General features: G+C 39.0%; 5 protein-coding genes and 1 non-coding gene across 20 annotated transcripts; 3 read left to right on the top strand and 3 right to left on the bottom strand.

The window, feature by feature from the left end:
- The first annotated feature begins 52,628 nt into the window (after positions 1 to 52,628).
- Positions 52,629 to 75,608, top strand: RPF1 (ribosome production factor 1 homolog). The gene is made up of 9 exons (XM_046019942.1): positions 52,629 to 52,872; positions 54,296 to 54,352; positions 56,010 to 56,090; positions 65,961 to 66,056; positions 66,601 to 66,754; positions 73,744 to 73,826; positions 74,253 to 74,434; positions 74,630 to 74,756; positions 75,387 to 75,608. The coding sequence occupies exons 1-9, from the start codon at positions 52,645 to 52,647 to the stop codon at positions 75,426 to 75,428; spliced, it is 1,050 nt and encodes a 349-aa protein (XP_045875898.1). The 5' UTR covers positions 52,629 to 52,644; the 3' UTR covers positions 75,429 to 75,608.
- An 802-nt stretch (positions 75,609 to 76,410) lies between these two features.
- On the bottom strand, positions 76,411 to 83,761 carry GNG5 (G protein subunit gamma 5). The gene is made up of 3 exons (XM_046019943.1): positions 83,566 to 83,761; positions 79,819 to 79,963; positions 76,411 to 76,630 (listed from the first exon to the last, which is right to left on the bottom strand). The coding sequence occupies exons 1-2, from the start codon at positions 83,644 to 83,646 to the stop codon at positions 79,838 to 79,840; spliced, it is 207 nt and encodes a 68-aa protein (XP_045875899.1). The 5' UTR covers positions 83,647 to 83,761; the 3' UTR covers positions 76,411 to 76,630; positions 79,819 to 79,837.
- A 127-nt stretch (positions 83,762 to 83,888) lies between these two features.
- SPATA1 (spermatogenesis associated 1) lies at positions 83,889 to 137,209 on the top strand. The gene is made up of 15 exons (XM_046019947.1): positions 83,889 to 83,984; positions 86,777 to 86,821; positions 92,552 to 92,722; positions 103,387 to 103,493; positions 105,342 to 105,459; positions 108,737 to 108,790; positions 108,885 to 109,113; positions 117,961 to 118,081; positions 118,825 to 118,885; positions 124,015 to 124,126; positions 124,982 to 125,107; positions 127,864 to 128,042; positions 130,089 to 130,187; positions 130,959 to 131,046; positions 137,117 to 137,209. The coding sequence occupies exons 3-15, from the start codon at positions 92,687 to 92,689 to the stop codon at positions 137,143 to 137,145; spliced, it is 1,359 nt and encodes a 452-aa protein (XP_045875903.1). The 5' UTR covers positions 83,889 to 83,984; positions 86,777 to 86,821; positions 92,552 to 92,686; the 3' UTR covers positions 137,146 to 137,209.
- CTBS (chitobiase) lies at positions 131,068 to 201,301 on the bottom strand. 6 transcript variants are annotated; one of them, XM_046019882.1, is made up of 12 exons: positions 201,019 to 201,300; positions 200,163 to 200,566; positions 178,138 to 178,294; positions 169,726 to 169,890; positions 169,430 to 169,529; positions 165,855 to 166,007; positions 151,891 to 152,029; positions 151,218 to 151,426; positions 137,097 to 137,265; positions 135,207 to 135,304; positions 134,777 to 134,938; positions 131,068 to 132,479 (listed from the first exon to the last, which is right to left on the bottom strand). In XM_046019882.1, the coding sequence occupies exons 2-12, from the start codon at positions 200,494 to 200,496 to the stop codon at positions 132,288 to 132,290; spliced, it is 1,878 nt and encodes a 625-aa protein (XP_045875838.1). In that variant the 5' UTR covers positions 200,497 to 200,566; positions 201,019 to 201,300; the 3' UTR covers positions 131,068 to 132,287. The 6 variants fall into 6 exon arrangements, with proteins under 6 accessions (XP_045875838.1, XP_045875873.1, XP_045875847.1 ...); XM_046019917.1 differs by lacking the exon at positions 201,019 to 201,300 and adding an exon at positions 186,524 to 186,851 and having other exon boundaries at positions 200,163 to 200,287; XM_046019891.1 differs by having other exon boundaries at positions 169,726 to 169,827; positions 200,163 to 201,301.
- An 8,815-nt stretch (positions 201,302 to 210,116) lies between these two features.
- Positions 210,117 to 257,298, bottom strand: LOC123951185 (SSX family member 2 interacting protein). Of its 10 annotated transcripts, none has more exons than XM_046019934.1 (14): positions 256,937 to 257,298; positions 237,596 to 237,727; positions 236,503 to 236,672; positions 235,780 to 235,992; positions 233,282 to 233,392; positions 231,475 to 231,610; positions 229,447 to 229,522; positions 229,187 to 229,376; positions 225,260 to 225,410; positions 223,177 to 223,313; positions 222,673 to 222,843; positions 215,364 to 215,478; positions 214,903 to 215,068; positions 210,117 to 210,975 (listed from the first exon to the last, which is right to left on the bottom strand). In XM_046019934.1, exons 2-14 carry the CDS (start codon positions 237,636 to 237,638, stop codon positions 210,795 to 210,797), a joined length of 1,860 nt encoding a protein of 619 aa, XP_045875890.1. In that variant the 5' UTR covers positions 237,639 to 237,727; positions 256,937 to 257,298; the 3' UTR covers positions 210,117 to 210,794. The 10 variants fall into 10 exon arrangements, with proteins under 10 accessions (XP_045875890.1, XP_045875887.1, XP_045875889.1 ...); XM_046019931.1 differs by having other exon boundaries at positions 222,673 to 222,846; positions 256,937 to 257,297; XM_046019933.1 differs by having other exon boundaries at positions 210,117 to 210,972; positions 222,673 to 222,846; positions 256,937 to 257,297.
- Positions 238,335 to 238,443, top strand: LOC123928400. Its single transcript, XR_006815689.1, has one exon. It is a non-coding gene; the product is annotated as a U6 spliceosomal RNA (small nuclear RNA).
- Positions 257,299 to 265,355: the final 8,057 nt, after the last annotated feature.

Below are 265,355 nucleotides of genomic sequence, written 5' to 3'. Positions count from 1 at the left end.
AAAAAATTTCTCTGTGTATCTCATACTATTTAGTCACATTCTTCTTAAAGTTCTTTTCACTGGTTTATGGTTAAGTCTTATTTGTTGTTCTTGCTGCTGCTCCCTACTAATCTTATGATCTTAGGCCATTTACTTGAACTCTCTGAGCTTTGCTTTTCTCATCTGTGACATGCAAATAATCAACATTTTCAAAAAAAATGTTTTTAAGTCAGATTAGGAGGAAGAAGTAAAACAACCTACCAACTTGGGAGAAAATAAAGAAGAGTAACATAAATAAATCATAATCAAATCTAACAGTCTTCATTCCAGTGTGCTCATTTTGGGAGTTCTGATCACTAAATACAACTATGCTATAAATAAACAGTAATAAATTTGCATTAAGAACTTGTTGCTTAATAAAATTTAAAATACGGTTCCCACAGGTGGTGGGTAATGGAGAGGGCACGTTTTGCATGGAGCACTGGGTGTTGTGCAAAAAGAATGAATACTGTTACGCTGAAAAAATAAATAAAATGAGAAAAAAAAAAAAAAAAAAAAAAAAATACGGTTCCCAATTTCAAGAAAATTATAATCTAACAAGAGTAATCATAACAGTAACTAAGGCCAGCATTTATTGAGCATTTACTATGTAGTGAACAGTCAACCCATATTTTCTTACTTGATCTTCATAATGATGCTATGCAATAGAAATTATTATATCTCCATTTTACTGACAAGGAAACCGAAGCCTACAAAGCTTCAGTAACTTGTCCAATATTATAGAGGTCTATCTGCTCTCTAAGGCTATGCTCTTTATTTCTATTCCAAGACACAATAAAATAAAATGATGTAAAATAGGATAATATATATATGATGTCTTTTTTTTAAGATTTTATTTGCTTGACAGAAAGACAAAGAGATCACAAGTAGGCAGAGAGCAGGCAGAAGCAGGCCTCCTGCCGAGCAGAGAGCCCAATGCAGGGTTCTTTTTTTTTTTTTTTAAGATTATTTATTTATTTGACAGGGAGAGAGATCACAAGTAGGCAGAGAGGCAGGCAGAGAGAGAGGAGGAAGCAGGTTCCCCGCGGAGCAGAGAGCCCAATGCGGGGCTCAATCCCAGGACCCTGAGATCATGACCTGAGCCGAAGGCAGCGGCTTAATCCACTGAGCCACCCAGGCGCCCCCCAACGCAGGGTTCAATCCCAGGGCCCTGGGATCATGACCTGAGCCTAAGGTAGAGGTTTAACCTACTGAGCCACCCAGGTGCTCCAATATATGATGTCTTAGCACCAACCAAAACTCATGGAACATAATGACACCTGTCCAATGAAAAGCAGAGAAAAAATTGAGTTTATCTTCCTGTCAGAAGCAAATATAGGCTAAGGGGATGTTGAATATTAGTTAGTTAGCTTATATGTTTGAATGTACGAGGTTTGAAAAATATGTTTTATCCTCACAGAAAGCATCTGACCATAAATAATTTCAATAAAATAGGATTAACAGAAAAACTAAAAAGTACAAGATCCTGACTTTAAAGGTGAAGAGGGTCAGAACTTGATCCAATAACATAGATAGGAATAAATGAAAAGGAAAACAAGAAAGCAAAGGTGAGTTGAAGAAGAAATTTTATTGGACTAAAAAAATACACACAATAGGTATGAGCTTCCCCAAAGGTAAATCCAGACGTTCTAGAAAACTGGTTTTATCTCAAGCACCACAGAAGAATCTGAGAGTAGAATCAAAACCAGAATCCATAGAATAAGAGGATAAGAATGTGACAGAGAGAAGAAAAAGACGATGCTGGCCTACTGGCAACGCACATTAAGGATGTGCTTCCCAGTGAAGGGAGGAAGAGCAGTGCCTAGACCCTCCTTGAGGAAGGAAAAAATGCTGGAAAGGAACTGAACAGCCCCAGTAGTTCAAGGATGTCAAATACTGACCTTGGGAGGAAGGAATATACCTTGGTGTTGTAGTTCCCCGTGATGGACCTTAGTTAGGAGTAGCCACAGCAGAACAAAGAAACTAGTATTGCTATCTTCCTCAAGCATATGCCCAAGCCCATTACCCAATCATGGTGAATCCTATAGGGACACTGGGGAGTATCTTTAAGATAATAACATCACTGGAAGGAAACTGAAACTTTTGAGATTATAGGGGATGTTTTCATTGATGCCCTTTGGGAGGAAGAGAAGAATATGGGAGATATCAATGAACAAAATTTAAGTTCTAAACCGTGGTTTGAAATACTGGAATTAAAGACTCATGTCTAGATGGAAGTATACTTTGGAAAGAAGTATTAAGATTGTATTTAGCTGCAAAGTAGTGTAATTGCAGAAGAAATTAAAAACAGAAATAAACCTATGACAATAATCAGGGTTGAAGATGGCTATTCTAACATGGCAATTCCAAATCATTTCTACTGTGCCCTCACACCCTTCTTAGATGTGAGTTTCTTAGAAAAGCTATTTTCCCCAGTCTCTATCATGTGACCATTTCCTCTCCAGCTCCAAATGCTTGTGACACAAAAGAAAATAAGCCATATGGCATCGAAGGCAATACAATTCAGAAAAGAGCTTAAGGTAGGGGTATTACAATGGAGTCTTGGTGCTTGAGCACCAAGGGAGGTGGGATCTGGAGGGTTATGTCCCCTGGAGATAAGATGACCATAGACGGCCTTATGCTTGCTGAAGCAGAGAACGGTGGGCTGCAAAAGCTAGAGGATGGTGCAAAAGCACCCCGAGTTCAAAGGAGAACAGAGAAATATCAATTCCAAATGTCCAGCTGTCAGATGAGTTCCCTGTGGAGCCCAGCCGTTCTCCCTAGTCACATATCCTATGACCTCCCACTATATCTTTCCTTAAGTACCCAGTTTTAGTTTCAGTTGGTTTGAGTAGTTACCTATTTCTTAGGCAAACAATTCTCATTTGAGTTATATAGAAATGAGAATGGCAGTGCAAGGGCAGTGCCAAATCATTTCAATTAAATTAATAACGAGGGGGAGCCTGGCTGGCTCAGTCGGTCAATAAACAACTCTTGATCTCAGAGTTGTAAGTTTGAGCCCCACATGGAGTGTAGAGATTACTTACCCAAAAAAATCTTAAAAAAAAAAAACAATAAGGGGTACCTGGGTGCCTCTGTGGGTTAAAGCCTCTGCCTTCGGCTCAGGTCATGATCCCAGCATCCTGGGATCGAGCCCCGCATCAGGCTCTCTGCTCCACAGGGAGCCTGCTTCCTCCTCTTTCTCTGTCTGCCTCTCTGCCTACTTGTGATCTCTGTCTGTCAAATAAATAAATAAAATCTTAAAATAAATAAATTAATTAAATTAAATTAAAAAATAATAACTGAGAGATGGGTCATGCACAATTCTCACAGTCCCACAATCTCAGATGTTTTACATATTAACACAGAATATGGGGTTATAAAGGAAGTATGCTAGAGATTGTAGCGTGGCATGGTTAATGTATTCCTAAGGGAAGGATTTGGTGGGAAAGAATAAGAAAAAGTAATGAGATAGCTTCAAATATTTGGACATTTCCTAAGTGTCTCATTTAGCTAAAAAATTTTTTTATTAATTTGTGGCTAAATACATTATTTCATTTCCCAAAGAGTTGAAATGACCAGAAATATTTCAACTCTGAACCTGAGGCTTGCAAGCAAGGACATGGTACCCCAGGAGAAAAGTGTTCCTGGATGGTCATCAGAAAAAGAAAAGTTGAGCGCAGTTCAAGTTTAGAAAGGCTGAGATTGAAGTGCAGGAAAAATACGATTCCATGGCAGAAAATTCTTTTTTTTTTTAAGATTTTATTTATTTATTTGACAGAGATCACAAGTAGGCAGAGAGGCAGGCAGAGGGAGAGGAAGGGAAGCAGGCTCCCCGCTGAGCAGACAGCCCGATGCGGGGCTTGATTCCAGAACCCTGAGATCATGACCTGAGCTGAAGGCAGAGGCTTTAACCCACTGAGCCACCCAGGTGTCCCCATGGCAGGAAATTCTTAAAGGGAAGGCAGCTCAGGAGTTTAAGACCAGAAAGAAATTCTGACTCTGTGATTTCTTCATGAGGAAGAAAGGGAGAAAGCAATGTAAATACACAGCCTGCTCTCTCACAGACTCTTCTATAAATTCAGTGCATACAAAGCATGGGAGTAAAAGCCCATCGAACAAAGAATAGAAGAATGGCACCAACCTGTGTACAGAATTATGTGAAACTGTAATATGAAACTTGTTGCAAAAAATGCTAAGGTTGGGGCACCTGGGTGGCTCAGTGGGTTAAGCCTCTGCCTTAGGCTCAGGTCATGGTCTCAGGGTTCTGGGATCGAGCCCCGCATCCGGCTCTCTGCTCTGCGGGGAGTATGTTTCCCCCTCTCTCTCTGCCTGCCTCTCTGCCTACTTGTGATCTCTCTGTCAAATAAATAAATAAAATCTTAAAAAAAAATGCTAAGGTTAATAAAAAATATTTTATATTTACATTCAATCAAGATTACATTGGAATTAATAGGAGCTGGTGTGTGTCAAAAAAATACGAAAAACAAAGCAACTTTTGTCTCTTTTACTTTCATCTTTTCAGTAAAGATGAATGTTATTTAAAGTATAAAGGTAGGAATAAAATTGGTCAAAGAGAACTAAATCAAGCCCTCTCAAAGCAATCTTCAAAGAACACTCTGCTCCCCACCGTGAATTCATGTTTCCAGGCTCAATAAATGACAGTGAAAACTACTGAAAGACCAGAGATCACTAAGTAAACACAGAGGACAGGCAAATGTCACTTTCATTTACAAAATCGAATGGTAGGTGTGTTCTTAAATGTAGTCCCTAGGGCGATTCTGCCTGGATCTTAAAAGGGCCAGATTTTTAAGCACTTAACCAAGCAATCAATGAGATGATCTGCAGGTCTGAGCATGAGCTAGGTTCTCTGCCAGTCAGGCATCTTTGACTACCTCATTTCCCTTTTTGACAAGAGTTATACGACCAGTGGATCATGAGGTTGTAAGAGGTAATGGTATCCTTGGGCAGCAACAAACAAATGTTGCTCTTGATATCCTTATGGTCACGACAGTAACACTGGGTGATGTGAGTACAGTCCAGTGAACTTATGCATTAGTCAAAGAGTGGATTTGTGTCAGTTTGAAAGGAGGCTCTTGGGGTCACACCCAAGCACTCTTTCCAATTTAATCCATCAAACATACTCTGTACTGGATTCTATAATGAGCAAAAGGAACAACAATGAACAAAACAGGCAGTCTCTGCCCTTATAAATCTTATACTTAAGTCTGGCCTTAGCCCTGTTCCGTAAACATTTTAGATGACTTCAGTGAATATGCAGAAAACACCTTTATCAAATTGGTATATGACAAGCAGTTAAGAGAAGAGCAGATCCAGCAGACGGTGAAATTGCATGGCAAGGGAACTTGAAAAGCTCGTGTAATGGATTAAATCAAGTGATACTAAATATATTAATTATAAATGTAAGACTCTGCCCTTGAATAAAAAAAAAGAACCTTCACAATGGCCATCACAGAAGTGTAGGTTGAGGAGAAGTACAGTTTAGCAGCAAATGATACAGAAAATGACCCAGCGGTTTAGGCAAAAAGTCAACATGACTAGACAGTGCAAATGGCTGAAAAAAGGAAAAGAAAAAGCGAATACAATCTCAAGATGTATGAATAACACATATTAGAAAGACTAAGGAAATAAACATACTCTATAATGTGTTGGTGACCTAGATAGATAATCACTGTTATGAGGAATACAAATTGGAGGACGAGTAAAAGAAATTGGCCAGAATAGTATCGCTGCTGAGACAGTGGAGGGAACCATGGAAAGAAATGCAAATGTCTATCCCTAAAAGGGCTCACTGGGCACAGGATAGATATTTTCAAATATATAAAAGATTATTCTGTGGAGATGGATCTACATTTGTTCTACATAACATCTAGAGGCAAAGCCAGAATAAAGGAATAGAATAGAGTGAGCTACATTCAGCTCAATTTAAATACAAGCTGTGTTGTCCAAACCTCTTGCTATCACCTAGAAGCTCTACAGGCTCCTCCGGGCTCACTCTCTGGCCACTCTCCAACCTTTCTCCCAACCACTCACTACACTCCACCGACTGCCCTTCTTCCCACTCCTCAAACTCTTCAAACTCACCTCCACTTCCCAAGGCATGCACTTGATGTTCCTGCTGTCTGAAAACCTTTTCTTACAGTTGTACACATGGCTAACCTATTTTCATCAGTAAGACTATTGGCATTAAAGTAATTTCTTCTAAAAGGTTTCTTCTGGTCACCCTAAGTTAGCATCTTCAGGCATTCTCTAATGCCATACCCTTTGATTTATTTTATTTTAGTATTTCTCACTGTAGGACATTATCTTCATGATAGAAAGTAGATTTTTGTATCCTGTTCACTGTCAGATTCCCAGTACCTTGTGCCCTGCCTGGAAAACTGGGTGTTCAGGACCTATGAGTTGAATGAATGAATGAATGTATAGATGGCAAGATTTGCCAGATATGTGTTTGAATGAAGGCCAAAAGCTTGTTGGGAAGGCTGTGATAGAGGGGAGCCACACATAGTTGGGAGGTAGAACTGGATGATCTTAAAGTCCTCTTCAATCCTGAAATTCTATAATTAAGCACTAAATTGTGGGATGCATGAAAATTTCACTATTGGCTCAGAGAGGGGTAACTAATGAAAACTGTATCAGTCAAGAAGATTTCATTGAAGAAGTAGACATCAAGGGATCCTCAAGCACAGGTGAAATTTAGACAGTCGGAATGGAAAGAAAGATATTCTAGGAGAAAGGAATAGCATGAGCAAAGTCTTAGAGGCAGACCTGAGGAGAGAACCAGAAGGAGTTAGGCTTACCTAAAGGAGAGTATGTACTTTAGGAACTTGAGGAAAAATGAGACTGGACACACACAGGAGGGCCACAATGCAAGCTGGGAACTTACAGCCAAGCTATGAGTTGAACTCAGGGACAAAACTTGGGAATTTTGGGGAAGATGGATACACATCATGATAAAGGCAATGATTTAAGGGGAGTTAGGTTCTGGTAAGGTCTGATCCTTGAAACTGATTTAGACTAAATGATGTCCCTTCCATCGCAAAACAATTTTTTTCTATTCTATTCCATTTTAGGGGGCTCTGACAATAATCCTGATGGGAGATAAGAGGTCCTGACCTAAGACAGTAACAAATAAAACCAGGAAAAGATGAATGTGAGGGGTACTTCAAAAAGAAAAAAAAAGCTGCCAGAATTTCACTTCTAAATTAATAATAACTATAGTTATTTCCATAATGGGAACCCAACATATACTAGGTACTCAATAAATATTTGCTTACATACCATAAAAGATCCCATCTTTGAACACTGGCAAGATAAATATAAGCCTTTGTGTAAGGATGGTCATGGATTTGCACACACTCTCTTGCTCAATTCCTTTGTCACCAGTATCCTGCAGGTGGCTGGCTGATCCCGGCCAAGTAGAAAAGATGTCCCCTATCCCAAACAGGCAGCCTCTATGACTATATGGCTATGACCTTATTAGAATCATACTGCTTCCAGACCAGCTATAACCTTATGTGACCAGACCTATATGAGACAGCACCACAAAGGGATTAAAATGATTTCTTCTCCATCTTGCCAGCACTTAGACATCCAAACGAATGTATTTCTTTCCAATTAATCACTTTAAAAGCCCATCCCTTCGTTTCATTCTTCCCACCCTGTGTGACACTTCTCTTTACAAAAGACTTTCAGAAGCCACACACCAGCCATAGCACAGTGTAACAGCTCTGAAATCACACAGCCTGGGTTTGCAAACTGGCTGGGCCGATATTGAGCAATTACCAGCAGTGTGACCTTGAAAAAATTATTTAACCTCTCCAAGCCACTTTCTAAACTGAAGAACAAGAACGTTAATAAGAGGACTAAGAAAATCTATGTAAAACACTTAATACCCAGCACATGCAGAATTTCCCTGTTTTCCACTTTAAACTGTCAGAACAACAAATACTCTCTATATTAATTAATCGTATTAATTGGGAGGTTGAGGGAAAAGCAAAGGCTCCATCTGTAGTACATTCTACCGACTACTCGATTCCATGAAGAAATCAGTCTCACTCGTTAGCATAAATAGAATAAAGGATCACAGAATGCCCTTTATTTGAATTGTTCCCTTTTTCCATGGTGATAGTGTTCTCTTAATAATAAACAGACAAACAAATAAAAGCCAGTATTTTTTTTCTTTTTTTTCTTTTTTACTTTGTCTCACGCTTGAGGAATGGGGAGGAAATGAATGCAAGAAAGAAATGCTCTCAGAGAAGAGGAAGTACAGCCATCAACCTTCCCAACATCCAGGAAAATTCTTTGCAAATGTTTTTAGTGCAATATTAACAGGATGACTACAGGGTGCTGTGGTCATTATTTGCAGAGCAAACAGGTAGGAGGCCCTTCAGGAGAGAGGGCTTTGGAGATTTAAATTCCAGTTCTGCCACTTTCCATGCAGCCTCAGGTGACTTACTTAAACCCTCCAAGCCTCAATTTCCCTCATCTGTGAGCTGGAGGAAATTAGAAAAGTAAACTCTGTGACATTCTTAGGCAAGGGAAGCAGGCGATGTATATTGCATCCCTACTCCCTTAGGGCCATGTTAGCTAAATAAAACTGTGTGTTCTCATCAGGGTTTCTGGGCTACATCATCTGAAGGTACGTGGTACTTTGGTACAAAGGAAGACTTTGTATCTGGATATTTGGCAGGCAGGTGTTCATTCAATATTTGATATTTGTTTTGGCTTTCATGGAAGCACTCTGTGTACCTGATAACTAGTCTTGGATCTCCTTCATCACATTTGTAGGCAGGGAAGCCACCGGCTTCCTCAGTCTGTACCATATACTCACCTAATCCCAAGATCCTGTCTAGTTCAATTCACCACTGTTTTTCTTCATTTCCAGTAGCCTCAGAATGTTTCCTGCGGTTTAGCAGTAGAAACATCCAAGGAAGGCAATCTTTTTTTTTGGATGTTTGGGCTGTGTGAAGCTTCCACTATGTTTAATTATCACTCTACGACTGGGAGGTATTTAAAGAGAATTGAAGGAAAAGGAGTAATTTAAATGATGGATAAATGATAAATTGCTCTGAATGTCATATAGGTAAAAACCTTCTGGAAAAAAAGGGGCTGTCTCATTGTTTTCCATTTTGAGTGAGAAGATTATTATAACCCCTAAAGGATATGGATTCATGAGGGCGTGGTGAGCTGCTGATTGGGGGAGTGTTGATAGGTGGGTGGATGGGGGAGGTCCCTTAGAGTCAAGGAGCAAAGGAGGAAATGGAAATTCAGTCAGGGAGAAATACATCAATTAATTTTTAAATGATTTCACCTTATAGATATATTTTTCGTTGCTTTTCTATTTTTTATCATAGTTTTCAATTGTTTTAGGTTTTTTAAAAAGATTTTATTTATTTATGTATTTGTCAGAGAGAGAGAGAGTACAAGCAGGCAGAGTGGCAGGCAGAGGCAGAGAGAGAAGCGGTCTCCCTGCTGAGCAAGGACCCAATGTGGGACTCAATCCCAGGATGCTGGGATCATGACCTGAGCCAAAGGCAGTGGCTTAACCAACTGAGCCACCCAGGCATCCCTCAACTGTTTTAGTTTTAAAATAATTTTTTTTCTTGTTAAAAAAATACACATGTTTATTGAAGAATATTACGATACACAGATAAACAAAAGGAAGAAAGTACAAAGTACTGCAAAAGAGCAGATCAGAGATTGCCTGGGTCTGGAGGTTGGGGGAGGTGGAATTGATTAGAAAGGGCATGAAGAATCTTCCAGAGGGAGACGCACATGTTTGTCTTGATTGTGATGGTGATTACAAATGTGTATACATTGTCAAAATTCAAGCTGTATGCTTAAAATAAGTGTATTTTGAATGTATCGTGTATGCGTATATGTAAATTATACCTTATAGAGCCAGTGAATATTTTTCAAAGTACTTCTGTCATCATCCACACAAAACTACTGCTAATACTCTCAAGTACATTTTTTCAAATGATTTGCTATGTATCTATATATACTCATATTTTTTTGTTTACATGAAAAAATGGTATCCCTTTTTTTTTTTATCAAGTGTAACAGGTTCTTACTGATTTTAATTTTTTACTCTCTTACTTGGAAGTAGGTTTTACCACCATAATCAACTGCTCCCACAGAGCTTATTACATAACACCCAAGGGAAAAAATTGCTTTGGTGAGAGAGAAACAGAAAACTATTTTCACCTATACAGCCCCTAGGAACTCCTTACTGGAGACTCAATGATCATTGCACACTTAATAGGCAGGGTCTCACCATATAAATGTTGGATGGTGACATTCGCCATTGATAATTTAATGGCAACCAACTGCTGAGAAGCCTGCTAGCGGCTGATGCCAATGGCCTTGACTATATCACATGAGCCTCTGAAAATGTGATCCTACCTGTATGTGTATGCCTGATGGACAACTATACAAGCCTCTGCATCTAGAGTTTTCCTAGACTTTTTAAAGGAGAGGACAATAGAAAAATTTTACCCCTTCCTCCAGAGGCAAAGCTATCATTTTCTCAAGGTAACTGGAAGACAGGGAAAACTCTGCCACTTCCCTCCTCGAGTCTCCAGCTGGGTCCAAGAATTAAACTGACATAAAACTAATAAACGGGAGAAAATCATACAGATTTTATTGAACATAAGTTTTACGCAACATAGAGGCCTTTGTAAGGAAATGAAGACCCAAAAAAGTGGCAAAACCTAAATGCTTTTATACTAGGTTAGTCATTAGAGACAACTGTGGAAAAGGTACTACAAATATGGGGAAGCTAAAGGAAGAAAAGAGTCATTTTAACAAGGTCTTGTTTGTACAGAATTCTCTCAACTGCAATTACCCAATTCTGGTGACAAGAATGTTTCTTTCCTGCAGGTACAGAGAAGACATCTTTCACATGGGAGTTTCATCTCCTGCTCTTAGGAAGAATAGGGAAGGCAGAGCCCCCTTCGTGAGGTGGCTGTTTTTCAAGTGCCCTTAGCTCTAAATAATCCTCTCGCCAAAATGGCATATTTTGGAGTGACATTTGTGGTTTCCTTCATAATTCTGAACCAACCCCTCAGTGCCGGGTCCTTCTTGTCCGTGGGAGACCTCCGGAATGAGGTAGGAGCCAGAGAAAGTAGAGTGAAACCATTAACCACAGTTAATATGGACATCAACGTACAGACCCAGTTATCACCTGACGCTGCCTCTGTGTGCTCATGTGTGCAGGAATGCCAAAGAAAGAGGTATACCTCCCACAGGGGATGTTAGACAAAGCTTCTACCTGTGGGGTAATCCATCTGGGGTTAACCATTTCCTAGGGAGTGGGAAAGGAAGCTGTAAAACTCTAGCCACTTTTACCATGGACAAAATAATTTGACTTTATTGACAAGAAAACAAGAACAGAAATAAGACACTAGTCAAGTTTCACGACTCATGTACAGCAGTACCCAGTAGCTCAGGACCCTATGCAGATGAGGATTTGATGAGAGCCCCTGATGACTCAAGTCTATACATCTCCAGGAGAAAAAACAGTGTCTGGCGACCAACGGGAGGCTCAACCAAGCTGTAGGGCTTGCTGGTTGTGTCTCTCTATCCAAGAAGTCAGACTGGCAGCTTCCTCAGCTCCCACCTGAAGAACGGGCAGGGACCCCAAGGCAGGAAGCCCAGCTCCTTCAGGCCAGGGCTCTGCGTGAAGGAACCTGAGAGGCTGGACAAGTTGTCCAGCAGTTTGGGGCTGGCCAGAGCTGCTCTCGGGCCCCCACTCAGCACGTGGCTACAAAGCGAAGGCAACACACGAAAAGCAGGGAGTTAGGACACACCGACAACGGCAGAGGAGTGACAAATGACAGGGTGGGAAGACAGAACCACTGTAAACTCACAGCTTTCTGGAGCCATTTAGTATTGGGCTAACAGCCCCGAGGACCTCAAACGTTCCTGAGGGCATGACAGTATTTTAGCATTGGACAATGACTAATGCTCAAAGTGAATCATCAAGCAAAGGCCAAATTATGTTCAGAACATTTGCTTTTAAGAAAGCGAAGTAAAGCATTTTGGAAAAAATCACTTTTCAAAATAAAATGTTAAAGTCTCCATTTAAGTCTGGGTTACACTATGTGACTATTAATAGTATCTCCACTTAAAATATTAGGTATATTCTGTGTTATTATATTAAATAAATCCTATCCAGAGAGAACCGATCTTTCTCTTACATGGTCCTACTGATATATAAATATATGTATACTTACATACCTATTTTTAAATCAAATTGTATATATTCCTTCCTTTTCCAGGACCTAATGCCATTATTTATCTACCCCCACGTTTTCAGCCATATGCTCTCTACTACGTCTTTCTCTTCAGCATACAAGCATGTTCAAGTTCTCCTGCCTTGAAAACAAAACAAACAAAAGAACCTGCCTACAGCCCCTACAACTACAGCACCACACTCCCTCCCAGAATTGACCCATGCCTTTCCTTTCTTTTATAATCAAACTTTTTAAAATGGTCTGAATCTCATGGTCGCTTGTCCAAGGAATCTTCTCTTGCTAATGTCCAGTGCTCTCTATTTAGAGTTTTAATCTTGGGGCACGTGGCTGGCTCAGTCGGTTAAGCATCTGCCTTCAGCTCAGGTCATGATCCAGGGTGGGAACAAGTCCCGCATCGGGCTCCCTGCTTCCTCAGTGAGGAATCTGCTTCTTCCTCTCCCTCTGACCCTCCTCCCCATTTGTGCTTGCTCTCTCTCTCTCTCTCTCTCTCTCACTCTGTCTCATATAAATAAAATAAGATAAAATAAAAATAAAGTTTTAATCTTATCTTTTATGTCTTTTCATTTGTACATTTCACTGTGCCCCCTTCTTAAGTCATGCTTTCCTCCAGGTCCCTGTGATACGGCTCTGCTTTATTTTCTTCCTACCTCTGTCCAGACAGGGTCTCCTTTCAAGTTTCCTTTTCCCCTCAATGTCCATATTTCTCAGCGTCCTATCTCTGGATCTCTTTTCACTTGAAACATTCTCCCTGGGCAGTCTTATCCACTATTGCATTGACGACACCCACATCTATGTTTTTGACAAAGTTCTCCTGTATGTGTGTGTTTACATGCGTCTGTGTGTGTAAAATAGTGCAATAAACATCTCTATTGGAATGGCATTTAAAATGTCCCATATTCAAGACTCCCTTCTGCTCATCAGAACTGCTCCTCCTCCATTTTTCCCTGTTTGGGAACCACTCATCCAGTCACCCAACTTTGGAGACATCATAGATTTTTCCATTTCCTTCCTCCATTGACCCAAATAATCATCACTTCCTCTTGATTCTGCTTCCTCAATAGCTCTCCTATCGATCCCCTCCAGTCTGCCTCCTGTGTGCTCTTTTACTTACACATTGGGTCAGGACAGGGCCTCAGACCTCATCTTCACACTTCAGGTCTTGATTCCTGAACTTCTGTGTTGTCGTGCTTGGCTTCTCTTTGGAATTTTGCATTTGGTAATCTGGATTTATTCTCACTCACTGTCCAGGACATGAGGTCCTGGTTCTGTTGTGTAAGCCAAAGACAATTCTCCTACTCTTACCACGACCTTCCATAAGGATGAGAGAGAAACAGGATAATTTCTCTTGACTGAGGACACTCCTTCACCAATCATAGCCCAATCATAAGTAATTTATTATTCTATACTGGAATGGTTGGTTCCTTCGTTGTCTTCCACTTTATGCTCTGAATTATTTTACTGTTCTTTTAACATTTAGGTCATCAGTGGGCCTAATTCTATTATCTGCCTTGATCCTTGCTTATTAGCCATGTTTCATTGGCTCATCATATGTCTATTAATTTTATATCATATGCCAAACAGACATAAAAATATCACAGGGAGTCTGAATGTTACCCTCTACCAGGGAAGGTTCCGCCTTTTTCTTTTTTAGAGAGAGTAAGGGCTTTGTTCCTTCCATTGCATGAGAAACTGGGATGTGCTGGGCCTGAACTACAATTTACCTGAGACTTGCTCTCCCTCTGACCTGCCCCTTGTTCCTAGGGCATGGCTCTCTTGGGCTTGAATTTCTGAGCCTGAGGGTCTTTAGCTTCTTGGCCCTGACAGGTTGCAGGAGATCCAGCCCTGCCCTTCAGAAGTTCCAGCCCACCTCTTCAGCCTACCTACCTGCCACAACTTCAATATCTGGTAAATGTCTTAAGGAGAGATGAAAAGCGTTTTGAAACAAGGTTGTCTCCAGAGTGTCTTTATTTCCTAAGCATTGTGAGCAAAGTCTGCCTTTTAGAAGTTGCATACTAGGTCTGTAGCCTCCAGTGTAGTACCGAAATTCAGCAAATATGTTAGGGGTGGAATCAGTCATGCATTTGAGTCTCCTTCTTCTTATTTGTCACATATCCCTATTTGTCACATCATCCTTTTATAGCTGCTAAAAACGTGACTGGTTTTTCTTTGCCCCTGTAGAGGTTTTCTGCGTAAGCAGGCCCCTCACCCAATACGCTACACAGCAAATGCCTTTGGGAAAAAAATACCAGGTAGTGTCATCTCACTACAGAAAGGATTCTTACTCTCTCTGGAATTTTAGTGTATGTACTCTTCAGTGATTCCATAGCAACCTGTTGCCTTTAAAGTATAATTTTTGTCATTTATAACAGGTTATCCTGATTATTGTACAAGGGGGAGTGTTGGTGGGCCGTGGTCTACTACATCTGACCCTGAAGATAAAGTCCCATATAAGACTTTTTGATGCCTATCTCAATATTTTGTGCATAATATACAATAACATGCCAAAGCAAATTTTAAATTAATGAAAAAAGAAATCATTTAACTTTTCTTAGCATCACTTCCTCCCAGTAAGATAGTAGTATCTTCCATTAATGTAATGTTTAATGCTATACAAAATATATTCCATATATATTTTATTCCACATTCCATATTCATTTAATTCTTACAACACCTCTTCAGTAGGATTCATAATAATGACAAAAAAGGATAAAGGTAGCTGCTAGCTACTGAGTACTAATTTGGGCCAAGCCTTATGCTAAGTAGTCTACATATATTATCTTATTTAATCCCTATAATAAACTGTGAAATAGGTATTTCTCTCCCCAGTTCCATAAAGAAATGGAGGCTGGAAAATGTGAAGTGACATGTCTAAGTGCTGAAAGGTGATAAATGGAAAGAATTGAATTCAAAAACTGAACTGAATATTGAGTTCCCCTCCCTGGGTATTTTTCACTGCACTTCAGCTTTCTGTTTGGTATGATATCAGATTTCCTACAGGGCTCAACAAAATACCTTAAATTCTTCAACTTACCATCTTTCCTAAGTACTACATAAATAAAAAATATAACTATGAATGAGCAGTCCCACGATGATACTGAAAACACTTAGAGGTAGGGTAAGGAATGTGAGTTGATTTCCTCTTATTGATGCAGATGGTTTTGCCTTCCTCAGATGACATTTCATTGGTCTCAGATCTGACAGTGATAATACTTGGTAGGATGAATGAATACTTAGTACTAGAGATGGGTCTGTGGCCACAGTAGTTGAAGTAAACCTAAACCTCACAGGTTAGGTTAACCTCTGAGTTAACCAGCCATAGATCAAAGAGATAAAATTGCATTCTGTGGTGGAAAACTATATTGGTAAAAATGAAAACTATCATAATGATGTACTATATGTTGACTAATTGAACTTTAAAAAAAAGTGAAAGCTATCCCATTTATTTCTTTAAAATTCAGTACTTAAAAAAGTAACAGTCTTGGGGCACCTGGGTGGCTCAGTGGGTTAAAGCCTCTGCCTTCGGCTCAGGTCACGATCTCATGATCCTGGGATCAAGCCCAGCGGCATCGGGTCTCTGCTTAGCAGGGAGCCTGCTTCCCTTCCTCTCTCTCTCTGCCTGCCTCTCTGCCTACTTGTGATCTATCTCTCTCTGTCAAATAAATAAAAATAAAGTCTTTTAAAAAAATAACAGTCTTAATGTCATATGTTAAATTATTTGTTGTCATTTGGAAAAAGAAAAATTTACTGCGAAATAAACCCAGCCATTTTTGAAGCTAAGTGAGTAAAATGCAAACTTTTTATCATAATTAACTAGATTTCTCCTTATTCAGCATCATGTATATTTTTGTCATCTAGTTCTCTCAAAATGTTTACCAAAAACTTTGATGCCATGCTTCTATTCAGGGTACAGATAAGATGAAGGAAAAGAGAATTGGCAATGTGTTTAATCAGGTATATTATTAGATAAGAAGGGGTATATATTACAAGCTTTAGTTAAAGCATCATCTCTAATTCTTTCCTTATAAAATGCACATGGGAAATAGGAGATATAAACTTTTCCTCACCAGATAAGAATTTTAAGATGTAACTGATTATCAGGAGTCCTGCATTCTTTATTATTTCTGCCTGTAAGCTATTATTATTCTCAGTGGGTGGGTGGAGTAATTATTATAAAGAGCGGAATACTTTCAGAAAGAATTGTCCTTACCTGTTTACCTCCTCTGTATAGATTGCATATGTATAAAGAGATATATATAGATTTTATATACATCTCACAGAGATATAACAAGATCTATTTAGCTATACATATACATATATATACACACACATGTATACATACATGCGTATGTACTTACACACACGGGGTACACAGACACTATATATGCATTTAAGCCTGTATACATACAGACGTGTCAAACTAGATCTTCTGTGTAAATTATTATATAGCTATTTCCTGATCTTTCGAGGTGTTTTCAAATCTTTTATAACATTCCCTCATCACAAAAGTGTGTGATGTTATTAAAAGCAGAAATCACGGTACAAAGAGTTAGGTGAACTATTTTCTCCGTGGTCACGAGCAGAATCCAGATGAGAGCTTGGTCTCCTGACTCTTCCTTCTCATGGTTCTGCCACACTGGCTTGATAGGCTTCCCTCCAGCCGAGTGTGGGAAGGACACCATGTCCTCACTGCCATCTCCTTGAATCAATTCACTCAAACAAAAGGTCGTTTTAAACAGAAACCCAGTTTGACTGATTTCTTTCACTGCATTGACCAGTTTAAATAAAATGAGCAAATCAGTGTCTTTGTTTCTGTGTCACATAGACACTGCCTAAATACTGACCAGGTGCTGTGCTACTAGCCTCTGTGACCCATTTGAAACCCTGGCTCCTGGATTAAACAAACCCCTCTCTCTCTAATTGGAATGTGACCAAAAGGCAAGACAGAGAGGATGAAAAGACAGCAGATGACATTTCCTTAAGCAAATACTATTGAATTACAAAGGTGGGGGGGAGCGCTATTTTTAACAATTGCAACCAGGAGGGAGCAAATGTATTGATCGTATCTTTTTTTTTTTTTTTTCCCTCCTTGTTGCTAGGATGTGGTCTATATTAAAGATAGCTGTTGCCTTGGTGAAAATCTTCCCAGAGCAAAGTAGTAGTGCTCCCCCTGCTGGCCGAGAAGCCAGGTTGTTTGGGGGGGGGTGTTTTGTTTTGTTTTTTTATTTTGTGGTGGTTGTTTTCAATTTAAAACAAAACCACAAAAGCAGAACAAACAAAGGCGAGTAGACATCTTTAGTAAATAGCTTAGGACTTTACCTGCAAAATTGTTATTTTAAGAATATTAGAAACTTGCTGGAACAACACTGGATAGTTTCTTTCCTGCTATATCCCAGGACAAGAAAGGCAAATTCTGACCAGGTGTCAGGTTTCTCTCTGCTAGGGGCTATTTCTTTGTTTTATCTCTTTAATTCAGGGTGAGCCTGGGAAGTAATACTTTTCTCACCTTGATAATTTAAGCAGTTTGGGGGCCATCTGAATTTCTGAAAAGGTCCGGGACAAGAAATTGCTTATGATAGTAACTAGTGATTTTTGCTTGTCACTATTTACTTGTAATAGAGGAGAGGGAGAAAGAAAGTGAAATCCACAAAGCTTTAGTTTCTTTCACCATGGAAATTACTGAAAGCTCCGACACTGAAGCTGAAAAGTGGCAGGGATAGGGTGGGCAGATTATGGAGAGGAGGGTGCACCCTGTTGAATTTGAAGGACCTGCAGCCTATCCAGTCAGCTATGACCACTCCAGAGAGGAATTGGGAAATGAAGTTATAGACTTAAAAATCATCAGCCTATACGTCGGAGTTGAAGTCATGGATGTGGGTGAGGTCATCCGAAGAGAAAAATATAGAGAATGAAGAGAAGAAGATTGAGCGTGGAAACTTGGGGAACATCACCAATCGTTAGAGAATGGACAGAAGGGGAAGCATTAGTGGAAACAGAGACAAAATCCTCAAAGTTGTGGGAGGGAAACTAAGAGAAATTATTATCAGATTGACCTAAAGGAGCAGAAAATGTCAAGAAGGGAGAAGTTAACAGTGTCCAAAGCCAAAGGGAAACCACCAAGTCTAAGAACTTAAAGAAACCACTGGCTTTGTTATTTAGCAGATCCCTGGTGACCCCCAATGAGTAGTTGATAGGGAAGTAGAAGAGAGAAAGGGTGGTTCCCCCAGAAGAGAGTGGGGCAGGAGAAACTTCCCTAAGACCAGCTGACTTGAATACATTTGGAGGATAATGAGGAAGAGCCTGCGAAGAGGGAAAGACAAAAGAATGAGTGGTTCAGACAGATTCAAGAGAAGTTGGGAAGGGAACGGATCAAGAGCACAGGCTGAGTCTTCTTTTTTTTTAATGTATTTTTTAAAAGATTATATTTATTGGTTTGTCAGAGAGAGAGCACAAGTAGGGGGAGAGGCAGAGGGAGAAGCAGGCTCCCCCCCTGAGCAAGGAACCTGAAGCAGGACTCGATCCCAAAACCCTGGGATCATGACCTGAGCCAAAGGCAGACACTTAACCAACTGAGCCACCCAGGTGTCCCACAGGCTGGGTCTTAACAGAGTAGAACACATCTACTTCTGGGACAGCCGGACAGCGGGAGAGGATATGCAAATGACTTGTGAATGGTGGTAGGGGTGGTGATTTCTGGAGGACCACGTTGAGATGAGGGTTTAAGGAGACAGGTAAAGGTTTTTACTTCTAGAACAGTTGCTTTAAGAGAAAGGGAAAATCAAACCTGCTTAATCTTCTACTAAAGATTTGTAGAAGATTCCCTGGGCAATACTGAGGGGACAGACAGTGAGGCTGCAAATATAAACTGAAGGAGATGAGCATCAACATGTGTTGTTAAGAAAAGAAGGAGAAAAGGCAGGAAGAGAGAACATATATTAATGACAAAAAAGCAATGAATAAAGGACTTGAAAGCTCATGTGTTTCTCTCTACCCTCTAGCCTCCCCAGAAAGGTGTGGTCTAACAGGACGGCAAAATCTAATTACCAGCAAGGAAAAAAAAGAAGCCTTCATTGCTCTCTTCCTCTTCCCTCACCGTTAAACATTGGATTTTATTTTAAAATCAGAACCTAGGGGCGCCTGGGTGGCTCAGTCGTTAAGCACCTGCCTTTGGCTCAAGTCATGATTCTGGGGTCCTGGGATTGAGCCTCACATTGGTCTCCCTGATGTCGGGGAGCCTGCTTCTCCCTCTCCCTCTCCCACTCCCACTCCCCCTGCTTATTATGTTCCCTCTCTCACTGTCTCTCTGCCAAATAATAAATACAAATCTTGAAAAAAAAAATAAAATAAAATCAGAACCTAAACTAAATGAAGTTGCCAACATCAAGCCTTCCTGATTATCTTCTATCTCCTAAATTGTCATGTGGGCCACATAATTAAAACAATTTGTTCTTCTCCAACGCAGACCTCTCTAAACACGGTCACCGCTGTAGCTTCGTGCCAATCCTCCCTCCACTTCCATTAAAGTGACGAAAATGAGCTCAGATTCCTCTGAGGACAGAGATAATTAATACGAAAGGAAATGCAGCTGGATTTTGCTGGTCTGAAGCTGAAGTGAGAATGAGAAAGGTTTTGTGTCTTTGTAAACTCACAGGGAAGTGCTTCCCCACCAAAGTCACTGGAAAGGAGGACATTTTCACAAGTTTCTATTTTTTGCTAAATATTTTTAAGAGTGTGATGTAGTAATGGGTGAAAACTTAGCACTTGAGTGCAGGCTCTTAGAATAGTTTCAAGGACCCTTATCCGTCAAACTTAGCCTCATGACACTCTGGTGAAGGGTTGTTAAGCCTCTGGCTATCAGGGGGCTGGTGTCTTGCCCTCCAGGTAAGTTGGGGGCAGGTAGGCAACAGCCTCAATTTCATCAGGACACAGATCAGACCTCCAAAGGCAGGAAGAAGTACAAAATGAAGCTCTTGGACAAGTCGCTCGTAGCAAATTGGGCCGTCTTCAGAGGTCTTTGTGGGAGTGTTTGTGTGGTGTCTCTGGGCGGCTCTGGGCGTGTACAGGAGGGTGAGAAGGAGAAGTTGGAGGAGGCTGGGGACCCATTGCCCTTCTGTCTAGCACAGCTCTACTTTTACTTGATTCATATGCTAGATTTCTAAATGAGATTTCTTTTAAGCAAAGATCATGCTAATTAAAAAAAAAGCAAACAAAAATAGAAAAGCTGTAAGGTTCTTTGTAGTTTTAAAAATACGCTATGATTATAAATCTATTGAGTGGCCATCCCCCAAAGCGGAATGCTGTTATTTTGCTGTGGTTTAAGGAGATCCACAAGGCTTGGTTTGTTCAAAAATCTCTCCTGCAAGATTCTAGATGGAGGATTGAAGGGGGAAGGGCAGCTAGGAGAGGTTTCGATTGCTCTAGGGAGGAAGGGGACCTCTCAAGTGATCCTGAGGGAGAACATAAACTGCCTAGGGACATCACAGGGGCTCAGAGAGCCTGCAGAGAAGGGCCTTGAACAAGACTATGAGCATCTGGGAAAATTCCATGCTTTAGCTAAGACTGGCCATAAACACAGTTTAGGCAAAAAGCTTGAATTTTTTTCTGGTATCCAAGGAAACATAATTAAAGGGACACAGGTACTAATCTCCTCTTAGAATTGACAAAAATTACTCAAAGCTTTGAATACTAGGTTTGTGTCAAACAAACAGGCTTGGCTAATCAGAGGAAATCAGCAACTCCAATTAGATAAGATGAGATAAATGTTCAAGAACTTTGATCATGGATGGGAAGGGGAAGGAAAAGGAGCATTATTTGATCCTTGTCTATTCTAAGCCTGAGGAAGGGAGAAGACCGTGATTCTCAAATCGATGGTCAATATAGAGAAGGGAACATTCTATCTTTGTAATATTTTATGTGACCAGGATTCATTTTCTGCTTGTGAATAATAAGGCCTCAGGACAGAGGTAAAGTTATTATTAGTAGAAAAGTATAGCTTGAAGATAATTCTCACATTTATTAGGCTATATATATTTTTTGGTTCTTGAACATCTGTATTCTCTCAACAGCCGCTTGCCCTTAATAGGTTTTGAATAAATAGGTGTTGAATGAGCAAATAATGAAAAATATTTTTTAAAGATTTTATTTATTTGACAGAGAGAGAGAGAGAGAAAGAGAGAGAGAGATCACAAGCAGGGGGATTGGGAGAGGGAGTTGCAGTCTCCCCGAGGAGCAGGGAGCCCTATGAGGAGGGCTCACGTGGGACTCGATCCCAGGAGCCTGGGATCATGACCTGAGCCGAAGGCAGATGCTTAACTGATGAAGCCACCCAGGTGGCCCAATAGTGAAAAGTTCTTATGGGTAATAAGCCATGGGATCATTAAATGCTTTCCTTACCTGAGACCACCAATAAAGTTTTCTAGGGGGCTGGAGGTGAATCTTTGAGCATTCTCATGTTGGTGTTAGCTGAACCTCGTCACTATTATCGTGTGCTTTAATATCCAGAATCAAGGATTCCTGTGTGGAAGGGTTGTGTAGGGATCTCTGTAAATCTAAAAACATGCTAAGCTCCTTGCTAGCAGTGCATATAGAAACCACAGTTTGCTTCCAGGGACAGACTTATGGGGTAGCAATGTTAAAGCTTTCCAATAATTAATTACAAAAACAAACTGAATTTAGCGGCAATACAGTGCATTAAAATAACGAATTGAATAAATAATAAATAATAAACTGAACTTAGTACAGTGGCAATGCAGTGCCTTTAGAGTAATTTTAGGAAAACATAAACAATTGCAATGTAAATAAAGACTTTTCTGCAAAGGAGAACTGGTGTGAAGGCTGAGTTTCTATACATAAAAGAAAGGAATGAAAGTTTTTAGTTCCATTTCTTGTCAAAAGTTCATCCTGGTTGGGATTTTGGGGCTACATTAACACAGTCAAGAAGGGCCTGCTCCTTCAGAGGATGAACTACTCCTAAATATTCTACATTTCTTTCTGCGTAAGTCACAATTCTGTGAAACGGGATACGTTTCTACAAATACAGAATGTTAATTAGAATCATATTTACATGTCTATTCCCAAATCTCATCATTCATTTGTATAAATAACAATCTCCTTGATGATTACTGCTGAACCAACTGTTGAATATTTTGAAAGATTATTCCCTGCTTCACGTTCAACTTTTTTATTATGTAGAAACCTGTTCTTAATGACAAGCCTGGATCACGAGAGGCACCCTGTACATTACTAACAAATTCTTGCTTCCTGAGGGGGTGCATATTTCAGAGAAGATGGCTGATTATAAACCCCCAAACCCAGCCTTCTAGCCACCCTTTCTATTTTTACCTTTATCTGCTTTTATTCTATTCTGTTTTAAAAGGTGTCAGCATATCTCACTCCTCTGCTCAAAACCCTACAGCAGCCTAAACCCCAGATCCTTACATAGCCTGTAAGATCCTGCCTGGCTTTATCTTCTATGACCCCGCACCTTGTTCACTCTGCTCCAGCCACACTGCTCTTAAATAAGCCAGAACACGCGCGCGCGCACACACACACACACACACACACCCTCCTCAGGACATTTTCACTTGCTGTTACCTGTGCATGGAACATTCTTATCCCAAATATCCTTGTGGTTCACTCTGCTTTTCCACAATTTCTCTCAAATGTCACCTGCTCAGTATCTACCATCTCCCCTATTTAACACCATAATATTATTCTCACTCCGGAATTCTAGGTCCCTTTCCTCTGTTTTATTTTTTTGTCCTTAGCACTAATCACCATCTAAAATAATATATATTTTACCTTAGTATCTTTCTTCTCTGTCCCCTCACTAGAGGATAATCTCTATGAGAGGAAAGATAGTCCTCTGTTTTGTTCTCTGCAGTATTCCCAGCATCTAAAACAATGCCTCGTATCTAACAAATACACATAGATATTTGTTGAATGACGTGCATGAAGTCAAATAGTACCAATCTCCTGAACCAAGAATAAATAGAAAAAAAGTGAGAAAATATGTAAGTAGGCTTTACTATTTTGGATCGACTGCTTTTTTTTTTTTTCCATTTTATTTAAGATCGACTGCTTTTAATACAGTTAGAACACCTGAATCATTTGAAGCTTCTGATTAGCAAATATTTTTCATTTACCCAGAGGTTTCGTTTTTTTTTTTTTAATTAACATATAGTGTATTATTTGTTTCGGGGGTACAGGTCTGTGAATCATCAGTCTTACATAATTCACAGCACTCACCATAGCACATACCCTTCCCAGCGTCCATTAACACAGTCATCCCATCCCTCCCAACCCCAAGGTTTCTATTTTCCCACAAAAACTTCCCAAGATGATGTAATGAGCAGAAAAACATTGCTTTGTATTTCATCCACTTTCTCCGTTCCTTTCTATCACTTTAAAGGCATAATGAGAGAGAGTAAAAGTAAAAGCAAAAATATATAGATTTTTTGGGGGGGGCAAACAGTCAAATTAGGCAAACAGTCCCTGAAAAAAAAAAAAGAAGAAGAAGAAGAAGACAGTTGCTCTTATCAATGGAAATTATCAAGCATGGCCACAAAGAAGTTTTCTTCAATGAGGCACCCTACCTGGTTTGAGTTGTTTAAGCCACTTAATTCAAATGAAAATATTTCCCCCCCAAATTTTATTGACTAATTGGGCTGAAAGGTAATTCTCTTACACAAGGAGGCAGTGTTGCTCAGGGGAAAAAAAAAAAAAAAAAACAACTAAAGTTTCTACTTCTTTAGCTAAGTCATGGTTATGAATCATCATCATACACCCAACATCACTACAGAAAGAACCAGCATAATTTCCGTATGACTGTTTTTTCAACTTCTCCAAAACTCCTTACCTTCTGCACGAAAGTTGTTGCAAGAAACCCAACACAAACGTCTTCATAAAACCCCACTGGAAGGTGCTCCGTTTCAGTGTTCACTCAATACAACCTTATTTCAGATCCAGGTTTTGCCTTCCACAGGATCTCCAATAAGATTTTCTTTCAAGAATGCTTTTAAGGGGCGCCTGGGTGGCTCAGTGGGTTAAAGCCTCTGCCTTCGGCTCAGGTCATGATCCCAGGCTCCTGGGATGGAGCCCCACATCGGGCTCTCTGCTCAGCAGGGAGCCTGCTTTCTCCTCTCTCTCTGCCTGCCTCTCTGCCTGCTTGTGATCTCTGTCTGTCAAATGAATAAATAAAATATTTTTTAAAAAAAGAATGCTTTTAAAATGTTACTTTAAATGGAAAAAGAAAAAGCAGGCCTTTATAGTGTACACACTTTCAAGTGTTAAACTTGTTTCTGCAGGAAGTCGTCTTCCTTCATTTAAGTTAAGTCCACAGCTCTCCGGGGTTTCGTTGGCAGAGCTAGTGTGGGCACTGAGGATTTCCTTTCTCGTGCTTTATCAGTCCCTTATTAACTCACCTTAGAGATAAAGATATTGACAAGGCATGCCATGGAGATTAGAGTTACAGCTGAACAAAGTCACAGATCAACCAGCGAAGCGGGTTTTGCTTGTGAAATCAACACTCAATTATTCCCTATGTGGATTACTATTTTGTACGTTTTCTAAGTGGAATATTAATACCAGCCTGGCTTTCTGCTGCTATCAGGAATCTCCCAAACCCACTCCGGCTGCTCCCAGCTGATGGGTCCTTCTCAAACTGAAGTCATTATAAATATCACCTGTGTAAAGCCAATCATAATCAGGAAGGAAAATCGACTACAGGGTAATAATGCAACACATTCCAAGACCAAACAAACTACAAAGTTTTAAATAATTAGCACCACAATGGCTCCTGTTTCCTATGATACTGTTTGCTAATAGCATTGTACCCTTTTTGGAGGATACAATCTTTTTTAGGCCTTCTCCTTTTATTTTTTGTAGTTTCATGCTTTTGTTTCATTATTTTATTTTATTTTAATTCCAGTTAGTTAACATAGAGTGTAATATTAGTTTTAGGAATAGAATTCAGTGATTCATCATTTACATATAATACTTGACACTCATCACAACAAGTGCCCTCCTTTATCCCCATCACCCATTTAGACCATTTACCCCCCCATTTAGCCCAACATTCCATTTGTTCTCTATAGCCAAGAGTCTGTTTTACAGTTTGACTCTTTTTTTCCTTGCTTTTCTGTTTTGTTTCATAAAATCCACATATGAGTGAAATCATACAGTATTTGTTTTTCTTTGACTGACTTATTTCACCGAGCTTAATACACTCTAGCTCCACCCACGTCATTGCAAATGGCAAGATTTCATTCTTTTTGATGACTAAGTAATATTTCATCATGTGGGGTGTGTGTGTGTGTGTGTGTGTGTTTGTGTGTGTGTTCACACTGTCTTTATCCATTTATCAGTCGATGGACATTTGGTCTCTTTCCATAGTCTATTGTTGATAGTGTTACTATAAACATCTGGGTGTGTGCATCCCTTTGAATTAGTATTTTTGTATCCTTTAGGTAAATCCCTGGTGGTATGATTGCTGGATCATAGGGTAGCTCTATTTTTAACTTTCTGAGGAACCTCTATACTGTTTTCCAGAGTGGCTGCACCAGTTTGCATTTCCACCAACAATGTAAGACTTCCCCTTTCTCTGCATCCTGGCCAATATCTGTTGTTTCTTGTATTGTTAATTTTAGCCATTCTGACAAGTGTGAGGGGATATCACATTGTAGTTTTGATTTGGATTTCCCTGATGATCGGTGATGTGAGCATATTTTTGTGTCTTAGCTATCTGGATGTCTTCTTTAGAAAAAATATTCTTGTCTTCTGCCCATTTTTTAACTGAATTATTTGTTTTTCAGGTGTTGAGTTTTTTAAGTTCTTCAGAGATTTTGGATGCTAACCATTTATCAGATCGGTCATTTACAAATATCTTCTCCCATTTTGAAGGTTGCCTTTTAGTTTTGTTGGTTATTTCCTTTGGTGAGCAGAAGCTTTTTGTTTTGATGTAGCCCCGAGAGTTCATGTTTGCTTTTGTTTCCCTTGTTAAGCATACACTTAAAAGTTTAATTCAAGACCATGGGTGACCTAACGACTTGCATTTTGACAAGTTGGTCTGGAGAAGAACAGCTGTGTTTAGAGCTCTCCCTGGATCCTTCGGAGTAAATCCAAGGAGCACTCTTCCAGTCCTTGCTTATTTCCTCTTCAGTTCTCTCCTCTATTCCAAATCAAGTTGACATGTTTTAATTTGATAAAAAGCTAATGACAGGGGTCCGTATACACTATGGAGTATTATGCCTCCATCAGAAAGGATGAATACCCAACTTTTGTAGCAACATGGACGGGACTGGAAGAGATTATGCTGAGTGAAATAAGTCAAGCAGAGGAGAGTCAGTTATATGGTTTCATTTAGTTGTGGAGCATAACAAATAACATGGAGGACATGGGGAGATGGAGAGGAGAAGGGAGTTGAGGGAAATTGGAAGGGGAGGTGAACCATGAGAGACTATGGACTCTGAAAAACAACCTGAGGGTTTTGAAGGGGCTGGGGGTGGGAGGTTGGGGGAGCCAGGTGGTGGGTATTAAGGAGGGCATGTATTGCATGGAGCACTGGGTGTGGTGCAAAAACAATGAATACTGTTACACTGAAAAGAACTAAAAAAAAATAAATAAAAATTTAATTCCTTAAAAAAAAAAAAAAAGCTAATGACAGGAAACTTTCCCATCTCAGGATAATCTGGGTATGCCTTAGTATTAAAAAGCAGGACTTTTCAAAAAAATTGAAGCAGTCAAGATAGTTCAAAATCCATTGGGGCCAGATATAATATTTTTTTCTATTATACATGAATAAGAGAGCTTAAATATGTGCTCCTGAGTAACAATAAAGACAAGGAAACAGGGTGTTTACTAGGAGACCCAGTACTTAGTTTCACCATATAGGTCACTAGAACTTAAGGAATGAGCCAATGAGTACAAGAACATCTTAGCGACTATTCTGTGAGTCCCAAGTTCGGTACTTGAGGTTTTGTTAGAGAATATTATCATTGTCCCATGTGCCACAGACCATCAATAAATGCATATCTGGAAAAAATGTGTTGGGGCGCCTGGGTGGCTCAATGGGTTAATGCCTCCGCCTTCGGCTCAGGTCATGATCTCAGGGTCCTGGGATCAAGCCCTGCTTCGGGCTCTCTGCTCAACAGGGAGCCTGCTTTCCCCTCTCTCTCTCTGCCTGCCTCTCTGCCTACTTGTGATCTCTGTCTGTCAAATAAATAAATAAAATCTTTTTTTAAAAAATGTGTTGCTGACCATAACTGCAATGTTACTTGCACTCCAGTTTCTTTCTAAAGATATAATTTTACACATGCTACTGACAAACTCACATTGGCAGTTCACTGACCGGAAATATTTGTTTGTTTGTTTGTTTGTTTGTTTTTAAAATTTTTTTTTTACATTTTAATTAATTTTTTTTTCAGCAAAACAGTATTCATTGTTTTTGCACAACACCCAGTGCTCCATGCAATACCTGCCCTCCCTACTACCCACCACCTGGTTCCCCCAACCTCCCACCCCCGCCCCTTCAAAACCCTCAGGTTGTTTTTCAGAGTCCATTGTCTCTTATGGTTCACTGACCGGAAATATTTAATAAGAGCTGCCTCCCAAATATGTTATACATTTATTTCTCTAGATCAGTGATTTTTCACTTCTTAAAGGCAAAGATTGCTTTCTTCAAAATAAACCATATTTAGAACCCCAATTTTTAAATGAATAAAGTAAGGCTACCCTGTTGAAATGAGGGTGGAGGCTCAGAGCCCCTTTAACACCACTGACAGACCCCCAGTAACACCTCTGTGCCACCCTAAAGCTCTGAGTAGTTTGACTCCATCGCTCAAGACAGTCTCAATCTTCTTGTTGTATCAAACCAAACCATCAGAGAGATATACATCTGAACAATGATTTGGGTCTTTATAGAATTAATTCTCCAAAACTGCATGAAATTAACTCAATACACTGAGTTATCTTATTTTTAAATTAATTTGGATATACTTGAATAGTAAGCCCTAAAACAAGAGTAGTGTTTAGTATAATGGTCAAGGGTGTAGATATCAGAGCTAGACTGTCCAGGTTTCAAATCACAGACCCACCATTTATGAACTACATGCTCTCATGCAAATTACTTGACCTCCTTGTGCCCTTGCTTCCTCATCTGTGAAGAAGAGTTGAGGACAATAATAGTGCCTACCTCAGAGAACGCTGTGAGGACTACATAAAACAATTAGAAAAACACGATTTATGAAGTGTCATGGAGAATTCTTTTCTTTAGCCATCAACATTAAGAAAGTATATCTTCCACGCTAGGCTGTGTGTTTTTTTATGAAAGCATTGTGATTCTTATCAATGACTATGAATTCTTTGTTGTGGCCAAGTATAAGGATGTGTCTCCATTTGTCCCTTCAGGACTCATGGGAGGCACAACTAGCCATTCTCACACTGAAATCATACAAAGCCTCGAAATATTTTGTGATAATCCAGTAACTACTCCTACTCCTACTCCTACTGCTGCTACTACTAACTCAAAGCTGGCATGTAAGTGAAACGTGCTACTCTCCCCACGTTGCAAGCACTCTTTCCATTAAACCACTTTCCATTCCAGGTCGAAGAAAGAGCAACACCAGAGAAATAAATACGGAACATGCTTCTGAAATAAATACAATAAATAAAAGAAGCCAGCCTAAGTTTTTATTTATCAAAAATTAATATTAGCATATTATATACCAGATACTTTGAAATATGAACTGTTAATACTAAATAATATAAACCTCATGATAGCCCTTTTGAGGTAAATACCATTATCTCTATTATATATACAAGAGAAGGGAGGGGCTCCTGGGTGGCTCAGTGGGTTAAAGCCTCTGCCTTCGGCTCAGGTCATGATTTCAGGGTTCTGGGATCGAGCCCCACATCGGGCTGTCTGCTCAGCGGGGAGCCTGCTTCCTCCTCTCTCTCTGCCTGCCTCTCTGCTCACTTGTGATCTCTGTCTGTCAAATAGATAAATAAAATCTAAAAAAAAAAAAAAAGAGAGAGAGAAGGGAGGCGGGGGGGGGGGGAAGTTGAGAGACTTCCCACGATCACACAGCTTGTAAATGATAATGTAGGCAGTCCGACTGCAAAGGACAGCATTTAATCACCTTGTGATGAGGGCTCTCTTTGGAGTAAGGAAGAGAGAATGTCAGAGCTGGACTTTAAGAGGACTCACCGGAGGGCAGAAAGTAGAATGAATTTGGAGAGCCGAGCAGTGACGTTTATTATTATGTGCTGTACACTGATCATGTGCCCGGCATTCGACTGAGTACTTTACATACATCCTGTCAGCTAATTCTCACAACAAGCCTTTGAGACCAATACAGTTTTGTTCCCCATTTTACAGAGAAGTTAACTCAGGGTCAGGGAGGTTCAGGAATGTCACAGAATGACACATAGGCAGAAAGTAGCAGGGCTAAGACTCAAATCCAGTTCTGCTTGACTCTAAACTTATGTTCTTAACTGCTCACAATATATGACTTCATGGGGCACCTGGGTGGTGCAGTCAGTTGAGCATCCAACTCTGGGTTTCGGCTCAGGTCATGATCTTGGGGTAGTAAGATGGAACCCCGCGTCAGGCTCCACTATCTCTTTCCCTCTGCCCCTCCTCCTCCTACGCACTCTCTAAAGCAAATAAATAAATCGTTTTTAAAAATATATATATGACTTTAGGGGCATCTGGGTGGCTCAGTTGGATAAATGGCTGCCTTCTGCTTGGGTCATGATCCCAGGGTCCTGGGATCGAGCCCCGCATTGGGCTCCCTGTTCAGTGGAGAACCTGCTTCTCCCTCTCCCTCTGCCTGCTGCTCTGCCTACTTGTGCTCTCTTTCTCTATCTCTCTGTCAAATAAATAAATAGATAAATAAATCTTTATAAAAAATATGACTTCATCTGACATATGTGAAAAATAATAGGAACAAAGAAGGAAAACTGGTGTAAGACATACTGCAAAGAAGAAATCCATAGAGTTTAGACTGTTGTAATATTATCAAAGAAAGAGGAAGGGTTAGAAATGACTAAAGTTTGACATGTAAGTAACTTGGTGAAGAGTGACACTGAACAAAGAAATAGAGAAGTCAGGAAGAGCCAGCCTCTGAGAGCTGGGTGAGTTCTTACTCAGACAACACTCATTCCAGAGCAGGAAAACCATGTGTGGGACAGAGTTGTCATTTTCACACCAGCTCACGCTACTCATCCATCAGATTTTCTAAAACCCATGCATTGACCGGAACTCCTGGTTTTTGCTTTTCCAATAGATTTTTCTTATCTCTTTTACCATGTGAACAATGAACATGATTTTAAAAGTCAAGTAATAAGGGAAAAAATGTTAAGATGTCGGTTTCTTAAAGAGCAGGGTGGTCTATTTCTTCAGGAGTTACTGGTCTGCGTTTAACTTTTAAGCAACCAACAAAACCTCTGCACAACAGTCACCACTATGTTTTTTTAAGATTTATTTATTTATTTGAGAGAGAGAGAGAGGGTGAGCATGCACATGAACAGGGGGAGGGACTGAGGAAAAGGGAGAGAGAATCCCAAATAGACTCCATGCTGAATGTGGAGCCTGACACCGGGCTGGATCTCAGGACCCTGAGATCATGACCTAAGCTGACATAAGAGTTGGATCCTTAAGCAACTAAGATACCCAGGCAAGGCAATGCCATCTTAGCCAAAATAGGAGTTCCACCTTTTTGTGAAAAATTCTGTTTCTTCTACACACGTTATTACCATCACCACCACAAAAAGATAAGAATTTTTCTGAGAAAAAAATTCTTGGTTGATAAAAATGTCAGGCTTCGGCTATTGGTTAGTTGTGTGACTTAGACAAGCAACATGACTTCTCTGTTTTCACCTCCTTCCTCTATAAACTAGGGAGGTTGTTTAGATTCAGTGTAGCTCAGACTGTACTAACATTAAGGGAACCGATGGTAGGATTCTTTCCCATGCGCTATGTTCCATTATTCAAGAATGTAGAAAGGACGGACTAAAGGTCTGGAGCCTAAACAGAACATTAGAGCTGAATGTGCTGCTACAGCCCATTTCATGCACTTCCCTTAGTTTATAAGCCAAGGCAATGAGGCACAGAATCTGGATCCAGCTGGGGAGTGATAAAGTCCAATCCAGAACCAAGATTCTGATTCCTAGTCTTAGGCTTTTCCCACTACACCGCTGTGTCTCTTCTAACCAACTGGCTGATTTAGAAATATTTGCCTTGGATGAACTCTGATGAGTTGAAAAAGAAAAAAAAAAAGCCAAAATACAAAGCCTTCCTGACCAGAGAGAGATTTATGTGTTGGATTTAAGATTCTTATAAAATGAAATCCCGTAACACTTCATCTGCAACATAAAAGTATTAGACTGTGTTGTGTGCTTTTTATGGAGCAGTATAATGGCTCAAGCCTCAGACAGAATTTCTGGTCTTCCCACTGCAAACACAGTGTAACCTGGAAAAGTCACTCTGAAGTCTCGACTCCTGAGACCACAAAACGGAGATGATAGTACCCTCCTACATAGGGAATGCCCTTGGCCAAGTGTGCAATTGCTCCCCGCATTGACTCTGCTGCTGGAGGAGCAAAGAGAAAAAAGATGTCCTGAATAAGGCAGACAGGAAAGAAAGTGGGTGACAGAGAGAGTGCCAGCCAAGTCCTCCACCCACATCCCAGATCCCCATCTTCAATTCCTCCTTTCTTTACCACTGGCCCTAAAAGGATACAGAAAGAGAGGAACAGCAAATACAAAATCCAAACACAGAAACTGAAGTGAAAGTCAGCTTGTCCCTGTCTGAGGACCTATAGGCAGATGTACACTGTCCACCCCAGGGCTGCCTTGGCGCACACTTCTGTGCTGAGTTGCCGGGCATAATACAACCATCCGGGAATTATCTTGGAATTCCTTAGCGATAAGCACTCAATGAACACAGGGGGAAAAAAAACCAACAAATAAATCAAGTTCATTGTTTTTATAGATCAGAGGCTTTGTATCTTCCAAACAAGAGTGAAAATGAAAAGATGAAATTCACCACATGCCTCCTTTGAGGCAAAACCAATCTGGAACACACAATAGCTACCCCATCTGGGCATAAAGGAGCATACCTCCTCTGACACTTGGATGCCTTAAGCTTTCTTTGGGTTCCTTTTCTGGAAGATGGGCCTTCCATTATTCACTATTCTGGGCTAAGTATACTTAGGACAACTCTTACTACAAAATGAATCTTTCTTTCTTTTTTTTTTTTTAATAGCACACTGATATTCGTTCAACAAGAAGTATTTATGAAATGCCTCTTATGTGCCAGGCACTGTTCTGAGTGCTAAGGAGCTCAGTGAAGGAAGGAGACAAAATCCTGTGCTCCTGGAGCTTACATCCTCGTTGAAGTCTCTCCCTCTTTGTTTGCAAAGGGCCTACTTTCATAGATGTTTGTTGAATAAATAAGTGATAAAGAATATTTGGGGTAACCTGTGAGAGTCAAATGGACTATAGTATAAAGATGAGCAGTTAGCCACATAAAACCTAAAATGTATAGTTTTTTAAAATCAATCCTTAAATTTCATCTCCATTCCCCTTCAACTCTCTTTTTTCTTACTGGCTGGGCTGTAACAAAATAAATGGAGGTAATTCCTAGGAAGGACCAATTTTTTACTTGAAGAATAGTTGACATACCATATTATATTAATTTCAGGTGTACAATGTACAACATAGTGATCTGATACTCACATGCATTATGAAATCACCACCATAACAAGTATAGTTACCATCTGTCCCAAACAAAGCTGTTGCCTATTAGTGACTTTATTCTCTGCTGTACATGAAATTTTCATATCTGATTTATCTTTTACTAGAACACTGTACCGTTTAATCCCCCTCACCTATTTATCTATCTCTCTATCCCCAAGCATCAAATTTTTAGAAATTCAATGAAGCAGCATCTCAAAACCAACACTGAAATAAGTAATAATCTGGCTGAAAACTTACTGCGAGGAGGTTCAGAGATGACCCTCTACAGGTTGGCCTTTGGGGTTCCATGTTGGTGTAGGCTCACCTGAACCCAGAAGACTACTACTGACCTCCAGTTAGTGGCAGCTTCATTTTCATAGTGCCCTGGGTGGTGCAGCCTATGGAGGGATGGGTCAGACAAACCCTGGTATTTCATAATATAGGCAGGCACAAAGCGTGTCTTTTGCCTCTGGGGAGTAAAGTTATGAGGATAAAGGTTATGAGGGAAATCACCTCCAGCATCAAGGAATGGCAACGAATATGGAAACATAGACATCAAAGCTGAGGTGATTATTAAAACGAATCTCCAAAGAAAGAAATGCCATCATTGGATGAAACTGCCTCTCACCCTCCCCTTCTAAGGTGACTAGATGAAAGAAGAAAGATATTTATTTTTCTATCAGAAAGTTCAAAAATAACGAAATACCAGAACACCACAATCACATAACATTTGGTAGCATAAACAATGCTACCTTCATCTCAGTGTAGCTTCTCCTTAGAAGGAAAGCCTATAATAAAAGGAACGAACTAGGCTTTCTTTGCCATCCCTCTTGACCAAAATGCCATTTATAATACTATCAGTTACATCCATATCCAAAGAAAACAACAGAAATCAAATAAAAATTTTCAAATAATTCTAAGGTCATAAAGGTTCAAAGAAATCGTAAATATGTATATTTACCTATATATGATATATAATTCCCATACATGTGATATATAATCATATATATAATATATCATATATATCAACATGAACAAGAATAGAAAATGACATTACAAAGTCAAGAGTACAAGCTAGCTCCATCTGATGATGGTAGCAAGAGGTGGATTCAAATCTTGATTCCCCTCCTTGGGTCATCCTTTAAGAAAGGTAACTTTACTACCGGTAATGAGAAAGTGGTCAGAAGTAGTTCTCTGTTTAGAAGAACCTAAGTAATGATGAGCAATAGCTCTATTATGTATATTGAAAGAACATATTAGAAACCACTGGACTTTTATCAACAGATGAGTGGATAAAGAAGATATGGTGTGTGTGTGTGTGTATATATATATACACACACACACACACACACACACATACACACATACATACACAATGGAATACTATGCAGCCACCAAAAACCCAAAATCTTGCCATTTGCAATGACATGGATGGAACTAGCAGGTATTATGGCAAATGCACCCAAATGTTTATAGCAACAATGTCCACAATAGCCAAACTATGGAAAGAACCTAAATGTCCATCAACAGATGAATGGATAATGAAGATGTGGTACACACACACACACACACACACACATACACACACACACAATGGAATAATATGCAGCCCTCAAAAGAAATGAAATCCTGCCATTTGCAGCGATGTGAATGGAACTAGAGGGTATTATGCTAATCAAATAAGTCAATCAGAGAAAGACAATTATCATATGATCTTGCTGATATGAGGAATTTGAGAGGCAGGACAGGGGGTCGTGGCGGAAGGGAGGGGAAAAGTGAAACAAGAAGGGACCAGGGAGGGAGACAAACCATAAGAGACTCTTAATCTCAGGAAACAAACTAAGGGTTGCTGAAGGGTAGGGGCGGGGAGGGATAGGGTTTCCGGGTGATGGACATTGAGGAGAGTATGTGCTATGGTGAGAAAAACAAAACAAAGCATTGCGACTTTTGTGAAATGTCTCTCATCAGCTAAAACGTCCTGTGTAAGAAAGGCGTGGGCAGGAGAAGGATGATGGTGGAGATGCAGATGTAAAAGGAGGAAAGAAGGCATAAATGATACTTTATGTGTTTTTGTTAACTCCTCCTCTTCACCTCCATCCTCTGTGTATGGCAAGGCTCCAAATTTCTGTGTCAGAGAAAGGAACAACATTAATTATCTCTAAATGAGAGTATGATCAGGATTAGAGAAAGAACTGTTTTCTCCCTTGAGGACTGGGTCTATGAAAAGATCTGTATAAGCTGATGAGAAACATTGCAGGATGTGGCAGAGATGGATCCTTAGGAAAGGAAATCCACCATTCTAAATTCCAGTCCTGACACATGATCAAATACAGTTATTTATTGCACCTCCATACATTTCCCCATCCGGATTTTATTTACATAAATGCATACAGGAAGCTTGGAATGGCAGACATAAGGTGTTCATGAAAAAGATGACTAAGACAACACCTTGCCAGTGACTCAAAAGCCAAATTTAAGATGGACAGGCTGTGCCCCAAACACTCCGACAGGAAGGAAGAGTGGCTTCCAAGAGCTCTTTCAGATGATTTGGAAAACACATAAATATTGTTCATTTTTGGACACAGGCATAATCATTGCTGGCATTATACTGACAAAAAAGAGCCACTATAGACCCAAGAAAACAATCTAATACATCTAATAATAAATGTACACTCATGAGTAAAATATTAAATAAAACAAAATACAGCAAAAAATACAACAAAGTGATAACAAAGATGTCTTGAAAAGTACCACTATTTTTATTATTAAACCACTGAGGTGTTTGGAAGTGTGAACTTCTTTTCTTTTCTTCTTTTGTGTCTTTTCATTTTTCTTCTACGTCCAACCTTTTCCCAGTTCAAGGATATAGAAAATGATGTGCTTATTGACTCTGAGTAGCTTTGGGGCAAAGTGGAAAGTAGAAGAGGCCTACAAATCTCTCACTACTCTTCCAGGACCTTGGGAGAACGTAGTAGTTTTATGAAGGAGATGAAAGTCTCTATGCTAAACGTTGAAAAAGTGTCTTGGCCAGAAATAAAAAGGGAAGGGGGTTTTCACAAGCAGAGATCCCCCTTGTTCTACACTGGTGGTTGAGGGGAGAAGAGAAGGTGAATGGAGAAGGTCTACAGGTTCTGAGAGCAAAGCAAACCTAATCCTACTTCTTGCGAGCATCCTAGGCCAGCAGCAAGACCCACAGAGGAAAGGGCTACCTGCTGTGTCTAAGCTTGTGGGAATAAAGCCACCTTAGTACAAAGTTTCAAGCTATTTTCAGTAGGTAAAGTTGAGCAGAGTTTCACCACTGGGGAGGTATTAAATCAAGGTTCTTGGCTTAGAAGCCAACTACACCTGGTTTGAGCAAAAAAGAATGTATTACCATCAAGCAAAAATGGAATTTACTGGAAGGTTATGGGGATGTTCAAAGAATCAAAGGCAATCTGGGAGCACCTAGTTTCAGGAGGGGAAACTAAGGTAAATTTGGAGGCCAGGACAACAGGAAGTATGGGCTTCCTCCAGAGTGCTGACATCAAGTGAATCAGCTATAGTCTTTTTTCTCATCCTTGAGTCACTCCTCACAAAACTGATGCTCCTGGAGAAAAAGGAAGGAGGCTTGCTCAGAGCCTTTGTTCAGCTTTCAGCTAAGGATGGTCTGATAGCTTGTTTGATCATTGTAGGAGATTGTAGGCATCGGGGAAGAGTTAATGTCTCAAAGAAAAGATGAGGTATAATTACAAAAAGTGAAAGCATGGAGGCTAGGCAGACATAAGCAGAATATGCCCACTACAGACGGCCACTTAGGATACCCAAAAATCTCATTGTTTGATTACTGCTTAAAACATTATTCACGTGTGATAATCAACTGGAAGAAGTTGGAGCTCAATTTAACTGAGCATTCAATACATGCTGTCACTTCCCTGCTTACAACCATTTATTGACTCTTTGTTCTTTCCTATAAAATTCCAAATTCCTTCCTGTTCTTCTAGTCCTTCCCACTTCCAGTTTCATCTTTAATTCCCTTCCTTCCCTGAACCTTATGCCCCCATAATACAATGGGAGTTACAGTTCCTTGAACACATCATCCTATTTCATATCTATGAGTCTTTACATGTGCCACACCCTCTGCTCAGAATGGCTTTCCCTCTTCCTGGTCTGCCTGGAGAGCTCCCCCACCCTATTCAAACACTTCCATTTTAGGGATGCCTCTCCGATGTCTTCTTATTCCTATCATCCTTTCTTCCCACTCCTTCTCTTCTTCATTTTGGTACTCCTACTATACATCTTCCATATGCCTCTATTTTTAAATTTATTCTCCTGGGTTGTAGTTATTTGTGTATGTGTTTATCTCTCCTACAGATCCATGAGCTTTTTGGGGAGTAGGTTCTGAGTGGATGGTTGTTGAATGAACTAACGTACTTTCCAATCAGACACCAGTATTCACCAAGGGCCCACTCTGCCACAGAAGGCGTTAGTATGAGAGTCATGCAGCATTATCAGCTAAAGAAGTAAGTCTCTACTAAGGATATGCAGACCATCGGTAGGGAGAGAAAAGTGGTCTAGGTGGGATGAAAGGTTTTCTTTAGAATCTCCAAGTATTCATTTTTCCTTAATCCCCATGTCCACTTGCAAGCATAGTGCACCACTTAAACTGCCTACTTTATTTGCCTTATTTACTTTTGCAAATTTTTATTTATCTTCATTTCAGGTATGTAGTAGTAAAATGTATACTCCAAAATATTATCATCTTTTTAATTATTAGTGAAACACTTAGTTTCATATAGTGGATCATTTTATACTGTAACCCCTAAGAATATGCAGGAGCCAGGTTGCCTGTGTGTGGATCTGGTCCAGATTGGGTTCCAATGACTCTGGGCAAAATATTTAATTTAATTTAATTTCTCTGTGATTCAAATACATAATCTATAAAAATGAGACTCACCGTAGTACCCAACACATGGAACTGTTGAGAGAATTAAATGAGTCAGATGTAAAGCACTCAGAACATTGCTTGGCATGTGAACAGTGATAAATAAATGTTAGCTGCCATTATTCTTGCAATAAAATGTACTTCCTACCATATTATCACAATTTTTTGGTCAGTAAAATAACATAGTAAATGAGAAATATAATAACAATGCACGTAACCATGAGTTTGTTTTCATCATAGTAGGATTCAGGTTCTTGGTGAAGTAATTATCAGGACATAAGAAACAATTCAAGGGACACCTGGGTGGCTCAGTCGGTTGAGCCACTGCCTTCTGCCCAGGTCATGATCCCAGGGTCCTGGGATCGAGTCCCATATCGGGCTCTTAGCTCAACAGGGAGCCTGCTTCTCTCTCTGCCTCTTCCTGCCACTCTGAGTCCTTGTGCTCTCTCTCTCTCTCTCTCTCTGACAAATAAATAAATAAAATATTTTTTTAAAAAAAGAAATAATTCAAAACCACTGTAATTGAGAATGACCCTGAGGAACTGATAAATAAGTGGGGACAAAGAGAATAAACACAAATCCAAATCCACTCAGGGATAGTTGAATATGCTTTCTTGCATAAGAGTTTAGTAACTGGAAAAGAATCAAATATGAGTCCAAAGGGGTTACTTAATTTGAGTGGCCCCCCAAAAGGCTCCCTTTTAGTTTGGAAGGAAGGCAGGAAAAAAATCTCAACCTTTCTGAAAAACAATTTTTTGCCCCACTTAACATGGGGAACTAAAACTAATTAATGAATCCAGTTGGTTCATGAGTCAGTATTTACATTTTTAGTCAGTCTCTTTTCCTAGGATCAGAGCTGCAGGGTTTACTAATCAGTCATGTATCAGAAAGTCTCTACTCATTTACTCCAAAACTGACTTTCATTAAAGGGAATTTAAGTAACTTGCCTCTCACCTAAGTCTGTAAGTCCAGCTGAAGCTAGTGCTAGATAAAACTGGTTTTCCTGGTTTTTTAAGCATGCTGGTCATTCAGTAAAAATGATATAATGAGATATGTTATAAGTTTCTTTAGAAGTTTCCAAATGGCCACTTTGTTTATATGGGAAAATGCTTGAAAATCCAAACTTAAAACACATCCATGTAAAATTACACCAATACTTTCTCACTTTCCTTTTTCCTATCTAAGGTTGGTCCCCTTCCTGTGCTCTGGATCTCACCCCAAGTGCCTTCTCTATGTGTTTAATTCCTAATGTCTTCTGTACTGGATCCTTTGCATCAGCTTTCAAACATATTCCGTCTCTTCACCTCTGAAACATTCTCCTTCAACCCTCCCCCTACTACCACTCTGTCACTGTCCTCCCCTCCACAAACAAACTGAGAAAGGATTTGTCTACTCTGTCTTCCTTTTCTCACTAGACACTGCTTTTTAGACCCACTTCAACCTAACTTCCATTTCCACTCCCTTGAAATGACTGTCTCTAGGTTGAACCAATGGTCTCTGGGTTGTTAAATCCAATGGATGTTTTAGTCCTCACCTTACTTCATCTCTCAGAAGCATTCAACATGTTGATGATTATTCTCATCTCGTGCATTCTATTCTGTCACACCCTCCTTGTTTATCTTCTACTAGTGTCTTTCTCAATCTCTTTTATCAAGTTATGCTCCTCATTTCAACAGAATAACTGTTGGAGTTCTTCAAAGAGCAGTCCTAGATCTACAATTCTTCCCATGCTATATCCACTATAGTTGGTTACATGCATGTTGATAGCTTCAATTATTATGTATATATCAATGACTCCTAAATTTCTACTTCTTACTCAGACTTCTTGGAGCACCAGGCCATTTGATAACAGTTGATAACTCCAGCTAGATGTTTAAGAAGTACCTCATATTTAAAATATGCAAAATCAAAGTCAGGGCCTCTCCTCTACCCTGACTACCTGGTCCTTTCTTGACTTTTCCCTGTCTCACCATCCCTTCATTTTCAGAATGAAGGAAAGAAATGGGAAATCACCATTGACTTTCTTCTCCCTCATCTTCCACAGTCAGTGTTTCAGGATGGTAAACCGTTCTCTCTCTGTGTTCTCAGAATTGCTACCAAAGCTCCAAAGCTGAAGACAAGAGGCATCAACAAACCTTCATCATCTAAAGATAATCAGTGGGTTACTGAGATGCAGCAGAACTGGTGTTGCTATTCCAAGCATCAGTCTCCCTTCCTTCTCTCTTCTTCCCTGCATTATGTGTGCGTATGTGTGTGTGTGTTGTGTGTGTGTGTGTGTGTGTGTGCATGTTCCCATGAGCACATGCACACACATATACTAGAGGAACATGAAGGGAGTCTCCAGGCAAATGATGTGCCTCTTCCCCTCCCACAAGGCAAGTTGGAAAATCCAAATTAATTTTAAAGAGAGAAAAGCCTTCAAGAAAAAGATACAAGCATCTCATTGCTGATTGAACATCTACTAAGGCAATAGACTAGCTAATTTGCCTCAGCAGAAAAACAAGAACTGGAGAACAGAGAGAAGTAGCACCATTTGGGGTGGCAAGATGTTCAGATTTCCCAGAAGACACCAGAGAAGAAAGCCACACTTGCAGAAGTTGCTGGCACCTTCCCAAGAGGGCCACACACAAGTACGGGGACCCCAATGCCAAGAGGCTGTGGGGTACATTGTTAAGGTGTCAAAGAGGTGACTCTTCCCACATCAGAGAACCATACAGAGACTTTGCAGGTTCTGTCTTTTATCAGCTATGTCAAGTTCGTTAGGTGTGTCCTCATTTTATAGACAGCTAGAAGGCCCATGTAAAATCTTATTCCTGAGAAAAAAATTTTATTCTGGAGAAAGAAACCTGGAAGATAAATCAATCATTCTCCTGGTCTCTAGACCAACAATTTTGTAATTGTGTCAATCAAATAAATTTCAGTTTATTACCTCACCTCCGGGAATCATGAAGATAATTTTTTCCCATTTTCTGTAATTGGGAACCCCTGAGGAAAGTCTCCCTAGTTTAATTACGTATATGGGAAATAATACAACAAATGTGTGTGTGTGTGTGTGTGTGTGTGTGTGTGTGTGTGTGTGTATATATATATATATATATTTTTTTTTTTTAGTTAAATTCATTTTGCCAGGGCCCTGAGTAGCTCAGTGTCCTTTTGGCTCAGCATCCTGGGATCAAGCCAGTGGGGAGCCTGCTTCTCCCTTTCCCTCATGCATGTGCTCTCTTTTGCTATCTCTTTCTTTCTCCCAAATAAATAATAAAATCTTTAAAAAAAATAATTCATTTTGCCAAAACTGTATCAAGCTCTACCATATGGGCAAGAGAAACAGGTTGAAGGAGTTCAGTGTAAAACAAGTATTGCTCTTACATTCACTACTTCAAACTTTATGTGTCTGACTCTTTTAAAGGAGCCACACTGCGCCTCAAATTCTTTGTTCCTGATCATTCCCTGCAGAGTCAAGAAATGAAAATGAGTTATATGCACATGTATGGGGTTGTGTTCATTTAATAATTTACTCTAAGTAATATGGATCTAAAGGCATGACTCATGATTAGTTGAAAGAGCAATGGCCTAAGAATTATAATTTGTGGTTTAATCAGTGCTTTTTTTTTTGTCTCTTTGAATTGTCATTTTCCCATTGGAAAAATGGTGATAATTCCTACCTTGCATCTACTTATAAGAATTTTAGAAGGTCTGAGATGATATATTGGAAATATTTTGAGTATCTCTAATGTTAGATGTATCATAATTCTTGATTATTTATTTATTTATTTAACAGAGGGAGAGACAGGGAGAGAGGGACACAAGCAGGAGGAGTGGGAGAGGGAGAAGCAGGCTTCCTGCCAAACAGAGAGCCTGATGTAAGGCTCCATCCCAGAACCCTGGGATCATGACCTGAGCCAAAGGCAGACACTGAATGACAGAGCCACCCAGAAGCCCCAATTCTTGAGATTTTTTAAGTAGCTTTGGTTTTTATTTACAGAAATACTACCAAGGAACACAGAGAGAAAGGGTTCCTTCTCTTACATACATTTTTCAGATTGTCTCAACACACATCAAGAGCCACAGCAAGATAGTATTTGTGATCCTTAATTACCTTAAAGAGCAAAGTATAACAAAACAAAAAGCATGGAAGAAACAAGACTGGTAACTTTCTGTTCAGCCCAAAATTTATTTTGGAAATTTTAACTTCACCACGAACTATTCACCTTCAGTCTTGAGTGTATTTCATATGGATGATTTAAATTTTTGATATTCTGGTTTCCACTGACAAATTCTGCATTTTGACAAGTTTTGATGAGGTCTATTCATTCTAGACAATTTATGCAAACCTAACTTGAGTAGTTGATTTTGACTTTATCCCCTTGAGTTCCTAGAACTGCTCTGATTAAATTTTAAAATATAATTACAGGTAGTACATTGAGTCAGTCAGTTAGTCAGAGAAATCTGAGCTCTGAATGCCTACTTCCTGCAGTGGCTGCATTAAGTGCTCTGGAGGAGGGCGGGGGTGGATGGGAACAGTCATCCATGAAATGATTTTAGGATTATTATTAAAACAACATATCACCAGGTACAAAGTACTCAAGTAGGAACAATACATAAAAGTTCAAGGAAAGAAGAGTAGAGCAAGCACCTTTCCTGCTTTTATTGCCTGTCCTATATACTTAGCAAATGTGTTTGTGACTATTAGCCTTCATCCCTTGCTGGCACCCCAAGGAAACAAATTAAACAATGTGTTCCACCTGACAAATGGGCAGCCTGGGTTGGTGGAGAGCAGTTCTCTAATTTCTTTTATCTGGTAATACTTCAACAGCTGTGTTAAGTGAAGGATCAGGCAGAGTTGATGGGTTTTTTTAAATCATTTTTAAATTTTGGAATAATTTTAGATTTGTGAAAATATTGCAAAAATAATATAGAGAGTTCCTATACACCCTCATCCAGTATTTCCTAATCTTAACATTTTACTTTGCCATACCACATTGTTCAAAACTAAGAACCAACAGTGGCATGTTACTGTTACTAAACTTTGGGCTTCATTCAGCGCTCATTAATTTTCTGCTATGGCCTTTTTCCAGTTCCCCGATTCAATCCATATGCCACGTTGCAAAGAGATTTTAATGTCTTTCAGCTGAGATTTGAAAATCAGCCATTTTGGGGCAATGAAGCTAATCATTGTCAAAATATTAATGTGAGTAAAAATAAATCGAGAGTCTAAGAGCCACCTGAGGATACCACAGTGTCAGGTTATTTACTAACTTAAGCAAGAAGTAAGCATGATCTTATAGTCATTCATTATCTCTCTTTTATTTACCTAAAGACTATGATTGCATCAATATGGGCTTTATCATCATTGCTAGGGTATTTTTTTTTTATATCCGGGAGAATAATTATTTTGGTATCACATAGGGTGGGCACCTTCATTTTCCTATATGAAGACACAGATACAGGCTGATTGGGTTTCCAGTTAGGGAAGCTTAAGTACCATGATCACTAAAGAAACAAAACCTTAAATAGTCTGCTTATTTGAATCAGAAGATAACATATCAAGATCAGTGGGTCTGCAATTTGGGTATGCAAAAAAGGTCTCCTGGGGAGCTTACTAAAACACAGATTTCTGAGTCCTTTCCCCAGAGCCTCTGACTCAAAAAGCCTGAGCTTGCCCAGGCATCCGCATTTCCAAGACTTCCAAGATGTGGATGCTCCTGGTCCTGGTACTACAGTTAGAAAATCTCTTTTGTTGATAGTTGCTTAAGAGAAAGTAAAGTCATTTTGTTCTGACAAGGTACAATTATAGGTCCCTAGATTGGTACGTTGCCTATCAGTCAGATAGGGAACCTGTTAAATCTCATTCCCAATGTGTGCAAGGACTAAGTTGGCAAATAAATTTATTAATTGTCCATAATGGTTTTCACCATTCTATCTTCCTTTCAAGTAATGCAATCATTTGTAAAATAATAAAATAAAATATTGTTTTTAACAATAGTAAAATATCATTGTAAATGAGCCTTTAACTTGTGGCCTGAACCAAGGCCTCTGGCTGATCAGTAGATATCAATAGGGGTGAGGGATGTAATACACATCTTCTTCAGCAGCGTTTCTATAACATCTTTATGAATCATCTAGGGGTCTTTTAGTTGGTCTGGAGATGGACCCTGTGATTCTGCATTTTTATCCAGCTTCTAGATGCTGCACACATTCTCTTGCTGCTGGCCCACTTTTGCAAAGTTTTAGCAAGTACAAGGTATTCCAGCATCTAGCGATCCCTGGAGAACACTGGAACTTCTTAGCATGTCTCTGTCATAGAAAGACTGCCTTTAACTAAGACAAATTTGGAATATATCAATCTGTATCCTGAACTCTTTTATTCCTTTAGAATAAAGAAGGGATAATTATAGAGAAACTGAATTAATAATATCTCCCTGGAGTATAATTGGAACATAGTGGAACTTTAGGAATCTGATCACTTACTGAGGGGCCTTTTATTCCTGATCTCCGTTTTTTCATCCTAGTATCAATCTAGTAAGAATGACATCGGGAAAAAAATATATGGGAAAAGAGTATAATCCAATTTTGCCATTTCTGCCCGTATCACTATTGTTAATGCTGATCTCATAAACACGTCTTCTGTTCCTCAGACTGATCTTCCATCTCCTTAGCTCTGTCTGTCACAGCAGTCCTCCTGGCTCTTGTGATGGAAATTTCAAGAAAGCTACTATTTGTTTCAAGAAATCTACTATTTGTTATTTACCCTAAATGAAGCTTATAATTTTCTATTTTTGTGAAGGCAGACTAACATTATATAAGCTCGTACCATCCCTATTAGAGTGTAAAGGGATAAATAAGGTGTCTATTCTTTCTTTCTTTTGAGATTTGTTTATTTATCTTAGAGAGTGCTCATGTGAGCAGGGGAGGGACAGAGGAAGAGAGAGGGAGAGAGAATCTCAAGCACACTCCTTGCTGAGTGCAAAGCCCAACTTGGGACTTGATCTCACAACCCTGAGATCATGACCTGAGCTGAAACATGAATCAGACAGACGCTTAACCAACGGAGCCACCCAGGCACCCCAAGGTGTCTTTTATTTCTATTTGATCTTCAAGAGAAAAAAAAAAGGAAACTTCAGAAAAATTGAAAAGGTTTGAAGCAATGAGAACACATTCTCTTTCATAGTTGATCAGAAGGAAAAAACCTCAGTCAAAAGCAACAAATAGTATAAACATTGAATTCCTCTAGATGCTGCCTTAGGATCCAACACATGGTGGATTGCTAGCTTATATCCTGCACAAATTAATAGGGTGGAAGAACTCGACAAAGCAGTCCTTGTACTGCATCTGTAAGTAGACTCCAAACATATTCAATTCTTCTGATAATGTGGCTCTGTGCTAACTAATGGTAGCAATGGAAAAGTAAGCCAACTTTCAGGGGCCCACAGATAAAGAAAAGGCTCTTATCACCCACAACTCCCCTAAAGTTCTGTGTCCAGCCCCTGCATTGTCATCAGTGATGCGGGTTGGTGTAGGGGTAGTGGGAGAAAGTCCCCACCCAGTGAAAATCAGAATTGTGGGAAACTTTTCTCCACCGCAGTAAGCCTGACAGCTTACCAGTACCAGTATTTGAAGACTATTGATGAGATTAGCACTGATTTTTTTTAAGATTTTATTTATTTATTTGACAGATAGAGACCACAAGCAGGCAGAGGGGGGCAGGCAGAGAGAGAGAGAGGAGGAAGCAGGTTCCCCGTGAAGCAGAGAGCCCGATGCAGGGCTTGATCCCAGGACCTTGGGATCATGACCAGAGCTGAAGGCAGAGGCTTTAACCCACTGAGCCACCCAGGCACCCCAAGATTAGCACTGATTTTAACAAACATGATTTTTTGATGTTGTATAATGAAATGTGTCAACTTTTGGAAGATATACATAACTCAGTGAACCAATTGTTTCCAAATGACTACCAAATGCATGATGTTACAAAGTTTTGCATGGGTAAAAGATCCATTCAAAATGCAAGACAGACATAGATTTTACTGTGATTGAGTACATATAGACTATTGATACGATTTCAGATTACACAGTGCAACTGACCTTTAGGAGACTTAAAACTTCTCAATTTTTCGTGTAATATCAAAGATGAATATCCATAGTTATCTGAAAAAGTTCTTAAATACTCCCTTTTCCAACCACAGACATGTTTGAGGTCACATTTCCTTTATATACCTCATCCAAAACAATATGTCACAACTGGTTCAATGCAGAAGGAGGTATAAATCCAGCTATTTCCTATTAAGCCAGACATAAAAGAAATTTGCAAAGCATGTAAAAAAATGCCACTCTTCTCACTAATTTTTTTGAAAATATAGTCATTTCCATAGAGTGTGCATATTATCATGAAATGAGTTTCTTGTTATTGTTCTTAGATAAATCAATACATATTTAATTCAGTCTCAGTTTTAATTTCTATATGGTGTATATTGATATAATTTAAATAAACAAAAATTCTTTGGGGTCCCCAATAATTTTTAAGAGTGTACAGGGGTGGGGCGCCTGGGTGGTTAAGTGGGATTAAAGCCTCTGCCTTCGGCTCAGGTCGTGATCCCGGGGTCCTGGATCGAGCCCCGCACAGGGCTCTCTGCTCAGCGGGGAGCCTGCTTCCCCCTCTCCCTCTGCCAGCCTCTCTGCCTCCTTATGATCGCTGTCTGTGAAATAGATGGATAAAATCTTTAAAAAAAAAATAGAGTGTACAGGGGTTCTGAGGCAAAAAGTTTGAGAACTGCTATCTAAACTAAGGATTATGCTGCATTACTTTTCATTTTTTTAAGTTTTTATTTAAATTCTATTTCGTTAACATACAGTGTACCCTTCTTTTATTTTCTTTTATTCGTTTGAAAGAGAGAGAGAGACAGAGCAGTGGGAGGAAGAAGGAAAGAGAGAGAATCTTAAGCAGACTCCACCCTGAGCATGGAGCCCAATACGGGGCTCCATCTCACAACCCTAAGATCACAACCTGAGCTGAAACCAAAAATTGGACACAACCAACTGTGCCACCCAGGTACCCCCTTTCATTTTAAATATTGTGTCTCTGATAATGGCCCAGAATGTGTGTTATATTTTACGTTCGTGAAGTGTATAGTAGAGAATATTTTATTTCATATAAAAATTCTTTCTAAGGTTCTGGAAAATTAAAATATAAATAAGGAGAAAAATTAAACAGTATTGGCTGAAAACAAAAGAAACAAATATTTGTGTCTCTAGTCTGGGTGGATCTAATCACTACACATGGGTTTAATTGTATGGAAAATATGTCCTCAGCTACCAACAAGGGACTTAGAAATATACCTAATCTGGCTCTTATAAGACATGAGAAGGTATAATTCTAAATTTGGTCTTGATTATACAACAAGGTAACAGTCATAGAACCTTTTACACTTTTTGGATTTTCTTGTGTGTTTGTCTTTCCCCACTGGCGTTCTTTGATGACAGGGAGTAGTTTATTTTTGACGGCTATAGCCAGAGGACTGACACAAATTATTACTTAATAAATATGAGTTGAGTGAATGAATCAACAGAAAAAATTCTTATTTTTTGTTTATTGGTTGTTATTTAAGTTATGTTTATGGTGACTCCATAGGCACCATATACATTCGAATCAAAGATATAAATAAAAGTGGGGCGCCTGGGTGGCTCAGTGGGTTAAAGCCTCTGCCTTCAGCTCAAGTCATGATCCCAGGGATCGAGCCCCACATCAGGCTCTCTGCTCAGCAGGGAGCCTGCTTCCTCCTCTCTCTCTGCCTGCCTCTCTGCTTACTTGTGATCTCTATCTGTCAAACAAATAAATAAAATCTTTTTTTAAAAAAAGGTATAGGGGCGCCTGGGTGGCTCAGTGGATTAAGCCGCTGCCTTCGGCTCAGGTCATGATCTCAGGGTCCTGGGATCGAGTCCCGCATCGGGCTCTCTGCTCCGCAGGGAGCCTGCTTCCTCCTCTCTCTCTGCCTGCCTCTCTGCCTACTTGTGATCTCTCTCTCTGTCAAATAAATAAATAAAATCTTTAAAAAAAAGGTATAAATAAAAGCCCCTTTGATGAACTCAACCAATCAGAAATCACTTTAGGAGATAATATTTTAGTAAAACTGAAGTCTGTGGTGCTGCTTTCCCTGGTCAGGTGAGAGTCAAGAATATGTATCACCAGGGGTGCCTGACTGGCTCCGTCGATAGGACCTGTGACTCTTGATCTCAGGGTCCTGAGTTCAAGCTCCACATTGGGTGTGGAGCCTACTAATTTAAAAAATAAAATAAAATAAAAGTGTATCAGCAGACAAGACATATGTGGAACTGTATACACTACAGAAATATTAACAGGCAGAAAAAAATTCTGTTTATCCAAACAGCTCTCCTTGCCGTTAAGGACCAAGTTACTTGGAAAATACAACAAAAACTGCCCTTGTATCCTATAGCATCATGGCCAAGCTTAGAATATGCTCAAAAAGTTAAAAATGCCTCAAGGGAATGGTTAGAAATTATTCCAAAGTCACAACCTGAAGACTTACTTCTGGAATAAAACTTCTGGTTTCCCAATATATTTCTGGTTTCTGGAAAGGCCAGCACATGCATTATGTCTCTTTCATAGTGTGGAGTACACAGAGTTGACAGTATTCACCATATGATTACTCTTCAGGTTTTTAATATTTGGAAAGCCTTCATGTTTGAGTCACCAATTCAATTTCCGGTAGGAGGAGGGTATGACTCCAACATCTCCTCCCAAAATTGTACTGATTCTATTCTTCTTAACTTTAACTTCTTTCAAAGGAGAGTGGCTATTATGAGAGTCATATTGACACTATAAATCCCTGTAATAACTTTTCAACCTACTTCCTGGGTTAGTAAAGCCCAAGGACCCGAGGAACAAACCTCATTAATCACTTAGATGGGTTTAAGCATAGGACAAATAAAAAGGAAAACTCTCAAAATTCCTTGAGATAAGTAGTTTAAGTGCCCGAAACAGCTCTTGGGTACCTCTGAAACATCCACAGATGAGAGGCTAGTTCTGTAATAGTTCTACTGTTCTTGTCAAAAGAAAATTCCAAGAGTTTTGTTTGATACGAATATTCTATTGAGCAAGAAACGAAACTGTTCACAGACCAAAGGGAGACTTCAGCTAAAAGGGGTTAGGAGCTCAGCTTTTAGCAGCTACAGCTCAGTTTGTAAAGCCTGAATGAGGGAGTACATTGAGAGTTTTTTAAAAATGTGATTGGTTACTAAAAACTTCATCTTTTTAGCATAGTAGCACTGTGTAAGCTTAATTGTGTGTAGCTGATTAGCTAGGAAGCTATAAGGTGACACTGACCTGAGAAAAGCTTGGGTTTTGTTTTAGGTCAGTCAGTATTTTGGGGAAATCAGGATAGTTTAAATTTTGGTTACATGACTATGAGTGGTGGTCTAGGTGTGTTTTCAAACTGTGGCCTTCATGTTGTTTTTTTTCTTTAACAGTTCTTACCAACAAATTATATGGCATAATTCAAGTCCAGGAAGCATTAATTTACTTTGTGTTTGTCAAAGGTTTATACCACATTGTAAATAAAACATCTTCCAACCCTCAAACTGGTGCCCCTTGTTCTTAAACATTGGATTTATATTTTGTACCTTTGTAATAATTTCTGTGATATAAAGAGCTTAAGTCACATTGTAAAATAATAGATCCAATATTCTGAACAGAACCATGGTCATTTATTAGTTTGGGTCATTAGATTCATCTGGTGTCTAGGAGTTGTATTTCAGAGTTATCTCATATACCAGAACTAAAATAAGCAAAAAAAATTTTTTTATTAAATATTTAAATAAGCATTTTACTTTAAAATAACAAATACTCTATTGGGAATGTGTTCTGAAAATAGACAATGAAGCAATTAATGAGAAAAAACAAATGGCTGAAATGGACATCAAGTTAAGAATCACTCTACACTGACATTATTCAATACATACGCTAGAATTGTGCTTCAACTTCTTCTTCTAAACTATAAGCTACTTGAGGGCAATTATGATGTATTTTTTTTCCACAATGTTTGGTCTTTCACACCTAGAATTACAAAAACAGCTCATTGGCATTTACTGGATGTGTTTCTACATGGCAGTATAATTAGCCCCATTTACAGGTCAAGAAAATGAGGCTCACAGATTCTGTGACTTAGTTCAGATTTTATAGCATTTAGGTGACTGAGTAAAGGTCTGAACACAGAACATAGAGCCCACAGTTTCCATCATGGTCATTCACACTGTCCATTTATTGAGTAGCTTAAATATATATTTGCTGAATTGACCAATACTTTTGTGACTTTTTCAGAATAAGGATTTTATTCTGATCACATAAATCCTTTCATTCAACTCACACAACGTTATTACAAATGAGCCATGAAGGAAAAATAGGAAGTTTCTATGTTAAGCAGCTATAGTCTCATTTGTATGGTAACTCAAAATAAATTTAAGACAGTTATCTAATTCCATTTCATGATTATTTTGTGGTCTTATGAGGAAAGGGTATATTGAATATAGGGAGACGAAATATTAAGACTAGAAGATACTTCCACAATATTTTTTTCAGTCTATTTTTTTTTTATATAAGCTGGTTTGTCTCCTTTTGCTTCCTCCTCTTCTTCCTCCTCTTTTTTGATCTGGTTATTCCTCTTTAATAAGTGGTATAATATTTTATGACTTATTGCAGCCCAACCCATATGTCAGTGATTTTAAAGCTCAGTATTTTTTCCTTCCTATTGTATTGCATAAGTCAGATCCAGTTTTGTATCTAAGGATTATGGTTTTAGTTTTCTAATCACAATTTTGGACTTTTGGCTTCATAGCAGGTTTTGATGGAGTTTGTATTCTGGAAAGAGCAGTTTTGATGTTTTCAATATTCTGTTTAAAATAACTTAAATGGTTAAAAAAATGCAGTATGGACACCAAACTACTGAATTATCAAAACACTCAATGTCAATACTGAAATGTATTATTTCAAATTAAGGCAGTTTCTAACAATAAACCAAAAGGAAAAAGGAATTCTTTTGTCTCTGGAGGACATTTTCATAAAATTAAAATGAGGAATACAGAAAAACTTAATAATTGTGTAAACACTTTGTTGGTTTCTATGACACTCTTCATTTTTCCCTTCTCATTCTCCTTTACTGGGTCCCCCTTTCCAGCTCTTTATGTATGACTGTTCCAGTGATCAGTACTTGGTCCTCTTCTCTTTTTCAGTTCTTTATCCACACTCGCTATAATTATTTGAAATACTATCTATATGACAATAACTCCTACGTTTTTATCTCTAGTCCATACCTTTCTCTCCTGCTACATAATCATACAGCCCCACTGACAACAATCAGTTGACTACTAAGTGTCTCAAACTCAATTATTTCCAAAACTGAAATCTTGATCTTACCCTTCAAATTTGCTCTACCTAAAGTCTCTCTCATCTCAACTGATGGGAACCCCATCTTTCCAGTCACTTAGTTCTAAAGTTTTGGGGGTCATCCTTGACTTCTCTCTCTCATGCACTTCATTCATTCATCAGGAACTCCACCTTGCAAAAGAAATCTGATCACTTCTTACCATCTCCATTAGAACCACTCTGGTTCAAGCCATTGTCATTTCTCCCCTTCTTTCACTTTTCTTCCCCTAAATCAAATCTATTCTCCGAAGAAGAGCCTGAATGATGCTTTCAAAATGTTAAGTCAAATCATGTTGTTTCTTTTCTCAAAATCCTCCAGGAGATGTGCATCTCACAGAAAAGCCAAAGTTCTTACAAAATTCTACACAATCTGTTACTTCTAAACCCTTCCCGCACCTACTCTCCTCCTTTCTCATATTAATCCTAGCTTCCATGGCGTTACCCAAACATACCATGCTTACTATTGACTGGGAGTCTTGGAATTGTATGTTTCCATTGCTTGGACAGCTTTTCTCCTAGATAACCAGCTTTACTCATATGAACAGCTCTTCCCTCAAATAACTGCAAAGTTTACCCACTACCTCTTTCAAATCTTTGTAACTTTTTCAATGACGGCAACTCTAACAATCCTATTTAAAAGGTGCAATCTCTGATCTTCCTTTATCCTATTCTATTTTCTTCCTACCATGTGTTACTTTTTAGCTCGCCACACTGTTTGTGTGCTCATTTCAGGTCTTCCAATAAGACATAAACTTTATACAGGAAAGGCTGCTTTGTTTCAATATTTTGAGGGCTTGGCACATAGTAGACGCTCAATAAAGGATTCTACAAACTCATCATTTCAGTATTCAGACAGCAGGGCAAACCCGCCTAAAATTTCCTCAAAGCTAAATTTCGCCATTTTTTTTTTTTTTTTTTAAGATTTTTATATATTAAGAGACAGAACTAGAGAGAATGAGCGTGGGGGGGTTGGGGGTGGAGCAGAGGTGGAATGAGATTCCCCGCTAAGCGGGACGTAATGAGGGGCTCAATTCCAGAATTCAGGGATCATGACCTGAGCTGAAGGCGGACGATTAACCCCTAACAAAAGGAGCCACTCCGGCGCCCCTAAATTTTGCCACCTTCTTAAAGGGCTAAAAAAATCACAAAGTAGTCCACCTTTCTCTTTAAGAACTTTTTGACCCCGGAAGTAAAAGGTTAAGTGAGGGAGTCACGGGGGGAAGCTGTTTCCGTTTCCGTACAGACGCCTGGAAGCAAACACCATGGCGAAGACCGCGGATAACAGCGGCAGCGGAGGAAAGAAAGGCCTGAAACGGAAAGCGGCCGCCGAAGAACCCCAGGAGGCTGCAGTCGCTGAGGATGGAGCGACGGAAAGCGGGGTCCAACCTCCGAAAGCTACTGCCTTCCCCCCAGGCTTCAGCATTTCGGAAATTAAGAACAAACAACGGCGACATTTAATGTTCACGCGGTGGAAACAGCAGCAACGTAAGGTAGGACGGGGCGGAGGCGGCCGGGCGCATGCGCCGCATCACTCACGCGCGCGAGTGGCGGTGGGGCGGGGAATAGCATTTGTGTGGTCGCCCTTTCTTGGCGTGGCAGAGGAGGTAATTAATCTGGAGGAGTGAGGCTGAAGTTCTGGTGTCTTGGTCCCCTCGCATTGCTTTGGAGACATTCTCTAGGTTTCAGCTTTTTGTCTGCGCGTCAAGGATTCTCTTCCTTTTCAGCCTCTCTAGGTTCTCCCTCTGAGAATGAAAGCAGGAAGTCCCGGAAATGAAAATATCCCTCCAGACCTGAAACGCGAAATTCTCCCATCTCTGTGTTTCGCCCAGTCCGCCCAACTTTGGCTGATTCCTAGAATCCGTAAAACGGGCACTGCATAAACCCAAAGTGATGCTTCTCTGATTCCTGGACTCTCACCGAAATTATTTATGCAAAGTTTCTAGTAGTGGTATTTATAGCGTTGTCTTCATACTGTTTTACGGATAAATATGAAGAGATAAATAAAACTCAAGGTCACAGTGCTTATCTGTGGTTAAATTGCAATTGGAAGCAAGCATCTGTTTATCTTTGTACATTGTAAAAGTTCACGCACATAATATTCTTTTCACTTGCCTGGCTCCTCTTACTAGATAGTGGATTTTTTTAGGCCGTGGATTGTGCCTTACTCATAAGCGCCAGAGTGCTATTGGAATATATACTCTAACTCACTCTAGGAGAGCGGGTTTGCGGGAAGGGTCTCCTAGAAGTCTTCTTGACACTAATCTGAAACTTGATGAGGGGTGGAGGGTAGATAGGCACGGGGGGCGGGGTGAGTACTTTCTGTTGTGTATTAAGTATTCTATTCAGAAATCTCGGGAAGGTACAGATTTACAGTAATTACAGGTGTAATTCACCCTGCAAGTTCTTAATAATTTTGAAAGCATATTTTGATTGTAAGATTTATGGATAATAAATGGTGGTTTATTGGAAGCAATCTGAAAATGTATCTCCCATTCTCATTTATTTTTAGTACTTTCCGAAAGAAGCAAGCAGCATACCCATGGTTTTCTTTAGAACACAACTTACTAGGAAGTCAAAATGAAATAAGAAAAACTTGTTAACTTTTTTAAGCATACGTTTTACATTTTTACTTAAGTTGAGACTTTATAGTTAAAGATAAAGCTAGTAAAACTTTAAATATTTGAGCTTGCCAATTTAGATCTTTTTTAAGGAGCAAGATATTTATGTTTTATTGGTTGGCCAGCTTATTTGGTTTACAATAATTTAGGTATGAAAATCTGTGTTAGGATGTTTAATACATTACAAATATTTCTCAGTTTAAGTATTCATAGCATTAGTAATGTATAGTTTTAGTATGTGTTTGTGATGTAACTGGTGTTTTCTCAATATTGTTCTTGTCTTTAAACTTTTTAGGAAAAGTTGGCAATTAAGAAAAAACTGAAGAAAGAGAGAGAAGCTCTTGGTGATAAGGTAAATAAAATCTTTAGCCATCTGCTTTCTGTCTTATGTTGAGGAATGCTCTCTGATATTTATGTTGTATCACTTTCTTTTAAATTTATTATGAAATATTACCAGTGTATAAAAGACGTGAAAATAAAATAACAAACCCCTTTATATTCTCTACCCAGCTTAGAAACAGTGCATTGGCAAATAATATTCAGAGTCTTTTGTATGCTTTTTCCTGATTGCTTTCCCCTCTAAAGATAACCACTTATGAAATTGCCGTGTTTTGTTCCCGTGCACTTCTTTTTTTGTGTTCCTAAATGATGAAAACAATAGTGGTGTTTTGCATTTTTTTCAAAATTTCACATAAATGGTATGTCTGCTTCAGTGTACTTATTTTACTTAGTTTTATGTGTTTGAGAGACACAGACTCATCTTCCTTACTTTGGGAATTGGGAAGCTCTCCAGTCTAGTACTTGCCAGACTTGCCAGTATTAGACAGTTTTGATGTGCAGAATCCTATCAGGCAACATTAGTCTCAACTCTCAGTACTCAGTCAATTACAGCAAATATGCCAATCATCATTTGGAAATTTCACCATTCTTGTTTCTTTGACTGAAAGATAACTTCCTAGAATTGCCTCCTTTAAAAAAATTTTTTTAGACTCAGTATTTGTTTCATAGAATAATAAAATCCCAAATAGTTTATCAGTTCATACTTCTTCATATCTCTGCTAGCATACATATGTTTTGAATTTATTTTAGTCAGTGTGTGCTTACAGTTGTCTGTTCCTTCTCCTTACCATTTCATTTACAAATTTTTTGGTCTAAGGTGAGTGTGCATGTTGCCAGTTCTAACAGTATTCCGTTACGTTGAAGTATCGTAGTCATTAACTTTTTGTATGATATTTGCCCTATTTGCTATTCATTTCCACTAATAATAGTGCTGCTGCATTTTTTATATAACTTGCTCCTCCCTTTCATTCCTTACTGTAAATGCCTCAAACTTTCTACTTCAGTAGATAGACTTGTAGCTTTGTTATATCTGCATAGCTTTCTGGAAGTACTGGAATAAAGCTGCATGTAGATATACCTTTGTACAGCTGACCCCGGAACAACATGGAGGTTGGGTTCCAGACCATCTCCACTCCTGCACAGTTAAAAGTCCCCAAAACTTAACTGCTAATACCCCACTATTGATCTGAAGTCTCACTGAGTAAATAATCAGTTAACACATATTTTATATGTTATATGCATTATATGCTACTGTAAAATAAGCTAAAGAAAATGTTATTCAGAAAATAAGAGAAAATACATTTATAATCTTGTACTGTAAATTCATGTGTAAGTGGGCCTGCACAGTTCAAATCCATGTTGTTTAAGGGTGAACTGTAATTTTTGTCATTATGTTTAATAGTCTTCTTAGTGGATAATTCTTTTAACTCCAGTTTCTTCTTTCAGGTACTTTTGCATGGTATTAAGTCATTTCATTCAGTTAGCATTTCTTCTAGGATGTTTATATCTCTGCTCAGAGTTAAAAACCTCCTACTCAGTATTATTGGGATGAATGAGGAACAGATTTGGTTTTTGGATTATTTGGAAATTTCTGTTATTCTTCCCCAATCAGACTGCAAAATTAGTAATGTAAATTGCTTCTAAAAACTTAATTTTTTTTCTTTATTTAGGCTCCACCGAAGCCTGTACCAAAGACCATTGACAACCAGAGAGTATATGATGAAACTGTAGTAGACCCTAATGATGAAGAGGTAATGTTATAAGTCTTAAATAAATTTGGATGGCCACAGTTGATAAATCATTTGTTCACATATTGACACTTAAAAGTACTGGCTGGTGAAATTGTATAATGGACTGATTCAGCTATAATGTTGGCATATTATTTGCTATAGATTATGTCATAATTGAATTTCTCAAATGTTCTAGAAAAAGGCAGAAAATAGAAATATATTTCTTTTTTTTTTTTTTTTTTTAATTTATTTATTTATTTATTTGACAGAGAGAAATCACAAGTAGGCAGAGAGGCAGGCACAGAGAGAGAGGAGGAAGCAGGCTGTCCGCAGAGCGGAGAGCCCGATGCGGGGGATCGATCCCAGAACCCTGGGATCATGACCTGAGCTGAAGGCAGAGGCTTTAGCCCACTGAGCCACCCAGGCGCCCCCTAGAAATATATTTCTATTCTCTAGAAATGTATGATGTTTTATGCCTAGGTAAACTTTTGCCATTTAGTATCTTATATAGTACTTCTGTTTTTAATATCATTCGAAAAGCATTACTCATACTGTAGATTTTTGTAGTATTAGACATTTTGATATAAGGATTACATTTGGTGATATTTTCTGTGCCCTCATAAAACTCTTGATTTCAAGATTATCATCCACTTGTCACTTTTCACATTTTCCCTTTATTTGGTAACAGTACAGTGAGAGAATCAAGGGTTTTAAACTTTTTTTTTTGTATAGCAGATTTGGTTTTGGTTACATTTGCTCTCAAATAGTACTATTTTTGACATTCCTTAACATTTCTAGATAGTCATTCATTCATTCAGTCTGTCAGTCTTCTAGCAAATGTTTATTGATCATCTGCTGTGTAGTGGGATCTTGGATTCCACCAGTGGACCAAACACTCTGCCATATATACACACAAAATATCAGCCCACCCAGAACTTGTATTCTAGGGAGAGAGATAAACAATGAACATAATAAAATAAATTATGTGTTAGCAGGTGACAGATTACTATAGTTAAAAACTAGGGTGAAAGAGGGGTGTCTGGGTGGCTCAGTCAGTTAAGCATCCAACTTGATTTCAGCTCAGGTCATGATGTCAAGGTTGTGAAATCGAGCTCCAGGTCAGACTCTGGTTAGCAGGGAGTCTGAGATTTTCTCTCTCCCTCTCTTTGCACATGTGCGTGCTCTCTCTCTTCCCCCGAAATAAATAAATCTTTAAAAAGAATCTGGATAAAGTAGATTGAGGACTACTTGAAGTAGAGAGAGTTTGTGATTTTGTATGTATGGGAGTATGTGTGTGTGTGTGTGTGTATGTGTACGATTTATTTAGTTTTACATAATTTCAGACTTAATAGAAAAGTAGGAATTCATGTATGCCCTTCACCTAGATTTCCTAAATTTTAAATTGTACCACACATGCTTTTCTTCTGTATTCTCTGAAATGCTTGAGAATAAATGGTGGGCATAAAGCCTGTTTACTCCTATATAATCTGGTGGATTTTACTTGTAAACAAGTGTGTTTTTCTTAATAAGCACAGAGTATAGTTATCAAAATCACAGAATTAACATCGATTATTATCTAGTCTAGACAGCTTATTCAGATGTCTACAGTTGTCCAAATGGCATCATTTTTAGCAAAAGATAAATTCCAGCTCATGGATTCAATTCTATTATGACTTTAACCTCTGTTAATTTGGAACAGGTCCTCGGAATTTCTTTGTTTTTAATGACATTAACATTTTTGAAGAGTACAATCCAGGTATTTTTATGGAATGTCACTTAATATGAGTTTCATATTTGCTCATGATTATGTTCGGTTTATATATTTTTGACAGGTATATGTCAGATATGATCTTATATTCTTTTTGATGCTCTTATTAAGAGTCATATATTGTTGATTTTCCCATTATAGCTTCTGTTTTTCCCTTTGTAATAAGTATTTGGGAGAGGGTATACTTTGAGATTATGTAAATGTGTACTATTCAAACTTTCACTCAAAATTTTGCAATTACAAATAATTTTTTCCAGTCTAATGGGTGATTGTATCTCAGTGTAGTTTTAATTTTTTGCTCACTTGTTGTGAATGAGGTTGAAGATCTTTTTATGCTTTTTTTCTTTTTAATCAATTGTTCATATCTAGTGGCCATTTTTTTGTTGATTAGGGTTGCAGTTCTATATAATGATTGTCAGGGTAGGCTTCATTGAGAAGATGACCTTTTAGCAAAGACTTGAAGGATATAGAGAAATCAGCTATTTTTGGATGTAAAGAAATTGGCCTCCTTGCAGTTCTGCCCCACTTGGTTTCCAAGGAATGACCAGTGTAAAAACTAGTGCATAAACAGTGCAAAAGTTCTAAGGCAGGAGGAGCAAGCTCAGTATGTTTTTGAAGAACAGCAAGGAAGTCAGTATGCTGAAATTAAGTGAGCAAGAGAGAGGGTTATAGAAGAAGGGCCAGTATTGGGAAGAGCAGAGGCCAGAGCAGTGGCTTGGTTGACCGTCATGAGGACATAGGGATTTTATACTTAGTGCAGTGAACCATTGGATGTTTTGAACAGAGGTATGATATGATCACACTTAATTTTTAATAGTAATTGGTTGCTATAGTGAGAATGTAATTTAGAGAGGGGGAAATAGATACTTAGGAAGCTACTGAAGTAATCCAAGATTATGATAATGATTTGGGCTATAGTGTTTACAGTGGGTGTTGAGAATCAGTTTGATTCTAAGTTTGGATTTTTCCCCCAGGTATATTTTGAAATTAGAGCCAGTAGAATTTCTTGATAGATAGGAAGTGGGATGTGAGGAAAAAGAGGATTCAAAGGTGGTATTGAGGTTTTTAGCCTGAATAATTAATTAGAAGGATAGAAGGATGGAATTGTCATTGACAAGATATGGAAGGGATCTTCACTGGAGATAAATTGGAATTCACAGGTGTTTAGAGGCTACATATATATGAAATTTTCCTATTTACCTAGGGGAGAATTTGTTAGGTCGTGAGGTGTGTAAATATTCACCTTTATATGGTGGTGCCAAAATGTTTTCCAAACTAGTGCTTGTATCATTTTTTCACTTGCACAGAGTAAGGGCAGTGTTTCTGGCCATCTGCATTCTGACCAATACTTTGGTAGCGATAAAGGACTATCTCATTGTGGTTTGAGTTTGCATTTCCTTGATTCCTAATGCGGTTGAGCATCTTTACATGTATGCACTGTGTTTTGCTAAAGTTATGCCACCTCATGTCTTTTGCCCAGTTTTTTTAATCCTATAGTATATTTTACTGATTTGTAGAACTTCTTTTTATATTTTGGATACTAATCTTTTATATTTAAGTATCTTCCAATTTGTGGATGCTCTTTTTACTTTTTCTGTGCTGTCTTTGGTGAATAAAAATCCTTAATACAGTTGAGTTTAAAAGTTTTTTAAGGGGCGCCTGGGTGACTCAGTGGGTTAAAGCCTCTGCCTTCGGCTCAGGTCATGATCCCAGGGTCCTGGGATCAAGCCCCGCATCGGGCTCTCTGCTCTGCAGGGAACCTGCTTCCTCCTCTCTCTCTGCCTGCCTCCCTGCCTAGTTGTGATTTCTCTCTGTCAAATAAATAAAATATTTTAAAAAAAAATTTTTTTAATATTTAATGTTTTTTTGGTCCGATTTAGGAAATCTTTATCCTGTGATCATATGTTCTCTCTCTCTCTTTTTTTTTTTTTTTTCTTAAAAAAATTGAGTGGATTTTCGCATTTATGTGCTTAATCATCAGGAATTCATTTCTTTTTTTGGCATGAGAAAAAAAAACAATTTTTCTTTCTTCCCCTGCCCCATTTCCTGCCCCCACCATATGTAACCTGTTTCCCCAGCACCATTTTTCCAGTAGTGCAACCTTTCCCACAGTGTATTATAATGCTGTGTCATAAATCAAGTATCCATATATACTTGGCCTTTTTTCTGAGCAACTGGTCAGTTTTTGCTTTATCACATATTTATTTTCTAATTTATTTCTTTTCATGCTAAGTTTTGATATCTGTTAGAGCAGAATGCCCCTCTCCACCCCCATCCTCTAATCTCTCTCTTCAGGAGTATTCACTTTGTGAACCTTTGGTCTGGCCATATAAAATTATAAATCATGTTAAAGTAGATAAGTTAGGGGTTCTATTTTTATATATATATATATATATATATATATATATTTTTTTTTTTTTAGGTAGGTCTTCTGTACAAAAAATGCATTTCAGTGAATTTTATAATTTCTTCATGCAAGTTTTTTCATAAATCTTGTTAGAGCTATTGCTGGATATTTTGTGTTTTTTATTAGTGTAAATCAACATTTCTGAAAATTGTTTTATTTGCTGATTTATAAAAATCCAAATTTGTTTCTTATAATTTGTTTAAATATTGTTTTCATTTCATGCTTAGCTAATCATTTCTGCAAATAACTTTCAGTCCATTGATAATTTCTTTTGTGCTGACTAGAACCTCCAGCATGTCAAATACATAGAAATAGCAATAGTGTTATCTGTGCCATGTTCCTAATTTTAAAGAGAATACTTCTAACATGTATCATTAATGTTTGTGTCTTTAATGGTAGATTCTTCTTATTAGTTAAGGAAAATCCATTTATTTGCTTGCTGGCAGGGTTGTTTGTTTTATCATGAACGAATGTAAAATGTTACAGGCGCTTTTTCTGCAATTGTTGAGATAAATATGTACTTTTTCTCTGCAAATATTGAGATGAATGCAGTTTTTCTCTTTTATTGTGTGAATGTAGAAAATGAAATAGATTTTCTAATGTTAAATCTCTTGCATTCTTGGAATAAATTCAATTTAATTAAGATGTTTTGTCTTTTTCACATTGTTTTGGTTTGTCAGTCCTCTGTTTAGAATATGTATATCTGTATTTATAAGGAGACTGCAGTAATGCTCCTTTCCATTCCTAATATTATTTATTTGGGCTTTTTACCAGAGATAATACCTATTTTGTTAACTCTTTCAAAGTACTTTTCTGATCATCGCTATTTTGAAACTTTGTTTTATTTATATCTCACCTTATCATTTATTTCTTGTTACTCTCTTGAATTTGTTCTTTTTGATTAACTTGTTTTTCATTTTCCTTTCTATAATGAGCAGTTAAGTCCACAAAATTCCCTCCTAGTACCACTTTTGGTACATCCCTCAAGTTTTAAGATGTGTTTCCTTTCTTATTGTTCAAATCTAAGTATCTTTTTATCGTGAAAGATTTATTGATTCATTCTTGTAATTTCATCAGGGCTTGGTTTGGTTTGGTTTTTCTTGATGTGTTTTATTTCATTAGTTTTTCCCCTTATTATTTCTTTTCTTCTACTTACATCAGGTTTCATTTATTCTTTTTCTAGTTCCTTAAAATGGAAGCTTACCTTACTAATTTTATACTTTAATTTCTTTTTACTATAATCACATAAAGCTATGGTTTTCCTCCTAAGCGCTGCATTAGCCATAGCCCATACATTTTGATATGTTTGTTGTGTTTTCATTTTCATTCTGTTCAAGATATTTTCTGATTTCTCTTGTGATTTCTTCTTTGGTTCATCAATTATCAAGAAGTGTGTTGTTCAGTTTCTAAATACTTGAGGATTTTGCAGGTATATTTCTGCTGTTGATTTCTAACTTAATTTTACTGTGGTTCTGGAACATACTCTGTTTGATTAGTCCTTTTCAAGTAAAGAAACTATGCTGTGTTCTAGCGCAAGATCTATTTTGATGAATGTTGTGTGTTCCTTTGGAAAACATGTATATTTTGCTGTTTCGAAGTGGATTGTTAAGAGAGTTGTTTCAAGTTGGTTGATTGTGTTGTTCCTATTTTCTGTGTACTTGCTGAATTTCTAATTCTATCAGTTACTGAGAGGATATTGAAATCTCTAATTATAATTTTTGAATTATTCATTTCTTCATTCCATTCAGTTTACTTCATGTCTTTGTGGGTTCTTTTGTTAGGTACATACCTATTTTTAAATTTTTTTTGTTTATACTTTCCTTCAGGTATGAGTCCATTTATAATTATTATATCTTCATAGTGTATTGATTTATAATCCAGTATATCCCTTGTCCCTTCCCTTAAATTGTTCATTGCAACATTCCTTTACTTAGTGTTTATTTTATCTCATTCCACTTAGCCACCTAAACTCTCTTATGGTTACTGATCTTTTTTACTATTCTTTTTTCATGCTTTTGCTTTTAATGAGTTTATATCTTTGAATTTAAAATGTCATAGTGTATGGTTGGATATTGCTCTTTTATTCAGCCTAACAATTAGTATTTAATGTTAATTATTGATGTAGTTATATTTACATCTGCCATTTTGCTTTTTTTAATATATTTTATGTATTTTTATTCTGTTCCTCCTTGACGTTTCTATTAAAAATATTTTTTATTATGCTATTTTAATTCCTTTTAATCTTTTGAGTTATATGTTTAGGATTCTTTTAGCGGTTTCTCTAGGAATTACAGCATAACTTCTTTAATTTATCACAATCTACTTCAAGTAAATACAGATATGATGCTGATAAAGTATAACAGGTTACACCAGTATGGCTTAAAAGTTTACACATAGACACACAAAAAGTCTTATGGTTACCTTTGTATTTACCTTTTTTTTTTTTTTTTTTTTTAAAGATTTTACCATTTATAGTGCTCTTCTGTTCCTTGGATCTGAGTTACCATCTGGTGTCATTTTCTTTCAATTTGTAGAATCTCCTTATGTTTTTGTTTTTATAATAGATCTAATAGCTAACTATCTCATTTTTGTTTATTTGAAAATGTGCTTATTTTGCCCTCAGTTTTGAAAGAATTTTGCAAATTAAGGAATTCTTTTTATTTATTTATTTAGTTTTTTATTTTTTTATTCATTTATTTGACAGAGAGAGAGGTAGACAGAGAGGCGGGCAGAGAGAGAGAGAGGGAAGCAGGCTCCATGCTGAGCAGAGAGCCCGATGCGGGACTCGATCCCAGGACCCTGAGATCATGACCTGAGCCGAAGGCAGCGGCTTAATCCACTGAGCCACCCAGGCGCCCCTGCAAATTAAGGAATTCTTGGTTGACTTTTTTTACTTTTAGGATTTAGAACATACACTATTACATTTTGACGTTCATAATTTCTGATGAGAATTCAGCCATTTTAATAGTTGCTCTCTTGCATATGATTTTTCTTTTTTCCTTCAAAATGTTCTGTTTTTGGCTCCTAACAGTTTGACATTGATGTGTTTATGTTACTGTTCTTTTTATCCTGTTGGGGTTCGTTGAGCTTATAGCCATATGTTGGAATTTTTCACCCATTATTTCTTCAAATACTTTTTTCTACCTTCTCTTTCCTTCAAAGACTTCCTTTTTTTTGTTTTTTGTTTTTAAGATCTTGTATTTATTTATTTGAAAGAGAGAGAAGGAGAAGGGAGAGAGAGAGAACAGACTCCCCGCTGAGCAGGGAGCCTGGCATGGGCTTGGTCATGATCTGAGCCAAAGGTAGACACTTAACGGACTGAGCTACCCATGCACCCGAAGACTTCCTTTTCACACTATTAAAATGGCTAACAGAGTCCTATAGTTTTCTGTAGTTTCTGTAGTTTTGTTCCTTTTTTAATGATTGTTTTCTCTGTTTTTCAGATTGGGTATTTATTAATCTAATTTCAAATTCATTGATTCTTTTGCCATCTTAGATCTACATTAGGCCCCTCTTTTAATTTCTTGAATATATTTATTATGGCTGCTTTGAAATTTTCACTAAATTCAACATCTAGACCTGCTCAGAGACAGTTTTTATTGGTTGCTTTTTTCCTGATTATTAGTCATACTAAGTACCTACTTTCTTGGCTGAAAGCTGGACACTCTGGACTGTTTTATTTTTTGAGTTACTGATTTTTTTGTTGTTGTTTAGTAATTTGCCTGGATTTAAACTATGTAATGACTCTATCCTCCCCATCTATCTATCTGTGTAATGACTCAATGCAAAATGAACAAATCTTTTAGAATTTCTATTAAAAAAAAAAGAAAAAGAAAGAGAGCCCAGTTGAGGAAGGCTTTATAGGATATCCGCTTTTGACAAAGAGTACTCTGGAGAAGGAAACCCTAATACAGGGTTATATATATTTTTTTGTTACATCGAGAGTTATAAATCATCATGACAAAAGACATTCAGAAAATTACAAATCTCATCTTACGGTTTCAGTGTGTGCAAGGCTAAAGGCTTTGGAGGCATGGAAACGGAACTTAGGGAGAATTTTACTCATCTTTAGTTTAAAATGTTCTTTTAGAAAGGTATTTGTTAACAAAGCAAATATAGGGCACCTGGGTGGCTCAGTGGGTTAAGGCCTCTGCCTTCGACTAAGGTCATGATCTCAGGGTCCTGGGATCAAGTCCCACATCGGGCTCTCTGCTCAGCAGGGAGCCTGCTTCCCCATCTTTCTCTGCCTGCCTCTCTACCTACTTGGGATCTCTTTCTCTGTCAAATAAATAAATAAAATCTTAAAAAAAAAAAAAAAAGCAAATATATAGTGTTGGGTTCAGAGAGCCCATGCTTTGAAGTTTAGTGAAGTCATTCTGACCTTGGCAAAAATTTGGCTTCCTTGGGAGCCCAGGAGCAGGGCCCATAAACATTAAAAGTTAAATTTCCTTTATCAGCACTATATGTCTCTACTTGTCTTTTTCTGTTTTTGTTTTTGTTTTTATTCTTTTTAATCTGCCTCCCTAGAGATTGTCCCTGTGTTTGTGTGGCTTAATGGTAAGCCTGCACTTTGGGTGGGTACTGTGTTGAGATACTTTGAGCTTCCAAACTTCTGTCAACTGAGCTGAGTGTGGGTTGAGGATTGCGTTCAAAGTTGGAGCCAGTTCTCAAGTCTCCCTGGCCTTTCATGTGAATTGGTGTCTTAGAACTCTCCCATGTGTATGTAGTTTAGCTGTCAGCCAGGGATTTTGTGGAGATTATTTCAGCCCCTCTGTGGCTCTTTCACTTTCTTAGCTCTACATTTTGACTGGTCCACATCTACCCTGAACTGGCCCAGTAACCTTGGACTAGCAAAGCAAGGGTTTTCAGACCCACCTATCCCCAATCTAGTCCACCACCCTTAGATTCAGGATTGCTGGTTCTTGCCTACCATCAAACCTAAAGTTAATAAAGTTAGTATTTTCTCAGACATGTTGATGGAAGAAATGGAATAGTTCTTAGCAAGATTCCTGATGTCCTTGCATAGCCCTAGCAATTTTTCAAGAATGAATATGGCTCAGGGCACCTGAGTGGTTCATTTGGTAAACACCTCACTCTTGATTTCAGCTCAGGTCATGATCTCAGAGTCATGAGATCAAGTCCTGCATTGGGTTCTGCTCTCAGCAGGGAGTCTGCTTGAGATTGTCTCCCTCTTCCTCTGCCCCTCCCCGTGCTTACACACACACTTTCTCAAATAAATTAATTTTAAAAGAATAAACACAGCTCAGTTTGTGTCTTGAAATTGTTTTTTGACAATTTTTTCCAGTTTTATACTTGTATTCTACAAATAGAAAATCATTTGGCGTGTTCATGTTGCCATTAATATAAGTCCCTCTTGGCTTTCTTTAAATCCCCTGTCAGTCAGGAAGGTAGTCCGTGCCATGGAATCCTGCTAGAGCTACTTTTAAAATTTTGGCCTAGTAGTAGAGTATGTTTGATATAAAATTATATTTTTTTCAGGGGCGCCTGGGTGGTTCAGTCGTTAAGCGTCTGCCTTTGGCTCAGATCATGATCCCAGGGTCCTAGGATCGAGCCCCGCATTGGCCTCTTTGCTCAGCAAGAAGCCTGCTTCTCCCTCTGCCATTCCCCCTGCTTGTGTTCCCTCTCTCGCTATGTCTCTTTCTGTCAAATAAATAAATAAAATCTTTTAAAAATTTTTATTTTTTTCTGTTCACAGGTTGCTTATGATGAAGCTACAGATGAATTTGCTTCTTACTTCAACAGACAAACTTCTCCCAAGATTCTCATCACAACATCAGATAGACCTCATGGGGTAGGCATATCAATCAGTACAGTTATTGAATTCTTAATTTTCCCACATAGACTATTTAAAAGAACTCCTTTCAGAACATCCAAGTTAAATTATTAGTAATTGCAATAGATAATACCTATGAATAAGGTAAATAAAATTACACATTTCTAAGCATGATTCTTCAGGGTAGAGTTTACCGGCCTCAGCACTATTAGCATTCTGGGCTGCATAATTTGTTATTATGGGGGTGGTTCCCTTCATTATAGAATGTTTGACAGCATGTCTGGCCTCTGTACACTAGATACCACTACCAGCCATCCCCACCACTACCACCAGTTATAACCTCTTTTGCCAAATATTCTCCAGTGGGGCATAATCACCCCCAGTTGAGAACCAGTGCTTTAGGATGATCAGCCCTTAATAAAGGATTAAATACTGTTCAGATGTCATTCTTTCCCTACCCTTGCCCTTTATTAATATCATTACTTCTTTCCTTATAAATGTATATCACTTAAGACTTTTATTCCTTCTCACCGTCAAAGATTTCTGTTATTTTGTTTTGCAGAGAACAGTACGACTCTGTGAACAGCTCTCCACAGTTATACCAAACTCACATGTTTATTACAGAAGAGGACTGGCTCTGAAAAAAATTATTCCACAGTGCATTTCAAGAGATTTCACAGATCTGATCGTTATTAATGAAGATCGTAAAACACCAAGTATCCTTTTTTGTTTTATTAAAGAAGTTTTCCTGTCTTGCTTTCATCCCCTTTTAAAATACATTTGAAAGAATAAGGAAATGTTTTCTATAACTTTAAGAACATATAATTTTTTAAGCTAGAAAATTATGTATCTATCCAAGATTCTATGACTAATTTTTTTCTTTTCATTTAGCAAGTATTCATCGAGTAAATGCTACAGGCTGACATTGTAATCCTTAGTAAAGATGGAGAAATAAATAGGAGCTTCAGGGAGTTTGTAATCGAGTAAGAGAAAATAGATAAGTAAACTAACAAAACTGTAGCGTGGATAGTTCAGTTAAAGAGAGAAATACAGGATATAGTGCACAGTCTGGTATAATTTGCCCTGGGGATATCAGGGAGGAAGGACTTGACAGAAAAAAGATGCCTAAGCTCAGTTACGGTGAATATGGGTGAATAAAGTTGAAGAAGAGTGCCCAGTGCAGATACACTATTTGTAAAGGCAGAGGCCTGATGGAGCTGACCCATCTGAAAGTAGGGGGGATCTGCAAGTAGTCTGATATGGCTAGATTTTATGTTATCAGAGGTGGTATCACAGGGTTACATTTTTGAGGCAGATATTTGAGCCCATATTATGTATTTGCTACTGTTTCAGATGCCAAGAATACTCTATTCTGTGAATCTCAGATCTGAGGCAACTGTATGACATGAACCCAAGATTTTCCTGTTTGGAGATGAGAGAGCACATAAAGATGCCTAGATTTGTTTTCGTTACTGCTGTTGTTTTCTTTATTTATCAACTAGTGCCTCTGAGCTCATTAATGTAATTTAATTTTTTAAGATTTATTTATTTATTTTTAGAGAGAGTGTGCATGAAGCAAGCAGGGAGAGGAACAGAGGAAAAGAGTGAATCCTTAAGGAACTGCCTATCCCCCACCCCAACGCTGAGTGTGGAGCCTGGCACAGGGCTCAATCCCGGGATCCCGAGATCAGGACCTGAGCCAAAATTAAGAGTTGGTAGCTTAACTAACTGAGCCACCTAGGCTCCCCTGTGTGCTTATTAATTTTGAAGATGATCATTTGCATGGGTCAAGTTATTAAAATTATTAAGGATTCATAAAAGATAGGGACAGGATTTTCCTGTTGCCAGAATAACATTTTTTTTCATGCAATGAACACTGCTTTTTTTTTTTTTTAATAATTTAAAAGCTGTGTTTTAAAAGCCTAATAAATAGCTTTTAAGGCCTTACTATTTTCAGTATAAGTTAAAGACATTATCCACTTATGTGAGTTGCTTTCCAGAGACTAAAATAGACTAAAATTAGCTTTCTAATGTGCTATTTTTGTTGGCCATATTATAGAAATTAGATTATAGGTTAATGTACCCAAAATAACTAAAATCTCTTGAATACTTAGCTATTCCAGAAGAGATATTTTTAATGTAGTTGCTGCCTTCTTAAAACTGTCTCCCAAAATAAAGTGGCAAGGTCTGTGTTCCTCTCTGGTTTTGGCAGTTAAAAAACTATTATCATTTTAAGGCTGCTAGCGGGCATTCATCAGTTCAATAGACATTGTATCCTTGTTTTAGTTTAGGTATTTTATATAGGCACCAAGTTTCACTTAACACCATCTGTTGCCTTTAGAAAGCTTATGTTCTCTTTTCCTTATAAAATATATTGTCTTTTTCCCAAAATGTATTGATACCTTGTAGGATAAATTCATATCATTAAGGTACCATCAGTAAAAAGACCAAATTTATATTAAGGAATAACTAGACTAATTAATTCAAGTGTAAGATTATATTCCTATACACATAAATATATATATGCACACACACATAAGCGTGTGATGGGTATCCCATGATTGTAAGTTTTAAGTATGGAATTATGCAGTTTTTAAAAGTCCTAATGAATAGAATTTTTTTAAGTATAATCTTGCCTGGATGTTGATTTTTTTTTTTTTTTTTGAGGTTTTATTATTTGAGAGAGAGAGTATCAGAGATAGTGAGAGAGAGCACAGGCTGGGACGAGAGGGAGATACAAGCCTCTGCTGAGCAGGAAGCCTGACATGGGGTTCGATCCCAGGACCCTGGGACCATGACCTGAGCCGAAGGCACTTAACCTACTGAACCACCCAGGTGCCCCTGGATGTTGATTTTTATAATTTCAAAGATACTTCATTTTCTTTCCTATTTGATATGTAGTAATGCAGTTGATGGCAAAGTGTTTGAAGAAGCTAGGAAAGCAGACCTCCTAAATTGCTTTTGTGTTCTCTTAAAAGAGAATGGTCTTTAAGACTAATAAGGACATTGGTAAGGGGCAATGGAAGTCCATCTTGGTTAAAAAGATTTAAGGCCTAGAAACTTTGAATAAGGTCACATATCCTGCTTTCAAAGAATATCTGCACAAACTTGTAAATGAGACTTTGCTACTCTGAGGAAGATAATAAGGCAGGCAAATGGAAGGAGAGGGAAAGAGGACTGCTAGTTAGTATTTGCCATGATCCAGGAAAAAAAAAAACGTAGAATAATTTAAAGGCGAATAATTTGTAGGCATATATTAGAAATGTTAGTGTGATTCCTAGAGGCTTAACATGGGCTTACAAATAATAAGTCATGATTCCTAATGATGACACTTGGAGAAAAGTTGAAAGAATTGAGGATATTTGACCTGTAGGAAATTAGAATATGGGGGCATGGTAAGATACTGGAAGGGCTGCTGTAAAAGAATAGTGCCACATGGTGGAAATTTATGGAGATGCGAACTTTTTATTTCCTCTACAAAAGAGCTTTGTCAACTGTCTAAACTGTAATCTAGTGGCTTTGGGTCAGACAGGTGTGATGTCAGATACAGACTTCATTACTTGCTGCTTTTGTAATTTTGTCAAGTTTCTTGGGTACTTGGTTTTCTCATAATTTAAAATAAGAGATAGTACCAAATCTTTAGGGTTCCTGCAAAGATCACGTTAAGTGTATGTTTCCAAGGCTTAATGCCTGGTTTGTTGTAGGCATTTTAGTAAATGTTATGGTATAGGGGAAAGCATGGAAGTTTTTTCTGGAGAGACCTATATCCTCTATTTGGTATTTCTAAATGGAAATTTGAGATAGGTAAGTCTTTGTGCTGTACTTTTGGCAACTTGTAAACTGTTTTGCATTCTTGACCTTTGGGAAGGTATTTAAAGTTTCACCTCAGTCTTTATAACAGAATGCCTCCTATGCATTAGGGTTTGTGCACAGGTGTGATCCCACCCTTAAGGTCTGCCACCTAGCTCTGAAATTTGGGCTAATCTGCCTAACCCATCTCAGCCCCTTTTCCTTGTTACTGAAATAGGGATAATGATTCCTGTTCTTCATGGTTTATGTTAGGAATTAGCAGTAACATAAGGAAAGCTTTTTGTACAGTGCAGGTACTTAGGAATTGATAATTTTGGATTTTGTAGTTTTGACAAACAATTTAGTGGGGATGTTTTAGGAAGGATTCAAGTCTTGATTTAGGTTAGAAGAAATTACCATTACCTAACCGCCTGAGATTTCATGACTTTTTTCAGTGTGCAAATGATCCAGAAATTCTTTTTGGCTATACCTCATGAAATTTGAGAAGTCAGGAAGAATTCAAATATTACTGATAATCTGCTGTGTAGTATGCACTAGTATTTATCAGTAAGAAGTCTGTTTTCTAAGAGTTAACAGATTAGTTTGGAAGAAGGTCATTTACATGATTATAACTCAAATAAGTGACAGGTGCTAAAGTTAAGTAACAGTGACAGGTGAGATTTAAAGCTTAATTTTAGCTGTATAAAAAGAGGTGGCATTTGAAGTGGGCTTCAACAGTACTGCACTTCTTGATCAAGTTGCTTCAGTCCCAGCATGGCAAGCTCCTTCCCTAGAAGACCAGCACCATGTCTCCTGACCAGAGTTCTGCATGGGTTCAGTTCTAGCGGAAGTACTGTCAGGTCTCACTTCACAAACAGATCAGAGCACACCTAGTTAAAACTCACCACATTCTGGCCAAGGACCAAATACTGCCCACAGCAGGCAAGGAGAGTATCTGCAGATAATTGGCCTAAAGGACAGAGCAGCCAAAACACAACAGTAGAGCACAGACCAGAGACACTCCCCTCAAGTGCCAGGCCCTGGACCTTATAGGACCTCTTCTTCTAAAGCCATTACTATTTGGAGCAGGAAACGTAATGGGCTTTCTAACACAAAAGAAGGCAGAGACTTTGACAAAATGCCAGATGGAGAAATTTATCCCAAATGAAAGAAGATAATGTCACAGCTAGAGATCTAAGTGAAACAGATAAAAGTAACACGTCTGCTAGAGAATTTAAAACAACAATCAAGGATATTCACTGGGCTTGAGAAAAAGATGGAAGATTTCAGGAATGTCTGTACCACAGAGATTAAAGAGTCAGAAATGAAAAAATGTAATAACTGAGATTGGAAACAGTCTGGATACAATAAACACAAGGCCGGAAGAGGCAGAAGGATGGATAAATGATACAGAAGACACAAAATAATGGGAAATAAGCTGAACAAAAGAGTTGCAGAACATGAGGACAGATTTAGGGAATTGAGTGACTCCATCAAACTTAATAATACCTATAGAGTGCCAGAAAAAGAGAGAGGAAAAAGGGCAGAAAATTAATTTGAAGAAATAATAGTTGAAACTTCCCTAATCTGGGGAAGGTAATAGGCATCCACATCCAGGGGGCACATAGAACTCCCATCAAAATCAACAAAAGCAGGCCAACACCAAGATACATTGTAATTAAATTTTCAAAATATAGTGATAAAAAAGGTCTTAAAAACCAGTAAGACAAAAGAAGCCCCTAACTTAAAAGGGAAGACTCGGTGCAGATTTCTCACCAAACTTGGCAAGGCAGAAGGTAGTGGCATGGTATATTCAAAGTGCTGAATGGGAAAAATATTCAACCAATAATGTTCATTCTGTCCAGCAAGGCTATCATTCAGAATAGGAGAAAGGGTTTCCCAAACAAAAACTTAAAGTAGTTTGTGACCACTAGACCAGTCCTGCAAGAAATATTAAAGGGGACTCTGAGTAGAAAAATCTCCAGAAACAGTGACAAAACAAGTAGTAAAATGGCACTAAATACATATCTATTAGTAATTACTCTGTGTAAATGGACTCAACGCTCTAATCAAAAGATACACAGGTTCAGAATGGATAGAGAAATAAGACCCATCTTTATGCTGCCTACAAGAGACCCATTTTAGACCTAAAGACACCTGCAGATTGAATGTGAGAGGATGGAGAAACATTCATCAAGCGAATGGATGTCAAAAAAACAAAAACAAAAACAAAAACTGGAGTAGCAATGCTTATATCAGACTTAAAACTGGACTTTAAACCAAAGACTGTAATGAGATGTAGAAGAGCACTGTATCATAATGAAAGGGGACAGTTGAACAAGATCTAACAATTGTAAATACGCATCCAACATGGGTGCACCTGCATGTATAAAACAGTAACAAACATAAAGGAACTCATTGGTGAAGTGGGCCTTAGTAGATGAGTTAAATATTGCAGGTATCTGAAATAGCATGAACAAAAAATACATAGTAGGATTAATATGTGTGGTGTACAAGAGATTGTGTCAGTGCCTACCAGTTAGGAAACATAGGGAGGCATAAAGGGAGATTATAAAGATTGTTTGGGGCCACATGAGAGCTGTACTGATGTCTTTGTTCTCTAGGTGAGCAGTGGTGAGAGTAGTATGAAATTAGCTACAGCTGTCAAGACTCAAGGTATATCTAGTTTGTTTTTCACTTAGCATGAGAAACCATTGTACAGATAAAATGAGAGTTGCATTCTATATCTTATTACATATAAACTTGATTTACAGTCTTAGAAAATGAACTTGGAATGGTGAGAGAGGTCAGACCAATGTTTTAATGTAGGTGGAATTCTCAAGGACCTCAACTAAGAATAGCAGTAAGGGTAAAGAGGAGGCTATGGAAGCGAGGAATTTATGAGAGTAAAAGCATTAAATAGGATTTGGTAAGGGAAGGAGGAAGTTGAAGATAACCCATGGGCTAATGGGAGAATGTGTTTTTGCCTTTTTTTTTTTTTTTAAATGGTTGAATGTTGATGCCTTTATAGAAAGATGGCAACATCTATTTTGTAAAACTGTGCAGATAATTTGGAATAGTTTGATTCTGACCTCTTTAAAGGTTCAGTATTTGGAAGAATCAAATTGTGTTACGAAGACTTGAGGAATGTTGTATAGGTAGCTGCATTTCAGACCTTTAAAGCCCTTGGGCTGCTAACCCTACCAATTGAAGTATACTTAATTTATAGTTTAGTGTGTCTGGCAGAAGTCTCTGTAGTAGATCATCAGTAAGTGGTTATTAATTAGTTGATTTTAATTTGTGGCACAGTAATCCCAAGAATTAAGAACTCGTGTTTTGAGAAATATTATAACCTTGATTTCAAGAAGAGGGCTGAGTTTCTAGTCTTATGGGACAGTATTCAAAGCTGAGAGCTTATATTAACCCTGCAAATCTATAGAAAATATACATATAAGTGTGTGTATATTTTTATGTATAAAAGTGCTTTTAGGGTTATAAGGCCTCTGAACATGGAGGTAAACTTTTTTGTTTGCAGTGCTAAAATTGTGCTAGAATCCCATCTTGTTTTACCATTCCTGTTAGGGTATGGGCATAAGCTCTTTTCACCTAGTTTAGTTGAATACCCAACATACCCTGTTGAGGGTGATGACTCATTTGTTACATTGTGAAGAGAAAAAGTGGGACTACTATAGCTTAATCTGTTGGTGGTTTTTGTTTGTTTTTTTTAATATTTGGGTTGACTTATGGGGCTTTAGTTTTGAGTATGATAAGGAAATGTTAACCCAGAAGCATACACGCATCTACCTCTTCACCTAGCTACAAATTTTAGGAGCCTTTGGACATACAGAGGACCAGTTATTTATACAATTTAAGATTTAAATTACAGAGTTCAATGTGTTCTTAGCTTTCTGAACAGATGGATTAATTCTAAGTCACTTGCCAAATGGCCCAACTGCTCATTTTAAAATGAGCAGTGTTCGTTTGCGTAAAGAAATTAAGGTAAGTTTTATTCATTCCTAATTGGCTTTGATCTGCTTGCAGTATATGCTTAGTCAGCTCTAACTTACAGATTGAATTGCTTTTATAATGGCATTTGTCCTTCTGCTTAAATCAAGTTTTATCTACTGGCACTTTTCTTAGGAGATTGTAATTGAGTTATGGCATACAGGCAGTAGCCTTCATTACTATGAAACAGGTTACTTTCTAGTAGGACTTCTTGGTACAGTCACTGCAAATAATTTTAGATCTGTTTTATTATTTCATGAGACTGGTAAGTCATACGTGATAGTTTGTCATCAAGAAAGACACCTTTAAAATTTTTCAGTTTGTCACATAAATTCTGAAACTTGAACTTGCAATATCAGGATACAGATTAATTCCTTGTTGTGGTGGTTTTTTTTTGTTTGTTTTTTGTTTTTTCCCCAGAGAAGAGGGAAGGACCCTACAGAACACACACCTGAAATAATTTTGAATAACTTTACAACGAGGCTGGGTCATTCAGTTGGACGTATGTTTGCATCTCTCTTTCCCCATAATCCGCAGTTTATTGGAAGGCAGGTTGCCACATTCCACAATCAGCGGGATTATATCTTCTTCAGATTTCATAGGTGAGGAAGGTACTTTAACTCCTTCCTTTAACTTTGACTTAAATCATGAAATACATTTCAGTGTAAACATGTTTTCTACTATATTGTGATAAGTATCATAGATGAGAAATAAATTTTCTTTTGAACTCTATCACATTGAAGAAATTACATTTGATTCAGACTGTTTTTCCTTAATTCTTTCATTTATCTTTGAAGGTACATATTCAAGAGTGAAAAGAAAGTGGGAATTCAAGAACTTGGACCACGTTTTACCTTAAAATTAAGATCTCTTCAGAAAGGAACCTTTGATTCTAAATATGGAGAATATGAATGGGTCCATAAGGTAACGTGCCTTATTTCAAAAGCCACTTAGATCATTTTGAACGGAATGAGAAGGAAGCATACTTTATGCTTTGAGTACTTACATCTCAAGTTATGCTTCTGACATCCGTAAGTTCAAAAGAGCGAATCTCTGATAAGGTATTTTGGTCTGGTGATGAACCCTGGTTCATTTGAATTATCCTAAAGATCAGTGGCCCTCGAAAGTGGACCAGCAGCATCACCTAGAATTAGGAAGGCAGATTGTTGGGCCACAGACCTACCAAATCAGCAGCTTAGGGAATGGGGCCCAGCACTCTTTTATAAACCAGTGTTATGATTCTCTGTTTGAAAACTATTGCTGTAGACATTTTGTAGAAGTTTGGGGATCATTTAAATCAGAAATAAAAACTTCAGCATTTTAAAACCCATCTCTTTCCTAGTAAGCAACAGTTCACTTAGGTATGATTTTTATTTCAAAATTTTATATATATTATACACACACATATTAGAACAGTAATTTCTAATACTTTTATTAGACCTAGACGGTTCAGTCTCTGAAATGGACCCAGAAGGTTTTTTTGTGTTTTGTTTTGTTTTTAGGATTGTTAACCTATAAATTGTTTACTTTTTTTTTTTCCCCTTCTAATTTCAGCCCCGGGAAATGGATACAAGTAGAAGAAAATTCCACTTATGAAATACTAAAGGAATAGTATTGAATTGTGCTAAATGGACCTATCTTGAATTTATGACAGAAGACCCTTTTCAGAATGTCATTTACTGGTTTCATAAACCTTTTCACGTGTGGACAAAATACCAAGTGCCATGAATTACCATTCACTAGTAAATGCAAATAAAAGTCATTTTGGTGAATTTAGAAGTTGCAGCTTAAGTATCCTAACAATCCTTTTTTGTAGGTAATTTTAAGCTGGAATCAAGGTTCAAACTAACTTTCCCATGTGTACTTTCATGGAACATGTGGTCTGGAGAGAAAATAGAACAGTTCTTGGTAGACACTAACCCAGTGGTTTTCTATCACACTAATGTTGGACCTGGCACATAACTTTAATTGTTTCTTGCATGACTATATACTAGGAGGCCAGGTTTGTGGGATGTTTTAATATTTCCTTAAGCCTTTCAGAATGGTAAAAATTTTAAAGCAAAATGGTTTACCAAGGACTTAACGGTTGCAAATTACTGAAGCTAAATTTTGGTTCTTTTCTTGGTCCTTTGTACCTCATTACATTGTACTGTAGTATTCTACTAAAGAAATGTTTGAAACTCTGATGTTTTTCTTAACATCTTCTAATGGCATTCCTATGTCCAGTCTTTACTGTCCTAATTAGGAGAGCAATCTATTAAGAAGTAACTTTTAGGTGTAATGGTAATACACCCTAGAGTTTAAGAATTTATTAAAACAAAGTTTATCCTGCAAATAACTCATGAGTAGGAACTAGTATCAACAGCTTCCTCCTGACCTTGAAAGGATAAAAAAAGTCTGCAACTTCCCTACAGTCTTTCAGATAAATGTGTGGCATAAAATTTTGTGAGATGATTGGTAGGAAAAAGCACTAAAACTTAACCCCTTCTTAATAATAATGAGAAATTGTCATTTATCTTAGGTATTCAAAATAAATTAATACATAGCCTATTTAATACCAGTAATGAACCAAAAAACGTTTATACTAAGTATTTTATTGTATGCTGCTGCCAGTGTATATAAAACAATTAACTTTATGGAATAGAAATTTATGAGAATTCAGAGAGGTAGATGTTAAGGACTGACAAAAGTAAAAGTTTTATAGTATGGCACGTGTTACAGGGATAAGCTTTTGTACAGGCTTCAAATTTAGTTCTCCTTTGAATATTCACTGGTTCATGAAAAGTGGTCTAGAAAACCTGAAATGGAAAAGAAAAGAGTGAATTAGGGTAAAGTACCGAAGCACAATAGTTTCTTCTGAAAAGTAATACATTTTCTATTACTTTAAGGGGATTTGTTTACATGTCAGCTTATAAGGTGCTTTCAATTAAACTAAGCCTGTCTTATTTTAAAAAAAGATTTATGAGAGTGAGCACTGGCGTGTGTGTGGCCATGGGAGAGAATATCCAAGTGACTCTGACTTTGGGCTTGATCTCAGGACCTATGAGATCAAGACTGAGCCACCCAGGTGCCCCGAACTAAGCCTGGTTTTTTTTGTTTTGTTAAAGGCAGACATATCTCAAGGTTTCTAGGGGGAAAATGATAAAACAGGAGATCTCTGTGGTATATAAAATGTAACCTCCTCTTAATTTTCATAACCACTCTGAAGTACAAATCACTTCTGGTTTACAAATAACGGGCTTTTAAAGATTAACTTGCCAAGATCACTCCCAAAGATACTCTATGTCCTAATTTTTAAAAAGTTAATATAAAACTCTAAAATTCAGAAAAATCTGAACATCCCTAGAAAATGAGCAGTTGGCACTGATGAGAGGAGTCTGGCTATATCTACTAAGGAAAGATGCAGTCTCATTTCCGTTTGCCTAGATAAACCTATACATAAAAGAGAAACACGTACACAGATATTGATGGTAGTGGTGTTTTAATAGCAAAGAACTAGAAATAGCCTAAATGTAACTCAATAAGGGAACAGATAAACCAGCCAGGGTTGATACATACTGTTGAATACTCTACAGCAGGTAAAACAATTTACATGGATCAGCACAAATCTCAATATAATAGTTATTCTTTAAAAGAAAGTAACATCTATATGGAAAGGGAGAGAAAGTTCATCTTTTTTAAAATTTCTTTTTGATACATGGTTCTACTTGAAAATTTCTGATATTTTACATCAAAAATGTTTAAGAAGCTTAAACAGAATCAGTGGCGAAAAAAAACAAAATGTTTATATCAATTAACATTTGAATTAGTGCAAATTTTAAGAACTAGATAGGCAGAAAATAAGGAACAACCTGAGAACTGTTTAGCAAGAGCTCAACAAAAGAGCATTCTCAAGGTTCAGGTGGAAAGCCTGCTCCTATGAAGTGTTACTAAATTTTAAATGTCATTCTTTATTGAATAATTTTACTTTTTTTTTTCTTTTTTTAAAGATTTTATTTACTTGAGATAGAGTGAACAAGAGAGCACAAGCCAGGGGAGACCAGAGGGAGAGGGACAGGCCGACTATGCCCAAGGGGAGCTCTTTCCCACAAAGCTGAGTTCATGACCTGGGTCGAAATCAAGAGTCAGATGCTTCCAATTGAGCCACCCAGGCATCCCTAAATAATTTTACTTTTAGAAATTTATCTGAAAGAGGTAAAACACACACAGGAGGACCAAGATATTTTCCTCAATGTAGCTTCAAGCTTGGAAACCTCAATATTTAATGATGTTTAAGTTATAATACAACAACTGAAAATCTCATTTACAAAGAATTTTTAATGCAAATAATGAAATAAGAAAATTCAAGTGGTTTTTAAAAGCAGAATAAAAACTGTACATATTATGATCCTCAGTGTTTGTAAACCAGCCCATAAATATTTCTTTCTCTTGAAATCTAATCTATTATAATATTATATTCTATTATGATCTATTATAAATATTAACAGTGATTGTGTGATCATGGTAATTTCTATATTTCTTATACTCTACCTATTGCTAAATTAGCTACACTATCTTAATTTAAATTATAAAAGCTATATATTTTTAAAAGATGTGAAAATAAAGACTCAATGTAGATTCTTTGCATCCAGGCCATTTCACTAAGGACCACCCAGGACCAGCAGCATCGATATCACCTGAGAGTCTGTAAGAAATACTTCACCCCTAGAATTCAGACCTATTGAGAATCTGCATCTGAACAAGGGGATATGCAGATATTGAGGTTTAAGCAGAAATACTTTTATATCCAAATGTCCTTTTCCTGGACCAAGGTGTTTCAAATCGTATCTACAAACTTATTTTATTATACTGCCAGGATTAGTAGCAATTATTTTACTTTGAAACCTGGGTTTCTATCCTAGCTATATTTATAACTTTGAGCAAGTCATTTAAACACCTATCTATAGACTTTTGTAAAATGAAACTGTTCAGACCCAGATTAAGAAGCCAGGCTTAACAGTATTTTATATCAAATGAAAACAAACCACGTTGTAAAGTAAATACAAAGGGAAAGAGGTTAAAAAAGAATATTTAGTAAGCCATAAAAATATGAAATTTCTAAAAACTGCCATGAAGAATTAATACTGCTAGAGGCAATGAACTATTATTCAAAACGAATGTGTTAAGCTGTTAATAAGAATTACTTCCTCATGGAAAACCTGTTACTCAAAGGTGGTTTCTGGTGTTTCAAAATCTTAACCAATTTAACCATTTTATTTACTGGAAACATGCTGCCTTCCTGGATACTACCAAATCTACAAAGCTTAATGAGGGAGGGCACAACTCTGTAACATGGTATTTTAAGAAGCAGCTTCCTGAACTTTGAGGAGTTAGAATGTTTGTAAAGGGTGTGTGCCACACAGTTTTGTTTTTTTTTTTTTTTAAGCACTACTAATTTAAGGTTGCTTCTCATAAGTCAGTACTAGTGAGTAAAAATCTCTGACTAAAGTACCATGTTATTTATAAAAGGCAGCACCCTTGCATTACATTTTAAATTCTCCACAGCATGTTTTCTGGTCACATCTCTTGGTTAACATTACACATTTTTGCACCCACTGACATTTGATCTGGAAAGTAAAGATTGATATATAGACACATGCCTTAAACTGGCAAATTCTTTAGTTTCTTAATCTTATGAAATCATATCCACTGCCTGCCACCATGAACTCATACACTTCATTTCCCTCATTCTATCTTTACTTAACAAGAATAAAGAGTAAAACCTGTTGTTCCCCCACTACAAACGTTAACACCATGTCAATTTATTCAACCATCTCTTGATTTTCTCTTGCACTCCCAACTCCCAATTCTTTGCTATGCTACACTATAGCTGGGTTCTGTTAGAGGAATGACATCAGAATTAATCCAAATCAGTTGGTAATATTTAAAATTCCCAAAAACACTGCAGATTTTTTAAAAAACTGTCTAAATACTTAGGGAAACTTACCATCCAAAGATTCATTTTACTACAAAAAGGAACAGACTTTCTGGGGTCTGAATGGATTCGTACTTGAAGATACACCAGTTAGCAGGGGGTCGTGTTGAGCATTCTGCAGACAGAATTGTTTCAAATCTGCAGCTGCCTGGGAAACCTGTAAAAGACAAAAGAAGAGGGTTGTGGGAAGAGGCAAGAAGGTTTTAATGAAGGTTTTTTCAAATCTCTGAAATACCTGCAATAAACACTTTTATTTTTTATTTTAAAAAGATCTGATCCACCCAGGTGCCCTTGTAAACATTTTTCTAGGTCAAAAGAAGATATATACTAATTGAAGGTCAACGGTCATATATATACTGAGCTCATACTCAAAACACTACATGTACAGAGAATTCGTTTATAGTAGGTTTTCTTTTGCTTGCTTATTAAAAGCATCAAATGATCTAAGTATATCTGCAAAATAAAACCTATCTTTCTAGTTTATTAATAAACTTCAGAGGTATTCCACCTTCAGGCTACTCAACATGTTGCTTTTTATTAAAAACAGTACATTCAATAAAAAATGTGTTAAAATTCTAGCCAACAGTTACTTTGTCTTGAAAGCAATGTTACCGTGAACATTATGTTCTAAATCTGAACCATTCTGTTGTTTTGGTATTATGTACCATCTGCTGTTTAAGGTTACAAAACTGTGACAGCTTTCTGCTTAGTGTCATGCCACTGAAAGGCTGATAGCAAACTTCAAATTATTTTAATAACTTCACTGAGCAGCGCCTGCCTTTAAAAAGCAGTGTTCTTTGCTTAAACGTGATTTTAACTATTTTCATACACATATGCAATGCCACTCATATGGGACTTAAGAAATTAAGTATCACTTAAACGTCTACTATTTGTATATACCCTGATAAGGTGATGTAGGATACCAAAACAAAGAACTGAATGGTTCAGATGTAGAACAAGAATAACTAAAAGATGTCCCAAATGAATATAATATCCTCAGTCTTGAGGTTTTAGGAAGATGAGAAAAATAATCATTTTAGTTTCAACTGTCCCCAAGGAGGGTGAGACCAGGTGTCCAGTCCAGCTGGGCATTTGCCTTTGAAAGGGAGGTAAGAGCATCCAAATACTCTCTATAAGAAGAAATCCTCCAGATTACTGCTGTAGCCCAGACATCTACCTAGTAAAAGAATACACGATCCTGAGATCAATCTCAAATTTTGAAACCTAGCTGTATGTTTGCCTTATACAATAGTCCAGAGTAATAATGAGTTCCATAGGTTTATTTAGCAACTGTGTAAAGTAGTATGTAATACCTGGTACCAAGTGCTACAAAAAATGGCCACCCTGTTTACCCACCAAAAGAAGGTATTGCTAAAGTGGGGGGGTATGCATGGTATCTTCTGCACAATTTTAAAACTTGATTTCATTCACATTAACTAGCAGTAAGGATAAAGTATCTATTAACTTTCTGCCTAAAGGGGAGGCAGGCTCCAACTTAACTAATTCCCTTTCACAAACTTCTCAAGCGCTAGTATGAACCAAATATACTCTAGGCACTGAGAATACCAAGAACAGCCAGGTCCTTGTTATGGAGGTGACAGTTCAGGGGAAAATACAGACAAGGAACTCTTTGGTAAAGAGTGGTTAGATGTGCCTTAAGGGAAGGTGTCTCTGGGGAGGTGACATTTAAACAGATCTGAATGACAAGACAAACAGGTAAATATCAGTGAGAAACCAATCAGAATTCCAAGCAGTGAGAACTAAGACAAAGGCTCCAAAACTCAAACAAGCTGCCAGCCCCTAAAGCATTATATTCACCATCCAGGATGTTGAAACCCTATAATCCTGGCAAAATTATTAGTGCCCTCTTTCACTCAGAAGTGTCCTGGGTTGGCTATACAATGTATGGTCACACTACATATGGTAGGATTTGTCAAACATTTGTGAAAATTTCTATCAAGTGTACTCAAACAAAGGTTTAACAATAAACTTGTGCTAGTTAAAGTAAAAGATCACCCAAAAAAGCATCTAGCACAGAGTCATGGATAAAATAGGTACACAAAATAAAATCAAACTAACCACACTTTACAACAGATTTAAAGAAAAGCTCACTGAAAGTTCCACAGCAGAATTCCCTCCCTCCATTGCTACAGCCCCTAGCAGATGAAAAAGAACTCTAAAACCAAATCACCTATGGTGGCTTTAAGGCTCCTGAGCGGAAGCCTCCTGAAGAACTGAAGTATAGGGAGCAGGCATCACTCTGTTTTTATGGTGAAACCCTCACAGTACTTTTGTCTGAGGGCTTCCATTTCACTTTGAGACAAGGACTAAGTACCCCTACTGAACACTTAACTGCTTTCAACCAGTCCCCCTTTTTACGCCCCCCACCCCGGCAATTTTTCTTTCCTGAGCCACTCCAACTATGATAAAGGCACATCTGAATGATAATGTAAAGGTTAACATTTGATTTCGATTTCAGAGTTAAATCCAGCCAAGACTGACCATAAACCACAGGGATGAGTTAAGTAATCTGGATATGAGAGAAATGGATTCCAAACAGCAATGGAGTCTACAGCAATTAAGCCCAGGATGGGAGGGGAATCCCACACCAAAACTGATGGGAATTTCCCCTCCGTCCTGAGGTGACCACAACTGAGTAAACTAGGTCCCTGACATTTCTATTTAAGGAAATAGGTAAATGGGAGGCAGCTTACTCCACAGAACATTTCAGGGAGAAGTAAAGACTAGCCTCAGGAATAAGTACGTAATCAAGTCATCTTGGAAATTGGCTGTTTCTTTCAACGGGGTGCATGATTTATATTCTTGTTTCTTAATTACAAGAAGTGTTTCACTTGTAAACTGACCTCCTCCAGAAAGAAGCCAATCTACTTAGATTTTAAAAATCAGGAGAAACTTGGAATAGCATTTCAATGTCAGGTTATCCTACCAACACACACAAAAGGTTTTTTTCCCCAAAGTAAATCCCTAAGGTCAGTGTTAACCAGACAGCAAAACAAGTAAGACTTGTCCACTCTGATCAGTAAGATATGCAAACTAGCAGATATTCCCAAGGTCAGAGCACAGCAAACTGTGCCAAATAGGTATGAAATGCACGCTTTGAACGAGGCTGTACAGGGCACCAGTGGTATCCTTAGGCACTGGGGACGTTTTGGAAACAAACGTGCTTCTTTAACCTGAAGTTTGCGTTTGCAAAAATTCGTTTTCAAGTATGTGTTCGATGGGTAAGAAGAGCGGGAGGTAAGAATCTAGTATTAAAAGTAGAGGGTTTGGGAGCGTTCTAACTTGAAAACAGATTCTGTTGTAAATTAAATTATCTGTAAGTCAGATAAAACTGTCCAGTGAAAAGAAAGGGTGGAGTCTGGCAAACTAAGAGTTGGAAGGGTGCGGACAGCGCTCGGAGGACCAGCTGTTGCCCAAGCCAGCCACCGAGTCACTGCAGAGGGAGGGAAAGAGAAGGGCGACCGGAATGCGGAAAGCCGAATTTCAGCCCCGGGACCAGCCGCCTTGGAAAGCCCTGGTCGCGGAAGGGCGCACTAACCAACCCCGAAGCCACGGCGACGACCCGTGCCTCCACTTCTCTAAAGCTGGCCGCTCCCGGATCCTCGCCGCGGAGCGCGCTCCCTCCCCAAACGAAGGGGGAGCAGGACTCCAGCGCAGCGGATCCCGGCCACATCAGCCGCCCGATCCCACCCTCCGCCTCCGCCCTCCCCTCCCCCTCGGCCGCCCGCCCCCGCTAACCTTCACGCGGTTGAGCCCGGCTTCCAGCCGGAGCTGTTGAACCACTTTCTTCATAGCGGCAACGCTGGAGGAACCAGACATGGCGCTCTCAGGAGCGGGGCAGATTTTCGTGCGTGCGTGGATCTGTCGGTTCGTGGGTCCGCGGGGCCAGACGGTGGGGCAGCGCGGCGGGGGGCGGGGCTCGGAACTTTGTCTCTTAAGTTTCCGGTTCTTTGCCCAGCGGCTTCACCCGCGGCGCGCATGCGCGCTCCTCCTCCGCGCTCGGTTCCTGCGCCTCACCCCCAGGGGGAGCCGAGCCTGAGCGAGGGTGGAAGGGAGCGAGAAGGGGCGGAGCGGACTGTGGGCAGAGTAGCTAAGGGACCCGAGCGCGAGCGGACGCCCTTCTTCTCCTTCCTCTCCGAGAGGCCGACTTAGGAGAGGTAAAAAGAAAAGTTTGTTATTAGCCGCCAAGACCCGAGGGGGGACCCTGAAGAGGACTGGTTAGGGAAGTCAGGTGCTTGAGGGAGTTTATGAAAGTGTGACGGCGGGGTGACAAGGAGGTTCTAGCTTTCCTGACAGCGTTGGTGGCAGAGGTTGAGGGAAGAGAAGGTCCCCGTCAGGGTGTGTGGGAGCCAAAAGTACCGGGTGCGAGTCACTGACACCCTGTCTCCTTGGAGACGTGTCTCTAAGTGACTCGAGTTTGTTCAACGGGCGGCCGGTCTACAGCCTCCTCTCTGCCGTCAGACCACTGAGGCGGAGAGAGGGCGCGGAGGTTTCTGTAACTGACCCGTGGGAGCGGGGAGCAGGGATGCTGGTTTGCCAGGGAAAAGCGCTTTTCGAGATTTACCTTCTTTCGCCTCTTACCTCTTGGTTTTCTCGAAGAGGTGAACAAGCCAAGGTACTTGATGAAGATTACACCCTTCTCCTCTTGTTATCCATTTCACTTGGGGGATTAATGCTTATTATACCTTGTCAAAACATTTTTGTGTTTCGGGAAAGTTTGTTCTACGTTTCAGTTGTATCTCATTACCTGCTGCCTGAAATTGACCTTCAAAGGAGTTTCTGGAGAGAGAAACAGTGGGATCTAATCAAGCAAAATAGGCTCAGCCTAAGTGTTTCACCCATGGAAACAGATTTATTATGGCACAGCACTTAGGACAAGTGTTTCCTATTCAGCGACTCAAGTACATCAACAATTACCCTGATGTTTTCAATAAATGTAAATAATTTCATCACTAAGACATTACAGATTTTTTTGTATGGTGAGAAAATCGACATATAATTTACCCCAGTTGAAAAATAAAACCTAACTTCTTTACTAAACAGTTTAAATCTTTACAAAAATGTACGATGTGCTTTAGTATATGAATTCATATGATAGATGTAATGACTAGGTTTATAAACCAAGGTGTAAATTCTGGCACTATCACTTACCTTGGTAATCCCAGGCGAGCCACTTTAATTTCGCTGAGCCTCTGTTTCCTCATTTTTTTTCCTGAATATTTTATGTATTTATTTGACAGAAAAAGCATAAGCAGGGGGAGCGGTAGGGAGAGGGAGAATCAGGCTCCCCAGTGAGCAAGGAGCTGGGTGTGGGGCTCTATCTGAGCTAAAGGCAGATGCTTAAATGACTAAGCCATCCAGGTACCCGTGCCTCATTTCATTATGAAATAATAAAGCTTTCCAGAATTTTTAAATTGACAATTCTATTCATTATGCTGTGCTCGCAAGTATAGCTACCATCTCTCACCATACAGTACCATTGACTGTATTCCATGCTGTACCTTTCAGCTCAGAATTATTCATTCCATAACTGGAAACTTACCTCCCACTCCTCTTCACCCATTGTGCCTGTCCTCCCAACCTGCCTCCCTCTGGCCACCATAAGTTTGTTCTCTAAAATTACAGGTCTATTTCTGGTTTTGTTTATTCCTTTGTTTTTTAGATTTCACATATAAGTGAAATTATATTGTATTTGCCATTCTTGGATTTATTTCACCTACCATAATATCCTCTAAGTCCATCCATGTTGAAAAGGGCAAGATCTCATTCTTTTTCATTGCTGAGTAATATTCCATTACTCTACATATTCTTTATATGTAATATTCTACATATATGTAATCTATATTCTACATATTACTACATAGTAATATTCTACATATGCTTTATACAGTTGTCTATTGGTGGACACTTGGTTCCTTCCATACCTTGGCTATTGTAAATAATGCTGCAGTAAACATAGGGATGCATGGGGGCGCCTGGGTGGCTTAGTTGGTTAAAAGTCTACCTTTGGCTCAGGTCATGATCTCAGGGCCCTGGGATGGAGCCCCACATCAGGCTCCCTGCTCAGGGGGAGCTTGCTTCTTCTCCTCCCTCTGCCCCTTCCCCTTCACATGGGTGTGCTCGCTCACTCCCTTTCTCAAATAAGTAAATAAAATCTTTTAAAAAAACATAAGGGCCCATATATTTTCAAATTAGCTTTTTGTGTTTTTTCCTTTGGGTAATATGAAGTAGCAGAATTACTAGATGGTAGGTATTTCTATTTTTTTATATTCTATTTTTAATTTTTGAAGAAACTTCATGCCGTTTTTGACAATGGCTGCACCAGTTTTTATTCCCACCTGTAGTGCATGAGAATTCCTTTTCTCTGTATCCTTGCCAACGCTTATTTCATGTCTTTCTGAAACTAGCCATTCTGAGAGTTATCCTTGCTGTTTTGATTTCCCTAATGATTAGTGATGTTGAGCATCTTTTCATATGTCTGTTGGCCATTTGTGCCTCTTCGGAAAAATTCCTATTCAGGTTCTCTGCCCAGTTTTTTTTTAAGATTTTATTTATTTGAGGAAGAATGTGAGCGGAGGGAGAGAGAATTTTTTTTAAGGTTTTATTTATTCATGTGAGAGACAGAGGGAGAGGGAGAAGCAGGCTCCCCTTTGAGCCAGCCAGGCGTCCCATGTGGGGCTCCTTTCCAAGACCTAGAGATCATGACCTGAGCTGAAGGAGACGCCCAACCATCTGAGCCATCCAGGCATCCCAGGGTGAGAATCTTAAGCAGACCTAATGTCCAGTGGGGCTCAATCAGAGGACCCTGAAATCATGACCTGAGCTGAAATCAAGTGTCAGACACTTAACTGACTAAGCCACCCAGGCACCACTCCTCTGCTCATTTTTTATATCAGATTGTTTTTTATTACTGAAGTGTAATTAGCATAAAATATTATATTTGTTTCAGGTATATAACATGATTCAGCAGTTGCATATATTAGTGCTCACCACAGTAAGTGTACTCACCATCTATCAGCAATGTTCTCACAATATTATTGACTATATTTTTCATGCTGTACTTTTTATTTCCATGATTTATTTTATTACTGGAAGTTTGTACCTTTTAATCCCCTTTATTTCACTCACCTCCCTGTGGTCCTCTGGCAATCATCAGTTTGTTCTTTGTATTTAAGCATCTGTTTTTTTGTTCATTCATTTGTTTTTTAGATTCCACCTATAAGTGAAATCATGGTATTTGTCTTTCCGTGTCTGACTTATTTCACTTAGCTTAATACCCTCTAGCTCCATCCATATTGTTGCAAAGGGCAAGATCTCATTCTTTATCACTGAGTAATATTCCACTGTGTGTATATATACCACATCTTCATTCATCTATTAGTGGACTTGGGTTGCTTCCATATTTTGGTTATTATAAATAATGCTGCAATAAACATCACGGTGCATATATCTTTTTGAATCGGTGTTTTTGTTTTCTTTGCGTAAATACCTAGTAGTGGAATTACTGGATCATGTGGTGTTTCTATTTCTAATTTTTGAGGAACCTGCTTAGTGTTTTCCACAGTCACTGCACTCACTTGCCTTACCACCAGCAGTGCGTGGGGGATTCTTTTTCTTCACATCCTCACCAACACTTGTTTCTTATCTCTTTGATTCCAATCATTCTGACATGTGTAAAGTGATATCTCATTGTGGTTTCGATTTGCATTTCCTTGGTGATTAGTGGTGTTGAGCGTTTTTTCATGTGTCTGCTGCCTTTATATGCCTTCTTTGGAAAAACCGGTCTATTCAGCTCCTCTGCCACTGTTTAGTTAGATTACTTGTGGTTTTGGTGTTGATTGTGTAAGTTCTTTATGTATTTCGCATATTAACCTCTTATCAGATATATCATTTGCAAAAATCTCACATTCAGTAGATTGCCTTTTTATTTTGTTGATGGTTTCCTTCACTGTGCAAAAGCTTTTTATTTTGATGTAGGCCTAATAGTTTATTTTTTCTTTTTCTTTTCTCTCTTCTTTTTTTTAAGATTTTATTTATTTATTTGACAGAGATCATAAGTAGGCAGAGAGGCAAGCAGAGAGAGGAGGAAGCAGGTTCCCCACTGAGCAGAGAGCCTAATGCGGGGCTCAATCCCACGACCCTGAGATCACGACCTGAGCTGAAGGCAGAGGCTTTAACCCACTGAGCCACCAAGGCGCCCTTATTTTTTCTTTTATTTCCCTTACTTGAGGAGACATATCTAGAAGAATGTTGCTAAGGATGATGTCAGAGAGATTACTGCCTATGTTTTCTTCAGGTCTCATATTTTGATATTTTAAGTTTATTTTTATGTATGGGTTGAGAACAGTGGTCTGGTTTCTTTTTCTTTCTTTCTTTCTTTCTTTTTTGGTAACTGTCCCATTTTTCCCAGCACCATTTGTTGAAGAGACTGTCTTTTCTCCCATTGTATATGCTTGCCTCCTTTGTTGTAAATTAATTGACCATATAAGCATGGTTTTATTTCTGGACTCTCTGTTCTGTTTCATTGATCTTTGTGTCTCTTTTTGTGCCAATACCATACTATTTTGATTACTACAGCTTTGCAGTATATCTGGAAATCTGGGGTTGTGGTCCCTCCAACTTTGTTCTTTTCTCTCAAGATTGCTTTGGCTATTTCAGATCTTTTATGGTTCCGTACAAATTTCAGTATTATTTGTTCTAGTTTTGTGAAAAATGTTGTTGGTGTTTTGATAGGGAATGCATTTAATTTGTAGATTGCTTTGGGTGGGTAGTATGGACATTTTAATATTAAATTTTCCATGGGCATGCAATGTCTTTCCCTTTGTGTTGTCATCAATGTCTTTCATCAGTGTTTTATAGTTTACAGAGTATGGGTCTTTCATCTCCTGGTTAAGTTTATTTCTAGGTATTTTATTCTTTTTGGTGCAGTTGTGAATGGAACTGTTCTCTTAATCTCTTCTTCTGCTACTTCATTATTAGTGTATATAAACACAATGGATTTTTATTAATATTGTATCCTGCACCTTTACTGAATTCATTTATCAGTTTTAGCAGTTTTTTAATGGAGTCTTTAAGATTTTTTTATGTATATTATCATGTCAGCTATATATAGTGACAGTTTAAGTTCTTCCTTACCAGTTTGGATGCATTTTATTTCTTTTTCTTGTCTGATTACTGCAGCCTGGACTTCCAGTGCTGTATTGAATAAAAGCAATGAAAGTGGGCATTCTTGTCTTGTAACTGAGCATAGAGGAAAAGCTCTAAGTTTTTCACCATTGAGTATGATGTTAGCTGTGGCTTTTTCATATGTGGCCTTATTATGTTGAGGTTATCTCTCTAAACATATTATATTGAGAGTTTTTATCATGGATGGATGTTATTCTTTCTCAAATGCTTTTCTGCATCTATCAAAATGATCATATGGTTTTTATACTTTCTGTGACTTCTTATGTTGATTGATTTGTGCATATTGGAACACCTTTGTATCCCTAGAATAAATCCTGCTTGATCATGGTAAATACTTTTTTTATTGTTGAAATTTGTTTGCTAACATCTTGTAAAAGATTTTTGCATCTATTTGCATCAGAGAGAGGACTGTGGTTTTCTCTTTTTGTGTTGTCTTTGTCTGATTTTGGTATCAGGTTAATGCTGGCCTGGTCGAATGCTTTTGGACCTTTTCCTTCATCTTATCTTTTTTGGAAAAGTTGGAGAAGAGTGGGTATTAACTATTCTTTAAATGTTTGGTGAATTCACCCGTGAATCAACCTGGTGTCCTAATTTGTTTGTTAGGACCTTTTTGATTACTGATTGAATTTTGTTACTAGTAATCAGTCCAGAATTTTTCTTTTTTATCCAATCTTGGCATATTGTAAGTTTCTATGAATTTATTTCTTCTAGGTTGTCCAATTTGATGGCATATAATTTCTCATAGTAGTGTTTTATAATCCTTGGTATTTCTCTGATGAAGAAATATATCTCATTTCTGATATTAAGTCCTCTCCCTTTTTTTCTTGATGAATCTGACTAACAGTTCATTAATTTTGTTTATCTTTTCAAGGATTCACTCTTAGTTTCTCTGATTTTTTTTTTAAGCCTCTATTTCACTTCTTTCCACTCTGATTTGATTTCCTTTCTTCCTTACTTCCTTTGGGTATAAGATTAGATTGTTTGAGATTTTTCTTATTTCTTGTGATAGACCTGTATCTCTATAAACTTTCTTCTTAGAACTGCATTTGTTGCATCCCAAAGATTTTGATCCATTGTGTTTCCATTTTCATTTGTCTCCTAGTTTTTTGATTTCTTATTTGATTTCTTTATGGTTACTGGTTGTTTAGTAACATGTTTTCAAATCTCCACATGATTGTATTTTTTCCAGTATTTTTATTTTTTATGTATTTTGGAATTTCTAGTTTCATACTGTTGTGATCAGAAAAGATGCTTGATTTTATGTCAGTCTTCTTAAATTTACTGAAGCTTGTTTTGTGGCCTAAGGTGATCAATCCTAGAGAATGTTCCATGTGCCCTTGAAAAGAATGTATATTCTGCTGTTTTTGAATGGAGTGTTCTGTATATCTATTAAATTCATCTGGTATAAGGTCATTCAAAGCCAGTTTCCTTCTTGATTTTCTGTTTGGATGGTCTATCCATTGATGTAAGTGTGATGTTAAAGTCCCCTACTATTAATTGTATTACTGTCAATTTCTCCCTTCATGTCTGTTCCTATTTCTCTTATGTATTTAGGTGTTCCTATATTAGGTACACAAATATTTATAACTCTTATATCCTTTCCTTGGATTGATCACTTTATCATTACATAATGTTCTTTGTCTCTTGTTACAGTCTTTGTTTAAAGTCCATTTTGTCTGATATAAGTATTGGCTACCCCAGCTTTTTTTTAACTTCCATTTACATGAATATCTTTTCTATTCCTATACTTTTAGTCTGTTTATGTCTTTAGGTCTGAAGTATGAAACTAACTTGATTTAAAAGATGTTATGGTGTGCATGGGTGGCTCAGTCAGTTAAGTATCCAGTTGTTGCTTTCAGCTCAGGAGGTGATTCCAGTATTATGAGATTGAGCTCCACATCAGGCTGTGTGCTGAGTGGTGGAGCCTACTTAAGATTCTCTGTCTCCTTTTCTCCCCACCCTTTCCCATTTGTGCACACTCTTTCTCTCAAAAAAGAATTAAAATAATAAAAATAAAAGATGTTTTGTCCCAGGATATAATTTTTAAAATTTTTTAAAAGATTTTATTCATTTATTTGACAGAGAGAGATCACAAGTAGGCAGAGAGGCAGGCAGAGAGAGTGAGAGGGAAGCAGGCTCCCCGCCAAGCAGAGAGCCCGATGTGGGACTCGATCCCAGGACCCTGAGATCATGACCTGAGCCGAAGGCAGTGGCTTAAACCACTGAGCCACCCAGGCGCCCCTAATTTTTAAATTTTGATGCCATTAGAACAATTAGTGATCTTTGGTATGATTTCATAAAGCTTTAATCAGTACCAAATCACAGAAATTTTAAATTTTGTTTGATTTACTCACTAATTTAATATAAGTCAAGGTAGATCAATGCTTTGAAATCTTGGAAAGACTTCTGTTCTGGTATTGGTATCTTTTTATATCCTTAAGGCTTATCCAACTTTGATTATTCTTTTTTATAGTAATTCAGCTACCTTATTTTTAAATTTTTATATATATTTATATAATTTTTTTTAATGTTTAAAAAATATTTTTTTTATTTATTTGGCAGACAGAGATCACAAGTAGGCAGAGAGGGCAGGCAGAGAGAGAGAGGAGGAAGCAGGCTCCCCCCTGAGCAGAGAGGCCAATGTGGGGCTCGATCCCAGGACCCTGGGATCAGGGCCTGAGCCGAAGGCAGAGGCTATAACCCACTGAGCTACCCAGGCGCCCCTGTAATTTAAATTTTACTTAGTATTCTTGTTAATTGCTCTAAAGCCTCTGAGAAAAATACGGGAAACAACATGGAAACATAGCTTAAAATAATTTAAGACTGGCATTTTCATCTGGAATAATCACATTTACTATTGAGGCATCCAAGCCTAGGAAGAAATAGATGGGGTAAAATGGTTTCACATCATTCTATAGTCATTTGTACAAATTTAGTCTTATCACTTCCAGAAACATAGTTCTGCTTCATGTAAAATACCATATATATTTAACTTTAATTTTTAAACTTAAAAATTAATTGTTTAGAATAGTATTCTAAATTCATATATTCTAAATGGTATTTTTTTTATGTGAAGCACAATTTAATGAATAAGTTAACATATTAAACTGTTGTGATGTCAAGAACAATTGTTTTCCCCTGTGATTTTGTTAGACATTTTTGCAAAATAAGAAAAGTTGGTCAGACACTTAAAGGGATTTATGGAAATTGAATCCACGGGATCAGCTTTGTCAAACTCTAAAAAAATCCATGCTTTGGATACAAATGTGGCCACATTTGTATCTAAATGGTATTCTAATTTGTTTCTATTCTAAAATGAGTTGTTTAGAATGGTAATATATGCTCTGATCATAAGTCTATCATAATTTAGCACTCTAATTGTATAGAATATATGTTCATTTTGTTGCATTACCAGTCCTACTTACTAATAATAGGTCTTTTTAAATTACTATAATAACAGTGTATACATTCCTAAGTTTTCACTTTTGGTCATTTTAAAGCCTTTTGTGTTTTTCTTTTCACTTTTCATATGAATCAGAGACCAGAAATGAGTGGAATGCTATCTTAAAGAAGTCAAAAATCTGTTAAAATCTTTATAAATATTACTTAAATGAAGAAAAAAAAAAACCCACAGAATTCCAACTGATAATTACCCCATTCAGCACTGGTGAATATGTCCCTCAGTTCAAGCCGACCTTCCTCCTCCGAGGTAAGAAAATCTTTTAAATGAAAATATAAGAAAGACTTGCTTAACATTGCTTTTGAAGAGTTCTGAGAAGGAAAAAATTATGGATTATATGAAGTCTTAGATATTAACTCCACTGTGTATCTCATTGTCTGAGTATAGTTATTTTATTACTATTCATTTATCTCTAGCTTATTGTACTGGAACCCCCAGTGCATTGATCCTATCACTATTTTTTTTAAATTATTCACCTTGTGATGCCCTCCACAGCTTAAATACCATAGACCATAGAGCAGTCTTGATTACTCTCTTGCTCATACTTTTGACCTTTGCATCTCTCTCATTTTATCATACTGCTTGCCAAAACAAAAACCCTGCTTTATTGAACTCTTCACCTATGCTTTACTTATGCCTGCAATGGAACATGGCTGGAAAAAAAGCATACCAACATGAAGACTATTCTCACTTTAAATTCAAGACCATGAATCTAAACTAGAACATTTTACTCATAGGCAATTTTCCACTTGCTCAATTTTCTACTGTTCTAGACAACTATTTCATACCTTTTCATACCCTCAGTACCTTCTCCATTTTCTCTTTAAACCATCTGTAATCACTTTCATTCCACTACTACACCAAAATTGTTCTTGTTAAATTCACTTCTACATTACTAAATATGTTGTTTAATTCTTATCCCACATATTCCGATCTATCCGTGCAAAACAGTTGACACTATTGATTACTCTTCTTTGACATAATTCCTTCACTTGACTTTTAGCGTACACATATCTTGATTTTCCTTCTACTTCCCTTGTTGTTCATTTTCAGTCGTCTTTGCTGGGTTTTCTTCTTCTTCTTGATCTCTAATTTTGGAGAATTTCAGGGACCAGCTCTTTGTTCTCTTCTGTATCTGTATTCTTTATTTCATGATCTCATTCAGTATGATGGCTTTAAATACAAACTTGATGCTAAGGATCCTCAAATTAATATCCCGAATCTAGTCTTCTTTCCCAAACTGCAGATGTGTATTTTCAGCTGCCTACTTGACATCTCCACTCAGATGGCCAGTAGACATCTTAAAATTAGCATGTCTCAAACTGAATTATGGATCTTTTCCCCCTCCGCTAAACATGTTCTATTTGACTTTCTCCCTCTCAGGTGATGGCAAATCCATCCTTTGAGTATCTAATGCCAAATGCCTTGGAGTTGTAATTCTTTTTCAAACTTCACTTCCAAAGTACTACTTTAGCTTCAAATTATATAAAAAACTGACCACTTCCCGGGGCGCCTGGGTGGTTCAGTGGGTTAAAGCCTCTGTCTTTGGCTCAGGTCATGATCCTGGGGTCCTGGGTTCAAGCCCCGCATCGGGCTCTCTGCTTGGCAGGGCACCCCCCACCCCCCCGCCTGCCTCTCTGCCTGCTTGTGATCTCTGTCTGTCAAATGAATAAATAAAAATCTTTAAAAAAAAAACAAACTGACCACTTCCCATCATCTCTACTGCTAGTACTTTAGAGTGAGCCACTATCATCTCACACTTTAATTATTCAGATAGCTTCATAACAGGTTCTATTTTCTTGTCCCTTACAACCTAATCTGTTAACCCTTTAATAGTTATTACATATAGCAAAATTTGCAAGTAGGACATTATATATGTCCTAATGTGAAGCAGTATGAAAAACAGGGTACCATTTATTAAGTATTCTTGCTCCCAGGTGATTAATTTGCATCAGTTGAAGGCTATACTGTTTACAAGACATAGAGGACTTCATTTCAAAAATGCTTGTGGGGGCGCCTAGGTGGCTCAGTGGGTTAAAGCCTCTGCCTTCAGCTCAGGTCATGGTCTCAAAGTCCTGGGATCAAGCCCCGCATCGGGATCTCTGCACAGCAGGGAGCCTGCTTCCTCCTCTCTCTCTCTCTGCCTGCCTCTCTGCCTACTTGTGATCTTTCTCTCTGTCAAATAAATAAATAAAATCTTAAAAAAAAAATGCTTGTGAAATGAAGTTGGGTGGGACGATGACAGAATAGGAGAACCCTAAGCTTGCCTCATTACATGGATACAACTAGATAATATTCATCTCGGTGTAAATAACCCAGAAAATGACGTGAAAGAGACTGGCAGAACAAACTCTGCAACTAAAGGTAAGGAAGAAGCCACACCGAAGGAGTTAGGAAGGCCAAAGACATAATCTGAGAGCAAAATGGACCATGGCCATCTTAAATGGGCAGAGAACCATGGTATGGAGAGGGACAGAAAATAGATTTTCACACCATGGAGGCCACAAATAGGGAGGACGAAGCCCTGTAATATTTGCCTTTGTAAATGAGAAGAGCTGAATCTCTTGAGTTCTAGCAATCAGTGCAGCTTAAAGCCTGGAATTTTAAAAATCAGTAGGCTCTACTCTGCGAGAGGAGGGAGGGCAGTAGGAAGTGGACTCCCTGCCGATAAAGAGCTCACAAAACAGCGCATGCAGACACTAAGGTAGAACCAGCAGTTTGAAAAATGCTGGGAGAAGGAGAGTGATCTGCTTATCTCAGAGCATAACCCAGAGACATAGGGATCACCAGAGACCCCTCCATGAACAAAGGATCTGGCAGGAGCCATTTACCTCCCCCATCCCAGAGAATAAACAGTGGCCACTTGTAGGAACCAGTGTGGTGCCAAAACTTGTTACCTAACTTGTTTGCACCAAGCCCTTACCCTCATGCTTTGGCATATCAGCCCTGCCCAGTCCCACTTGCTTCAGTCCTAGTGCTGCAGGTTCCTCCCCCAGAAGATTGGTGCAAACTCTGCCAATACCAAATCTGCTGATCTATGCATTTTGCAGGACTTCGCTTCTGACAGTAGCAGGAGCAGGTCTTGTTTCATAAGCAGATGACCATACGCCTTGTTAAAATGCACCCCATTCCTGCTGGGGACAAAATGATACAGTAGGCAAGGAGAGCCTCTGCAGATGACTGACACAACAGTTGAGCACATGCAACACGTATAGGACACACTCCCTGAAGCTCCAGGCGCTGGGGAATGGGACATTGCACTGCAGGGCACTATAGGATATCTTCTTCATAAGGCTATTATTGTTTTTTTAAATTCTTTTTTTTTTATATTTTTATTTATTTGACAGAAATCACAACTAGGCAGAGAGGCAGGCAGAGAGAGAGGAGGAAGCAGGCTCCCTGCGGAGCAGAGAGCCCGATGTGGGGCTCGATCCCAAGACCCTAGGATCATGACCTGAGCCGAAGGCAGAGGCTTTAACCCACTGAGCCACCCAGGCGCCCCATAAGGCTATTATTGTTAAAAGCAAGAGAAGTAGCTGACTTTTCTAACACAGAGAAACAGACACAGAAAATAACACAGAGAAAGAGACACACTAAATGAGACAGAGAATCTCTCCCAAATGAAAGAACAGGACCAAACCATTAGAAGAGACTACAATGTAACCTATAAGCAATATGCCTGATAGAGAATTTAAAGTAATGACCATAAACATACTCCTGGACTGAGAAAAGAGTGGAGGACATCAGTGAGTCCCTTAACAAAGAGATTTAAAAAAAAAACAAAACCCTAATCAGAGATGACGTACACAGTAAATGAAATTAAAAATACATTTAATGGAATAAATAGCAGTCTAGATGAAGCAGAGAAACACATTAATGACCTGGAAGACAAGTAATGGATCAAGCTGAAAAAAGTAGAGGAAGGAAAAATACGCAGATTGAGAATAGTCTTAGGGAACTCAGTGACTGTCTCAAGCATAATAACATTTGCATTATAGGGATCTCAGAAGGAAAGAAGAAATAAAAAATTACATGGAAACAAATGAAAATGAAAACACAATGGTTGGAAATCTTTGGCTGCAACAAAAGTAGTCCTAAGAGGGAAATTTATAGTTTATAGCAATACAGGCATACCTGAAGAAGCAAGAAAAATCTCAAACAACCTAACCTTACATCTAAAGGAGCTAGAAAAAGAAAAACAAAACCCAGCAAAAGGAAGGGAATAATAAAGATTAGAATAGAAATAAAGGATAACGTTAAAAAAAATAGATCAATGAAACCAGATCAACCAAATTGATAAATCTCTATAAAGATTCATTTAAAAAAAAGACCCAAATAAACGAAATCACTAATGCAAAAGGAGAGATAACACCACAGAAATAGAATTGTAATAGAATATTATGAAAACATATATGCCTACAAATTGGACAACTGAAAAGATATGGATAAATTCCTAGAAACATAAGACCTACCAAAACTAGAGCAAGAAGAAATAGAAAACTTGACCAGACCAATTACCAGCAATGAAATTGAATCAGTAATCCAAAAACTCTCAAAAAAACAGAAGTCCAGGACTAGATGGCTTCACAAGCAAATCCCACCAAACAAAGAATTAATACCTATTCTTTTCAAACTACTTCAAAAAATACAAGAAGGAAAACTTCTAATCCAATTTATGAAGCCAGTATCAACCTGATACCAAAACAGATAAAGACACCTTAAAAAAAAAAGAAGAAAAGGAAGAACTACAGGTCAATATCTCTCATGAATATAGATGCAAAAATTCCTAACAGTATTAGCAAACCAAATCCAACAATACATTAAAAAAAAATCATACACCACGATCAAGTGGGATTTATTCCTGGGATGTAAGGATAATTTAATATTCACAAAACCATAAATGCGATTTGTAATATCAATAAGATAAAGGCTAAAAAACCATATCGTTTCAATAGATGCAGAAAAAGCTTTCAACAAAGTACAACATCCATTCATGATAAAAACTCTGCAAAGTAAACCTAGAGGAAACATACCTCAACATTATAAAGGCCTTATATGAAACTCACAGCCAACATCACACTCAATGGTGACAGCTTTTCCCCCAGGGTCAGGAATACAATAAGGGTATCCACTCTTACCACTTTTATTCAACACAGTACTGGAAGTCCTAGCCATAGCAATTAGACAACATAAAGAAAAGACATATAAGTTGGCAGAAGGATGGAAGAAGTAAAATTTTCATTAATTGCAGGTGACATACTATATATAGAAAACCCTAAAGACTCTGCCAAAAAGCTACTAGAACTCATAAATGAATTCAGTAGTCACGGAATACAAAATCAATGTGTAGAAATCTGTTGCATTCCTATAAAATAATAATGAAGCAGCAGAAAGTAAAATTAAGCAAATAATCCTGTTTACAGTTGCACCAAAAACAATGAAATATCTAGGAATAAACTTAATCAAGGAGGTGAAAGACCTATACTCTGAAAACCATTAAACTCTGATGAAAGAAATTCAAGACAACGCAAAGCCATTCCATGCTCATGGGTTAGAAGAGCTAATATTAAAATGTTTATACTACCCAAAGCAATCTACAGATTTAGTGCAATCCCTATCAAAATACCAATAGCATTTTTCACAGAACTAGAACAAACAATCCTAAAATTTGTATGGAACCACAAAAGACCTCGACTAGCAAAAGCCATCTTGAAAAATAAAAACAAAACTAGAGGAATCACAATTCCAGATTTCAAGTCATTTGTCAAGGCAGTAGCAATTAGAAGAGTATGGTACTGGTGTAAAAATAGACACATAGATCAATGGAATAGAACAGAAAACCCAGAAATAAACCCATAATTATATGGTCAATTAATCTTCAACAAAGAAGGAATGAATATACAATGGGAAAAACACAGTTTCTTCAACAAATGTTGTTAGGAAAACTGGACAGCCAAATGCAAAAGAATGAAACTGGGCCACTTTCTTTCAGTATACACAGAAATAAACTCAAAATGGATTAAAGACCTAAATTCAAGACCTGAAACCATAAAAATCCTGGAAGAGAGTAATTTCTCTGACATCGGTCATAGCAACATTTCTCTAGATGTTTCCTAAGGCAAGGGAAATAAAAGCAAAAGTAAACTGAGCAATTGGGAGTACATCAAAATAAAAGGCTTCTGCACTGTAAAGGAAATAATTGATAAAACTAAAAGGCAACCTATGGAATGGGAGAAGATATTTGCAGATGATGTCCGGTAAAGGGTTAGTGTCCAAAGTATATAACAAACTAATACAACTCAATACCCAAAAAACAATCTAATGAAAAATGGGCAGAAGACCTGAACAGACATTTCTCCAAAGACATCCAAATGGCCAACAGACACATGAAAAGATGTTCAGCATCACTCATCATCGAAGAAATGCAAATCAAAACCATAATATTACCTTGTATCTGTCAGTATGGCTAAAGTAAAAAATAACAAGCATTGGAGAGAATATGGAGAAAAAGGAATCTTCTTGCACTGCTGGTGCGACTGCAAACTGGTACTATGGAAACAGTATGGGGATTCCGCAAAAAATTAAAAATGGAATTACTCTTCAATTCAGTAAGCACACTACTGAGTATTTACCCAAAGAATCAAAGGAGTATATGCACCCCTTATGTTTATTACAGCATTATTTATAGTAGCCAATCTATGTAAGCAGCTCAGGTGTCCATTGGTAGGTGACTGGATAAAGAAGAAGTTTTTATATATCTTTATATACAACAGAATATTATTCAACTATGAAAAAGAATGAAATCTTGCCATTTGCAACAATATGGTTAGAGCTAGAGAGTATAATGCTTAGCAAAGTCAGTCAGAGAAAAACAAATAGTATATGATCCTACTCATGTGGAATTTAAGAAACAAAGTAAACGAGAAAAGAAAAGGGGAGAGAGACAAACCAAGAAACAGACTCTTAACTGTAGAAAACAAACTGATGGTATCAGAGGGGAGGGGTGTTGGGGGAATGAGGAAAATAGGGGATGGGGATTAAAGAATACACTTTTCATGATTTAAAAAATGATTTTTTAAAAGTATACTATGTTTTAAAAAAACTGGAGAATTAAGTTAAATGCCATCTTGAGATTATAAGGTAAATTCAGAATGCAAAACATTCTTTAAGATAACTGACCCAGTCTCTTCAAAAAGTTAATGCAATGAAGAGGGGGGAAAAGAATACAGGTCTGGAAGAACTTGCGGATTAAGTTATTTAAGGATGTGACAAACCCAATGCAAAGATATTCTTGATTGGATTCTAGATGAAAAAACATTGAGGACAAATGGACAATTGAGGAAATTTGAGTATGGAATGGATATTATTTTACATTAAGGGATTGTTAATTTTCTTAAATGTGAAAATCGTACTGTGATTATTTTGGACAAATCTTTATTTTTAGGAAATGGCTGCCAAAGTACTTAGGAGTATATTTTCACAACGTCTGATTTACTTTGAATGGTTTATCAAGAAGGGGATAGAGGATCTGAGAGAATCTGTGACATATGTCAGCCCACTGATCACCAGGGTTGATTTGGCTGATCTGGCCTGCTAGGGGGGTGTCCTCTTCCTCCCTCACAGCTCCATGTTCATCCCTTCCAAAGCTGCCTGCTGTGTTAAGAGGAGGACCTTCCCCAATAAAGAAGGACCATTCTTCAGTCAAGGGTATAGGAGCAGCTGCGCTTGCCTGCTAGAACCTTCAAACAAGCTCTCAAGGTCCGTATGTAGGAGAAGTTAGGGTAGTCAAGCTTCCCATACTTAAAACACATCCAAATAAGGCCTGCATGTGGCAGTCTGCCTTTAAGAGAGAGAGAGGGAAAGTAAATGTGGCATGATGTTAACTTTTGAATCTACATAGTATGTATTTGGGTATTCAGAGTTTTATTCCTTTATTTGTATGTATGTTTAGAATTTTTCATATTAAAATTATAAAATGAATGTCAGATGTTGTCCTTCTATTAAAACCCTGTATTGGCTTCCCATTTTCTGAAATGAAGATCTTTCGGTGGCCTGAAAAACCCCTTTTATTTTGTTTCTTGTCCTCCTCATTTTTATTACTTTATCTCTTACTGTTCTCTGCTTCAATCATACTAGCACTCTCTCATTTTAGGGTCTCATTTAGTTGGTTAAGCAACTACCATCAGCCCAGGACCCTGGGAACCAGCTCAGCAGGGAGTGTTCTTCCTCCTCTGCCCCTACCCCTGCTCATGCTCCCTCCCCACCCCGACTTCTCCTCAACCCCTCACTATCAAATAAATAAAATCTTAAAAAAAAAAAAAAAAGACCTTTGCTTTAGGTCTTCTTGGGACGCTCCCTCTACATCAGCACTTGGCTAATTGTTTCTTCCCCTGCAATCTTAAATCTCACCTTTTCCATAAGACCTACCCAGGCTATTTAAAACTGAAACCTACTTCCCCTTTTATCGTTCCAATTTTCCTTACTCTGCTCTTATCCTTTTTCCCAGTACTTACCCCTTTCTCGTGTACTGTATAACTTATCAGTGTTTTATGTTTATTGTTTATTGTTTGTGCCCTTCAGAGGTCTGGGACTAGTCTGAGGCAAATAAGTCACTTGCCTGGGTACAAAATTTAAGGGCAAACACCAAAAAAACCCTTCATAATTAAGATAAATCAATAAAAGATTTTTTTAAATGAAAAACTGATGGGGCGCCTGGGTGGCTCAGTGGGTTAAAGCCTCTGCCTTTCGCTCAGGTCATGATCCCAGGGTCCTGGGATCGAGCCCCGCATCGGGCTCTCTGCTTAGCGGGGAGCCTGCTTCCTCCTCTCTCTCTCTCTTCCTGACTCTCTGCCTACTTGTGATCTCTCTCTGTCAAATAAATAAATAAAATCTTTAGGGAAAAAAAAAAAGAAAAAAAAAAGAAAAACTGATGCAAGGAATCCATAATAGCAACATTTTAAATGGAAATAAAATCTGATAGTGCCATGCCTAGCCATTTTGGAGCCTGAAGCAAAAGGCAAAATATGTGCCCATAAATATGTATTTTAGTATATTTTTAAATGGCTAATAGTTTTGATGAAAATATTACTGATGAGCTTCCATGAAAGCCAGGAAAGTAAAATTATAACGAATTCATGTTTTGACATAAATAGAATATTTGACCTTAAAATAATGTTTTGAATTTTAATACATCCTTTTGAAATTTTCAGTATTTTTTCCAACTACTAGGTTATTCTGAAAACAGTGGACCATCAAGAAATATATATTTTTAAAGAAACATGTATTGAGGTTCATATTTTTTCCTTTTTCCTCAGGCTTTACTAGTAGTATTAAATTCTGTCTTTATTTAAATTTTTGATATTTTGTTTATTGTGAACATTTTTGCACTGAGTAGTTTTTTTTTTTAAATGTTGTATGTCTTGATTACTGAGGTTTTGATATAGCCTTAAATTTTGTACCTGAGGTGAGTGCTTCACTTGTTTCACCCCTCTTCTTGCCCTGATACCTCATTAGAATGTAAAACTATATATAGGCAAGGATCTTTGTCTTATTGACTATGTATTCTTAATGCCTAGACCAGTGCTGGCACATGATAGACATTCAGTAAATATTTGCTGAAGGAATGAATAAACACAAATTCACTATAAATTTTGTTAAAGAAATGTTTTATTATGTATATTTTCTCTGTATTGCCTACTCATTCAGTTATGGAATTAAATCTGTACAAACACTTTGAATTATAGTTCATGAATTATTATAAAAATATTAACAGAATTAATTGGTTTATACAAAAAATAGAATAAAATGTTCAATAAATATTTTTTCTTAGAAAATATTAATGCATTTATATAAAGAATAAGGTCATATTTAAGTCTTCTGAAGGTTTTGCAAATATTATGTAGCTATTAAATATTATAGTATTAATAGTATAGTATAGTGTTAGCTATGAATCGTATAGTGTAGCTAGGGAATTATTTTTTAAATGCTCTCGTGTTCAAAATAGAGCATGTGGCAAGCCTGGCATCAGATATATACATATATCAAATGTATAGAAATAATTTACTTGGTCTATAAAAACGAGCAAAACATTCAGTTCAATATAAAAATTTCTAATTTTAATGATTGGTTATATTCAACTATTTAAAGTTTTTCTCAGATATTTAATATTGTAGAGTATAATCATTTAAATTTTAATATGCAATGAATAACTTCCTTAGACTAAAAGATTGGAATATTTGCTATAATTGTTCTGTTTCTGTTATAGTAATCTAAATATTCTTCTAAACAAGGTATTGTAATTGAGGTCTAACAAAACATTAATAGAAAAGAACGTTGTATTTATAAGCACAGGCAAGCTAAGCTGACAGACATGACCTATGGAAGAACAACGATTTCCTTCCCTATCACCATCAGGAATAGGTTCTTCCTAGATTTCTGGGAAACAAAAATACTTCCTAAACCACAGTATTCACACGTTTGCAGTTGCTGAGAACTAGCAATCATCACAACTATGTTAGGGAGACAATATGTAAAGTATAAGGATTCCACAAAATCATCCCAACAGAACTGAGTAGGTAGGGATCAAGGGAGAGGAAAAGGTTGGTAACCAGAAAACTGATCTTGGTGGGCTGGTACTCTTATTCCAAGCCACAGAAAGAAACCTGTGTCAGAGATGTTAGGGTACCCTAGGACCACATCTATGACATTGTTTCTAGGGAGATGTGCTCCAAGTGCCAAGTAGCCAACTAACCAAAATTTTGGCTCTTCATTTTGTTTTCTGTGTCTGCTTAGAAAAATACATGTATTCCATGTTTATTTCAGTTAGGTTTATTAAGCTTAAAATTCTAGAGGAGATCGGTTGATTTTTTTCACTTTAAAAATATTTTAACTGATGTTCTTCTCAATTTATTTAGTTGGTGGAACTTCATGTTTTTTATGTCCCTGAAGGATCGTGGAACTATAAGCTAAATACCATTTCAATAGAAGTTGTTAACAAATTCATTTCAGCTGGATTTATAAGGCAAGTATTTTGTGGTCATGTTATAATGTGCCTGAAAAAGCAGTCTTTTTTTTCTGCAGAGAAAAATGTTTCTTTGGAAATTTACGTTGTAAGTGAGACACTCTGGTCTGTATGATGGATCCAGTTTCTAACTTAATACTATCAATAAATAATGTTATATAACAGTTAATAACTATTTTAGAAACATATGTTACTTAGCCAGGTGTCACTGCCACCCAGATAAAAGGGTATAACAGATATATTACTATCATTACACACAAAGAGAATGAGAGAATTAAGAGAGAAATTATCTGAAATTAGAAACCTGTTGAAGAGCTGTGAATAGTGGTTAAATCAGTATATCCACAATGACTTTTTTACTGAACTGTTTCAAAATAGAGACTATATGTATATGTAAACTTACATATATGTACATGTAAGTATATGTACACATAGGAAGCCCACATGACATTATTCCTTATCTTCCCCATCACTTCAAGCATACTAGTGTCATTTTTGTTCTGGAACACATCAGACATGAATCTACCTCAGGACCCTTGTCTACTTGCTGTTCTTTTAGTTTAGAATGCTGTTTCTATATCCATTCATCTGTTGATGGACATCTAGGTTCTTTCCATAGTTTGGCTATTGTAGACATTGCTGCTATAAACATTCGGGTACACGTGCCCCTTCGGATCACTATGTTTGTATCTTTAGGGTAAATACCCAGTAGTGCAATTGCTGGGTCATAGGGTAGTTCTATTTTCAACATTTTGAGGAACCTCCATGCTGTTTTCCAGAGTGGTTGCACCAGCTTGCATTCCCACCAACAGTGGAGGAGGGTTCCCCTTTCTCCACATCCTCGCCAGCATCTGTCATTTCCTGACTTGTTAATTTTAGCCATTCTGACTGGTGTGAGGTGATATCTCATTGAGGTTTTGATTTGTATTTCCCTGATGCCGAGTGACGTGGAGCACTTTTTCATGTGTCTGTTGGCCATCTGGATGTCTTCTTTGCAGAAATGTCTGTTCATGTCCTATATATCCTATCTCTTCCTTTAACTCTTTACTTCAATATTGCTTTTTTGTTTAGATCTTCTCTAATCACTGTATTTAAAATTGTAGCTACCCTTCCTTCCCTGCTTTATTCTTCTTCATAGTACTTAGCAGTGTCTTATGAATTATATGTTTTTTTAGTTTGTCTAATTTTCTTTCCCACCATTAGATTTATAAAGTCTGTAAGGGCAGAGATTTTTGTCTCTTTTGTTGATTGCCATATTCCCATCCTTTAGAGCAATGCCTGATATATAGTGGGGGCTCAATAAATATTTTGTGGTTGAATGAATTATATAATGTTTCCCATAAAATCCTAGAAAAACAAAAACCCAAGACAGTAGCATAAATGATGGCTTTAAATTTTAGATGTTGAGGAGTGAAGTATTCTTAATGAACAAAGACATAGAGTTTGACAGTATTTGATTATCAAAGAAATTTTTAAGCACCAGATCATCCTGTCAAGCTTCCAAAATAAATATTTGTGGCTTAATCATTTTTTATATAAAAGTATATAAATTCCATAGCAGAGTTTTCTTTTTTTAATAATACAGTTTGGAGGCAGATGAGAAAAGTAGATAACCATTTTCCTTTTCAGTACAGAAAGGACTTTTAAAAACAGTATTTATTTGTATAATCATTTTTTTAAGTTTCCTGAAGTTTTATAAAGTGCCGGACAATGTAAAAATAAATTGAGCTATATATGATACATTAAATTAGTATTTATGTTTGAGATAGCTGACTAACGTTATAGAATTTGTAGTATAGCTGAAATCTGTTTCATTTTCCATTATAAGGCAATGTCATGATATTTCAGAGTATCTCCTCACCTAACTTTACAAGCCCTGAGAGAACGACTTGGTGAGTTCCTTGGTGAAGATGCTGTTGCAGAAAAATTTTTATTTCTGAAATGCATTGGAAATAATCTAGCTGTGGTAAGTTTTCTTAATTTTTTTCCATTTGGGGGCACCTGGGTGGCTCAGTAGGTTAAGCCTCTGCCTTCGGCTCAGGTCATTGTCTTAGTTAGGGTCTTGGGATAGAGCCCCGCATCAGGCTCTCTGCTTAGCAGAGTGCCTGCTTCCCCCTCTCTTTCTCTGTCTGCCTCTCTGCCTACTTGTAATCTCTCTTTCTCTGTCAAATAAATAAATAAATTAAATCTTCTTAAAAAGTTGATTTTCCTTTTGATTAAAGAAAAGCATAACTTAACAAATTGTGTTTTTTAAATGCTTGTCAACTCAGCTTCTTGTCAAGTCACTTCTATAAATGGGATAAGTAATATCAATCATAACAAAATGAAAAATCACTAAATACATAGATCATCAAGAAAAAATGGGCCTTATTGGCATATTATTGGGCACTAAAATGATGGGGGATATTTCGGGGTGTGCGAATCCTTGGGAAGAAAAGGAAGACAAACTTAAAATGTTATTATATAAATAATGTGTATTTTTAAATTTAAATGAGTGTTTAAAAAAAATTTTTTTTTTTTTTGGAGAGAGAGCATGTGCATATGTGTGCATGAGCTGGTGGGAGGCAGAGGGAGAGAGAGACTCTTAAGCAGGCTTCACATTCAATGCAAGCCTGACATTGGCTCAAGAGTCAGCCGCTCAACCAACTTAGCCATCCAGGTGCCCCCTAAAAGTAAGTACTTGTGTTCTGGACAAAAATGGGTCTTCATTGTTTGGGCCACAGCTAGCCCCATTTGATATGAAATGATAGGACTCCAACAATTTTTGTTTGTTTGTTTCAGCTGTTACCTATTGAACACTCTGTTTATAGTTTCTGTGGTTTAATGGCAGGATTTTCTTTTTTTTTTTTTTTAAGATTTTATTTATTTATTTGACAGAGAGAGCAAAAGTAGGCAGAGAGGCAGTAAGAGAGAGAGGGGGAAGCAGGCTCCCCGCTGAGCAGAGAGCTCAGATGTGGAGCTTGATCCCAGGACCCTGAGATCATGAGCTGAGCTGAAGATGAGGCTTAACCCACTGAGACACCCAGGCACCCCTAATGGCAGGATTTTCTAAGTAGAATTTTCCTACTTGAAACTCTTAATCTAGCAAGCCATCAGATCTCAAAGTTTCTGGTTTCTCTTAACTACATAAGGTCTATTTCTTTAATCAAAAAGACTTTCTCTATTAAAAATGCAGTATATTCCTATTCCACTCTAGTTAACATATTATGTCATTAGTATGTATTTATATGATTGTTTATATTTAACAACTGATTCTGCCACTAGACTATAACTCCCTGTGAGCAGGGACTTTATTTAATTCACTATTGTATTTATAACCAGTGCCTAAAATTAAATTAGAGGCATTTCAGTGTCTTTTGGACAAATTAAATAATGATAGTGGGGGAAAAAAGCATTTCCCATCAAAGTAGTACTGTAAAGGAATTTGCTGTATGGAATTCTCAGGATCAGCAGCTAGATATGAAGTTTTTGTCACTTGAAGTCTGTGCAGTATGGTTAAATATCTATTTATCTTTAAGTTTTTCTCAAGGAAGAAAAAACAATTCTCCTTTTTGTTCTTTTTCATAATATCTAAAATACAAATTATCAATCACAGACTCCTAGGTTGAAAGAGACCTAAATAAAGATAATTTAAATCAACTTCTGAAGTCCTTCTAATATTTTATTATTTTAAACAAATATTTATTGGTGTTTTTCTAGAAACAAAATGAAAAAAAGAACTGGCTATGAATCCAGCCCTTGAAGAGTATTCACTGTAGTGGTGCAGAGAAAATACATAATTAAAATAGTGTATTTTGTGTATTCAGAAGAAAAAGGGATTACTTCCAGCAGAAGAGGGAAGATAGAGAACTTTGAGAAAAGAACTATATTCAGTTTGGATCTTGAAAGATAAATATTTGACCTAGCAAAACTGTTGGGTGGGAAAAGCTTTCTGAGCAGAGAAAATAGAATGAGCACAGAAGTAGAAAAACAGGCAATTAAGGGAAAGTAAATGTTGCTCTTTTTATTGGAACATGGTATAAAATGGAATATAGCAGAGAACAAATTGTAAAGTGATTTGCTCTAAGTCTTGAATGCCAGATTAATGAATTTTGTTTGTTTCTGAAGTGTTGGGAGTTTTTGAGCGAAAGATGACATGATGAGAGCCCTCAAAGACTGGCGGCAGGGATTATAACTAGCAGGCTTTAATTAGGAGACTTTGTAGTGTTTAAGCCGGAGATATAGAGGGCATAAGGAATAGGCTCCTTCTCAGATTTTATCTGTTGATATTTTTCTTCTTAGTTTTCCATTTCAAACACAAAAATCTTTGGTCGTCAAATACAACAAACTCCTTTCTGATGTATGTTCTTTGCACTTGTCTGGAAATTACTTCCTTATGATTTTCAAATAGCTTTCTTTTTCTTTTCATAATTCAGGTCTCAGCCTCAAGTATTATATTTTCAAGAGGGCCTTCTCTGACCACCTAGTTTTTAGATGTTCTTTCTCTTAAGTTACTCCCTATTACATCAGGTTTTTGTTTTCATAAATCACATTTCACTATCCTAAATCATGTTTATTTAACATCTATTCTCCTAAGTAGAATATAAGCTACATGGAAGCAAGGACTTTGCCTTGTTCACCATCATATCTCCCACCATATAGAACCCATAGTTCTGACCCATAGTATGGGTCTTCCTGACCCATAGTATGCCCTCAGTATTTGTTGAATGAATGGATGGATGGATGGATGATGACTAACAAATGAACTCTATGGGCTATATATTTAGGAAATAAAATTTACAACGTTGGACTCTGGAGCCAAATTATCTGGTTTTGCATCCCAATTTGAAAAATTCCTAATTATAAAATCATGGGGAAGTTATTTAACTTCTCTTTCCTCAGTCTTATTGTCTAATATGTAATTTGTGTGCCTATCACATAGAATTTTGGAGATTAACTGAGCTAATATATGTAAAGCACCTAAAATAGTGCTTGACATAAAATGAGTCCATATAAGTGGACTTATAATCATATATAATCATAGTCATATAATCATAGCCATGATTACTACTATTAAATGACATAGAATTTCTTTTATGTTTTGTACAGTGAATAGAAATAGGATTATGTTCTACATTTTCTAGACTCTAGCCTTAGTTATCAGCTTTTAGATTTGATTTTTATGTCACAGATATGTGACAAAAAAAGGAATAAAAATAACTGAAAACATACAGAAACTTTATCTTTTTGTCATTTATTTCTAGGTGAAGGTAAAACAAGAATCAGAACTGAAACTCAAATCATTTGCTCCTCCATATGTATGTAATGTAACATTTTAAACTTATGTTAATTTTTTAACTTACTGTTTTTTAAATTACAAACTAATTTTTTAAAATTTTCTGTATGTTCTAGGCTCTTCAACCAGAATTATATTTGCTTCCTATAATGGATCATTTAGGAAATATTTATTCAGCATCAACTGTTGCTTTAGATGGGCGGCAGACTAATAATGGTGTTGCTGAGGCTGATGGAATAATCCACAGACCACTTAGAGTAACTTTGTTGAAAGAAGAACCTGGAACAGATCCCAGTTTTTTAGTAAACACTTTGAAAGAGCTTCTTAACAAGAATCAGGAAGAAGGTGATTTCAGCCAGAATGGGAAAAACAAAGAGGTTATTATAGTATGTTTTAGTAGTCAGGTCTGTAAGCAAATTCTGGGCAAATCTAGCCTTATAAGTGTGGCAATATCAAACAAAAGCTATAGTTCCACTTGGAGATTTTAAAAATAGTTTCACCAAGTAAGAGAAAAAAAACAATTAGTATGTGAAAAAGCCAAATAAAAATACTTATTGCACGGAAATAAACTCTACTACCTTCTTTTATAATAGCTTCAGATAAAGTTAAGGCCAAAGGAGAAAGGAAGTGATCACTGTATAGAACCTTGGTATTATTACTGTAAGTAAGAGGATCTTAGCCACAACTGTTCAAACCAAAGCAAAGCAACTTTAATGCTGGAAGACATTTGTGTTTCAAAGAATCACAAATTTTTATATGATTACATTCATCAATTTACTGATAGTTCAGTCCTTAAAAAGTGGTAGATATTTGCGACACCTGGGTGGCTCAGTTTTTAAGCATCTGCCTTTGGCTCAGGTCATGATCCCCGCGTCCTATGGAATCCAGCCCCTTCTCCCTCTCCAGCACCCCTGTGCTTCTGTTCCCTCTCTTGCTATCTCTCCCTCTCTCATAAATAAATAAAATCTTTTTTTTTAAAAAGTGATAGATAATTAAGCAAAATTAAATTTATAAATAAAGCTGGAACTATAAGAACTTATTGAAAAAATATTGCATAAAGAAATAAACTGTTTATGATGGAAAAACAAATACACTAGACATTTATAAATGAACCCCTCCAACTAATGACAACATCTGTTACAGCTGCAAAATATACATATTCTTCATTAGTTGCATTTTTCTCCATCTTCAGTTATAATCATTCTCACATTGTAAGTTTATACTATATCCAATGATAGCTCCCTTCTGATGTGTTTTATTATTTCTGAGGAGACATGCGGATGAAATCCACCTATTTTATTTGATGCCAGTGAGATACTCAGAATCTTTACCACCTTGATCTAGGCTTGTGTCTGCTACAGTGTTAAATATTGCATTCTAGTCAGGATATTACTTAAAGGTTAAAGGGGGAAAATGCCTGGGGAAAAAATTCAGAATGGAATCCCAGCATTCCTGAAAAGCACAAGGTCAAGTGGCTAATGAAGTGGGCATTTGCCCTACATAAAGCTGTGAGTAGTATCATATTTCATATCCTGAGCTCTACTGGCCAGATATTTGCACAAAACACACAAAAATTCCTTGGTGGGAATATTTTACCCTGAATTTTGTGAAAGTGTAGTTTTTAAATTGTATTAATTTCTTGGTGCTTTCCTCCAAAAAGAAGTATGCTGACCAGCATATGCTCATTTTTAAAAAGTTCTGGAAACACCAATAACTATAAAGAAGAAAATTAAGTTTAAAAATAATTCTACAATCCGGAAATGGCTTTTATTAGTATTCTGGTATATATTATTTCAGTTATTTTTTTCAGTTCTTGTATGTAATAAATATTTTAGCTTTTAAAAATGAGGATACAGACCCTCTTAGACCCTCTTTTTATATTTTAGAATATATTGTAGATCTTTCCTATCAATAAATACAGATCTACATCATTACATAATTCCTTGTGGTATAATTTATGTACCCAACCTGGTATCAATGTTTTTGCTATTATGAATGCTGCTGCAAGCAACATTTTTCTAAGTGCTTTGTGCATTTGTCCTTTTTTTTTTTTAAGAAGTTTAATGGCTGTTTCTAAGGCTGTGTTTCTTGTTGTTATTCTTTTTCTTTTAAGAACTTTTCAACATTGTGTGTCTTCCTCTAGTCACATTTTCTTTCTTCCTAGAGATAACTACTACTTTGATTTTTTGTGATCATTGTTTTCTTGCTTTTCTTTATAGTTTTACAACCTGAATATGTGTTCCTTAACAATAGCTTAGTTTTTGTATGTTTTGAATTGCATTAAGATGGAATCATGTTGAAAGCATTTTATTTTTGACTTGCTTCTTTTGCTCAACATTGTAAGATTCAGTCATATTTCACATGAAACACCATTTCATTTTTTCATTGTTGTATTATAATTCATTTATGACTATGCCATATTTACTCTGAATATGAACATTTGGTTTGTTGCCAGTTTGGGGGTATTACAAATATGCTTTTATGTACATTCTTGTACATGACTCTTAAATGTACATGTGGATGTCTAGAGAGTATACCTAGCCATTGGCATTGTTTGTACATATTCCACTTTACTAAATAATGTCCATATGTTTTCCAAGGTAATTGTACCCAGCAGCAATGTCTGAAAGTTCTATTGAACTGTAACTTGCCATTCTATCAGATATTTTGTTTCCTGTTTCTCTGCTGTACATTTTGGATAATTTCTGTGGATTTTTCTCCCAAATCTTACTGAATTGATTCTCTATTTAGTTGTATCATATCTGCTATTAAATCCTTACACTGAGTTTTTAATTCCCAATGTTTTATTTTTCTTTTCTAATGGGTTTCTTTGGTTGAACATGTTTTTATATGTTCAATGGCCATTTGGATTTGCCTTCATTCAAATATTTTGCTCATTTTCTGTCTTTTAAATATTGATTCATTTTATATACATATGTATTTTTCCACCGTGTGTGTGTGTGTGTGTGTGTGTGTGTGTGTGTGTGCATGTATGTATTTAATTCATTCTAGATTTTAGTTTGCGGCTTGTCTTTTATCTTTGTGATTTTTTGATGAAAGGAATTCTTAAATTCTTGAAGTTACAAGGATTGTGTTGATGTCTTCAGCTTTTTATCAGTTTTGCTTTATGTATATTGAAGCTATTTTTAAATGCATGCACATTTAGGATCATTAAGTCTTCTTGATGAATTGATCCCAATGTGATTGTGTAATGTTTCTCTTTTTTCTGATAATAGTCTTTATTTTAAAGTTTACTCAGTTGATATTAATAGAGTCACTCAAGTTTTCTTTTTATTTGTGTTTGCATGGGTATAGCTTTCTTCATTCTTTTATCTATTACTGAATATCTAAAGTGGATTCCTTGTAGACAGCATATATTTAGATCTTACTTTTAAGTCCAGTTTGATAAACTGTGCCTTTTACTATGGGTATTTAGACCATTTACATTCAGTGTAATTATTGATACAGTTGGTTTTAAACCTAGCATCTTGCTCTTTGTTTTCTATTTGTCTTGTGACTTGTGTCTTCCTAGTTTTTCCATTTTCTTGCCTTTTCTGGATTGAGAAGTTTTTTATGATTAACTTTTATCTCCACTATTTGCTCACTGTATCTCCACTATTTTCTTACTATTTCTCATTTTAGAAAATTGTTAGTGGTTGCTGTAGGGTAGAAGTAAGCAAATACCTATATTTATACTTAATTTTTTTTTAATTTTAAGTAATCTCTACACCCAGTGTGGAGCTCAGTCTCACAACCGCAAGATCAAGAGTTGCATGTTCCACTGACTGAGCCAGCCAAATACCACTATTTTATTTTATTTTACTTTATTTTATTTTAATTCATACCCATGGCTAGCTTTTTTAATAAATATTGTTGGAACACAGCCATACCCATTCATTTACATATTTTCAATGACTGTTTTTACACTATAATGACAGACTTGAGTAGTTATGATAAAGACCAAAATGGTCCATGAGCCTGAAATATTTAGTATCTGGCCCTTTAAGAAAAGATTTGCTCTAAGGTATACATTATATACACTTTTAATTTGAAGTCTACTTTCAAATTATGTACAACTTCATATATAAAAACCATACAACAATATTACTATTTCCTCCCTCAGTTCCTTTGTGCTGTTGTTGTCATATATTTTACTTCTGTGTGTAACTCCACAATACATTGTTACCATTTTTAATTTACACTGTTAGTCAACTTTTAAAGAAATAAAAAGTAAGGAGAAAAATGACTTTTTATATTTAAGAGAGAGTTTTTTCTCCCCACCCAGTGATAATAAACCTAATCTTTGTATCAGTGCAGGATTCTGGGCTCGAGATGATTCTTACAGCTTTGGCTCCTACTCTTCCTTTAGGCCTTGCCTCTAACTGGGGATGAGAGGGTTTTCTATCACCTCCTCAAAGACTTTCCAAAGCTAATATTGTTGGAAGGAGAGTCACCTACTTGCTGATGGCTTTTTCCTCTATTCCTCCATGAGAGGCAATAGATCTTTGCATGGGTTCTGAGATGGGTGAGTTTCCTGTTCCTCCCCCCAGTAGCTTAGTCTTTACTTTGTATGAAAGGATAGTGTTGAGAAGGATGCAGTTTCATACCTATGTGCCACTGATGGCTCTTTCAGTTTATCTGCTCTACCCCCAGTCTTTCTTGTGAGTATGATACAGGCACATGGGAAGGAGCTTGCTATTAAGTATTGACGTCCTTTGTGTCTGAGGATCCCAGAGATTCCATACTATCCTGGTAGCCTACATTGGCCTTTAGAATTCCTTAAAATTTTAACTATTTTCTTATTTCTTTTAATAGTAGTTACCCCTTCTTCCTGTGCTCTGCCATAGAGGAAATAATTTTCCCCTAGAAGGGAACTGGAATTCAACTCCTTGCAAATATAATTCTCTAATGAATTCAAGAAAAGTTATTATTTTATAGGTTATATACATTTTTCTCCTTGTTCAAGTCAGAGCACTGTTTCATCTTTCTGTAATTCTAACCAGAAATGGAACTGCAGTTCTTAAATTTTAATATAATCAACTTTATTGGCATTTTCATTTATGGGTAGTGTTATTTATATCTTTTTTTAAAAATCCCTTTTCTACCCTGAGATGTATTATCTTTCAAACATTTTGTGTTTGCTTTTCCAATTTAGTTTGTTAATCTATCAGGAATTAATTTTTACGTGTGATGTGAGATAAAGTTCCTTAATTTTTTTTTCCATATGTACTCTTCCCATTTGATTGTTGTGCAGTTTCTCAAAAATACCAAATTACTCTTTTGTGGTGCTTGAGAATGCAAAATATCTGAGGTCTAGCATTATATTATCAAATATACTAGGAAGACAGTACATAGTATGTTTTACAAGTCCTTTAATAAAGGAGCAAAGAGTAATGCTTTACCCATTTTCATATCAAAATGGGTATTCCCTTCCATTAGATATCTTCTGTTCCTTCCCATGGGTCTGTGCTACACACCTCTACATTTCTGTGTCTCAACTTTAATGTGTTTAATACTTTATTATTGCCTCCAAACAAGTATGTTTTCTTGACTTCTTTGGTTTCATTATTCTTCTAGTTGTTTAGACTTTGGTTTCATTATTCTTCTAGTTGTTCAAACTTTGAAATATTCCTCACTGTAGAATAATAGATTCTTAGAGTAAAGGAAACTTGAAAACCATTTTGTAGCCTCCTTGCTGCTTATAATCTTCTTTCCAGTCTATTCTCCAGAATGTAGTCAGCATCATTATTCTTGTTACAGGCTGGATTATATATCTCCCTGCTTCAAAACCTTTGAAAGACTCACTGATTACTACTTAAAGCCCAAGTTCTTTAAGATGACATAGGGAGTGCTTTGCACTCTGACTTCAAACCCAGGTTTGCAAACCCAGGGCTGCAAATGTTTGGCCATGCAGATTGTTCACTGCCTAATGCCTGAAGGCTTCCTTCATGTAGATGATGATATGAATGGAGCTTTCAGGATTTGCCTAATGTGGTAATTGGTTCTGTAACTTTTAGCTATTATTACTACTACTACTACTATTACTCCTCCTCCTCCTCCTACTACTACTACTATAGTTTGGGGATAAAAGGGGAGGAAGAAATACCATGAAGTACAACTGAAGGGGGGTAGGGATTGCAAGAGCCTTGGTTCCAAAACTAAGGAATTTTTAGGCAATGAGAAAGCCATCTGAGCTTTTGTTTGTTTCAAGTTTTTATTTAAATTCTGGTTAGTAATAGTAGTTATTTCTAATACTAGTATAATATTAATAGTGTAATATTAGTAATATTACACTAATAATGTTGTATTAGTGTAATATTGTAATATTAGTGTAATATTAGTCTCAGGAGTAGAATTTAGTGATTCATCATCAAAAGGGTCTGCCTTTAATACCCATCACCATTTAACCCATCTGCCCACCCACTTCCCCTCCAGCAATCCTCATATTATTCTCTATATTTAAGAGTCTGTTTTATGGTTTCTTTGCCTTCCCTCCTACCCCCCACGATTATCATCAATTTCATTTCTTGAATTGCACATATGGTATTTTTCATTCTCTGACTTATTTCACCTAGCCTAATACACTCTACCTCCATCCACATTGTTGCAAATGGCAAGATTTCATTCTTTTTTGATGGCTGAGTAATATTCCATTATATATCTATATCTATATATAGAGAGAGATATAGATATATCTATATCTATATCCCCACACCACAACTTCTTTATCCACTCATAAGTTGATGGACATTTGGGCTCTTCCCATAGTTTGGCTACTGTTAATAATGCTGCTGTAAACATCAGGATGCATGTGTCCCTTCAAATCAGTATTTTTGTACCCTTTAGGTAAATTCCTAGTAGCATACAATTGCTGGATTGTAGGGTAGTTCTGTTTTTAATGTTTTGAGGAACCTCTACTGTTTTCCAGAGTGGCTGCACTAGCTTGCATTCCCACCAAAAGTGTAAGAGGGTTCCTCTTTCTTCACATCCTTGCTAACATCTCTTTCCTGTGTCATTGATTTTAGCCATTCTGACAGGTGTGAGGGGGTTTCTCATTGTAGTTTTGATTTGTATTTCCCAGATGATCAGTGATGCTGAGCATATTTTCATGTGTGTGTTGGCCATCTGTATGTCTTTGGAAAAGTGTCTATTCATGTCTTCTGCCAATTTCTCAACTGGATTATTTGTTTTACAGGTTTTGAGTTTAGTAAGTTCTTTATAGATTTTAGATACTAACCCTTTATCAGATACAGCATTTGCAGGATCTTCTATTCCAAAGGTTGCCTTTAAATTTTATTGATTGTTGCCTTCGCTGTGTGGAAGCTTTTTATCTTGATGAAGTCCTGAGAGTTCATTTTTGTTTTTGCTTCCCTTTCCTTCACAGACATCTCTAGTAAGAAGTCACTCTGGCCAATGTCAAAGAGGTTGTTGCCTATGTTCTTCTCTAGGATTTTGATGTTTTCCTGTCTCACATCGAGGCCTTTCATCCATTTTGAATTTATTTTTGTGTGTGGTGTAAGAAAGTGTCCAGTTTCATTCTTCTTCATATGACTGTCCAATTTTCCCAAAACCATTTGTTGAAGAGACGGTCTTTTTTTCCATTGGCTATTCTTTCCTGCTTTGTTTTAACGGGAGTAACATTTCAGTTCTGGAAAAACAACTTAGGTTACATTATGGGCAATAGACCGAGGTAATAAGACCTAAACTATAAAATGCAGTAGGGAATAGAAATCAGAACTTGAAATCAAGAAACTCCTGAGGATTGGGTACTGTGCTGCATGTTTTACATGTACTTTGCCATTTTAGGAATAAATAAGGAGACTTGGGTTAGAGAAATAACACCTGCTGTGACAGTGCCAGGACTTAATCTCCTGTGTGTCTGACTAAAGGCCATGATTTATTTATAACACTGTGCTAGAGTCATACTGAACTTTTCACTGTTGTCAAAAATGCTGCATATATTGGTACACCGTATCTTCCAAATGCCATTTTCTTTGCAGAAATTATTCTTACTCTCTTCTTTGTCAGGCAAACATCTCACAGTTCAAAACATAGTCTCACAGTTATCACTTCCTTTTCTCTGAATTTGTAACATTTTATGCATATATTACTATACCGCTCAAAGCACTATTATGATTTTTTCAAAAGTGAATAGACCTTTCTTTATGTTTTTAAATTGCATAGGTATTGAATGGTGCAGTCATCATGCTCTATACTATTACTAGGAATGAGATCCATGTGCCATATCCCTATCACAATTACTCAAAATCTGAATTTTGCATTGTTATTTCTTTCTTTGGTGGGGTGGGGAGCTGGTAATTTACTCTTAGCTTTAAAACAGCTGATATATCTGGATTTTGTTCATTTTGCATTGAATATATCCTTTAGAAAATCCCTGTTCTAAAAAGATTTTCAAATGTGCATTTGAAATGTACATTTCAAAGGGAATGTAGCAGCTAGACTAAACAAATCTGTATGGGTTGCAAAATTTTGTGGCAACCATTATAAATGATTTTTCAATTATTAACATGACCATTAATTTTTTTCTAAATTAAAAAATTTGATTTTTCCAAGGGAAAAATATCTGTATTAACGCTTCCAGGTTCATGGATCTTTTGTTCATAAAGATCATATAGAGAACATTAATGTTAACATTTTAAAGTCATTGCATAGTTTTCCTATATGGGGAAATTTTGTTAAAATGAAGGGAGATTTTATAACTAGAAATGTATGTGAAATAACAAATGACATTATATGCTCTGTATTTATACCAGCATTTTCCAGAGAAGTTTCCTCAATACAATTTCAAAAGATGCTTTTGGCAAAAACTTTCTGAAGACAATTAAGTCTGAGTAAATCCCAACTTATCCCCATCTTGCAGATTCACATTGTACATAAAAACAGAAATCCTGCAGGTGTGTGTGTGTAGCAGGGGCAGGGTTGTATTCTTGGTAGGGTTCCTTAATTTGTTTTTTCCCAAACTGAATTGACCAAAGAATTCTTCACATAAACTGTTTCATGAAATTCACTTTGGAAATTGTTGCCTTATATCATGAATAGTAGAGTTCATGGAGATTCTGAAACATGGGACAAGATTATAGTATGTACATATATATATATATACATATTTGTATGAAATTACATTTTACTATTTTCTTAATATTATGAACTTTATTTGCCATGGATGAACAGCAGCATCAGCTGAGGGGAAAGCCTCTCCAAAAGAAAACCAGACTGGAAAAAATCAAATTGGGAATTCTGAAGTTCCAGGATCATTGGAATCGAATAGTGATTATTTTAGTAACAAAAAAAGGTAATTACTACAGATGTTGATTCTACGTGTCATAGTCTAAACTATAAGAAAGAGATATCCAGAGTACTGTTACAAGGACTTCTAATCAGAACAAACATATGAGTGAAATTAGTAATATCTTAATAAAAATGACCTTCCATCTAATCTCTACTGTTATATATGAACAATATAATCAATAATAATCCAATATAATCAATAATTTATAACTTAAATTTATTTCCATTGTGATTATTTTATCGGGGCAGTTAATGACAGAAAAATTTACCTTTATTTGACTTTCTTAGAATTAATTTTTCTGCCTCACTTAGATTCTAGGTTATGGGTAAACTAACCAGCATGCTTGAGTTTCATATGGACTAATTTCATTCAGAATTATAGTATTTAGAAAACAGTTTTGCATATAGTATTTTGAAATTAAGATAAGGGATTTTATAAACAATCATTCACAAAAGAACTATAAATAAAATGTTTCCAAAATTTTTAATTATTTTACTTTGCTATACACAGTACAATGTGATTTGAATTTAGCTGTAATAAATATAATTTTCTTACTCATACTAAACATAGTTTGTGTTGATCATTAATGAGTTTGAAAGATAATATGCTAGTGGTCTCAGGCTTTTTAAGGTTTTAATGTTACATTTGTGTTTACAGAATATCAAATAAGATATGTAAAATGCAAAAAACTAATATTCATGGAATCGTTTTTTAACATGACTTTCAAATCTGTCATTCCCTTTAAGTCCATTTCTTTGGAAAAATGAAGATGATGGAGTTAATATCATTAGAATAGAGGACAATCAGGTATGATTTTAAAGTTTTTGTTTAAATGCAATACTGCAACAATATTTATACTACAAAACTGCAGCGTAAAATGTTTAAGGTTAGAGGAAGGGAGATAAGCCTCAAGAAAGTTCAGGAGTCAACCATTACAGTGAAATTTTTGGCTGTTCCATGGTATGGGTTTTAGAGCCTTTTAGAGTGAAAGCGAGGTTTGTCTATCTTGCCCTAGTTTTCACTGAGAATCAGTCGTTTGATGGACCTCTTTGGAATTTGGAGAAAGATTTGCCACATTTGGATGTGCTGCTTCAGTTTTGGGTTTTTGTTTGTTTGGGTTTTTTTTTTTAAATCAAGTAATCTAAAAAACTGCCAACTTTGGGCCCAAAGCAAGAGAAGGTTCAGAAGGTGATCTGAGAGACACTGCAAGTTGCCACTTGTGTTTTAAAGGCCAGGTCATACAGTGCTGCCTGATGTGTAGTAGATTGGAATGCCGAATGGAGTCTGAGACAAGCCCTGGTAAGGGTATCACAGCTCAGAGCCCTTGGGTTTTAGAGCAAGTAAATGTTTTGTTGTTTCTGGATATTAATAAAACATGCTATCTTCATGCTTTAAAATTTTTGATAGTCTAGTGCTTGCTTAATGCTATCCATGGTTTGAATTTTAATTTCCCAGATTTTCCGTAGAGTTGATCATGTTTTAATATTTTTATGGACTCCATTTTGGTAACTTTTTGAAAGTACCTTTTCAAGTGTTTCTTTTGAGTTGCTTGCTCTATGTTTCTGATTAGTATGGTTTTTTTAAAATACTCTGGAGGTATTTCTTTGATGCTTATGCTGTGCTGCAAGTATCCTCCCCTACTCTGTATCTCGTCTATAGGCTGTTTTGCTGAATGCCTTGAGTATTTCATATCCTTATTTTTTTCCCACATTCTCTTGTTAGATCTTAGACTGAGAATAGTATATCAGAATCTCCTTTTATTAGTGTGTTAATTTTTATCCTTACATCTCCTGTGGTTTCTGATTTATTTAGATTTCTCTGTTATTTGGGACAGAGTTCTAATTTGAATACTAGGATCACTTTTGCACTTTTTTGACTCATTTAATGCTTTTTTTTTTTTTTGCCTGAATTCTCCTTTATTGCATATCAAGATACTAACCTGCTTTCTTTTGTATACATTTATTTGGCATACCCTCATCTTCCCTCCCCACTTTTTTCCTAGCCTTTCTGAATTGCTTTATTTTAGGTAAGTCTTTTTTTTAAGGTATTTATTTATTTGAGAGAGAGGGAGAGAGAGCACAGAATGAGAGAGAGCAGAGCGACAGAGAGAAAAGAGAGAGCATGAGCTAAGGCGAGGGGCAAAGGGAGAGGGACAAGCAGATGCCTCACTGAGCAGGGACCCCAATGAAGTGCTTGATCCCAGGACCCTGAGATCATGATCGGAGGCAGAGGAAAATGCTTAACTGACTAAAACAGGTATGTCTTGTATGTACAACCTAGATAGAGTTGGGTTTTACTTTGTGAGACAGTCTGAAAATATTTTTCATTTAGTAGGTGAGTTACGTCTACTTACATTATTGATAGGACTGAGTGTTTGTCTGGAGATTGGTCATTTTATGTTACTATGAGTTACTATGTAGTTTATTTGTACTTTTCCCCCCTCCTCGTTTTTTTAGGAAGGTTGTATTTTTGTTCTAGTGTTTATCTTTACACTAATACCTTGATGGCTAGTATTCTTTGTGTCCTCCTTTTTCCTTTTTAAAAAATGTATGCTTCTGCTTTTGATTTGTTACCTCTAAAATTATTCACTGACTCCTGTTATATTCAGGGCAATCAAAAAAATCTCCTTTCTTCTCTCATGTATTTTTAGTTCTGTTATTTCTACTGTGATAGAATGATATCAGAGAATATCACATTTATATACTATACTTCTAGTCTTATGCCCTCACCTTTTGTTTTAGTCACAGATTATAGTTAAATATATTAAATACTTACTGCAGAAGATTTTTCAATCATCTCTTGGTTGGATTAAGCTCAATTTAAAAAAGCACCTCACTGTAATATTCTCTTCTTCCACATTTAAAAGTTTGAGCAGAGTTAAGTAAACTAGGGCCTGGAGACTGTTTTGTAAGGCCTTGAACCTAAGTGTACTTTCTACATTTTTTAAAAAAGATCTTATTCATTTGACAGACAGAGATCACAAGTAGACAGAGAGGCAGGCAGAGGGGGAGGGAAGCAGGCTCCCTGGTGAGCAGAGAGCCTGACGAGGGGCTTGATCCTAGGACCCTGAGATCATGACAAGAGCTGAAGGCAGAGGATTAACCCACTGAGCCACCCAGGCACCCTGTGTTTCCTACACTTTTAAGGAATTGAAAAAAAAGAAAAATCATGACAGCGACCATATGTAGCCCACAAACCCTAAATTATTTAGTTTCTGGCCCTTTACAAAATGTATTAATCCCTGCTGTAGAATTTTGATACCTGAAGGATAGCTTGATTGGGTATTACATCCTTAGCTAACATCTTTTTTTCTCTCAATTTGTTTGAAATATTGCTCTACTGATGTCTTTTTTTATATGTTACTAATAAGTGTGGTGACTGGTTTTCTTTTCCTTATAAACTAGCTTGTGTAGATTTGTCTGGAAGGCCACAGGATTCCTTTAATGTGTATTAGTTTTACCAGACTGTATCTCAATTGAGAATTCTAGGTCAGGTTTTTCTGTGTACACAGTGGATTCTTGCAGTGTGAAAATCAGGACTTCTTTATATCAGGAATGTTTTCTAAAGTTATAATTTCAGGGGCACCTGGGTGGCTCAGTGGGTTAAGCCTCTGCTTTTGACTCAGGTCATGATTTTAGGGTCCTGGGATGGAGCCCGACATCAGGCTCTCTGCTCAGCAGGGAGCCTGCTTCCCCCTCTTTGCCTGCCTCTCTGTCTACTTGTTATCTCTCTCTCTCTCTCTGTGTCAAATAAATAAGTAAAAACCTTTAAAAAAATAAAATTGTAATTTCAGAAAACAATGCAGATAGCAGATCCATTCTATTGTTTTGTTTCCTTTGTTCTTCTTTACTTTTATATATGTCATTTTCTTTAAATAACATAAAAAAGATATAAATAAAAATAATAAAATATATTTTACTAAAATAGGAAAATAGACATATTTTACTACTTTTTGTGTTTCATATCTTTGCTCCTTTTATTTGTATTCTCCACTATCCTTTTTCTTTTGGCCATATTTTTTTCCTTATTAGATACTTACTAATTTATTCATTTCTGACATAATTTTGTTTTTTGTTTTTTTTTAAGATTTATTTATTTATTTATTTGACAGAGAGAGAGATCACAAGTAGGCAGAGAGGCAGGCAGAGAGAGAGGAGGAAGCAGGCTCCCTGCGGAGCAGAGAGCCCGACCCGGGGCTCCCAGGACCCTGAGATCATGACCTGAGCCGAAGGCAGCGGCTTAATCCACTGAGCCACCCAGGCGCTCCGACATAATTTTGTTTTTCCTTTCATTTCTTTTTTCAGTTCAGCCAGCTTTCATTTCACATCTTCCTGTTGTTTTTTCCTATTTTATTCTGAGTTTTAAAATTCCTGATTTATTGTGTTTGGTATCTGCAAATGCTTGCTTAATTATGTTTAATCTATATTGGAACTATTGTTAAGTCTTTCTCTATTTCATGGCTGTCGATTTTGTTTTGTCTTAGTTCTGTGTTTGAGGGTTTTAAAAAATAAATCTGTATGAATGCTAGATTATTTTGAGATATTGTTTATGTTTAGTTGTGTTGGATTTTTCCTGTAAGTAATAAAAGGTGTTCTTACAGAGGACAGGGAATGCTGTTTGGTGGTTTCTTTTGCTTCTTAGATCAGGAGCTCCCTCTTCTGTTGATATAGTGAAGTGCAGCTATTTATTTTTAAATGGGGTCTTTTGTGTCTATTTTCGTTGAATTTTCTTCTTCTATTTAATTCAGCAGAGCTATCTTGGCCACTTTCTTTTCTCTTACCACTTGACCTTGAAGGAACACCTCTTCCAATTATTTTCCTCTCTCCTAGAAGCTGTCTTCCCATGATTACCACCTCTGGCCCCCTATATTTTATAATCTCTTTCTTTTGGCCTCCTCATCAAGTGCTCTGATTTATAAGATCTTATCCTTACTCTCAGGATTTATTCTATGCACATGGCGTTCTTTCCTTCAAGACTAAATCGTGTTTATTGTGTTATCTTTATATAGCAGTCACTAATGCACAATCCCATCTGCTTGTAGGTGGGCTCCTGAGCACACTCTCCTCGTCTAGGGTGTTTATTTCCCCATGTATATGTAAAGTAAAGTATGTGTAAATTAAAGGAGTCTGTGTCCTCCTTATGCTGTGGACATAAATTATAGGTAATTTTATTTGCTTTCCTTTTATAGTAATTGGGAAGATATATGGAAAGATTGTAATTTAGGTGGTTGCCATTATTTTATTAGAATCTGAGCTTAACATTAAAAACTAGAAAAAGAACAATAAAACAAAGGAGGAGTAAGGGCTTAATCAAGATAGGAGAAACTAAGAAGTTACAGAAATGAAAAACCTAGCAGAAAGAACTGAAAACAACTCAAGATCTATGACGTGCTAGTGGGAGAAACATCAGCATTGGTAAGGCTTAAGGTACTTTATCATAAAAGGGTGGTAACACAAGTTAGGAAAGGTGAAGGTGATACAAACACAAATACAGAGCAGATAAAGTATATGAGAAAATATTTTCTAAAATTTGAAAATGTAATACATTTCCTAATTTTCAAAGTAGAATATAAATGATCAAAGTTGACCCAATTAAAAAAAAATCAGTAGTCATCTTAGAAAAATTTTTAAGTTATGAAAAGCAAGAAATCTTGGAAGGAAATCATGTTTTTAGGAAGTATTAATGGATTCCTTTTCTTTTTGCTCTTAATTTTAAATGAAGTACCTGTGTATAATGTCCAAGGAATAGTGGAATGGAGAAACTGGCACAAGAGAGAATCTATAGTTATAAATACAGATTTGGGAGTTCGTCACCATATCAGTAAAAAAAAAAAAAAAAAAAATGCATTGCTGTTGTGAATTATCAAATGCTTACAAATAGGTGAAAAGTAATGTGTTATCCTACCTGATCCTACTGATTTTCATGTTTGCTTACAGAAAGATAAAAAAGAGTGTATCACCCTACCAGATCTTACTGATTTTCCTTCAATTCCTTGTCAACCTGCTCTTTCTCCAGGAATAATTGATATATCTTTATTACAGATTGAAAGTAAGTATGTTGACACTGTAAGTACAGATGATTCCGTGAGAGAAAGTTAAATGTTAAAGGAAAGTTATTGCCTACTGGGTAGAGAGATTCGTTTTAGGAAGATAAAGTTCTAGAGATAGGTAGTGGTGATGGTTGCAAAGCATCATGAATGTACATAATGCCATTGAACCATACATTTAAAAGTAGTTAAAACTGTTGCTGTGTATTTTACCACAAAAATGTTATTTTAAAATATGTGAATGATATGTTTTTACTGCATATGTTTAACAATCACTAATGTTACCTGTGCTTTTAAAAATATACATTTTGGGGGGCACCTGGGTGGCTCGGTCTGTTAAGCACCTGACTCATGATTTCAGCTGAGGTCATGATCTCAGGGTTGTGAGAGTGAGCCCCACATTGGGATCTATGCTCAGTGCAGGGTCTGCTTGAGATTTTTCTCTCTTCCTCCCTCTGCTCACACACACACACTCTCTCTTGAAAATTAATGAGATTTTTATATATAAAAATACATCTTTCATGTAAGAACAATAAGTCTAGGTCAAAGATAAATTTACCAAAAGAATTAAACCAAGATGCATAATTACTTTAACTTTACCTAATTTCTACACATATATATATAAATGTAGAAGATACATACTATATTCTTTTCATATCTGAAAATCCCCTCATTGTGTTCCTGTTAGAAACTGAAATGACTCCTCAATATTTTCCATGGTGGCAAATGCTATACTGCAGCAAAAACAAAAACAAAAAAACAAACTTTGGGGTAAAATTTACGCTTGCTATTTTAAGTACTCTTAAGTTTTACACTCCCCGCTTTTAGCTTTTAGACATTGGGTTATTACCTTTTAGGAGAGAAGATTATTGAACAGATGAAACAAGTAAAGGAAGAAAGAAGATATCTGGAAAGAATTAGAGAAGAACTTATAAAAAAAGTTGAAAAGCTATTTGAACAAAGCAAATTGAAGCGATATCATGGTAAAGTTTATTACACCACTTATCATTCTATCTTTTATCATTAACATGCTTTACAGAAAGTTTTTTTAAATTTAAGTTCAAATATTTTTTATAACTGACATTCATTTATTCATTATTGTCTACTGAATTTAGCCACTGTTCTAGGGGCTGAGGAAATAATCAGACACAATTTTGACTCCGCCCTCCAAGAGCTTATAGTCCAGTGAGGAAATGATAATCAGGAAAACAATGATGCATCCTGATGATGCTATGATAAAGGAATTACAGAATTGTACACCTAGAAGTACAGAGGAAGAACACTTAAATTAGATGGGAGAGATCAAGAAAGGCTTCCAGGGAAAGTGTTAAGGATGCTAGAATCTGAAATGTGCCTCCTCTTGGCTATAGGCCTTCAAACATGTTTTTCCCTCTGCCAGCTGCATCTTCTTTTCCTTCTGTCTCCCCTTATCCCAGCCCACCTGGCTTTTTCCTACTAATCATTCAATCTCAGCGTAGGTATCACTTACTCTAGAAGTAATCTCAGGATCTTAGTCTTCCCTACATGGTTAATTTTGTGGTATGTGTCTATCTGCTTTGAGTGAATAAACGAATGAGAAAAATTAGGTAGAAAAGTAGCTTGTTTTCTTGCAACAGAATTAGAACAAGTGTTATTGGGACTGGTAGAAATGGAATAATGAGCCAGAGTGGAGAAAGTATAGGATAATGGTTTGAGAGGTGTTGAAGGATTTGAAACGACTACATTTTGAGTTGTATTTGAGGACTGTATGAATAAAAGTATATATGGAATTAACTGGTTTTAGGATCCTCAATTTACAGCAAGACTATTTGTTTAGTACTATAACTGACTTAAAGTTACAGACAATGTCAGAGATACTTCTGCAGGCTCCACCTCATAATACTAAGTGTTATTCTGGAAATGGTGGCAATGACTCAGCCTTGTTGTTCTGTTCAAAGTGGCTTTATTGGACAAATTTGAGTAGTGGACTAAAAATCACAGGACCAAGATTCTAATACCAGATCAATCTTTTACTTATTTCTCCTCTTCATGCCTCCCTTTTTCTGTTTATAAAATGAGAATGATCATTCACTTTCTATTTCAACAGGAATGTTTCAAAATAGAAGGCATGTATCAGCCATCAAATATTTATTGAGGTTATGGGCCTCAATTCCCTACATTGTTTTAAATATTGAGGGTACACCAGCAAACAAGATAAACAAAGTCCTGCTCCTAAGGAGCTTGCTTCTAATGGGAGGAGACAGAGAGTGAACAAATAAGACAGTATGAGCTACTGACCAGAGTTCAGAAGTCAGTTAAAAGAGCATAGTAAAGGGTGATGGCACAGGAGAGCTGCTTGAGCTAGGGTTTTCAAGGAAGGCATCATCAAGGAAGGTGTCATAAAGATGTGATTAATAAGGAGGCAGGCAGATAAGGAAGTAGGGGGGAAAAAGTCTGAACAGAAGGAACACTAAAGTGTCAAGGTCCAGAGATGGAAACGATCTTGCAGTAGTAAGGACTTGAAATGAGGCCAGTGTGGCTGGAACAAAATACAGAGTAATGTAGAGGAAAATAAAATCAAGAGGTCAGCAAGGAACAGATAGTCCCATTCAAGAAATCTATATTTTATTCTAAGTAAGGTGGGAAGCCATTGGAGGATTTTTAAGCCAGAGGTTTATAGGATTTAAAAAATATTTTTAAAAGATCAGAATGACTGCTATATGGAATAGCCTGTTCTGTTAGTGGGGCAAGAATGGAAGCAGAGAGACCAGTTAGAAACCTAATGTACTTTCAAAAGATGATAGTGGGGGTGCCTGGATGGCTCAGTCCATTAAGCATCTGACTCTTGATTTCAGCTCAGGTCATGACCTCAGAGATTGAGCCCCATGTTGGGCTCTGCGCTCAGCAGGGAGTCTGCTTCAGATTCTCCCTCTCCTTCTGAGCACACATACATATGCACGCTGTCTCTCAAGATAAATCCTAAAAAAAGATGATCGTGGATTAACTAGGGACATAGCTTTGAAGAAGGTAGAATGTGCCAGATGCTGGAAGTATTTTGGCAATAGTATCAATAGAACTTGCTGAAGGATTGGATATAAGGCATGAGGGAAATAAAACTCTTGAATTTTAATCAAATCTCCTTATAGACTTTTTAAATTTGGGTTTTCATTTCTTTGATAATCTTTTAAAAATAAACACATATTTTGATATAATAGCATGCCATTTGTGTTCCTGTTAAGTTTGTATTTAGAATCTCCTTGGTGTCAAAGTGATAGCCTAAACTGGCAGTATTAAATTTCTAATTTTCTCAACTAAGGGGCTCAGATTTAAGAAATTCCTGCCCTATATAAATTTTGGTAATATATTTGGAATAATTTTAAAAAGTGATGAATCAGAATCAGCTTATTTTATAAAACATAAGTCATTTTGGGGGGCTGAAAAAACATTATGCCTTTCTCTGAAAAAAGTGATCAAAATAAATACACACATTTTGCTATAGGTAGTATTTTCAATGAAGATTTTTCAGAAGTGATTACAAATTTAAAGAACTTGGTTTGGTTCCTGTAGTTTATCACTACTGTATTTGTAAGGCAAATCCTTTTATTATCTAATAAACATTTCAATCTTTGCTTTAATTTCCTCAACATAAGAGGGAAGAAGGTTAGGGGAGTAGAAGGGTTTAAATTAACTTTAGGGTCCTTTCCAGATAGAAAAGTTTAATTCTTTAGTCAGACTCACACTATAATCTGTTTTTTTATAGCCTGTGATGGTTGGAAGAAAAAATATTTGGAAACAAAGAAAATCACAGCATCACTAGAGGAGGTTTTAACAAAACTTAGAGAAGATTTGGAACTTTACTATAAAAAACTGCTCATGCAACTTGAAGCCAGGGAGATCAAGATGAGACCAAAGAATCTGGCAAACATCACAGACTCTAAGGTACTTATTACTAAATGTGTTCATATTATGTTAGAGAAGTTCTACTCAAAATACACGGTTTATCATTGTTAGTATTATCATATGTAGGATGCTTTGGGCTACAGATAACAAAACCTTGACTTAACCTGGCTTCAACAATAAGAAAGTTTATGATCACCTGTAATGGGTGCTGAGAAAATACCATCAGCAGCTTAATGATGTCTTAAAAGGGACTAGGTGCTTCCAGTAGTTCTTCCCTGTTATTTTCAGTGTTGGCTTCATTATAAGACTGCTTTTCCTCATGGTACCAGTAAGAGTTCCTAATAGCTAGTAGGACTATATGCCTCCCAAAAAAGAATATATAAAACATTTCCTTTAGCCCGGTGGGGGTTCAACCAGGTTGAACCTGGATTAATAGTAGTTATCAGGGAGTGCTGTGTGCTAATTTAGACTACCTAGGATCTACTTTGGTACCTGGGGATAGAGTCACTTTCTTTGAATCTATGGGAAAGAGATGAATACCTGATGCAATACGGCAAGGGGTCAAAAGTCTGCACTACATTCCTTTTCTTTAGCTGGGGACTAGTTAATAACACCCACAGAATATAAAGGTATTGGTATTCTAAGAAAATTATTGAATTATATTTTGATTTTTTTTCCTGAGATCAGAGACATGAAGTTCACTTTTTAATTGAGTTATTATGTATATAAACAAATAAAGTTGAGGCCATTTATCAATTTTTGTTGGTTGACCATAAAAGATTGTATGTTAATTATGATTAATAGTATGGATTTGACTTTAGACATGATGAAAAGTAAAAGTTGGCTATTTTATTTCTTCCCAGTCTTACTGAGATATAATTGGCATATAACATTAGGATAAACTATTTTTCCTGTGATGAGAGCTTTTAAGGTCTATTCTCTAAGAAACTTTCAAATATACAATACAGTATTGGTTTTGTTTTTTTTAGATTATTTATTTGACAGAGATCACAAGTAGGCAGAGAGGCAGGCAGAGAGAGGGAGGAAGCAGACTCCCTGCTAAGCAGAGAGCCCGATGCAGGGCTCCATCCCAGGATCATGACCTGAGATGACGGCAGAGGCTTTAAACCACTGAGCCACCCAGGCACCCCTACAATATTGTTAACTATAGTTATATATATAGTTATATATATTATATATATTATATATAGTGCTATATATTATATAGCATTATATCCTCAGAACTTCACCCATTTCCCCTTATTCTCTATCAACCCACCCCCGGAATCTGTTTCTATGAGTAAAATTTTACCATTTTAGATAAACCTAATGTAAAACTCAAATATGCTTAAGTAATGGTTTGTTCATTTTAGCAGATATTTTTTATTTTGCATAGCTGATTTTTTTGTCAATTTTTTTCACAATGGCAGCTTAAAATTTTTAAGTTTTTGTGGACCACTATACTTCAAAACTTTTCTAAACAAAAATAACCAGAAAGTCTTCTTATATATAATATAGTATTCCATTATTAAGTATTTTAAAGAAATAATAATCTGATTCAACTAATAAAGTATAATGACAATTTCAAAAGCCTAGTATCTTAAACCTAGTATATTCCTTTTGTAGTAATAGTTCTTGACTTTGTGGTGCTAATTTAATGGCAATTTGTACAGATATCTACTTATTTTTATAAAACATGAATAAAGGTCGTAGAACAGAAGAGAATGTGGTCCTTAAGACATAAGAAATTGGGGCACCTGGGTGGCTCAGTGGGTTAAAGCCTCTGCCTTCGGCTCAGGTCATGATCCCAGAGTCCTGGGATCGAGTCCGCATTGGGCTCTCTGCTCAGCGGGGAGCCTGCTTCCTCCTCTCTCTCTCTCTCTGCCTGCCTCTCTGCCTACTTGTGATCTCTGTCTGTCAAATAAATAAATAAAATCTTTAAAAAGAAAAAGACATAAGAAATTTACTCCAAGCAATGAGTTTATTTTATGCAATAGGCTTTTTTGGAATTATCACTTCATAGTTTACAAGGCAATAAAAATAGATGTTTTACTAAATAAGGGTGTCTTTATGTATTTCACACAGAATTACCTCATCATCCAGATCACTGAAGTACAGCATGCAATTGATCAGCTTAAGAGAAAACTGGATACTGACAAAATGAAACTCATAATAGAAGTTAAGGTAATTTGCATTTCTCCTAATCAGATAACATTTATTTTGAAATAAATTATTTTAGTGTTTTAATTTTGGGCATCAAAATTTAATTTAGTGTAAGAATAGTCAGGATTGTCTTAAAATCATTATCTTAACAACCAAGAGCATGAGTGAGAAAAATGCAAGAATTAAACCCTGTGTAAAAGGTGTAAAGGTTATAACAAGGCCAAAGTAAAATTAGTAGAATTTCACTAAGAATTAAAGGAAAAGGACCTTCTGAATCAGTGTAGAGTGTTAATACTTTAAAAGTAATTTTCGTATATTAAGAGTCATCCGTAAATAACTCTGACAAAGCACTGAACGCCATTTAATTTTTATTTTTTCACCTGTTCTGGGAGTAGTTATCTCATGCTGTGATTATTTTCATATATATATATATATATATGAAAGCTCTAAGTTCACTTCTTTATCAAAAACAGATCTATGACATGAATTATGTTCTAGAATCAGAACTGTCCAATTAGAACTTTCTGCAATGATGGAAATGTTCTGTATCTGCACTAATACAGCAACCAGTAGCCACGTGAGGATATTGAGCACTTGGAAGGGTAGCTTGTTGTGTAACTAAGGAATTGATTATGAAATTTTATGTAATATAAGTAGCTACACTTGGCAGGTAGCTACTGTACTGAATAGTGCAGGTCTAGATTCTTTTCACTAGCAGCATTCAGTTAGGCCTCTCTCAATTTTAGAAGGGTAAGATGAAAGTTCATTTTTGAAAAGTGATTCTTTTTATAGATGAGAAAGCAAGCAGTTTCAGATTTATGCACATTGAAAGCTGAACTGGCACAGAAGAAAATTAACACATCTTTACAATCTCAATTAGGTATGTTAATTTATAATTTGTCAAAAAATTTAACCATTGTTCTCCTTGACGCAATAATTTATATCAATCATAAGTTTTATATATTTTCACTTTTCATGAGGGTTTTACAAAGTGTTTCAGGAAATATTGTAAAAAAGCAAAGTGGTGGCTATTTGGTTATTTTTGAAGCTTTTAAGTATTACACATTTTATAGTACTATATAATTTTCTCTTTTAAATAGAGAAAGTTTGTTCATTGTATTTAATTAAAAGCAATCTGGGAATATAAAATAGGGATAGTGAACTTACATCCAGGCTATGACACAGATTAGTATCTAAGAATTTAAAATTTTAGAAATATAGACAGTAGTAATTCAGCTAATACTATAGAAAATGGTTGGTTTTACTCTGTAATAAATAACTGAGTAAATAGAAAATGAAATAGTCTCAACAGATGACTGGATCATCCTTTATTCCAATTTGAAGGCTATACAAGGGAAGGCAGATTTATGTAATACCAGAATTCAAGGAAGCAAATTTTTAATGTATTTATAGGAACTAATATAAGTGTGACACAATATTCTTAATTACCCTGAAGAAGAGAACAGAGACCTCTATACATTTAAAAAAATTTTAATTGTGCAGGGAAAATAATTGAGAAACCAATGTCCTTAGAAAATTAAAAGTAAAATGCCAATATAAACTAGCTAGGAAATAAATTATAGATGTTCATAAATGAAGGAATAATAACTAGAAGGGTAAATAAAGTTTCTGCTATAACTTCATAAAAATAGTTTCAGTGAAAAATACTAATTCAAAATACTACCTATTTTAATCCTTTTTTCCCCCTTTTGGAGACTTAATTAAATGAGTTTAGTTTAAGTGCATCAGCTTGATGAACCTAAAAGATACTAAATTGCAGGTTTTAAATTTATTGAACAAAAAGTATAGAGCAAAGTGATTCTCAAAGTCTAGGTTTTTAAAGATTTTATTCTGAGCAAATAATTTCCACTTCAAATTGTACGTATTTTTAAATTAGCATAATAAAATCCTGAAAACAGTTTTTCCTAGTTATAGTATTAAACATAAAAGAGTAATATAGTAAGTTGACTTCTTACCTTTGTTTTTAAACAACCAAAGCATTTCTTTATCTGCTTTTAAGTAGAATAACTAAAATATGTGACATGACATTTGTATTCTCTTCAAGAAACTGATTTAAACTGATTTTTTCTAAATCTTAATAGTTTGACAGATGTTTATCTGTCACAGCTTTGGTTTTAAGACTTTCCACATTTCTTCAGTTTGCTGTTTGGCTACAGCATCTCCAGAATAGTCAAGACAATTTGCGTGCCACATGCCAATGCCTCGTAAGCTATGCTTTTGTATGTATGCCGCCTTTAAAGAAATGCTCTGAGGGTCATCATACCACACTTGATGAAAATGGCCAGAAGAATCCTATAAGAATAAATTAAACTGTTCAGTACAATATCAAATCCAATGATTCAAAAAGGATACAATGAAGTAAATAGAAATTTTAGGGCACAGTACATTATGCTTTCATGGTTCTGTATGTGATACTTTCTAGATATGATTGTGGTACTTTCATAACAGCAGAGATTACACAAATGAGCTTCGTAATATAGTCTGTACTATATTTAAAATCATTCTCATGCTCTCGTTCCTTCATGCCCTAAAATTTCTTCCTTGGTCTAATGGTTAGCAACCAAGATGTACATCTGAGTCACTTATGGAGCTTTTCAAAATACAAATTCCTGGGACCCACATGAAACCTACTTAATCAAAATATTCTAGGGCTGGAACCTAGGATATGTCTTTGTTTTGTGTTTAACTATCCCAATAGGTAATTCAGATATACAGACATAGTTAAGGAGGATCACTGCTATGGTCCTCTAAAACTAGCTTATGCTTTTTTTTTTTTTTTTTTGGTATTCTCTACAGTTCCCGGATATTTGCCTAGTTAGGAGCTCAGGGGATGATTTTGTTTATGACGAATTTGCCAAATCAAAAGGTAATGGGTGGGGAAAATATCTCATTTAATAGGTCTTACAGAATTAAGAACCATAAACTAGCCTGTAAAGTCCTCCCCAGCATCAACTGCCTCTATCTAGTACTAACACCATCTCTCTTAGAAGGTAGGTATGCTATTGGATAAGGGATAAAAGAGAAAGGGAACAGAACTAGGCAAAAGGGTTAAGGAAAAGGAGAAAAGATAAGAACTTAAAAATAGAATGGCCTGTGATTTAAAATAATTTACTGATTTTTATATAACATCTGGGACACTTTCAAAGGCAGTTCTCAGTGGATACCAGTAATAGGTTGTTTATGGTAGCACCACTGGAATTAGTGTAGTCCCCTAAGATGATTAAAGGACGTTAGGCACTTGGTAAATGAATAAACTGTGGGGTATTTAAGTAGACTCATTTACTACAAGCATATCTCACATTCTTTAAAATTTTAAATTATGATTCACTATTAAAAGGCAACTGTAGGACTTATTTTTGCAGATAGGGGCAAACCCAAAGTCCTAGATCTCTGAATTTTGCCATTATTGTGGCAAGTACTTTGAGCCTTTTTGATACTTTTAAGAAATTTCACATGCCTCAAAATAGTGAAGGATGAAAAACTGAGTTAAATGTAAGATTAACATATGCATGATTATGGCATATATATGCTTTCAAGAATATTGAATGCATGATGAAAGAGCAAAAAAAAGCAGAATGATTCTCTTCAGTCACAGCAAGAAATTTGATGCTTGCTATGGAATTCATAAAAGGAAAAATAGTTTTTAACCAGATTGTTGTCTAAAACGTCATTAAATGAATGGCCTTCAAAGGCTTATCAAAATGTTTCCTGAATTCTAAAACTTTAAAGAAGGTGTTTTTTTTTCATCAAGGTAAAAATAAGTCAGGGACTACAAAAAGAGTGTAAACTATTATACTGTTTGGCAAAGACAGGAGTATAATATACCCTAATTTAATAAATATCTTAATTAGTTATATAACTTATAAGCCTAGTTAATGAGTAGGTATGTAATTTTCAAGATTTAGAAAGCTCTACATCAAAGCTTTCTGTGTAATTGATATGTCTGTGCATGCCTGTATACCAGTTAAAATATTAAATATAAATGTTTAGTGTTTTTTTTCATAAATGGGTACCAGATTAAAAGAATGTAAGTTCATACTGAAATCAACTTACATCATAACATTTAAGGGCTCCTTTCACAGTGACAAAATCTAAAGTAAATTTTAAGATGGTTTGTAATTAGATTTTTGAAGTATGGAAAAGTCTCATTTATGAAAAATGTAACTTTTCTTTGCCTCTTTGGTATAGCAGTTCCTATTTATCGAACACTACCTGACAGAATTGCCCTGGTCATGTACTCTATTTCTTTAAGTTTCTGTTTATACCATTTTCCACTAATGCATTTCTTAGTCTCAGCATCATGTCTCCCTATGAAACAGTCTCATCAGAATCCTTAGGCTACTTTGACAGACCTAGTAACCTATTTTGGTCCAAAGCCACAGTTGATAATTATCAACTATTAAGGCAGTTCTGTTTGTGATATGACAAGTGGCCCATGCAGAGCAGTTCCATTATTATCATAACTTGAACTGCTCACCAGCAAAGTAAAGTCCTGATTAGACAAGTTTACTCATATAAACAGTAATCTGTATATTGTACCCTAAAAGAAAGTGGATAGAATAAAGTTCATAATTTGTGAAAAATCTTACTTTGTAATTATAATAAGAAGCCTGCTGATCTTTATCCCAGTGGCTTCCAGAAACAGAACTATTTACTTGCTTCATAATTACTTTATAGGGCACCTGATGTCCTGAAGTAATACCACAAGAATCCCTCCAGGAAGGGACTTTTGGAATGGTACAAACACGATCCTAGAAATACAAAAATGTTCATGTTATATGTGTAAACAAATCTTAGGAACCAAATAAGAAAAACTATATTAGAAATAAAATGTATACTCTAAACAGATGGACTATACAGTATAAAAGTTAAATTTCACTATTGAAAGGAAATATATAATACTCAAACTTCCATGGGATTAAATAATTAAAAAATAAACTCTACTTTTTAGTCTCAAACTTGAAACAGGCTTTAAAGAATAGGAAGAAAAAAATTATATAAGAAATAATCCTTACTTACCTCCAGTAGATTTAGACAGGTATAATCATAACCATACCAGGGAACACCCATTACAAGCTTCTTAGGGTTAATGCCTATCTTGATGTAGTCATCGTAGCCTAATCAAATTGGGACAGAAAAAACATGTTTTTCTTTTTATATTCTACTAATGGGTTTATACAAGCTATGCAACCATTCAGAATTGAAGTCTGAAAAACCAGGTACATTTAATGCAAAATACTAATAGTGTTTCCCTAACATGACATTCTAAACATTATCCCTTAAGAACTATAAACTCTGTATCATTTGCTAAATTATTTCTTTTTGAATAATAGAAAATATTCAAAAGGTCAAACTGAAGCAAAAATTTCACAAAATTTAATTCTAGGAAGAATGACATTTCAGGAAAGCAAACTAATTGTGTTTATTAGGTGCTAAGATATATTTGGTATTCTAGATTCAGAAAAGTTCTTAAACTCTCTGGCAGGGATAGTCTCAGAATTTTTTTTTAAAGATTTAATTAATTTATTTGGCAGGGGGGTGCCTGGGTGACTCAGTGGATTAAGCCTCTGTCTTTGGCTCAGGTCATGATCTCAGGGTCCTGGGATCAAGCCCTGAGTCAGGCTCTCTGCTCAGCAGGGAGCATGCTTCCACCTTTCTCTCTCTGCCTTTCTACCTACTTGTTATCTCTGCCAAATAATTTTTTTTTAAAGATTTTATTTATTTAGCAGGGGGAGCAGGAGAGGGAGAAGCAGCTCCCTGCTGAGCTCAATCCCAAGACCCCGGGATCATGACCTGAGCCAAAGGCAGACACTTAACCGGCTGAGCTGCCCAAGCACCTCCCAGAACTTTTTGTAGTATATTTCTAAAGCATGGAACACTTGTGCTTTCTAGAAGTATAATTACAGACAGGGACAAGAAATGCACCCCTTTTATTCTAGTCAACAAAGAGAAAGATGAAAAAATTCCTGGTCATTCCCTTTTGTGCTCAGTGTAAATTTGTTTTTCCACCAAGAATGTTCCAAGATTAACTAAATTTGCTATTTTTCAGAGCCTTTAAATAAATATATGCTAAATATCCAAATCTCAAACATACTTGATAATGAGCCTTGTATTGATAGACCACAGTTATCTCCTTTATGAAACACAGTTTGGGAACACTGGGTTAAATAATTGCTTTATAATTAGAATTTTTAAATTTTTAAATAACATATGCATATGATTAGACTGTTAATTTGGATGTGATGAGGCTAGGCTTTAAGATTTTTATCTCTAAATTAAAAGGTTTTTATTTGTTAGTCAATACTTAAATCAGGGCCAATTATCCCAGAAAATTTCACTTGACTTCAAAAGATAGCAAGCAATCTTTTATTCAGTTGGCTGATGGGATACTAATGCAAAACCCACATCATATGAATGACAGAAGTACTCTTAATTCTAACAGAATTAGAATTCTTAATTTTTAATTAAGAATTAATTTTAATATAACATGAGCATTAATAAATGCCAAGTAAGACAATCCTCTATCAATCATGCATAGTAGGTACTCACATTATAACTATCTTTGCTATTTGGTTATTTCAACAAAAATATCCTGTCAAATTCTAGATAAGCAAAGATCTCCTTCATGTCATTCTGGGGGAAGAATGTTGAAGTTAGTAGTCAACTGCTTGAATAGCAGTGCAATGAGAACTTAACACTCATCATCTGATCTATCATAGAGGATTAATAATATACCTGTCCCACAAGATTTTTAAAAGAACTAAGTGAAAACTTTAGAATGTATAAACTTGGAAGTTCTCCAGATTAAGTGATATTTATGTTTCAAGGCAGCTTTATAAATGGAAAAGGTATACAAATGACTTAGAAATAATAATCTTATTGTTTAAGTGATCATTTGTGGATTCTTACCAGTTAATGTCTCCTTGTAGGGAGCATTGGCTGCTGCAGTACATTCTGACAAGGCCTGACTTTGTTCATCATAAGACATCACAAAGAGAAAGTCACAAGCATCTGCAATTCCGGCATAATTATAGCACCTGTCTTTGTACTTTGGAGACCAAGTTACATCAAAGGTTACCTGTCGGAAAACACATGCCATTTTATGGAACATGATCAAATATGCTCATTTTGTCTCTTTTTTTTATTATATATTTTCTTGCCTCATACTATCCAAGAGAAAAGACTGTTTACATATATGAACATAGGGTTCGACACGTATAGAACAGTTCTAAGATATTTCTGCCCATATGGATTGACCTAGATAACATATGGCCAGGAGCCAGGGCTCTGTGTAGAAGAGGAGTTTTAAACTTAAATGTTTTCAAAGGCTAGATTGGTAACTCAACTGAGGAAAGAAATAGGTAATAACAGTAGGGTATGGTGAGGCCCCCAAGCAACTAGGCAGTAAAGAAACAACACTAAAATAAGTCAAATACAAAAGTTTTTTTTTTTTTTAATATCATGCAGGCTAGATAGGTCATCTCTTAGCACAAGTTGACTGACCTGTGTTGGGAGTTTAACCCCCTGATATACAATTATGTTACATGATAGGTTTAATCCAACATTACAGTTAAAGGATAGTGGTTTATGGCTGTAAGGATAAATTAACTCAAAATGTTGAACAAATCACTTAAATGGTCTTATTTTATGGGAATAGTCAAAACTTGAGTGATGAATTTTGGTGAGCCAGTCTTCAACAAGGATGAGTCTGTTTAAAGTATTTACTTCCTTAGCCAAATATTAGTCTTATTTTATATATGTGCAAATGTTCTAAAGCTTCAGTAAAGGTTTTTTTCTCTCATTAGACACATTAATTATTACAAAAATTGAGATAGTTCAGTTAAAACTTTTATACTTTGGCCAATTTATTACTCTTTTTAGGACTTTGTCAAAATTTTATAATTGTCTAAGTATCAGCACTAAAGGAAGCTCAGCTTTACAAGTACAAGCTTTCCTCAATAGCACTACAGCAAAATAGTTATAAAGTGAATCTGTTTTACACATCCGATCCCATTTTATCACTGCCTCGCCTATTATAAAATAGGAGCTATATTCTAGTAATAGAGAAACTAAATGATCACCTCGAAATAGGTAAATTTCAAATCTTTTGTATAAGTCCTTATCCCCTCCTGAGCATTAAGAGTATTTTTACCTGCACTTTCTGTCATAGTTCATCTCCTATTTTGGAGAAAGCAGCATTAATATATTAGAAAAATCAAAATGATTTTGGTTCTCCTCTTGGCTCTATTATAACTAGGTCTGTGTCACTAAAAACATCTCAAACTGTTTTTCTACCTGTAAAAAATGATGAAGAAAGAACTCTTCAATTCAATGACCATAATTCTATAATCTTAATCATTTTTCCCCCAAAACTCATTTCTCCTTCTAGACTCTAGTCATTTTTTTTCTGGTGACCAGTTTAAGAACTTTTGGGGGACTTCTCTCACCCCCCCCCATAACTAATCTCACATTTTCCTTTGGGTGGCTTCTCTGTTCTGCCAGAGAAGACTGCTGTTCTGCCTCTTTCTTTCCATTAATTAATATTTATTAAACACTTCCTAGTGTTAAGGTTATACCATCATCCTAATCCAAACTATAAATCTCAAATTGTTAGACCTGGATTAGTCCATACGGGTCTCCATTTCTCCTCTAGACTATTATACATACTACTATGGAATAACCTTCCCCACACACTTTCTGCCATGTAAACCCATTACATACATACAGAATAAAATGCAAGTACTTCAGTATGACATTCTGGATATTCCATAATCTCACCTGTTTTCACAATCATGCCTCCCCTTAATTTTAAAATTGAGTTTAACAGAGTAGCCCAAATTGTTCTACTTGCCCGCCAAACATGGAAATATTCCTACTCAAAGTCTTTGTTCAGTCTCTTCCTCCTTGCCCTTTCACTGTAGGATAATCAGAGCTAGCAAAGAGATTGTTTACCACACACTAATTCTAACCTATTAGTAATGGCAATCTAGAGACTGAAGGGAAAGTTTTCCAAGAACAAAATTTGACAGGAGAGGAGTATGGTGGCTTGCATACCAGGTATTTGCTATTCTTTTTTTTTTTTTTTTTGAGGTGTCTAAGTTTATTTTTTTTCAGCGTAACAGTATTCATTGTTTTTGCACAACACCCAGTGCTCCATGCAACACGTGCCCTCCCTATTACCCACCACCTGGTTCCCCCAACCTCCCACCCCCGACCCTTCAAAACCCTCAGGTTGTTTTCAGCATGGAGGTTCCTCAAAATGTTGAAAATAGAACTACCCTATGACCCAGCAATTGCACTACTGGGTATTTACCCTAAAGATACAAACGCAGTGATCCGAAGGGGCATGTGTACCTGAATGTTTATAGCAGCAATGTCTACAATAGCAAAACTATGGAAAGAACCTAGATGTCCATCAACAGTGAATGGATAAAGAAGATGTGGTATATATACAAAATGGAATACTATGCAGCCATCAAAAGAAATGAAATCTTGCCATTTGCGACGACATGGATGGAACTAGAGGGTATCATGCTTAGTGAAATAAGTCAATCAGAGAAAGACAACTATCATATGATCTCCCTGATATGAGGACATGGAGATGCAACATGGGGGTTAGGGGGATAGGAGAAGAATAAATGAAACAAGATGGGATTGGGAGGGAGACAAACCATAAATGACTCTTAATCTCACAAAACAAACTGGGGGTTGCTGGGGGGAGGTGGGGTTGGGAGAGGGGGAGGGGGTTATGGACATTGGGGAGGGTATGTGCTATCATGAGTGCTGTGAAGTGGGTATTTGCTATTCTTAATCTAAATTGTTTTCATCTGAGGAGGGAGGGTACAAGATGGTGATATAGGAAAACGCAGAAATCACCTGATCCATAGACACACCAAATCTATACCTCTTTATAGAATAATTCCTCCTGGGCACCTGGGTGTCTCAGTGGGTTAAGCCTCTGCCTTCGGCCCAGGCCACGATCCCAGGGTCCTGGGATCTAGTCCCACATCTAGATCCCTGCTTGAGCAGGGAGCCTGCTTCTCCATCTGCCTCTGCCTCTCTCTCTGTCTCTCATGAATAAATGAATAAAATCTTTAAAAAAAAATAACTTAAAAAAAAAATTCCTCCTGAAGAACTGAGGACTGACTGAACAGCTTTTACACAACAGAAGATAAATATACCACCTAGAGAACAGCGAGAGAGACAAAGTAACAAAGGAAATCCCCACCCTTGATGCTGCTAACTGCAGTGGGGAAGAATATATATATATATATATATACTAGGAGACCGTGAGCAGATTTTTCTGTCTTGGGGCACAGGAGGGAAAAAGCAACTGTTTAAAAAACCGACTAGAATATATAAGATCAGTCCTTGAACTTTGTCAGACACTGGGAGAGCTGCTGGAACTCTTTGGATCAGAAGGGCTGGAGAGCCCTATGGTTTACCTTCCCTTTCTGCCTTGATAGCATGAATGGGAAGAGGGTCTGGGTGAGTGCCCAAGCCAGCCTACTACCTCAGTAAGCTCTGGGCTCCTAGCCCATACCAGCCCCAACCATCCCACCAATGCATATTCTGTACAATCGACACAGGACATCCCTGGCCAATACTTACTACAGTTCCAGCTATCTCACTAAAATGACACAGGTGCAAAACACCCTAAAATACTCTGTGCCTGCACTGCTTTGGCTCCAGGTGATTTGCCAGGGTATCCCCCAAGCAAAACACCTTGGGACACCCTGGCCTTCTCCTGCCTCTGCTCCAGCCACCCTGCCAGGTACCCCTGCACCTGATGCCCCAAGACCCCCCACCTTCTTTAAACATCAGCTGTCCTGCTAAGGCATCCTCTGCAAAAAGCCTTGGACTGTCCCAGACCATGCCCACTTCCCCTCTGACCATCAAACAGGGTTGTCCTAACCTATAGGACAGCCACAGTTCCAGCCACACAAAATCACTAAGTGCTACATTGTACACAGGGGATGATCATACAAAAAGATCACTTCAAGTTTAGAAGTAGCTCTTCCATCTAATTCATAGAAACAAACACAAAGTCAAACAAATGACAAAGAGGAATATGCTCCAAATGAGAGGATAGCTTAAGGGTTGTTGTCTTGGATATCCAATGAAGAAGCATTCACATTCTAGGGGTCCAGAGAGGATGACAGAAAACTTGTAGAAACAATAGCTGAGAATGTGCCTAACCTAGGAAGGAAACAAACATTCAGGTTCAAGAATCATAGAGTTCCAAGTAAGAAGAACTCAAGGATGGCCACAAGACAATAATAATTAAAATGTTAAAGATTAAAGAATTTTAAAAGCAGCAAAAAGAATTTGTTACATACAAAGGTTAAAGCAACCAGCGCATTTTTCAGCAGAAACTCTGGAGGCCAGAAGGGACTGGCATGATATTACTGAAAGCATGGCAAGGGAAAAACCTCCAAGAATACTCTACCTGGCAAAGTTATCATTCAGAATTGAAGGAGAGGGAGAGTTTCCCAAACAAAAGTTAAAGAAATTTATCACCACAGTTACAAGAAATGTTAAAGTCACTCCCTTAAGTGAAGAAAAAGGCCATATTAGAAGAAAAAATGAAAAAATTTCATGAGTGAAAGGAAACACAATAAAGGTAGTAGAGCAATCACTTATAAAGCTAGTATGAAGGTTAAAAGACAAAAGTAGTAACATCAATTATATCTAAAAAAAGTAGTTAATGGGACTCACAAAATAGATATAAAATATGACCACATATACATGGGAGGGACTAAAAATGAAGTTCATATAAAATGTGTTTGAACATAACTGACCATCAACTTATTACAGACAGCTGTATACTTAAAATATTATATATGAACCTCTTGGTAACCACAAACCAAAACTCACGATACACAAAAAAATGATAAAGCAAAACACTAAAAAAGTCATCCATTACAGAGAGCAAGAGAAGAAGAGAAACAAAATCTACCTAAAAAATCAGAACACAAAATGGCTATAAGTAGATACCTACCAATAATTACTAAAGGGGTACCTGGGGGTACAGTTAGTTAAATGTGCAACTCTTGGTTTTGCCTCATGTTGTGATCTCAGTGTGAAATTGAGCCCTGTGTCAGCCTTCATGCTAAACACAGAGTCTGCTTAAGACTATCTCTCACCTACTCCCTCTGCCCCTCCCACCTGTGCACAAGCTTTCCCTTATAAATCTTCTTTTAAAATTTCTTTAAATGTAAGAGGTCTAAATATTCCAAAAGACCTAGACAAAACAGTTTAAAAAAAAAAAGACCCATCAAAAAACAAGACCCATCAGTACGTTCCTGCAAGAGATTCATTTCAGACCTAAATACACATACAGACTGAAAGTAACAGGGTGAAAAAAATAGCAGAGGAAAAAATAACAGGATGAAAAAATGGAAGGGGGGGGGAAGGGTGCAGGCACCTGGGTGGCGCAGTTGGTTAAGTGCCTGCCTTCAGCTTGGGTCATGATCCCAGGGTCCTGGGATCAAGTTCCATGTCAGGCTCCCTGCTTAGCAGAGAAACTGCTTCACCCTCTCCCTCTGCTACTCTCTCTTTTTCTGTTAAATAAATGAAACCTTTAAAAAAAAAAGGTGTGTTATCAATACTTATATCAGACCTAATAGACTTTAAAATAAAACTGTGGACTCTGAGATACAAACAGAGGGTTGGGGGGGGTGTTGGGTGAACCTGGTGGTGGGTATTATGGAGGGCATGTATTGCATAGAGCTCTGGGTATGGTCATAAACAATGAATTTTGGAACATTGAAAAAAAAATTTAATTTAAAAAAAAGAGACTAAGGTGAGAATACATAATGATAAAAGGATCACTGAATCCAATGAGAGGATTCAACAGTTGTAAATATCTATTATGCAGCCAACATCGAGTACCTAACTACATAAAGCAAATATTAACAGGCCTAAAGGAAAAAATGGACAGCAATACATAATGGTAGAGGACTTTAAACCCCACATGCATCAATGGATAAATCATCCAGACATAAAATCAACAAGGAAACAGTGGCTTTCAATGACACATCAGACTAGATGGACTTAACAGATATATATTTTTTTAAAAATTATATATATATATATACGCACACATATATATATGACATTTCATCCCAAACCACAGAATACACATTCTTTTCAAACACATATGGAACATTCTCCAAGATAAATCACATGTTAGACCACAAAACAAGTCTTAATAAATTCAAGAAAACCGAAATCATATTAAGCATATTTTCCAATCACAATGGAATGAAACCAGAAATTAATTACCAGGAAAAAAAAAAGGAAAAACCAAACACATGGAGGCTAAACAGCATGCTACTGAACAATAACAAATGGGTTGACAAAGAAAGAGGAAACAGATAATATACAGAGACAAATATGAAAATAGAATGGTCCAAAATCTATGGGACACAGCAAAAGCAGTAGTAGGAGGGAAGTTTATAGACATATAGGACTACCTCAGGAAACAAGACAGATCTCAAATAGACACTCCCACCTTATATAGAAAGGAACTAGGAAAAAAAGCTCAAAGTTAGAAGAAAATAAAGATCCAATTAATAAATGAAATTTAAAAAAAAAAAGAAAATATCAGTGAAACAACTATTTCTTTGAAAAGATAAAGGTAAGAAAACTTTAGCCAAATCCGTCAAGAAGACAGGACTCAAATCAGAAATAGAAAAGTCAACTCCACAGAAATACAGAAGAGTATAATAAACTACTACCAAAAAACTATATGCAACTTGGACAACCTAAAAGAAGTGGATAAATTCCTAGAAATATAGAACCCCCCAAAATGAAATTAGGAAGAAATAAAAAATCTGATCAGGCCAATTAATAGCAACAAAATTGAATTTATAATCTAAAATCTCCCAACAAACAAAAGTCCAAAACCAGATGTAGTCACAGGTCAATTCTACCAAACATTGAAAAAAGAGATAATACCTATTCTCAAAGTCTTCCCCACCCCTTACAAAAAAAAAAAAAAAAAAAGAGGAAGAAAAACCACATTGATTATGTGAGATCCTAACACCAAAACAAGACAAAGACAATACAAAAAAGGGAAAACAATAAGCCAAGAAAATATTAGCAAACCAATATTCAACAATATATTGTTGTAGATTCAAAAACATATTAAAAGAATCATCCACTGGGGCGCCTGGGTGGCTCAGTGGTTAAGCCTCTGCCTTTGTCTCAGATCATGATCTCAGGGTCCTGGGATAGAGCCCCGCATCGGGCTCTCTGCTCAGTGAGGAGCCTGCTTCCCCCTCTCTCTTGCCTCTCTACCTACTTGTGATCTCTCTCCCTCTCAAATAAATAAAGTCTTTAAAAAAAAAAAGAATTATCCACTAAGAGCAAGCGGGATTTATTCCAGGGATGCAAGGATGGTTCAATATCCACATACCAACATGGTACACGACAGTAAACACAATGAAAGATAAAAGTCATATGATCATAACAATAGATGCAGAAAATTCTTTTTTTTAATGATTTTATTTATTTGACAGAGAGAGAGATCACAAGCAGGCAGAGAGGCAGGCAGAGAGAGGGGAAACGGGCTCCCTGCTGAGTAGAGAGCCCGATGTGGGGCTCAATCCCAGGATCCTGAGATCATGACCTGAACAGAAGGCAGAAGCTTAACCCACTGAGCCACCCAGGTACCACAGATGCAGAAAATTCTTTTGACAAAATGTATTATCCATTCATGATAAAAACTCTCAAAGTAGGGTTAGAGGTAATGTACCTCAACATTATATAGGCAATATATGATAAAACCCACAATTAAGATCATTCTCAATGGTGAAAAACAGAATTTTTCCTCTACGTTCAGAAATAAGGATGTCCACACTTACCACTTTAATTCAAGATAGTATTAGAAGTCCTGGCTGTAGCAATCAAACAAGAAATAAAGGGCATCCAAATTGGTAAGGAAGAAGTAAAACTGTTACTATTTTCATATGACATGATACTATAAATAAAAACCCTAAAGACTGCACCAAAAAACTTGAACTGATAAATGAGTTCAGTAAAGTTGCAGGACACAAAGTTAATATACTGAAACCTGTTGCATTTCAATACTAATAATGAAGTAGCAGAAAGAGAAATTAAGAAATAATTCCATTTATGATTGCACCAAGAATCAAAAAAAAAAAAATACCTAGGAATAAAATTAACCAAGGAGGTGAAAGCCTTGTATTCTATAAACTATAAAACATTTATGAAAGAAACTGAACATGACACAAATGGAAAGCTATTGGAAGAATTAATATTGTTAAAATGTCCATACTACCCAAAGCCATCTACAGATTTAATGCAATCCTTTTCAAGATACAAGCAACAGTTGTTGTTTTTTTAAACAGACCTAGAATAAATAATACTAAACTCCTTATGGTATAATGAACAAAGTTGGAAGGATCAAAATTCCAGATTTCAAAATATACTTCACAAAGCTATAATAATCAAAACAGTATGGTACTGGCACAAAAAAACCCCACAAAGTTCAATGGTACAGAATAGAAAGGCCAGAAATAAACCCACATTTTTATGTCAATTAATCTACAACAGAGGTGGCAAGAATATACAATGGGGAAAATCTCTTCAACAAATGTTAAATGGGAAAATAAGACAGCTACATGCAAAAGAATGAAATTGGACCACTTTCTCAACCCATATATGAAAATGAATTAAAGCTCTAAATGTGAGACCTGAAACCAGAAGTATTCTAGAAGAAAACATGGCTAGTAATCTAAGATCAGCCTTAGCAACGTTTTTCTAGATATGCCTCCATAGGCAAGGGAAATAAAAGCAAAAATAAACTATTGGGACTACAACAAAATAAAAAGCCTTTGCATAGTGAAGGAAACCATCAACAAAATGAAACACCTATTGAATGGGAGATCTTTGTGAATGAAACATCCAAGAAGGAGTTAATATCCAAAATATATAAAAAATATACAAAAACCCAAAACACAAATAGTCCAATTAAAAAAGGGCAAAGGCCTGAATAGATATTTTTCCAAAGAAGACATACAAATAGCCAACAGGCACATAAAAAGATCCTCAACATTATTAACCACCGGGAAAATGCAAATCAAAACCTCAAGGAGATATCACTTATCAAAACAGCTACTATCAAAAAGACAAATTTACTTTGACAAGGATATGGAGAACATTTGTGCCCTGTTGGTGAAAATGTGAATTGGTTTATTCGCTATGGAAAACAGTATGGAGTTTCCTCAAAAAAATTAAAATTAGAAATGTCATATGATCCAACAATTCCACTACTGGGTATTTACCCTAAGAAAATGAAAACACTAATTCAAAAAGATATGCATCCCTATGTTTATTGCATTATTTATGATAGTCAAGATGTGGAAGCTATCCAAGTGTCTATGCATAGTTGAAGGGATAAAGGAGATGTGGGTGTGTTTCTGTGTCTGTCTCCCCCTCTCTCCCACTTTCCCTCCCTCTCTCTCTATATATATGATGGAATATTTCTCAGCCATAAAGAAATGAGATCCTGTCCTCTGCAACAACGTGGATGGACCTAGAAGGTATTATGCTAAGGGAAATAAGTCAAAGACAAATATTCTATTATTTCAGTCATATGTGGGATTTAAGAAACAAAACAAGTGAGCAAAGGAACAAACAAACAACAGACTTCTAAATACAGAGAACAAACTAGTTGCTGCCAGAGGAGAGGTGGTGGGAGGAAGGTAAGAAGTAAGTTGTACTCAGCTGAAAAGCCAAATTCTACACTGACAAAACTTCCTTACTTATATAAAGCCACAGGCATATCAATCCTTACATCATTTATTATTTTCCAATGAATCTCAAATTCATGTTGACCAACTGTACCAAAATCTCTCAGCACGGTTGGTAAAAAACACACCTAGGCTCAATGCCAGACCTACTGAATCAATCTCTTGAGATATTTTATCTGGTGATTCTTAAACCAGTAACTCTAAACCTATTTATATGAAATAGAATATATATTTCATATGTATATATTTCCTATTTAAATTTTAAGTTTTTGAAAGGCAGGTATCATTTATTCACAACAATTTTTAGCACTGTGGGAGATAGAAAAGAGCTGGTCTCCACCTTCAAAAAATTTCATTATTTAGTCTTGGTAGGGGTATATCTCATTTTATTGTGCTTCACAGATACTGCATTTTTTTTTTTACAGATTTAAAGTTTTTGGCAACCCTGCATCAAGCAAGTCTATCAGCACCATTACCCCAAAAGCATTTGCTCACTTTATGTCTCTGTGTCACATTTTGGTAATTCTCACAATACACCAAACATTTTCATTATTTGTTCTGATTTGTTATCAGAGATTTTTCATGTTACTCTTGTAAGAGTTTTAGGGTGCAACAAACCATGCCCATTTAAGATGGCAAACAACCCATAAATGTGTGTGTTCTGACTGCTCCACCCACTGGCTGTTTCCCTGTCTCCATCCCTCTTCTTGGCCTCCCTATTCCCTGAGACACAACAACATTGAAATTAAAATAAATTAATAATAATAAAAAAACACAAATTAATAACTCTACAATGGCCTCTAAGTGTTCAAGTGAAAGGAAGAGTCACACATCTCTCACTTCGAATCAAAAGCTAAAAACGATTAAGCTTAGTGAGGAAAGTATGTCAAAAGCTGAGATAGGTCAAAAGCTAGGCTTCTTATGTCAAACAGCCAAGTTGTGAAAGCAAAAAGTTCTTGAAGGAAATAAAAAGTGCTGTTCCAGTGAACACATGGATTGTAAAAAAAAGCAAAACAGCTATATTGCTGATATGGAAAAAGTTGTAGTGGTCTGGATGGAAGACCAAACCAATCACAACATTCCCTTAAGCCATAACCTAATCCAGAGCATAAGGCCTTAAATTCTGTGATGGTTGGGAGAAGTGAGGAAGCTGCAAAAATAAGTTTGAAGCAGCAGAGGTTGGCTCATGAAGTTTAAGGGAAGATGTTTTCTCCATTAAAAAAAAAAAAAAGTGGGGTGCCTGGGTGGCTCAGTGGGTTAGGCCTCTCTTTGCCTTTGGTCAGGTCATGATCTCAGGGTCCTGGGATTGGGCCCCACGTCGGGCTCTCTGCTCGGCAGGGACCCTGCCTCCCCCTCCCCCCACTTCTGCCTACTTGTGATCTCTCTGTCAAATAAATAAATAAAACCTTTTTTTTAAAAAAAGTGCAAAGTGAAGCAAGCAAGTGCTGTGTAGAAGCTGTAGCGAGTTATCTAGAAGATCTAGCTAAGATCATTAATGAAGGTGGCTACAGAACAAATTTTCAAGATAGACAAAACAGGCTTCTATTGGAAAAAGGTGCCATCTAGGACTTGCATACCTAGAAAGAAGTCAAGGGCTGGCTTCAAGGCTTCATAAGACATGCAGTCTCTCACTAGGGACTAAAGTAGCTAATTACTTCAAGTTGAAGCCAATTCTCATTGACCATTCTGAAAATCCTAGGGCCCTTAAGAATTACATTAAATCTACTCTGCCTGTGCTTTATAAATGGAACAACAAAGCCTGGATGAGGACACATCTGTTTGCAACATGGTTTACTGAATGTTCTAAGCCCACTGTCGAGAAATACTGAGGAAAGATTCCTTTCAAAATATGACTGTTCATTGACAATGTACCTGGTCACTGGAGAACTCTGATGGAGATGGACAATGACATGAATGTTGTTTTCATGTCTGCTAACACAAGGTCCATTTTGCAGCCCAGGGATCAAAGAGTCATTCCAAACTTCAACTCTTATTGTTTAAGAAACATATTTAGTAGGACTATAGTTGCCATAGACAGTGATTCTGCTGAAGGATCTGGACAAAGGAAACTGAAAACCTCTGGGAAGGATTCACTATTCTAGTTGTCATTAAGAACATTTGTGATTTGTGGCGCCTGGGTGGCTCAGTGGGTTAAAGCCTCTGCCTTCAGCTCAGGTCGTGATCCCAGGGTCCCGGGATCGAGCCCCGCATCCGGGCTCTCTGCTCCGCGGGAAGCCTGCTTCCTCCTCTCTCTCTGCCTGCCTCTCTGCCTACTTGTGGTCTCTGTCTGTCAAATAAATAAATAAAATCTTAAAAAAAAAAAATTTGTGATTCATGGGAAAAATCAAAATATTAACAGAGGAGTTTGGAACGAGAGGGTTCATACCCACTCTTATGAAGGATGTTGAGGGGTTTAAGACTTTCATGGAGGAGTAACTGCAGCTGAGGTAGACCTAGCTAGCAGGAGAACTAGAATTAGAAGTGGAACCTGAGGATGTGACTGAACGGCTGCTGTGTCATGGTAAAACTTCCACGGGAATTGCTTCTTATGAAGGAGCAAAGAAAGTGGTTTCTTGAGATGGAATCTACTCCTGGTGAAGATGCTGTGAAGATGGTTGCAATGACAACAAAAGATTTAGAGTATCACATTAATTTAGTCAATTTAGCAGCAGCAGGATTTGAGAGCATGGACTCCAATTTTGGAAGAAGTTCCACTGTAGGTAAAATGCTATTTAAACAACACTGCAGGGTGCCTGGGTGGCTCAGTTGGTTAAGCCACTGCCTTCGGCTCTGGTCATGATCCCAGGGTCCTGGGATCGAGTCCCGCATTGGGCTCTCTGCTCAGTGGGGAGCCTGCTTCCCTCTCATTCTCTCTGCCTGCCTCTCTGCCTACTTGTGATCTCTCTCTGTCAAATAAATAAATAAAATCTTTAAAAGAAAAAGGCTTACATTAAAAAAAAACAACAACATTGCATGCTATAGACAAATTGTGAAAGGAAGAGTACATCAGTGCAGCAAACGTTATTGTTTTAAGAAATCACCACCGCCTCCCCAACCTCCAGCAACCACCACCCTGATCAGTCACAGCCATCAACATCAAGGCAAGCTCATTTCCCAGCAAAAAGATTACAACTTGCTGAAAAGCTCAGATGATGGTTAGCATTTTTAGCAATGAAGTAATTTTTAATTAAGGTATTTACATTATTTTTCAGATGTAATACTATTGCACACTCAATAGACTATAGTGTAGTTTAAACATAACTTTATACCCACTGAAAAATCAAAAAATTCATTTGACTTGCTTGGGCGCCTGGGTGTCTCAGTCGGTTAGTGTCCAACTCTTGATTTCAGCCCAGGTCATGATTTTGGCTCAGGTCATGATTTCAGGGTCATGAGATCAAGCCCTGGTACTAGGCTCTGTGCTGAGCATGGAGCCTATTTAAGTTTCTCTCTCCTCCTCCCTTTGCCCCTCTCCTGCCTGCTTGCATGCATGCATGCTCTCTCTCTCTTTAAAAGAGAGAGAAGGATAGAGAAGAGAAGTGGTGGGGGAAAGGGGAGGAAAGGAGTCGGGAGAGGAGAGGAAGGGGAGGGGAAGAGACAAGGCTTGGTTATCTTAATATGGGACCAGGTTTGAGGTCACTGATCCAGGGCCACGTTATCTTTTATTACTCATATATTGCCTGGCAAGATGCCTTCTGCTATATCTTCTGCTCTAATCTTGCTCACTATGGCAATGCGGAAGCCTTTGTCATAGCTCTCATTCTATGGAGTTAGTCCTTTGAGCTTTCTTGGGCATCAGGTGCTTGACAAGTAACTCAGAGCCTATGAAGTGAGTGAGACACTTCCCCCAGAACTATGTCTACTCTTAGGCAGGAGTCCTGCCCTGGTGAAAGCAGGGCCTGGACAGGTAAGCATTTCCTTATTCTTGCTGATCTAATTGCCTATTTAATATCTCTAACCTGCTGCAAGACAAGTAGGGGGAACAATCTCAATGCTGTGTCTTCATATGGATAGAGAACAGAGCCCCTTAAAATTCTGTAAAACATCTCTAATAAGAACCTCAAAAGAAATATTTTTCTTTTTTTCTGGAAAATATTCCAGAAAATATTTTTAGAATATATGTGCTGAAATTCTTTCCTACTCAGTAAAACTGAGATTCTATTAGTCACACCTTCATGAATACATTTGATATGGAAAATGAGGAGTTTCCAAAAACACAAACAAACAAACAAAAACAAATGACTTTTACCTGTGATCCCTTAATTTCACGATGGAAAGAGTCTGTGGTTTCTTTGACTAAAGTGGTTAATGCATAATATTCAGGTGATAAACAATTAGCTTCTTGCTCTATGTCTATATTAATTCCATCCATGTATTGTGTTTTGGCCAACTTAACTTTTTGAGCTATCCAGGATGCTCTGAAGCTAGGATTGATGATATCCTTTAAGGGTGCATCTCCTATGGAAGAAATATACATCTTTTGTGCATATTTTCTTTTTGCAGTTTAATGACATTTATTTCACAAACCCTTTAAAACATCACCTTAGTTTGGAGTACTAAGTCCCCAATTTAAGTTTTCCAAGTAGAGAAATCATATACCAAAATAATAATAAAGTCTCAATCCCCAAAATAACCATTATGAATAATAAGTAACATAATTCTCAAATTAGAAGTAGAAATTGAGGACTATGACTAGCTAAATGTTATGCTAATCATGATTCACATTTTGCTCAAAATCATAGTAGCTTAATTATTTAAGAATAACTATCTGTGAAATGAATTAGTATCTAAGATTAATTGTAGGACAATAAAAAATAAACCAGATAAACAGGAAAAGGGAATTTTTTGGAAAGACAGGATGGCAAACAATACAAGTAAACTTACCAACTGGCCAGACATATCTGGTAAAAACTGTAACTCACCTTTTAGCACTACTCTGGCTCCATGTGAATGAGCATAACACATAAGTTCTGGGTCATATTTTCCAAAAATCACCACAGTTGTAATCTGGGACCAATCATAAAATTTCCAAGTTTTATTTCCAACATCAAAAACAAATACCTGCCAAAACAACAAAGATAAGCATCATCACTTAAACCTAGAATACAATGCTGATCACCCAAAATAACATTAAACACTGATCATAAGCCAGGCATTAAGAGTACAACAGCAAGTAAGACATAGGTGTCCTAATATAACTGGTGGTGGGAGAAATTAGCCAGGCCTCAAAAGTAGGGCCAGGAAGAAATCGTGGAAAGAGCCAAGACCTGGAGGCAGAGAAAGCATGGTGATTGCATGAGTACGTATTGAGTGTAGCTGACACCTTGAATTTGGAAGGAGATAGCAGTAAAGAGCCAAAGAGTCATAGACAGGGTTAAGTCCTAAAAGGCCTTGTAAGCCCACAGAGAAATTAGCACATTAACCTGAGGGAAAGGGTTTTAAAAGGAGAATGTATACATTCTAGGTATGCATTTATATATACATTTTAGAAAAACACTTTCATTAAAGTGGGAAGAGAAACTAAAACTGAAAGAATAACAGGAAAGCTATCAGAAGAACCTACGCAAAGATGATGAGGACCTCAAATTAAACTTGTAGAAAGGCAGAGATAAATAAGATAAATGAACAGATATGGAAGACCCTAAGGGCAAAATTAACAGGACTTTATAATTAATTGAATGAGTAAAGTAAGAGAAAGGGAGGTTGATTGATAATACTCGTTTCTGGCTGCTGCAGATAGAGCCACTCCATCTATACAAATATACCAGATACTGCATTTACTATGAATGATTTTTGGCAAAACAGACTTCTTAGAATAGTTCTAAGCTGGTGGATGTTATATTTCACCAGAAATATATATTTTATATATATATTTATATTTTCCCCCCACAGATAATTCTAGAAGTACAGAAGTCTCACTGATCATTTGATCCCAAATAAGGTGTTAATTTATTGATTTAGCAAATATTTATTGAATTCTAGTAAGGTTTAGGGAATGCGTATTGCTAGACATTAGTGACAGAAGATAAAGAGACCAGGGTCATAAGCTGTTCAGTTACAATAGTGTTAAGGGCTGCGTGGGAATGCAAGCAGCCATGACTGCATATAAAGGCGCCTGCTTCCCTGGCAGGGCAGGAAACTTCGAGAACTATACACTTTGGGGAAAAACTGAAATCTGGGCAATGACCTAGACACGATGGAGCGTTACCCATAAAAAGGCATTCTCAGCGGAGGGAACCAAAAAGGGTGAATGTCTCAATACCTCAGAAGAATTCTGAATTTCTGGAACCTAAAGAGTATCAGTGGGGCTAGAGAACAGAAATCCTGAAAGTACATGAAATCAGGTAAGACTAGTAAGGTAGGTAGATCAAGTTGGGCTTTGTAGATTACTGAGGATTTTGTATTTTATCTTGTGATGAGTGGGCAGTCATTACAGTGTTTTAAGCAGGGGTAGGACATAAGATTTGCATTAACAAATGAGAAAGGGGGAGAGATCCCTAATCCTTGAAGAATGGATGGGTGAGGGGTGGGGGAGACCTGGGTATAAGAGTTAAACCAGACATTTCTTGATTTTCCCAGTTGCCTTAAATTTTTATTTTTTTACTTTTCAGAATTAACTATGCATAACCCATTTTTCTCTTAGGCAGTTGCCCACCAAAATAAAAATAGAATGTGAAATTGGAATGGCCCATTGTTTCTGGAGTTTTTAGACTCATATTCCCATCATAAACATTATCCCCTATTTTAATTCTGATCAAGATTGAATTTGTTTAGATTAAGTTTGAATACTGAGAGGTTGTGATATAATAGAAATTCTAAAAATATAACTGGATGAATCAACTGAAAATATAAGGGAAAAATGAGCAATGTAGTCTAATCTTGTTTGAAGAATATAAGTCAGTAACAAAAAAGACCATTTATCATGAACATATGAATGAACAAAACTTTGCTCCCTTGAATAATACCACAGAGGTACTGGAGGCCACAATAAATAAGTCTTTCAGATGTAGGTTGCCACACTAAGTACCTTTTTAACAAACACTTTACCACCTTTACTTCTTCTAAGCAATATACATATACCTTTTTACTGGCATTTAAATGTCTCTGCTTCAAAATCTGTTACATTAAGAACTGGAAATTTTCCAGTCTTTAAAAAAGAATTGCCTTTGGACTGTTAGCCTTAAAAATAAAACTGCCAGTTATTTTACCAGCAAAAAACGGAGTTTATTTGGGAATAGCAGGGAATTACATCCAGGACAAGCAAAGTATGGCAACAGCATTGGTAAATCTGCAGAACAAAGGAGAGGAATGGTCTTTTATAGAGGAAAGGGGGAAATTGAGAAGGCTGTTATAAATAAAAAGTCAACTGGAGTAAACTAGAAACTTGAAATATAGTGGTTTTTCATTGGCTGAGTTGTGACAGTCTCTAATTACCTGGGCTTAACTGGGGGAGGAGGAAATCCTTCTTGCTGAGTAAAGTAGTCACCATGGGCAAGGTACCCGGGCATCTTCTGTTGGGTCGGCTGTTGAGTGGCAGGACATGGCAGCTCCCCCTGTTGGCCTCCCAGCTCTATTCTAAGTGAGGTCTCCTTTTGTTAATTTTCACATTTCCCACTTTTGATCAAGATCTTTTTGTGAAAGCATAACTGATCAAGAGGGAAGTATTCCACGTTTAGTGGTTTTGTCCCTTAGCACGGGGAAGGATCTTCCCCTGTTGCCACAGCCTACATTGGCGGGAAAGTACTTCTACAGTTGGAAAGCCCTAAAGGTTACATTTGAGTAACAAGGAAGATTAGGAGGGAGAAACTCTTGGGATCTCTCACCTAAAGTAGTATCTACTCAAGGTCCTAAGTATTGGAAATCATCTCGGAGGGTTGAGGGGGCATCCTCTTAGTGGATACAACATTCTTTTAAAGTATAACAGGCAACAAAATAAAAAATTAAAGATACAAAACAGAAGTAACATACCAATTCCAAATTCTATAATGGATCTAAACCAGGACTCTAGGTCTGAACTAGCGACTGAAATATTTATTGACACTTATTCCAACTTATGGGAGAGAGATTCTATGAAGGCAAACCTGGAACCATGTATTTCTCCTGGCAAGCTCCAATTAAAGAGACCATGAAAACAGAATCATAAACACTAGAAGACCACACTAAAAGAATTAACTGAGGCATCTTGAGAAGTTACAATGCAGGAATAAACGTGAAGCAGTAGCTGATGAACTTTTTACAAAACAGCACAAACTCAAAGATGTTTTACAACAGTATTGTTATCTCAAAGAACCATTTGGAATCAAATGTGTTATTGAAAATACAGTCTATGGTTGCAAACTCAGAAACCGTGAATCTGGATAAGAATCCAAAGTCAATTAATAGCTCAGATGAAAGACTTTTGTGAATTCTGAACTTTCTAACCCTTCAAAAATAAAGCAAGTGGAAAACTAATTTGTCCCGGGATCATGATGAAGTGGTTTCCAAAAAAGTGATAATCAAAAGAAGAGGTTTCTGCCTTTTACGAGGTCTTGGGAAATAAAGAGGAGGCATTGTCTTCCCACAAAGGAGAGAGAAGCATCAAAAGTGATGAGTAAAGAGGTATACAGGCCTGGTCCAGCTATCCTGAGAAAGCTGTCTCATCAGATGTCACCTGCTTCAGTTCCAGGAAATCTTTATTTTTTATGCCATCCGGTCCAGTTATGGTTTGGTGCTTTCTTTAGGTGAGTTACATGAATCCAAGAGTCTATTCCCTAGAGTTTTGTGGCACAAGAATTAGTTTGCAATTCCTCGTAAGGGTCCTTCCAGTGAAGAGGAAGACTTTTTATGGAGGTATTTTTATCCAACAAAATCTCCTGAGAGTACATTGTGATAAGATTGCTCTACCCAAGTATGCTTATTTTTGAGCCCTGATGACGACCCAAAGACTGAAAGAACAGAGTCTCCACAGCAAAATATAAAAGAAGAGGACACATCAAAGAGGGTAGGAAGGACAGAGATGTGGTCAAGAGCCAAACTGACCCACAGGACTGTCCATAGGAGGGAGGGATGCCATAAGTACAGATGGCAGTGTACCCCAGGCACAAGGAACCCACCCTCAGAAGACAAATCCCCATAATCTTAGGCTTTGAAAATGGGAGGGGCCAAATTTCGTGAGTTCTTACAATCAAAGGGGCTTAATACCTGGAACTTAAAAAAAATCAGCTGGCTTGGCTCTGAGAGACCCAGAGGGCAATAGGCAACTGAGTTCTCACCTTTAAAGAGACAGCACACCAAAGAGCCCCACTGAGAGACAGCATAGAGCAGCAGTTTAAAAAACACCAGAGGTATATAAGAAGGAGATTTAATAATAGTGTGTGTTGGAGGGGCAGGGATCTTTAGGAGGCTTTAACAACAAAAGAGCTGGTAGGCCATTTCCCTCCCCTAGTCTAGATACACAGACAACTGCAGAAGATAATACTACTCGAACACTCTCTACATAGCTTACTAACAGTATGACCTGGTCCCATGTTTTTCTGTAGATCTGCCCCTCCACAAACTGGCTGGCCTTGGCAGGAGTTTTCCTGAATGGCTGCAGCTCCTCTCCCACTTTGGCCCAGTACAGACCTTGCTAGCACCATCCATCCTGCCCCCACATTCCCCTGCAGAACTGTCCCCTCCAGTACAGCCTTAGCCTGGCCCATCCAAACTGCCACAAACCTGGCAGTCTACAAGCCCCAAAAGGGACCATCCTCACTCCAAAATGACTCCTGCCCTTGGGAGAGGGGAAGATAACCACAAAGACTAATCCACCTACAGACCAGGCAGTAGCCTAGGGGCAGACACCTGGTGGCCCCTCCCACCAAACAAAATTCAGGGGACAACACAAGAAAAGTATCCTATAGTTCCATGCTACTGCATCCCTGGAAAACACCTGGTCAAACTCAACTCAAGCCAAAGGCAGCCACAGATCGACCGTCTAACAGCACAAATACTAAGCTCTGCCCACAACAGGCAAAAAGAGCCATTGCAGATGATGACTTGTCTGAAGACAAACACAGCTCAGCCACATTAGGAGGGCACATGCAACACACATAAGAGACATCCCTGAAGCACCAGGTTCTGGTGAACCGGGGACATTGCCCTGCAGAGGACCACAGAAACTCTTATTCATAAGGCCATTACTTTCAAGAGCAAGAGATGTAGCTGACTTTCCTAACACACAGAAACAGACACAAAGAGTTAGTCAAAATGAGGAGAAGACTATGTCCCAAATGAATGATCAGGACAAAACCACAGGAAGAGAGCTGAATGAAACAGAGGGAAGTAAAATACCTGATAGAGAATTTAAAGTGACAGTCATTAGGATACTCACTAGACTTGAGAAGAGAGGGAAGACCCTCTGTCAGACCCTCAACAAAGAGACAGAAAACATCAAAAAGAATGAAACAGGTTCTTTTATCTAAATAAGAACTCAATAACTGAAATTAAAAAACACTAGAGAGAATAAATAGTAAACTAGAAGAAACAGAAGAATGGATCAGTTCAGTGACCTGAAGGACAGAGTAATAGAAAGCAATCAAGCTGAACAAGAGGCATACATCCATACCTACATAAACCCAAAATGAAAATAGATTAAAGGGAATGCAACAACACCATCAAGCATAATAATGTCTGCATTATAGGGATTTCAGAAGGAGAAGAGAGAAAAAACGGGACAGAAAATGTATTGGAAGAGGTAATAGCTGAAAACTTCCTGAATCTTGGGAAGAAAACAGATATCCAGATGTAGGAGGCACAGACAGCCTCGAACAAAATCAAGTCAAGGAGGTCCACATCAAGACACAAAGTGTTTAAAATGGCAAACGGTAATGATCAACAGAGAATTTCAAAAACAGCAAGAGCAAACAGTTACATAGGGGAAATCCCATAAGGTTATCAGCTGCTTTTTCAGCAAAAATTTTGCAGGCCAGAGGAGAGTGGCAGGATATATTTAAATGCTAAAAAACAAACAAACGAACAAAATCTGCAACCAAGAATACTCTATCCAGCAAGGTTTTCATTCAGAATAGAAGGAAAGATAAATAGTTTCCTAGACAAACAAAAGTTAAAGGAATTTATCACCACTAATCCAATGCTATAGGAAATAGGAAATGTTAAATGGGACTCTTTGAATGGAAAGACAGTAAGAAAGAGTAAGAAAAGTAGGAAACACAAAACCAGTAAAATTAAGTGTATCTATAAATATCAGTCAAGGAATTCACAAAATAAAAGAATGTAAAGTAGGATACCATACACTGAAAATATGAAGGGGAGAGAAGTAAAAATTTAGTGCTTCCAGAATGGATTCACACTTAAGTGATTATACATTTAACACCGATTGATACATGCCTAAGATGTTATATATAAACATAACGGTAACCAAATCAACCAAACCAAAAACCAGAAATAGATGTACAAAAAAATAAAGAGAAAGGAATCCAAGTATATCCTTAAAGAAAGCCAGCAAACTGTAGGGGAAGAGAGCAAGAGAAGAAAGGAACAGAGAAAAACTACAAAAACAACTAAAAACAAGTAACAAAATGGCAATAAGTACATACTTATCGATAATTACTTTGAATGTAAATGGACTAAAGGCTCCAATCAAAAGACATAAGGTGACAGAATGGATAAAAAAACAAGACTTGGGTGTGTGCTTGGGTGGCTCAGTCAGTTGAGCATCTGACTCTTGATTTCAGCCCACATTGAGCTCCATACTGGGCATGGAGCCCACAAAAAAAAAAAAAAAAAAAAAAAGGGAAGACCCATCTATATGCTTCCTACAAGGGACTCCTTTTAGACCTAAAGACACAAGCAGATTGAAAGTGAAGGGATGGAAAAGCATTTCTCATTCAAATGGAAATGAAAAGAAAGCCGAGGTAGCAATACACAGGTATCAATCAGACAAAAGACTTTAAATCAAAGATTATAACAAAAGACAAAGACTACATAATAATAAACACGACAATCCCACAAGAATATATAACAAATGTACATGTTTATGTACCCAACAAGAGAGCACCTCCATACATAAAGCAGCTAATGACAAAGGAAATAATCAGCAGCAATACAATAATAGGAGGGGATTTTAACACCCTACTTACATCAATGGATAGATTCTCTAAACAGAATAAAAAATGAAACAGTGGCTTTGAATGACACATTGAACCAGAGGGATCTAATCAATATATTCAGAATATTCCACCCTAAAACAGCAGAATACATTCTTTTCATGGGCACATGGGACATTCTCCAGGATAAATCACATGTGAGGCCACAAAATAAGTCAACAAATTCAAAAAGATAGAAGTCATACTATGCATCTTTTCTGATCACAATATTATGAAACTAGAAATCAACCACAAGAAAAAAAATCTAGAAAGACCACAAACACATGGAGGTAATACAATATGCTACTAAACAATGAGAGGATCAACTGAGAAATCAAAGAGGAAATAAAACACATGGAGACAAATGAAAATGAAAGCACAACTATCCAAAATCTTTGGGATGCAGCAAAAGCTGTTCTCAGAGGAAATTTTAGAGCAACCGCAGCTTATCTCAAGAACAAAGAAAAATCTCAAATAAACAACCTATATTTATACCTAACAGAGCTAGAAAAAGAACAAATAAAACCCAAAACCAGTAGGAGGTGGACATAATAAAAATTAGGGCCGATCAACAAAATCAGGAGCCACTTCTTTGAAAATATAGACAAAATTAATAAACTTTAGCCAAAACTATAAAAAAAAAAGAAAGAAAAGACTCAAAATCAAAAATAAAAGAGAAGCAACAACCCGTATCACAGAAATAATATGCCAATATGCCAAAAAGTGGGACAACCTAGAAGAAATAGACAAATTCCTAGAAACATATAACCTCATGAAATTGAATCAGGAAGAAATAGAAAATTTGAACAGACTGATTACTAACGATGAAGTTGAGTCAGTAATCAAAAAATGGCTAACGAACAAAAATCCAGGATCAGAAGGCTTCACAGGTGAATTCTACCAAACATTTAAAAATGAGTTAATATCTATTTTTCTCAAACCAGTCCAAAAAATAGGAGAGGAAGGACAGCTTCCAAATTCACTTAATGAGGTCAGCATTACCTAGATAACCAAATCAGACAAAGACACACACACACACACAGGGGCGCCTGGGTGGCTCAGTGGGTTAAAGCCTCTGCCTTCAGCTCAGGTCATGATCCCAGGGTTCCAGGATCGAGCCCCGCATCGGGCTCTCTGCTCAGTGGGGAGCCTGCTTCCTCCTCTCTCTCTGCCTACTTGTCATCTCTCTGTCAAATAAATAAATAAAATCTTAAAAAAAGACAGACAGACACACACACACACACACACACACACAACTACAGGCCAGTATCTCTGATGAACAAAGATGCAAAAAATCCTCAACAAACTATTAGCAAACCAAATCCAACATTACATTAAAGAAAATCATTCCTCAGAATCAAGTGGGATTTATTCCTGGGCTAGAAAAGTGGTTCAATATTCACAAATCAATCAACAACATACATCACATCAACAAGAGAAGGGATGAAAACCATATGATCATTTCAACAGATTCAGAAAATGCATTCAGCAAAGTACAGCATCCATTCAACCACAAACAAATTTGGAGGGAAAATACCTCAATATATAAGAAAAACCCACTAACATCCTATTCAGTGGTGATAAACAGAACTTTTCCCCTAAGATCAGGAAAGAGAAAAGGATGTTCACACTTACCACTTTTATTCAGCATAGTACCGGAAGTTCTAGCCACAGCAATCAGACAAGAAAAAGAAAAAGGCACCCAAGTTGGCAAGGAGAATCTAAAACAGTAACTACTTGCAGATGACATGACACTCTGTATATAGAAAACCCTAAAAACTCTACCAAAAAACTACTATAACTGACAAATGAATTCAGTAAGATTTCAGTATATAAAATCAATATAGAGAAACCCATTACATTTCTATACACTAATAACAAAGTAGCAGAAAGAGAAATTAAGAAAAACAATCCCATTTACAATTACACCAAGAATAATAAAACTAGGAATAAACTTATCCAAAGAAGGGAAAGACCTACACTCTGAAAACTATAAAACAATGATGAAAGAAATTGAAAACAACACAAATTGAAAGATAGTCCATACTCATGGATTGGAAGAACTAATACTGTTTAAATCTCCATATTACCCAAAGCAACCCACAGATTTAATGCAATCCCCATCAAAATACCAATAGCATTTTTTCACAGAAATAGACTACTAAAATTTCTATGGAACCACAAAAGACCTCGAATAGACAAAATAATCTTGGGAAAAAAAAAAAACAAACCTGGAGGTTTCACAATCCTGTATTTCAAGATACACGGCAAAGCTGTAGTAATCAAAACAGTATGGTACTGGCACAAAAACAGATACATAGATCAAAGAACAGAATATAGAGCCCAGAAAAAACCCCACAATTATATGGACACTAATCTTTGACAAAGGAGGCAAAAATATGCAATGGGAAAAAGTCTCTTCAACAAATGGTATTGGGAAAATTGGACAGCTACCCATAAAAGAATGAAACAGGACTACTTTCTCATATAATACAGAAAAATAAACTCAAAATGGATTAAAGACTTAAATGTGAGACCTGAAACCATAAAAATCCTAGAGGAGAATACAGGTTGTAATTTCTCTCATATTGGTCATGCTGTAGCAACATTTTTCTAGATAGATCTCTTGAAGCAAGAGGAATAAAAGCAAAAATACACTAGTGGGACTACATCAAAATAAAAAGCTTCTGCACACTGAAGGAAATAATCAACCAAACTAAAAGACAACCTACTGAATGGGAGAAGATATTTGCAGATGACATATCTAATAAAATGTTAGTATCCAAATTACAGAAAGAACTTATACAATGCAACACCAAAACCCCAAATAATCCAACTAAAATGGGCAGAAGACATGAACAGACATTTGGCTCAAGACCTCCAAGCAATAAATAACATTGTTATTTCTTGGCACCCTGTGGCTCCTACTCCCCACCCCCCATAGTCACTAACATGGATTCTCACTGAAAGCAAATGTTTCACTGTAATTGATCTATGCAACATCTTTTTAGTATACCAGTTGATGAGGACAGCTGATATCTCTTTGCTTTCACTTGGGAAGAAAGGAAATATACCTGAACCATAATGCCCAGGGCTTCACAAAGAGTCCTTTTAACTTTTTATGAACCTTAAAAGCTAATGTGGATGACAGAGTTTTCTGCAGGCTCTACCTTGTTACATGATACACAGATGATTTGTTTCTCTTCTCCCCTTCCCAAACCTCTGCATAGGAAGAAAGCATCCACCTGTTGAAATTTTTGGCCTTAAAGAGACTTAAAGTCTCCAAAGAAAAACTGCAGTTTTCTCAAACTTGGGTTTGATACTTGAGGTACCTGATCTCAGAATAAGGAGTACATTTGAATCCAGATGAAACCCCTCATGACCGCTTAGTGCTGACCGATTACCTTTGAATCCCTGTGACAATTTATATAAAACTCCTCTAACCAGTACAAGTTTTTCATGGTTAACTGATGGGTTTTACCTAAAGGATGAAAATCGTAAATCTCATACTGAGTATTCTATTGCAACTCCTTTCGAAATCACTGAAATAGCACCTTTACATTTTGGATACTTCTGCCCAACAGGCTGAACCATATGTCCTTACTTGAGTTCATACCTTAGCCAAGGATAAAATTTGCAACATTTATACTGTTTGTTGGTATGTTTTTGGGGTAGCTCATGACTTTGGAATATTCTGGGGATGATGAGCTGTCCTTATCTCCAATGGAAATAAATTTAAAATGCCTATGTCAAAAATGTATTAGATGCCATATTTTTGTCAGCTGCCCTGGCTCTTAAGGTTCCTGGGCATTTCAGACTCACTCCCGGAAAACAAAGTAATCCACCTCACTGATATTTCTGTCAACCTCTGCCATAGCTCAAAGGAATGTTCTCTGTATGATAATTCATACTATTTTTTGACTAAAATGGTATCTTTACTAATGTTTCTACTATTAATTTAATAGTGGAAATTTAATTTGTAATCCATATTTATTCAAGACTATGTCCTAATTAAAAATGGACAACCTGTTAGTGTCTGCCTTCAGCTCAGGTCATGATTTCAGGGTCCTGGGATCCAGCCCAACTTGGGGCTCTCTGCTCAGCAGTCAGCGGGGAGTCTGCTTTTCCCTCTCCCCTTCCTGTTCATGTGCTTCCTCCCTCTCTCTCTAATAAAATCTAAAAAAAAAAAAAAAAAGTTTTTTAAAAAATAAAGAGTGTGGTTTTTAGGAGACTTAGGAAAGGAAGGAGACAGAGATTCACGTCTGCAAAGAAGATGAGGGAGGGAAAGGGGCCTCAGAAGCCATTTTGATGCCTTTCAATTTTTTTGTCTCATATTAGAAATAATATCTTGCAAAGAGGCAAACTTAGAACCCTGAGAATATTTGGAAGCCTTGAGGTACCATTTAAAATAATCATCCCATTCAGTTTTTTTGTTTTGGAGCCATAGCTTTCTAACTTTGAGTAAAGCAAGTTTGGGGAGATGGAAATTCCTTATAATGGCCCCTGATACTCTACATTTTGGTTAAGTCAGTCCGTTTAGTTATAAATGCGCACAGGAGAGACCAATTTTTTTTTTAAGATTTTTATTTGAGAGCGCAAGAGAGAGCAAGCAGGGAGAGGGGCTGAAGGAGACACAGACTCCCTACTGAGCAGGAAGCCCCACATAGGGCTGGGCTCCAGAACCCCCAGATCACCATATTTTAGTATCTGAGCCAAAGGCCCTGAAACCATAGTTTTGGGGGGTTTTTTTGTTTTTGTTTTAAAGATTTTATTTATTTATTTGACAGAGAGAGATCACAAGTAGATAGAGAGGCAGGCAGAGAGAGAGAGAGGGAAGCAGGCTCCCTGCCGAGCAGAGAGCCCGATGCGGAACTTGATCCCAGGACCTCGAGATCATGACCTGAGCCGAAGGCAGCGGCTTAACCCACTGAGCCCCCCAGGTGCCCCTGAAACCATAGCTTTAAAACAAAACTAGCCAGAGCCTGGCCGGGCCATGCTCTAATCAGGCTGATGTCTGGGATTCCATTTCCTGGAGGTTTTCCTCTAAAAAGAAAAATTCCTAAACAGCAGTTTCAACAAGAACAGCCTGGTTCCAAAAAGAATCAGACCAAAGGCCAGCACAGTTCCAGTTGGAACAATCCAGTTCCAAACAGGAGTCCTACCAAGGGTCAAGGGAGTATTCTCAGAAAACAAACAAAAACAAAGCCCTAAAACAAATCCCAAGTTATGTCCAGAAAATTCAAACACAAAGCACGGAGCTTGAAATCCAGGACAAGACTTACCTTCAAACCCCAATATGGGCAAGAACACAATGAGCTCAGGCTTGTGGGTACCAGCACCTCTTTCCTTACCAGCCTCGGAGCTGGTTGTTGGGGGGTGAGGGGCTGGGGGTGGTGGTGGTTCTTCTCTGGATCCCACCTCTGCTAAGTACTGCTAACCTTAAAAATAAAACTGTCAGCTATCTTACCAACAAAGAAGTGTCTATTTGGGAACAGCAGAGAATTGCAAACCAGGACAAACAAGCTACAGCAAAACCACAAAACAAAGGAGAAAAACACTCTTTTATAGAGGAAAGGAGGGAGTTTGAAAGGCTGTAATAAACAAAAAGTCGATTGGAGTAAACCGGAAGTTTGAAGTATAGTGGCTTTTTATTGGCTAAGTTGTAGCCATGGCTCAGTGCGGTTGCTGGGAAGGAGGAAGGTCTTTCTTTCCCCCATTAGGGCAGTAAAGTAGTAACACGTGCAAAGACCCTGCTTTCCCTATCTGGTCTGCACTTGACAAGGAGGTGAGCACTCCCCCTTCCTGGCCTCCTGACCCTTCCTTTAGGAAGTTTCCTTCCTTCCTTCTTTTTTTTTTTTTAATTTAAATCTTAGTTGAGCCTACATGCACTGCAACATGGGTTTCTGGAATAGAAGTCAGTGATTCATCACTTACAACACCCAGTGCTCATCATAACAAGTGCCCTCCTTAATACCCCTGACACAACAGGTGGAGGGGGTGCAGAGAAAGGGGAATGCTCTTGCATTGTTGGTGGGAATGTAAATGGACATAGCCACTCTGGAGAACAGGATGGAGGCGCCTCAGAAAGTTAAAGGAGGTTTCTATCATTTTTCACAGGATTAAACTTTTCCTCCTCCAACTCCTGTTGCAGGCATCAAACCATAGGTGTCAGCTGATTTTCATATTGCCTGTGAAAGAGTGTCCAATTAAAGTTCCCCCAAAGCCTTATAAACTGTTAGATGGATAGAAAGAAAATTATTTTTACCATCCTTCTTGGACGGTCTTGAGGGGCCTAAAAGAAAAGGCTGGTAGATAGGGAGAAGCAAAGATAAGGAGAACATTCTGCATTCTGATATCCTGTTGGAGAGCTGAGATCTCTCATACTAGATATTCATTCTCTTAGAAAACAGTGGAACTTGCTACTATGGAAATACCTCATCATCCTATGTCCTTGCTAGTATGCTCAGAGTGCCACCCGAGAGGCCCTGCAGGGCAACGAAAGGAATTTTCGTTTAGGGTCAGACCTGGGCTGACCTGCCTATGAATACCTGCCTGCCTCTTTTAGGCAGGCCCGGGAAGAGTTACTCAACCTCTTTGAGTTTCCTCATCATACAATGAAGGCAATCCATCAAGAGACCCTTAGGGAGTGATCAAAGTTGGTGACTGCACCCACACCACCTCTTCTTAGGGCTCAGGTTTACTCTTAACTTCTTACCAGGCCATAAGAACCAGACCCGAAAGAGCAAGGGAGAGGCACTGACCTCGAAATCAGGGTGCTGGGTGATGGGTTGGCACAACGCTGGATCCCGACAAGGGCAGTTGGCCTCTGCCCAGAATGGCAGCAGGGACAGCAGCAGCACAGCGACCCCGGGGATGCCATGTGGTGGGCGGGCGAGGAGGCTCAGGTGACCAAGCTGCAGAGGGGACATGACAGCAGTCACTCCGCAGCAGGACTGGGTTCCTCCACCTCCTGGCTCAGGTCAAGACTCTCAGCAAGGCGGGTCCTGCCTCCCGGCAGAGCAGACTTGGAAGGGGCTGACATGGGAAGGGCTGGGCCGTCTAGGCCAATGGCGACATGAAGGTGGGGTGAAGGAGAAAGGCTGCCTTGGACACCTACCCCGCAAGCCAGTGCCTTTGGCCCCCAGCACCTGTTGACTCAGTCAAGTCAATATCATCGGTACCATTTATACCCCCTCAACACTCTGCACTTTTGTGTCATGGCCCTTTGCACTCCTTGTAACAGTTTGAAAGTAGAGGGGGCCCCCCAAATGGAGGAGTAGGGGATCTTGACAGGGATGACTGAGCACCACGTTTGGAATGGGTGCCGTGGGGAGGGGGTTTCTGGAGTTTTCCTGGTGCGCTCCAAAACTGGCCCCTGCACACAGAAGCCAGGGAGAGATGGAAGGAAGAGGCAGGTCACTCCAGGTTGGCACAGGGCAGTTTTCATAAGAGCAAAGGAGCTTACACACGAGGCTTGTCTTGGGTGACAACAAGATGAATGGATTCCCGAGGCAGCCCTCCAAATCTTAAAAAGCTTATAAAGGGGTCCTGACTGGGCTTAGACACATATATTGTGCAGGTGTTTTCATACTGCATCACTATCTCAAGGTTATGACCTTGGAGCCGCCTCTGGGAGCAGGAAAGTCATGGGGAACCTATAGTCCAAAGACAGAGGAGGGGGTGAGGAGCCTCAGAGCGCTCCCACGTCAACTGGCGGGCATGTCTTTTTGATGACACTCCCAACACTCCACCCCTGCTGCCTCCCTCTTCCACAGTGAGCCTTGAGTGGGCAGCAAGGGGTTTCCTTAACACGGAGGCAGCCCTTTTGCTGCCTATCTGCTGCAACAGGGGCAGATGCCATAGCAACAGGCGCACGTAAGAGAAAACACGGATGAAGACAATACTTCCCCAAATGAGTGACAACTGTTTCTGTCAAGAGCCCCAGGATCCAAACCACCAACATATTAAATCCTCTAGGCTGGGAGGTGGACCACTCAGGGCATTCACCTGTGTTCTCGTGTGATTTAATTAGGCTGATACGTTAGCAGACTCATCGGGCATGAGCTGAGGACATTGTTTTGATAATGGCACAGGTGCCTCCCTGTGAGGTAGGAATACTGTCCAAGACCATCCTATTTTAGAGGGCAGTTTTTCTCATTAGAGTCATTTCAGTGTTCAGGAAGGACAGATTTTGGGGGCTATCGTTCAGGGCTTGCTGACAGAATTTACTAAGGGTTTCTATGCATGCTCTAACATCTCTGAGCCTGTGGAGGGAACAAAGACAGCAGCCAGGTAATCACACCAGGGAGACAGTGCCCACCTGGGCTTGAGGAGAGAGGGAGGTTGGCAGCTCTAGGAATCTGACTCAGCTGTGCATACTGTGCCTGTTGGCCAGGGGACGCAGCATGGTCAGGCATGAGGAAATAGCCTGAGGACAGAATATGCCAGAACAGGACCCCCACGTCTCCTCTCTCTCAGGGTGGATGTTCCATTTCAGGCATAATGCATTCCAACAAGTCCGGCTTGCAGCAGGACAATGGATCCCAGTGGAGAATGAGCAGTTCCTCCTCAGACAGGAATGTGAAGTAACTCGCCAGCCCTGTCAGCCCCACCGCAAAGTCCAGGAGAGAATTCCTTTCCCAGGCATGACGGGGATTACTGTTCTCAGCAGCATAGCATGTTGTCCCCTGGTCGGGAGCTGGAGTTGTTTCCTGCCACTTTCCACACCTCTTTGGTGTTGGGGGTCCTGGCAGGGGGTCCCCATTCTGGTATTTGGGGCAACTGGTCCTCATCACTGATCATTCAAATAATCAATTTGAATAAAACCAACCGACCAAAGGTGGTTTTATATGTTAATAATTTAATCTGCTGGGGCACCTGGGTGGCTCAGTGGGTTAAAGCCTCTATTTTCGGCTTAGGTCATGATCCCAGGGTCCTGGGATCGAGCCCCGCATCGGGCTCTCTGCTTAGTGGAGAGCCTGCTTCCCCCTCTCTCTCTGCCTGCCTCTCTACCTGTGATCTCTGTCAAACAAATAAATTAAACAAAAATCTTAAAAAAAATGTAATCTGCTGTTTTAATATTTTTTCTTTCTACCAACCCTGTTGCTTACGGATCATAGAGGGGATGAAACCTCCATTTGAGGTCTTTTTTTTTTTTTTTTGGCCAGTCTTACATATCATGAGCTTCAAAATGTAACTCCCCAGTGCTATCTGTTTGATTCAGGTACCCATAACCAGTATTCAGTTTCTCTAATCCCCTAACGGTGGCAGCCTGTTGTGCGCAGCAGCGGGGGAGGGCTTGGGTTAGGCCAGACTCAGTGTCCCCATAAACCAGGCCATATACAGCATCTTCACTTTTGGGGGGGGTATAATCAACTGGCCAGTTCTTCACTGGTTGGGAGCTGCAAATGGCCCCAGATTCTTTCAGCAGTCGCCCTGAGCGTTGTTTAGAACACACGGGACAGCCTGTTCCCTCATTACTGAAGTCACTGTACTCCAAGGGCAATTTGGCATCATTGGCAATACGCCATCCCACCTGGGCACTGGGATGGCCATTCCTTCTGTGCACCCAGTCTGCTGCACCTACTGAAGGGTCACTGGCTAAAGCTTGGAACTGAGGTAGGGCATCAGCTTCCCCATTGCCAGGGGGTATCCGTGCCTTATGAGCCGCAGCCAGGAAACCAGTGAGGGCTGCCTCAGACAAGATCTTGCCGATGGACTGAAGAGTCTTCCCACACATCTTGACCCCACAAGGCTTATTTGTAATCCTTCACCTTGGCTTCCCATTGTCCAAGCCGCAGGGCTAATCCCTTTGGTACAGCCCAGCTCTCAGCTGGGTTAATGGTCCAGTTCGGGCTCACGTGTTATCACCAGCCAGACCACACCGCCACCCCCTGGCTGCTGAGGGAGAGACCCTGCCGGAGGAGCATTGTGTACATTGCCTGGAGCTGCTGCTCTACGGGGTATATTGGGTTTCTGCCCCCTGCCAGAATTGGGACCAAAACCCTAGGGGCACTCCCCTCTGTCCATCATATCTTCGGAGTCACAAACATATTTAACCTAAATGCTACCCCTACTTAGGAGATGCCCAGAGCTTTAGTATGCTCTGCTCCTATTTTTGCTTCCTCAAAACCAGCTTTCCGCTCTGATCCCCAGTCCCACATGTGCCCTTTCTTTACCCGGCAGAGTAAGAGATGGAGGCCCTGTGCCAGGTCGGGAATCAGAGTCTTCCCCAACCCCCGAATCCCCACAGAGGCTCGTACCTCCTTCACATTTTTAGGGGTTGGATAGGATTGTACCTTATTAATCATAACGTTTAGAACAATGTAATTCTTACCGGACCAGATGACACCCAAAACCTCATGGCAGTGCGTGGGCCTTGAATTTTCTGTGGACTTCCTGCCCATGTTTTCCCTCGCAGACGCTCCAGCAAAGTCCTATGGCAGAGGCAAACCCCTCATGTTAATATTATGGTCACTGATGTACATTATACTAATGTGAGGAAGGAGAACAGGGACAGGTCCCCAGCCACCATCCCATGACATATTGCAGGGCTATGCAAGTGGCCTTGGGGGAGCACTTGGAAGGTTTATCATCATCCCTCCTACGTGAAGGCAAATTGATCATAGTTACCAGAAACCTGTACTTGTCAAAGCCTTTTCCACGAATCTCCTGGAAGATGAAGCACTTTTGCAGGAACGCATTTGGCCAAGACAGCAGAGTAAGTCAGCAACTCTGCAAGTAACAAAAGACTTAAAAACTGCCGTGGCTAAAATCTGATGAGAGTTCCTTCTAAACCTGGTAAAGACAAAACATAGAAACCTGGGTTTTAATGTAATTATAAACCTTTGTTTATAATTTTTTTTTTTTATTTTTTTTTTTTATTTTTTTTTTTTTAAAGATTTTATTTATTTATTTAACAGAGAGAGAGAGATCACAAGTGGATAGAGAGGCAGACAGAGAGAGAGGAGGAAGCAGGCTCGCTGCGGAGCAGAGAACCTGATGCGGGGCTCGATCCCAAGACCCTGAGATCATGACCTGAGCCGAAGGCAGCGGCTTAATCCACTGAGCCACCCAGGCGCCCCAAGTTTATAATTTTTTAAGAAGATTTTATTTATTTATTTCACAGAGATCACAAGTAGGCAGACGGGCAGGCAGAGATGGGGAGGGGAGCGGGGGGAGCAGGCTCCCTGCTGAGCAGAGAGCCCAATGCGGGGGCTCGTCCCAGGACCCTGAGATCATGACCTGAGCCGAAGGCAGAGGCTTAACGCACTGAGCCACCCAGTCGCCCCTATAATTTTTAAATTTAATTACAAACCTTTGTTTATAACTTTTTTTATCAAGAACAGACCAACAATCCAAGAAAATGTTGCCTTCTTAAAGAGAGAGAAAACCACATTAATCTTTTACCAGTGTACTTTTAAAATTTACTTAGTTCCAATCTTCATCGGTCCTGACCACCCATAAAATTCCTTTCCAAAGATTCCCCTTCGCAAGAACCTTCCACAACTTTCTTTTTCATTCAGAATTTTGTTCTAAGTTTTCCCTCTCTAAACAACCAATCTCAATTTAGGACAAAATTAGTTTCTTTTTCCCTTAGTAAAGGAATGTATTTTCATTCCTTATACCTTTCTCATACACCTCTACCTTTTCCTACAGAGTTGTTTTCCTTATCATTTCAAGCAGTCTGGATTTTAAAAAGCCTTCCCCCACACCCTGTTTTTCTTTGGCCCCTGTGGGCAATGTTTTGATTACCTCCTGGGGTGTTTACATTTTCTTTTTTAAAGACAGGAGGAGAGTTACAAATTCAAGAGACAGAAAAAGAATGCACGTTTTCTCCTAAAAGTTTCAAGGGCAATTGCTATTTAAAAATTTCCTTTTTGTTAAGGGTCAGAAGACAGGCAGCTTACTTACCATCACTTACTATAATCTTTTTTTAATTTTTTCATTATTTTTTAGAAATTCCACCTCTTAGCGTCCTAATCAGGCTTTGTCACAAGTGCCCTGATCTCTATCTGGGGTATCTTGTGCCCTCCTAGCTTTGAAAACCAGCACTTTAAGATCTCTAACTTTTTTTTTTTAAGATTTTATTTATTTATTTGACAGAGAGAAATCACAAGAGAGGCAGGCAGAGAGAGAGGAAGGGAAGCAGGCTCTCCGTTGAGCAGAGAGCCCGATGCGGGACTCGATCCCAGGATCCTGAGATCATGACCTGAGCTGAAGGCAGCGGCTTAACCCACTGAGCCACCCAGGCGCCCCATAAGATCTCTAACTTTTTATTCTGCTCTCCCATCCTGTCCAATACAAACATCTAATTTTGCTTCCTCGTGCGTAAACTCCAATAAAAACTTAAGCCCACAAGGACAAGGAGATGACAGCAACGTATTTGGAAGCTGGAAAGCATGAGAGGCGAGAACCCCAAGCCCCAACAGCAGGGAAAGCTGAGAAACAACCAATTTAAACTACAGAAATCCTCAAAATGTTCCAGAACTGCAAAAAGAGCCTCAGGAATTCAGGGTCAAGGGGGAACAGAAGGAGGCTGCCTGAAAATAAGGGGGCAGGTGTCAGCCTGGGGCAGGTAAGCTTCATGGGGAACATAAAAACAGCAGTGAGCTCTGCTCACAGTAGGTAATACCCTTTGCTCACTTAATTCTCACAACAACCCATGAGACAGACTCAACCATTGTCATTTATAGTTCACAGACGGAGGGGCCCTGGAAGTTAAATAACACTTTCACACAGAGAGTAAGGTGTGGAGCTAGGCTTTGAACTTAGGCAGTGCAGCTCAGAAGTCCATGATCTTAAGTACGCTATTCAGTCTTGGTCCCACAACTGAGCAGAGCAAGGCTCAGGCCGGTCAGATGCCTGGGAGCCCCATCTCTTCATGCCCATGAGCATGAGTCGCCAGTTCAGATGGAGGAACGCAGAATCCTGGGGCCATTTTCAGCAATCACGGCAATGTTATTTTGGTAGACGGTGATTTAAATTAGATAACAAGACTACAGTCTGCTTTTCAGCGATGGAGAAAACAGTCACCGTTAGGGTGACAGAGTCCAAGACTCTACCCTCAGAGTGTGCAGCGTGGGCCAGGATGCCTTCCAGAATCTCCAGGGGCCGTCCTTACCACACTTTGAACAGAAGCTCTCAGAGTCCCACCTTACAGCCATCTTCCCCTCCTGCACTCGAGAGCAGTTCAGCCCTTCCCGGGGTCTTCCCAGTATGACAAGGTCACCACCCCACTGAGTAAGCAGCCCAGCCTACTTTAGGGAAAGGAATAATTACAAAAAGCTTCTTAACCTTGAGCTGGAAATCACCTACTATTACCCTATTTGGCCCTGGGTTTTCCTTTGGAGGGGGGGACCTCCAGAACTATTACGACAGAATTTTCCACAAGGTACTCTTCAGGTGTTGAAGATGAACAGCCAATATTTCCTCCTCTTCCACTTTCCAGATCTTTCCTTTCCTGGACTAAATAAATCAAATTCCCTCAACTGTTCCTCATATAACATAGTTTTCAGACTTTTCACCACCCCACCGGGAACCTCTTCTGACCAACTTTAAGGACGTGGTACGCAGTGATCTGTACCCTCCAGGTCAGGCAAGATCCAGGCAATAAAGCCCACGCAACACCGTTACCTCTGATGAGCTGACACGCCTTGGTGGTTTGGGGCAGCGATGTACCTGTTGGCTTGTCACTAAATCATGACCCAGTAAAAATCCCTGCTATGTCTGTTTGACAGAAAGTATCGTTCGACCAGATCTCTTTCATCTTTTACCAGTGCAGTTAGTTTGCTTAATGAAGAAAAGACTTTACATCCATCCCTTGAAATTCTACCTCACTGGAGCCTGTCTGTCCTGCCTGCACAGACTCAGACCACGTGTCCCCATGTACTCAAAGGAGAGAAGTTCAAGGGAAAATCTGACATCTTGTCAGCCTAACACTTTAGAATGGCTTCTGTCTGCCTGCATGGACAGCGCCGAAACTGTCCATTCACCCGCTGCCAAGCAGTGGGGACCAACAGTGACAGAGGTGTCCCTGGAGCTGCTGGTCTGGGGGCTGTTGCTAGGGCCGCTTTGCCTCTCTTTGCTTTTCACAGCTCTCATTTTTTTAATCCAAAAGCAACCAGAATAAACTTCAAAATGATGCTAGGATGCAAAATCTTTTCACAGAATTGACAGAAATGCCTCTGACCCTTTGCAAATACTTCCTTGTCAGCTTAGGAGTACATCAGGGAGTTGTCTCTAAAGCTTTGGGGGTATAATCTCTTATTTTGAATGAAGACCAAGTCCTCGGAAATAATTGGGCTTTCACCGATATAAGATCAGCCATATAGAAAAGTTTATAATCTAGAGTGTGCCTTTATGAAGCAATAACAGTATTTTGCAATGTTATGGCTTACTGTTTTAGTTTCAAAACCAATTTTAAAGTTCTTACAGTTGAAAATTCTGATTAAAATGTTAAGTTTTCTAACCCTGGCTCCTAGGTGGTTTTTTGTTTTGTTTTGTTTTGTTTTTCCCAATATCCCTTTCGAGTGCAAGAAAAAGAGTACATGAGTTGTTCTGGCATGACCGAGAAACAGCTGTGGCCATAACTGTACATTCCTTAAATCCCATCTCTATTGCCTGGGTGATCCTAGTTCAGGCTTGCTTGTTTTCTTCATCAATGAAAGATGTGTTCCTTCAGAATTGGAATTCACTGAGGAATAAGACCTATCTTATATCCATGGGGCAATTTGAATTTTGGTTTTAGCTCTCCAGTGGAATCTTTGAACAAAGGGAAATGAGCTGCAGATGATAACCGCGAGATGAAACAGGACACTGTCCTGCTGCAATTTTAGATGGAGAAATAGAGCCAAGTAAAATTTTTTGAAAGAATCAACTCTATAATCGAACTGAAGCTTCATTAAATGCCATCTAACAAAAAACTAAAATAACAAGTAATGGGAAGCAATTACAATAATCATTTAAGATCAGCTAAGATCAGTTAAGAATTCCGACAACAGGCAGAATCATTATGGAGAGCAAAGCAATTGGGCAAAGTAATAGAATCATAAACAGAACAATTAGCCTCACTGAGCTCAGATTTATTAGCTAAAGTCCAGTTGGTCGTCCTCACAAGGTAAGAACCTTACCATATGGTGACTATTGACAGAATCCAAAAGGATAGGAAATAGGGCCCATTTAATTTACATATTGAATTAATAATGGCAAAATAACCAGTAGTTTCTTTGGCAAGGAGTTTTTAAGTTACACTTTGAACTACTCATAATATTGTGATCACTGTCATATCATTAAGAGCAAGACATAAGTAATTATTTTTAGCTGCCACGTTGCTGTCCACAATGCACTTTAATATATACATATATTATCTCATTAAAACACATCCAGTGAATAGTAATAGATTCAGATACAATACCTATAGCATCTATAGCATAGCAAATAGATGTGTGAAGCTCAATCTTGAACTGGAGCACGATTACCACCAACTTCAGTCCCTTGCCTTTGTGCGGATGCCATGGAGCTCCCCTCCACCCCCTCACCACCTCTGACCGTGTTTGCTGGGCTCAGTGCACAGAGGCTGTCTGGCGACTGTCCCTGCTCTCAGTATTATGGCTCATTTTGCTCAAGACCTTCTGTAGCTGGGTTTTGTTTTCTTCCAGGAGTGTTTGCTTTTGCTCTCACTGGGGAGGCAACGGGGACACTGAGGTTGCCCATTCCTGTGACTTTGCAGCTCTGGTCCTCCCTGGGGTACTGCCCTGCCTCCCCGGAGACCCATAGCCAGTTCTGGGCTCGAGCTTTCCAGAAGTTATTACAGAAAACGTTACCATTTTTGACAGAGACTTGAATGGGATTACCTCCGGTTTGGGTCTAAATTCCAGAATTTCACTTGATTTCTTTTTTTTTGTTATTTGGAGACACATGCTTATGTTGGTCAAGCTTGTATGATGTTTTCAGTTTTATGCTATAAGTAAAATTGATATTGATGATGATGATGATTCATGAAAAGGGGTCACAGAGCAGAGCGAGGCAGAGTCCAGGCTCCACAATCACACTGAGCTGGGTTCAAATCTCAGTTCTGCCTAATTCTAATCATTTGACCACTAGAATGTTATTTAACTCTTTGAATTGTTGTGTTGTATGAAGCAGGTCACAATAGTCTCACTCTCACAGGATGCTAGAAGAATCATGAAAAAAAGGGAATGCATGTGAAAACCTTTGTACCTGACACATATTAGTACTAACTTTCATTACTGTTCTTATAGGGGTATCAATGACTAGATCCCACACACAACGAAGAGTGTGTTTTGGACCTGTAAGTATTACGTAAGTTTCAGTTTCATAATAAAATGAATAAATGCATATTAGTAGTAGATGGTACCACTAGTATCTTATTCAATGAAATTGCAAAATATAAAATTTGCACATCCTTTTATTTAAGAACCAAATATTTTCGTTATTAGTCTATAAATTTCTGGATGGTTTAAGCCATCAAAACTAATAGAAAAGATTTCTGACTTCATCAAAAATTGCCCGACAGACCTTAAAATGCAGCAAATGCAACCTTCTTGCCAGGGAGAAAAATCAAATGCAAGTGTTTGTAAATATTTAAAGAGGAGTAAAATAAAATCTGTCAATATTCACTTACTCATTCATTCGTACATACTATTTAGTGAATATGTGTTGAGTAGGCCCATGCCCTAAGTTTATTCTGTATTAATCCCTTTAAATTGATAGCTGGCGGCAGCAAAGGCTGCATTGGGCTGAGGCCTGGATGACGTCATGGGACTTGCGGGCCAGAAAGGAGCCCATTCTAGGACTCCGCATCTGCTACCGTCAGTGGGGATGGAGCTCTTCCTCCTCAGACATCTTCGCAGGACGCCCTCATCTTTCTGACCTCTGAGCCAGTGTCCCAGTGCTCCGTCTTTGATCTCTTTTCTTCTTAATCTATACTCACTGAATGATTTCACCCAGTCCCATGACTGTAAATACAAACTACATGCTTAGGAATCCCAGCTTTCTGTCTTCCCCATAATCCCTCGCCTGAGCTCCAGATCTGCACATTTAATGACTGACTTCATCCTGCCATTTGACATTTAGCAGGCATCTCAAACTCACCCTGTCGAAGTTAAGCTCCTGATTTCCGTCCCTTACTTGCTTCTGCCGCAGTGTTCCCCACCTCAGTCATCCCCTAGCCAGTCACCAGCCTGCTCAGGCAAAGCCGCCTTTCTCTCTCACGTACCATGTCTAACCGTCATCTTCAAACTCTCCCCAAAACATCTCTCGCCTCCTCCATCACCACTTCTGTCCAAATACCCGTCAGCTCTTTCCATGCCGGCTGTAATAACCCCTATTTGAATCCTTTTGTTCTTATCCCCTCAAAAGAAGCCAGAATTCTCTTTTGAAACGGTAATACATTTTTATGGTATCCTTATCCAACACATTCCAGACTAAATCCAAAGTCCTTATCACGACTTCTGATGCTCCACAATGCAGGCTTCTGCCTGTCATTTTCCTGCAGTCTTTCTTGCCCGCAGCGTCTTCCCATTCTTTGACACCCCCATCTTGTTCTATCCTCCGGGCCTTTGCGGGTGCTAATGTGTCTGCTTTGAGCACTCCTCCCCAAGCTTCTCAAGGCTCTTCGCATCACTCATGTCAGGCCTCTGCTCATCTGTGACCTCCCCATAGATCTCCTGACCAGCCTCTCTGAAAGGCTCTTCCTCACTTGAAATCACCCTACTTGGCCTTCTTTTTCTTCAAAGCACTCATCAACCCCAATGTATATTTATTTGTTTAGTGGCATCTTAACCATCAGAAGGGATTTAATTTTTCTTCTCTATCTCAGAATTCCTGCTACTTACAATGGTGTCTGATGCATAAAAGGCATTCAATAAATGTTTGTGAAATGGATAAGTGAATGTCTCTACTTCCTTCCCACCCTGAAAACATAGCATTGGGGACAGACCGAAGTTCAGGTCCTTGACCTTTGGGGAACATTTATTGAACACTTATGTGCTAGGTGTGATACTAATAGGTTTTTAAAAAATATTCCTTATCTTATGTAATCCTCAAAACCTACAAAGTAGGTATTCTTATTGTCATTGCTATAATCACCTTCTATTTTAAAGGTGAGGGAACAACTCAGCAAGGTTCAATAACTTGGCCAACGCAGCTGGTAAGAGATAGGTACGTGTTGGAAAAGGCCGTTGGGATGAGTTTGTTGACCCTTGAGCAATGGCTGAAAAGTGCTTTGGGCCTAGAACATTCCCTTGTATGGAGATAAAGAGCCATCACAACCTGTGTTGCTGGACACAGCTCCTTCTTTGGAACTATCTTTCCTTATTCTGGGTTTGGTGTATACTCAGAGACTCTCCTCCTGTGTTTTCAAGATCCTTTTTCTTAGGTGTATGTGTACGGGAGGGAGGATAGAGGTAAGCTATCTCTAAAACAGCTCTAAAAAATCTTCCAAGCTGTTCAGCCAAGGCTCCAGATAATTCCAATCTCTCGTTGCTAAGATTTTTCCATTCTTTTTTTTTTTTTAGATTTTATTTATTGATTTGACAGACAGAGATCACAAGTAGGCAGAGAGGCAGGTACAGAGAGAGAAGGGGAGGCAGGCTCCCTGCTGAGCAGAGAGCCCGATGCGGGACTCGATCCCAGGACCTTGAGATCATGACCTGAGCCAAAGGCAGCGGCTTAACCCACTGAGCCACCCAAGTGCCCCAAGATTTTTCCATTCTTAAGTATGATTTGTTTATTGTTATAAAGTGAGTCATAGGACACATGGAGAATTAACTCAGATATCCAACGCCATGTAAGTGAACAAGTTCTTCCCCGTGAACACACAGGGGTACAGTATATTGTATATTGTTTATGCTGTCTCCAGGAATTTGGAAGAATTGGACATAAGAAAGAAAACTCCTGACAACATTCAAAATTATATCCCGGAGGATCCTTTTAAATAAACAGAATTAACGTCTAGAGAGAAGGAGGTGGATGGTACTGTACCCATTAGTGACACTGCTATTTTCTTAAAGTCACACTTACCTCCCAAGCTGCTTATAACATTGTCGTCTCCAAACAGATCGACTGCAGCAATGATATCTAAGAAACATTCTCATTCTGGTGAAGAGGTTCTTTATATTTTTGTTCTTGGAAAGTCGTTCACATAGATATGTTGTTTCAGGATCTTCCACTTTTCTTCCTGAAATGCACAGGATTATGTAAGACTCGGCATTTCATTTCTTACACCTCTACTTGTCCACAACATTGTTAGAGATTAGTCTCTCACTCTTCTTGTGAAACGTGCTAAGAGATTGAGAACAGAAGGCTTTCGTATTTAATTGCTAAAGTGCAAATAGTTGATTATCTACAGAACAGTTTAATCCTGGCCTTTTCCTGCCTCTCCAAAGTCTCCAAGACAGAATCAGACAACCATGGAATGTCAGAAACAGAAGAGGCTATGGAAACCCCAAACTTAATCCCTCCTTTTAGGGAAGACATGACTTGCTTGCATCCACTGCCATGATTTGTTTCCAAGGAATAGAAATCCATCAAACTGTTCGCATAGGCGAACAGCAGCTTCCAAAATGGACTGCAAATATAAACAAAATTGGTTTTGTTGCCCTCTTCGCCAACACCCCATCCTCCATTAGCAGAAACATGAGAAAGTTCAGAGATTGATAACACCTGTATTTGGTGTGCAGTTATTATTATAAAATTGAAAAGATTGAATTTGATATAATTATTGGGTCTCAGGCCAATTTACAACTCATCTAATCATCTGTTTGCAACAGTGAGCAATGAACGCAAGAATGGCAACGACAATTCCTAACATGGCGAGTCCAAATGAAACTGCAGAGGTTCTAGGGATTTGAAAAAATGTTTAAGATATTACCTTATCTGGAGTACCATCGTTCTATCAGACAAACTAGATTTTAAGCCAAAGACTCTAATAAGAGATGAAGAGGAACACTATATCATAATAAAGGGGTCTATCCAACTAGAAGATCTAACAACTATAAATATTTATGCCCCCAACTTATGAGCACCCACATATATAAATCAATTAATAACAAACTTAAAGAAACTCATTGATAATAGTACAATAATAGTAGGGGACTGTAACACCCCTCTCACAGCAGTGGACAGATCACCTAAGCAGATCAACAAGGAAACAATGGCTTTGAATGACACACTGGACCAGATGGAGTTCACAGATATATTCAGAGCATTTCATCCATACATTATTTTTTACTGCACACGGAACATTCTCCAGAATAGATCACATTCTGGGTCACAAACGAGGCCTCAACGAGGACAAAGAGATTGAGATCATACCATGCATATTTTCAGACCACAATGCTAGGAAACTTGAAGTCAACCACAAAAAAAAAATTTGGAAAGACCTCATGGAGGTTAAAGAACATCCTACTAGGGGCACCTGGGTAGCTCAGTAGGTTAAAGGTCTGCCTTGGGCTCAGATCATGATCCCAGCATCCTGGGATTGAGCCCTGCACTGGACTCTCTGTTCAGTGGGGAGCCTGCTTCTCTCTCTACCTCTGCCCCTGCTCATGCTCTCTTTCTCAAATCAACAAAATCTTAAAAAAAAAAAAAAAAAAAGAAAAAGAAAAAAGAACACCCTACTAAAGAATAAGTGGGTTAACCAGGAAATTAAAGAAGAAATTTTAAAAAACATGGAAGCAAATGAAACAAAAACAAGACCTTTGGGATGCAGCAAAAGCAGTCCTAAGAGGGAAGTATATTGCAATACAGGCCTACCTCCAGAAGCAAGAAAAGTCTCAAATATACAACCTAACTTTACACTTAAAGTAGCTGGAAAAAGAACAGAAAATAAAGCCTAAAACCAGCAGAAAAAGGGAAATAATAAAGATTAGAGCAGAAATCTATGATATAAAAATAAAAAAAAAAACAGTAGAACAGTTTGGTTGATCTGTTCTACTGGTTTTTTTTTATTCTTGTCAAGAATTAACAAAATTGATAAACCCCCGGCCTGATTTATCAAAGAGAAAAGAGAAAGGACCCAAATAAGTAAAATCATGAATAAAAGAGGAGCAATAACAACCAACACCACAAAAATATAAAAAATTATAAGAGAATATTATGAGCAATTATGAGCCAACAACTTAGGCAATCTGGAAGAAATAGATAAATTCCTAGAAATATATACATTATCAAAACTGTAACAGTAAGAAATGAAAACCTGAACAGATCTATAACCAGCAAAGAAACTGAAGCAGTAATAAAAAATCTCCCAACAAACAGGAATCCGAGGCCAAATGGCTTTCCAGGGGAATTCTACCAAACCCTAAAGAATTATTACCTAATCTTCTGAAACTTTTCCAAAAAACAATAGAAATGGAAGGAAAACTTCCAAACTTATTCTATGAGACCAGCGTTACCTTGATTCCAAAACCAAAGACCCCACTAAAAATGAGAATTACAGACCAATATCCCTGATGAACATGTTGCAAAAATTCTCAACAAGATACTAGCTAATAGAATTCAAGATTACATCAAAAGGATTATTCACCACAATCAAGTGGGATTTATTTTTGGGCTGCAGGCCTGGTTCAATAACTGCACGTCAGTCAACATGATCCACCACATTAATAAAAGGAAGGATACGAACCATATGATCCTCTCACTAGATTCAAAAGAAGCATCTGGCAAGATACAGCATCCTTTCTTGATAAAAACCCTCAAGAAACTAGGGATAGAAGGAACATATGTCAACATCATAAAGGCCATAACAAAAACCCCACCACAAATATTATTCTCAATGGGGAAAATCTGAGCTTTTCCCCTAAGGTCAGGAGCAAGACAAGGATGTCCACTCTCACCACTGTTATTCAACACAGTACTAGAAGACCTAGCCTCAGCAATCAGACAATGAAAAGAAATAAAAGGCATCTGAATCAGCAAAGAAGTCAAACTCCCCCTTTGCAGATGATATGATTCTTTATGTAGAAAACCCAAAAGACAATCGGAGAAAGACAACTATCATATGATCTCCCTGATATGAGGACATGGAGAAGCAACATGGGGGGGGTAGGGGGATAGGAGAAGAGTAAATGAAACAAGATGGGATTGGGAGGGAGACAAACCATAAATGACTCTTAATCTCACAAAACAAACTGGGGGTTGCTGGGGGGAGGTGGGATTGGGAGAGGGGGAGCGGGCTATGGACATTGGGGAGGGGAGGCGAACCATAAGAGACTATGGACTCTGAAAAACAACCTGAGGGTTTTGAAGGGTCAGGGGTGGGAGGTTGGGGCAACCTGAGGGTTTTGAAGGGTCAGGGGTGGGAGGTTGGGGGAACAGGTGGTGGGTAATGGGGAGGGCACGTTTTGCATGGAGCACTGGGTGTTGTGCAAAAAGAATGAATACTGTTACACTGAAAAAATAAATAAAATGAAAAAAGAAAAAAAAAAAAAGAAAACCCAAAAGACTCCACCAAAAAGTTGCCAGAACTGATACATGAATTCAGCAAAGTCACAGGATACAAAATTGATGTACAGAAATCTGTTGCATTTCTATCCCCCAATAATGAAGCAGCAGCAAGGGAAATCAAGGAATGGCTTCCATTAACAATCACACTAAAAACCATATCTAGGAATAGACCTAACCAAAGAGATAAAAGACTGTACTCTGAAATCTACAGAACACTAATGAAAGAAATTGAGGAAGATACAAAGAAATGGAAAAACATTCCATGCTCACGGATTAGAACAAATATCGTTAAAATGTCTATAATACCCAAAGCAATCTATACATTTAATGCAATCCCTATCAAAATAACATCAGCATTTTTCACAGAGCTAGAATAAACAATCCTAAAACTTGTATGGAGCCCAAATACCCAAAGGAATGTTGGAAAAAAGAAAACCAAAGCTGGAGGCATCACAATTCCAGACTTCAAGCTCTATTACAAAGCTTTAATCATCAAGACAGTATGGTACTGGCACAAAAAACAGACACATAGATCAATTGAACAGAATACAGAACCCAAAAGTAGAACCACAACTATATGGTCAACTAATCTTTGATATTCTTTGGAAAGAATATCCAATGGAAAAAACACAGTCCCTTCAACAAATGGTGTTGGGAAAATTGGACAGCCACATGCAGAAGAATGAAACTGGACACTTTCTTACACCATACACAAACTCAAAATGGATGAAAGATCTAAATGTGAGACAGGAATTCATGAAAATCCTAAAGGAGAACACAGGCAGCAACCTCTTTGTCAACAGCCACAGCAACTTCTTACTAGATAGGTCTCCAGAGGCAAGGCGAACGAAACCAGAAATGAACTATTGGGACTTCATCAAGATAAAAGCTTCTGCACAGCAAAGAAAAACAATCAACAAAACTAAAAAGCAACCCTTGGAATGGAAGAAGATATTTGCAAATGACATATCTGACAAAGGACTAGTATCCAAAATCTGTAAAGAACTTATCAAACTCAACACCCAAAGAACAAATAATCCAATCAAGAAATGGGCAGAGGACATGAACAGATATTTCTCTAAAGAAGACATACAGCTGACAAACAGACACATGAAAAAGTGCTCAACATCCCCCACCATCAGGGAAATACAAACCAAAACCACAACGAGACACCACCTCACACCAGTCAGAATGGCTAAAATTAACAAGTCAGGAAACGACAGGTGTTGGCGAGGATGCAGAGAAAGGGGAACCCTCCTACACTGTTGGTGGGAATGCAAGCTGGTGCAGCCACTCTGGAAAACAGCATGGAGGTTCCTCAAAAAGTTAAAAATAGAACTATCTATTGACCCAGCAAATGCACTACTAGGTATTTATCCAAAGAACATGAAAAGACTGATTTGAGGGATGCCTGGGTGGCTCAGTCTGTTAAGCAGATACCTTCAGCTCAGATCATGATCCCAGGATCCTGGAATTGAGTCCTGCATTGGGCTCCCTGCTCAGCGGGGGGCCTGCTTCTCTCTCTGCCTCTGCCTGCTTGTGCTCTCTCTCTGACAAATAAACAAAATCTTTTTTAAAAATACTGATTTGAAGGGGCACATGCATCCCAATGTTTATAGCAGCATTATCAATAGTCAAATTATGGAAAGAGCCTAGAAGCCCATCAACTGATGAATGGATAAAGAAGATGTGAGATATACACATACATATGTATGTGTGTGTGTGTGTGTGTGTGTGTGTCATTTGCAGATGTGGCCATTTGGATGGAGTTGGAGTATATCACGCTAGGTGAAATAAGTCAGAGAAAGACAAATACCATATGATTTTGCTCATATGTGGAATTTAAGAAACAAAACTGATAAACACGGGGGAGGGGAAGGAAAAATAAAATTAGATAAAAACAGAGATTGAAGCAAACCATAAAAGACTCTTTAACTATAGAGAACAAATTGAGGATTGCTGGAGGGGAGGGGGGAGTGGGGTAACCAGGTGAAGGGCACTTGGCGTAATGAGCACTTGGTGTTCTATGCAACTGATGAATCACTAAATTCTGCCCCTGAAACTAATACTATATGTTAACTAAACTTGACTTCAAATAAAATCTTGGAAGAATGAGTGAATGAATGAATGAATGAATGAATGAAGATATTACCTTATAATTAAAGCAAGTTCCCTTAAAATAGCACTTCAATTTGCAGTAATCACTCCGATGGCTACATGAGGCTATTTATGTTATCCTGGTCGATTACATAATTGCTACCATTGTTTTCTGAGCAAATGAACTCATCATTCTTTGCTTCCACCCATACCAACTTCAAAGAATTGTCACGAAGATAAATCAGACAAATGCAGGAAGACAGGAGCTTTAAATTGGGGTTCTTTGGAAGTGCACAAGCGAATTGTGTGTAAGACTGGTGTACATATGTGCACAGAGTATTTTTCTGGTTAGAAGCTTTTAGCAAATTCTTTCAAAGGAATCTGTAACCCCAAAGTGGTTAAGAAGCATTTACAGTCAATCAAAAAAAAAAGGTTTCATTAGAGCTATTTTAGAGCAACATCTACCTCCTCCCCCGTCCCCTGCCAGATACATACATAAGATAAGGATCTTGACAAAACAGAAAGTGAATTCCTGAAATCACAAGTGTTCTTGTAATGCCAAGAAAGCCAGCACCCTGTGCGATAACGTAATTGTCAATGGCAGCACCAGCAGCCCTCAAACTGAGCATCCCCAATTTGGCTGCTCCCATCAAAGAATGCCCTTTCTGTCAACATGAATAAAGCCGACGCATCCTCAGAAGATAGTCTCTTTCGCTATCATCATCCCCTTTACCTGTTTCTCATAATCATTTCTTGACATGCACACTGACCCTCTTGATTTCTAATTCACGCTGATAGTAAACAACAGATTCAACGACCTAGCCAGTTGTTATGCCACAAGTATACATTGAGCATCTTCTGGTTTCCAGGCACCAAGCTCGCCAGAGATGCAACAGTAAACATTATGAAGCCCTAGCCGACAAGGGCCAGGAAAGAACCCTGAACAATACAGCGTGGGGGGGGGGGGGGTACCACATGACAGAAGCACAGGAAAGTCCAGTGCTTTCTAATTTGTCGAACTCCTAATTCGGTCTTGATGGTCAGTGAAGGGAAAGAATATTAATAAACATTCCTTAAATAGCATTCACTGTATACCAGACACTTCCGAGTGCTTTATTTTATACCACTGTTTCATTCACCGGAGGATTCCAATAATGCTAGCTGAAGAGCCAGTCTGCAATGTAAGGAGAAAGGTTTCTGGAACGTTCCAGGCAGAAGTAAGAGCAGGTATAAAGCCCCAGAGGTAGGAGAGTAGAAGAGAAACAGACACGAAGGTGCACCTGACACAGCCCAGGTCAGCTCACCAGATCTCACTGTCTAGTGCTCAGTAATTCTTCAAACCAGTAACTGTTGGTAGCGCAATGATGGCCATAGCAGGGGTCCTTATATTGGGGACATTGGCAAATATCACAAATCAATCAGAATTGATTTTTGTTGTTGTTGTTGGGTTTGGTTTTGTTTTTTGAGGCAGTTTATCAGCACGTCACTTCCCCAGGGTATGGGAAACGGTGACCTGACTGTGAGGGTCATCCACCACTCTGATGCGACAGGTGGAACAGCTTTCTCTAAGATTCGATTCTTAGCTCTTGGAAAACAACCAAATGAGGTTTGTTAAAGACATGAGTACAACTAGAAAATGTCTCCATTTTTGTTGAGCTAGGGACACACTCAACCTGAAATCCTTTGTTTACATGTTTATCTTGGCATTGCTTCCAGAGACAAGGTTACTTGTGTTTTTTATGCAGTTCAAGGCCATTTTGTTGACAGATAATGTTAGAGTGGTGTGCCAGCATAAACTTAGGGAGAAAAAAGATGGCATGTTAGAATATCATGTAAAAACAATTTAATATTTTGGGATGCCTGGGTGGCCCCATCAGTTAAGCATCTGCCTTCCGCTCATGTCATGATCCTAGGGTCCTGGGATTGAGCCCCACATCAGGCTCCTTGCTCAGTGTGGAGCCTGCTTCTTCTTCTGCCTGCCACTCCCCCACTTGTGCGCATTCTCTCTCTCTTTCTCTCTCTCGAGCAAGCAAATAAAATCTTTCTAAAAATTTAAAAAAAAAATTTTAACATTTTACTGGCATTTGACCCAATTTAAACTGAACCATTAGATCCCTACATTGTATCTGAAATATACATATCATCCTCCAGCTCAGTAGTTAGGCTAACCTAGCCCTCTCAATTATAAAACCACTCTTGTCATAGTGCATAGATAAAAGCAATTTTTATATCCAGACTAGATGCAAAGCCTATGAATAAAGCACAATATCTTTAAAACTCTTAGGAAATCTTTTAGGACTAGAAGGAAGCTATCCCCCAATTCTCTTCACCTTGAAGTAACATTATGTCTACTAAATATGTATATTAGATATATAAATACACACAAATATACTTTATGTGTGTGTGTGTGTGTGTGTGTGTGTGTGTGTGTGTGTGTACACACACAGTAGAGGTAATCAGCCCTGAAAGGCAGGAAGCTTCACTGGAGGACAGCACTGTTGACTGTCTGAAGATGGCAACACTCAGTAGCAAAGAAATACTATGTTTCTAACATATAGCCAATCACCCAATGCTGAAACCTAAATGACAAAGAAGTGCTGGGTTTGAGGCAAGTGAAGCTCTGAACCTGGAAATCACATGGCCCATGTAGAGCTTTCAGAATGGCTGTGTCCAGAACAAGATGAAGCCTTTACGGTGTAGGGGGATCCCTTTCACTTTCTATGGGCTCAATTACTGTCTGTAGGCAGATCATAAACCAGGTTATTTATCTGTTCGTATATTGATTCTGATTTTTTTCTGTGTAAATCTTCCACTTTGTTCAAGTTCCCAGAAACGTATTTTTCATATTTTAAAAATAACTCACCAAGAGATTGCTTTTGTCTCAGCCGTCATCCTTCTCATCCAGAGATTACTTTTCTACAGGATCATTCTGACCAATCTTCCTGGTGACATCATAGCCTCTGCCTGAAGCCCAGCAGGAAGGTCCAAAGCAGCAGATGAAAACTCAGGACAGCCTGGTGGAATATCCTTTCCCAGCAAAATGAAACTGGAGGCCACGAGGAGCTACACCAGCCCGGCGCATGCGGACAACTTCCCTCATCCGACTATGCTCCTGTGGCCACTAGCGTGTTCTTCACTGCCTGGTTCTTCAAGTATGAGGTTACCTCCACCAAGTACACTCAGGATATCTCCTGATTATGTGAAAGAAAAGAGAATAAAATGACATTTCTTGATCCTATTATGTGCTAAACAATTCACCTATCTTCTTTCATTTACCACAAACTGCAAAGGAGGTGGATTTAAGCTCATGTTACAAACGAGGAAGTAACTTGCATAGGATTACACATCTTTCACTTAATTATTCGACCTTTCAGCAAACATTCATCCAGGGCTAACTATGAGCGAGGTGATCAGTAAACAACAGGTGTTGGTTCGGGCAAACAGCAAAACAAAACAAAACAAAACAAAACATGGTCCAGCTTCAGGTCGGTTTCAGTTTTCCTGCAGTGAAAGTCACAGGAATGGAAACTCAGTCCCGAGTGTTGCAATTTGGAAATGACCTTCAGAGAAAGCAGTATGGGGGGCCTCTAATGAACCAGAGGGGAGCCTCTAATGACCACGTGTCGAGTGCCTACAGGAGGCAAGGTCCTGTGTTAGAACTATCAGAACCCTTATCTTTGGTCTCCTGGACTATCATTATTGCTTGAAGAATGCCGAATTACCTTCTAATAGAAGACTGGAAACCTACCATACAAAATCAATTAAAAAACAAAAAGCAGGCTGTTCAATTTAGAAGTGGGGGCACTTGAAGCTTTACTCATACGTCACCCCCCACCAGGGCTCCTGGGCAGAACATCTCAGACTGCGTAGACACAGTTTGAAAATCACTGAGCAGCTCAGTACAGCACTGATTCAGGAGAGTGGGTGTTGCATTCCATGGCCCCTGCTGGTCTGGGAAGGTGCTGGGGAGCTCTTGTCCTGGGGCCTGCCTGAGTGTAGATCGGGAGGCCATTGCATGTACACTATTCCACTGCTCCCCTAGCCCTCCCTTGGCAAGGGCTGACATCCTTGGTCTTGCTTATAATCACCCAGTTGTGCTTGGGGTCTTCCTAGTTGGGATATTGCGTGGGCAAATTCTAGAAATGCTTAGTGCAAACAATCTGAGAAAAACAATCCGACCATCTTCTCCTGCAGCTGGGAAGAGTGTCACCCGATTATCTCCACAGGTCATCTGAACATCTCTGTCATCTGACCATCTCTACCTGGCAGCAGAGAGGAATGACACCTGGCCATCTCCACCTTCCATGAGATCATCTTCACCAGGAAGCTGAGAGGAATGTCAGCAAGCCCGGGGCAGTGGCATTCACACCCAGCTCTGCAGGTCATACATTGATTGTTTTCCTGATAGTCGCTTGTGACATGTAACATCCGGGCTCGTGACAGTGTTTGACATATTTTCAGAGGCAGGAATGTTGCCAGCCTTCCCGCTGGTATGCTCAAATTTAACAGTGTCAGAGCGATAGAATGTCATTAAAGCAGTTGCCTTTGCTGATGCTATGAAGGGGTCTTTGGGCCAGTGGCCATTGGATTCATCAATTTGGAAACAAGATTAAGTCTGAAAACAAGATTGCGGGAAATGGCTAAGACACTCTTCAGAGAAAAACAAATGAAAGAAAATATAAAGAACATCCCTACTATTTATCAAGGGTTTATTTAGTTCATTTTCACAGTGAGTTTATTGGTTCATCCTATAAATATTTAGCAAGTATCTGCCAGTGCCAGGCTGCATAAGGTGCTAGCCCTCGGGATGACTTTCAAACAGTTGGTAATATTTCCATGATGTCATACCTGACGAAATTCCAGGGCATTTTAGGCTTTTGGCTATTATCATTTCTCTCCAATTCCTTACCACTCCCTTTCTGAAAAACTGCAAGTCTTCAGGAAAACCATCAGGCCCTGGGCAGCAGCTGATTTGTCCTTGGGACAACCCCCAGTGGCCCAAATGGTCACCAATGTCATTTTGAGCCAACCTCCCAACCTGGACTATAAGAAGCAGATCTGGGGTGGGTGTGGGCAGGATTTTGTCATCTGCAGGCAGGAATCTGTCTGTGTTCTACCCAGATGAGAAAAGGAGAGTTGAGAAAGCCAATTTCAAATTAAGTTGGCAGGAGCCAGAGTGAAGGAGACAATATTCTGGCAGCTTTTCATTGACCTCTAAATCCTTTGCACTTGAGAGAACAGCTAAATCAGAAAGATTAACACTTGGATATCACTGGATTGCCTCAAGTGTAAAATAATGTGAGCAATTTTCTCTTCTAATTTGGGGAGGGTCACCAGAGTTGGAAGGGAAGAAAACACCTCCACCTGTCCTCTCCCCATCCCTCCTCCAGCTCCTTCCCACTGGGCTTTTGGGGCTCCCCCCTCAGAATGCAGCAGGGTCTCTGCTCTACCTGCAGAGTTGGGGGTGAGTCTCCCCTCCTGGGAGCTCTCTGAGGGATCCAGAGGAAGTGGGGCTTGAAAGTTAAGATCACAGGTGTTCTGCTCTGTCCCTCTCTCTAAAGTCAATGAATCCAGAATTATGTTTAAAAGAGGAGGTTCCTGGGGCGCCAGGGTTGGTTAAGCATCAGACTCTTGACTTGGGCTCAGGTCATGATCTAAGGGTCATGAGATGGAGCCCCACTTTGGGCTCCATGCTGAATGTGGAGCCTGCTTAGCATTCTCTCTCTCTCTCTCTCTTTCTAAAGAGAGAATCTCTCTCTCTCTCTTTCTAAAGAGAGAATCTCTCTCTCTCTCTCTCTCTCTCTGTCTTTCTAAACAGAGAATCTCTCTCTCTCTCTCTCTCTCTCTCTCTCTTTCTAAAGAGAGAAGCCCTTTACTTAGAAAATTCTGATAATGGTGGAAGAATTGCTGGTGTTCTCCTACACTAAAAAAATAGAAACATTATTTTTGCTTCCAGGGAAGAACATGGACAGTTGAGAAAGCTGTGGATTTCTGCAAAGCCACAGCAGGAATAAAGTGGAGGAGAAATATTTAAAAGGGGAGAATTTACTAATAAGAAATAGGTCTCTCCGGGTGCCTGGGTGGCTCAGTTGTAAAGCGCCTGCCTTCGGCTCATGTCCTGATCCCAGGGTCCTGGGATGCGGCCCCACATCGGCTCCCTGCTTGGCAGGAAGCCTGCTTTTCCTCTTCTATTGTGTTCCTTCTCTCACTGTGTCTCTCTCTCTGTCAAATAAATAAATAAAATCTTAAAAAGAAAAAGAAACAGAAATAGGCCTCTCTGGTTCCCATAAACTTCCTAGCTCTTCTAATTCATTGACCTTATGAAGCAAACAGCACGCTGCCTGAATCAGAAACTCACTTAGCAGACATTTCAGATTATCTGAATGGCCCAGAAGAAGGGGAAATGTTCAAAACAGAAATGTGAGGTCTCTGGCTACAAGCAACATTCAGAAAACGGCCTCTTCAGGAAAGAAGCCAATCAGTTCAAGAGCTTGAACTGGATTCAATGAAGTTTCAATACGTTTTGTTTATATAACTGAACGAAGAACCCTTAAGAGCAGTCTTTGCTTCTGCTCCCAGACTCCCAAGGACCCATTTATATTTCAAGCCTTTAAAAAAATCCAAAATGTAAAAACAAACAATGGATAATTCATGCACATTTCATTGCAGTAGTTAACGTAAAGGTGAGTCAATCCTGTTTCTAAGGAACTGAGCTCTACGTGGACCAGGAGAGTAGCAGACATAACGTCTCTGTGGAATATTTTACCCAAGTCTCCATTTTGTTTTAATTTCATCAGTTCAGGCAAATTGGATTGTGCTGGCCAACTCGGGAGCAATAAAATATTCCCATATTCCATACAGATTTCCTGTAAGCGGTTTTGCAGATGGAAGGTTAACAAAGGCTTGGAGGCTTAAAAATTAATTCTGTTGAGGCATTTCCCACATTTATTAACTGTTTTTACCAGAGCTCTACATGTGGGTTCTCTTAAAACATGTTGGTGGGAGGAGTGATGAAGCTATTAAGGCAAAATCAAGAAAAACAAGGTGTAAGGACCTATTTAGCCAGAGCAACTCCATCTCGGTTAAAGAGCCATTTTGTTGTTTGTGCAGTGAACTTAAATCAACTCTCCCCCGCCCCCCAGAGAAACTTACTTAGAAGCAAGTCCAGGAAACCAGTAAAATGTAGTCGGCTAGTTCCTGATAACAGAGCCCAGAATATGAGGACGAGTCACGCCACATAGAGACATCTAATCAGTAGGAAGTACTGGCTGTAACAGTGAGAAGGTCTTGCCTAAACCAAAATGACTCCATCTTGGGAAGGACAACGATCCAACGATCTTATTATTCACACTGAATATGTTAGCTGACTAAAGCCGTCCCAGAAAATACTGTTCCTTGTTGTAACAGTTCCTAGTATGGAGTAATCTTGAATAACACGTCACCAGACCGGATGAAACTAGCCCATCAGCAAGAGACACACAAACCGGGTGGGTTGAGATACCAAGGTATGGGTTGCAGTTTTACCCAATAAAAGGTAGCCTGTAAGATTGGGAGGGGTCACTCTCTTCGGAGGAGGTCCTGACTGGTCAGTCAGTCAATTCTTGAGTCTGTAAGCTGGCGGTGGTCGCTCTCTTCAGAGACGGCCTTGGCCGGTCAGTCTGACCTCTAATGCTTGGCATAGAATGAAGCTTTGCATAAGTTTCTGTTTCAGTCTCATTCCCCTGGCCGATCAGTCTGACTTCTAATACTTGGCATAGAATAAAGCTTTACATAACTTTCACCTTGTCTCGGTCTCGTTCCTTTGATAATGGACCCTAACACAAGGTACCATTCCACTGTTCAGGAAGGTGCAGATGAGACTAGGGCAATCAGGACCCAGGGTGAAGAAATGGGGCACGTAATGACCTTTTGCTGAGAAGTTTTGGTTAAAAAAAGTTATCCGTATTTCAATATGTGAAATCTCAAAAAAGACAAACGAATAAACAAAAGGCAGAAACAGACCCATTACGTACACAGAACACACTGATGGGTGCCGGAAAGGAAGAAGGTGGGGGATAGGCACAATGGGTGAAGGGGAGCGGAGGGCACAGGCTGCCAGGACGGGAATGAAGAAGTCAGGGGGATGAAAGGCACAGCACAGGGAAGAGAGTCAATGGTATGGTAATAGCGCCCTATGGGGACAGATGGGAGCTGCCCGGGAGAGGAACGGGTCGTATAGGTTTGTAGGATCACCACGTTGTACACCTGAAACTAATGGAATATTGAAGGTCAACTATACTCAAATCCAAAATAAATGTATTTTTAAAAATTACCAAGAATAGCAGCCAAAAGAAGCTGATAGGTAGTGGGATTCTGGGAGCTCCTGTGTGTTTGAAGGTTTGGTTTAAACTATGTCCAACAGGATGGGAATGGGGAGAGTCTGGAAGACAGTCTTTCCAGAGGAGATAGCATGATGGCCTGGAGGGCAAGGGGAAGTTTTGCGCCTGGACAAAAAGGGCTGCACCTCTTCCTTTATGAGCAAGAGGAAGGAGCAGCAAAGGGAGAGGGGACGGGCGGGGCTCCACACCCAGCATGATCCACACCACCCACAGCTCACTTGGCTTCAACTCCTGACATGTCTTCCCTTCTGAAGTCCTGTACCCTTCAAAGCTGCTTGTGCAACACAGGTCTCACTGCATGCTCTTCTCCTTAAACCGCTTCATAGTTCTGACTGTCGTTGCTGTTACAGACGGAGCTCCGGAGCTGGTGTGTTAAGTCCACTCCACTTCCCACCACTCCCGCTCCCTACTCCCACTCCCAGTGCTCAGGGTGTTGTCCCCGGCCAGCAACAGGAGGACCACCTGGGAACTTGTTAAAAACTGAAAAGCTCAAGGGGGCCACCTGGGTGGCTCAGTCCTTAAGTGGCTGCCTTTGACTCAGGTCATGATCCCAGAGTCCTGGAATGGAGCCCAGCATGGGGTGGCGTGCTCAGCGGGGAGCTTGCTTCTCCCTCTTTGACTCCCCCTGCTTGTGTTCCCTCTCTCACTGTGTCTCTCTCTGTCCAATAAATAAGTAAAATAAAATTTTAAAAATGCAGAAGTCCAGAGGGGCACCTGGGTGACTCAGTCCTTAAGCAACCTCTTGGTTGGGTCCAGGTTGTAAGCTCAGGGTCATAAGGTCTAGCCCCACCTTGGGCTGTATGCTCAGTGTCAGTGGGCTTGAACTTCTCCCTCCGCTTTCCCTCTGCCCCTCCCCCCACCACACTCCCAAGGACACTTGAGTGCATTCTCTCTCTGAAATAAATAAATCTTAAAACAACCACAATGCGGGGCACCTGGGTGGCTCAGTTGGTTAAGCGGGCAGCCTTTGGCTTGGACCATGATCCCTGAGTCCTGGGATCGAGCCCCACATCAGGTTCCCTGCTCGGCGGAGAGCCTGCTTCTCCCTTTTCCTCTGCCTGCTGCTCTGCCTACTTGTGATCTCTTTCTATCTCTCTAGTAAGTAAATAAAATCTTAAAAAAAAAAAAAGAAAGAAAGAAAAGAAAAGAAAAAACAACCACAATGCAAAAGCTCATGCCCTGACCTAGATTTAGTAAATCTGAGACTCAGGGAAGGAGGCCAGGCATTCTCCATTTCACCAAAGGCTTCCAGGGGATTCTGAGGATTGCTCCAGTGTGAGAACTAGTGGCCGAGTCTTACTGAACCGCACGGGCAGTGGTCAGACCACACTGTGCTGGCCTCCCCACTCCCATTCCGGGTGGTCCTCCACCTGTCCCCCTGCCCATGGTGACTGCCTCCCCTCCCTGTGCTTCCGCGGAAACCGTGAGCACCTCCATCTTTCAGCCATGCTGCAGCTCTGGTTCCGTGCCTGCCTCCCCCAAAGCCAGTGAGCTCCCCCCAGGGGTGGCGGCTGTGTTAGTGTGGCACAGTCCTGGGGCTCAGAAGATGTATCTGAGTTGAAAAGGTAATGAAAAGCAAGAGACAGGGTGGGGAGAGAAGCAGGGGGACCGGGCATGCGCACTCCAAAGAGAGACAACCTCGAAATGGTAACAGCTGCTCCTCGAGTTCCATCTGTGGCTCAGGTCCTGTGCTAAGTGCTTGGCAGAAACTGCCGTTTAATCCCCGCAACACACCGGAGGTGCTGCTGGGCCACTCAGCGTAGACGGCAACTAAGACACAGAGCGGCTACACACGGTGCCCCATGCCCTCGACTGTCAAGTGGCAGGAGTCTGTACAGCCAACCCCACAGGCTCAGAGAGGACGGAGCTTGCTTTGGAGCCCTCCTCAGTACTCACTAGCTCCGCAGTGCTTCCTGGGGGCCTGCTCTGTCTGTGCCAGACGGAGAAGACAAAGACGAATGCGGAGGACACATGCACACAGTTGCTTACACCGCAGCAAACCCCCCACCCCCCAGCTCCCTTTCTAGAGAGATCTGCAAACCAGCAAGCATGACTCAGCGAAGGACCATGACTGAGGAATGTCCAAAGAGCTACTCAGAGCCTGCGGCAGGCAGCATGCATTTGCTCTGCCACAATTTCCCACAGAACATTCCAGAGGTAGGTAGACAGGGCTGTGGCAGTTCTGCTCCATGGTACCCTCCATGGGGCCTCTCCTCCTGGCCCGGGGTGTGCCCCTCACCTTCCTGCTCCAAAATGGAAGCCACACACCTTTGTTCCAGGCTGTAGGATAGGAAAAGGGGCAAAAGAAAAGGAGTAAAGACACGTTCTAGATCCCTCCTGCGGAAATTCTTAGAAACCGCTCATGATTCTTTTGCTTACATTCTAGTATCCAGAACTTTGTCACATGGCCATATTGGACTGCAAGAAAGGCTACATATAACTGCAATTAGCAGTCGTCATGATTTTAATCAGGAAGAAGGCGAGAACGTAAATTGGGGGGCAGACTGTAATCTCTTCTGCAGGATGCATGATGCAGGGCGTCCCAGGAAGACACGGGGACAGCTGGGAACCAGATGGGACGAACTCGATGCGGCATGACAAGTAGTTTGGACATTGCCGTCCTGGCAATGAGCTGTCAGGTAGGGTCAAGCAAGAGACAGATGGAAACTGAACGATGTTTTCCAGGGATCTCCCGGACAGCTGTGCGGACGGCTTCTGGTGGGGTGCTCCTGTGACCCCCAGACCAGATAGAAGGCAGTTTGCCAGTGCAGGTGAGAGGCAGTGAGGGCCCGGAGCAGGGCAATAACTGTGGGGTGGAGATGAGAGAATGGAGAACAGACATGGGAAGGCAGGAGAGGATGGGATTTGGTGGCAGTTAGAAAATGGGGGTGAAGGACAGGGATGGAGGTGAGGATGACACTGAGGTCCTCAGCTTGAGCAGTGGAATGAATGACAATGTGGCTAACCAAAGCAAAGAAAGGGACACAGAAGGTGGAGGAGGGTGTTGTCCGTTTTGGGGAGAATTGATCGGTTTGATTTGGGATATGCTGAGTTTAGGGCACCCGCTGGAAGATGTTCAGCCAGCTGACAAAAATACATATCCGGAGCTCTGGAAAGAAGTTAGGGATAAAAATCCCAACTTAGGAGTGGGTAGGTCCAAGTGACAGCTGCAGACACGGTATGGGACGGCTGGACCAAAAAAGAATGAGGCAACAGGGTCAAGAATGAAGATGGGGAGTGCCAAAGTTCTGTGAATTCTCTGCAAAATCCATTTCTGATGGAAGGTTCTTTGGAAGTAGAAGCTCAGGAAATCTCAGGTTGCATCCTTTTCCCAGACACTCATGACCTGGGTCAAAGTCTCCATTTCAGGACAAGGTAAAACCACTAAAAGCTTTTGCTTTCCCTGGCAAAAATACTTTAACACCAGCTAATGTTAGGTTTAGGGGAAAAGTCATATTTAAGGTTGAGGTTTCCATTACTACTCTGTAATACAGCAGAGCCTGTGCCCAGAAAACCTTCTGTCTCCCTCACCATCCAGGAAGCTGCCTTGTCATTAGGCTGCCAGGCCTCGGGGTTTGGGCAATGCCAGCAGGTTAAGATCCGTGTGGTAAGGGATGGCAGATCAGGCGTGTCCTCTCCCACAAGCAGCTTTCAACTTCTGGGTGATTTAATGCCCTTTTTGATTGCTTTCAAGAAATGCAATGTTGATTGTTGGTCCCAGTATCTGCTTCAATTCTAGAAAAGGCTAAAAAATTATATATAGCATCCCTTTCATTTTAATTGACTTCTTTAAAAAATATTTTATTTGAGAGAGAGAGAGCATGAGTGAGAGAGAGGGGCAGAGGGAGAGGGAAAGGAACAAGAAGACTCCTCACTGAGCTCAGAGCCAACCTGGGGGCTTGATGCTGGGACCCTGGGATCATGACCTGAGCTGAGGTCAGACGCTTAACAGACTGAGCCACGCAGGTGCTCTTTAACTGATTCTTACTGTCCTTGCCCTTCACCTCTGCTTCCACTCCTTGACCCCCCACTTCCCCCCGCAACATCTACTGCCCCCACCCCTTCTCAACTTAAGCAGTTGGCTAGTATAATCCACTTTCAAAGCACTGATTTCTTGAAACGCGATGATCATAATTTGGAAAACATTTTAGATGAAAGAATATGATACCAAAATGCTCAATTTTTTGGGTGGTCACTAGCAAAGTGCCTTCAATGATAAGAATCCAACTAAAAAGGTTCTTCAATTATCTGGAAAGCACTAAAAGTCCAAACCCAACAGAAACAACAAAAGCAATCTAAAATTAAAATAAATGGTGGTTCATATGATAGTTGTCTTTCTCCGATTGACTTATTTCACTAAGCATGATACGCTCTAGTTCCATCCACGTCGTCGCAAATGGCAAGATTTCATTTCTTTTGATGGCTGCATAGTATTCCATTGTGTATATATACCACATCTTCTTTACCCATTCATCTGTTGATGGACATCTAGGTTCTTTCCATAGTTTGGCTATTGTAGACATTGCTGCTATAAACATTCGGGTACACGTGCCCCTTCGGATCACTACATCTGTATCTTTAGGGTAAATACCCAGTAGTGCAATTGCTGGGTCATAGGGTAGTTCAATTTTCAACATTTTGAGTACATGGAGAAGCAACATGGGGGGTTAGGGGGATAGGAGAAGAATAAATGAAACAAGATGGGATTGGGAGGGAGACAAACCATAAATGACTCTTAATCTCACAAAACAAACTGGGGGTTGCTGGGGGGAGGTGGGATTGGGAGAGGGGGAGGGGGCTATGGACATTGGGGAGGGGAGGCGAACCATAAGAGACTATGGACTCTGAAAAACAACCTGAGGGTTTTGAAGGGTCAGGGGTAGGAGGTTGGGGGAACAGGTGGTGGGTAATAGGGAGGGCACGTTTTGCATGGAGCACTGGGTGTTGTGCAAAAACAATGAATACTGTTATGCTGAAAAAAAATAAATAAAATGGGAAAAAAAAATAAATGGTGGTTCAAAACCACAATGAGATGCCACTTCACACCGGTCGCAATGGTTAAAATAAATAACACAAGAAACAACAGGTATCGGTGAGGATGTAGAGAAAGGGGAACCCCCTTACACTGTGTTGGTGGGAATGCAAGACTGCAGCCATTCTGGCAAACAGCATGGAGGGCCCTCAGAAAATTGAAAATAGAGCTACCTATGACCCAGCAAATTGCACTACTGGGTATTTACCCCAAAGATACAAATGTAGTGATCTGAAGAGGCACGTGCACCCCAAAGTTTATAGCAGCAATGTCCACAATAACCAAGCTATGGAAGAGCCTAGATGTTCATCGACAGATGAATGGATAAAGAAGATGTGGTGTTTATGTATACAATGGAATACTACTCAGCCATCAGAAAATGAAATCTTACCATTTGCAATGATGTGGACAGAACTAGAGGATATTATGCTAAGCGAAGTAAGTCAATCAGAAAAAGACATGATCATATGATTTCACTCATTTGTGGGATTTAAGAAACAAAACAGAGGATCATAGGGGAAGAGAGGGCAAAAATAAAATAAGCTGAAATCAGAGTGGGAGACAAACCATAAGAGACTCCTACCTATAGGAAACGAACTGAGGGTTGCTGGAGGGGAGAGGGGTTAAAGGGACGGGGTAACTGGGTGACAGGCATTAAGGAGGGCACGTGATGTAAGGAGCATTGTGGGCTATATCCAGCTCTATCTCTGAAACTAAGAATACACTATATGTTAATTAACGGAATTGAAATAAAATAAAATTTCAAAAATAATAAAATAAATGGTGGTATCCTTGTCTAACTTGGAAACTTTGGGTACAGAATTAGTGTTGGATCTTAGGATTAGTATAAATTAGGAATTAATATAAATTCAGCCAAACATCTACTATTTCTCATCTCAGTGTACTTGGCAGTGTTCACTGATATTCAACATGATAGCCCGAAAATACTGTAAGAAAAGTTCCTACCAAATAAAGACTCATTTATGGTCCTCATGTTCTAGTAGCTAAGACACAAAAATAGGCAAAATGCAAGCTGCTAACGTTTTCACTTTGGAAACGTGGAAAATTAAGGAAAGTATGGTAAAATGTTTTAAAAAAGGGAAATATATTTTTTTAAGACTTTTATTTTGAGATCATGTCCTGTTTATGTCAACGTGTCATGTCTTATACAAACAGTAGTGACAGCAGATGACAGGCTCTTTTTGAATGACCTTACTTGGCAAAATGAAAAGCTGGCATACCATCTCTGTCTCTAAACTTATTTCAGAATTTTATTTGTTGGTGAAATGTCAAAGTCTGGGAATCCCTGGAGTTGGATTAGGCCTTTCCCACAATCTTGGAAGCAAATGAAGTTTTCTATGAATTCCCTGCAATTTGTGCCGAGGGTGCGGGGTGGGGTGGTGTGGAGTGGGGTGGGGGGAGTCTGGTTCTCTATCCTCTCTCACCCTGTGCTGATCATGTTGGCTGGTGCTGAAACAGGTACTCAATAAACGATTTATTGGAAATGGTTGATCACCAGGGAATGGGAAGCTTAAATAGGGTTCTTCGTTTCCTCCCCTAATTACCAAAATGTCAAACATTTTAATTTCTTTTAAAGTTGTGGTTTTTGAAAATACGTGTTTTTAATAAATCGATTAAATATACAAAAGTCCAACCAGACCACCCTTGCAAAACTGCTTTAAAAGGGAGCCTTGCAGGCTTTGCACACCTGCCCCCCACAAATATCCTGGGAAGACCTGGCTGGGCTCCATGTTTTAGAACGGATCACCAACCCCTTTTCTGCTTTTCAGAAACCAGGAAGGAGAGAGAAAGAGACTTGTACTCGCTACATAACTCTCAAGGACAATAAAGATTCAGGTTTGGTTAGAACCAGCTTTCAAATCGGAACTTGGGTTCTCTGGACTCCAAAATGAAAGAAAATTTTCAAAATCACTTTTCAAGGATCACAAAGAAAAAAAAAAAGCCCCTTCCAATAGGTTCTCAGTCCAGAGAGTTTTGATAAAAGCATCACCGTGATTCTACTGTTATTTCCCAGACACCGGCAGCATTTTCCAATGAATCTGCCCTGAAAACTGGTAAAAACGTAGGCAGGAGCCAAGTCCTATAGAGACGCTAATCACAAAGTCACAACCCTAGCCTCTGTTTACGGGCCCCAGTCCCCCAGGGCTGCTTGGTGAAGCCCGGACGTGATATTGCCAGATCTCTCCACCCGGAGAGAGACCCCGAGTGCCCGAGAGAAAGAGTCCGCCCTTCGCAGAGGTCAGGGCAGCCTCATGAGTGCGTGCGATTTAAATATGGTAACAACTCTCCTCCCACGCACGTTTTCCGGTAGAACACTCAAAAAAGAAGAATTGTTCTAATTCTACCACCTACAGATTACCTCTGTTAACATTTTGATGAATCTTCTTCCAGGCATAGATGAATACATGGACGGCTGGATGGCCAGACATACAGAAAGCCACAACGATAGACTTACGACATGGATAGAAGTTCATTTAAGAACCTGTTGCTAGTTATTTATGGAGGTGGGGGTGGGAAGGTGGTGGTGAAGGGAGGCTGGTTTTTTAATGCACACAGACGTGACTAGGTTTTGTCACGACTACATATTACTGTGTATGTTTTACTTCCCTAATTTTTTATTTATTTCTTAATTTTATTTATTTATTTGACAGACGCAAATCACAAGTAGGCAGAGAAGCAGGCAGAGAGAGAGAGGAGGTGGCAGGCTCCCCGCTGAGCAGAGAGAGCCCCATGCTTGGCTCAATTCCAGGACTCTGGGATCTTGACCTGAGCTGAAGGCAGAGACTTTAACCCACTGAGCCACGCAGGTGCCCCTCCTTAATTTTTTAAATTGCGAAAGCCCAGAGCAATCCCTCCTGGGAGCAGTGGGGTCCAGTCGCGAGCTCCCCTGGGTGTGCGGTGGCGGCGCGGAGGTGAGCCGGCCGGCTTCTGAGCGAGGCTGCAGCGCGCGGGGAGAGGCCCAAGAGCCCGCGGCAGCCCGGGTGCGCCGGCCGCTGGAGCTGCACCGTGCGGGGAGGAGGGGAGGTGCATGAGTGGTGGGGGTGGGGAGCTTGGGCCCCGACAGCAGTTACCTGTGTTCGGCGAGGTGAGGTGCGATGCGCGGCTGCCGGCGGCCGCTCCACCCCGAGTCCGCTTCGCTGTGCGGGGGGGTGCCTCGCCTCCGCGCGAGTTCGCCCGCGGCCCGGGCTGTGAGCCGCCAGGGCCGGACGCGGGGCGGCGGCCCCATGGCGCCCTCTGGCGGACGGGTGTGGGGCAAGTGCGGGCCCGTGGAACAGAGCGCGGCAGCAGGAGGGGCTGCAGGCTTGAGAAGCCAGGATGCAGAGGAACCGGCTCCTTCGGGGACCTGGCCTGGTTTTCTGAGGTTTGGTTTGGGGTTTCCGTTTTCTCACAGCTTTGCCTGTCCATCCATATTTCCCTCCACCCATGTTGGCTTTTTGTTTGCAACACCAGTTATGTTCTGTTCTCCAAAGGAATGCTTATTCATTGCAAAAAAAAAAAAAAAAAAAAAGTTAAAAGTGCAGAAAATTATAAACACCTTTAATCTCACCATTCAAAGATAAGCACACGCTAAAGTATTTTTCATCTAGTGTTTTGTTTTTTTCCTGTATCCAGCAGTGTTTATAATGGCGAATGTGAACTTAAACTGAGCAATGCTGTTTGAGAAGTCAGGCCTGGTGTTGAACTGGCCCATGGGAAGAGAAGACAGAAAGGCCGAAGGGCAGAGAGTAAGGGCCTCCTGCCCTTAAAAGCCAGGCGTGGCTGCCTCTTGGCTTGATAAACGGGTTAATCTAGCCCCAGGGAAGCTTGTCTTTTTCATCTCAGCTGCGGGGCACATAAGCTTAAATTGCTGTTTTACAGGGAGCAAGTAGGCAGCAGTGGCCAGTGGGGTGGGGAGGAAAGGAAAATCCGTCTCACTGTTGGCTTTACCTAACTAGAAGTTTCCATGACCTGTGGTGTGGCTCCAGCTCCTGCCGGGCACCTCCTCCCAGGCTTCTCCAGCTGCTGTTTGACTCATCCTGGGTGGTCTCCTGCCTCTAGGCTGTGAGCTCCCTAGGGCAGGAATAGGTCTCAGGGCCCATCTCCGGCACCTGGCAGAGCAATGAAGTCTCTCTGTCTTCTTTTTCCTCCATACACACTCATATCACACAAACAGTGTGCTTGCTTTACAAATGCAGCTTCAAGGCAACTCCCACCACCTTCCAGCCACACTGGGGCCTCCAAGCAAGATTCTGCTTTATGGGAATTTGGAAGTTGTCTCTCTCCTGGGTGTGGCTGGCTGTCGGATTGCAGTAGAGAACCCATGTCAGAGTTTACGTGGAGATTTGCAGGTGCTCCTCTCTCCCTCTCTGGGTTACTTGGCTGGGGCTGAGGCAGAGAGAGAGGATTGTAGGAGCCCAGTCTGTGGCGGTGAGGATGTTGTGGGGCATGGGGGCGCAAGGTCAGATCCTCTGGCCTTCATCTCCCCTTGAACTGAAAATCTCGTGAGATCCATATTGCTCAGCAGTGCCTGGTAGCGTTTCCCCTGTGGGAACGTGAAGAAGGGCTGAGTTCCCACTTGAAGTTCTGCCTGGTGAAAATAAAGTCTTCAGGGAGTAAAGGCCACCACCTCCTAGGGGACACTGGGTAAACTGGCTGGGCCATGCTGGTCTGATCTCTTCTGGGGAATCAGGTAGAAAACCTGTGATACCCAGAGTTAAAGGCCTGGGTTCTTTTTTAAATTTTTATTTTTAGAGAGAGAGGCGGGGTGGGCAGAGGGAGAGAGAAAATCTTAAGCAGGCTCCTTCCTGAGTGCACGGCCCAACATGGGCCTCTATCCTATGATTCCGAGCCAAAATCAAGAGACGGATGTTAACCAACTGAGCCACAAGGCCTGGGTTATTCTTATGCTATGTACTAGCAATGTTCTTAGGAGTAGATGATCTGTCCTCTCCTAATCTGTTTCTTCATCTCTAGCAGGGAACGGTAATGTTAACTGGAGGTTATGTTTGGTGATTGCTGTGGAGCCCCAAAGGGTCTTGAAGTTACATTTGCAAGTTTTCTCGATTCGAAAGCACTGTACCTCCTTATGTTTGATGGTCCTGCATCAGTGTTGAAACCTCTGAGCTAGGAGTATGGGTCCCTTGATGGAGACTTTGAACTAGAGGATCCTTCTAGTGGCACTGTCTCAATCTTGTCAATCAAGGACTGATCTGGAATAGTCTGTTGTGCAGTTGAAAAAAAAAAAAAAAAAACAAGGCTCAGAGAGGTTGAACAACTTGCCCAAAGGCACACAGCTTGGCCATGACAGGGCCAGGACTGGAGTATAGTTCATAACCAACCCGCCCTTGTACCGTCTCTAGCAGGAGATGGGAAAGGAGTGTTTTCTGGAATTGTTGTGTGGTGTGACACTGTCCCCATGCAGGAGATGCCGAGAAAGGGGTAGAGGATCTCAGACTCTGCTCTAACTGTTCAGGAGTGGGAGGATGAGCCCATTATTCTTCATGCATTTAGAATCTTTTTAATAATGCTCTTCACATGCCATAACAGAGCTGAACACTCATATAAGCCATTTGAAGATTCCATACCCTGAGATTTCAAAATAGACAACTTAATAGGATGCTTCTATATTAAATGAGTCACTTGAAATGAAGATTCTACATTTCCCGGAACTGGTGGGATGATTATCTCTGTAAGACACTGTTTGGAGAGATACTCTGACCTGAACTTTATGAAGACTGAAATTTCTGGTAGGCACACAGCTGCTTTCTTGATCAGTTTCAGAGACTGAGCCCTGAGCTGGGTTAGGACACAGAAGGAATCTGTAACACTCACATATTTATACTTGATCCCACAGAAGATAGGCATCTGCTTTTGACTTGGCTGAGCAAATGGTAAGAATGTTTCATCACATACTTTGCCTTATCCTTTCCTTATTCCTGCAGACACTGGCTGTTCGTACACACTCAAACGGAAGAGAATCACATGCCTCCTGGTAGCATCATTTGATTGTATTACCCCCAAAATGGCAGACCAACCCCTTTTAGGGGTCAAACTGGACTGCCGGGGCACCCTGCTCTGCCCCCTCCCCGCGCCCAAGTCTCTGCCAGGATGCCTGTGGGCAGGGGGCGATAGGTTCTCCAACTTGAACGCAGGAACTGCAAACATTTCAAGATGCTGGCTGGGGGACAGGACAAGGTGAAAATGCAGTGCCCTGGAAGGACCAACAAACAAAACAAAACAAGGAATGAGAATTCTTTTGGAATCCTGTTGGGGATTTTATTTTTGCTTCTTTCAGTAACTCACCTAAAGTAAGAGTTTTCAACATTAAGATTCTTCTCTTTGAAAGAGAAAAAGTTAAGTCCCCAAGTGTGGAGGAGAAAGAGTTGTTTCTGTTTTTTTTTTTTAACTCCCCAGTAAGCCATCCATTGCGTCCAGGGCTGACTCCCGTAGGCTGCAGCTCTTGTTTCCTGGGCCTGCAGGTTCCAGGAGGAGTTTAGGTGCCCAGTACCTGCATCTAGAGCTCCAGCCACCTTGCAGGACCCGTGGGGCCCAGCCCTTCTGCTGCAGACCCCTCTCAGACCCTCCCCACCCAAGTGTCCTCTCTAGCTACAGCAGGTGACTGGCACAGAGGACTCTGCCAACACAGAGATGTCCTAAAGTACTATCCTACCCTAGGGGAGAGAAGAAAACCAGCCTCCTGCAGAAGCCTCACCAAACAGCCAGGGCTAACTCCATTTTCCCAGATCTTAAATTGAGCCAATTCCATGACGTAAGGTCAGCCTCTGAAAGCACACTCAGCTTTGTGGAGCTGGAGAGAGGACTTTTGCACAGGTGATTGTTTGCAGACAGAGCCCTGTTCTCCCCTCTTCATATCAATAGAACAGAAAGTAGGCTTTAAAGGCGGAATCCTCAGAGCTGTTCCTGTCACCTGCCGTCACACCACTGACCCCATTCTTCTCGCTTTACTGTGCCCTTGCATCTCCTAAGAGGGCGGCCTGCGCAGGCAATTTCCAGAAAATCAACAGTAGAATCCCAGTCGCCTGGCTTTGGGGACCTCATTTCGGATCTCTTCCCGCTGCCAGGGGTCAGCCAGCAATGGGTCAGACCATTTTTCCGAGGAATTCCAGGAGAAAACGTAGGCCAGGAGAAAAGTTTTGGAAGACTCTTTTCAAACTTCAGTGGCAAGAATAATCCGTGAACTTGAACCTGGAGGTTGAGAACCATCTCGTTCTGGAGCAAACCAGCCAACAGGGGCAGTCCGCGGGCAGCCTGGGATCATGTTTACACGCTCCACTGTCTCTCGGATGGGCAGCTCTGCCCAGGGCCGCCGGCCCTCTCTTGATGGCAGTCTGGCTGCCCAGGCTAGTGTTTTGTTTTTCCCCCCAATAGGCCTCTGTTGTTCTCAAGAGTCCTAATGAAGTGCAAGTGTGTGGGAATGACAATAGGGATGTACTTGAATGTGCTCTAAGGAACACTGAAAAGAATTCATTTGCAAGCATCAATACCCTACTGTCACTTATTTCTTGCCACATAGCTGTGGATGAGAACCACTGGCCTGGTCTCTAGGACTGGGTTTCTGCTCACATGGGCCTGGGGTCCCAGCAGCCTCCACTGGCCTTGCTAGCTCCTTCTCCTGACGGGAGGGACCCTTTGCCCTGTATTTCCAACCCCAGGTTTGGCATCGTGTTCTGTTGGGGCAGGTCACCAGTGTCTCTTTGGTGGTTTATGAGACAAGCTGCTAAATTCTTTTTCCTAAGTTACTTCCAACTGGGTTTCCACCACTTAACAGTCAGGCTCAGGCAGAAGTCTGCTGTGACGATGGCATTGGAACTGCCGGTTATGCCCTTTGTGGAGCAGTCTAGCAGCTGGGATGGTGACCCCAGGCCCAGTCAAACCCACTCCTGTCACCCCAAAAGATGATCTTGAGGCATGTAAAAAGTGAAGATTCAGCCTCAGAGACCATAACTAAAGGTTTATGCTAACACAATCATTTTTATGTATTTGCCCACTGTGATGGCGTTCCTGCCAAGATGGCGGAGCAGAGGAGCTGGGACAGGGCCCTTGCTACTTAGAACTGCGCCATGAGGGGTGCCTGGGGGTTCAGTCCTTAAGCATCTGCCTTCAGCTCAGGTGAAGATCCCAGGATCCTGGGATTGAGTCCCATGTTGGGCTCCCTACTCAGTGGGGAGTCTGCTTCTTCTTCTCCCTCTGCCTGCTGCTTCCCCGACTTGTGCTCTGCCAAATAAATAAAATCTTAAAACAAAACTGCACCCCAAGTGCCCATTTCACCACACAGTGACATTTAAAAATTATCTTTACTTGTGCACAATAAGGGTTTCTGGTCATTGTGCCTGTGGTCACAGAGGGAAATGGCACACGAACACAGCCCAGAGTAAACAAAGACAAGGCAGAAAGAGCAGGCTGTATATAAGTGTATCTTGGGATTTTTCAGTGGCCCTTAGGTTATTATGTCCTATGAACTATTTCAATTAGATCCTTAATGCCCTAGTCTTGAAAAGATAAATGTTCAATTCTGAATGGGATTGTCGTGATAACTATTCCCTAAAACAAGACTGAGCCTAGCACCCAGACTGAATGACCTTTAGTGCAGAAAATTATAGTGGCAAATTATGGATTAAGAACTGAACAATTTCACTTAAAAAGGGATCCCAAAAGGCACTATAGCGACCTGGAATAAGCTGGAAATTTAGCAATCAAAAGATCGGGCTTTCAAGTTCCCATTTTACCAGTTATTAGCTATGTGTCTTAGGTTCTGAGTCTGTTACTCTTTAAAAATAGGAAGGTTAATATTCTGTTATTCAAGGAATCAAAAGAGGATGTGAATGTTGAACACTTTGGTACCTGTAAAACTACCATCTGGACACTTCAGGACTTTTCATGATAATGAAAAGTTTAGAGAAGGTAAAAGAAGCCTTAAATACATTCCTTAAAATATATTCCTTTCCACAATTAAGAATATTTGACTCTCATAATCAGTGATAAATCCCTCCCACCAGGTAAAAGGTTTCGGCGGTTATTTAAGTAAATGACCAAAGGGATGAGCTATCAAACGCACCTGCATCAGGTAGCAGCAAACCGTCAGCGCCCAGCACGTGGCTTCGTGGTCCCCAGCGCTCAGTCTCAGGGGGAGGTAAGGCTGGTTCCGTATGTCTAGGTTCTGGACAAAGCAATGTCGGTGGAAAGCAGATCTCCTTCAGGTCTGGTCTGTACAAACACCCAGCACCACCTGCTAGGCTACGGCTTTCCTGATTTGACAACGTTGGAGGCCACGTGTTCCAGATGGCACACGTGAAGATGAAGACTGCCCCACCCACATCGGCAGGAATTTCAGGAGCAAGAGTTAAGTTTTTGTATTGAGCCACACTGACTTTGTGTGTGGGGGGGGGGGGTGTTGTTGTTGTTTGTTTTGGGTGTTTTTTGTTTTGTTTTTTGTAACATGGCCCATTCTGTCTTAATAGTTTGCACAGAGAACTAAGCTAGATGGGGTTGGAAACAGGACTCCCACCCCCACCCCTGCCAAATTATAAAACAAGGTTCTTACACTCTTGAGAATCTGATAGTGTATTCATGGCAGTGAAGCAATGTGCTAAATTATTTGTTAACAAATTATCTTTTTACCATGTGTCAAGCGTCATACTAGGTACAAATATTTCTGAATCTTAAATATAAGAAGACTGAGGTGGATCTTTACCAGGGACTTATTACTGGCATTTACAGTACTTTCTGAATCCTCTGAATTCACTTATGTGTAAATGTCAAGAATATAAAATCTTGACCAGTCAAGTGAAATAGTTTTTAAATTTCTCAAAGAATTTGATAGTCCACTTCATTTTTGTATCCCTCCTGAAAAATATATTTAGAAAAGAACTAGAATCACCTATTTCAGTATCCTTATTAACATGTCCCAAATCTTTGCAAATGCATTTTCTATTAGATAGTAATATATGTTCTTGTGGGGAGAAAATCTTACACTGCTTTGCAGGACAGTATTTTTTTATTAAGATTTACTTTTTCAACATTGAGCAAGCACAAGAAGCGAGAGCAACAGAGGGAGAGGGAGAAGCAGGCAGCCCGATTTGAGAGTTGATCCCAGGGCCCTGGGATCATGACCTGAGCCGAAGGCAGACGCCTAACCAACTGAGCCACCCAGGCATCACTGCAGGACAGTATTCTGATTGTAGAAAACAAAATGAAAACCCCGCAAAACAAAATGATAAATTACACAGTACGTCCCATAGGAAATAATGTAAAGACTCTAACTGGAAGCCCAACCATGTCACTGTCACGTGCAGAAAAATCAGTCCAGGCTCTATTACGAGACCAAAGGCCTGAATGGCATGTCCCATTCAACTCAGAGGCTCTCAGTGGTAGCGTGTGTGCTGTCTAGAAACATAGCAGTAAGTCCTGACATACAACAGGTACTTCATAAATGCTTACGAAAACAGTGATACAAATTAAGGACAAATACAGAGAAAAGTGTATTTACAAGCCTTTGTGACCCATACTTACCTTAAACCCAACCTAGGAAGAGACTGTGAAGATCTTACAACAGGGCAATCACTTTTCTTACAATGGGCTTGCTGGCTTACAGGTTTCCAGTCATACACACCCAAGACCTCTTAGCACCGTCACAGCACAGAACGTATTTTCCTACAAAAGCCGTGTTACCACAAACCTACACACAAGTCTGGCAGCTGAGGTAGGAAACAGGGAATTCTTTTGAAGTAACAAGTGTTTTAATTATACCATAGGGAAAACAATTTGCTGTGGACTATTCTGCAAATCTAAATATGTATTACATTACTTCTACCAAAAAAACCCAACACCTACTTATTCAGTTAATTTTTTTTAAAGATTTTATTTATTTGAGAGACAGTGAGAGAGAGCATGAACGAGGAGAAGGTCAGAGGGAGAAGCAGACTCCCAGTGGAGCTGGGAACCCGAAGCAGGATTTGATTCTGGAACTCAGGGATCATGACCTGAGCTGAAGGCAGTCGTCTAACCAACTGAACCACCCAGGAATCCCTACTTATTTAAATTTTAATCTTAATGTTCTGGTATGATGATTCTTCTGTTTCTCATCATCATAAATTCAAGACTAAAAAAAAAACTTAAGGAGTAGGAAATACAATTTTTCTCTTAATTTCCTTTGCTGCTTTTGTCCTTTGGAAATTCAAAATGAAAAAAGGACTTCAAAATGGATGCCATGTAAAAACAAATAAGGTGCAAGGTTGCAGATTTACATGTTCATGAACAAGAAAATGTTTAAGAGTATCAGGAGCACTTGAAAGCTAAGTTTCCCTGTGGTACCATCATCGAATCATGGCTCAACGTAAGACCGCAGCATCGCTGGGTTGTTAAGTACACTGCAAATACCCAGAGAAAGGGAAGGAAAGCAAATTTCTAGGAGCTGTAGGTGTGAAGTCGGGGGTTTTCCAACATAGAAACCATTCCCATAATCTGGGAAGTTTAATGTGACTGGGAATCCCTTTGGAGTTGGAATTTACAGTAAAGCAAAATGGATGCTCCCAGGTCAAACATACAATTTCTAGCTACCTAGCAGACTTTTTATCAAAAGTACAATGAATCTGGCTTTTATTTCACTGTATTTTTCCCCCACACCTTAGATTTCAAAGTAAGTGGGAATTTTTCCTTCTAATATGAGAATGCAACCAACTTAAAAAATGGAAACAGAACAGGGGCGCCTGGGTGGCTCAGTGGGTTAAAGCCTCTGCCTTCGGCTCAGGTCATGATCCCAGGGTCCTGGGATCGAGCCCCGCATCAGGCTCTCTGCTCGGCAGGGAGCCTGCCTCCCCCTCTCTCTGTGCCTGCCTCTCTGCCTACTTGTGATCTCTCTCTGTCAAATTAAAAAAAAAAAAAAAAAAAATGGAAACAGAACAAAAAATAGATGCTCCTTTGTAGAAATCCATTGTTATAGAATGCATCATTCCCTAGATTAAGACTTACTTCAAACACTAAAGTGTTCTTTTGTGGCAAAGTTTATGAGGGAAGCCCCTGACAAAAAGGTTCCTGACAAATGTATCATGGACCATTTTTAAAATTTGATTGCTTTTCTTTGATCATGTGACTGCTCAATCATAAAAAAAATAAAGCTCAGCTGTTTCTTCTTTTGGGATATGGTATGATCTCAGAAATTTTATGTCATTTCTAGTATTTAAAACTGTGAAGAAGTGACTGTGCATCACACTGAAGGTCGTGAGTGACTGCTTTGCCTTTAAGGACCAGCTTTTTGACACTATAAATGTGGTTATCGTGTTACAGGCAGTTTCACTGTCTTGTATGATACTCAGTGATAGTCTCTCAGCCCTGAAAAAATGGTTGCTGCTACACAAACTCCTATATAGTGGATGGAGGACATAATTTTTCATATGCTGAATTTAAACGGAATAGCCCTACAGGGTGAGTTATGTCTGTGGCTGACTACTCATTCGAGAATGGGAAGGCAGGTGAGCCCTGCAGGATCAAGCCGGGCTGATCTGTGCAGGCTTCTATGCGCACACAGGGCTCGGTGCGGAAGCTCTGTGGTCCAAGTTCTGGGAACCAGCCGGGGCCTACAGTTATCGTCGTCACTAACAACATGCAGAAACATGCAAGCAGTTCTGAAAGCAAGAGGACTCAAGTTTGTCCAGAGTGGTAGGATGTAGTTAGACAAAATTGAGTGCTTTTCACATTGTCAGATTTATCATGAGCAGCAAATACCCCAAATTTATTGGCAACTATACCAAGCCTGAGGTTGAGGTTGCAGTTGCAGTACTGGTCCCCATGTAGTAAAGAAAATATCCCCATTTAGATACCTTGAATATCTTCTCTCACCCCAAATATCTTAGAACAATATTCTTAAATTGTTTTATCCAAGGTACTTTTGTTGTCTTGCTTCTCCTACCTATGATCAGAAGTTCTTAAAAAAATTATAATATCCAAAATATAGAAAAGTCTGCTGCTCTAGAAATTTCAAAAATGCAATGTTAGTGATGATAATTAGCTAAAGAAGTCAGTTTCATGGACCAGCTTTTGAGTATTTATTGCTCATATGCATTCAAAAAATTCTTCAACATAATGTGGCAATGGCTCTAACACATCTGGAAATAGAATACCACTAAAAAAATTTTATTGGCATGAAATACTATAATTATGGATGTGTAAAATTTTTAAATCTTAAAGCCTCTTAACATAATCGTGTATATCTATGTACAAAACATACATAAATTTCACTTTATTTAAAACATATGAAAGAGGAAATTTCAAATCACACTAAACATAATAAATATAGAACTTGCTTTGTTAAAAATCTACAGTGTACATTCAAGTAAAGGCTAACCTTCCAATGCCAACTACATATGAGACAAAATTAAACATTTACAATAATCAGTTTCCTAAAAGTGCTATTTTTTAATACCTATAAGAGGAAACTCATTCTAGTGCTTCTGTTGCCATCCAAACATATACATTCCTCTATTCACAGAACCAGATGCTTCTGTTACTAAAAATACATATCCAAAGCTTTTATATCCTTTTAAATAGATTCAACATTTTAGCTCTTTGGGGGAGGAACAGGAAAGTCCAAACAAACACCTCAGACCATCTTAAATCATCAGAGACGAAGGACTTTATGACACACCCTGTTTCAGCTGAGATGTGCAATCTGGTGAACGTGTTCGTGGGAACAAGCCCAGGCCGCACGTCTAAGGTAAATCATCTTTTTCTACATGGGAGTTCGTGTGGGTCGAGGAGCAGCCACTGTAGCAACCTTCCTGTGATCCAGGGCCTGAAGCCAGGCTCCATTTCTGACTTGTACCACCTTCTCCTCCAACCTGATTTGGTTTAGCTTCCTCAGGAGTTATGTTCAGTACACTGACAGAGCTGCTGGGAAAGAAAGATAGATATTCATAATCATCTCCTCCTTTGTTTCTACTTAAGCTCTGCTTGAAGGTCTAAATTCCAACTGCCCCTTGTCTTATGCTAAGTAAAATCTGAGGACACACAGATTAGGAACAAAGAAGTGTTTCAAAATGTCCTAATTTATCACTTTTAGCTTATCTATCTACCTTTTTAATCTGTTTACCCATCTACTTATTTATTTCTTTGGTCTATTCTCAAGTTCTCTACACAGCTGAGGCCTAAGATAGACAGAACGTGTAGAATTTGAAAGCTCATATATCCCTATGTCCCCATCTTCCTGCCACTATTTAATAATCTCTTTATTCCTCACACATCCATTTGCTCAGGCAAGCTTTCTCCACCCAGCCATTGCCCTGCATAGCTATTTAATGAGTGCGACACAAGCAGTAAGGGGTTGAGACTGTGAAGTCAGAGGGTTTAGGCTCATCCCCGCTGGCCTGTTCAGCTCACTAGTCACTGTTTCTTCAGCTTCCTCAGCTGTAAGATGGAAATAATAATAGCATCTACCTCACAGGGGCGGGTGGAACTGAGTTCACACACATTAAGCGCTTACACCAATGCACCAATGCTCAGTTGTGTCTGGGGGTTACAATCTCAGTGTCTGAACACAGACACAGCTGCTACCCTTCAATGACACAATCTGAGAGGTATTCTGCGACCAACCTCAAAACAAAAAAATCTGGCGTGCCTGGGTGGCTCAGTCAGTTAGGCATCTGCCTTTGGCTCAGGTCATGATCCCAGGTCTTGGGACGGAGCCCCAGGTCAGGCTCCCTGCTCGGTGGGAAATCTACTTTTCCCTCTGTCCCTGCACACCACCCCCTTCACCCATTCTCTCTCAAATAAATAAAAAAAATCTTTTTAAAAAATCTGCTTAAATGAAAAAAAAAATCTGCCTAAATGACTACTTTCAGATCTAAGGAGTTAAGTCAACAAATGAAACATTTTTACCAACTGAATATCCTATATAATTTTTTCCACAAATGTCTATTTTTCCCCTAACCATGCATTTTTTGTAACTTTGGTTTACTAACTCAAACTCAATGTGCCAATCCTAAAAAAAGGAAAAAAGTTGCTTTAATTCTAAAAATCGAAACCCAAAACAATTAAAAATTTTACTTACGCTTATTTGACAATACTTAAAAGAAAAAAAGAACTTGCTTGTAAGTCAGCCCTGGGAAACCTTGCCATCTCAGACAAAATGAGCTCAACGATCAACTAAATTTTCTCTGTAATTTCATACCTGAATTACTTTGTGTAAAATTTTTCATTCTACGGTGAAGAGGCAATGAGGTTGTTGATGTAGAAATTAGCTATAAATACTGCTATCGTTTTGTTATAATCTTATTATAAACCCAAATCCAAGGTGCCTCAGGGGCAAGGAATCCAAATTTACCAAATAACTTAAAATTTTGAGAACTATGTCTAGCTCTACAGCTTCTCTCCTGATAACTAGTAACTCAATTCTGTGTTTTATCTTCAGAGGCCAATGACCATGAACATGAATGGCTCAATGGAGTTTCTTTATGCTTAAAATTCTGTTTCTAGGTGGCACCTGGATGGCTCAGTCGTTAAGCGTCTGCCTTCGGCCCAGGTCATGGGATCCTGGGATCCCAGGGTGCTGGGATCAAGACCCACACCGGGCTCTCTGCTCAGCAGGAAGCTTCCCCCTGCTTGTGTCCCCTCTTCTTGCTGTCTCTCTCTGTATCAAATAAATAAAAATCTTAAAAAAAAAAAATTGTTTCTATGTCACTGATGTTGTTTAGCCCTCAGAATACATGAAGGAGAAAAGCACTTTTATAATCCATATATGTTTACATGTATTTTTATTTTCATAGCCTGCTACTGAAAGCTGATAATGGACCGAGTACTGTTTTAAGTTCTTTAAATGTATCATCACTGAAATCTCCTAACACCCTGTGATGTAGGTACTAAATGCTGGACTTAACTTATTAGCAAAAATAATGTCCTAAAGGATTATTAATGAAAATATTTATTGACTAAAAATAATTAGATTAAAAAGTAAGAATTGTAGAGACATAAAAATAATCGAGGCAACTGCTACGTTCTCTCTCAGATACAGAACACATTAGCTGAAAACGGTGACTAGAATTTGTGTTATTTATACAGGTGGTTCTGATTGGTCAAATTTGGGAGTTTAATGACATTCTGTATAAGACAATACTGACCTTACAGTATCTTTTGATTGTAAATCAAATTTTCACTCCCCAAACTCACCCATTAGTCAATCTGTTGGCTCTAACTGCAAAATATATTCCAAATCCCATCATGTCTGCCTTCATGTTACAACCCTTGCCTAAACTGTGACCATCTCGCGGCAACTCCCCAGGAGCCTCCTAACCATGTTTCCTGGCTTCTAGCACGGGCTCCTACAGTCTTTTTCCCACATAAGAAAAGTCACCTTTTCAAACAGATTTTTTTTTTCACTCTCCTGTTTACCCATCTCCAATGCTTTTCCTGTTGCCCTCAGAACAATAATCTGACCCTACAAATACAGACTAAAATACTTCACAAGTGAGAAGTCAAGTATGTGCATGTGTGTGGAGGCAGCAGAATGGGGTTATGGATGAACAACATGGTCATGAGTTGATAATTGTTGAAGCTCGGTGTTGGGTACACAGGGCATCATGACTTTATTCTCTCTACACCTGCAGATACCTGAACTTCTACATAATAAAGTTGGTATCCTCATCTACTCACCCAGGGCCTTACGGGATGTGACACCTGCCCACCTTCCACCATCCCTCTCCCCCCTTGGTCTTGCTCACTAACACCACTCATCCTCCACAAACACACCAGTGTTCCGCCTCAGGGGTCCCTACACTTGCCTGGAGGACTCTTCCCATGCTCTTTTTGGCCCCTTAATATTTAGGGTCCTAATCTTTTTACAAATCAACAATATATACAGGGTCTTATTCTTTTTAAGCTTCATATTTTCATTCTGAAATTCATTTATGTAACAATTCTTCGTCCACAGGCTAATGGGCTTCTTCAATACTTAGGTCCAGACTAGCCTCTCACAACCACAGGTCAAGCATACCAGAGCTCCGAACTCTGCTCTCTAGGGAACCTGCCAAACACACCGGCCCTCATGCTACCATCTCCTACTTTGGTTCAGAGGAGAGATCACCACCACACTTTCCAAGGTATCCTTTTGCTCTTTTCTATTCCTCTCTCACTAGGAATGTTCTATGTGCTTAGCTAATTAACCTTGGAATAGGCTCTGAGGCAAAATATTGATTTTACACCTTATAAGGTGATTTAACAACTTGACACAGAAAAAAATACCAAAACGTATCAGTTAATAGAGATACGTGGGTTTAAAAAAAAAAAAAAGAAAGAAAGAAAGAAATATATGGGTTTCCTGGGGTTGGGGAACAACTTTTTGTGATCCTGTCATCCTTGAGCACAGATTTTTACCAGTCACTATGAGGACATTTTTCTCAGTTCTTTGTCCTTCAACACCAATAAAATGGGAATAGCAAAAGAAATTTTAAAATATATATTCTACAAAGATGATGAAAATATCCTTCTATTAATAAAATTAAAGAATTCAAAATACTAAGTGATTCCTGTAAATAAGACCGTTTTTTAAATTGTACTTTGGATGTGAAGTGAAAGGAATAACATCATATGATTTCGCTCCCAGCAGAATGGGACCAGGTCTACCTTGCTTACTACTGTCTTCCCAGCACCTAACAGGTGCCCATACACAATGACTGCCCAATAAATACTTGCACAACGAATGATCAACCTACTAAATCCTCTCCAAAGCCACTACTGTTGCTAACACCATGGACGTGCCAACTTGCCCTCAGCAGTGCACTCTAGCAGTGGGGCAGAAATGTGCAAAGATCACCTACAGACCAGTACCTATGCTCAGACGCACAGGAACGTGTCTGGCAAAAGTCTGAAGTAGAAGGAGAAGCGGGAAGAGACTTAGTAAGTTTGGATGTGCAAACCGGAGATCCGTTAGACACGCCATGAGGCTTCTTCTGCCGTGGCCTCGAGTGCACTGTTAGACCGTCCCGATCAGAACCTTTGAAGAGAGAAAAGAACATAGGAAGTGTGTATGGTGAGGTATCAACAAGGTGAAGGCTACTAACTATGATGATCTTCTGTAGGGGGTAAGGTCTGGGGTAGAACAAGTTAAGGTGGGTGGCCCCTCTAGCCCTTGACTCTGGTTGAGCTAATCTCATCATCTCTTCTACATATTCCATAAACATTTAAGGATCTAGTTTTTAAAATATTTGGTGATCTCCGAAGTTGCCTATTAATAATGGACAGTACTATTTACATGCATTTTCTAATTAAAGAATTAATGAAGTACTCACTTCCTGAGAAGGCACTGAAAAGTTTCATATTTTCTGAGTTCTGGTGGTCAAAGGTAGTCATATTTAAAAACTGTTGCTTTAACCAACTGGCTCTTTCTTCTTCAAATGCCTTTCTCTATCATAACAAGCAAACCAAAGAAATATTGATCAATATTTCAACATTCACATTGTTGGCATTTCCCATGACTTCTGTAGTTGTTGGTGTTTGCTTTCTGGCTATCATACAGATTTTGTAAGTCAAATGAATTAACCTAGAAAACTAAGAAAAATTTTATTTAAGTCAATTATATTTAAGAAAGAAAAAATCACCCATTTCACCTAATAAACAACTCATCACGATTTTCACATCTGTTTTGAGTAAACTCAAATGGACAATCCAAAACCAAAAATCATAGCGTATTAGCTAAACTCCTAAACATACAGAACATTATAAAACCAACAGAAAAATATCCACTGCAAATGAATCCCTTGTGAAAAAGGAGCTGTAACTTTACCAGGCATTGCTCTCAGCCTCTACCACCTACCAGCGCCAGCAGCCATCACCACTAAACCACAAGAGGGCACATGTCAGACCTTCCCCTTCCCAACAGCTGATAATCCTAAATTCTCCCTCAGAACCTCAGGTAGCTCATGCTTCCTTCCCATCCTTCCCTGGCCCCACTGGCCCCAGTGCCCAGAGGCAGACAGGTTCTCCTACAGAGAGCTGGGAACAGGACACCAAGTAACCAGAGTATCTTTTGGAACAGGCTGGGAGACAGAGACCCAGAAACAGGTTCCCCGAAGTTAGGAGAAAATGCTGGCGCAATTTTTCTGAGAAAGTTAGCTATTGATAAGACAGATTTTCACAGCTGTGGAGGACTTCCATGTTAGTTACTTTAAACAGAACATAGTCTTTCATTCCTAAATTCAATACAAAAATCATGCATCACCAGACATTTGAAGAAAACTAAGAGCATGAGAGAAAAATAGCCAAGATAAAGAGACTTGACCAGAGATAAGATAGTTCAAGAGACCCTTTTAAAAAAATTCTGACACAAATGATCAGATTCATGAACATCTGTAAAGTAATATAGTGCTATACAAAGAAAAGCAAAAAATCAGGACACAAGAAAAAAGACAAATCTAAAATAAAAACTCAGTGGATGAAGGGAAGAGTTAAAAGTGAGAAAATATCCCCGAATTCAGAACATAAAGTCAATCTATAGATATAGTCAGAGGCCAATCATTTGCCTAGTAAAAACGTACCAGAATGCAAGAGAAGTTAGAGAAGGAAAAAATACAGAACTAAAGAAAATATCCCTAAATGGAAGTACAGTGTCTTGAGGCTGAAAAGGAGCTCTGCCTAGATATATCCTAGTAAAATTTTGGAACTTTAAGCAGATAAAAAGATGGAGAAAAGAAGGAGAGAAGGCAAAAACAAAGCAGGATATCCACAAAGTACTGTATAAGTAGGCTATATAATAACCAGGCTTCTCACTAGTAAAACCAAACAGCAGAAGAAAGGAAATAACTCAAAGTTTTGAGAGAAAAAGTTGGAGACTAAATTCTGTATCTATCCAAACCAATCATATGAATTTATTTTTGGATATTCTAGAATTCAGTATACTTTTCACTCACACAATACTTACAAAAAAAAATTACTCAAGAAGGTAATATAGCAAATTGAAAAAGGAACCCAAGAAAGAAGATAACATGAGACATAAGCTGAATGTGAGTCAGGAAATCATAAAGGCACAAAGAAAGTCAAAGCATTCACTACACAGAGATATATGAAAGATTCTCTTCCAGGTAGCAGTCTTAATAACAGAATATTTTCTATGTGGCCAAATGTATTACTAGGTTAGAGTGAACAACATTTACAGAATCACGATGTTGTCAGTGTTCTTTCAAGTGTTAAGTCTCAATCTTGCCCAAAGTACTTCCACCTGGATTACTTCACAGGCTAACACTTGACAATGAAAAAGAAAAGCACAGACAAAAACTGGGAAGGAGAGGGACAAGAGAAGTGGAACAAGGGTGACTCCAAGAATTTCAGCTTTCATTGAGGGGATAAACGGACACTGTCTCAAGAGGAGCAAACGTGAAATGGAAGCATCAAATACAATATTTAAAGAAAAAAAAGTCAACCATAAGAAACCGTTTTTAAAAAGGTTAAAAAAGTTAATAATATGATGAAGAAGTCATATATATATATATAATATATATATGTATATATATATACACAGGTGAGGAACAGTGTAGATGGGAGGTATGATAAGGATAGAAATTCGCTATCTTTCACAGCAGGGGAATCAACAGACTGTTATCAAGGGAAAAAGGCTAAAGTATATTAAAGTTAAAATAGTACTTCCCAGAAGAATTACAAGTTAGTTGTTACCTCTGAGGAATGAAACTGGCGGTAAGAATGGGTGATACTTTTTCACTTTGTGGCTTTTTATACAAGTTTTTATCTTTTTTTTTTTTCTTTTTGTTTCCATTTTATTTATTTTTTTCAGCGTAACAGTATTCATTCTTTTTGCACAACACCCAGTGCTCCATGCAAAACGTGCCCTCCCCATTACCCACCACCTGTTCCCCCAACCTCCCACCCCTGACCCTTCAAAACCCTCAGGTTGTTTTTCAGAGTCCATAGTCTCTTATGGTTCACCTCCCCTCCCCAATGTCCATAGCCCGCTCCCCCTCTCCCAATCCCACCTCCCCCCAGCAACCCCCAGTTTGTTTTGTGAGATTAAGAGTCATTTATGGTTTGTCTCCCTCCCAATCCCATCTTGTTTCATTTATTCTTCTCCTATCCCCCTACCCCCCCATGTTGCTTCTCCATGTCCTCATATCAGGGAGATCATATGATAGTTGTCTTTCTCCGATTGACTTATTTCACTAAGCATGATACGCTCTAGTTCCATCCACGTCGTCGCAAATGGCAAGATTTCATTTCTTTTGATGGCTGCATAGTATTCCATTGTGTATATATACCACATCTTCTTTATCCATTCATCTGTTGATGGACATCTAGGTTTTTTCCATAGTCTGGCTATTGTAGACATTGCTGCTATAAACATTCGGGTACACGTGCCCCTTCGGATCACTATGTTTGTATCTTTAGGGTAAATACCCAGTAGTGCAATTGCTGGGTCATAGGGTAGTTCTATTTTCAACATTTTGAGGAACCTCCATGCTGTTTTCCAGAGTGGTTGGACCAGCTTGCATTCCCACCAACAGTGGAGGAGGGTTCCCCTTTCTCCACATCCTCTCCAGCATCTGTCATTTCCTGACTTGTTAATTTTAGCCATTCTGACTGGTGTGAGGTGATATCTCATTGTGGTTTTGATTTGTATTTCCCTGATGCCGAGTGACGTGGAGCACTTTTTCATGTGTCTGTTGGCCATCTGGATGTCTTCTTTGCAGAAATGTCTGTTCATGTCCTCTGCCCATTTCTTGATTGGATTGTTTGTTCTTTGGGTGTTGAGTTTGCTAAGTTCCTTATAGATTTTGGATACTAGCCCTTTATCTGATATGTCGTTTGCAAATATCTTCTCCCATTCTGTCAGCTGTCTTTTGGTTTTGTTAACTGTTTCCTTTGCTGTGCAAAAGCTTTTGATCTTGATGAAATCCCAATAGTTCATTTTTGCCCTTGCTTCCCTTGCCTTTGCCGTTGTTCCTAGGAAGATGTTGCTGCGGCTGAGGTCGAAGAGGTTGCTGCCTGCATTCTCCTCAAGGATTTTGATGGATTCCTTTCTCACATTGAGGTCCTTCATCCATTTGGAGTCTATTTTCGTGTGTGGTGTAAGGAAGTGGTCCAATTTCATTTTTCTGCATGTGGCTGTCCAATTTTCCCAGCACCATTTATTGAAGAGGCTGTCTTTTTTCCATTGGACATTCTTTCCCGCTTTGTCGAAGATGAGTTGGCCATAGAGTTGAGGGTCGATTTCTGGGCTCTCTATTCTGTTCCACTGATCTATGTGTCTGTTTTTGTGCCAGTACCATGCTGTCTTGATGATGACAGCTTTGTAATAGAGCTTGAAGTCCGGAATTGTGATGCCACCAACTTTGGCTTTGTTCTTCAATATTCCTTTGGCTATTCGAGGTCTTTTCTGGTTCCATATAAATTTTAGGATTATTTGAAACCAGGTCTCCAGGAAATATTGAAAGGGGTCCTCTAAGCAAAGAGAGAGCCTAAAAGTAGTAGATCAGAAAGGTACAGAGACAATATACAGTAACAGTCACCTTACAGGCTACTAATGGCACTAAATTCATATCTCTCAATAGTTACCCTGAATGTTAATGGGCTAAATGCCCCAATCAAAAGACACAGGGTATCAGAATGGATAAAAAAACAAAACCCATCAGTATGTTGCCTACAAGAAACTCATTTTAGACGCGAAGACATCTCCAGATTGAAAGTGAGGGGGTGGAAAACAATTTACCATGCTAATGGGCATCAGAAGAAAGGTGGGGTGGCAATCCTTATATCAGATCAATTAGATTTTAAGCCAAAGACTATAATAAAGAGATGAGGAAGGACACTATATCCTACTCAAAGGGTCTGTCCAACAAGAAGATCTAACAATTTTAAATATCTATGCCCCTAATGTGGGAGCAGCCAACTATATCAACCAATTAATAACAAAATCAAAGAAACACATCAATAATAATACAATAATAGTAGGGGACTTTAACACTCCCCTCACTGAAATGGACAGATCATCCAAGCCAAAGATCAACAAGGAAATAAAGGCCTTAAATGACACACTGGACCAGATGGACATCACAGATATATTCAGAACATTTCATCCCAAAGCAACAGAATACACATTCTTCTCTAGTGCACATGGAACCTTCTCCAGAATAGATCACATCCTGGGTCACAAATCAGGTCTCAACCGGTATCAAAAGATTAGGATTATTCCCTGCATATTTTCAGGCCACAATGCTCTGAAGCTAGAACTCAATCACAAGACGAAAGCTGGAAAGAACCCAAATACATGGAGACTAAACAGCATCCTTCTAAAGAATGAATGGGTCAACCAGGAAATTAAAGAAGAATTGAAAAAATTCATGGAAACAAATGATAATGAAAACACAACAGTTCAAAATCTGTGGGACACAGCAAAGGCAGTCCTGAGAGGAAAATATATAGCGGTACAAGCCTTTCTCAAGAAACAAGAAAGGTCTCAAGTACACAACCTAACCCTACGCGTAAAGGAGCTGGAGAAAGAACAAGAAAGAAACCCTAAACCCAGCAGGAGAAGAGAAATCATAAAGATCAGAGCAGAAATCAATGAAATAGAAACCAAAAAAACAATAGAAAAAATCAATGAAACTAGGAGCTGGTTCTTTGAAAGAATCAATAGGATTGATAAACCCCTGGCCAGACTCATCAAAAAGAAAAGAGAAAGGACCCAAATCAATAAAATCATGAATGAAAGAGGAGAGATCACAACTAACACCAAAGAAATACAGACAATTATAAGAACATACTATGAGCAACTCTACGCCAACAAATTGGACAATCTGGAAGAAATGGATGCATTCCTAGAGACATATAAACTACCACAACTGAACCAGGAAGAAATAGAAAACCTGAACAGGCCCATAACCAGTAAGGAGATTGAAACAGTCATCAAAAATCTCCAAACAAACAAAAGCCCAGGGCCAGACGGCTTCCCAGGGGAATTCTACCAAACATTTAAAGAAGAACTCATTCCTATTCTCCTGAAACTGTTCCAAAAAATAGAAATGGAAGGAAAACTTCCAAACTCATTCTATGAGGCCAGCATCACCTTGATCCCAAAACCAGACAAGGATCCCACCAAAAAAGAGAACTACAGACCAATATCCTTGATGAACACAGACGCAAAAATTCTCGCCAAAATACTAGCCAATAGGATTCAACAGTCCATTAAAAGGATTATTCACCACGATCAAGTGGGATTTATTCCAGGGCTGCAGGGTTGGTTCAACATCCGCAAATCAATCAATGTGATAGAACACATTAATAAAAGAAAGAACAAGAACCATATGATACTCTCAATAGATGCTGAAAAAGCATTTGACAAAGTACAGCATCCCTTCCTGATCAAAACTCTTCAAAGTGTAGGGATAGAGGGCACATACCTCAATATTATCAAAGCCATCTATGAAAAACCCACCGCAAATATCATTCTCAATGGAGAAAAACTGAAAGCTTTTCCATTAAGGTCAGGAACACGGCAGGGATGTCCATTATCACCACTGCTATTCAACATAGTATTAGAAGTCCTAGCCTCAGCAATCAGACAACAAAAAGAAATTAAAGGCATCCAAATTGGTAAAGAAGAAGTCAAACTATCACTCTTTGCAGATGATATGATACTATATGTGGAAAACCCAAAAGACTGCACTCCAAAACTGCTAGAACTTGTACAGGAATTCAGTAAAGTGTCAGGATATAAAATCAATGCACAGAAATCAGTTGCATTTCTGTATACCAACAACAAGACTGAAGAAAGAGAAATTAAGGAGTCAATCCCATTTACAATTGTACCCAAAACTATAAGATACCTAGGAATAAACCTAACCAAAGAGACTAAGAATCTATACACAGAAAATTATAAAGTACTCATGAAAGAAATTGAGGAAGACACAAAAAAATGGAAAAATGTTCCATGCTCCTGGATTGGAAGAATAAATATTGTGAAAATGTCTATGCTACCTAAAGCAATCTACACATTTAATGCAATCTCTATCAAAATACCATCCATTTTTTTCAAAGAAATATACAAGTTTTTATCTTTGAAACCATGTTCAACACATTACTTCTATAATTTTTGAAAGGGAAATATGTAGGTTAACACACTGTTCAGTTAAAAAGCGAGCTGTAGAAGGTGTATGCACACATCACTGGGGGGGGGGGGGGGTTCCGTTCACACTCCCCTCCCCACCTTCCTGAACAACAAACAGGCTCTCAGTAGCACTGTCTTTTGATGCTGCAGCTACTGACAGTGGCCAGAGCCTAAGTGACCAAGAGAGATCTCCTGCGAGAAGCTGAACACTCACTAGTAGAAAGCCCACCCAAAGGGGATAATGGATGCTTATGGTTTTCTAAAAAGAAAAGTTTCAATTCCCAAATCTGGTAAAGGCAGAACGATACCCTTCTAAAGTAGTTCACGTGCTTACAATCCCTTCCAGTGATAAGATCCCTGGTAAAATACTTGGAAAAAACAAACACCGGATAGCAAAGAAACAACTAAAGGCAGAACTTGGATGCAGTCTGCTGCGCCTCCCTAGCACTCCCCAAAGCTCTGCAAGGAAAGCTACTTGCTGAAAATACCTCTAGGCCGAGGCGAATAGCCGCTTCTGTAAAGCTTCGTCTTTCCTTCTCGAAATTCTTTTTTTGCTCTTTAAACAGGGACCACTCTTCCTTGAGGCGCTCCTTCTCTTCCAGCAAGTAACAGTCGCGTAGCAGGGAAGTGGTGTCATCGTCACACGCAGTAGCGAGCTGCTGCTATTAAATTTGGAAACATAGTAAGTTCCAGGGGGTCCCTGCAACGCTCTCCATTAAAATTAGAGCAAGGGAAGCAGGGTCAAACTTTCAGGGAAGGACAGAAATGATGAAAAACCAGAAAGGCAAGCAAGGATTCTCATTTTCCAGCTGGTGAAGTCCCGCCTGAGGAACAGCGTGCGTTGTACCTGTCAGCAAGCCAAGAACAGAGCTGAGAGCAGAAAACCAACACTACAGATCTTCTGAGATGCAGGAGGAACAATCTAGCAAGGCTTAGTTAAAATCCTGACCACTCTCACAGGAAAACAGCTTGAAAAGGCAACTCACACCAACCTGTAAAAGCTGCTGCTGAGTTTTAATCATTTCTTTACACTGCTGAATCTCTAACTCGAGTTTTTCAGTTTCTTGTTCGTGGTCTTGTCGTGAGATGACGTCTTCATCGTTAAAACCTTCTAGGTGTACCTTTGAAACTAACATAAAACGAGTCATTTGATGTAGGTTTTTACACCACTCAGTTTATGGTGTTTTTTGAATTATAGTTAAGAGAACTTCTCTTTCTGGACTCTTGTAGGTTTTCCTAAAAGGTACTTATTCCCTTTGCCCTTTAAAAATTTCAAAGCTATAATACAACTAAATTTATAGTATTTTAGCACTATCAAAAAATTTAAAAAGGAAAGCAACTTATTATAAGGGATTCATGACAACTACAAATTCGTATAATTTTTGGACTAAAATGATATCTTTACTAATAGTTCTACTATGAACATTTAATCTGTAATCCCTATTTACCCAAGACTATGTCCTAATTAAAACTGGACAACCTAAAAGCATCTGGCTTCAGCTCAGATCATGACCCAGAGTCCAGGGATCGAGCCCTGCGTTGGGCTCCCTGGTCAGCGGGGAGTTTGCTTGTCCCTCTGTCCCTCACCCTGCTGGAGCATGCTCTCTCTCTCTTGCTTGCTCACTTTCTCAAATAAATAAAAAAAATCTTAAAATAATGGACAATCAATATTCACAAAAGAGAAAAATAATTAACAAATCCATAAACTACTTTGGACTCTTCTTCAAAGATCAATGCAGTGCTACAAAGCGTGCAAATTCCTATTCCACAAAGTCCAAACACACTTGCCATTTACTAAGAGATGGTGACTGACGTCAATAAAATCTCATGTAAATTAATTTTGGCACAAAATGTTGCTGATTACTCTTTACTACTGAAGACAATTGACAGTGATTTTTATGGCTTCTGACATTTAGAATAACTTTTCTTTCAACAGACTTCTTTTACTGAGCAGAAACTTTTTCTTGATTTAAAAGCATGCAAACTTTAACAAATATAAATATTAAGAATACATTCATCAGTGTAAATCTATACTATCTGCAGTGACAGGGAATGGTGTCTAAAATACAGTGTTAAATGAAAAAAGCAGTAGAAAAAATATGTAATGTTCAATTTCTGTTTATATATATATATATATATTTTTTTTTTTAAGATTTTATTTATTTATTTTGCAGAGAGAGAGTGCAAGTGCCTGTGCATGAGCAGTGGAAGGGGCAGAGGGAGAAGGAAGAGAGAGAGAATCTCAAGCATTCCCCACTGAGTGCAGAGCCCCACATGGGGCTCAATCCCACAACCCTGAGATCATGACCTAAGCTGAAACCAAGAGTCAGAACCCGAGCCACCCAGGCACCCCAGTTTTTAATATATTTTTAAATAAATATTTTGTGGGTGCCTGGGTAGCTCGGTTGGTTAAGCGTTTGCCTTTGGCTCAGGTCATTATCCCAGAGTCCTGGGGTCAAGTCCAACATTGAGCTCCCTACTCAGTGGGGAGTCTGCTTCTCCCTCTGCCTGTGCTCCCCCTGTGCCTGTGCTCTCTATCAAATGAAGAAATAAAATCTTCAAAAAATATATATTTTGTAAATGCCTACAGAAAAATCCAGAAAGATAAGCACCAAACTGTTAAGTGTCATGAACAAGAAACAGAAACCTGAATATTCTACTTCATATACTTCCTAATTGATATTTTATATTAAACATCTATTATTCTGAAAGTAACTTAAAATAAATTAGTAGGAACCAGGAGTATGCAAGGATCTAGGAATAATAAGCAAAAGGCTCATACTTATACCATATCACGAATAATAATTCTTAATTTCCAAGATCTCTTACCGATCTTATTCAATTGTACGTTGCACTCAGAATCGATGGTTCAGAGAAAGATTCACTGAGGGGAAATTATTTCTGAGTGAGGTTCAAACCTCACTTCTAGAAGTAGATAGAAGCTTGATTATCAAACCACCAAACTGAGCTCCAGTATTTCAGGGTCTGAGCCCCTGACGTGACTTTCCAAATGACTGAAATAAAGAACCGAGTGTCACAACTCACTTTGCAGGCTCCCTTAAGACAGTAAGTTACCTTGGTTATCAAGTTTTTCTACGTGACTTTTCAAAATTCTCCACTGTTTTCTGATGCTGTTGGTAAGCTGCTCTCTCACAGTCTCACAGGAAAGGTCCCACATGCTCTCCCTACTCAGTTCCCCAGCATCTTCTTCCGCATCAGAGATAACCTACGAGCAAGAGAGATGAGAAGGAAAGACCAATATCTTAAAATGGCTCCAGATAATCAGGTAGTAATCAAACTGATTATCAGAGATACCCATCCAAATCATTTCTGTGCTGTCTCTTATGCATATATGACCTAATATTAAAGACAGAAATTCTCCAATTCAGGTCTCATCAAATATGACTTTGAATCCAAATATAGTTAGTGACAAGAGTCACAGAGCTGTGTAAGGAAGAGTTATTTCCTACTTGTCCAGTGTTATGTTAGAGCTCTCACATGCTAATTAATTCCCAAATCATGTTACAATGTGGGAAAAATGATGCTTAGAGAAGTAGAGATACTGCATATTATCATATAGCCAAGAGGTAGAACTGAGATCTGAAGTTAGATCAACTTATCTCCCATCCTAGTCTGTTTTAAAAAATAAACCAGTGAGGTTATCTACAAAATAAAAACAACTGTGAATCCTATTTTTCTCATATAATTTAAAAAAATAAAACTAGAGATTATTTTTCTTTTTACTCTACCAAGACACTAAATCATAGGAAAATACAGCAAACCACTGACAAAGAATCATACAGAATCAAAGCAGGATAAAGAACATAGGCAAACAGTACTAACATATATTATGTCAAAATCTGCAGCTACATAAATAATAGTATGTATTATTACACACACACACACACACACACACATATCTGCATAATAATCTGCAAAGTCCTAAATTTGTTGTTAACATCAGGAAAGTGGACAGAGATATACTTCCTTAACATGAACAATAAAATATCTTGCTGGGGGAAAAAAGAAAACGGATCAAAGATGAAAGAAATGCTGATCAGACTGTTCCCACAGGCAGGTAGAGCAGGAATGAGGGAGCAACTCAGCAGGGGAGAACTGTATCAAAGGCTGCAGAGGTCAAGGTCTCCCAGGGGAAGCAGGTTGGAGCTACTAAGTAGCCTCTGGAGCTACTCGCAAGGAATTCTTCCAAGGAGCCACACCTTCTGTGTGTTAAAGCATGCCAGAATACTACAATTCCATTATTTAAAAAAATGAACAATAATTGCTTCACACTGCCCAGACTGAATGAAATTGAAACCACACACTGAAAATAAAAAAATTAACTTGAATTTTGGCTATATGTTATGGCTGTACTTAAGCACAATAATAAATTAATGAAACCTCAAGGCTACCTAGGCATTCAAGGTTAATCTTATTCCTCTTGCTATAACAGCTCCAAAATCCTTAAAAGAAAGGAAGGAATAGAATTAAATTGCAAGAGAAAAAAATTCTAGAAAAGCAGATCTTTTAAAAACAAGAAATCTACTTAAGAGATTATTGCATCTCCAAAGGTAAACATCTGAATTTTTAAGAATTATACAGGATACTCCCCACTGGCTGTGGTGGCGAGGAGAGGGGAGTTGAAACATCTGAGAAAGGTCTCCTTGAGTTACTCCTTACTTGAGCTGAATACACGCTGGTAATGTTAGTAAAGGTGGGGCCAAAAACTGCAGACGCTGCGTGAGTAACGGGAACTGCTCACTCTGGAGAGGGCTTTGTGCACGTACACAACAAAAAGTGACAGCCTTTGACAGAAAAGGTGGAGGTCAAGCAGGTCCTGGATTGGAAGTTTCAAAGACATTCATGTAATTTTTTTTTTTTAAAGAAGGAAAAAAGAGGGGTGCCTGGGTGGCTCAGCGGGTTAAAGCCTCTGCCTTCGGCTCAGGTCATGATCCCAGGGTCCTGGGATCGAGCCCCGCATCGGGCGCTCTGCTTGGCTGGGAGCCTGCTTCCTCCTCTCTCTCTGCCTGCCTTTCTGCCTACTTGCCTACTTGTAATCTCTATCTGTCAAATAAATAAATCTAAAAAAAAAAAAAGAGATAGAAGGTGTGATGTGCTTAATAGTGACACCACACGGTAAATAATACCGTTTAAAAGGTTTAAAAAACAAGTTCTGTCTTTTGATGGTGCCATTTGCGACGACGTGGATGGAACTAGAGCGTATCATGCTTAGTGAAATAAGTCAATCGGAGAAAGACAACTATCATATGATCTCCCTGATATGAGGACATGGAGAAGCAACATGGGGGGGGTAGGGGGATAGGAGAAGAATAAATGAAACAAGATGGGATTGGGAGGGAGACAAACCATAAATGACTCTTAATCTCACAAAACAAACTGGGGGTTGCTGGGGGGAGGTGGGATTGGGAGAGGGGGAGCGGGCTATGGACATTGGGGAGGGGAGGCGAACCATAAGAGACTATGGACTCTGAAAAACAACCTGAGGGTTTTGAAGGGTCAGGGGTGGGAGGTTGGGGCAACCTGAGGGTTTTGAAGGGTCAGGGGTGGGAGGTTGGGGGAACAGGTGGTGGGTAATGGGGAGGGCACGTTTTGCATGGAGCACTGGGTGTTGTGCAAAAAGAATGAATACTGTTACGCTGAAAAAATAAATTAAAAAAAAAATAAAAGCTAAAAAAAAAAAACAAAAACAAGTTCTGATGACTTGCTGATAATTAGCAGTTCCCATCAACTTTATTTTCAGATTTTAGTCACTTGCCTGACTCTAGAATTTAAACATGTGAAGCGATTAAGCTAAAAGAAATTTTCCCCATTACATGATTTGTTTTCAGACCTCCGCACGTATTACTCCCCTTGTGTCACACGCCTCTACCCCCAAAACTTTAGGAGCCAATTCAAAGGTCACTCTGTGAGGCCTTCTTTGATTGCCACACTTCCTGTGCTCAGCACGTTTGTATCACCCTATTATAGCTCCTAAGATGTGTAACCATTACTTTGGCCTATTCCCCATCTCCCCAAAAGAGCTTCTTGAATGATGCAATGGACGGAATGTTCATGTTCCTCAAATTCACGGTGAAATTCTAAGGCCCAGTGTGCGGGTATTCAGAGGTAGGGCCTTCAGGAAGTGAGGAGATCATGAAAAGTCGTGTCCTCATGAGTGGGATGAGTGCCCCTAAAAAGGGACTCCGGTGAGCTCCTCCTCTTTCCAGCATGGGAGGGTGAGGGTACAAGGAGTCGGCAATGTGCAACCAGGAGGACATACTCTCTCCAGACATTGACCCTACTAGTATCCCGAGTTTGAACCTCCCAGCTCCGGAATGTTAAAAAATAATTTTCTGTTGTTCTTAACCACCCAGTCTGTGGTAGTTTGTTGTAACAGTCCCAAATGAAACAAAGGAGTCGAAATTCCTTTTTGCTTTTTCTTTCCGGGGACCAGAACATAAAGTTCATTCCGCAAATTTCTGGACTGAATGATGAGTTGGTTCCCAAAGTTAATAAACATTTCATTCTGAAAGTCAAGCCTGCTTAAAGTACCTATACCTAAACTATTTAGAGGATACTCAGCACAATGGTTAAAAACATGAACTCTAGGGTGAGACGGACGAACTTGGATTTAAATCCTAGCTCTGTCACCTGTGATACTTGGCTAATGAGACGAGTGTGCCTGTTTCCTCAGCTATAATAGGGGATAATTATGATGTGCAAAACATCAAATTAGAAAAATGAAATGAGACATGTTCGTAAAGTGCTTATCACAGTGTGGCACAGAGTAAGTCCCCGGAAGGTCACTTGCATCATTTCCCAGGCCATGTCTAGAAACACACAGGGACATTCTGTTGTCATCATCACAGTGACTAGGGGTAGCAGAGCAATGAGCATTCTGTCCAAAATACCAAGGGTGTCCCCACTGGGAATACCTAGCTACTGTCTGAATTGTTTGACTTAGCAATCCGAAACTCTATTAGAGAGGAAAGAGCCACTTACAGTTCCTGTACTATCATCTGCTCTTTCTCTAGGTTTCTGCTTTTGGGGAGAAAGAAGAGAAATCATTTCCTTTTTCATTTGCTGAAGAACCTTCTTAAGTTCAGCATTTTCCATTAGGATTTGTTTCTGACGATATTCATAATCATTCAAGAGAATTTTATACATTTCATCTTCGTTCCTGAGGAAGAAACTGTCAGTATGAAAATGCAGTTATAGAAAGAAAACACTAATGAAATATATCAATTTAAATTGAACCTTACCTGGCCTCAGTTTTACCGGTCCTCCAGGAGCCTCTTTTTCCATCAGCTCTCCCCACATAATTTAAAACTTCCATAGCTATAAACATGAACATGCAAAACAGAACCAATTCTTACCATACATACATTTAAGTGTATAAAACCCTAACACACTCTATACAGACTGAACACACAGGTCAACCTGGTATAGATTAGGATTTGGGCTCAAACAGCCCAGTTTTCAAGTTCCAGTTCTCCATCACTGAGAAGCACTAAGATCTTGACCAGTTATTTAACTACGAAGCCTGTTTCTTCATCAATACAGAGGGAATAATGAAAGTATCTACCCAAGAGTTGTTGTGAAGAGTAAAAGAAGTTGTTACAACACTTAACAAAGTGATTGGTAAGTACTATTTTATTATCATTATTCATTTTATCATTGGGGTTGGCAAACAATGGCCTGTAGGCCAGCTGCCTGATTTTCTAGATACATTTTATTAGCACATGCCAGACCATGTGTTAATATAGTTTTACACTATAAGTGTAAGGGTGAACAGCTGTGACTAAAGACTATGGACTCCACAAACCTGAACATGTTTACTATGAGAATCTTTACAGAAAAAGTCTGGCAAGCCCTCTGTTGTCATCATCAAAGGAGTCAAGGCCCCTGTGTATTAGTTTCTCTTCTGTCTGGCGGGGGGATGGAAGCAGTTGGCATCAGAAGAAAGTAAGAAGACAGTAAGTTATTATAATTTTAGACTTGATAAAATCATTATGAAACTGCAGCTTCCAGTTAGGTCTGGACTAGGAAACAGCCAGACTCCCATAAAATCCATAAAATAAGGGCTCTGTTACCAGTCACATCTTTAATAAACTTCTCTAATCAGGTGTTACATTTTATCCTTCCAGCATTTCCTCCTGCTCTGTATTTAATTCATGAATGAACATGAGGTTAACCAACGAAGTTCAAATCTGATTACCTAAAGATTTTCCAATGCTGTCTTAACTGCTTATTATGCTTTCATTTTTCAGTGATCTTTATAAAATAAGCTAGTCGACTGAGTGCGAGAGCTCTGCCGCGCTAGATCTGCAGTGATGCCACCAGCACTGAGCGGCCTGCTGACAGCAGACACAGCCCACCACAGGACAGCCTGAGACATCTGCTCATCAGCTGTTGTGTCAGCAAGTCCCACCCAGCTCAGCTTCGGAAACCACAGTTCAGGGCATTATCGTACACTGTGGCTTAGAACATGACCTACAGTCCACCTGGGAACCACTGTCTGATAAATCAGTGCCTGGATTTCCTGTGCCCTATCTTCCTGGGCCAGCAAAACTGTATCCGCGCAGCGGTAGTCGCGTGTGTGTGTGTGTGTGTGTGTGTGTGTGTGTGTGGCCAGCAAAACTGTATCCGCGCAGCGGTAGTCGCGTGTGTGTGTGTGTGTGTGTGTGTGTGTGTGTCTGTCTCTGTCTGTCTCGTGCACACAGTTCTACATTTCCACCTACGTGATTTCCCTGAAATTATGCACAATTGGATGAAGCTGCAAATTGATTTTCAAAAGAGTGACACTAGAAAAAAGTTCACCTTAAGCACAAACATAAGCATAACATTCAGTCCATCTTTCAAACTAGTTGCCGCAAAAATGCACAGCAACACTTATTTAAAGGAACTGATGTAAATGATTTGGTCTGATAAGTAATTTTATGAAGTTAATTCTAAAATCACACTTGTTTTGACACTCAGACACTCATCTTGAGTTTTCATATGATCAGTTCTTTAATCCTCTGGCTTAGTTTTTCCTCTGTGGAACTACAACTGTCATATTTTAAAAAAAAAATTGTAACTTATATGCAACAAAGGAAGCAAAGCAAAATTATTATTTTTGCTAGTGCACTGCCTCCATTTCTAGTTTATATGGATACCCACCATCTACAAACAACTGCATAAAGCATAAAAATAATACTTCATGAGTTATCGTGCTCCATCTATTCATTTATTTTTTTAGCATATTAGCTTTATTTATTCTCCTTTATCTTAACCAGTTGGTTTCTTACCTATTTTTTTATCCTTTTTGTTCATAACAAGTTGATGTAGACGTTCTTTTAATTTATTATATTCACGTTCTTTTCTCTTCATATCATGATTATACTGAGTAGCTCGACTTGCAATGATATTTTGTAATTTTTGTACCTGGAAAAAAGCATTTTGGATCAAATCAGTCCCTTTATGATTGATAACCCCAGGTACAATGTGTAAATTCAAAAAAGAGAAGTCCTAGCATTCACCTCCTCATAAAATAGTTTATTTTAGGATTATTCTTCCTTCCCAATAACCTCTGGAAATCAATTTTTAAAGTACCATTAGGTGAATCACATGAAGTCTTTATTTCTTAATTCTAAAATTTCTAGAGCTGCTAATTTCCTAAATTATTTTTCTACCTTTTCTTTATTGTGTTATGTTAGTCACCATAAAATACATCATTAGTTTTTGATGCAGTGTTCCAAGAGTCATTGTTTATGTACAACATCCAGTGCTCCTTTTTATGCTATGTACAGATTCTGCTCATTTAGAAACCAGAAATGCTTACAGAAGTATTAAAGTGATTAAAGCTTCGTCTGAAACAAGAATTAACCTGATTATCTGCAGTGACTTCCTTATACTGTATAACTGACTTGACTCACATGATTCCTTGTTAATCTGTCACAAACTAGCCCTAGCACATCACAGCACATAAGCAGGTTTGTTTTTATCTGATCATGAACAGTTCTCAAATTAGAGTAAGTCTAAACAGCAGACAGAATCCGGCTCAAACACTTGCTGAGTACCTACTATGCGTCCGGCCCTGCAGCTCTGTGTTTAGATCTACTGCAGCTTCTCAGGAAGCCCTAGATAGGAAGTGTGTTCTATTCTATACAAACATTTTTAATTTCTGCTGGAGATGATGTTTAACTCAATTCCTACTAAAGATTAACTATATTCAAATCACTTACGTGTAATCTGCAGATCTAGTCAAAATTTTCAGTGAAACAACCCAAGGAAATGCATAAGCAACCTTGCAGTTTAAGATAATTCACTATCCACTAACTGCATTACTAGTCAAAATATGACAAAACAATCTGCCTAAATCACTATAAAATCATGAAAGAAATAAGCTCCCCTAAAAGTCCTTAATTATAGTTAAAAAAATATAACACTGAAAATAAATATTGTGTTTTTATAGTTATGACATGGCCAAGGTCAAAGTGCAGAGCAGTAAGAACATAATGATTTCTTCTGATATACATTAAGAAATGGTAATTTCAAATGCATTAACTCTGTAGATCCAAATACTAAGTAGCCACTGTAGCAGAAATGAAATTAAAATCACGATATCGATAACAATCAGAAATAAGATTTGTAATGTGAATTGCTTTTTTTAAAAAAATAGAACTCTTGTGCCCATTTAGTCAAGTAATTAATAGCTTGACTGGATGAACACTCGCAGTATTTAATACAGAGATAGAAGAGGCATGCCAGATATTAAGTATAGGTATGGCAGAGAATAAAAGATCTGCATTTAAAGCACCCTGGTGCCTAAGAAAAAGGGATAATGCACAGAGTCCAGGACGGACAGCAGAGGACACTGGCTGTCACAAGTTATGGACCAATATACTAAATTCCATGAATCCACGTGGGGCCGGGAGTGCCAGGGAGAGCTCCTGAGCTCAGTTAATATGCTGCAATGCTGTACACAGAGGTCCACCGTACCAGTCTGACAAAGGATGAATTAATGTTCTTGTTTTAAAGTGGAGTATGGTCATGTCAAATCCAAAAGGAAAAAAAAAATCACGTAAACTTCATCTTCAATAACTGACAACCCACCTCATCTTTCTCATTTTTCAGTAGCTGATGCAAATTCCGGTTCTTGCACTGTAACTGTCTGTCTCTCTCCTGAAGCCCAATCATTTCTCTCCTGGAGGTTTCCAGTTGTTCCTAAAACATCCACATGCAACTGTGATTAAAATTAACATAGGACTCGGAACAAATGAATTCTTCAAAGATTAGTAAAACAACGTACACATACTAGGGTTTGTTAGCTAGAACTGCAGTTTAATGGCACACATGTTCACTTAAAACAATTAGTATAAGACAATACTGTAAGGTTATAAATTTACTTATGTTTAAATGTCATATGGTAATTTCTTAAAATACCAACATTTTTTATATATATACAAATGAGTTTCAAAGTGCCTCCTTTGAAATCTTCAAATATAAGATTCACTTCAAAAATAAGTGAAATCTTCACTTATTCCAGTGATGCTGCCACTGGACGCTTTTTAAATCTCCTTTTCGGACTCTTCAGCACTTCTACGGTACATTCTTTGAGAAAGAATCAAAGTGATGTGGAGCTTCTTTAGGAAGCTCTTTAGGAAGACGTGGAGCAAAGTGGGAACCCTTCAGGTCAGAAAGGGTGGGACTCTAGCACAACATTCGTTCTCCCTTGCGAGTGCTAACCTCTGAAGATTTTTTTCCAGAGAGGAATGACAGCATTGCTGGAGTCGGTACAAGATAAGATGTTCATTTTAAATTCATTCCACACATTTCCTGAGGAAATGTGCCAAGTTCTGCATGAGGCCACTGGGATATTTTTAAAATCCTCTTATCTTTATAAAATATAAAAGCCTCTCAAGTTATGGCATAACTGACCACAAATAACAACTTGCACAATACCTATAACAATGGGCCTCAAGGAGAGTCAGGAATTTGTGAAATTTAGGAACACACTTCCAATAACTCCAAAGTTACCAGAATTTTTGGCACCCTCTTCTTCAGAGTGTTTATGACTTCCTATCATGCCAGACCATTTGGAATGACTAAACTTAGAGGCGCTGGGCCAGTTGCTATGTCCCATATATGTCAAATCAGATTCACTTTGAGTGATTATCAACGCTTTATTTGAACTCCCCATCAGCCCTGCAAATCTACAAACCTCCCTCCTACATCACTTATCTCATACTATCATCCCCTATAAACCTGAGACAGAGACTGGGCCAGTCTCCTAAATTCATGACTCTTTATTCCCCAAATTCAATTTTTCATAAAATTCTACCCATTTTTACCTCCCACGTTTGCTTCATATTTCACTTTTACCATCTCCACTGGTACTACCTTAGTTCAAGTCCAAAACCTCTCTGGCTCTGGCAGCTGCTAAGGCCTACTAATAGCTGTCCTTTCCACCAAGCCTTCTGGACTCCCCACCTCTGTCCCAAATGCCAATCTGCCCCTTCCCCATAGTTTCTCCACCATACCACCAGGCTGATATCTACATGACACCCATGATGCCTTCCTCTCACTTACATTCCTTGATGCCTTCGCATTCTGCATGGTGCCTCTCACATCCTTGGATACCTGGGGCCCGGCCTCACCTCTGTCGCTCTTCATCATCATCACACACTTCAGCCCCTACAGAGCTACTGACTATTCCCTGAAAGTCAAATGCTCTCTCCTACCTTTATGCTTTCCACAGGTTATATACCCTCTGCCTACAACGTCTTTTCCAAACATAAGCAAATTTCTACTTACTCCTCCAACCTGAGATCAAATGTGAACTCTCTGTGAAGCCTCCCCTCACTTCCCACACCAAAAACAACTAATGAAGCAAGTATTATGGTTCAATGTATCTCCTTCCATTACGCTACAGTCTCCTTAGGAGCAGGGACCGGGTTCACTCCTCTGTGAAACCCAGTGTGCCTGGCGCAAAAATACTCAATAAAGTTTGCTCAATGAACTGAATGAGTCATATACTAGATCCAGAAGCTCTTCAAGGATAGATCAGCAACTTTTGCCACTGAACAAACATTTCTGTCCAGAGAAAAATACCGGATTTTGGCTCAGGTCAAACCTGAATTAGAAGATTTCCTGGAAAACATTCTATACTCTGGGCTGTCCTAATAAGCAACCATTCCTCAGAGGAAAGGCTAAACAGGTCCGGATTACCAATATCATTGTGTAATTATTCACTAGCTACTTAAAAAACATTTGGCCAAGGTTACCCATGTATAGAAAGTTTCAATGCAGAATTACAGCCTTCAAGGGCTTACAACTCTGAATCAGCCTAATTCTATGGACTTTCCCTAGGTCTCTCTGATTAAGATTAAAGTATTATCCATAACTCACAGCCTTTTTATAACCTTGGAGGCCACTAACTACCCCCTCTAGCTCACCACAGATCCCCCCCTCAGGAATGACCTCTATCCTTCAGGCATTGTAGGATGTATGTATAAAAACCCAAAAATGTTAAAGAGAAAACACTGTTATCACTTGGCTTAGCTTATGAGACATTTGGCTTATTGAAATACAGGTCGACATGCAAGTTCTACCTTAAGTTTTGCATAGCAGTTCTGTAGATGGTCCATATCACTTCCCAGTTTCAAATTCTGTGTTTCTACATTTTCCTGAGCTAGAAGATTCTTCCGCTGAAGTACAAGTAGCTCATTCATACAATTTAAAACAGCAACTATATTTAATTCTCTCTTTGTGTCTTTACCTTTGGATTCTTCATATAATGAAGGAAAACCGAAAGTAGTCAATTCCTGGTAGGAGAAAATGTTTTCTTCAAAGTTGGTTACCAAATGACTTAGTATACAAACAAAAGATAGAAATATTTTCTCAGAAACAATGAAAACTATCCTAAGTTAAGAAAACTGTAAATATCCCAAAGGACACTGAGAGAACTGGGCTCTTTTTAGCCTCTGCTCTACAAGTGCCTGTGTCCTGGGCAAGGCACTTAGTTTATCGGTAAAATAAGGGAGAGACTCCAGGGGAGAAGTCTCTAGAGCAAAGTGGAGGCCAACCTGCTCCTGACAAACACGTTTACCATGTATTCACATGGAATGCTCACCACAGTTCTTTGCTTATCTCGTATGTTGTAAGTCCCAGGCCAAGACATAACAACATATGAGTGCTTGACAAGTGTTTTTCTCATAACTTTGATATGTTTTATTATATAGAACATATATATCATATATATCATAATATATACATATTCTATTATATAGCATGATTTATGCTATTGCTTCTCACACACAAAAAAATTTTTTTACCTGATCAAGATATGAAATACTTTGTTCAATATTCTCTTCTGTGCAGAAGGCACTGAAAAAACTGTGCACATTTTTTGATAAAGGTATTGAAGAACATAGCACTTGCTGTGAGTATAAACTTGATGGAGACATCTTTGTTTCTGAGGTATATTGACAGATATTTTTGCTTTCTGAAAGAATAAAAGGCATTTACTTAAACAACTTAAAAAAACATATGCAAACTACCCCCATTACCAAAGATTTTGAATTATATAAATATTTTTAAGGACTTTCAAATTAAGGCCAAACTGTTTTTTGTATGAAAACTACATACATTGACCCTTGAACAACACAGGGGTTAGGGGCACCAACCCCCCATGCAGCAGAAAAGCTGGTGCCACTGGTGACTTCCACAAAACTGCATGACTAACAGCCTACTGATGACGAGAGCCTTACCAGTAACAGCTGATTCACACATATTTCGCATGTTATATGCACTACATTAGTATATTCTTAAAATAAAGCGAGCTAGGGGAAAAAAGTTACTAAGGAAGTCATAAGAGAAAATACACTTATAGTATTGTATTACATTTATCGGAAAAAAAAAATCTATGTATAAGTGGACCCACACAGTTCAAACCCATGTTATCCAAGAGTCAACTGAACTTTTCTCCAAGAAGAAACAACTATAGAGTGCCTTTAGTAGGCATGTTAAGCTACAACATACTACCTTAATTTACAGTATTTCAGACTTATAAAAATGACAGATAAAAACCACCTGAGTCAAAGGTTATGTATTAAAGGAACAAATCACAGCAACATATTGAAATGGCCAATAAATTTATTTCAACACATAAACATTCTTCTCCAAAATAATAACAATCAAACCCATCATCTATCAAAGGCACTGAATTTGAACCCCACTAATTATGGCACAATTCTTAGGTTTCCCAGATAAATTTTCTGAAGATAAAAAATAGATATTTTACAACTATTTATGTCTCTCTGTAGTCACATCTTCAATAGTTGTGGTAATTATTTTATGGTTTCATTTAAAAATTCATCTCTATAATTAAAACCCCCTTTAGTTTATACTCCTTTTAGGCTCCGTTACCTGAAGACAGTTGTGGGTCTGTAACAGTCATCCACTCTCCCATAGCAGTCACCAGAGCCAGGCTACCTGAGGAACCAGTTCAGCAGTGAGACATTCAGTCCAGCTGCTGTCACCCTTCTATGTAGGCATCTCCTTAAAAAGCAAATTGTAAAACAGTAGCATTTAACCAAAAATATAAAAGCAAATATAAAATCAATGGGTAAAAAGGATTTTGCCTTGTTTATTTCCATACGCTCCTATACAGAACATGGTAGAGCTCATAATAACCGTGTGTGGGTGTGCGTGTGTGTGTGTGTGTGTGTGTGTGTGGTGTGTGGTGTGTGTTTAAGGATCAGAAGTAAAGGGTTATCAAGTTCTACCAAGGTATTCACATTACTTCATATACAAAGTACACAGTACATGATTTGACTAACAATGTAAATCTAAGGTACAACATGGTACTAAGTAAACAAGATTTCAATATATCCTCGAAAATGAAGTACAACTATTTCTACAGATAAGAGGATGAAAAACTTCTTGGCTAGCATTTTCATTTTTTGTTTTTACTAACTATATCAGCAAAAAAAATTTTTTTAATTACTATAGAAAAAAGCACACTTCTATACACTGCTCTCCAGACAGATCACATCAATTCATACCACCATCAGAAATTTGGCAATATGTATCACATCTTACAAACAAAATATATTTTGACCCAGAAATACCACTTTTAAAATCTTATCCTAACAAAAAATGATTTGTGGTTTCTTTGGCAACACATCCACTAAAATCAGAACAATACAGAGAAGATCAGCATGGCCCTGCACAAGGATGATGACATGCAAATTTCTGAAGCGTCCCCTGAAATTAATATTGCACTGTTATGTTAACTAACTGGAATTTAAATAAAACCTTGGAAAAGAAAAAAGATTATTTGTACAGGGGCGCCTGGGTGGCTCATTAGGTTAAGCTTCTGCCTTTGGCTCAGGTCATGATCTCAGGTCCTGGGATCAGGCCCCGAATCAGGCTCTCAGCTCAGCAGGGAATCTGCTTCCCCCTCCCCCCTCTGGCTGCCCATCTGCCTACTTGTGATCTCTCTGTCAAATAAATAAATAAAATCTTTAAAAAAATGATTTGTACAAAGATTCATCTACACGTTGCTCGTGATAACGTCAAAAAAATGGAACTAGCTTATATGCTCCACAGGAGCCTAGTTAAATAAATGACACATTTATACAACAGATCACCTTTAGACACAACCATGTGGAATTAGGGCGGTTAGCCGATACATATGAATGAAGTGGACCAAGTCTAAGAACCTTTCATGTAACCATTTCACACAAATTTTTAGCCTATTGTCATGTTTCTACTTTTTTATAGAGAAAATGGAAGAAATAAATATTTCTACATCATAAAAAATTCAAATGAAATTATAAATGGCAACTGGGAACTGATTTCAAGGTCAGGGATAGAAGGAGGACTGAAGGCCATAGGCAAACTGGAGAGCACGTGCCACCACTTTGGACACCTGCTTCTCAGCTATAATACATTATTATGGCCAAAAGAGAAAACAGATCGTGTGTTGCTATCTTTCCATCGTTCAAGGGCTGTGGGGAATTCTGGATTTTTATGTGAAATCTCGCAATTTGTAAATGTGAGGAGCTACTTAAAAAGATTATGCAAGGTACCCTATGGGAAGGGGGCGTGGCTGGAAGGAGGATATGAGAGAGCCTTTTGCACCTTGATCTCAGAGAAGGCTGCACAAGCCACCAAATTGTACACTTAAGATCTGGGCACCTGACTGGATGTAAGTTTTATTTCTAATGACTATTTTTTTAAAAAGACTATTTATTTGACACAGAGAAAGAGAGAGAATACGCACAAGTAGGGGGAGCAGCCGGGAGAGGGAGAAGCAGGCTCTCCACTGAGCAGGGAGCCCAATGTGGGACTGGATCCCAGGGCCCTAGAATCATGACCTGAGCCTAAGGAAGCCACTTAACTGACTAAGCCATTCAGGAGCCCCTAATGACAACATTTTTTAAAAAATATTTTATTTATTTATTTGACAGAGATCACAAGTAGCCAGAGAGGCAGGCAGAGAGAGAGAGAGAGGAGGAAGCAGGCTCCCTGCGGAGCAGAGAGCCCGATGCGGGGCTTGATCCCAGGACCCTGAGATCATGACCTGAGCCGAAGGCAGAGGCTTTAACCCACTGAGCCACCCAGGTGCCCACGACAACATTTTTTGATAAGCCAAGTAAAATGAGTCTTTAGGCCAGATCTGGGCTGTGAATCAGAGTTCACAACCCCTATTCTGAATATTTAAGATTGTGGAGAAATAGGGGGGCCTGGGTGGCTCAGTCAGGTAAGCCTCTGCCTTGAGCTCAGGTCATGAGCCCAGAGTCATCAGGCTCCCTGCTCTGAGGTGGGGGAATCAGCTTCTTGCTCTCCCTCTGCTCCTCACCCTCCCCCACTCCCGGCTCATGCTCTCTGTCGCTTGCTCCCTCTCTCAAATAAATAAATCTTTTTTAAGAGAAGATTGTGTAGAGATATTCATAATGGAATGCTGAAGTGAGATGAAAATTTTCATTCATTCGATAGATTTTTAAATGTGCTTCTACATGCCAGGCATACTCTTTCAGGCACAGGGGAGGCCCTGCCCTCAAGTTCACATTCTAGTGGGGGTGGAAATAGATAACAAAGCAATAAATCAACATAACAGAGAGCAACGGGAACTATAAAGAAAACAAAATACAGTAATAGGAGAGAGTACTGGAGTGGGATATTCAGATTCACGAAGGAAGCCTGCACTGGGATGCGGACATTTGAACTGAGACCTAAATAATATACAGTCAGCCACAAGATGATCGATGACCAGAGCAGCCCAGGTAGAGGAAACAGCAGGTACAAAGACCCAAGATGGAAACGAACTTGGTAAGTATGAAAACCAAAAAGGAGGCCAGCGCCTTTGGAGCACAGTACACAAGGACAGACAGTAGGAAGCTGGATTTTTCTCTAAGTTGCAATGAAAAGCTAGTAAAGGACTTTAGGCAGGAAAGCCAACAGGATCTTCTTTAGGCTGTGAAAAGATCTCCTTCAGCTACACTACCCTCTATCCTCTGAGTATATTTATTACAGGTGGGCGACAGTGGGAGGCTAGAAGATATTGGGCCACTGCAATAGTTCAGGCAAGAAGGACAGTTTTTACAGCTTGATCAGAAGCAGACACAGGAGGATAAATCAGGGATGGGTTCTGGAGATAGAACCTTCAGAACTTGAAGATGGAATGAATACGGGCAAAAGAGAAATTAAAGATGCCTCCTAGGTCGCAGAGCGGCCTTCCACATACGCTAGTGCAAATGCTGCTGTGTGGTGTATTACAGGTTAGTGTCACACACGTACAGGGGGTTACCCAGTCTGGCACGGATTCTTGCTATTTTTCTACTCTTGTGTCTTGATGAGAGTACCTGAACTCATCCCCTCCTGTCCTTATCTGGGTGCCTTCAGCCACAGGAGGAACAGGATAAAGATTGAGTCTGTACCAAGAAATGACAACGATTTTACTTTTCGCTTCCAGAGATAGTAGGCATAAACAAAATGGGATCTACGGAACAATAAACCCCTCCACTCTAACCCAGCTCTGCTTTGGCTAAGTTACTCAAACTTTCCAAGCCCTAGTTTCCTCACTGGTGAACTGCCATAATAATAACTTTCACTTCACAGTTTCCCCAGAGGATTAAGTGAGATCATGCACATAAAGAGGTATTCGGCACACAGCCTGGCATATGGGACACATGGAATGAGTATCGGTTGGTTGTCTCTGTCATCATCATCATCACCATCATTTGGATACAGAGATCTGTTTGGTATAAATGACAGAATTCCAAAACCTGCAACAAAAGCACTGTTGCTCTTAATAAAAGCTGAGCACCTTAGAAACTGTGGAGACAGATATACTCATTAAAAACACGTTAGGCCATGGGATTAATTCTTTGTAATCGTTAGGTTGAGGGGAGCGATGGGATCAGAAGAAAATACAAATAGGCACTTTTCCAAGCCCTTCTTGTTCCTGTTTTTTTTAAAAATAAGACACAACACTGCCTTAAGTGACTTTTCTCCTCATACAGAAAGATCAACCGCCAAAATGTCTACTATACATCCATCCTTTAAAGTTGTAATTTCAGTCAGTTATTCTTCCTCTCTGAATTCAGCTCTCCTACATCTACAGGTTTAGGCAATGAATCGTTCCCTGCCCTGTTAATTAGAATAACAAAAAACAAACAAACAAAACAACCAACTCTGAAATATTCAGGTCTAGTCAAATGTTCATAATGAAAACCAAAACTCCACTCTACAAAACAAAGAAGTCACCAACAGTTTATGATTTCATACAATCTCACAGTTTCTATGTATTCTCTTCTGTTCAATGATGCACCAAATAACACACTAGGAGTAAGCCTGTGATAAGTTACCTAACCAGACTATAACATACAAGCCAAAATCGAGAGACTAATTTAAGCAAGTTACTCTATTCTAGTTCAAGCACAGTCAAATTTCATTGTTGAAGGTTACGAACTATTTTATAAAGATATTATAATCAATACCAATTTCAAAAGCAAAGAAACATCTCTGCTTTGCATAAGCCTAATACTGTCACAGGTGCATTTCAACCTGAAAGCTACAAAAGCAGCCAAGGACTCAGTTAAAGCTGAGTGCTGGAGCACACAGGGAAGTTCCATACTGTAGATTAACCAAGTCAGAGCGAAGCATTCGACAGTGGACCATGTGCACTGACGACAAGTCATACAAGAATGACCCTGGTTATAACTAGCATTTTTATTATAGGTTTCATTAAAGAAGAAGAAAGGGAAGAAGCTGACAGTAAATCACATTGTGGTTCAAGTAAACCCCATTTCTTTCTCTACATCATTGGTTAGGGAAGCTGCCCAGATTCTAAGACAGGTCACCTTCATGAGTGAATTTTATGAGCAAAACCAGAAGATTAAACAATTTGGCCACCCCGTAAAAGTCATTTTATTCACCTAAGATTGTTGAGGAATAACCTGAAATAATTTAAAGTAAGAAAAAAAAATCTATAAAGTAATCCATAAGAATTCATCCTCCTAATCATTAAGTCAGACAGAAATGCATTTATTCCTCCCTAGAGGATAACATGTACAGAGGCACCTAATAAACTTCCTTGATCCCAAGAATTTCTCAATGTACATTCCAGTCAGTCAGGCTACATAACAGAAAATCTTACTAATTGCAGTAACCCTGCAATAACTCCAGTAAAAATGTTATCTTACTATTTCTGAAGAACTACTTCGGTTTCCCTAACATGTTGCCATATTTCAGTTGTAAATAAGCAAGGGCACTGTGGTCTTTCCTGGGTAAAATGATTACGCAGACCTTAAGAACTATCTAACAGCATTTTCTAGGTTAGAATTCTGACAGAAAATTGGGAAGTAGTGAGACATTTGAACTTAATATAATTGTACCCTTTCTGAAATGAAGAGTTTAATAAATTTCATAAATCTACCATTCTTCATGTCAAAGCACTTTCTTTCATATATATTTTCCTATATTATAGACAGAAAACTCGGGCTCAGGGACACTAACAGGACTGCCTGAGGCCACCATTTCTAATTGGTTGTGAAGCCTGGACATCGATCTGTCTTCAAAAATGCTTTTATCACTCCATCACCACATAATATATCTACACTGCATGCAAACCTCTATTTAAAAGAATACAAAAGATTTCTATCAGACTTCTTTAAAAGAATGAGTTCCATAGTTCATCTGAAATTATTCCACTCAGAGCATACAATCCTTAAAAGGAATTGCCTACTACTTAAATTGAGGCATACTTATAAACTTCTCTGCTATGCCATAAACAACAGCTTTTTTCTCACTTAGAAACACTATGCTAGGGGCGCCTGGGTGGCTCAGTGGTTTAAGCCTCTGCCTTCGGCTCAGGTCATGATCTCAGGGTCGTGGGATCGAGCCCCGCATCGGGCTCTCTGCTGAGTGGGGAGCCTGTTTCTCCCTCTCTCTCTGCCTGCCTCTCTGCCTACTTGTGACCTCTCTCTCTGTCAAATAAAATAAATAAAATATTAAAAAAAAAAACAAAAAAAAAACACTATGCTTTGAAAAAGTTTAAAAACAATTCTCAGAAAGGAGATCAGTTCTATAGAAAGTTTAACGAGCGTGAAATAATTCATCTTCCCATTTTAAAACAACATCAAAACTCAAAAGTTTATAGATGTTCAGTAAAAACATTTGTGGTTCAGGTTAATCACACCTTTTTTTCCCCCATCAGCAAAGTTCCTTGGCTGATTATTCCTCTTCCTTTTATCCAAAAGACCTGTGGGGGGGGGGGGGGGTCAAGGTCTCAATATACAATAATCACTTGTAAAATCTGGGGGCAGGCAGCCTCTGAGATGGCTCCCAACTATTCCTGTTAGCTGGTGTACACACGTTGGGGTGTCTCTGCTCCCTGGCTGTGGGCTGGATTTAGTGGCTAGCTTCTAACAAATAGAATACAGCAAGAGGTCACAGGAATTCTCTTCCAAATTTAGGTGATTAAAAGGCATGGCTTCCTTTTGGGATAACTTCACCCACTGTCTCTCGGATCCCTCTTTCTGTCATACTGTGAGCAGCCCCATGAGAGGCTGATGGGACAAGGTTAACGGATGTCTCCAGCCAACAACCAGTGAGGGCCTGGAGCCTGCCCAGAGCCACAGAGTGAGTTTAGAAGTATTCTTTCTCCCAGAGGCAGACCTTAATGGCTGCCACCTTGGCCAACCCCTCAACTACCACCTAGTAAGAGCTCCTCAGCTTACAGGCACCCAGACAAGCCACACCCAGATTCTTGACTGACAGAAACTGGAAAATAAATATTGGTGTTTCAAGCTGCAAAGTTTTGGAGTAATTTATTATGTAACAATAGATAACTAATACAAGATTTTAAAAATATATATACATTTCTGAGTCCCTTCCATAATTTACCTGTCTTTAGCTGAAACATAACTAAAGTGACATCATATACTACACGTGCAACAATCAGCTTTATGACAATATCACTCAGTAGTACAATTAATCACACTATATTATTGCAGGTGGATGCCTCCCTCACTGGTTTATGAAATTCTACAGGAAGTTATGGGCTTTCCTACAGGGTAGGGATCTTTGTTGAAACAAACAGTGTCTGAAACAAAGCAGGTGCTCAGTAAATGTTTATAAAATGAACTGCGTCCCACATATGGCCCACCCACTTCCAGCCTGTGCTTTCCTCTTTCTCCTAACCCAAATCTAACACTTCTTCCAAGCCCAGAACAACCACCACCATCATTCCCTCCACACAGGTTCTCTTGCTTCTTAGCAAATTTGTTTCATAGTAAATTCGTTTCATCGTTCCTAGACTCTCACGTACTGCACATTTCACACTCCTGTATTCCTTCCACTAATCTTAACAGAGCAAGACTCAATAACTCAGACAAATCAAAATGTTCACTCCAGCAAGCACAGGCAGATAAAGGAAAACAGCAATGGAAAAGAGGCAGAAGATGTGAGTCCTTAAAAGGAAAGTATTACTCTCTTCATCTTCCAAATCTCTAACACATCTACTAACTGAAAGAGAGCTTAGCAGAAACAAGCAGTGTCTTGATTATAAGATTTCCTTCACACAGTACAATATTTTAAGTATTCAAGTTCACTTGATATTCAAACATGAGAAGGCGCAACTGCCTGCCTAATCAGAAGTCTAAAACTTCAATCAAGTGTCAGGAAATAAAAGGTTTTCATTACACAGGAAAGCAGTAACAGTATACCATCTAGGTTTCTAAATATTGCACAGGACTTGTTAACTATTAAACGTTTGGGTAAAATCTCACAAAGTCAGAGTTACCAAATTGTTAGGCTAAGAAAATAAAATCATTAAAACAAAATCTTTAAATAGTGTCCCTATCTTACAAATGCTGTCATAAAAGTTAAAAAATTGTTATCAGCATATTTTAAATAGATGTTATTACTCTCAAAAAGCAAATATATGATTTAAAAAATTAATACCACTATCTATATGTCTGTTTCAAAGGAGAATACGATTTTAATTCCATTAAATATACTGTTGTTGCCTTACACAAAACCATTCAGGTGTGCACATCAGTGTAGAAACATACTAATTCAACTTCTGAGAAAATGCACCTTTTACAAATTTAAAATCCAGACGAATTCATTGAGTGGCAGAATTTAATAGTGTACTTTCCCACAGGAACAAATTCGTCATAACTTAAAATTGAATAAATATCTGAATGGCTCAAACTCAAAACTCTGTGTTCCCTTCACCACCTGCCCCTCTTGGCTGAGTCTGTGGCTCCGGGGACTGACACCCAGGAGTACAGCGTGCACAGAGCTGGGATCACAGCGTGAACAGATATCCTCACCTGGAAAATGAGGTGACACCATCTTTGCTGGAGGGTGGCTGTGGGGGTGTAACGAGGTCACAGGTAAAAACTAAGCACCGCAGACCTGGCCCAGAGGGAACTGATGGAACAAACACGTGCCAGACGCTGTTCTCAATGCTTTATGTGTACTATAAAGCCAATCCTCACAAAAATCCTACATCATCTCCTTTTCACAGTTAAGAAAATTGAGGCACAGAAAGGCTAGTCACCTCCTCCCCAGACTCGAGGGCCCATGCTCTTCACCAGCACACGCTGCTGCTGCTGCTTCTGTGGATGAGAGGCCCGGGAAGCAGTACTCCTCCTCCGGATCCTTAAGGCCACCACTCCCTAACCAGTACCTCCAGCTGGGCCAGGACTGCACGAGATGGCACGAATTATGAGAAATAGTGCGTGTGCATCTTTTGGTTGAGGCATACAATCCTGCTGAAGCTCTAGGCCGGAATCTGCCATTAGAAAGCCACCCTCTTCATAGATTTGGGAGCTCTATTTTAAGCTTCCAACACACACACTGGAACCCACCGTTGCTGCAGTATGAGAACCAGTATGCTATCGTGTTAAAAACACATGGTTAAAAGTCAGACCACCTGGTTTCAAACCCCAGTTCCACCACCCACAAATGAAGTGGCCCTGAATGATTTCTGGACTTCATTTTCCTCATTTGCAAAAGGAGAGTAAAAACAGTCTTTAGTCTCAAAGGATTATCATATGGCTAAGTAACACACTGAGTTTTAAAATTTATTTGATAACCTTATTAAATAGGTTTATGCATCCACAGGGCTTAACACAGGGTGCTGGGCACATGGCAAGTGCTCAATAAATGTTAGCTATTATGCGATATTTTAGTAACTTGGAAAGATTTCATGATATTTGTTAATTTTAAAAAGTTGCAGAACGATTATCTAACATGACCTTATTTGGTCATTAAAAAAACCCTCAAATTATAGGAGTATATACATAAATTCTGCTCTATAAACATAGAATTTTATATAAGAACCGAAAAAAAAACAGAAAACAAAACCAACCTGTTAGGAAAAAAAGAACTTTATCTCTTTATATACTAAACCCACACACACAGATAACCATGGGTAATCTTTTTTTGTGTCTCCCAAATTTTCTATAAGTTAATGTGCTTATCTTAAAATGGGGGGGGGAACAATGTGGTTTTTTTGTAACAAATATACATCATTTATTTATTAACAAATTATATACCACACAAATCAGAGTTACGTTTTCTATCTGATTACAGAGTTAACAGAGATTGCATCCGTGTGTAGAGTAGCAACATAAAATCTTATGAGGAACAAATTCTCTACATGGACCAAAGGCCTGTAACATGAATGTTTTTAAAAGGCAATTACAGTGATAAGCAGCTGCAATGGCTGTGAATAGCATCACTCTCAACCACCAAAATTAACAGTAGAATGGCATAAGTAACAAAAAGTATGAAATATTTATTTCCAGATTAATCAATCAATCTGCAGCTCTGTTGGGCAAAATTGGTTAGAAAGTATACGAATGTCCTAGAGCCACTAAGATACACAATTATTAAAGGGCAACAGAATAGTGGTCAATAATGTTTAGCAGGGGTCACTAATTGGTAGTTTTAGATGGCAATCTAGTAGTCTACAAAAATTTGCAATCTGTTAACCTTTCCACCACTAATCAATTATACTTCCGGGCATCTATTACTATATATCCCATCTTACAAATGAGCAAGAAAATCATAATGGCAAGGAACTACAGACAATCTAAATGTCACCCACAAATAGTCAAAAGCCAATATGGATAGTAGAGCCAAAAGATGGGCTACTTTGGTATTATTAAGGCAGATCTGCATGTATAGAAAGAAAAAAACAAGTTATGGATAATAAGAATTGTATGATCACCATTTTCCTTTAAAATCAAACTATCTAAATACTACGTAAATTTAGGAGAAATGTCTAGAAAAGTTCCAAACTGTTACTCATATGACAATCCTGTGGCATGAGATGGCTGGGTATTGGGAGGGGTGGACCTAACCTACATTCACTTCTTCAATAGTACATTTTTGATACAGCTGGAGTGTTTTAGGGGCATGGATTATTTTGTAAAATTCTTAGAGGCAGTGGATTCATGCAGAATTAATGAGATACTGTGTGTGGAAATACTCCCACCTCAATCCCAGATGGTAGCACCCTTACCCTTTAAGTGGAAATAACTTAGACAAATGATAAATTCTTTCCACCAATGAATTAACACTTCCAGCACCATTCCCACACATTCATGCATACAAGTCTTCACATTGAGGCCCTGCTTTGTCGGAGCATTATCTGTGGGGATCTAGCCCATCAGGGAAGACTTGCCCCACCTCCCCTCCCCAAACCCCAATGGCTGTGAAGAGGAAAGACAGAAAGAGTACTGGCAGACCTGGCAAAGGGGAACTGCTCCTCTGGTTTAGTTATAATCTAAACTTGGTAGGAGAAAAGAGGGGAGAAACTGACTTTGATTTATAACTATTGAGATTCTGTTCAAAAAATAATGTTCTTACTCTGCCAACCTTCCATGACTCAAGCAACTGATAGGTGTATTTCTCTCCTTCAAGAGAGCAGCTGATGAAGTCACAGAGGTGTGTACTTAGAGTTATGCCACACCATCTGATATTTCTTTGTACACTGACTTCTATTGCTAATCTTATCATCTGTTTTGGTCGTGGCTCCCCAAATGATTTGTTAGTTGTCGTTTTTTTGTTTGTCTTTCAAACAAATCCTAATAACAATTTATTAAGCATAAACCATTTATAAGGAACAATTTAAAGCATTTTACGTGTATTAACTCATTTACTCCCACAATAGCCCAAAGAGTTATCCACCCCATTACAGAGGACAAAACTGAGAACCAGAGAGCTTTCTTGCCTGAGGTCACACAGCTAGAATGTGACAAAGCCAAGATTCTAACACATTTAACTATTACACCCTACTGTCTTTATTGTAGGAGATGAGGGAATATATAGTACGTAAGCTGCTTTTCAAACTGAACACACACACAGGTACTCACTTTTCTATCAAGTCACCTTGAGATAAAATTACAATCAGATCATTCTTATTCCAAATGAGTAACAGGGATGTGAACTGCATAAGAGCAGACAAAACATTAAATGTTAGAGCCATTAAAAAGCATTATTTTTGAAAAATCTAGTGAATAGAGATGTCAAATTGCCAGGCTTTCCCCGAACTGCCATTCCCTTCTATTTGTGCTTCCAGGTAGATCTCCCTGTAGTGAAACTTCTCTCCCACCATCTAAATGGAGCTCCTGATCAACAGGCCTGGTATCATACTGTTTGTACTCTGCTTTGCCATGAACTATCATAAATGACCCATGGTAGGATCCAATAAAACATTCGCTGAACAAATGTCAACTAAGTTCAATGACGTATTAGTGTGAGGTATACTCCTTTAATACTGTGATAGACAAGAATCCACATTTAAGCCACGCTGCACCTTGGAAGGGCGTTCAATTCAGTCTTGATTGGTGCCAGAGAAGCAGCAAGGTGGCCTTGTGTATCAATCAAGAACATGACCATTTAGAGATGGTCCACCACTTTCAAATTCTTCCAATGTGCATGTAAGAAAGCATCATATTCTTACAAGAGGATTAAGAACAAAAAAGAAGCACTGTTTTAACATCTATTTTACTTTGTAAGGTTGAAAGTAGCCAATAAGATCAAGTAAAAACGGTGCCTGTGTTGAAGCCTCTGCCTTCGGCTCAGGTCATGATCTCAGGGTACTGGGATCGAGCTCCATATCAGGCTCTCTGCTCAGCAGGGAGCCTGCTTCACCCTCTCTTTCTGCCTGCCTCTCTGCCTATTTGTGATCTCTGTCTGTCAATAAATAAATAAAATCTTAAAAAACAATTAAGTAAAAAAAAGTTACCATTCATTGATATTTTATTCCTAAATGTATTAAAGACAACCGGAATAACAGTAATAACAACAACAAAACCTACCATAATTCATGAATTTGTTATACTGTAATCATGTATCTGTAGTAGCTTTTTCAATGACTCAGCTCAAATTCAGTTACAGTTCTCAAATTGTGGTCCCAGGACTAGTGACATCAATATAGCACCTAGGAAATTGTTAAAAATGCAAATTCTCCAGGACCTGGGTGGCTCAGTTAAGCTTCTGACTTCAAATCAGGTCATGATCTCAAATAAAATGTCTCTCTTAAACAACATTCTTTTTTAAAAAATGCAAATTCTCAAGTCCCACTCAGAACCTCTGGGAGTGGGACCTACAAATCAGGGTTCTAACAGAACCTCCATGGGATTCTGATGTATCAAACTTGAGATCATGGTTCTACTCTAAAGAATGTGCTTCAGAAGAAGTTAGAATTCTACTTAATCAGTTTAGAATATGGAATGCCAGAAGGATTCTTACTTAAGGGTGCTGCTGCAGAATGGATTTCAGCAATAATGCAAAAGTGTTCCAGAGTACTCGGTGGAGGCTGAACTTAACAGTCCTAGAGCGTGTCTGGCTAAGGCTTACTAAACCTCGGTGGGTGTAAGAACCTCTGAGAAACAAATTTGGCAGGTGAGATTGATATATCCTATTCACACACTCTATAACCCAGCAAGTATACGTCTAGCTACAAATCTCAGAGAGACTCTTGCATCTAGTGCCAAGAGGCAGGAACATCAACAGTGGCATCCTCACAGGAGCCAAGGAGCACAAGAGCATGACCCTGGAAGCAACGTGAACACCCCTCCACAGGAGGATGAGTAAACTGTGGCACATATGCAAAACGGAATCTCATGCCACAATCAGAAACTGCAGTGACACACTATCTAGAGGACTGTCAGCAAACACTAAGTGGATGAATTTCAGCATTATAGTAAGTGAAAAACGCCTCAGAAGACAGGGCCTGTAACATAGGCATTAATTGTGAATGTGTTTGGAAAACTCAGAGATGTAGTAAAACTATGTTTTAAAAGATACCAAGGGAATGATGGCTGTAAGATTCAGTAAACAGGGGGTGCCTGGGTGGCTCAGGAAGTTGAGTGACTGACTCTTGATTTTGGCTCAGGTTTTGATCTCAGTGTCATGCAAACAAGCCTTGCATCCAGCTGGGGCTCAGCAGAGTCTGCTTGTCCCTCTCCTTCTGCTCCTCCCCCAACTCACACTCTGTCTCTGTCTCTCTCTCTTAAATTAATAAATCTTAAAAAAAAAAAAAAAAGATTCAGTAAACAGTTGCCTCAGGTAAGACAAGTAGGATAAAGGGCTGGATGGGCCCAAATGGTCATATAGTGATTATTGTCAAGGTCCTACTTATGGTAGGTAGTACTTAGTATTAAAACTAAGTAAACAGATCAGTTATGAAAATATGTCCTAAACCAAGCCATATAACTAATTCTTTGTACCTGAAAGTTCGTTCTTTCTTTCTTTCTTTCTTTCTTTCTTTCTTTCTTTCTTTCTTTTTTAATGTAGGGGGTGCCTGGGTGCCTCAGTTGGTTAAGCATCTGACTCTTGATCTCAACTCAGGTCTTAATCTCAGGGTCATGAGTTCAAGCCCCGCACTGGGCTCCAAGTGGAGCCTACATTAAAAAAAATAATAATAAAAAATAAAGGACCACCTGGGTGGCTCAGTCAGCTAAGCAGCTGCCTTTGGCTCAGGTCATGATCTCAGGGTCCCAGGACTGAGCCCATCGGGCTCCCTGCTTGGCAGGGAATCTGCTTCTCCCTCTTCCTCTACCCCTAAACCCCCATTCATGTGTGCATGCATGCATGCACGTGTGTGTGCACTCTGTCTCATAATCTTCTAAAAAATAAAAAATTAAAAAAATATATATATACATCGTTCCTCAAATATGTCAAACACTTCTAAATTCTACCCAGTCCTGGCTATGACACACTAAGGGCTCTGGGTCCTCAGCCTGACAACCGCCAAGGCAGGGGCTAACCTGTTTTGGGTCATAGAATCCAAAGCCAGTGACTCTCCCATCTTAAAAGTACAAGAACAAGCAGTTTTGGCTATAGTTTCAGACCACCTATGGAGCCATTCAGATCTACATGGGATCCATGGACAAGGAGGGAAGACTTGAAACTCCTGTACGTTAAGTACAAGAAACTGGAGGGGGGGTTGGGCGGCGCAACTTTCAGGTGATGTGGGTCATCAGCTATGCTATCCTTACAATGGCCCCAGAAAGGAAGACGTAGATTACCATTTTATTGATGGAAGAATCACTCAGAGAGATTAAGTAACTTGCCTACTTACAAACCTGGGGGAGGAAATAAAAACCTAGCTTTTAATAATATGGAAGCTAAGAATAAAAACTAGCTATATATGATTCCAAAGCCTCACAGATCCTGTCCTTCCCTTGACTCTCAGCAAGTATCCCAAGTAAATGATATAAATTCTCTGGGCCCAACTCTTCATTATAAAATAACACAGCTGATGATGGGTTGCATTTATTGAAGATTTCTAGGATGTCTTCTTGAGTTTATATTTTAGATCTTACGTGCAAGGATATTTCTAAAAACTTGAATACAGAATAAAAGATTAATGTTGAAGATGACAACCTGTAGATAGGAAAGTACAGACAAGCAAATAATCTACTGACAAAGGACCAACAAACTCAAGACTGGAATCCTCATAACATAGACTAAATCTCAGATAAAGAGCAGATGCAATGTCTGGTACCCATCTTGGATAGCAGGTAGCTACTGGCCACTTGTTAAATTCTACACCTGATTTTAAATTCATCTACAGTGCTATGATTTCTTTAGAGTAATACACTTCCAGCAATCTCCTCCCAACTTGATGTTTCCAAAACATTAAGTTTCCATTTCCAGCAGCCCTGGCACAAAAATATTATACCTAACTAGGCAATTAATGGTCAGGGCCTGGCTGATAGACTTAGCCATGACAATGAGAATTGTGAAGGACAGGTAAATACTTCAGAAGTTGAACTGACAAACATGGTGACGAGTATACAAAAGGGAGGCTTGTGCTCACTTCGGCAGCACATATACAAAAGGGAGGCATTTATTCTCTCATGTAAAAGTCAGTCTTTGGTAGTAGACAGAGAACAAAGTCACTTAGATAAAGAGAACAGAGGAGTAAGTTTAAAAAATTGGGTTTGGTTAAGTATGTGATGATAATGAGCTCAATGTAGAACTTATTGGGTTTAGGGACACCCTCATAAGATATTTACATGGAGATAAAACTCTAGGGCTTGGAGATCAAAAGACGTCAGGGCAGAATTAGGGAGTCATCAGCATGTATGTGGTAGTTGAATCCATACAGAAAAAGAGGCAAAAAACAAAAAGCAAAAAAGAAAAAGAAAAAAGAGGCAGCAGAAAGAACCCCAAAGAACATCAACATGTAGCAGGTGAGCCAAGGGGACCTAGATATAGGAGATAAAAACTGGGGTGGGTTTTAGGAAAGCCAAGGGGAAACATTTTTTTAAAGAGGATGGGGTGATGAACAGCAGCAATGCCATGAAAGAGCAAGATCTGAATAGAAAAATATGGTGGATTTAGCAATTAGTGACCTTATGACAAAGCTGAGCAGTAGAAATGAAAATCGGATTTTAGAAAAGTGATCAGCAAATAAGAAAAGGAGACAATAAATCATTTGCTCACAAAGCTTTATTTCACAGAATGTGAAAACAGACTTCTTTAGACGTAGAAAGGTTTTATTAGATGCTCACGTACTCACTAGCAACTAAAAAAAAAAAAAATCTGTCCTTGAGTCAGTTCCTATTCAATTATAGCATTTTATATCAAATATAAATAATATTAAATACTCGATAAATTTATTTTTCCAGTCACCATTCTGGATATTAACATATTTTCTTATTTAATCACATTTCTTATTTAATCACATTCTCATTTGTAAATTAGGAATAATAATATGTAGATATTCTTCTTCCCTAAGAAGTAGATATTATTATTCCTAATTTACAAATGAGACTAAGACACAGAGAAAATAAGCTCCAAGAGTAACCTAAGACTGCGTAGCTAATAGTATGATAGTCAAAACCAAAATCTGACTCAGCAGAGTTAGAGGGAGGGAGGGCAATGTGGGAAGCAAGAGTTAACAGATGAGAACTGTAAATATTACTGGCTAACTGGTTGTAGTTTAATTTCTACTTAAGAACTTATTTTTAATTTGAAAGAGTTTGTGACTTCTCTCATCTCAGAATCCTACACTGCTGGAATCTTTTTTTTCTCCCATGGCCCTTAGGATACTAAGATTCTGTACTGCATTATAATTTTATTAGCTCTTACCACATTGCAAGTTGCTTGAAAATGGAGCCGTATCTTTTTTATTTTTGTATACCTGTTCCCCCAATCTTAAAAGTAAAACATACTCAATAAAACTTGGTTGTGTGAATAGTCATTTCTGCCTTCCTCAAGTTTCTGCGGGCTTCAATGAAATATTTTTCTAGTATTTAATTGCTGAGTAGGACTGATGTCTCTTAGATGCTACTTAGACTGTGTTCAGAACATTTTCAGATTATTCAAATCATCGATTTTGGTGGAAATACCCTTCTAAAAATCAAATGTACCTTCCCTGGATCATTTATCATTTAAAGGTGCCCTAGCACCTACTGGCCAAAGGTCACAGCCCTGTTCTCTAACCTTATCACTCACACCCAGCACCTGCCTCCAACGACCAATCCACCAGTACTTCCTCAACAGTGTATTCTGCAGAACGCGACACCATGCACACACCAGGTGAACTCCTTCTCTTCTGTCAAGACACAGCTGAAATTTCCCGTCCTAAAGCCTTGTCATATTTGCAATTTTCATCTTCTATTTTTGCTCTCTCTCCCTTACTTAACTGTTAATTTCCTAAAAACAAACTCCTCAAGGCAACACTCATCTTTTCTCTCTTTATGCCTGGCAAGAAGCAGCTCTGTAAGCGTTTATTAAAGCATGATCCAATACTTCTGCTGGTACCATGTATACTGCTGAGACCTACTACCAAAAGTAAAGATTTCAGGTTGTTTTCCGTTAGCAATAATGAATGGTGCACTTCTCTATTCTAGCTCATCTCATTAACTTGTGAATTCATTACCAGCTAATCATAATCACCATCACCAAAGACACGAAAAAAGCCCTCAGAGAATCAAAACCTTGGTGTCCTGAGCAAACAGTCAAACCAATAAGACATATTCGCAACTACTGTAAAAGACCCCCCCCCCCCCCACAAATCACTTAAAACGCTTTGGAATGTCTCCAATTTAAGGATGGGAAATCAATTAAAATCACACAACTCTGGGTCAGTACCTTTCAACCTTTAATCTGTAGGTGCATACTACACAAAAGACTCAAATGTCTACTTTAATGAAACCCGTGTCATATCCAGCTTTGCCAAAAAGCAGCTGGATCAGGTTGTTTGAGAACCCAAGAATACCATCTTTGTGGTGGCCTTCAGGCTTCTGACAAATCATCCGAACAGGGAACACTGTAGTTTCTCATATAGCGCCTCAGCATGTCTGGAAGGGAATGTGCTTTAACAAGTCTTGTCACAAGGCACGATGTGTTATGAGGAGATCTTCACATTTCATCTTACAATAACAGTCTCTGCAATTATCTACAAGCTGCTGCACCCATGTTACTTAATCCTGGGGCTTTTTTATCTTCATTGCACAGATGGGGAAAGAGAAGGGAAGGAAGGGATAAAATGACTTAGCTGAAGAGGCCCCACAAGCCCCCCAAAGAGCCTTCATTTTAACCACCCGCTGCTAATTCTTTTCAAAAGACCATTTTGTTTGAGGAACTTTCACTGACAGCAAGCACAACAGTGGGTCAAATTGGTCATTAGCTTTTACTTGTTTAGTGTGAATGAATAACCTAAGCTCCCCAGGCCTCTGTGTTATGAGAGCTCTGGGAGAGGAGTTTTGATGGATTAACTTTTGCTGACTGAATCCAAGTTCCTAAATCTACCTCTAACTTCTTCTAAATTTCAAGACAGCTTTACTTAAAGTTTAACTCTAACGGCATTTTTGTTTCTCTCCAGATCGCTCCTCCTGTTTAAATTTTATTCAGTCTCTTAAATGTGTCAAGTCACACCAACCTTTCAGTTCAGGATCAAGGCTACCAGAATTTTCTCCCAAGCCACGCAATGTTCCAAGGCACCCATCATTCACAACCAACTCCAGAGACAGACTCTAATCTGTGTTGTCAGGGAAGCCCAACAATCTCAAACTGCAGGTAGCTTCCACTTACACTTCTGATCCACTCTGGAGAACTGCCTCTTCTAATCCTCTCCCCATGAGGCTCCCCACCCCAGAGGGAAATCTCAATTCTCAACGATTCAACAAGAACTACATCAGCGTTGCAAGATGACATTTTGGCAATCACAACTATGGACCTTGGAATGAGGTAACAATCTGAAGATTCCCCCCCCCCCTCCCATTACATGTGCTAAGCACAAATTATTTAGCCGATTCCATTTCCTGGGACCAAGTGACTTGCAAAACGCGACCAGCATAGGCTCAAAAGCGGGCAGGGAGCTCACAATTCGGTTTGCAGTTCTTGACTATAAAATTCTATACCAAAATATTTTCACACTTGCCTGCTGATCAGATGATGTAAGCTCTTCCCCTTGACTTTTTACTAGATCTCTTCCCCTGCAGCGGCCACGGGCCACTCAGTAACTCATTCTAAGGACTGCCTCTTGCGGCTCGCCCCAACAAATCCCGAAGCCGGCAAACTCCGCAGCCTCCGCGAGCGACACACCGCAGCCCCAAACTGGCCATCCCCTCCTCCCCCCGTCCCCGCGTCGCTCGTCATCCCACACCAGGCGCCACCCTCTCTCCATCCCAGAGAAGGTTTGGGGCTCCCCGGTCCAGAGCCCTCCCGCGGGAGCAGTGCGGCGACAGGCGGCGGGAGCGGACCCGAGCTGGCACCTACCTCCCATCTCCTCCTCCAGGCACGGCCGGGGTCAAGGCTCGCCCGCCTCCTCCAACGGCCCCAACGGCCGCGCCGAGCCTCTCGCCGAGAAGCGGGGCGCCGAGCCAGGTGCCGGCGCTCACCTCCGCGCCCGCCCTCCGGCTCCCCGCCGGCGCCCGACCCAGACTCCGCCGGCGCCCCCGCCCCTCTTCGGGCGGGCGCGTCACAATCCCCGTCGCTGGGGGAGCGCTCACCGTCACGGCCCCCGAGAGCGGAGGGGAGGCACCCCTCGCCGTCCTAGACCGGCTCGCGCAACCCCGAGGGCCCGCACAGGCGCGGCGGCACACAGCGCCCCGCGCCTGCGGCCCCGCCTCCGCCTCGGGCTCCCGCCTTCCCCGCCCCCGGCCTGGCTTCGCTCCGCCCCTCGCGGCCACCCTCTGCCTCGGCAGGTTCTCTAGGTTCCCACCCCGCCCCCGCGCCGCCGGCGCCGCAGGCCCAGCCGCCTCCCATTGGCTCCGCCAGTTGCTAGGCGATGAACAACCGCGGCCTGCATTGGCCCCCGGAGTCTCCTCCCCCCCTTCCAAAAAAACCTAGAGAAAAAGAAAACCTTATCCCTAGAGCCGGAGCGGGATGCGGGCGCAGCTGCGGCTGCGGCACCTGTTACGCCCTGTGATTCACCCGGCCGGGCCCTGCTCCTCGCCCCCTCCTTAACGCGGGCAGAGCTGGGGCCCCTGGGCTCCGTGGGGGAAGCGAGTCGTGGTTGCTTTAAGGCGCGTGTTCCGAGCCTCAGTGAACCCCAGCACCCACCCGAGAAGCAAAAGTGAGGCTCCCAGAAGACCCACGTGCGCTGGCAAAAGTGGAGAAATAAACCAAACAACAGCCGGCACCCAGAATTAGGTCAGGCCCAGGGGAAGGGAGCGTCAGGCGTCGGGGATTGTGGTTGCAAACAACCCAACCCAGGGAAAGTTAGATGTAAAATTAGGGCAAAGAAAAGGACCTAGGCAGAAAAAAGCGAGAATACTAACAGATGGCCCCCGTGAACTACAAGTTGATGCAGAAATGTCCCACACCCACTCGGCAAATTATGTGCAGAGAGAATGAATGCCTGTGCGGCACCGGTAGCCAGGGTCAGATCCGCTCCTCCCCTATTCCATGTCAGCCTAAAATTCTCCAGGGAGGAAAAGGGGCCAGAGAAAAGAAGGGGATCAGATGGTGAAATCGCAGGCATACAAGTTGAGTTATAAACACAAAGATGTGCTTTGATGGATTTTGTTTTTAGTGAAGCCAGTGAATTTACTCAAGAGGGGAGAAGCAGGTTTGGTGTTTTAAGGAGGCTCCTGAGAGCACTTTGAAACCTAAATAGTATGAGACAAAAACAAGAAACATGAACACTGAGGGACAAGGGAAGGGGTAGTGCCCCATCTCCCCCGCCCCCAGTGTCCACGCACTGACCCCCAATCCTGGATGAAAGACTGAGACAAGAAAATGAGCGCGCCGTGGTGACAACTTCCGAGCACAACGAAATCGTCTTTGCTTTTGGCCTAAGCCATCAGCCACCAGCTGGCTAGATACTGGTAAGCACAGGTGAAGGACGCCCAAAGAGCCTGTTAGGGCCCATCTTCCTAACGAACGCTATGAGCCCAGGGCTAATGGGGAAGAGGAAACCAAGCACTACCAGTGATTACCTAACCCACTAACCTAGAATACTGATGGGGGCAGAAGGGAGTTACTCCTTCTCCCAAAAGGGGTTTTGAAATGTGCACTGTCCGCCTGCAAAATTCCACACCTCTTCCCATCTTAGGAAACAGCTTAATGTCACAGTTTTTTCTTGACATAACAAGGCTTCATTTTGACCATCTCCCCACCGCTTCCCCCCCCGCCCCCCCCCGCCACAATCAAAAAGGGAGTGCTCACTCTTCCGTAGGTAGAAGAGTTGAGATCAATCAATTTAGTAAGTAGCGTCTGGCACACACTTTTGTGACCTAACCACTAACAGAGCTGGATTCTAAGAACGTTTGGGTAAGGCTGAGGTGAGCTCTGGAAAGTTCCGACCCGCCCCCACCCCCAAGGATGTATCTGATCTGTCTGAATAAAATAGCAGTTTGCAGTTTTTTGGTTTCAGAAAACCCTTTCCTTTCCTAAAAATGATTGAGGGCCTCAAAGAGCTTTTGTTTATATGGGTTACATCTATTGATATTTACACTACTAGAAATTTTTAAAATTTAATAAGTTTACTTAAAAAAATAAAAATTACATCTTAATATAAATGGCACATTTTTATGGAAAATAACTATTTTCCTCCAATATAGTGAAGAGCGTCATGATTTTAAAAATTTGTAGATTTCTTTAATGTCTGGTCTAATGGAAGGTCATTTGATTTTTATATCCACTGAATTCAGCCTGTTGTACTATTTCAGGCCTCCTCCACTATACACTCATAAGGGAATGGCAGTAAAAAGGACAAATAACATTTTAGCCTTATAATTAAAATTGATTTGACTGCACTCTCCCTGAAAGGGAGTTGGCAATGTCCCCTGCCTCAGGGTTCCTAAGATTATACTTTGAGAACTACTGGTCTAAACCTGTCTTGATGCTCTGTCCCTGTTTGCTGACCACCAGTTTGTTTATCTTTTTTTTTTTTTAAAGATTTTACTATTTATTTGACACACAGAGAGAGAAATCACAAGTAGGCAGAGAGGCAAGCAGAGAGAGAGGGGGAAATAGGCTCCCTGCTGAGCAGAGAGCCTGATGCTGGGCTCGATCCCAGGACCCTGAGATCATGACATGGGCCGAAGGCAGGGGCTTAACCCACTGAGCCACCCAGGCACCCCCTGACCACCAGTTTAGAAGCTGAGCATATGACTTAATTCTGGGGAGTATATAATATGAAGTGGGAGGGTATTGGACTTTGGGGGAAGAGTTTTATCTCTGAGAACCTAAAAGTCTTTTCCTCACCTCTTGCTTTGGCCATCCTCCAGTGAGCAAGACATGTTTGGAGCTGTTGTGGTACATCCCACAATAGTGAGAGAAAAGAAAGCAAAATACAGGAAATGCAACCCAGAATCCAGACACCACTGAGTGGCTGAGTTAACCTATCCTGTCTCTGCCTATCTCCTCCAGACTGCTTACATGCTTGTTCACTGATGTATCCCCAGTGCCTAAAACAGTACCTGGTACTTAGTGGTTGGTGCTCAGTACTTATCTGGTAAATAAAGAAACATAACTTCAAATGAATGTTTTTCATTTCAAAGTAATCACCCTGGCGGGCTATATATATGACCTAGTCCATTGATGCTGCTCAAGAGGTATCACATCAGTAGGCACTGAATTTGTTGAAAAGAATTCTTTCTTTAAGAGTCAATCTGAGTTTTAGAACAATCCAAAAGTTATCCTGAGCCAAATCTAATGAAACATTCTGGAGCCATGTTAAAATGCCAAATGTGTGTTTTTCCAACAAAGTTACTACATTTGGATAGATAAAGGTCACAAAACAAGATGTATTTGATTTTCTAAGACAATAAACTGATTCTGAACATAATTTCAAAGAGGAAGAGTTCTAAAAATGTACACCAATATGCTGCAGAAAAGTATATGTGTATATATGTATATATATTTAAAATATATATATATAAAATATATATACATATATATGTTTGTATGTGCGTGTGTGTGTATGAATGAATCTCTTCCAGACTGTCTTCAGACTTCTTGGCCCTACTACATCAGAGTCTTTCAAAAATGAAAATCAGATCGTTTTCCCCCCACCCCACCCCCAATAAGAACCTTCGATGGCCTCTCATTGTACTTAGCATGAAATTAAACTCCCTACCCAATCGTACACACATGATCTGGCCCCTATCCCCCTCCTGGAAATCTCACTTTGGCACACAAAGTTCCAGAGTTGCAGCTGTCCCCTTCTTGGTCCTCTGGCCCCTTTGAACCTACCATTCAGTGCACCTGGGAGGCTCTTCCCACAAAGGTTTAAATTCTTGATTCTTTTTCATCATTCAGACCCCACTTCCATATATAAAGTAAGCTTTCCAGGCTTGGTTCTATTTGTCGACTTGTTTCCTCATTTGTGGTCTGTCTCCACCCACAAGAATGGAAGCCCCTTGAAGACAGGGACTTTGGGTGTGCTTGTCTCCACAGCCCCAACCCCTCCGTGCCCGCACAGAAGGGTTGCTGACCAAACTAGTAATTGTGAGATTGGGAGGGAGGGAGATAGGAGGTAAGGAACATCTGCTTTACATTTCATTAGCTTTTGTTATACAGGAATCTTTACAAGCATGACTTCCTGCAATTTTAAAATATTTTCATTCCGCTGAAATAAATAGCCTCTGACTTTAGTATATGTATAAATAACCCACTCCCTATTTACTCATATGTGTGCCTTAGAAACCAGTGTTTCACATAGCACAGGAAAAGTTTAGGTCCCACAGCTCCTGATGTGTATATTCAAATCTGGAGAGTAATGGGCCAACTTATAAAGGATTTCTGTGGCAATTTCATACCATCTGGATGACTTCAGTAACCGCAACAATTTCTGGACGGAGATGAGAATGTTTCTTGTCAGAGCCTGTATGCTGTAACAGATGAGAAGATGGGCTGAGTCACTTCTCCTTAATGGCAACACTTTTATTAATTCTGTGTTCTGGCCGGGACCACCTTTCCAGGGGTGGCACGATGGATAAAGTCTTACTGGATAATGTACCAGTAACTCTCTTATTCATGGCCTCGTTTTATTTACAAGATCAATTTAAGGCTGTTTGTAATTAACTGCATAATAGGTTTAGGATGGATTTCAAGACCCAAGAGACTTCAGAGTCCTCCCTGTGGGCTGGGGTGGTGAGGGAGTACTCCACAGAGAGAAGGAGCTGGAGTAAGGCCTCGGGGCCATCTTCCCTCCGCTAGCCTGGCAAAAGGCAGAGACCAGACCACCAACTCTGCTTTCTGACTTCTAAAAGATGGCATTCCACTTGGCTGGACAGGGCTCCCTTCGCTAGCTGACTGATTCTCTGCATCGTGCTGCATTTCCAAAGATGATTCACTTCTGGCCAGTCTCTCTGGATTTGGGCCAGCAGTCATCCAGCTTGAAATGACAGTCCTGAGCCACTTACAAAGTGTTACTGGGTTTTCAGGAAAACGGACCACTGCCGTTCCCTTTTCGTTTCATCTCCACCAAGGTGAAGATTTCAGAACAAAACTATCCACATGACCTGCCCCACCCCACCGTGCCGCCCACGAACACGCAGAACAGTAGGCAATGGCCTGATCACCTTCCAGGCATCCCATTCTTAGTGCTTTAGATTGTTGTCTGGTCTGCTCAGTGTTTTTGCTCTTGTATTTTTCTTTTTCATAAGATTTCTTTCTGACCAAGAATGCCAGATGAATTAAGTTCTCACACTTTGGTTTCCAACTCTCCTCTTGTCCCCAGATTGATTTGTTAATTTTAAAATATGAGGCGCAAAACTCAGCTATGCATAAATCACTCAAGTGATCGTAAGATACTATCATAGAAAGGTGGTAAGGTATCAACCAGAGTAGTTCTCAAACCCTGCCTTTCCAGGAGAGACACATACTTCCCTTTGTAAGTGCAGCAAACACACGTAACCCCCCCCCACACACACACACACTGGGCCATCATTTTGAGCATTTTGAACATGAAGAGGGACTGTCCTGAATTCTGATATAAAACACATAGAGCATGTTAACATAAGTCATTGACACAAACTCATCTCCCTTAGTATCCAGTGTTACTAAGTGTATGATTTTTATATTTTTACTGAAAAGTTACGGGGTCTCATCACATAGTGTATAAATAACACTTCATTTTTTAAAAACTCCCCGATCAATAAAGAAGATGTGACACATATATAGAGATAGATAGATATAGATATAAATATATAATTATATAGACACATATGTACTGGATTATTACTCAGCCATTAAAAAATCTTGCCATTTGCAACAACAAAGATGAATCTAGAGAGTAAGATATTAACTGAAATAAGTCAGAGAAAGACAAACACCGTATGACTTCACACCCGTATAGAAGTTAAGACACAAAACGAAGTAAAAAAGAGACAAACCAAAAAACAGACTCTCAACTATAGGAGACAAACTGATGGTTACCAGAAGGAGGTGGCTGGGGAGATGGGTGAAATGGTGGAGGGGATTAATGAGTACGTCTGCTGTGATGAGCACTGAGTAATGTATAGAATTGTTGAATCACTGTATTGTACACCTGAAACTAATATACCACTGTATGTTAACCATATTGGAATTTTAAAAATAATAAAATACAGAAATTAAAAGTAACCAATCATACATATCTGCCATTGGGTGTCACCTTCAGCCACCTTGTTTTTGCTCACCACCACCATCCCCCACCCCTGACCCCTCCAGTACACACACAAACACATACACAAAACTAACCTTGTTGACTACAGTGACTTCTGAACCTTTCTCTGGGCAATTTGACTCATTCTTCTCTTCTAAACTTGCAAATTTAAACCCAGAGCACTGATCAGTCAACAAAGGACTCTCCAAGGAAGTGGGGGGGGGACTATAAATGACCCCAAATCCTTTTTAGTTATACTGAACCCTGTTTAAAAACCACAGAGCACAAAAATCCAGCATTAAATTGAATAGTTGTAACTGATTTAATTCTGCCCCAACGCACCCTTTTATTTCACATAGTCCTAGTCTCCCTCCCCTTGAAATTTTCCTCAATGGTTCAATGAATATTTATTGAATGATTACCATGTGCCAAGCATTGAGGGATATAAGGTCCCTGCTCACAAGGGGAACTCAGAATCTCCCAGGAAGACAGAACAGTCACAGTCTAAGTATTTTAGAGAAGAAGTAGAGTGTAACCGAGGTTCTTGAGTCAGACTTTTTGGGCTAAAAGACTAGCCCAGCCGCCTTGGTCCATGTTGACACTACTGAGCTCCCAAACCATCCTGAGGCTTCCTTTTCCGTGGACATTCAGTTTAGTAATAAATGCTTTGTGGTCACTGCTGGTTAGGTTGTTACTTGCAGCCAAAAACATCCTATCTGATAGTACTCGAATAAAGTGACCAGAGGGTATGATAGTCAAGTCTCACAAATGGAAATAGTCAAGTGAGCCAAAAAGTGAAAAATGAAGTATAGGGATTATTAATAAAGGAGTGATTGAGTAGAATAATTAAAGAAGCAGGTAAAATGTAGAATGGTTTCTATAATTTGAGCTATAAGTATATATCTAGGATATCAATGTTTTTCTAAATTATATTTTCTTTACTAATTTAACTAGACCAGAAACCACAGAAAAATTAAAGCATATTTCAATACAGCTTTTCACAAAATGATTTGCTATTCTGAAATTTTTAGACCACACCACCGTTTTCTTCCTAGTACTTGCTTTATAGGTTACAGATATTTTTCAGAAAAAGTCATGTGTAAATTATTCATTCAGAAATCAAATCATATTCTAAAGGTTCTAGTGAAACCAGGTGTTTCAGAGAAAACTATAATAAATCTTTTTGTAGGCAAATGATATCTTTATAGAACAAATGATCTCTTTATTATTATGCATTCTATAAGATCATATTTTAATATGTTGGATAGTCTTAGAAGACTTTTACTTATTATCATTTAAAACCCAGTCTTGGGGACCCTGGGTGGTTCAGTCACTTAAGTGTCTGCCTTCGGCTCAGGTCAAGATCTCCCCCATGTTGTGGGGGGGGGTCCCTGATCAGCAGGGAGTCTGCTTCTCCCTCTCCCTCTGCCCTTCCTCCTACTCATGTTCTCTCTCTCCCCAATAAATAAAATCTTAAAAAGAATAAATAACCCAGATTTTATATAAAACTATTTTAACGAAGAGTTTTTTCTAATAGGAATCATAATACCAAAGGCTGAGTGTTGCAATCAACAAAATACTTCATATCTTTTTATTCTATTTATTTATTCATAAATAAATTTTTATTTATTTTATTCTATTTTATATTACTTTTAAACTTCTTTTTTATTTCATTATTTATATCTTGCTAGGCAAAGTTCCTTCTCCTGCAGTCTCAGTGAAGAAGAAATCTGGAGGCTTGGTTCCTGATGGATTTTATTTCCTGCTTTAGAAACCACTATCAATGATGTCATCAAATAATTGCTCAAGTTGAAATACTGTGTAAATATCTGCTGGGTGAACTGTCCACATCAAATTTCAGATTTGAAAAACTCCGATATCAATTAAAATATGGTATTGATTTAAAGTAACAGCCTAAGACAGAGAATCACATGTGAATCTGCCTGTCCCTTTAAAAAGAAAAGCAATTGCATTTTGGTTGCTGAGCTCTCTTGGATTTATTTTATCTTAGCAGCTGTTCCTGAAGTCGATGTTATTCAAATGAGGGGTTTCAAGCTCTTTGTTGTGTTTTTCAACTTATGGTATATGCTATCAAACATA

Source organism: Meles meles, chromosome 1, assembly GCF_922984935.1.
Source record: "Meles meles chromosome 1, mMelMel3.1 paternal haplotype, whole genome shotgun sequence".
Classification (NCBI taxonomy): Eukaryota; Metazoa; Chordata; class Mammalia; order Carnivora; family Mustelidae; genus Meles; species Meles meles.
This window is presented reverse-complemented; position numbering and strand designations above follow the sequence as displayed.

Excerpts from the sequence above, each read along its gene's own strand:
- CTBS (XM_046019872.1), bottom strand. The coding sequence starts at position 200,496 with ATGGACAGGCAAAGCTGTGAGAAAACGGAAACCCCAAACCAAACCTCA. Across the intron at positions 151,427-151,890 it reads AGCCAGAGTAGTGCTAAAAG|GAGATGCACCCTTAAAGGAT; the intron begins GTGAGTTACAGT and ends TTTCTTCCATAG. Across the intron at positions 135,305-137,096 it reads CTACAAGGAGACATTAACTG|GCTACGATGACTACATCAAG; the intron begins GTAAGAATCCAC and ends CAATTTGATTAG.
- SPATA1 (XM_046019947.1), top strand. The coding sequence starts at position 92,687 with ATGTCCCTCAGTTCAAGCCGACCTTCCTCCTCCGAG. Across the intron at positions 105,460-108,736 it reads TTGGAAATAATCTAGCTGTG|GTGAAGGTAAAACAAGAATC; the intron begins GTAAGTTTTCTT and ends ATTTATTTCTAG. Across the intron at positions 131,047-137,116 it reads ATCTTTACAATCTCAATTAG|GGAGCATTGGCTGCTGCAGT; the intron begins GTATGTTAATTT and ends GTCTCCTTGTAG.
- RPF1 (XM_046019942.1), top strand. The coding sequence starts at position 52,645 with ATGGCGAAGACCGCGGATAACAGCGGCAGCGGAGGAAAGAAAGGCCTG. Across the intron at positions 74,435-74,629 it reads ATCTTCTTCAGATTTCATAG|GTACATATTCAAGAGTGAAA; the intron begins GTGAGGAAGGTA and ends TTATCTTTGAAG. Across the intron at positions 74,757-75,386 it reads AATATGAATGGGTCCATAAG|CCCCGGGAAATGGATACAAG; the intron begins GTAACGTGCCTT and ends TTCTAATTTCAG.
- GNG5 (XM_046019943.1), bottom strand. The coding sequence starts at position 83,646 with ATGTCTGGTTCCTCCAGCGTTGCCGCTATGAAGAAAGTGGTTCAACAG. Across the intron at positions 79,964-83,565 it reads CCGGGCTCAACCGCGTGAAG|GTTTCCCAGGCAGCTGCAGA; the intron begins GTTAGCGGGGGC and ends TGTCTTTTACAG.
- LOC123951185 (XM_046019931.1), bottom strand. The coding sequence starts at position 237,638 with ATGGGAGAGTGGATGACTGTTACAGACCCACAACTGTCTTCAG. Across the intron at positions 229,377-229,446 it reads ACCGGTAAAACTGAGGCCAG|TTTCTTCCTCAGGAACGAAG; the intron begins GTAAGGTTCAAT and ends TCATACTGACAG. Across the intron at positions 210,976-214,902 it reads TCCTGTGCGTCTGAGCATAG|CAGCTCTGTCAGTGTACTGA; the intron begins GTACTGGTCTGT and ends TTTCTTTCCCAG.